Below are 261234 nucleotides of genomic sequence, written 5' to 3' on the forward strand. Positions count from 1 at the left end.
TGAAGACCCTCCCTACTATTAACACCCCTGCCCTAGAGGGGTACGTTTGTTACAGTTGATGGACATACATTGACACATCGTTATCACCCAAAGTCTATAGCTTACATTAGAATTCATTCTTGGTGTTGTACATTCTATGGATTTTGACAAATACATAATGAGATGTATCCACCATTATAGTATCATACAGAGTAGTTTCACTTCCCTAAAAATCCGCTGTGCTCTGCCTATTCATCCCTCCTTCCCCTCTATCCCCTGGCAATCACTGACCCTTTTACTGTCTTTATAGTTTTGCCTTTTCCAGAACGTCATAGAGTTGGAATCATACAGTAGGTAGCCTTTTCAGATTGGCTTCTTTCACTTAGTCATATGCATGTAAGGTTCCTCCATGTCTTTTCATGGCTTGATAGTTCTTTTCTTTTTAGAGCTGAATAATATTCCATTAACTGGATGTACCATAGTTTATCCATTCACTTACGGAAGGACATCTTGGTTGCTTCCAACCGGCAATTACGAACAAAGCTGCCATAAAACTCTCTGTGCAGGTTTTTGTGTGGACAAAAGTTTTCAGGTCTTTTGGGTAAAAAGCAAGGATCGCGAATCCTAGATTGTGGCCCATCACACCTGCACTTTGCCTAGTGCCCTTCTTCCTGCCTGCAACTCAGGGGCAATGATGGAAGGAAGGGCAGCCATCCTGCCAATCCGAGCAGAGGTGCTCCAGGATAAGGAAGGAGCTGGAAGCTAGGGGGGACCTGGGTGCACAGTAGCTTCGTTAAGTAGCTACGCCAGCCCTGGACAATCCACACAACTCTTGTTAACATGAGAAAAAACTGATCCCATTTTTGTTAAACTCAGCCAAACACAGTCCTAACTGGTACAGAAGCCTTCTCCGTGTTCCTGAAATCACTTGGAATGGGAAGCTTATGGACGACAGACTTGGTTCATAAAATACTGTCAGCCTGGAAACAACTGTGCAGCTTCCCTTTTTTTTTTTTTTTCTTGACATAAATTCCATCTAAATCTCGAATCTCTTGCCTTTGTTTAAAATAGGCTTTTCCCCCTCAGAGTGAACCTCAATGAACAGAGAAAGTGCATCGCCAGTGTTGGAGGTGGGGAGAGGAGAGGGGAGTGGGACCCTCTTCCTTCTTCGTTAAATACCCAGTTGGGCGCGTGAAAACACCATCTGCAATTCAGTACCTGCTGGGCAGAGGATGTGCGTTCTGAGGAGAGAATCCATTTGCTTTTATGCGACAGGGTTTTTTTCTTTCCCTGTGAAAGTCCTATTATAAAAACAATTCGTCTCATTAAAGGATTCTGTTCTGCAGAAGAATGAATTCTCTGCACAGCTGCTCTTCCTTATAAAAGGCCTGATGAGTACTGGAGGGAGGGTGATCCTGATACTGCCGCACGACCTGCTTCCGGAGCCAGAAACAGCCCGGCCAAGGCAGAAGTCCACCCCGGCCTGGAGGCAAGACAAGGTCTCCGACCCCATCAGCGCTGCTCTGTGGTCCAGAGGCCACAGTGGCAAAATCCAAGGGAAGGAAAAGGCCTGAGGCCAGCTGGCTCCTGTCAGGGAACGATTCTCTAAAACCCCAACCCTTTATCGTGTTCAGCAACTCTGAATTAAAATGGGCCCTTTTCAATATCTTTAGTTGTGTGGAGGTGGGTAATTTGATCGGGGAAGTTCCATTATAAAATATAGATGTGAGACAGGTTATTCTTCTAATACACCATTATGCTTTGCCAAACTCTACTCTTCTGCTGGGTAGTAGGCTCCTTTAAAGGACATTTTAATCCCATTTCACACCTTTTCGATCACTTAATTATTAACATAGTCTCATCTTGGTTACCCAAGCCTTAGCCTTGTCCATTTGTAAATCTCAGTCTCATATTTGACTTACGTCCTTCCCCAGCACCCGAAGCTCGGCTCCTGGCTCCAGGGACGAGCAGTCAGTGGTGTGCTGGGAGAGGTGAGACACCCTAACGCCCTTCTCAGCTTGGAAGGGAGGGGAAGCATGGATTTGTAGCTTCTGCTGACTCTTGTGCTGTAAATAGTCCCACCAGGTGGATTTCAAGCTGCCAAGGTGGTATCAGTGAACGTGGCGTCGTCACAAGCTGACAGCACCCGAGCAGCACAGCGTGGAGAGAACGGAGGGCTGAGCCCGGCCCACTTTCCCATCCCCTTTTCCTGGGCCTGCTCTTCTGGACCTGAGGCAGGAGATAGATGGGCTCCAGGCTGGGCAGCTGGAGTTTGTCCCTTACGGACAGATACTCCAAGACAGCAGGAGCCAGAGGAGCTGAGCCCTGCCCAGAAAAGAGATAGAGACCACGCATTTCTCACTCTCAGGGAGACCTTCCCGACTACACATACACAGAAAGGCTCCTGGGAGGTCAAAAAAGGAGTGATGCCAACCTACCCATAGGCCTCTTCGCTGAAATCCATCTTGGCTAAGAGATGCACGCACACACATGGGAGGACCCGGAGATAACCAAATACGGACTCAGAGCCAGGCAAAGCAAGATGATTGGCCAGAGGAAACGCAAAAGAAATGCCCCATAAAAGTGATTCAAACTACCATGAGGGCGAGACTCTCCCTCTGAGCCCGCGCGTGTGTGCCTATTCACACGTACTCTTTCTCCTCCTGATAAACACTTTACTTGTTTCACTAATTTCCGTCTCTTTGTGGAAATTTATTTCTACAAAGCTGATGGGCCAGGGCCTTGTCACTGGCCACCAGTCCCTGGTGGTCTAGTGGCTAGGATTCAACATTCTCACTGCTGCTACCTGACTTCAATCTCTGGCCGGGGAACCGAAATCCTGCGTCAAGCCACTGCAGGCCGAGGCCGCCAGAGATCAGTATCAGAGCAGGGAGAAAGGTAGGAAAGACAAAGGACCTTTCCAACCTCAGCAATATCATGGTAGCAGCACTGAGGTCACTACCCCCCTTTTATTGGTCATTATCACCAATCTAACTTGTGGTCCCCAAGCCCTGCTGGCAGAGAGCAAACACATCCCTAGGCACCTCCCTCAACCACTGACACTGACCCTGTGGCCTGGCTGCCCCTAACTGGTGACTTCATACCATCAGGCATGTCCCTTTGGCCCACTCTGCAGCCTGGCAAGCCTACAGACCCCAGTGCTGTCTGGCCTCCTGGGCCCAAGCACCTGGGCAGATTACACCTTCTATTTGTTCTAAAATGGGGACCTCAAGGGAGTAACAGGGGCTCCCTCCAGGGCTCCTCCCTCTGTTCACACAGACCAGACCTGACCAGCAAACACTGTGGAAGAGCAGACATCCAGCCAGGATACAGGAGGACACCCTCTCCCATGCACCTGCCCCAACTACCCCCTCCTTCTCCAGCCTGGCTCAACACTCCCCAGAAAAGGTCACCTCTCACTCTCTCCCATCAACCTTCTTTTATATTGGGAGGATGGATATTCGCAGCAAGTCCAGGGGGAGCTGCCTTGTCTGTTAGTGGGCCGCTTTCAGGACTTGGAACATGAAGTCCTTAGAGCCCTCGTGCTCTAAGGGCTGTCATCAGAATTTTGGAAAAACAAAGCATGCAATTATTATTAATGTCCCTTGTAACGTTCTTTACAGCACACTAAAGGCTTTCGTGTACATTATCTCATTTGATCCTCACAACCAGTGGTCTTTAAACTGGGGTACATGTATCACTGGGGGTCTCCGAAGACTCTCCAAGAGGAACTGTGCCTGGATGGTTTTGAGGGAATCAATTTTTAGCGCTCAGCTTTCCTCTCCTACAACTGATCTGCTGAACACGCCCTTTGGCGGAGCTATTATGAGGGTCCCCTTTCCCATGTCTCCTTCTCCTCCTTTACAAGAGAAAGTAATACCTCTCACTCATCCCAAACCTTATATTTAATTTTTATTATAGATCACCATGTGCCTTTCAGCATATAACTCAGAAGGCGTCCAAAAGAACCGATCAATCTTGCAGTTATAAAATGCCTTCTGTTTCTATCAACTTATTTTTGTGAGCCAGATTACCAAACACCTCAACCCACACACATGAAAATTAGAATGCAGCTGAGGCTAAACCCTATCCCATTTAGCAATAATATTCTTCCGCTACACGTTTTAATAACATTAAGAAATATATTTTCAGTAAAATCTGATTTATTTAATTATTTACCAAACTGTGTACTGTATGTTGTTTCAGTCACTTGTGTTCTAACCAATAAAGCATAACAATAACAATTCAAAAGAAATGTTTGTAATGGGCCTATGGTCACAGGAGATAAATTTTTTATATTTCAACTTACAGTCATATTTTTTGCTTCAGGGAAGTACGTGAGGCTCATGGAGCACACGCTCAACTGCCTGCCTTACAGCCATGTCTGCTCCCCTGTGTATCATAAGTAGAGTTTCCCTTCCCCAATAGACTCTCACTTCCCCAGCCAACTTGCAGCTAAGGCATAGGCATATGACTAAGTCTGGCCAAAGAGAAATGAGGGAAGTTTGCCACGGGGTTCTGGAAAAGATTTTCCTCCCTGATAAAAAGAGTGCCATTTCCCTTCCTGCATTTGGATGGGTAAGAGGATGTGAAGCCTGGAGCCACTGCAGCCATCATATAACTATGAGGGAAAGCCAAGAGAACTGAAGCAAGGGCAAGCAGAGACCTGACATTATTCACCTTCTAAACCAATGCTGGAAACACCTTCCTCCAGATTCCCCATTATAAGAAAAGACCAAAGCCTTGATGTTTACGTTATTTTTAGTCAGGAATTCTATTGTTTTCAGCCCAAACAAATTCTGATATTGTCTCTACTCTATGCTAAGGGCTTGGGATTTTAGGTACCTTGGGAGCCAGCAGAAGATTTTAAGATTTTTAGCAGCAGAGTAGCCTGTCTTTGAGAGCCATTTGGAGAATTGGAGGAGAGAATGAAGGTAGGGGATCAGTTACAATCACTAGTCATGATAACTCCTACCTTCACATACAGAGCTTTCACTGAAATTTATTGTATTCTCTAACATGAGTGCTCAATTTTAACATTTTTATTAGTTAAAGAACAGAGCAAGCTGCTCTGCCAAACACTGCAGTCCACAGGTGAGTGGTCTGGGGGAAGTGGAGAGGGGACATGGGGCAACTCCGTAGCCCACAGCATGTGGTTTGCAAGGTTTGCTCCATTCTTTGCCTTTTCCCAGGTGGTGGGAAGAGAAAAGGGAGAAGCCAGAGCAAACATCATTTAGTAGAAACCCAGAAGTTGCATACATCACTCCCACTCACATCCTATTGCCCAACTTCAGTCACATGGCCATACACAGCTGCAAAGGAGGCTGGGAACTGTAGTTCAGAGCTGGAGGCCATGTGCCTGGCTAAAACTCACAGAGCTCCATTACTAAAAGGAAGAAGGAAAAATGGCTATCAGAAGGCATTTTGTTTCAAAAGTATCCACAGTATAATTTAAGGTGTTTGGGATGGGGCATCAGATTTCCTTAAAATTAGTCAATTATTTTAGGAGTAGAACAGGTGATATAAGACTCTGAGAGGTACATATTTGAAATAATTCTCATTTCATTGAATAAATATTATCATAGATTCAATGACATACAGATTGAATTGGCCTCTGAATGTAGAGCAGGTGTCAGGAAGGAAAAAGAAAAAAAACAGTCTGGTGCAGGGTCGGCACCCGCAATAACCAGCAGAGGGGGGCAAGGAATGTGAGCAGACCCACATACGACGATGCTCTCAATTTCTATCAAACCGTGGTGACATAAAAAAGAAATGCCAGGAAAAGATACTCCCAAAATATAACTGAATTCAAAAATGGTGCCCGTGGGACTTCCCTGGTGGTCCAGCGGTTAAGACTTCACGCTCCCAATGCAGGGGGCCTGGGTCCGATCCCTGGTCAGGGAACTAGATCCTGCATGCCGCAACTAACATATCCTGCATGCTGCACCTAAGACCCAGTGCAGCCAAATAAATAAATTAATTAAAAAAAAAAAAATAGTGCCTGTAGGTGTAAGAGACCCTATGGTGGGCACATTCCTCCACCAGGCATCTGACTCACTGAGCATTCACTGATATCTGAAATGGATGGTCATTTGCCTGTGGCTTTAAAAATGGAAAAGAAGAAGAATATTTGAGCAGGAAATCCAGGCACAGCAATGACAGCTTGCTAAAGAGCTACTGCTTGACTTTCTATTCTCCCAGCTGCAAGAAATCATCAGCACATCAAGGAAAAACATCGAAAGAGCTGATGAGTTGTCTTGTAAGAGCAAAAAAACCACCATCTTTCCTGGCACAAATCAGTGCTCTACAGTGAAGCTACAAGTCTACTGGTGTCCAAGTTTTAAGTAAAGGATCTAATTTAACAGAAGAAGCAATCCCAGTGCTATTAAGCCCAATTTAATATTTATTTATACCCAAAGGAGCAGGGACATTAAGTAGTTTCCTCTCCTTGAGAGGATATATTTGTAAGAGTGTTTTGTAAATTACAAATCATCATGCAAATGCTATAGAGATGTATGCATACATCCCACATATATATGAACGTGTATTAATACTCCCCAGGAGCACCGAGAAGTTTCCTCCACTTGAAGGGTCTCTGAGATATTATATATAATGATGCTTTGTAAATGCTGAAGCACAACACACGTGTAAGAAGCTAGTAGTATTTTACTTGATTTTTTTTAAATCAAGGCAGGTAGTATATCCTACATGGGGCCTCCGCACCCAGACCTACCCATCAGAGGCATCAGGCAAGAAAGTGACAGACAGACGTACCAACAAAGCCAACGCCCACACAGCAAGGACTCTGAGAGCCTCATGGAAGCCACAGTCTTTTGCCATTTTGATAAATAAGACTCTTAAATCCAACCTAAGCAGCTATGATTTGTTCCTTTTTTGTGCTCTGACAGGCTGGAGGAAAGGATAATAAGGCTTTCCTTGCTTCTCTGTTTAATGAGGTATTACATTTACCCCCAAATTTAAATGAACAATTAATAAAATGTCTAGCATCTTGCAGACTCCTGGAGATCAAAGGCAAACTGAACAATCCAAGATAATCATGTTTAGCAACATACTATTATCTTCCTTTCCATGTATAGACCAGGGGCTCCCTCCCCCACCACCAAAGCTGTGAAATAAAAGAGAAGGAAGAAAGTCTAGAAGATATGTAATAAAGCACTTAAAGCAGACTGTCACCAGAAGTGACAGAGATAGAGATGAAAAAAGGAGTGTAGGTTCAAAGCATCGCCGTAAACAGTCTTTTCCACAAAAACAATTACAATAAAAATCTCCAAGTAGCAAAAAAAGAGATCAACCCCAGCCAGCAGTCCATTCCTCTGAAGCAACATTAAAGGCAATGAAATTCAGGTGCAACCAAGACTACGAACCATCCCTTGGAGTTGCCCTGACAGCACTTGCCCCTGAACTCTATTACACTTTACTGCTGCACACTCTATTTTCAAGGACTCCACAAAGGCAGCTGCCTTGGGAGGCTCACTGAAGCCAGCTGGCCCTTCACGTTGCCTGACTACACACGGCCAAATTGCCAAACAGAGTCTGGCCTCCTCGGCCTTCCATTTGGGATCATCAAGACCCTGCCCTCAACATCTACATTTTTGACTTTCATCCAATCCAAACTCACACTATACCCTGGGACTCCTAAACCCTTCCCAGAGCTGATTTGGCCTTCGAGTCACACTGGGAGCTTGTACCAGCAGTTCAAAGCCACAATCATTCAGTTCAGCCAGAACACCACCTTGGCTCATTAGCAGCTGTGCAATTATTTGACATGTTATTGCATTCTGCCTTTATCTTATACAAACTACTGGAAAGTAGGAATTTAACTGCTGATATTAGTGCCATAGGAATGACCTTCACCAGTATCAATGTTGGGGGCTTTTTCTTCAGCCTCACTGCCTCCACCCACCCTGGTTATTAAGGATCCATTCTTCTGTTTAGGGGCTCTGACAAGTGTCCTGGGCCATTAGAAAAGGGTTGGCCACATAGGATCCGCATCTCAGGGCCAGAGCAGGCATTCTGTCCACTGCCTCCGCCCAAACATTGATGGAAAGAATTATTACTCTTCCCCCAGCACAAGGTGCATGCAGGGCTCCCTCAAAGTCAGTGTAGCCTATGTGGAGAGGGATAGGAACACATGCAAATTCCCTGTACTTTCTGCTCAATTTTGCTGTGAACCTAAGATGCTCTAAAGAAACCGAGTTTATTAATTTTTTAAAAAGTCATTGGAAGGTCTACAGGCATTGGCTTGGCTCCCCACATGGCTTCCTGGTGTCCACAATGCACCAGGGCTGGGTCACACCCCCTCCCCCGATGCTGGCCACTTCCTCTCCTCCTCTCCTGTTCCATAGGTTTGCTCCCTTCCACTCAGACCCCACAGACCCTCCTAAATCTATGCCACTGTGGTAGGCAGAAAAATTGTTCCCAAAGATGTCCTCATTCCTGGACTCTCTGAATACATTAGGTTACATGCATGGGGGAACTAAGGAGGAGTTAGGGTTGCAAATCAACTGACCTTAATACTGGGGTGAGCCCAATGTTATCACAAAAGTCCTTACAAGTGGAAGAAGAAGGCAGAAGAGAATCAGAGAAAGAGATGTGACAACAAAAGCAGCATCAGAGATACACTATGTTGCTGTCTTTGAAGATGGAATAATGGGCCATAAGTAAAAAGATAGGGACAGTATCTAGAAGCTGGAAAGGCAAGAAAACAGATTCTCCCCTAGAGCCTTCAGAAAGGAATGCAGCTCTGCCAACATCTTAATTTTAGCCCATCTTAATTTTAGTCTGTAATTTCAGACTTCTGAATCACAGAACTATAATAAATTTGCATTGTTTCAAGCCACTAAATTTGTGGTTATTTGTGACAGCAGCAATAGGAAACTAGCACATCATTTTTCAGCCACTTCTTCCCCCTTTGCTCTCCAATGATAATAATCCTTCTACCTGAACAATGTGCATCCTTCTCACGAACTGGATGCGGGATGCAGGTGGAGCACAGTGATTAATACTTCAAGGGATTCTCTTGGCTCTCTAGAGATATGAAGTACAAGCATCATAAGTATTACACGCTTGGAAGATTTGGCATGCCACAACTGGCGAATAAAGATTCACTTCAAACCAGGTGTCTCAGTCAAATGCTTATCCAATCAAATACACAGCCAGGCTATGTATTTTATTAATGCTTATTATTGATATAAACTCTTAATCAATTAAATAGATGTATACTTAACTCTCTCTCTCTCTCTCAGCCCAAAAGCCAGCTTAATGAGGATATACTAGAAGCATTCCCATGAAGGTCAGAAAAAAGATGACAAGGTCATCCACTATCACCTCAATTATTTATTTAACCTTGTTCTGAGGTACTAGCCAGTGCAATCAACCAGTAGGAAAAAGAATTGGACGTATAAAAATTGGAATGAGAAAGACAAAATTATACTTATTTGCAGAGTATAAGATTGTTCACATGAAAAAACTAAGAGAACAAAAACTATTATAAACAAACAAAAAAGAATTCAAGGGTTCTGGTCCAACATGGCAACACAGGAAGCTCCTGAACTCACCTCCTCTGACAGACACACCAAATCTATAGCTACACATTGAACAATTCTCTCTGAAAGAAATCCAGAAACTAGCTGAGTGACTCCTACACACTGGGCAACTGAGGAAAAACCCACATCAAAAAGAGTAGGAAAAGCTGAGACACACTCTCACCATAAACCCTACCCTGCCAGAGAAACATATAACTGGGAGGAAACTCACAACCCCAGATTCTCCCTGAGGAGTGAAGGGTTTGAACCCAACATCTAGTACCCCAACTTCCACCTGACTTCCACCTGAGCGACAGGCCCCCAAACATCTCACTCTGAAAGCCACTGAGGAATGCATCCATGACAACCACAAGATGATGCAAACAAAGATGCAGTTCTTAAAAGGCTCATGAGGATTCACAATAGTTATCCCCCCAGGGGTCAGTCCAGAGGCAGTAGACACATACGCCCATCTTTAAATCTTCCCCTGAAAGAGGTCTATCTGCATACTTTAAAAGCTGCTACCCGAAGGTCAGGCTTCTAATTTAGCACACATCTAGGAATAGACTGCAGTTTTCCCTGCAGACCAGGGAAGCCAGCAGGTGCCATCTTCACACTTTCCCTCTGCCCTGCTCTAGGTCATTGGTGTCTCCTTGAAAGGACCTGTGCACATGTCTGGGGCCCTGGCTTTTGGAGATGCTGCCCCAAGGACACAAATCTTGATAACCTTGGTCTGGTGGCCAGAAGGGCTCGAGTTCCAGGTTCCACAGAATTGTAGCAAACAAAGAAACACTTCTTAACCAGGTATCCCTCTCAGGACACAGCAGAGGGAAATGCCCAGCCTCACTCTTTCCCTGAGAGACGTTCACCTGCATACTTTAAAAGTTGCTGCTTGAGGGTAGAGTATCCAATGAGCCTGCATCAAGATGCTTACTGAAATCCTCCCCTCTGGGACACTGACAGGTCTTGGCACACCCTCAGCTACTGGGAGTCATTAAGAACAAAGAGGGTGGCTTGGACAAACACAAAGATTTGAGAAACAACAAAGAGCTAGGGCCAGTCTAAATGATAAGTTTCACTTTCTCCACAAGACCACTCCATCAAGACCGGGAAAGGTGGCTGCCTAATCTAAAGCACAGAAACCAATACAGAGAGTCAAGGAAAATAAACAGAGGAGTACGTACCAAACAAAAAAACAAAATAAAACGTCAGGAAAAAACCTTAATGAAACGGAGGTAAGTGATTTATCTGATAAAGAGTTCAAAATAATGGTCATAAAGATACTCACCAAGGTCAGGAGAAAAATGAATGAATAAAGTGAGAATTTCAACAAAGAGATAGAAAATACAAAAGTACCAGAGAGGGGGATAGGGCAAATGGCGGAAGAGTAAGACGCAGAGATCACCTTCCTTCCCACAGATACATTAGAAATACATCTACACGTGGAACTGCTCCTACAGAACACCCACTGAACGCTGGCAGAAAACGTCAGACCTCCCAAAAGGCAAGAAACTCCCCACGTACCTGGGTAGGGCAAAAGAAAAAAGAAATAACAGAGACAAAAGAATAGGGACGGGACCTGCACCAGTGGGAGGGAGCTGTGAAGGAGGAAAGGTTTCCACACACTAGGAAGCCCCTTCGCGGGCGGAGACTGCGGGTGGCAGAGGGGGGAAGCTGCAGAGCCACGGAGGAGAGCGCAGCCACAGGGGTGTGGAGGGCAAAGCAGAGAGATTCCCGCACGGAGGCTCGGCGCCGAGCAGCACTCACCAGCCCGAGAGGCTTGTCTGCTCACCCTCCAGGGCGGGCGGGGGCTGGGAGCTGAGGCTCGGGCTTCGGTCGGATCCCAGGGAGAGGACTGGGGTTGGCAGCGTGAACACAGCCTGAAGGGGCTAGTGCGCCACAGCTAGCCGGGAGGGAGCCCGGGAAAAAGTCTGCAGCTGCCGAAGAGAAAGAGACTTTTTCTTGCCTCTTTGTTTCGCGGCGCGCAAGGAGAGGGGATTCAGAGCGCCGCCTAAACGAGCTCCAGAGACGGGCGCGAGCCACGGCTATCAGCGCGGACCCCAGAGACGGGCATGAGACGCTAAGGCTGCTGCTGCCGCCACCAAAAAGCCTGTGTGCGAGCACAGGTCACTATCAACACCGCCCCTCCCGGGAGCCTGTGCAGCCCGCCACTGCCAGGATCCCGTGATCTAGGGACAACTTCCCCGGGAGAACGCACGGCGCGCCTCAGGCTGCTGCAACGTCACGCCGGCCTCTGCCGCCGCAGGCTCGCCCCGCATCCGTACCGCTCCCTCCCTCCGGCCTGACTGAGCCAGAGCCCCCGAAGCAGCTGCTCCTTTAACCCCGTTCTGTCTGGGCGGGGAACAGACGCCCTCAGGCGACCTACACGCAGAGGCGGATCCAAATCCAAAGCTGAACCCCGGGAGCTGTGAAAACAAAGAAGAGAAAGGGAAATCTCTCCCAGCAGCCTCAGAAGCAGTGGATTAAAACTCCACAAACAACTTGATGCGCCTACATCTGTTGAATACCTGAATAGACAACGAATCATCCCAAATTCAGGAGGTGGACTTTGGGAGCAGGATATATTAATTTTTTCCCTTTTCCTTTTTTTGTGAGTGTATATGTATATGCTTCTGGGTGAGATTTTGTCTGTATAGCTTTGCTTTATAATAGCTTTATTTTACTTCACTATATTTTATCCTCTTTCTTTCTTTCTTTCTATTTTTTCTCCCTTTTACTCTGAGCCGTGTGGATGAAAGGCTCTTGGTGCTCCAGCCAGGCATCAGGGCTGTGCCTCTGAGGTGGGAGAGCCAACTTCAGGGCACTGGTCCACAAGAGACCTCCCAGCTCCACGTAATACCAAACGGCGAAAATCTCTCAGAGATCTCCATCTCAACATCAAGACCCAGCTTCACTCAACGACCAGCAAGCTACAGTGCTGGACACCCTATGCCAAACAACTAGCAAGACAGGAACACAGCCCCATCCATTAGCAGAGAGGCTGCCTAAAATCATAATAAGGCCACAGACTCCCCAAAATACACCACCAGACGTGGACGTGCCCACCAGAAAGACAAGATCCAGCCTCATCCACCAGAACACAGGCACTAGTTCCCTCCACCAGGAAGCCTACACAACCCACTGAACCAACCTTAGCCACTGGGGACAGATACCAAAAACAATGGGAACTACGAACCTGCAGCCTGTGAAAAGGAGACCCCAAACACAGTAAGATAAGCAAAATGAGAAGACAGAAAAACACACAGCAGATGAAGGAGCAGGGTCAAAACACACCAGACCTAACAAATGAAGAGGAAATAGGTAGTTTACCTGAAAAAGAATTCAGAATAATGATAGTAAGGATGATCCAAAATCTTGGAAATAGAATAGACAAAATGCAAGAAACATTTAACAAGGACGTAGAAGAACTAAAGAGGAACCAAGCAACGATGAAAAGCACAATAAATGAAATTAAAAATACTCTAGATGGGATCAATAGCAGAATAAGTGAGGCAGAAGAACGGATAAGTGACCTGGAAGATAAAATGGTGGAAATAACTACTGCAGAGCAGAATAAAGAAAAAAGAATGAAAAGAACTGAGGACAGTCTCAGAGACCTCTGGGACAACATTAAATGCACCAACATTCGAATTATAGGGGTCCCAGAAGAAGAAGAGAAAAAGAAAGGGACTGAGAAAATATTTGAAGAGATTATAGTTGAAAACTTCCCTAATCTGGGAAAGGAAATAGTTAATCAAGTCCTGGAAGCACAGAGAGTCCCATACAGGATAAATCTAAGGAGAAACACGCCAAGACACATATTAATCAAACTGTCAAAAATTAAATATAAAGAAAACATATTAAAAGCAGCAAGGGAAAACAAACAAATAACACACAAGGGCATCCCCATAAGGTTAACAGCTGATCTTTCAGCAGAAACTCTGCAAGCCAGAAGGGAGTGACAGGATATACTTAAAGTGATGAAGGAGAAAAACCTACAACCAAGATTACTCTACCCAGCAAGGATCTCATTCAGATTTGATGGAGAAATTAAAACCTTTACAGACAAGCAAAAGCTGAGAGAGTTCAGCACCACCAAACCAGCTTTACAACAAATGCTAAAGGAACTACTCTAGGCAAGAAACACAAGAGAAGGAAAACACCTACAATAATAAACCCAAAACATTTAAGAAAATGGAAATAGGAACATACATATCGATAATTACCTTAAATGTAAATGGATTAAATGCTCCCACCAAAAGACACAGACTGGCTGAATGGATACAAAAACAAGACCCATATATATGCTGTCTACAAGAGACCCACTTCAGACCTAGAGACACATACAGACTGAAAGTGAGGGGATGGAAAAAGACATTCCATGCAAATGGAAATCAAAAGAAAGCTGGAGTAGCAATTCTCATATCAGACAAAATAGACTTTAAAATAAAGACTATTACAAGAGACAAAGAAGGACACTATATAATGATCAAGGGATCGATCCAAGAGGAAGGTATAACAATTGTAAATATTTATGCACCCAACATAGGAGCATCTCAATACATAAGGCAAATGCTAACAGCCATAAAAGGGGAAATCGACAGCAACACAATCATAATAGGGGACTTTAACACCCCACTTTCACCAATGGACAGATCATCCAAAATGAAAATAAATAAGGAAACACAAGCTTTAAATGATACATTAAACAAGATGGACTTAATTGATATTTATAGGACATTCCACCCAAAAACAACAGAATACACATTTTTCTCAAGTGCTCATGGAACATTCTCCAGGATAGATCATATCTTGGGCCACAAATCAAGCCTTGGTAAATTTAAGAAAATTGAAATCGTATCAAGTATCTTTTCCGACCACAACGCTATGAGACTAGATATCAATTACAGGAAAAGATCTGTAAAAAATACAAACACATGGAGGCTACACAATACACTACTTAATAACGAAGTGATCACTGAAGAAATCAAAAGGGAAATCAAAAAATACCTAGAAACAAATGACAATGGAGACACAACGACCCAAAACCTATGGGACGCAGCAAAAGCAGTGCTAAGAGGGAAGTTTATAGCAATACAAGCCTACCTCAAGAAACAGGAAACATCTCGAATAAACAACCTAACCTTGCACCTGAAGCAATCAGAGAAAGAAGAACAAAAAAACCCCAAAGCTAGCAGAAGGAAAGAAATCATAAAGATCAGGTCAGAAATAAATGAAAAAGAAATGAAGGAAACAATAGCAAAAATCAATGAAACTAAAAGCTGGTTCTTTGAGAAGATAAACAAAATTGATAAACCATTAGCCAGACTCATCAAGAGAAAAAGGGAGAAGACTCAAATCAATAGAATTAGAAATGAAAAAGGAGAAGTAACCACTGACACTGCAGAAATACAAAGGATCATGAGAGATTACTACAAGCAACTCTATGCCAATAAAATGGACAACCTGGAAGAAATGGACAGATTCTTAGAAATGCACAACCTGCCAAGACTTAACCAGGAAGAAACAGAAAATATGAACAGACCAATCACAAGCACTGAAATTGAAACTGTGATTAAAAATCTTCCAACAAACAAAAGCCCAGAACCCGATGGCTTCACAGGCGAATTCTATCAAACATTTAGAGAAGAGCTAACACCTATCCTTCTCAAACTCTTCCAAAATATTGCAGAGGGAGGAACACTCCCAAACTCATTCTACGAGGCCACCATCACCCTGATACCAAAACCAGACAAAGATGTCACAAAGAAAGAAAACTACAGGCCAATATCACTGATGAACATAGATGCAAAAATCCTCAACAAAATACTAGCAAACAGAATCCAACAGCACATTAAAAGGATCATACACCATGATCAAGTGGGGTTTATCCCAGGAATGCAAGGATTCTTCAATATATGCAAATCAATCAACGTGATACACCATATAAACAAATTGAAGGAGAAAAACCATATGATCATCTCAATAGATGCAGAGAAAGCTTTCGACAAAATTCAACACCCATTTATGATAAAAGCCCTGCAGAAAGTAGGCATAGAGGGAACTTTCCTCAACGTAATAAAGGCCATATATGACAAACCCACAGCCAACATTGTCCTCAATGGTGAAAAACTGAAACCATTTCCACAAAGATCAGGAACAAGACAAGGTTGCCCACTCTCACCACTATTATTCAACATAGTTTTGGAAGTGTTAGCCACAGCAATCAGAGAAGAAAAAGAAATAAAAGGAATCCAAATCGGAAAAGAAGAAGTAAAGCTGTCACTGTTTGCAGATGACATGATACTATACATAGAGAATCCTAAAGATGCTACCAGAAAACTACTAGAGCTAATCAATGAATTTGGTAAAGTAGCAGGATACAAAATTAATGCACAGAAATCTCTTGCATTTCTATACACTAATGACGAAAAATCTGAAAGTGAAATTAAGAAAACACTCCCGTTTACCATTGCAACAAAAAGAATAAAATATCTAGGAATAAACCTACCTAAGGAGACAAAAGACCTGTATGCAGAAAATTATAAGACACTGATGAAATAAATTAAAGATGATACAAATAGATGGAGAGATATACCATGTTCTTGGATTGGAAGAATCAACATTGTGAAAATGACTCTGCTACCCAAAGCAATCTACAGATTCAATGCAATCCCTATCAAACTACCACTGGCATTTTTCACAGAACTAGAACAAAAAATTTCACAATTTATATGGAAACACAAAAGACCCCGAAGAGCCAAAGCAATATTGAGAACGAAAAATGGAGCTGGAGGAATCAGGCTCCCTGACTTCAGACTATATTACAAAGCTACAGTAATCAAGACAGTTTGGTACTGGCACAAAAACAGAAATATAGATCAATGGAACAGGATAGAAAGCCCAGAGATAAACCCACGCACATATGGTCACCTTATCTTTGATAAAGGAGGCAAGCATATACAGTGGAGAAAAGACAGCCTCCTCAATAAGTGGTGCTGGGAAAATTGGACAGGTACATGTAAAAGTATGAAATTAGAACACTCCCTGACACCATACACAAAAATAAACTCAAAATGGATTAAAGACCTAAGTGTAAGGCCAGACACTATCAAACTCTTAGAGGAAAACATAGGCAGAACACTCTATGACATCAATCACAGCAAGATTCTTTTTGACCCAGCTCCTAGAGAAATGGAAATAAAAACACAAATAAACAAATGGGACCTAATGAAACTTAAAAGCTTTTGCACAGCAAAGGAAACCATAAACAAGACCAAAAGACAACCCGCAGAATGGGAGAAAATATTTGCAAATGAAGCAACTGACAAAGGATTAATCTCCAAGATTTACAAGCAGCTCATGCAGCTCAATAACAAAAAAATGAACAACCCAATCCAAAAATGGGCAGAAGACCTAAATAGACATTTCTCCAAAGAAGATATACAGATTGCCAACAGACACATGAAAGAATGCTCAACATCATTAATCACTAGAGAAATGCAAATCAAAACTACAATGAGATATCATCTCACAGTGGTCAGAATGGCCATCATCAAAAAATCTAGAAACAATAAATGCTGGAGAGGGTGTGGAGGAAAGGGAACACTCTTGCACTGTTGGTGGGAATGTAAATTGATACAGCCACTATGGAGAACAGTATGGAGGTTCCTTAAAAAACTACAAATAGAACTACCATACGACCCAGCAATCCCACTACTGGGCATATACCCTGAGAAAACCATAGTTCAAAAAGAGTCAGGTACCAAAATGTTCATTGCAGCTCTATTTACAATAGCCAGGACATGGAAGCAACCTAAGTGTCCATTGGCAGATGAATGGATAAAGAAGATGTGGCACATATATACAATGGAATATTACTCAGCCATAAAAAGAAATGAAATGGAGGTATTTGTAATGAGGTGGATGGAGTTAGAGTCTGTCATACAGAGTGAAGTAAGTCAGAAAGAGAAAAACAAATACAGTATGCTAACACATATATATGGAATCTAAGGAGAAAAAAAAAAAAGGCCATGAAGAACCTAGTGGCAAGACGGGAATAAAGACACAGACCTACTAGAGAATGGACTTGAGGATATGGGGAGGGGGAGGGGTGAGATGTGACAGGGTGAGAGAGTGTCATGGACATATATACACTACCAAATGTAAAATAGATAGCTAGTGGGAAGCAGCCGCATAGCACAGGGAGATCAGCTCGGTGCTTTGTGACCACCTAGAGGGGTGGGATGGGGAGGGTGGGAGGGAGGGAGATGCAAGAGGGAAGAGATATGGGAACATATGTATATGTATAACTGATTCACTTTGTTATAAAGCAGAAACTAACACACCATTGTAAAGCAATTATACTTCAATAAAGATGTTTAAAAAAAAAAAAAAAGTACCAAACAGAGATCACTGAGCTAAAGAATATAATAATTGCACTGAAAAGTTCAACAATAGAGGGGTTCCACATCAGAGTAGATCAAGTGAAAGAAAGGATCAGCAAACTTGAAGAGAGGGCAATGAAATCTATTTAATCAGAGGAGCAAACAGAAAAAAGAATGAAAAAGAGTATAAACTGCTTAAGAGACTTATGGGACACCGTCAAGTGGACCAGTATTTGCATTATAGGTGTTCCAGAAGGAGAAGAGAGACAAAAGGTGACAGAAAGCTTATTCAGAGAAATAATGGCTCAAAACATGCATAACATGGAGAAAGAAACAGACATCCAGATTCAGGAAGCCTGGAGAGTTTTAAACAAGATGAATCCAGACACTCAAAGACACAGTATAATGAAAGTTTCAAGAGTTAAGGACAAGGAGAGAATCTTAAAAGTAGCAAGAGAAAAACAATTATGGACAAGGGAATCCTAGTAAGATTATCAGTAGATTTCTTCAGCCAAAACTTTATAGGCCAGGAGGGAGTGGCAATATACTCAAAGTTCTGAAAGAAAAAACTGTGAACCAAGAATACTCTACCCAGCAAATCTGTCCTTCAGAATTGAAGGCAAAATTGAGTTTTCTAGAAAAGCAAAAGCTAAAGGAATTCATCACCAGTAGACCAGCCTTGAAAGAAATGTTAAAGGGACTTCTTCAAGCTGAAATGAAGGATACTAATTAGTAACAGGAAAACATATAAAGGTATAATCTCACTGGTAAAGGTAAAAATATAAATTCAGAATAATGTAATGTTGTAATGGTGGTGGGCAAATCACTTTTAAATCTAGTATGAAGGTTAAAAGACAAAAGTAGTAAAAATAACTATAACTTCAATAATTTGTTAAAGCATACCCAAAGTATAAAGATGTAAACTGTGATGTCAAAAACATAAAACATGAGGGTGGGGGCAAGAGTAAAAATGTAGAGCTTTAGTATGCATTTGAACTTAAGTTGTTATCAGCTTAAAATAGATTGTCATAAGTAAGACGTTTTATATAAGCCTCATAATAACCAGAAAGCAAGAACCTATAATAGTTACACAAAAGAGAAAAAGAAAGGAATCTAAGCATACCACTACAGAAAACCATCAAATCACAAAGGAAGAGACAAAGAAGAAAGGAACAAAGAAATTACAAACAACCGGAAAACAATTAACAAAATGGCAATAGTAAGCCAATTCCTACCAATAATTACTTTAAATGTAAATGAACTAAATTCTCCAATCAAAAGATATAGTGGCTAATGGATTAAAAAAAAAAAAAAAAGCCCAAGCTCCAACTACATGCCACCAACCAGAGATTCACCTCAGCTTTAAGGACACAAAGACTGAAAGTGAAGGGATAGAAAAGAATATTCCATGCAAATGGAAACCAAAAGAAAGCTGGGGATATTATACATATATCAGACAAAATAGCTTTAAGAAAAAGACTGTAATAAGAGACAGAAAAGGTAATTCTGTAATTATAAAGGGGTCAATCCAACAAGAGGATATAAAATTTGTAAATATTTATGCACCCAACATAGGAGCACCTAAATTTATAAAGCAAATATTAACAGACCTAAGGGAAGAAATAGATAGTTATGCATAATAGTAGAGGACTTCAATACCCCACTTCCAGAAATGGATAGATCACCCAGGCAGATTGAGTTGTATGAGTTCTTTATATGTTTTGGATATTAACCCCTTATCAGATATATAATTTTCAAATATTTTCTCCCATTCAGTAGACTTTATTTTCATTTTGTTGATGGTTTCCTTAGCTGTGTAGAAGCTTTTTAGTTTGATGTAGTCCCACTTGTTTATTTTTGCTTTTGTTGCTTGTTGCTCTGGTGTTGTATCCAAAAAAATCATCGCCAAGACCAATGTCAAGGAACTTACCCTAGAGTTTTATGGTTTCAGGTCTGACGTTCAAGTATCTAATCCATTTTGAGTTGACTTTTGTGTATGGTGTAAGATAGGGGTCCAGTCATACTACTTAATAGGAGTAATCAATAAGGAAACATTAGACTTAAACTGCACACATTTGACCAGATGGATTTAACACACACTTACAAAACATTGCAACCAAAAGCAGCAGAATATACATTCTTCTCAAGCACACCTGAAACAATCTCCAGGACAGATCATATGTTTCAGGATACAAAAATCAATATACAGTTGCATTCCTACACAAATAATAACAAACTATCAGAAAGAAGAATTAAGAAAACAGTTCTATTTACAACTGCATCAAAAAGAATACTTAAAAATAAATTTCACCAAGGAGATGAAAAATCTGTACACTGAAAAACTAAGTCATTGCTGAAAGAAATTGAGGAAGACACAAATGAATGGAAAGATATTCTGAACTCATAGATTGGAAGAATTTGTTAAAATGTCCGTATGACCCAAAGCAATCTACATATTCAATGCAATCTCTAACAAAATTTCAATGTTTTTTTTTTTCACATAAATAGAAAAAACAATTCTAAAATTTGTATGGAACTACAAAAGACCCCCACATAGCCAAGAAATCTTGAGGAAAGAGGACAAAGCCAAAAGCTTCTCACTTCCTGACTTGAAACTATATTACAAAGCTATAGTGATCAAAACAGTATGGTACTGGCATAAAAATAACACATAGCTCAAAGAAACCGAGAGTCCAGAAATAAACCCAAACATATATGGTCAATTAATTTTCAACAAAGGAGACAAGAATATACAATGGAGAAAGGATAGTCTCTTCAATAAATGGTGCTGGAAAAACTGGACACCCATGTGCAAAAGAATGAAACTGGACCCCTATCTTACACCATACACGAAAGTCAACTCAAAATGGATTAGAGATTTGAATGTCAGACCTGAAACCATAAAACTCTAGGGTAAGCTCCTTTACATTGGTCTTGGCAATGATTTTTTTGGATACAACACTAGAGCAACAAAAGCAAAAACAAACAAGTGGGACTACATCAAACTAAAAAGCTTCTACACAGCTAAGGAAACCATCAACAAAATGAAAATGCAGTCTACTCTGACTGAAAGAGAGAATATGTTTCCACAAAAGAAAAAAAAAAGTATAACCTTGAATTAAAATTATTGAAGAACAATTAAAGTGTTTTGAAAAGATTTTTTAAAATGCAGTCTACTGAATGAGAGAAAATATTTGCAAATTATATATCTCTGATAAGGGGTTAATATCCAAAATATATAAAGGACACATACAACTCAATAGCAAAAAAAAATCTGATTTTAAAACAAGCAGAGAAACTTAATAGACATTTTTCCAAAGAAGACATACAAATGGCCAACAAGTACATGAAAAAGTGCTCAACACCACTAATCACCCTGAAAATGCAAATCAAAACCATAATGAGATATCACCTCATACCTGTTAGAATGGCTGCTATCAAAAAGACAAGAAATAACAAGTGTTGGTTAGGATACAAATAAAAGGCAACCCTTGTACACTATTAGTAAGAATGTAAATTATCAGCCACTATGGAAAACAGTACAGTGGTTCCTCAAAAAATTAAAAATAGAATTACCACATGATCCAGCAATTCCACTTCTGGGTATTTATCCAAAGGAAAAAAAATTACTATCTCGAAATGCTATCTGCACCCCCATGTTCACTGCAGCATTATTTATAACAACCAAGACATGGAAACAACCTGTCCATCAACAGATGAATGGATAAAGAAAATGTGGTATATATAAATACATACAATGGAATATTATTCAGCCATAAAATGAATAAATATTGCCATTTGCAACAACATGGATGCAACTTGAGGGCATTATGCTAAGTGAAATAAGTCAGAGGAAGACAAATGCCATCTGATCTCACTTATTTGTGGAATCTAAAAAAAAAAAAAACCCAAATGCAGAAAGAGAACAGATTGGTGGTTGGCAGAGGCGGGAATGGGGGCTAGGGGAAATGGGTGAAAGGGGTTAAAAGGTACAGACTTCCAGTTGTAAGGTAAATAAGTTCTGCAGAGGTAATGTATAGCATGGTGACTGAAGTTAACAATACTATATTATATATTTGAAAGCTGCCAAGAGACTATATCTTAAAATCTCATCACAAGGAAAAAAAATTGTAACTGTGATATTGTGAATTATAAGAAGTATGTGTTTGGTCATTCAAATGACCAAAGTATATTTCTCATATACATTTGGTCTTTGTCCTTGGTTCTTGGCTCACAGCTCCTAAAACCCTTAAAATTTCCTGAGATTAGAGCAATGGGGGCATCTTTTATTATAATATTTGGTCTCTTTTCCTCAGTTCCTAAAATCACTTCAGAGCCACAAAGGTGAAATGGGTGTCATGTTATTCATAACAATCCCCTTTCCACCACAATGGTGTTTATGTTAATGAGGTGACTTTTGCAAAGCACTTAAGGATGGGACTGGTGGCCTGGGAAACCCAACTTTAAACAGACAGATGGAACTTTCGGTCTCACCCCCTGATTTCCAGAGATGGGAGAGGGGCTGAAGGTTGAATCAACCACCAATGACCAGTGATTTTACCAATCATGCCTCTGTAATAAGGCCTCCAGAAAAACCCAAAAGGAGGGGGTTCGAAGAGCTTCCAGTTTGGGGAACCAGACTGCTTCCATGTGCCACCATGCCAGCACCAAACTCCACCAAGACAGAAGCTCTTTTGTTCAGGACTTCGCTCTATGTATCTCTTTATCTGGCTGTTGATTCGTGTCCTTTAACATCCTTTGTATTAAGTCAGTAATCTAGTGAGTAAACAGGTTTCCTGAGTTTCTGTGGGTTGCTGTAGCAAATTAACTGAACCCAAGGAGGGGGTTGTGGGAACCTCCAATCTGTAGCTGGTCGATCAGAAGCACAGGTAACAACCTGGGCTTGTGATTGGCATCTGAAGCGGAGGGTGGCCTTGTGGGACTGAGCCCTTAACCTGTGGAATCTGATTCTATCTCCAGGTAGATAGTGTCAGAACTGTGTTTAACTGTAGGATATCCAGCTGGTGTCGGAGAACTGCTTGCTTGCTGGTGGTGTGGAAACACCCACACACACACATACACATTGGAAATTAGGTGCAAAACCTTTCAGTAACTATGTGAGGTGATAGATGTTAACTAAACTTACTGTGGTGATCATTTCACAATATATACATATCAAAACATTAAGTTGTACATCTTAAACTATACAGTATTCTACATCTACTGTATCTCAATAAAACTGGAAAAAAAGAATTCAGTAAGGTAGCTGGCTACAATATTAACATATAGAAATCAATAGCCTTCATGTATACAAACCACCAATAATTAGAAGAAAAAAATGGAAGAAGAGATCCTGTTTCCCATAGCAATCATTTAAAAATCCCTAAGAGTAAACTTAAGGGAAAAATCATAAGATATGTATAAAGAAAACTTTAAATCTCTGCTTAGGGACAGAAGAGACTTCAGCAAATGGAAATGCCTACTATATTCTTGGATAGGAAGTCTCTATAACATAAAAATATTATCAGTTCTTCCTATGTTAGTGCATAAATTTAATGTGATTTCATTTAAATAGCAATAAGATTTTTTAATGGACCAGTTGACTCTAAGTTTATATGGAAAAACAAACAAGAGTAACCAGGAAACTAATGAGGGGGAACCATCCCTATCAGATATTTAAACATAAACCTAGTAATGAAAATAAAAACAAAAATAAAGAAATGAGACTTAATTAAACTTAAAAGCTTCTGCACAGCAAAGGAAACCATAAACAAAATGAAATGACAACCCACAGAATGGGAGAAAATATTTGCAAACGGTGCAACTGAGAAGGGATTAATCTCCAAAATATACAAACAGCCCATGCAGCTCTATATCAAAAAAACAAACAACATAATCAAAAATGGGCAGGAGATCTAAATAGACATTTCTCCAAAGAAGACATACAGATGGCTAAAAAGCACGTGAAATGATGCTCAACATCACTAATTACTAGAGAAATGCAAATCAAAACTACAATGAGGTATCACCTCACACCGGTCAGAACGGCCATCATCAAAAAGTCTGCAAACAATAAATGCTGGAGAGGGTGTGGAGAAAAGGGAACCCTCATACACTGTTGGTGGGAGTGTAAATTGGTACAGCCACTATGGAGAACAGTATGGAGGTTCCTTTAAAAACTAAAATAGAGCTACTATATGATCCAGCAATCCCAATTCTGGGCATATATCTGGAGAAAACCATAATTCAAAAAGATACATGCACCCCAATGTTCACTGCAGCACTATTTACAATAGCCAAGAATGGAAGCAACCTAAGTGTCTATCGACACATGAATGGATAAAGAAGATGTTGTACATATATACAGTGGAATACTACTCAGCCATAAAAAAAGAATGAAATAATGCCATTTGTAGCTACATGGATGGACCTAGAGATTATCATACTAAGTGAAGTAAGTTAGACAGAGAAAGACAAATATCATATGACATCACTTATATGTGGAATCTGAAAAAAATGATACAAATGAACTTATTTACAAAACAGACACTGACTTCAGAGACTTCTAAAACAAACTTATGGTTACCAAAGGGGAAAGGTGGTGGGGAGGGATAAATTAGGAGTTTGGGACTGACATACACACACTACTATATATAAAATAGATAATCAACAAGGACCTACTGTATAGCACAGGGAACTCTACTCAATATTCGGTAATAATCTATATGAAAAAAGAATCTGAAAAAGAATGGATATATGTGTATGTATAACTGAATCACTTAGCTGTACCCCTGAAACTAACACAACATTGCAAATCAACTATACACCAATATAAGATAAAAATTAAATTAAAAATAAAAATAGGTAACTTCCTGGCGGTCCAGCGGTTAGATCTCTGAGCTTCCACTGCAGGGGGCACGGGTTTGATCCCTGGTCAAGGAACTAAGATCCCACGTGCCACGGCCAAAAAAAAAGAAGAAAAAAACTTTAAAAATTAAAATTAAAAAAAAAAAACATAAACGTACTCAACAGTGTGGACCGAGTACATAAATAACTGTACAGATCAAAGACAGAACTGAAATGAACCCAGATACACAGAGGAAATTATTATATAATAATAAGATTTTCAAATCAGTGTGGAAAAGATAATGGTAAATTAACTGGGTGGTCATCTGGAACAAAAATTGGGACCATGTGTTATACCTTACACCAGAAAACAATTCCAGGTGGTTAAAATATTTAAATGTAAAAAATAGAATTATAAAGCAGAAGAAATCATAGGAGAATTCTTTTACAGTCTCAGAGCAAGGAACGCCCAAGTATGGTACCAAAAAGGAAAAGCAGACAAATTTTGTTACATAAAACTTGAGATTTTTCGAGACAAGTATCATCATAAGCAATGTCAAATCCAAATGTCAAACTGTGGGGAGGGCCAGGAACCACCTGTAGTTTATATCTCAAAGAGCCGATTTTACTCATATACAAAGAACTCCTATACATCAATAAGAAAAATTAACAGAGCAAAACAATATGATGAGACATAAGAAAATGTGCCAAATGCAGGTGGGATTAATGTTGCTAATCAACTGACCTTAGAATTGGGGTGAACCTAGCTCATCACAAGGATTCTTAAAATTATGAGGAGGAGGCAGAGAGGGTCAGAGAAAAAGACATAACCATAGAAACAGGGTCAGAAATGTGCATTCAAAATAAAAGAGATGCATTCATAAGAAACGAAATCCACATTAAAAGCCACACTTAGATCCTATTTTTAATCTATTACATTGGAAAATATCAAAAAGTTTTAGGACAACTTTAATGGCAAGAATGTGGGGAAAGAGGCATTGTCATATACAGCAGGTGAGAGGGTACTAGTACAACCTCTATAGGATGACAGTTTGGCAATATCTAATAAAAATCACATGTATTTAATGCTATCAAATAGCAATTCCAATCAAATAATTTATCCTATAGACATACTTGTACATATGAGAAATGATGCATGCATTAAAGCATTGTTTATAGTAATAGGAAAAATCACAAATGAACCAAATGTCCATTAATAGGGTACTAGTTAAATGAATTCTGACAATGGAATATTACACAGCTGTAAAAAAAAGAAATAAGGAAGGTCTTTATTGATATGGAACAGTTTCTGAGATATATAATTAAATGAGAAAATCAAGGAGCAGAATAGTGCCTACAGTATGCTTGATTTTTTTAAAAGGGGAAAAGGACATACATATATGGTAAAAAGTTTTAAATGCAAATATGAATATGATTTTATATATATACACACACGCATGCATGCACACACACACGTAACTGTTGGCATGAACAGAACTGAAACACAAGAGACCAGTACTATTGGCTGCCTCAGGAGAGCAGACCTGGGAGTTAAGGACAGAAGAATGAGAAAATATTTTCAATGTATACTGTTTTGTGCCTCTCTAATTTTGCAACCTTATAATTATAATACCTTTTCTAAAAATAAAATATAATGAAAGATTGTGCCTAAAAAGAGAATGTATAACTTGGGATCTTATTATTTTTGAGCCCTCTGAAATTGGAATGCCTCCTCTACCCATAGGTCTCATACTGTACTTTTACTGCTTAGTGGATACCAACCAAGTGGGAGTTAAGCTGAGGATACGCTGCATTTGGGTCTAGTGGGATATACTTATATGTTGTTTTGCAGTTTCTTGACTGTACATAGTTAAGTCATGGCTGGTGTCACAGGCTAAGAACGGCTTCCAGAAAGGTCCCCATCAGCCCACGGGTCATACTGGCATAAGAACACATCCATTTTGGCACCTGACACTACAAGAACTTGGGTGGTTAGAGAGAAATAAGGCTTGAAATGTCCTAAGCCCAAAGCTTGTCTTGGGAAAATCCTTCCAAACCCCAGACATGTAAAAATGTGAGCGGAGAATTCAGCTCTCATAGGGGCCTTGTCAAGAATATGCTCAATGATACATTTATAAACATGCCACACATTATTTTTTTTATTTCCATGGGAGTTACATGGAACAGAATTTATTAGTATGCCTGGGTCCATAAAACACAAACCTATAGTAATTTAACACAAGTATTTTATACTTCAGTATATGAAGTCACATGTTTTGTGTATCCCAACTATCAATTTAACATATTTTGATCTTATATATCAGTTATATCGCAATAAAACTGGGGAAAAAATCTGTGATCAATTATGCTAGTAAAGTCTGAATTATCTTTCTAGTCTCTCTACAGAAAGATAATCTGATTTTGGTATAGTATTACGAAAATCATTGTTATAAGAAGGGGTGGACAAAAAACGTATGGGAAAAGTATTATAGATGCGGGACGGGTACTTAGTTCATTAAAATATTAGACTTTTTCTGGATCTTGTGATTTGTGTGATATTGGTCAGGTATTTCCAATTTGTAATTTGTTGTGATTTCTTTCTTCTAAGTATTTGTTTTCTTACCTAACTTGTTTCGAATATTTTCTATCTTTTTTTTTTTAAAGGAGTCCCCACAAATTATGTAAGCTTCAGGCCCCAGACTCACACCTGGAATTCAGGATCAATTTAAAATTTGAATTTTCCAGTCTCTTGTGAGATTAGAACTGGCAGCACAGGGTGTGACTCCCATTTTTATACTAAAGACTCTAAATCCCAGATCAGCGAAGTAACTTGAACCAGTGGAAACAAAGCCCCGGTCTCTAAAACTCCCATTAACTCTCTTCTAAACCTCTGTCTCCTCGGGGCACAGAAAACAAAAAGAGGTGTCCCCCCAAATCTGCTTCCACCTCACCGTGCTCGTCCTCAAGTGCTATCACGCTCCCTACCTACTCAAGGCGTCAGGACACTTCTCATTTTACATCTCAAAGCAGAGATTTAATCCTAAGACTTACTTCTCCCGGTAATAGAACCTCCACACAGCTACACATTGCAGGCTTATCTGTAGGACCTGACATGAACCCAGCTTATGAGAGACGGCCCCAAATTCCCAGGCTGCTGTGCCGCCTTGAATTGCATCACACAGGAGGCTTTTTCCACCTCCTGGCTATTTCACAAAATCCAAGCTTTCTTAGCAGAACTTTTTACCAGTTTGTTCTGTTCTGCTGTTGAAGCTTTAGTTATAACTCTAACCTGAAATCTAAGAGAAACCCTCAATAGAGGTTTCTGTTTGTTGGGGAAAATCCCCCTATACCTAGCACTTGTGAGAATGCACCATTCAATGCTTTCTTGCCAACAGAAGCTGCTGCAGGGGATGTAGTCGGCTGTCAGAATGATGCCTGGGCCCAGCGGGAGTGCCAGACTGCTCCTCCCGCAGCAGGATCCTCTAGTGGGCAGTCTTTGCTTGGGCTCCCTATTGGCTGGCCGAGAGCTTCTCAAAGCTGCACCAGGGCTTCCCTGGTGGCGCAGTGGTTGAGAATCTGCCTGCCAATGCAGGGGACATGGGTTCGAGCCCTGGTCTGGGAAGATCCCACATGCCGCGGAGCAACTAGGCCCGTGAGCCACAATTACTGAGCCTGCGCGTCTGGAGCCTGTGCTCCGCAACAAGAGAGGCTGCGATAGTGAGAGGCCCGCGCACCACGATGAAGAGTGGCCCCCGCTTGCCGCAACTAGAGAAAGCCCTCGCACAGAAACGAAGACCCAACACAGCCAAAAATAAAAATTAATTAATTAATTAATTTAAAAAAAAAAAAAGCTGCACCAAATTCTCCAGCTCCTTCTACCAACACTTTCTCCCCTCCAAGGTGTCAGACCAGCATCTCCGATCAATGGCTCTCCCCTCTCCCATTCTCCCTCTCTTTATTCTTCAAGGTTTCTCCCCCCAGTGACTCTCCTGCACATCAAATTTCATCTTCGCATCCGCTTCTCATGGACTCTGATGGATACACTACCCTAGAACCTTTGAATCGTGTTAGTAAGAGGAGGAGAAAATGCCGTTTTTCTTTTTGCAAAGAAAGAAGGAAAATAAGATTTACAGGGCACCTACCAAGTGTCAGGTATTTTCAAATACGTTGTCTCATTTAACTCATAAAGGTAAGCACTATTATTCCCAGATTTTTAAAAACCTAAGGAGAATTCTGGTTAGTAAAGTGGCTGCTGATACCCTCAGTATTTTTACAGAGCTGCCAGCCCTGCTTAGCTTTCTAGAGAAATTCTAGATCTGGAGTCAAGAGGCAGTTTTCACGAGCCTTGGTAAGGGGTGCATTATGTTGTAGGTTGAATGGAATGAGGACTGTTACCTGCAGTGATCTCATATCCTTCCTTCATCCCAGCCCCTCTCAGACAAGAAATCTGCCAGTGGGCCTTTCCCTCACTGATATGCCCACCCCTCTTGTTCTAAGAATTCTCTGGCGAAGTCCAAACTGAGTCTGAATCCACCCTGGGGAATTTCAGCCTTCAAATCTGACAACAAAAGTCATATCAAATGGTGACTATAGAATATCATGGATGGTTAAAAAAAACTTTTATGGTAAAAACTCCCTAGCCTTTTAATTTTAAAAAGAATATACAATCAAAGTGGTCAAAAAATAGCTTAAAAGGTTGGACAGCTATATTAATTATGATAGCACCAACTGCTGGAACATTGACCCCTCACTTTTGACACCCAATAGAAGCTTGTATCCTGCTTGCCCCACGGCAGTGGTGGCAAGGAGGATGGTGAGGGGCCCTTGGCAACAGGCACTCAACCACTAACCCAGGTCCACAGTGGCTCTTCCATTTTCAGTGCACGGCATTTCCAAGGTTGACTTGGGTGGCAACATCCAGGTAATATGGAGAAGCAGGTAGAGAAACACCTGCTTCTTTATCACTTTTGCTAACATTAGAGCCATTGATGAGAACCACTCACATGGCCACACCTGGATGCAAAGGAGGCTGGGAAATGTGTCCCTGGCAGGACAAAAATGTGACACTATGAAAGAGAAATGTGAGTGTTTGGGGGAGAGCTGGCTATCTCTGCCCAGTAGGCATTGCTACCTAGGATGACTACCATCTCATTTTGCGCTGGGCACTCGCAGTTTTAGCACTGAAAGCTCCATATCCCCGGAAACCCCTCAGTCCCAGGCAAACTGGGACAGCTGTCACCCCATTAATTGAAAGTGAATTAATAATTTAAAATAATAACTTAGAAAATGGACAAAATTGCTTTTACATGCATTCAGGAGATGTCAGAAAAAACCTGAGCAGGTAATTAGAAAGATTCGTTTTGAACCATTTTTTCCAGATGGAGAATTTGCTAACAGCCAAAGGCAAAATTTTAAGAATTCATGAACACACTGATTAGCAAGTAAAAGAGTCACAAACACCTGAAAGTAAATTGAAAATAAAATATAAAAGCAATAAAATCCAAAACCATTAAAACCATTCAATATGCTAGAATATGAGCAGAAATGCTTACTAACATACAAAATATTGCTGAACTGCCTCTCTGGCAAAATAAAGTTATCAATATCTGAAAAAATTGGGGTGATATTCAATTTTGCCAGTTCACCATGTTGGTCAATGTGTTATTCCATCAATTTGTCTTTAACCACGTCGTGATTCTATGCAGAGAAGCCCTCTCAAACCAACCCAAACACAGGCAATCCCTGCCTTATCTTGTCCCCAGTCCTTTTTGTCTTTGCATCTTTCTGCAGCTTTGCCTTGCTAGATTTTGTTCTCCTTGTAAAACAAGTACCATTTCTCTCAAGTACAGAGGCCAAATGTTCCCTTTTGGCGTGCTCTCCTCCCCTGCTTTCTACAACCTCTTGGTCCAAAGGGCAACTCAAATCAATAGAAGAAATAAAGCCTGAGAAGACCAGGTCCTTATTCTCTACAGAAGGAAGCGATGCTTCTTTATTACCCTCCCATACACACACACATATCAGAATTATTACCCTCCCTCCCTCATGCTCACATCATATTACATTCAGCCGCGTCTGTGAGCGCCTTTCATGGGCTGCTGGGAATGTGTGACCTTTGCCACTCTGATTTCCTTGAGGGATTCCTTAGGAATTTCACGTTGTATATTACTCCTCTTAGGAGCTCAAAAAATACAAAGCCTTGAAGTTTGATTCAAAAACATTAGATTTGGAAGAGATCCACAAACTTAGTCTCATGAGAAAGTGAAATTCTCTAGGGAGACTGGAATACCATAGCATTTGCATTTAAACAATTTTGAACACCAATTTCTGTGAGAAATTTGAGCTCTAGAGGGCTATGCGGACAAATCAATAAATTCTGGCTTTCCGCTGTAGCTTTTGAGAACCACAAACTTTTCATTCTTATCCGGTGCCTTTGAGTTTTCAGTGCACTGACTCCAGCTAAATTTCCTGGGCGGTGGAGTTAGTTTGTTTAGGTCATCGCTGATTTAAAGAAAGGGAGTGGGGCTGAACCAGCTTTTCACAGCTGTGAATCCCAGTTGTGAATCCGCTGGGTGCTGAAATAACAGTCCGTTGCGCTAATCCAGTCTGGGCTTTTCCTGGGGGCTGTCATTACTGCAAAATGAGGTGAACTTGGTGGATAAAAAGTGCCAAGGCTGGGGAATTAGCAGTGATGCAAAATCACGTCTCGGGCATAATGAGGGGCTGTGAACGGAGAAGGTGGTAACCACAGAGACCGAATGGCCATACTATAGCCACTATATATACTGCTATATATATTATATAATATGCATTTGATATATGTATATACAATATATATACACACATTATTTATATATATATATGTATATACTATAGCCACTATATACACTACTACATATATCTACTATAAATAGAGGCTGCATGTGTATATAGATGTGTACACACACACTATGACCACTATAGCCACTACTATAGCGGCTTCCTGACCTCCTGCCCATCTGTGCAGTACCCCTATTCCCACCTCACTGGTCTCTTTCAGCACCTTGAGTGCCATGCTGTCACCCATTGCACAGCCTTCGTGGCTGTCCTTCCCACATCTGAATCTCTCTCTTCTTCTACAAACACCCCTCACCTACTCACTCGTACTAATCAAAAGGTCCCAGCTCAAAGGTCAGTTCCTTAGAGAAGGCTGTCCTCTCAAATGAGGTCAAATCCCCCATCATAAGCTATTTTTTTTTCCTGCCCAGCAGTGTTCACCGTTTATTATATAATTAGGCTAGTGTTGAAATATCTGTCCTCCCCCAATGGACTATTCGTTCCAGGAGGACAGGAATCTTGTCTAACTTGCTCACCTTTGCATCTCCAGAGCCTAGAATAGTACCTAGCTGTAGTAGAGGTTTGATTAATATCGGTGGCATGGATGGATTTGGGTCTGATAAGGAACCCAGCCAAAACGCAGTATAGGTGGAGGGGAGAGGACGCCCGCGGTGGAGAGTTCCTCCAGGTACCATGGATGTGCCCTAAAGCGGTGGTTCTCAAATTTAAGCCTACAGTAGAATCACCTGGAGGGCTTGTTAAACTGCAGATTACTAAATGCCATCCCCAGAGTCTTTGCTTCAGTAGGTCTGGACTGGGACGGGAAATTTAAAAATAACAGGTTTCCAGGTTATGCTGAAGCTCCTGGTCCTGGGACTTCCTTTTAAGAACCACAGTTCTAAGACATCAGGCAGTTTCCAAATAGTCTGCTAGAAGCAACCCAGCCACTCCCAGGCTTTTCTATAAGGAAAAGTAACCAACACACCAGATCTTGGCAATCTCACTCTTCTTTACATCAGTGATTCTCAGCCATCAGTGGGCTGCAGAATCACCTGTAAAAATGCCCAAAGCTCAAACCTTGGAGATTGTTTCCATTGATTTGCTTGGGAACTCAACATCTACAGTTAAAAATCCTCCTCAGGTGATTTTAAAGTACAACCAGGATTGAGAATCAATGACTGAGATCATAGTTGGTGAATTCAACCAACAATTTTAATTGTTGCAGATGTCTAACCTGTAATCACCGAGGTTTTTCCAAAACCATGCTGTGCTCCTTTATTGGACTAAAGACTAGTACCACACAGCACCATTATAAGTAAAACAGAAACCTGTCTCCTACTCCAAATAACCATGTTAAAGGAAACTGTGCTTGGCGTCAGAACCGGAGACCAGAGGGTAGGAGGTCATTCATTCCTTCAGTTCTTTACTGGGGGATGACTATACCAGGTATGGTATTAAGTGCTGGGGACATAATGATGGCTGGGACACAACGAGGCTGGGGTCTGTGAACATCAGAAGGACACAGAGATGAGGGGAAACAAGACCCCATTTGGTCCAGAGACACAGTCAGAACTGAGAGGACCTACCTGGTGTCCTCCAGAGCCCCCAGGGTATCCACTTGCCCCCAGCAAAGCCGAGACGCTGAATGCAGGAGCAGAGGCGTCTGAGACCTGTAATACAAACCCGGCAAAGGAGAACAGCTTGATTGGGCACACCTGAGCAGACTGGGTTTGGCGGTCTGAAATGCTGCGTGTCAGGGTTGGAGGGGAAGTGTTGATATATTACCATTGGATTGCATCTTGGTGGGGAACCAGTTGTGCCCAGGGATCCCGCTCTGCTGCAACCCCTCAACTGGGGGGTTCTGGCCATCAGAGAAAACGCACACACACGCACAAACATCGCACTAGCAAAATGAGAACGAAAATCTCACTAATGTCTGAGCAAGTCCCTTACCTTTGAAATGCAGGGCCCTCCAGAAGTAGCTTGTTGGGGACTAAGGCCAAATTGGTGCCTCCTACTCCCCCGTCAAATGATACCTTTGGGCAGCTCTAGGTTCTGGCCACTCAAAGAGAGGTCGGAGAGCCAGCGCATCCCCTGGGAGCTGGGTGGAAGCCGGCCGAGCGGGAGTCTGCGGGCCAACCAGCACCCCAGGAATCGCGGGCTGTGGAAGTCGAGGGGCCGGAGCTCTGCCCGCTTCTCCAGCCAGGCCTCATCTGGGAAGCACCAGAGGAGCGGTTTTCACCACTAGGGGCGCCCAGGCCCCACGCAGACCAATTAACCAGGAACCGGAAGGTGGGGTCAGACACAGGTTTTTTTCCTGAGCCCACAGGCCCGTGAGGAGTGATTGCTCTGCAGAAAGAGCCTCCTGATGGGACCCGTTCGCAGGCTGAGCCACTCCTGGGAGGGGCTGCGAGAGGGTTGGCGCTTCTTCCTGCCCTGTGAGGTCGGCACAGTCAGCCTTCCTCCTGCGGAAAAATGTGCATCCTGGGCTCTTAAAATCAGCTGACTCATTCTTACTCCCGTGGCGTAGAGACAGGACGGTGTTCAACGCCCCATCCCTGCTCAGGACACACACAGTACCCACCACTTTCTCTCTGCTGAATGCTGCCCCTTCCCTTATTTATTCAGCAAGCATTTGTGGAAGAAGAGGGCTAGATTTACTGAGCACTTACCTGGTTCAGTGTCTGCGGCTGAGGAGAGAGCAGGGAACAGCAGGGGCGCTTACAGAAAACAGTCTAGAGCCCAGAAACGGACACCAGTGTGGAAACAAAGAAATGGACAATGTGTCGGATGAGGGCTGCCGTAACCCAGGATGATGTTATCGTGAGTCGTTTGGAGGGAAGGGTTTCTGTGGATTGTCTGGTCAGAAAAGGCCTCTTTTCTGAGAACATGACATTTAAGCAGAAACCTGGATTATAAGAAGAAACTGGGCACCCTGGAGCAGAGAGTCCCAGGCAGAGGGTACAGCAACAATGCAAAGGCACTGAGGTGGGAAGAGCTCGTATCTAAGGAGCACAGAGGACAAGGGCAGGGAGTAGGAGGGGCCTGCACATCCACACGCAATGGGAGGCCACAGGAGGAGAGAGGCCATATGACTGGCAGGTTTGTTTTTTTTTAACATCTTTATTGGAGTATAATTGCTTTACAATGCTGCATAACAAAGTGAATCAGCTGTACATATACATACATCCCCATATCTCCTCCCTTTTGCGTCTCCCTCCCTCCCACCCTCCCTATCCCACCCCTCTAGGTGGTCACAAAGCACCGAGCTGATCTCCCTGTGCTATGCAGCTGCTTCCCACTAGCTATCTATTTTACATTTGGTAGCGTATGTATGTCCATGCCACTCTCTCACTTCGTCCCAGCTTACCCTTCCCCCTCCCCGTGTCCTCAAGTCCATTCTCTATGTCTGTGTCTTTATTCCTATCCATGACTGGCAGTTTTTAAAGATCGCTCTGGCTGCTGTGCGGAAAATAGAATGTAATACAAGGAGCAAGGGAGGAAGCTAAGTGACCAGCACGATTCTCCAGATTAGAGGCCACGTCCAGCGTCGAGGGTGTGTGGTATCAAAGCACAGGCTGCTGTGTGCACCCACTGAAACCCTCACTGGACAGTTCTATGGAGGACTTCGGGGCATTGTTCCTGGCTCTGTACCATAGCCTGGTTCTTTGGCCCTCCCAGAGATGCTGTGAGCCACCGATATCCTTTATAAAAATTCTAATTCTGCTCAGAGCAGCCAGAGTTGGATTCTGTTCCCTTGCCACAAAGAATTTTAACATGGTTAAGCACATCTTGAAATCAATAACAAACAAATCAGAAGTTCTTGTGTGTTAAATGCAAGTGATACACTGACATAACTCAGTGTAGGATTAGAGAGCAGAAAAGTATGGTAACATGATTTAATAATAAAAAGACCAATGACTCCAGTTTGCTGGACCTGCCTAGTCTGTATCTGCTGACCCCGCCTAGTCTGTATCTGCTGACCCCATGCACTTATTAACAGCTCTCTCATTCTCCAAAGCTTCCTGATTTGGAGGATAAGAATCATCTTCCTTATTAAGTCCTGGGGCATAACTTTGATTCTGGGTCCCCAAGTCAAAGCTTCCCGACAGGCCTCTGTCTTATGGCCCACCCAGCCACGACAGGAAACAGCTCCTCTTACAGTACCAAATATCATGGCAACTGCGGGGTTGCGGGGCATCCATCAGTGATGAGCCTTTTTTGGTAACCATACCAATGCTCTCACTGTTATGGGGGCTGAATTGTCTCCCCACCCCCAAATTCACATGCTAAAGCCCTAACCCCCAGAACCTCAGGATGTCACTGTATTAAAAGATAGGGTCTTTAAAGAGGTAATGAAGTTAGGGTGGACACTTGATCTAACTTGACTGGTGTCCTTAATAAGGAGAGGAGATTAGGACACAGACACATACAGGGGAAAGAGCATGTGAAGACACAGGGAGAAGACGGCCATCGACAAGCCAAGGACAGAGTCCTCAGGAGAAACCAACCCTGCCAACACCTTGATCTCAGACTTCTAGCCTCAAGAATTGCAAAAAAATAAATATCTTGTTTAAGCCACCCAGTCTATGGTACTTGCTATGGCAGCTCTAGCAGCTAATACACTCACGTAACACAACGTAGACCGGCATTCTCTCAAAACCTCCACCTTAAACAGAACTTTCCATTGCCCTGACCTACAATTAGCACCACTCAGCCGAGGGAGCCTCAGCTGCTGCAATGTGGGCCAGCTAATCTGCCCAGGCAGATAATCCAAGCCAGTTAATCTTCAGTACCTGGCAGTCCACTTCTGTGTAATGACCAAATATGGAGAGTTAGGGGTTAACTGCGGCTCCTTTAATCCATGCTGACTGCCTGTCTCTGTGTATACAGGGTACAGAAGGTTAAAAAGTATTAAGAACCTTAACCATGAACCTGACTCATGCCCACTGCTCCTGGCAAAGCAGGTTTCCAGGGTTACAGACTTGATGCCCGATCCTGTCCTCATACATAATACTTGCTTTCATCCCTGTGTCCTGGAGCCAACTCATAGATCTGAAGGTTCTCAAAGAGAAAGGCTTGTCATGAGACTGGTCGGCTGTCTGCTATCAAGGCCTTTTATGGGGATCAATCAACAATATTTTATCAGGTATTCCTGGCACTGTGATGGTTTCAAAGAACTATCATCACCCTTGGTTCCTGCCCTCAAAACAGTGACTGTATAGTTGGGGTTGATGTGGTTTAAGAACTTCAAAGTTAATAAAAGTAAAAGAGCTGAGTAACTAAGCAAAGACCAGGACCAGCTCCTGGTTCTTTGTCTCGTTAGCTGTGTGACCGAAGTCAATTCTTCCACCTCTGAGTCTCAGGGGCCTCCTTTCCCAATTGAGGGTAAGAATACCTTCCTCACAGGGTTCTTGTGAGAAGGAAACTAAAGAGTATATGGAAAAAAGTGTCCAATAAGGAGCTGGCACCTAGGAGGTGCTCCTTTTTAAAGCGAAGAAATTGACAGGTGTAGGCCACGCTCGCAATAGCTGTGAGTGAGGGGAGACTCAGGAAGCACGTAGGACCTTGTTCTCACATTTGTCCAGTATTTACTGAGCACCTACTATGTGCCAGAAACCCAGGTCTATGTTGGGAATACAAGACCAGGTCCCAAGATGCTCCCGGTCAGCTGGAAGCAAACAAGCTATAACCAGACAGGTGTTGGGCAGGGAGCGGGAGGGGCTCTCACCTGAGGAGGGTGTGGCTGAGTTTCTGTAACGCTGACTCAGCAGGCCCTTCACTGAAGAGATCTATCAGGAAGGGTGTCATTTTCACACACACACACACACACACACACAGTTTATTGAAGTTCTCACTTTACTTTGCAATTCTATGTTTTGCCTATAATGGCACCAAGAGACCCACAGAGATTTATATCCATTTTCAGGTTTCTGTAATGTGATGGGTTTTTGCTTTCTATTTTCTCTTCTACAGAAAATGAAAACATAGATGAATGTCTATGATGATTCGAACTATAAAATACTTACAGACATGTGGTCTGTTTTCCCCTGAAGTCCTGATGTTTATCATATGCCAAGGTCCTGAGGCAGGCAGTTTGGTCACACAGTCTGTGAGGCCTCAGCCGCTGACCTGTGGGGTGAGGAAGGCGGGTCTGAACAAGCCTGGGCTGCAGTCTGAGCTGCCCCCACCAGCACTAACCGAAGGGGATGGACAGTTGGGTTCCATCTGCTACTGTCATTCTTCTGGGGGGTCCAGTTTGAGCAGGGGTGATGCCTAAAGTCAGGTGGGGGTAACATCATAGTTCTCTGTGGTCCACCTGAATTCAGGGAGGGCCCCAAGCAGATGCCAGGTAAGGGGTCATCACTCAGACCAAACAAAGACCCAGGGAGGAGGGTCTCAAAGGGGGCCTGGGCCGGAAGCCGTAGGCACAGTGGCACGTAACAGGGGGAGGCGAGGCGTTAAAGGTAACAGGAGCTCCTGCTAGCCCAGGACTTAATCCGTACGCAGCGCTTTCTGCGTAACATCCCCCGTGAGCCTCACAACCTTAATGAGTAGTTCATGAACCTCATTTTACAGACGAGGAATCAGAAGCTTGGAAAGCTGAGGAAGCAGCCCAAGATCTCACGGCCAGTAAGCAGAGACCAGAAACCCAGCCCACGTCTGACTCCCAGGTTCTCATCTTTAACCTCTACACCCCACTGCCTATAGGTAAAGCCCCTGGGCTTTCAGTAAACACAGGCTCATGCCCACAACACCGTCAGGCTCCCAGGAGCAGGATGAACTCCAGGCCTCGCCCACTTGGGGAGATAGATTCTGCCTGTGTTTACTGGCCTGATCGGCTTTGGCTTAGGAGCCAGGTAGGGCCGTTACTTCAGCTGAGGAGGGTTGGGGGAAGTGGGGTTAAGAGCTGACAGTGGAAACAGATAAGAAGTGAAAAATTCAGGGCTTCCATTTCTTCTATTCCAAATATATAAAATAAACATGGGGATGGCAAACTGAGTTTTCTACCTGGATGTTTTGACACACAGATTACAGATCTTCACATTTTCCTCATGTTCAGGAATTTTCTAAAATGATATTCTGATGCTTCAGGGTCATTCTGGTCATTCTGAATGAATCTGGTAAGCCCAGAATAGAAATGGCTGGTGTTTCAACAGCACGTCATCCATATAGTTTTCATGAAGAGTTTTACCTGGAAGAAGCAAGCCAATGGATACCCCTTGCAGTAACAGTCACTAGAAATGTTTATTTCATAAGGAAGAATGTTGTTATATTCAGATCTATGAAACAAGCTGAAATGGACTTTCAGCCAGGGGACAGAAGGTGACACCAACATGGTGGATGTCAGGATGCTCCATATCCAGAAGACAGACCTATTCCCTACTTTGGGGACCAGAGGGAGAGCCCCAGGCATTTGGGGGGGGTCTATCCAACCTCCAGCATGTGGGAAAGGAGGGCTCAACCCCTGTTTGGGTTTCAGGAACAGGGAAAGAATGTGGGTGTAGGGAGGACCAGCCAAAGGGTCACTGGAGTCAGCAGCCAGAGCAGGGAGCATGGAAAGACTCAAAGCATAACCTCCTAAGGAGTGGGTGAAGTCCTAATTCCAGAGGCAAAACAGAAGATCTGTAGCAGAGAAAGGGCAGGACTGAGTGAGCCGGAAACGATGGCCAGAGTAGACGTGATTACACAGGGATAGGCCTTTATAGCCTATCCTCATAGCCCTCGGATGAGGCCCTGGGCTGGGGGAGGGGGTCTGTGAGAGATGCTCCCCGGTTCAGACACATCCAAATGTGATTCCCAAGCAGCTCCCTGGCACTCCCAGCAGGCATGGGCACCTCTAAACATAGGGTGATGATCCCTTGCATTAGATTCCTGGGGCTGCTGTAACAAAGTACCACATATTGGTGGCTTAAAACAACAGAAATTTATTATCTACAATTCTGGAGGCCAGAAGTCCAAGATCAAGTCCATCCAGACAGCCTCGTCTTTACTTGACAGCTTCTGCAAAGACCCCATCTCCAAATAAGGCCACATTCTGAGGAATTAGGGTGTTAGGACTTCAACATATCTTTTTTGGGGGGACACAATTCAGTGCATATCACCCCGTTTTTACCAGGCCTTCAAGCAGTCAGTGCTCCTCAAACCCAGCTGCCCATTAGGTATTAAAAATACCAACATCTGGGCTCTACCCTGAGACTCTGATTCACTTGGGCTGGATGGGGCCCAGGCACCTGTACTTTCTACAAGTTCCCCCAGGCGATGCAAAAGCATGGCCCAGTCTGAGCACTTCTGTCCTGGGAGTAAAACAAGGTAAGGAACCAGAGACACAGGGCTGTCCTCTGCCTGGGTGAGTCCTGTGCGCACCTCTGTCATCCTGGGCTGTGGCTGAGCAGCCCCGAGGAGGGCGCTTGGATGGAAAACATCAACTCTTTGGAACAGCATTAAATGATAGCTCCCAGTGTCTTAGGATGAGGGAGTCTGGGGTTTTCATGCTTTTCAACCACTAAATAAAAAACGTGTCTGGAGGGGGAAGGGTAAGCTGGGATGAAGTGAGATAGTGGCATGGACATATATACACTACCACATGTAAAATAGCTAGCTAGTGGGAAGCAGCCACATAGCACAGGGAGATCAGCTCGGTGCTTTGTGACCACCTAGAGGGGTGGGATAGGGAGGGTGGGAGGGAGATGCAAGAGCGAGGGGATATGGGGATATATGTATACATATAGCTGATTCACTTTGTTGTACAGCAGAAACTAACACACCATTGTAAGGCAGTTATACTCCAATAAAGATGTTAAAATAAAAAACAAACAAACAAAAAATGTGTAAATAATCTTCCTCTTCATGAGGGTGTATTTGCCTAGGCCTACCCTAAGGAGAGTCCTGGTGGTTTCCAGAGCATGTGATTGCCTGGCAGGCCAAAGAGCCAAGGGTTTTAAGTGAAGCTGAATATTATAAAGAAAATTGAGACTGACTCACCTTGCTGCAAGGTAAGATGGGAGATCACAGCCACATCTTCAGCCCAGGAAAGAGAAAAGTAATGAAAATCTAGATGCCTGTGACAAACCCCTTAAGCACCTACAGGCCTGATTGTATGCTACTCAAAATAATTTTTGCTCTATTTTTAAACACGGTTGAAATCAAAACTAAATTAATATGGGCTCAAATTTGAAGGGGAGGGAAAAAGGCACCAACCTCCATAATGAACAGACAAGCTAATTAACGTATCTGAACAGAGGAAGAAAACCATAGAAACTGATTGGAAATCATGTGGATTTCACTCATATGAGAGAGAAAGCAATTTAAATATTCTCGGGCAAATTAATTAAATCTAAAACGCACCCAGAATGCGTGTTGTTCCAGCTTCCTGCTGAGTTCCGTGGGAGAGGCTTACCTTGCCTTCTAACCAATAAGAATTTCTCAGATGCGTTCTGAAAATGTGTTTTAGAAGCAGGGCAGGAAAGACAAGCATGCAATTGGATGTATGTTATTGGGCCTGTGTTGCGGTCACCCTGGTGAGGATCAAGCCCACCTCTGGCCTCTTCTTTCTTCCTGTGTCCTCCACGCACCCACCAGCTGGACAGGCTCATCTAAACTCGGAGTAACCGGGCCCCACTGATGCTAAAGCCAGGATGCCCAGCTTCTGGGCTGCTTGGAGCCCCTTGGCTAACGCCAGTTAGGAGCAGCCTACGATCTAGTATTAAAATTATGCCGCTATTCAGCTGGGAATTTTTCCTAAAGTCACAGTCATAGGTCCAGGAAGTTGTGGCCTCTGCAAGTACCTGATCATGACTTACCCAGGGAGGTGTTTAAGTATCCTCCTCCTTACCACATCGCGGGCAGGAGTCAGGTGACGGAGCCTTGATTCCCACCAGCCGTGTGAACACAGTCAACACTAGACACAGCTCCAGTTCATGCTCTCACTGTGCCCTTTATTTTCCATACTATCATAGTAATTATATTGCTTTTAATGCTATTTGTGTGCTGACTATCCTCCCGCTGGACTGTAAATCCCTATGCAGACAGGACTCTGTGTATTCCACTGCCCACTCCCGCACCCAGCACAGTGCCTGGCATGTGGGAGGTGCTCAGTAAATGTTTGCTTAATGAAAGAAATAAAAAAGGAAGAGAAAAAAGAAAGGTGCACTGGTGGGGATGGGAGCGGGAGAGACAGAGAGAAGGCAGGCAGGCAGGAAGGAAATGTTTCTAACCTCAGTTTCCTCATCTGAAAAATGGGCCAATTATTCCTATCTCCTAGGATCGTTATGACTAAATGACTATTTGCTCCTTCATTTGTCTTCCGGAGGCCTTTGTTCAAAGTGCTATGATAGAATTTTACATGGATATTCATTTGCACATATGTCTCCCCTTAAACTGTGTGCTTCTCTAGGGCAGGGGCTGTGTGTTTCTTTCACTGTGTAACCCCAGCCCACCAGCGTCTGGCACATAGCATTTAACACCTGCCTGTGTGCATCCTGCCTCTCCCAGGAGGGGACCCTGGCAGAGGCAGTCGGCCCAGACGTCCACCCTCAGCATCACCCAGTTCTCCAGCCAGTTCTGTGCAGTCCCAGCTGCCTCACCTATGAGATGGAACGCATACTCTGCCCAGGCCTGCAGAGGGGAACACACAGGGAGAAACAAACCAGAGAGACAATGAGGAATCAGAACGATGCTGCTCTTGAGGTGGGAAAAAAGTGCCTGGACTCCTGGGCCCACCGGCTCATTTGCATAAATTTGCATCCCAGGCTGGGTCTGTCCTCCCTCTGGTCTAAGCTCCCTTATTTGGTGGGCTGGCCTTACTCTCCCCCAGGCATTTCAGAACAGAGGGTTCTGGCCACCACCTGTGCAGCTCAGCTCACTCAGCCTGAACCCCCAGAGCTGTGGCCACGGCCTTCCCAATGGGTGGAGGACTTCCCAGTACTTGCACTGGGTTATTTTTCTCCAGTAGACTTACCTTCCTGTTGATAGCAGGTTTCGCCCTTGTTCAAACCAGTTTTCAATCCCCAGCTTTTACGATAACTAACAGAAAAGTCCACTGGGCCCTGAGTCCTCACAGGCATGGAGAAGGGTTCAGAGGTTTTAGAAATTAAGATTCACCACTTGTACCATATCCTGTTGTGATGTTAATTGTAGGTCTCAATTCCCATTTTACAGATTGAGGAAACTAAGGATTTGCAATGTAAGTAATTTGTCCAAGATTGGGATTCAGGTTTGCTGACTCCAGCAGTTATATTTGACACCCCCTCTCCAAATTTTCCAAAATATCCATGCAGAGAATTCCCTGGCGGTCCAGTGGTTAGGACTCTGTGCCTCCACTGCAGGGGGCACGGGTTTGGTCCCTGGTTGGGGAACTAAGATCCCGCATGCCACGCGGTGCGACCAAACAAAAACAAAAACAAAAAAGCCCAAAATATCCATGCAGTTGACTGTCTCCTCCAGCAGCCAGCCCTGGAAGGCATCTTGTGGGACTGTCTGGACTTTTTTGCTTATGGGCTGGGATGAAATGGGAGAAAGAACGACCAAGGCCTGGGGTCCTGCACCTGCCCTGGGGGTTCACTCAGCTCTCAAAGAAACTGACTTCTAAAATCCACCGCCTTGTGGCCTGAAGTACCTGAACCCACACAATCCAACAAACGGCACTGCCTGGGCGGACACCGCAGGCAGCAAATGTACATTTTTTTATCATTTGTGTGCTCAATTGCGTCTAATTGGCTGCCCAGAGAATCAATCTACCAGTGGCGTTAGAGACGTGCCCTTTCTTTTTGCCTGGGGACAAACCCCTCTAGGCTGGGACCCCGCTGAGAGAGGGAGAAATCTCAGCAGATGGGTGGCAAAACAGATGTTCAACGGGCTCCATTATTCTTGGAAGACGGAGGGGCTTCAAGGGCCTGGAGCTAGTCCACCCAGGTTCACATCTGGGCCTGATACTTCCTAGAAGTGTTTTAGGGCAAATCACCTCTCTACGCCTCCATCTCTGATCTATACAATAGGAACCATAGACAGCACCTGCCTTCCAGGTGGCAGGAGGATTAATGAAATACAGAAAAGAATCTTAGCTCAGTGCCTAGAACACAGTAAGGGCTTAAAACGGGAACCACTGTTTTCTTTTTTTATACCGCCGTTCTCCTGGGCTTGGAGGTGGCCAATTCTTTCCTGACCCTTTTCCCGTTTTGATTGCCAGGATGCCGGGCCTGGCCTCCGAGTGGATGGCATGATGGCTGCCGGCCCCGTCACCCCACCCCAACTGTCCCAAGAGTCAGTGGCCAGAGCGCAGACCTGGGCACTCCCCTGGTACACGCATACCTTTCCCGAAACTTCTTCCTCACCTCACTGGCATTGGCATCCCAGAGGACAGAAAGAAAAGTGAAATAAACAACAAGTTATTCCACTCATCGGAGTGCAATCACAGGTATTTGGGGTTTTCTTTACATTTTTATTCTATTAAAATATTTCGGCCATGACCATGAGGAACATTTGCCTAATTGGCAGGATGATTATGAAGATTAAATGAGATAATGTTTATAAAAGGCTTAGCATGCCACTTAGCCAGTAAAAGTTGGCTCTCATTAAAAAGAAAAACAAGTCTAACCAAAAACAAGAATATATTTTCTAGAACTTCATAATTTACAAACTACTTTCATATGGCTTATTTCATTTAGATACTCACAACTTCAGATGGGTTTATTGTTGCCGCCTTACAGATTAGGAAACTGAGGTGTAAAGATATTAAAGACTGGACCCAGGCGACTTAGTGTGTAGCAACGTGGCAGAGTCAGGAGGCAGCTGCAGGACCACGGCCATGATCTGGCTCGTGGACTCGCCATGAGGGGCTGCGGAACGCAACTCCCGCTCGCGGGGCCTCGCTCCTGTGCTCCACTGTGGCCCAGGGGCAGCTCTCTGCGTCTGTCTGACAAAGAAGTCCAGCATCGCCTGGCCCTTATTCCTGACTCCAGGCTCCCTGTTAACTCCTGAGTCTAGAAACCAGGCATCTATCCCTGGTCCCCACAAGCCCCTCCCCCTCGGTGGAATCAGAAGAAGCCACAGGCCTGATGGGCACACGAGGGGAGGCCTGTTTCCCCCAAGGTGACAGGCAGGAGGCAGAGCCCCAGGGCTGGCGTGGGATAGGAGGCTGCCTCTGGCAGACAAGTGGCGGTTCACAGTTTCCCCACCAGGGCACGTGGTCCAGCCCCCTGGGGCCCAGGATGAGAATCCAGGAGACCCCACTTTACTATGGATCCACCTGGGAAACCAAGGGCAAAGCTCTTGAAGTCTTTCTTTTTTCTTATTTGTAGAATGGCTCAAATACCGCTCTTTTCTTATCTCGTCAGGAAGAAGTTTTGAGTAACAAGTAAGATCTGTGTAGTATTTTGAATTCTTTGTTTTTTGGGGGGTGGGTGAGTTGACAAAGTATCTGTTAAAAGAGTCATTCTTCCATTCATTCATTTACTCATCCAACAAATATGTATTAAGCACCTTTTACATGCCAGACTCTGTTCTCAGAATTGGGGATACAGCTGTGAACAAGAAAGAATGTCTCCCATGCTCATGGAACACAGTGTCCAGAAAATCCAAACCGCAAGTACCCAAGACATTATCTCACTGTTATTCTCCTAAGTATTTTTGGTAGCATTTTTTTCAATGAAATGCTCCCAAATGAAAGCGGCACCACCCTGCTTCCAGGATGAGAAGCCAGTTGTACTGGAAAATGCAAACGAATCTAAATCCAGATTGGGGTAAACAATAGGTGGTAAGGGTAATCCACTGTCCAGTCTGAGATACATGAAATGATTTTTTGTAAATGATGCCTCATCCTACATTTTAAGAGGCATGAATGAATACCTGTTTGCTGTGCTTAAAACTGGTAAGTGGGACTTCCCTGGTGGCACAGTGGATAAGACTCCTCGCTCCGAATGCAAGGTGCCCAGGTTTGATCCCTGGTCAGGGAACTAGATCCCACATGCATGCCGCAACTAAGAGTTCACATGCCGCAACTAAGGAGCCCACCTGCTGCAACTAAGGAGCCTGTGAGCCGCAACTAAGACCTGGTGCAACTAAATAAATAAATAAATATTTTTTTTTAAAAAAAGATAAGCTTTTCCACCAAAACCATTCTTTTGCTTGTAGACACGTTTTTCTCAAAATCACTTATAATTGTCAACATGCTTATCCCATTACCAATAAGCATATGGCTATCTCCTCTAAAGGAGATAAACATCTGCTGTATCCCAAAGTCATAAACATGTTTTGGATGGTACAGAAAAAGCAAGTAATATATTGGTAAGTTGTGGCAACATGCAAAGAACTTATAGAGACAATGATGGAATGGCTTATGTACAACCAACATGGCAGATGCAACTGTAAACCAATGCACTGTGAGGGGAGCCCAGGGTACTCAGGCTCCGCAGTTGGCATCTCGTCCCAGCTGCCAGACCACATGAGCGCTGACAACTCCTGCATCTACCCAGTGTAGCATGAGCAGGGTACAGTCTGCCATGTGCTGACCATAAGGGACTCCTGCCTTTGAGGAAGGTGGAGAAAAAGCTCTCTGCCAGTGGAAACCACTGGATACACCAGCTGAGACTGGGTGGCGGCCAAAGCAGTGAGGGAAAGCCACTCCCAGACAGGTAGGCATGCCTTGCACCCTGTCCCCTTGCTTGCCCCCAACGACCCCTGAGTTCCTTGAAGGAAATAAAGGCATGAACCTCATTTAGGGTAAGTGGTGTTTGTGCCTGATGGTTCCTACTCCTTGACATCTTGCACCTGGGTCTTTGTTTTGACTCGAGGTGTAATTCCTCAGAATAAACCACCGTCACATCATTATATGCATTGCCAAGCCCAATAAAGAAGTTGTAGGGAGCCCACCATGTGTGAAATTCCCCATGTCTTCATGAACAATCAGGTATGGGTGCTACTGCAGTGAGGATGCTCCTGGGGGTGATGCAGTGGGCCTTTAAGTTGCGGCATTGCTCCTAAGGTGCGTGACTTTTGTGATAGCCTTGACTTGTCCACAGAGACCTCAACCCCTCAGCTAAAGAGCCAGCAGGACTGATAAGCCTTCATCATCCAAACGACCAGCCCACTAGGCTCCCTCGGGGGCCTCCCCGGGCTCTGCCTCGTGTCTGCAGCCCAGAACCCACACCCCCTTTCCCCTTTGGCCTGCTGGGTTCTTACTGAGAGCTGAATCTGTGCTTGTCACTGCTATTCCTACAGACATTAGGTCTCTGGCTTAGGCATCCATAAGCATTCCAGAACCATGCCAGTATCTGAGGTTTCTTTGAGTGGCCCCCCTTCCCCAGCATCCACAGACTCCACTGCCAAGCAAATCACATCACTATTAACCACCATCACTAGTGTTTTGAAAAGAGAAATAATGTTTTTAAATCTCACTCCCACACACCCCGACCTCCTCTCGCCTCCTGATCTCCCGTAGGGGCGCGTTAACTGAATGTGTGTGCTGGGAACTCTGCCTCAGCTTTTAAAATAACCTCCTCACATCGTCACTTGGGGCCTCACCGTAACTTCTCAGGAGCAGGTCAGAAGGTGGAGGTACAGCCTCCCAGGACCCACAGTCGGGGCTGCTCTGAGAGCTGGGCCCCCGAGGGCAGGACGTGAACCCCACAAACCACCGTGCCAAGGGCCACTTGCAATGTTAGATTCGCAAAATGCCTTAAAACTCTTTTAACTGTTGCTCTCTCCACCCCTTACCTCTCCTCCCTCCTCCTTCCACCCCTCCCCTCAAAAAGGTGATCATTTGCTTTAATGTGCCATTTGAACACAGAATGAGAATCGACTGTGTTGATGTATCCATGTGGCTTCCCCTCACAGGCTCCTCCCTGGGGTCCTCAGGGTCTCCCCAGAGACCACACGGCCCTCCCCTGCCCCCAATCGTACCCCTCCCTTGGGCAGAATTTGTCTAAAGCCACAACTTAAAACACTTACCGGATTCCCCAGCCTTGCCGTCCCGCTCCCATTCATAAACGCCTGCACAGCTCCACAGTGGCTCATGCTTTTTCCCAGATTGTGGCTTCCATGTGACCAACAGCAGACGTTTCTGACGTGGCGGGCTCAGGCCACAAGGACGAAGTGTCCATCATCGGATGAATGGATAAAGAAGATGTGGCACATATATACAATGGAATATTACTCAGCCATAAAAAGAAATGAAATGGAGGTATTTGTAGTGAGGTGGATGGAGTTAGAGTCTGTCATACAGAGTGAAGTAAGTCAGAAAGAGAAAAACAAATACAGTATGCTAACACATATATATGGAATCTAAGGAAAAAAAAAAAAAAAAAGGTCATGAAGAACCTAGTGGCAAGATGGGAATAAAGACACAAACCTACTAGAGAATGGACTTGAGGATATGGGGAGGGGGAGGGGTAAGATGTAACAGGGTGAGAGAGTGGCATGGACATATATACACTACCAAATGTAAAATAGATAGCTAGTGGGAAGCAGCCGCATAGCACAGGGAGATCAGCTCGGTGCTTTGTGACCACCTAGAGGGGTGGGATAGGGAGGGTGGGAGGGAGACGCAAGAGGGAGGGGATATGAGCATATACGTATACATATAGCTGATTCACTTTGTTATAAAGCAGAAACTAACACACCATTGTAAAGCAATTATACTCCAATAAAGATGTTTAAAAAAATAAAAATTAAAATTAAAAAAAAAAAAAAATGAAGAGGACACAGCAGTGCACCCGCGTGGGATCACAGCCACGGCAGTAGTCGGCCCAGCCCAGAAAGAGCTCCCTTTCCCGGCCTCAGGTTTCACGGCCTCCTAAGTGGGCTTGTGATCTGTCAGAGTCTCTTCCCTGTGTATTCACTGTATTTACACCACTTGCCCACACGTCTGTCCAGCCATGTCGTCCAGCAGCCAGCAGGGTCCTGACTTGTTGGGTTCATAGGAGGCCATGGGAGTTTTCAGAGCTGAGCCGAGCCAGAGGGTCCTTTTGAGGTAGTTCAGGGATGACAAATACATTTCTTTGCATAGTCTGTGCTGGACTGAATGTTTATCCCTCCACCAAATTCATATTTTGAAGCCCAAATCCCCACTGTGAGAGTAATAAGAGGTAGGGCCTTTGGGAAGTAATAAGGTCACAAGGGTGGAGCCCTCATGAATGGGATTGGTACCCTTATAAGAAGAGACATTAGAAAGGTGATCTCTCTCTCTCTCTCTCTGTTTGCCATGTGAGGATACAAGGAGAAGGCGCCTGACTGTCTACAAACCAGGAAGCAGGCCCTCACCAGACAGCGGATCCACTGGTGCCTTGATCTTGGACTTCCCAGCCTCCAGAACTGTGAGAATAAATTTCTGTTGTTTAAGCCACCCAGTCTGTGGTATTCTGTCATAGCAGCTGGAGCTGACCAGGGCATGAACTAACTGTGATAAATTAGAAGCAGCACCCTCAAATCCTACTCAGAGAAGCCTTGTAGGTCAAGGCCAAGCTCCCAGGAAAGCCTGTTGTAATAAATCAGTGATGCCCACAGCTCTGTGGTGAAGGAGGAGAGGCACATGTCCTGGGCTTGCAGCCCTTGGGTTGATTTTTCCCACTGATTACAGCTGCCAATTCCTAAACATGATGTTGGCTTAGTGAGGACCGGCCTCCCCTGTCTAGTTATCCCAGCCTGAAGGCTAGAGAGAAAAACATGGCATAGTCCCAACTCTTCTTGTTTTATTATTATTTTTTAAATCCAACTAATAAAAATGGCCAAAATGCTAACTAATCACACAGAAATATATGAGAAAATAACACTGAAAAGCAAGCTCTACAGAACCAGAACATCCAGACACAGTTTGGTGCCTTTTTCCTATTTTCAACCTTAATTACTCTCTGCTTAATTTTCCCTGTTCTTAGGATTATTTGGAGGCAGCTTTGAGGCAGAGCTGCTCTCTGCACTGGTTCTGGTACCACACTGGACTGCAGAGCAGCTGGGACCAGCACCAGAGCTCATCAGCGTGCACAAAACCCCAACATGCCCCGAGCACACGGCCCCAGCACTCGTAAGGTCCCCAAACCACTTCCACCTCTTTGCCTGATCACCCGCTCTCTTTTGTCCAGTTCACATCACATGGCCTCTCACCCCATATCTACATTTTAAACTTCTCATAACCACAAATATCACCCTTCCCAATCAGAACAAAAATATGAGGGGAAAAAAAATCACCATAATGGGAAAAGAGTTTGAAAAAGAATCAACACATGCATACGTACAACAGAATCACTTTGCTGGGCACCTGAAACTAACACAACATTGTTAATCAACTCTACCCCAATATAAAATTTTTAAAAAACACCGTGAACCCCTCTGACATCTGCCCAACACAGCCTCTAACTCAGTGACATCCACCTTCCATTAGAACGACATAACCATGCGTTGATCACATGACCTAAATACTTCCTTCCCTGTGACTCTTGAAAACACTGACCATTTTGCATTCTCTAAATTTTTCAGAGAAGAAAAGAATTAAGAATTGAAAGACAAGCCACAGACTGGGAGGAAATATTTGAAAAACATATCTGATAAAGGATTTGTACCCAAAATAAACAAAAAGTGCTTACAATTGAGTAGTAAGAAAACAGGCACGCTGACACACCAAATGCTAACAAAGATGCAGAGTGACAGGAGCTCTCATTCATTGCTTGTGGGAATGCAAAATGGTACAGCCACTTTGAGAGACAGTTTGGTGGCTGTTTCTTGCAAAACTAAACATACTCTTACCATACTATCCAGCATTCATGCTCCTAAGTATTTACTCAGATGAGTTGCAAACTTACGTCCACACAAAAACCTGCATGTGAGTGTTTACAGCAACTTTATGCATAATTGCCAAAAACTGGGATTGATCAAGATGTCCTTAAATAGGTGAATGGATAAATAAACGGTGGTACATCCATACAGTGGCATATTATTTAGAGATAAAAAGAAATGAGCTATCAGGCTTCCCTGGTGGCGCAGTGGTTAGGAATCCACCTGCCAATGCAGGGGACACAGGTTCGAGCCCTGGTCTGGGAAGATCCCACATGCCGCGGAGCAACAAAGCCCATGGGCCACAACTACTGGAGCCCGCGCGCCTAGAGCCGGCAACAAGAGAAGCCACCACAATGAGAAGCCCCTGCTCACCGCAACTAGAGAAAGCCCGTGCGCAGCAACGAAGACCCAATGCAGCCAAAACTAAAATTAATTAATTAATTTTTAAAAAAAGAAATGAGCTATCAAGCCACAAAAAAGACATGGGGGAATCTTAAATGCATATTGCTAAGTAAAAGAAGCCCGTCTAAAAGGCTACATACTATAGATTCCAACTATATGACATTCTGGAAAAAGCAAAACTAGGGAGATGATAAAAAGATCAGTGGTTGCCAGAGGTTGCAGGTGGGAGATCGGAAAGGATGAATAGGTGAAGCGCAGAGGATTTTAGGGCAGTGAAACTATTCTGTATGTTACTGCAATGGTGGACACAAAACATTACACATTTGACAAAAGCCATTAAACTGTACAACACAAAAAGTCAACCTTAATATAAATTATGGACTCTAATTAATAATGATAACATATCAGTTATAACAAATCATACCAGGGCAATATATTAATCACTGGGGAACCTGGTGGGGGATTGTCTGATGAAGGGCTTTACGGGCATTCTGTGCTTTCTGTTCAATTTTTCTGGAAACCTAAACCTTCCTTTAAAAAGTCTATTAATTTTTGGGGGGGGCTTCCCTGGTGGCACAGTGGTTGAGAATCTGCTTGCCAATGCAGGGGACACGGGTTCGAGCCCTGGTCTGGGAAGATCCCACATGCCGCGGAGCAACTAGGCCCGTGAGCCACAACTACTGAGCCTGCGCATCTGGAGCTTGTGCTCCGCAACGAGAGGCCGCGACAGCGAGAGGCCCGCGCACCGCGATGAAGAGTGGCCCCCGCTCGCCGCAGCTAGAGAAAGCCCTTGCACAGAAACGAAGACCCAACACAGCCAAAAATAAATAAATTAATTAATTTTTTTAAAAAAGTCTATTAATTTTTTTTTTTTCTTAATGGCAATAAAGTATAAAACATGGGAATTTAATCAAGAATGCATACAGGGCTTCCCTGGTGGCGCAGTGGTTAAGAATCCGCCTGCCAATGCAGGGGACACGGGTTCGAGCCCTGGTCTGGGAAGATCCCACATGCCGCGGAGCGGCTGGGCCCGTGAGCCACAACTACTGAGCCTGCGCGTCTGGAGCCTGTGCTCCGCAACGAGAGAGGCCGCGATAGTGAGAGGCCCGCGCACCGCGATGAAGAGTGGCCCCCGCTTGCCGCAACTGGAGAAAGCCCTCGCACAGAAACGAAGACCCAACACAGGCAAAAATAAATAAATAAAAATTAAAAAAAAAAAAAAAAAAAACCAAAAAAAAAAAAAAAAAGAATGCATACAAGATCTCTATTTTTAAAACTTTAATGTTTTATTAAAGTAGTCTATTATAGAAGATGATTTTAATAGGGAACCCTCTTGCACTGTTTGTGGGAATGTAAATTGGTACAACCACTATGGAGAACAGTATGGAGGGTCCTTAAAAAACTAAAAATAGAGCTACCATATGATCCAGCAATCCCACTCCTGGGCATGTATCTGGAGAAAAACCATAATTCAAAAAGATACATGCACCCCAATGTTCGTTGCAGCACTATGTACAATAGCCAAGACATGGAAGCAACCTAAATGTCCATCGACAGAGGAAGGGATAAAGAAGATGTGGTACATATATACAATGGAATACTACTCAGCCATAAAAAAGAATGAAATAATGCCATTTGCGGGGCTTCCCTGGTGGCGCAGTGGTTGGGAATCTGCCTGCCAGTGCAGGGGACACGGGTTCGAGCCCTGGTCGGGGAAGATCCCACATGCCGCGGAGCGGCTGGGCCCATGAGCCACAATTACTGAGCCTGCGTTTCTGGAGCCTGTGCTCCGCAACGGGAGAGGCCGCGATGGTGAGAGGCCCGCGCACCGTGATGAGGAGTGGCCCCCGCTTGCCGCAAATGGAGAAAGCCCTAGCACAGAAACGAAGACCCAACACAGCCATAAATAAATAAATAAATTAATTAAAAAAAAAAAAAAAATAATGCCATTTGCAGCAACATGGATGGACCTAGAGGTTATCATACTGAGTGAAATAGGTCAGACAGAGAAAGACAAGTATCACATATGTGGAATCTAAAATACAATACAAATGAACTTATTTGCAAAACAGAAACAGACTCACAGACATAGAAAACAAACTTATGGTTACTGAAGGGGAAAGTAGGGGCAAGGGATAAATTAAGAGACTGGGATTAACAAATACACACTACTATATATAAAATAGATAATCAACAAGGACCTACTGTATAGCACAGGGAATTCTATTCAATATTCTCTAATAACCGATATGGGAAAAGAATCTGAAAAAGAATGGATATATGTATATGTATAACTAAATCACTTTTCTGTACACCTGAAACTAACACAACATTGTAAATCAACTAAACTCCAATATACAATAAAATTAATTTAAATGGAAAAAAGGTGATTTTAATAAATGGAAAGACATTTTATAGTCTTGGATGGGGTGATTTAATATTATTAAGACATTAATTCGTTCCAGAATAATCTATAGATTCAGTGCCATCATAATCAAATTTTAGTTGGATTTTTTGAAGTATTTAATAAACTTACTTTAATATTGATTTGGAGTAATAAAAGTCTATAGAAAGCTGAATCAACATTGAAAAGGAATGGTAAGGAAGAGGAACTTGCCCTATTACATAATAAGATACATTTCAAAGCCGTAGTAATGAAAACAGTTTGATAGAGATAAATGGACCAATGGAATGGAGTAGAGAGCTCAGAGATTTAATAGATGAGAGAAGGGGCCTACAAATCAATAGGAAAGGATGATTTGAATACATCAAAATTAAGGATTTCTTTCTAACAAAAGACATCATGAAGATAGTTAATAGATAATGGACAGAAAAGGAGAAGATATTTGTAATATCCAAAATTGACAAGGGATTTATACTAGATATGGACTGCAAACATAAGAAAAAAAACCCAACTACAATATAGAAAAATGGTAAAGCATATGAATAGGTAATTTCAGAAAAGGAAACACAAAAATAAGCATACGACAGCATGCTTAAAATCATTGGTGATCACCTAAATGCAAATTAACTCAATGAGATACAATTTTGCACCTATTACACTGGAAAAATAAGAGAACTGGGAAGTACCAAGTATTGGCAGGAATGTGGGATGTTGATGGAGTGTAGATGGGTTTGAAAGTGATTTGCCTTATAGTTTATGCCTATAAAAAATCAGGTTGTGAAAAATTAAAAACTATAATTAAAAAGGTGCTGCACCTCATAGCTGTCTGTCTACAGGAGATTCACCATAGCATCCCCGGTGAATGTGGGCAGAGTGGACACACATTATGAGCTAAGAGAGTCTGGGCTCTCCACCAAATGTCTTGGAATCCCACAGCCATGAGGGGTTTTAAGAGCCCCGTGACTCCTGAAAGACACCACCAGGACTGTGGCAAAGAACATGAGCCTTGGCATCAAGGTGGCCCTACGCTCAAACCCAGCTTGACCTCTAACTAACTGTGGGAACTTGGGCAAGTACCTTGAGCTCTCTGAGCCTGTTTCATCCTCTCCAAAATGGCGATAATAATACATTCCTCATAGGACTGTTGTGAGGATTCATTGCAATTATGAACTGAAAGGATATAACAGAGTACTTGGAACACAGTAAGCGCTCAATAATGTTCACTATTTTTGTTGTTATAATTATGATAAATATCTTCAGGAATGGAGGCTCCCTGAGCAGTGTAACCAATATCCCAGCAAGGCAGAAACAAGCATGATAACCTCTGCTTAAATGGTTAGAGAACAAAAAGACTTACCCAGGTCCATAGCTGAGCACACACACAAAAAATTGCTGCCCATCTTTCATTTCATTCACACTTTGAAATGTTTAACCTACACAGGAAAGTTACCATGGTCCTCCTCATGGTTGGTTCTTTTTCTTAAAACCGTCAGTATCAACATCAAAAGTCTGCACTCAGGGAACAAGACTGTAGGTCCCCTGAGAGCTGAGCCCAGGTTGCTGGTTCACTGCCACATCCACCAGACCTGGCAAAGTGCCTTGGAACCTAGCAGGCAAGTAAGAGCTATTGGATGGATGGATGGATGGATGGATGGGATGCCAGCTCTGGATGCTGTAGAATAAGTTATACATATTTATTCCCCCATCATACTACAACTTAGAGTTCAAAGCATTCAAGAATGCACTATATCTACATTAAAGATTTGGGGAAATTTCATGTGAAACAGTTCTAGAGCTGTAACTATCCTAAGACATATAAACTATTCCGGGCTTGAGTGTCAACAATTTACTTTAAAATGAATTACCCACTGATTACAAGGGTGTGAGTAGTTGTCAGATGAAAAACAGCCTCGTTCTTTTTCAAATATTAACTCTACCAGGTGCCTGAGAGAAAATTACTAAATCTTCCAAATCTTCTTCTTTTCTTTAATCATTAACAACATATAACCTACCATGTATTTTGTACTTAATACAATGCCTAAGACCTTAATTGAAATGTATGCAATTCTGAATCGGTCACAAGGACAGACTTTGGACAGAATCTGCTTATTCTTTCCCAAAATGTGCATTCGCTTATTGACAACATGGTCTCTTTCTCACACTGAGTCATCAGATTTATTAACTGTTGTATCTGAGAAGAACAAGATTGTTAATAGTACTTATAATATTTATTATATTACATATAAATAAGTGCATTCACTTTTATTAGTAATAAATAAAGCAAGTCACCCTGTTCCAAACTGATTGTGCTATATCTTGCATTGGTTGTTTTTTTTTTTCTTTTTTGCAGAATGCCATTTGCTAAAAGTTTCAAGTCATGCCCAATGACTGATTTATTGTTTTCTTCACAGGAGGAGGGGAGAAGCATTAGGTACCTGGTACCCAGCAAAAGCCCTAATGGCAGAGTTATCAGTGAAATTCCTCAAAGTGACAAAGGGCTAGATGAGGGGTTCCTTGCTGGTACAACCAGGTCACAAGCCTAAGAAGGCTTGACGGGTATGGCTGGCTCCCTCCCCAGGGCCCGCTCTGTTTCCGATCTGGGCTTGGCTGGCCGGGCTGTGCTCCTTCCCCTGGCTCTCTGCGAGACCTCAGGCTCCAGGAATTTGGACCGAGTGGTAGAGACATCGCCGACAGAGACGGCAATTACCAGCTTCCTCCCTATGCTGTCTTGTGATTCAAAGCAGATTCTGCTCCACTTTTTTAAAAGGGGAGCACGTTAGCGCTGGAGACCCACAAGAACAGAAACAAGCAAGGAAACTCTGACAGTCCCATACAAGAGTCCGTGAGTAAACAGCTCATCTGCGGTGAACCACGGCTGGGATGTGGTCACGGGGAGCCCAGGGGCATGAAGGTCTGGTTGCTCTGTCCCTGCGGGAGGTGATAGGAGCTTCAAGAGCACGGGGAACTGGTCATTTCACAATGACCCTGGGCTGGGACCCTCCACCTCCAAACACACACACAAAAGGACCCCCACGTCCATGCACATCCCTCTCCCTGAGATGCCAAGTCATCCAGGCGCTGCATTTGTGCTTGCCTACAGGATGGAAGAGTTGAGAAAAAGAGGATGCTCTTCCATGTGGGGCCTTTATCTGAAATAAACACCTTTGAGTCCAGTGGCTTTACATGCAAACTTCTCATCCTCAAATGACTTTGGACTGGGCCTCTCTCACACCAGTCCTGTCTGACACCAAAGTCAGACAACTTAGCAGAAATTGCTGCAGGCTGTCTGTGTAGCATAGTCACTGAAAACACTTTTTGCTTTACCTTCTTTTCTTTGCATTAATTTCCAACTAATGCACTCTCTTCCTCGAAGGGGTACATTTCTGTAGTAGGAGTTATATTTGTATCATTCTACTCTCTGTGAAAGTGTTCTTTTTTATGAGAATAATTCACATCACAAGAATTCTGATATCCTAGGTACAATTAGCTCATGGCTCGATATTTTAATGTGCATTTACATTCCCAGTATTTCATGTACCACCCACAGGAGACCAGGACTGGAGTCACGGGCCTCTTTCTATCCTCATGTTTTCTGAAATGAGCCACTGAGCTCTCTAAACCTCATTATCTCTATATTTACAGTATAATAACAGCTACCTTGTAAGATTGTTGTAATGATTAACTGAGAAAATATACTGAGAAAATACAAAGTCCTTTTTAACATAGTATATTCTTTGTTGTTACTATTATTATTAATGATAGACACGGCCCAGCTATAAGCTAGCTAAGTACCAAGAAAAATGAGTAGGATGTACTTCTTACATTTATTTTCCAACATAATGGTTTGCTTCTGGTCTGACCAGAGCTTTACCCAAGGTCACACATGTAGTAAGTGACAGAGCAGGCCTAAAATCCAGGCCTTCCAATGCACAGTTTGGTTTCTCAGTATTTCTAATGCAGACACAACAGGATACAGTGAAGCATCCGGTGTGGGTAGACAGGGACGGGTAACAAGCCAGCTAAGTGATCGTCACCCTCAGCCTGTCCCCGCGCCCGATGCCTGCTTCTCTGCAGGATGGACCGGCTCCTGCCTCACTGGCACCTCTTCCCTCCACTGCAGGAACCATGAGGTCTCTCCTGCTCGCTCTCTTCCTCCTTCATGCTGGCCACCCTGGAGGAGCCAGCGACCTCCCTGAGGACCTGACGTTGCTGAGGACGGAGCTCGCGCTTCGCCTCTACCGGATCGCGGCCACGGACGGCAACCGAACCAACCTGGTCCTCTCCCCCGCCGGCGCGTTCATCCCTCTGGAGCTCCTGCAGTTCGGAGCCCAGGGGAACACCCGGAGGCAGCTGGTCCAGGCCCTGGGGTACACCGTCCACGGTAAGCGGGCCACTGCTCCCCCTACTCTGCTGTTCACGCCCACTGCCCTGCTCACACGCACCCTCCTCCCGCTCAGGCTGCCCCCGGGCAAGTGCATAGCAGAAGGCATTCAAACTCTGCATCGTTACTCCAGATGATTTTTAAGGTTCCCTCTACCCTAGGTTTGGTGGCAATTTCTCAGTTGCATTTCACAAGCCCTTTCATAGTGCTTACTAGGTGTCAGGATGTGCTTGAAGCACTTTACAAATATAATTTAATTCATTGTCCCAACAACCCTATTGAGGTAGGTAATTATCTCATCAAACCTATTTTAGAGATGAGCCTAGTTAGGCACAGAGAGTACAAGCAACTTGCCCAAGGTCACACAGCTAGGAAGCAGCAGAGTTGGGACTCAAGCCCAGGCTGTCTGGCTCCAGAGCTCGCGCTCTTGACCAACCTGCTTTCATAAATCTGTGACTTCAAGGCAGGGCCATACCTTCCAACATAATTCTATGATTATGGGCTTCAGAACAGCTCTGTCAGTGGCGGCAAGAGTCTCATGAATGCCAGGTCAGCCACGCCCGGCCCACACTCAGGGCCTGGCAAAGCCTGGCCTTGGTCCCAACCTCCCAACTCCATACAAACACAAACACTCGTGCACACAGCTTTTTCTTCTCTTAGAATAAGATCCCAGTAAAAAAAGGATGGGAGCTACAATTGTATAAATTAATACTTTTTAGAAAGCGCAGGAACTAATACCAAGACAGTCATGGCAAGAGCTTCCTTTGAGTTGGAGTCTTGAGTTGGCAGGTAAAGGTGAGCACTCCAAACATCAGGCCATAGGGCACCAGCTGTGCGTCCTGTCCCCCTCCATCCGTACCCTGTCCTTTGCCAAAACAATTCTTGTGGGCCTGCTGGCCAACAGACAAATGTGTTTTCTCTCTGGGGATAAGTGAAGACAAACATAAGTTATCAAGCTGAATTTTCCTCAGCAAGTATATCACGGAAATGCACGTATCCATGGAGTCACTCTTGGATAGCCACATTAGATTCAGTGCTATGCAATCCATCAAGTACTTTTGAGCTCCTGCCGCGTGGGCTGGTATTACGCCAGGAATTTAGCAGCCAGGTATGTAAGGGAACCGCTGGACACAAAAGCTCGGTCTCATAGGAACGATGTGCATAGAAACACATTCTAACACAAGGCAGTGAGTGTACTTATTTGAAATAAGTTAGTACAGGGAAGGGAATGATTTATTCCACTGGCAGATCAGGAAGGCTCCCCAGAAAACATGACACCTGAGCTAGGTTATGAAGAATAAATAGGAATATGAAAGAGGGGCAGGTATTTCAGCCTTGAAACAGATTCTCACAGAAGTCAGGGTTGGGGGAAAGTGAGAAATGCGAGCGCAGTTACCCTGAAGAGAAAGAGAACTGATGACAGTCAATTCTTTGTTTACAGGGACAATCATGGTACCTGGTTAACCAAATATGATGATTAACAGGGTTTCCATAGAGCCCATTCAAGAATTACCAAACTTCCAGAATTGCTTAATGGTCAGACTCTGTGGAACATAATCCCACCTTTTTTTTTCTTACTCATAAATGGCTTCATTATCTTATGGAGCCATGGTTAATTATTACAAACAGGAATGTGCTGCTTACAGAGTTCTAGTTTATAGAATACCCCTGGATTTTTGTTTGCCACAAAATTGCTCAGAGAATCACGTGCGTGCTGATTGAAAAACAACCTGCCACTGCCCACCACCCCTGCCCTGGCCCAGCCTTTCTTTTACAAGTGGGTGCAGACCAGGAACATGAACCCACGGTCCAGGGGCTTGGGGCATTGTTCCTGTCTGATCAACAGAGATCCATCCAAGTTCACAGTGGGACCCATGGGCCCTGTCTTCTCATTGACATCCAGCCAATAGGTGACCACCAGCAGCTTTGCCAGGACCCCCACCTGCTGGTGCTAAAGCACAGCATGAGTTTCAGAACAGGCACCAGTGATATCCCCCCAAAATACCTTTGTTTTCGCCACATGAAACACACGATTTCCCAATGGTCCAAGTTCGAGGAATTTCCATTGCTTTTCCAGGTAAATTAATAAAGAATGCTTTACAGCTTTCTATTCATCACAAGAATGATGCTGGGAACAGAAGCCTCAGAGAGGGAGGTAGCCTGGCCCCTGGGAAAGAATCTTGTTTGATGATGCATATGGACTCACTTTTACAGTCATTATGTCATTTGGTCCTTATAGAAACCATATGCAATCGCTAGGCCTCCTAAAGTCCCCATTTTACAAATGAGACAAGAGGTTAATGATTTGGTAAGACTCAGCTCACCCAACAGGCAAGTGGATTCCAGTTCCAGATTTTCTGACTCCAGTCCTATGTTCTTTCCTCAATTCTTTAGCCCCACTGTCAACCACTGAGCAGCTGCGGAAACATATCTAAGCACCTTACCTTCTTGATTTTTCACCAGACTCATCCTCATCACTCTCTCAGCTCAACCAAACCCTTTGCACATCATCCGAAACTTAACCCTCCTTAATCAGCATCACAAATTGCCAACTGAGAATTTTATATACATTAATCTTACAATCCCGAACCCCTCCCCCCCGCCCCCGGATTCAGCATCATATTCAAGACGTTCAGTTCAGCTAATGTATTGAGAAGGAAGGTTCTTTCCAAGCTGGTCTCTTAAATGAGTTAAAAGGCTGGTCTGCAGCGGGACTCAGGAAAATACCATTTCTTCTAGCACTTTCCTGCCACTCTGCGCCATCCCAGGGACCCTCCCTTCAGACCCTCCACACCTCCCACTACATTTCTGATCTACTGCAGCCCCCTCGTTTCCCTCCTTCTCGCTCACCATTCTGTTAGAGCCACCCAGCCCCTCCAGCAGGAAGGACAGCTTTGTAGGAGGGGAGGGGGAGGAGAGAGGAATTGAGGCAGCAGTTTCAAGGGCTGGGGCGGAGGGGGGAGCCGTTCGTCACCACTCAGGTCCGTCCCTTTTGCCCCATTACAGACAAGACCTAGGAAACGCAGCAAAACAGGAGGCTTCGTGAGGCTCTGCCGAGCAGAGGCGCAGACTGTTCCCAGCCCACCTGCCCTTCACCAGAGGGTGGGAGTGGGGGGGTGACGCCGGGTAACACTGAGCAAGTTTGTTAATTTGCCTGAGCCCCAGCTCCCTCATCTATACTGCACTTAATTCACAGGGTTGTAGAAAGGGTTAACCGCGATCATGGTCATGCATGTAGAGCGTTTAACAGAGTGTGAACACCGTCAACCTTCAGTATCTTTTATTCTGACGATGTCTGTTCATTCCGGCAGCATCTAGAAAAGCACTTCCAATGTGCTAATGGTAGGGACAAAGCAGGCTCAGGTGGAGACAAGATTTCTCAAGCCTCTTGACTCTGCTAATTGGACGTGCCTGGCTAGAAGGACAGCTGGTCCTCTGGGCCAGAGAGGGTGAGAGGACAGAGAGCTCTGTGACCATCCCCTAAGGTCACATGACACCGAGGACCACAGAAATGTCTCCGTTCTCCCCTGCAGACAGTCTACATTCTACAGGGACATGATTCCATAAGTACTTATGACCTTCCTCAGTAGAGGAACATCTGATGGGTATTTTTTTTCATTCATGGCTTTTCTCATTAAAATAAAAAGCAAGCACTTGAGTAGCAGCACAGTAGTAGATTCTAAGAAGCAGCTTTGGTAGCGAAAGTTCTGTGGAGTAGAATCTGCCCACAACCCCGTTCTGCAGGCTGGTGGCTGGGGACCCTGGCCGGCGTGTATTCTGGGTGCCTGTGTCCCCAGAAGGACTCTGGCCGGCACGTCAGGGGTAAGGGGTCTGCTGCTGCCTCTTGGCCTGGCCTCTGTGACATGAAGGATGGGACATGGTGTGGACGGACCCCCAAGCCAAGACAGAGAGTCACTCTACCTGGCGCCCGGGGAGAGCCAGTAGGGGCAGGGTGGGGCAGGAATAGGGCACAAAGCCTGGGTATCACGGGGGAGATTTGTGGGCAGCCACTGGGCCATGCCTAAGACAAAGGGGAGGCCAGGAGGACAAGGGAAGGGCCGTGTTCCAGAGGCAGCCTGCCTGGGAAGGGGTCCTGACTGCTGGAAAAGCCCAGCCTGCACGTGTCAGGAGGATACTCAACTGGGTGGTGACTCAGCAGCAGGCGAGAGGCCTAGCTCCAGCTCCAGATGCCCAGGGCTGGGGGAAAGAGACATGCAGTTGTGAACAATAGCATGAAAAAGAAATCCACTATTGATTATGGAGAGAAGGAAGCAATCTCCTGTGTAAGTAGTGAATAACCAGAAGTCCAGCTGCCATCAGGAAGGCGGAAACCATCGACTCTCTCAAATGCCTATTATTTCCTCAACATTCTTGCAGGTTCTCGCTGACATGAATAACGGGCTGTCTGCTGGGGCTCAGGGGGATGAGGGAATGTAGCACTGGGCTACATTTCTGACTCAAGGTGTTTAGGAAGCATAGTCTCTGGGAGGTTGGTAGTGTTTTTCTATTTGGCTTAATCCCAGCCTGATTTCTTTCAAATCTAGCATGGTTTCTTCCCCCTCAACTTTTAATCTGTGGATCCAGGCTAATTCCTGAGCAACTTAGCTATGACTTTACCAATTTGACTGTCTATGGTGGATGAACCGCGGGAAATAAGGAGTGGAGCCTCTGGGGTCCTATTCCCATGCAACGTGCAAGCAGAGCTGGGGCTAACTTCTCTCTTACACTCACCATTTTGATTGATCCCAACATCTTTTTTGCAGACCCAAGGGTCAGAGAGTGGCTTCGAGCTGTTTATGCCGCGCTACCCAGCGCCAGCCCTGGCTCCAAGCTGGAGCTGACCTGCACCCTCTACGTGCAAACGGGGATGCCACTCGCCCCGTGCTTCGTGGAGCAGGTCTCCCGGTGGGCCAACAGCAGCCTGGAGGCAGCCAACCTCAGGGAGACCAATGGCACCACCATCCTGGCCAATGGATGGGCCCCCAGGCAGACCACAGGTAAAGGAAAACCGTCCACCTTGATGAGGCTAATGGCAGAGGGCTGAAGAGACAGGTCCCCCCCGGTTACTCATCAGAAGCTAGGCGACGGGTACTCAGGCCGCCCTCAGTTGCAGCAGAAGCTTGTCCTGTTGGAAGACCCTACCCTTGAGTGAAGCAAGGCTCACTTTTGGTCCCATTCTGCCCCTCCCCCACCCCCAGAGACACAGGCACAAACGCAGGCACGCGGCACACCCAGAAGGGCGCTCTTCAGAGCCTCCCACCCCCAGCCGAGCCCTGCAGGCTTTGTTCCATGCAATGCCCCGCAGGTGTGTTCCCACTGAGCTCTGTTCTCATCGACAGCTAACTCCCTTCATAGCAAGATGCAGTAGGAGCCCCAAAAGTGGTATCTTGGGAATTTAGCTTAAGGAAATACTTGTGTGTAATAAGATGTTTAGCCCAGTATTATCAAAGAAGAAGACTGATAAATAACCTACCTGTCCAGCAATTAGGGATGATTCAATGAATTATAGCACCTACATATCATGCAGCTGTAATTACCATCAAAGATGATGAACATCATTAACATCTACTGAGTGCTCAGTTTATTTATCTAGCACCTTCTAAGTGTTCCGTGCCTATTAGCTCAGTTCCCCCTCACAGTAATCCTAAGAGCTAAGTGCTATTATTGTCCCCATTTTACAAACGGAGAAACTGAGGCACAGAGAATTGTGCCTCCTGCCCTGCACCCGCAGAGCCAGGATTCTAACCCAGGCAGTCTGGCTCCAGCATCCTTGATGATTACAAAGGTTTCACAGAAATAGGGAGAACGTTGAAGACCCAGTGTTTAAAAGACAGAACAGGGAATACGCACTTTACGAATTGAGAACAATATGGATGCCGGCAGGAGTGCAGAGTTAGAATGCAGACGTTGAGATCTTTATTGATGAGGAGGTTTCCTCTCTTTCAGTTTTCTCCAACGTTTCACAATGTCTTTCAATTTACTTAAAAACGTTTAACTCCCCGTCGCAGCTGTTGTGCTGCGGGGAGACGCAAGGCCACGGTTTGCTGCTATCAACCCCGCGGGTAGGGGTCGGCGCGGCGCCGGGGAATGGATGGTCCTCCAAGAAAGAGGGGTAGTTGGTGCCCCAAGACCGGGGCCAGGCTGCTTGGGTTCAAATCCAAGGTCTCTGTCTTGGGTAACTGGGCGGATGGTGACTTTGTAGCTCACAAGTATGTGACCTTGGACAGCCTGTCTGAGTCGTGGTGCCCCATCTTTAAAACTGGGAATAACAATAGAACTGGCAGGAGGAGTTGGGGAGGGTTTGCTAAAGCATCGAAAACAGAGCCTAGCACAAAGTGTGTGTTTAGTAAATGAATAATGAGCTGGAGCAACATGGCGCCTTGACGGGGGGGGGGAGGGGGAGGGGGGAAGGGGGAGGGGGGAAGGGGCGGCGGGCGGCGGGGGGGGGGGGAGCCCGCTCCTCTCTCAGGTAACGCGGGGGATTTCAAGCCCGTGCCCTGGACGTTGTTGTGTAAACACAGGCTCTGCCAGGCATGAGGCCCAGGAGTATTTGGGGCCATGGGGGTGGGGGGTAGAGGCGACACTGTGCAGCGTCTCCCATCACAGCGCCCAGTCCCTCCCAGGGGTCTGAGCTGCGCAGGCCTCTCGCTTCCTGGGAACCGGTCCCAGCCGGAACACAGCCGGTACAAGCCAGAGCATCCCAAGCCGTTCAGAAAAAAATTAAAGCATGGTCTCCAACCACAGCTCGTTGCAAACACTACAGTTCCACAACTAAGTACCAACAAGCAAGCTACAAACCCAATTTCGGGGACGCCTCGGCACCCGGGAGGGTGTGCACGCAGGCGTCGGCGTCACAGCGGCGCTCCGCTCTCTGCTCGCAGGCGAGCGCCCCGCGGGCTCCACGTGGGAGCAAGGCGGCGGCGGCGGCGGCGTGGAGTCCGCACAGCTGGTGCTGGTGAGCACCGTGTCCTTCCAGAGCGCCTGGCGGCACCGATTCTCCTCGGACACTCAGCTCCTGCCTTTCACCTGTGCCCGGGACGTCGTCCTCCAGGTCCCCATGATGTACCAAACGGCCGAGGTCAACTACGGTGAGCCGCGAGAGCCCGGGAGGGAGCCGTGAGGGCAGGAGGGGAGGCCAGGGCTTCCCCCTGAAAGGATGGGGCTGAGCATCCCTGCGATACCCTCGGCTGTGCGGGGCCCACGGAGGAAGGACAGACCAGGGAGCCGGAGACTCTCAGGATAGTGAGGGAGCAGACGGCGAAGAGACACCAGATTTCATGCCTGGCCTTTCCTTCTGCGCTGAGTAAAGGGGGGAGTTAGTGTGAAACCAAGAATGTTTGGGCAAATCCCTTCCCCTGGCAGTCACTCCCGTAAAATGAACACCGGCCTCAGCGTTCGGTGCTGAGAAAGGATGGAAGGTTGAGAGTCCAGTCTAGAAGGTTCTCGAGAGCATGTCCACCCGAAAGTGCCACTGGCCTGAAATACCAGGGTTCTCTGCCTGCCCCCCCTGCCCACTGTCACTCATCCCCCTCGCGGTGGAGGTACACCAGGCTGCCCCCCAAACCAGCAGACTGGTGTGTGCTGTGGATGCTCCGGTGGGGCCCAACGAGGCCAGGGGGGGAGGGACCCCGATGCCCATCCCCCGCTGCCCTGCCCCCTCCACACCTCCTCTCCCCGGCACCCCGCCAAACCCTGGTTTGCAGGCTCAGCTCCCTCTGGCTTGTGGGACTAATTATGTTGTTATTCACTAATTAAGCTAGTGAGACTTGAATCAGTGTTTTAGGAACTTTGGTGTTTAGAAAACTTGCTATCATCCTGGTTTGATTCCATACAGGACCCTTGTGAGTTCTCAGTGAATTTATTCATTAGTTTATTCAACCAATACTTATTAATTGAGGTCAAGTAAGATGGGAATGAAAGAACGTCTATTGAATAAGTAAAATATACCTTTACAGCGGATTGTAGTTCTTGCTCCTAACATTTTCCCGTCGCTGCTGTGACCCAGGCTGCTCGATCTGTCTGCTGGGCGGTGGCTGGCAGGCAGGCTGAAAGGCTCTCGCTCTCCCCAGCGTACAGTGCACAGTGGCTGGCACATAATGGAGGCTGAGCAAATATTTATTGAACAGATACAATAAGGAGTATGAACCATGCCCCTGTCTTTCCCCACTGATCCTAAGATTTTGCCTTAGTGACCCGCCAACTCAGCTGTCCCTCGACACTAAGGCCCAGGCCTCCCGGTCCTCCCAGGGAAGGGATCAGGCCTGGAGCTCCACCCAAGACCGGGGCTGCCACAGACTGCCAGGTCTCCCCAGCCCAGCTGGATGCTGCATGTTACTTGCCCATCTTGCCCTGTCACTGAGTCTGGCCACTGCCTCTGCATTCACCAGCAACCCTCGCCGGGTCTTCTGATCTCTGGCCATCTGGGTCTGCTGCCACCTGCCACCGTCCCATCTCACGCTTCTGAAATCAGGCTCTGCCCAATGGCCTGGACTTGTCCTCAGCCAGCCATTGCCATTGCCCACAAGCTCCCAGCTGTCCATCCTGAGACCTACAGGGTACAAATTACATCAGGTCAAATCCAGCCCGGACTCCTGTTTCGTTAGGCCTGTGCAGTGCTTTCGAAATTGAGAAATTTCCCGTGACATCTGGGTTTAGAGCTTTTGTCGAAAGATAGGAAAATCTGGCACAAAGAGCCTGGGTCCTGACATGGCCACCACAAGCCAGGATTGGACTGGCTGCCCCTTTAAGACAGGCTCTCCCGTGTGCCATTGTCCCCACCCTGCCCAGCCGCTGCCAGCCCTGGGACTCCAGCCCCATGAGAATATCTTAGAGATGTTCTAGGTCTTAGGAGTAGAAAAGATGGCCACAGCTCCCCACAGTCTTTGGCCTCAAACTGCTCCCTGAGGGGGAGGTGGACACCGTGTTTGTTAATAAAATGCATTGTTTGCAGTTCTGTGAGCTGGCCCTTCCCAGGGTCTGGCACTGTTAGGTTCCCTGGGCTCCTGGGACAGAACTAACCCCCCATCCGCTGAATCCCCAGGCCAGTTCCAGGACCCCGCAGGCCATCAGGTAGGGGTGCTCGAGCTGCCGTACCTGGGAAATGCGGCCAGTCTCCTCCTGGTGCTGCCGAGAGACAGAGACACCCCACTGAGCCACATTGAGCCTCACCTCACAGCCAGCATCCTCCACATCTGGACCTCCAGCCTGAAGAGAGCGAGGATGGACGTGTTCCTGCCCAGGTGAGCAGCTGCGTTGTCCTGACGGGGGGCTCTGCAGCCTGCTCCAGTCAGCCAGACCTGGAACCCAGGCGGCCTGACTCGAGGGTCTGTACAGTTACCTTGGAGGAATGTGCCCTAAATCTTATCACATCCTAAGAGTATACAACCATCATTTTCAAAACCAAAGAGGCAAGATCGCTTATGCAGTTGAGCAAATACAGATATAATTCTGATCTGAAGGCAAATTAAAGCATACAAATTCAAGACTTTAAGTCCTTGCGCTGAAAGTTTTATTCTTTCTAAATAAAGGTGAGCCTTTCTTTAAGAAAACCCAGTGGGTACCAATACAAACCCCAATAGGTCAAAAAGTTAAATGATGGTGCTGGATTTTGCTTCTGCAAAACAAAACCTATTTGCAAACCTCATTACTTTCCAAAGGATTCCTCAACGAACATCTTTAAATGATAAGCTTCTCCGGTACATTTGAAATCAGAGTAAATGCATAATTAATTTGTAGACCAGCATTAAGCAAGAAAATTATCCGAGGGCTCATTTGCAGCGTGTGGATTCTTCGTGTGCCTTCCCACTGGCCGCCTTGGGCTCCTCCACTGACCAGGCTGTCAGCAGCGCCGAGCCAGAGGCCTTGGCAGTGGTCCCTCGAGGAGTTAAAAATAAGTCCAGGCACTGGAACAAAAACACACAGAGACCCAGTGAGTGAAGGGCCAAGGTCTAAAGTGGGATCTGGCATAGCGAGGGCGGAAGGTGAACTAAACTCTAAGACAAAGCCTATCTCTCCAAGCGAAATATTTAGACCCCAAATCAAAGTCCAAAGACTGGCTATTTCAACAGATCTCTCTGGCATGGAGCACAAGCAGCCCTGATCTTTCTGTTACGTTTGAGAGAAGCTCAGCAAAGGAAGAGCGTTCAAGGCTAAAAGTGGAGAGAAGATGCAGCCAGGTGCAGGAATTTGCTACAGTCTTTTTGAGCATATGAGGCAGATGGCTGGCCTTGTCCTGGAGCAGCTGATATAAGGAAGAGGCCCCAGGGAGGTGCCTAGCTCCACTGCGAACTCTTCACTGGTGCTGAATCTGCCTTTAGAACTTGCAAACCCTTGAGGAATGATCCTAAAAAACTTTGGAGGACAGAGAAGGGACAGGAAGGCAGAGGTCATAGTAACCCAAGTATTGCTTCACACTTGACCTCATCCAGATTAAAAAAAAAAAAAAAAAAATTAATCTCCCTAAGACTGCCTGCTGTCTGAGAAGGATAGGAGATTTTAGGGAAATAAAACTCCCCTTCCCTTTTAGGGCTATTTCACAAGCAAAACTAACCAAGTTTTAAAAAAAACTAGCTTTAAGCCCTTTATGGAATAAAGAAAGAAGTAAAAACTATTTTAGGTCTAGATTTGGGTACAAAACTTTGGACCATGGTAGACGCAAGTCAGCTTTTGGGCAAGAATTTTCCTCTAGTTCCACAAATCATTGATTCATCATTTAGTATGACCTGCTCTAAAGTCAGCCTGCATATTTTACTTAGTAAGAGCAAAAACTTGGGCACTCTGTGGGTAGCCAGGCAAAAATTGTATGGCAATGACGTGTGCCTTCTGGTTAAACATCACCAAGCAGCGCATCAGTAGATTCTGGATGAATTATGATATCTACCTTCCAAAGTAAACTTTTATTTATAAAGAAATAAAATAGAATATATAAGGACTGTCAGTCTTCATTAGGAACATTATCAGACCAAAAGAATAATCAAGAAAACCCAAAAGAAAGACTAATTATGTCAAATATATATTTGTTTAATGAGTGAAACACTTAGTTTTTAGGTCAACCAAGTGGGAAGCCAAACAATGAGCATTTTTTTCTTACATTAGACATGATATGTGCATTTTCTTAAACCCACCAGATCTCACATATCCCAGATGAGTTTGCCCTTCCTTCAAGGAGCTGCTGATCGTCATCATGTGTAGTTTGTGCTTTTCTGAGGGTGTTTTCTTTCTTTCTTTTTAAATTGAGAGATAATTCACGTACCATAAAATTCATTCTTTTAAATGGATTTACAATTAAAGTGTACAATGCAGAGGTTTTTAGTGCATTTGCAAAGTTGCGCAACCATCACCACTATCTAATTCCAGAACTTCGTCATTGCCTCACAAAGAGACTCCACACCCTTTAGCAGTCACTCGCATCCCCCTCGCCCCAGCCCTAGGCAATCTGCTTTCTCTCTCTGTGGATTTGTCTTTTCTGGACGTTTCACATAAATGAAATTTTGCAATACTTGGCCTTTTGTGTCTGGCTTCTTTCACTTGGCATAATGTCTTCAAGGTTCATTCTTGTTGTAGCCTGTGTCAGTACTTCATTCTATTTTATGGCCAAGTAATATTTCATTGTATGGCTATACTACATTTTATTTATTCATTCATCCATGTATAGACATTTAGGTGCCAAGACACTTTTTGGCTTGTTTCTGTTTTTTGGCTGCTACAAACATTCATGTGCACATTTTTGTGGCTATATATTTTCATTTATTTTGGGTATATACCCTAGGAATGGAATTACCTGGTCATGTGTTAACTCTACACTTTACATTTTGAGGAACTACTAGGCAGTTTTCTAAGTGGCTGCACCATTTTACACTCCCACCAGCAATGTACGAGGGTTCCAGTTTCTCCATATTCTTGTCAACACTTGCTATTGTCCTTTTTTTTCCTAAGACCCTCTTCATGCTTAATGGGTACAGAGTTTCAGTTTGCGATGATGAGAAAGTTCTGGAGTGGATACTGGTGATGATTGGACAACAATGTGAATGTACTTAACACCACTGAATTATACACTTAACATTGTTAAAAGGGTAAATTTTATATAATGTATATTTTACCATAATTTTTTTAAAGGCCCCTCTTTATGGAGGCAAGGGAGATAGGGAAAGGGAAAAGACTGCCTTCCCAAATGTGGATTAAAAAGTAGGGATGTTATAAAGCTTGCACTCAGGAACCGTGTCGTTATTCTTAGTTATATTAGTCAGGATGCGTTCACCTCCTCTGCCCTTCAGCAATGCCCTCCTCTGTGCTTTGGCCTCCTCCTCAGGCTGGGGGCAAGTCGCTGCAGCCTGGGTGACCTCACAACTGTGTGTGACAACAGCTGTAGGGGGAAGCCCCTGTCTTTTTGATTAGAGCCATTATGGCACGTGAAGTGGTCTCTCAGTCTGACTTTCATTTATATTTCCCTAAAGACTACTAATGTCAACAATCTTTTCATGTGCTTGTTGGCCATTTATATATCTTTTTTGGAGAAATATCTGTTTGAATTCTTTGTTCATTTCTAAATTGGTTATGTGTCTTTTTATTGTTGAGTTACAATAGTTCTTTCTATAATCTAGATACAAGCTCCTTATCGGATACATGATTTGTAAATATTTTCTCCCATTTTGTGGGTTGTTGCCTTTTCACTTTCATAATGGTGACCTTTGAAGCACAAATGTTTTTATTTTGATGAAGTTTAATCTATTTTTGTTGTTGTTTCTTGTGGGTTTTTTTTGGTGCCATACCTAAGAAACCACTGCTTAACCAAGGTCACATAGATCTATGTCTATGTTTTCTCTAAGAGTTTTCTAGTTTTCACTCTTATATTTAGGTCTTTGATCCATTTTGAATTAATTTTGGGTATGGGATGAAGTAGAGGTCCAACATCATCCTTTGCATGTGGCTCTCCAGTTGTTTCAGAGCCATTTATCGAAAAGCCTATTCTTTCTTCCCATTGAATTTTCTTGGCGCCCTTGTCAAAATCAATTGGCCATAAGTGTATAGGTTTATTTCTAGACTTTCAATTTTATTCCATAGGCACAAATATCTATACTTTTGCCAGTACCACACACACTCTTGACTGATTACTATAGCTTTTTAATATGTTTAGAAATCAGCAAGTGTGAGTCCTTCAACTTTTTCTTTTTTAAGATTGTTTTGGCTATTCTGGGTCCCATGCATTTCCATATGAATTTTAGGATCAGCTGATCAGTTTCTGCCAAATAAACAGCTAGAATTTGGTAAGGATTTTGTTGAATCTATAGATTAATTTGGGGAATAATTGCTTTATAACAACATTAGGAGTTTCAACCCATGAACACAAGATGTGTTTCATTTTATTTAGATTTTCTTTAGTTTTTTCCAACAATGTTTTGTAGTTTTCAGTGTACAAGTCTTGCACTTCTTTCATTAAATTTATTTCTAAGTATTTTATTCCTTTTTGATGCTATTGTAAATGGGATTTCATTTTCAGATTGTTCATTGCTAGTATAAAGAAACACAGTTGATTTTTGTATCTTGATCTTGTAACCTGCCACTTTGATGAACTCACCTATTAGTTCTAATAGTTTTTTCTGTGTGTGTGTGTGTGTGTGTATTCCTTAGGATTTTCTATATACAAGACCAAGTCATCTGTGAATAGATATACGTTTACTACTTTCTTCTGATTCTGGATGCATTTGCTTTCTTTTTCTTGCATAATCGCCCTGCACACCCTTCAGTACAGTGTTAAATAGAAGTGGTGAACATCCTTATCTTGTTCCTGATCTAGGGGGAAAGCATTCAGTCTTTCACCGTTAAGGATGATGCTAGCTGTGGGAGTTTTATAAACGCCCATTTTGAGGTTGAAGAAGTTCCCTTCTATCCCAAGTTTGTTGAGTGGTTTTTGATTTTACGAAAGAATTCTAGATTTTGTCAAATGCTTTTTCTGCATCTCTTGAAATGATCACGTGGCCCTTGTCCATTATTTCATTAATATGGTGTTTTACCTTGATTGATTTTCATATGTTGAACCCACCTTGCATTTCTGGGATAAATCCCACTTGCTCATGGGGGATTTATATGTTGCTGGATTCAATTTGCTAGTATTTTGTTGAGGATTTTTACGTCTATATTCATAAAGGACACTGGTCTGTCGTTTTCTTGTGATATCCTTGTCTGGTTTTGGTAAAGTGTATTTTTTTTAACTCAAGATATTTTTGTAGCATTTCTTCTGGACTGGCCTTCGTAGCCATACAAAAAACAAATCACTGTCGTCTTTCATAGTCATACCTCGCTTTTACTATTGTCTTTAGTTACTAAAAATGATATTACCCAGTTTTATCACCTACCATAACCACCATACTTGGCTTCAAATGTGCCTTGGCTCTTTCTCAATATCACTGCAAAACAATAAAACCACAGTGGTAACAATAAAGTGCATGAGCTTCACTGGGCGTTGTTCTGAGGACTTTACAAGGACTGTTTCATTTAATCTTCACAAAGCTAAGAACTAAGCACTAGTATTAGGCTCATTTCACAAGCAAGGAAACTGAGGCAAAGAGAGGCAAAGTAACTTGCCCTGGGTCCCTCAGGTAGTAAGAGGCTGAGCCAGCTCTCAGACCCCGGCACTGGATTCCCAAGTTCATGTTCTTAACCACTGTGTTTCAGCATTGAGAGTTCTCAAAAGAATGCAGTTTAAGGAAGAAAATTTCAGAAAAGGTGATCCAAAATTTTTTTGAGAACTATCAGCATACTTAGAGAAAGCTTGTGCCTTTTTTTGAAACTATTGAACAGATTCAAAACACACATATATGAGAAAATCTGATTCCTTTGTTTAAAATATTGGTTACATTGTCTTGTATGGCAGTGAAGAACTTTGATATTGTGCAGTATTTTTATTCTCCTACAAGTTCCACATGGTTTATGGAAATGACCATCTAAATTCCATTTTGAACTTTTTTATTCTCAAAGAAAAATAATGTCAGCCGTAGGTTTAAAGGCTCCTTCAACGTTAAAGTTTTAAATGCCTTGCCCTTGAAGAAACATGAGGAAGTTGGCATGCTGATTCTTCCTGCTCTCGGGACTTGCTAGGAAAACCAAAGACCCACGTTGCACACAGCAAACATGAAAATATGTTGTATCAAAGATAAACACATTAAATGAGACACTCTATCAATTGGCAGTTAGTCAACAACTTCTTTTCTGCACCTACTGTGTGTGAGAAGCCACCCGGGATGCGAGGTAGTGAGGTGTAGACGCCAAGAGCACAGGCTCTGTGCTCAGCCTCATCTGAGTTGAGCTCCACCACGTACTCAGGACGTCCTCTTGGGCAGGCTTCTTAAACTCTTTAAGCCTCAGTTTTCTCATCTGTAAAATGAGGATAATAATAACATAGTTACGTGAAGATGAAATGAGAGAATGCACATAAAGTACTTGTTGTAGTGCCTAGCACATGGTAAGCGCTCATTAAATATTAATTATTATGAGGAACTAAAAATTGACCAGCCTCTCTTCTCAAATAGTTTACAGTATCATAAATAACAGTAACAGGAAGCAGAATGTTCTGTACATCAGAAGAGTAGAACAAACAAAGTGTTTAAAGGGGCCTTAAGAACTGACCGTTACAAGACAGCTGGGGAAGAGGAGGGGTAACAATTGAACTGAGCTTAGAGGAAAGGTCTCAAGGGAGACCTGGAAAAAACAGCAGAAGCAAAGGTCCAGAGCTGGGAGAGAGTGCTGTGTGGTCAGATTAGTCAGGGGGTCGGGGGTCTGGGAAGGAGCAATGACAGATGAAGCTGGAAATGAGCCTGGAGATCGCTGACTTTCAAGTGAGGGGGTTTGGTTGTCATGTGATGTGTATGAAAGTCCACTGAGTGAGAATTTTAAGTGAAAGTTGATGGTTTGTTTTTGTTTTTTAGGTTTAGGATCCAAAATCATTTCAACTTGAAAAACATTTTATATTCCTGGGGAGTTACCGATCTCTTCGACCCACTCAAAGCTAACTTGAAAGGAATTTCAGGTAACACCAGTTCTTCTTCCAAGCTTATTAGCATTGTGTTTGGGGCAGTTTTTAATCAGTAATCATGCACTGATTAAGGGATTCTCATCTACAGAGCCTTCAGAGGTAAACAGCCAGAGTTAACATCGTTTAAAAGAATTTAAAAAGTGCTTTGCTTTATATAAGAATTTGTTGCTTCAGATAACAGATTTGGGTTGGACTTTGTTGAGGAGGGGGTGTTTCTTGAGACCACCTCTAAGCACCGTTTTCGGATGCCACCTTCAGAGTAAAGTCAGCGACCACAGGACACAATACAACTCCCCTCCTCTGCCCGGCATGACTAGGAGATGCCAGAGACATTGGTGCAACAGAGCCCTTCGTTCTGACTTCCTGCTGTCCTGCTGGCCTCACGGTCACTCTGTTTCTACCTCCCCTCCCTCCCTTCCTGTACCTCTCTGTCCTCTTCTAATGAGCTAACCTCGGAACTTACCCTCATCCATCCAACTTCCTTTCTTCAAATTACTCATCCATCTACAACCTTGCCTTAAAATGTCCTCCCTCCCAGAGTCTATATTCAATTTCTTGGCTTGCAGTAGACAAAGCTACTCCTAATCAACAGGATCTGTATTCACGTATGGTCTGACAGACTTACATCTAATGTTACAAGAGAGTGGAATGCCAGAACCTTATCTTCCAGAATCCTCTCAGGAGACCACTGGCTAAACTATTGCCAACTCCAAAGGCTCAGGTTCATTTCTGCTCTGGATGGTAAATTATCTATACGAAGATGACACTGGAGCAGGCATAGCCATTGGCCTTGATGTTTTCCTTGCCTGATGAGCTTGTGAAATCTCTGTTTTGAATGCTGGAACCTCATAGCACAGATAAGTTTTCTAAAGGCTTGCTCAGATTTCTTTAAGCAATCACAGAAAAACATGGGAGTTTGGTCCACAAGAGAAGTCTCAGCTTGGGCATTAGATGTGACCAGTTAGACTACATGGCACATCAAATAAAACACAGGAGGAAGGATCTATTCTAGATTGTTTATAATCCACCAGCTCTGAACTCATTGCCGAAACAAGCAAAGAGATAAGCAAGGTGATAGTCCAGTTTGGGTACAGTGCCCCAACAATGCTTGGCACACAGTGGATATCCAGTAAATACTGTTGACTTCGTTGAATGACTCTACCAGAAATTTTGCCTGGTGACACAGACATAATCTAGCACTGCCAGGAAAAGAGGAAGATTAGAGCAAAAGGATGAGAAGCAAGGAAAGAGCAAGGGATGAAGAACTTGAGTGCACTCTGTCTTTAATAACCTGCAGAATCCAATCACAGTATCTTTTTGTGGCTCTGGAGCTCAGCTGTGGCATTCCTGTTTTGATCATCCTAGTTCAAAACTTTGGGGCCGTTCTGACCTTTTCTTCCACAGCACTACATTCAAGTAATCACTGTGACTCACTGCTCCTTCCTGGTTCTCAAACCTCTCTGCCTTTATGTCTTAGAAGTGCATCCTAAAATGCAGTCAGTTCTGTGTCCTCAAACAGGACTGAGCTCAACCCACATCATGCAGCTCCCCTATTGGTAAAGACTTCTGAGGCCCATAGCTCCTTTGATAAGATCTAACAAGCAGCTTAGCTTTAAAAAGAACCTTTTAAAATACCTAACCTCTTGTTTTATAATGCAATTAAAGCCTACTTATATTTGCTCCAATCAGCAGAAATATAGGCTCATGGATCTGGCTTGTTAAATAATTATCAAGCAGTTACCATGCGCCAAGTGGGAAGCTTGCAAGCATGTTTCCTACAGATAAAACACTTCTACCTTACAATCTTCTCCCATAAAGTTTTGTTCCTCTAATGCAGGGGTCACCATATGATGGCCCACCACCTCTTTTTATAAATAAAGTTTTATTGAAACGCAGCCACTCCCATTCATTTACAAATCATCCGTGGTTGCTTTCCTGCTATAATGGCAGAATTGAGATGTTGCAACAGACGCCACATGGTCTGCAGTGGCTAAAATATTTAATATCTGGCCTTTTACAGATAGAGTTTGCCAACTAAAATATTGCTTTCCAATGCTGTTCTTTAAACATAATCAAAAGATGAGTCACTTCTGTGCCCGAGTAAGCTGTTGACTTAATTCTGGAGACATGGCCACTGAATCTCTCTAACAAATCGTTGTATCATGCCTGAATGGGGTATCCACCACCCACCTCACATCTTACTTGCGGAAATGAAATTCTTTATCATATAGCAAAGCATCAGCAGAGAGCTCGTCAGAGAGTAAATGATCAGAAAATGCTGGCCTCCCATCTTACAATTAACAAAGGGTTGCAAACAGTTTTGTGCTATTGATGGAAACTAAACAACCACAGGGAACATTTGGCTTTTGCTTTCCATTTGGTTCCAAAGCCCAGAATCATTTTACTCAAGTTCCCCTTCTCCATTTAAAAGTCACTCATCTCTCCTTTCATGGCATCAGATCCTTTTTTGGCTGCATGAAGAACTTGCTTGATATCATTTCAAGGCCCAACTGAGACCAGGGTATAATTTTCCTCCCCAGAGAACCTTGACACTACATGTTATGAAGCTTTTAAGAATAATTCCAGTTTCACTTACACTAAAGACATCAGCTAGAGATACCCTTTTTGAGCAATCCCACTTCCTATAGGATCAGCAGGCTTTGATACCAACCCATGCTTCCTAATCCAAGAAATACTCCTTGTGCACCAACTTGAAACTTTGAAGAAACTGTCTTATTCTTGACTTTTGTAAGTGAATAGTTTTCAATCTCTGCTCATGAAGAAGTGCAAGTTCCCTGTTACTATGATGTGAATGAGGAAACCACCCACAGTTGTTTGGTTGTGTACTGAAGTTAACTTATGCCATACCAGATGAATGGGCAGAGCTGCAGTAGGTCATCAAGATGGCAACACAGGTCATTCCCGACTTCAGTCCCTTTCTCAAGAAGACCAACTAGCAACTATCCATAGACAAGTCACCACTGTGGAAATACCCCCACCAGGGGGTGAGGCTGAAGCACCCCTCTGAAACACAGAGACTGAGAAGGACCACATTAGAAAGCTAAGAGGAATAGCTACACTCTGACCACATCACCCCTCCTCCAGGCTGACAAAGCACTAGGTCTGTGGTTTCTCCAGTGGGAAAAGAGAGCCCAAGGTAGATATTCAGTGTTGCAGAACACATCCTAGTAGGCCCTCTCAGGTCTCTGATCTCAGGGAATCAGATAAGAGATGGAGAAGAGGGGCAAAGCTTACAGCAATCGGCACTCAAACCTTAATAGACCATATTGCAGTGGCACCTGAGCAAAGACCCCAGCCAGCAGCAGTGCCCATCTGCAGAGCCAAGCCAGTGGCCCCATCTGGCCAGAGGGCTCAGTTGGCAGTTCTGTGATTTGGGTCTCCAGTCAAAGGGCCATACTCCCAACCCACCCAGGCAGGAAAGCAAATTCACAGCCCAACCCAACTGCCAAGCATAGCCTCAAGTCCTGCTCGTCCAGGAAGCCTGGCCAGAGAACCCAGATAGCCAGGAAGCCTATCCTACAGCTCTGCTTGGGCAAAGAGCCAAGCCAGATGGCCTGCCCAACTGTTGAGCATAGCCCCTGACACCATACAACCAGGGAGCCTGATCAGTGACTCTGGACGGCCTTGGAGCCCAACCCATGGTACAACCAAGCCAGATCCCAGCCTGTCACCGCACCTGGCACAGAGCCCAGCCAACAGCACCACCCAGTTGGAAAATACAGCCTGAGACCCCACCTGACCAGGAATGATTGCAGAGCCCAGCCCATAACTGCCCAATCATGGTATCCAGTCAGTGCACCATCCTGCCAGGGAACACAGCCTGCAACCTCACCCAACCAGAGGTGATTACAGAGCTAGTGGCCCAACCCAACCATAAAACATAGCCAGAAGCCCCACCTGAACAGGGAGCCCCCACAGTGGCCCCACTTGAATGCACAGTCCAGCCAGCAGACCCACCCAACCAAGTAACCCAGCCAGCAGCAACCCCTGCAACCTCAGAGCATATGCAGTAGCCTTGCTCAAACAGAGACCCTGATAGAGAGCCTTACTTGCCCATGACTGCTACCAGCTGACTGGTGAGGGTCTTTCCCTGCCAAAGCAAACCTGTGAAGTCTGGAAGAGGAGACTCCTTACTTAAACACATAGATATTAATGCAAGGAATGAAGGATCATGAAGAATCAGAAAAACATGATACCACCAAAAGAAATAAATAAAGCTCCAATAACTACCCTAAAAAAATGGAGATCTGTTAACTGTCTAACAAAGAACTCTGAGTAATCCTCTTAAAGAAGTTCAGTAAACTACAAGAATGCACAGACAAACAAAATTAGGAAAACAGTGCACAAATAAGTAACAAGTTCAACAAAGAAATAGAAACCATCAAAAAACAAAACAGAAATCCTGAAGCGTAAGAATATAATGACTGCACTGAAGATTAAGAGAGCTTCAACAGCAGACTTGACCAAGCAGAGGAAAAAAAATCGGTGAACTAGAAGATAAGTCATTTGAAATTATCTAGTCAGTGGAGCAAAAAGAAAAAAAGAGTGAAGAAAGCCTATGGGCGCTGGGGACATCCATCAAGAGAAACAATATATACATTATGGGAATCCCAGGAGGAGAAGAGAAAGAGAAAGGGATAGAAAGTCTATTTAAAGCAATATTGGCTGAAAACTTCCCAAACTTGGAAACATAAATAAATGGGCATCCAGATTCATGAGGGCCCAATAACCCCAAATAGGTTGAACATGAAAAGGGCTACACTAAAACACATTATAATTAAATTGCCAAAAGTCAAAGACAAAGAATTTTGAAAGCAGCGAGAGAGAAGAAACAAGTTACATACAAGGGAACCCCCATAAGACAATCAGTGGGTTTCTCAACAGAAACTTAGCAGGCCAGGAGAGAGTGGGATGACACATTCAAAATATTGAAAGAAAAAACTGTTAACCAAGAATACTATACTGGCAAAGCTGTCCTTCACATATGGAGAGACAAAGACTTTCCCAAGCAAACAAAAGCTGAGGGAATTCATCACCAATAGACCTGCCTTACAAGATATGCTAAAGGACATTCTTCCAGCTAAAATAAAAGAATGCCAATTAACATTGTAAAAATGTATGAATGTGTAAAAGTCACTGGTTATAGTAAATATATCATCAAAATCAGATTCTCTAATATTGTAATGGTGGTATATAATTAGTTAGAACTAATCAATAAGTTCAGTAAAGTTGTAGCATACAAAGTCAACATACAAATATGAGTTGTGTTTTTTATACACTAACAATGAACTATCTGAAAAAGAGAGACAATAATCCCATTTACAATTGCATCAAAAACAGTAAAGTACGTAGGAATATATTTAACCAAGGGAATGAAAAATCTCTACACTGAAAACTACAACACATTGATGAAAGAAATTGAAGAAGACACAAATAAATGAAAAGACATCCTGTGTTCATGGATTGGAAGAATTAATGTTGTTAAAATGTCTATACTACCCAGACCAATCCTCAGATTCAATGCAATCCCTATCAAAATTCCAGTGTTTTTCACAGAAACAGAAAAAAAAATCCTAAAATTTGTATGGAACCACAAAAGACCCAGAATAGCCAAAGTAATCCTGAGAAAGAACAAAGATGAAGGTGTCACACGTCCTGATTTCAAACTATATTACAAAGCTATGATAATTGAAACAGTACGGTACTGGCATAAAAACAGACAAACAAATGGACCAGAATTGAGACCCCAGAAATAAACCCATGCATATGGAGTCAACTAATATTTGACAGGGAAGCCAAGAATACTCAGTGGGGAAAAGATAGTCTCTTCAGCAAATGGTGTTAGGAAAACAGAATATTCACATGCAAAAGAATGAAACTGGACCCCTATCTTACACCACTCACAAAAATTAACTCAAAGTGGATTAAAGACTTAACTGTCTGAAACCATAAAACTCCTAGAAGAAAACATAGTGGAAAACTCCTTGAAATTGGTCTTGGCAATTATTTTTTGGATATGACACCAAAAGCACAAACACCAAAAGCAAAAGTAAACAAGTGAAACTACATCAAACTAAAAGCTTCTTCACAGCAAAAGAAATAACTCACAAAATGAAAAGGCAACTTATTGAATGGGAGAAAATACTTGCAAACTACATATCTGTTAAGGGGTTAATATCCAAAATGTCTAAGGAACTCATACAACTCAATAGCAAATCATCATCATTATCCAATTTAAAAATGGGTAGAGGATCTGAATAGACATTTTTCCAAAAAGACACCCAAATGGCCAACAGGTACATGAAAATGTGCTCAACATCGCTAATCATCAGGGAAATGCACATCAAAACAATGAGATATCACCTCACATCTGTGAGAACAGCTGTTATCAAAAAGATAAGAAATAGCAAGTGTTGGGAATTCCCTGGTGGTCCAGTGGTTAGGACTCCACGCTTTCACTGTCGAGGGCGCAGGTTCGATCCCTGGTCGGGGAACTTAAGATCCCACAAGTTGTGTGGCACAGCCAAAAAAAAAAAAAAAGAAAAAAAATAGCAAGTGTTGGTAAGGACATGGAGAAAAGGGATCCCTTGTGCACTGTTGGTAGGAATGTAAATTGGTGCAGCCGCTATGGAAAATAGTCAAATAGAACTACCATATGATCCAGCAATTTCACGTCTGGGTATATATCCAAAGGAAATTAAATCACTGTGTCACAGAGATATCTGCACCCTCATGTTCACAGTAGCATTATTTATAACAGCCAAGACATGGAAAAAAGCTAAGTGTCTATCAACAGGTGAATGGATAAAGGAGTTGCAGTACATACATATGCAATAGAATATTATTCGGCCATAAAAAAGAAAATCCTGCCATTTGCAACATTATAGAAAAACCCTGAGTGCATTACGGTAAGTGAATTAAGTCAGAGAGAGAAAGACAAATACCGTATGATCTCACATATATGTGTAATCTGAAAAACCTAAACTCATAGAATCAGAGTGTACGATGGTGGTTGCCAGGGTGGGGAGAATGGATGAAGGTGGTCAAAGGGTACAGATATAAGATATATTATTTGCGATATATACATACATAAAATATCACATTGTACACCTTAAATGTACACAATGTTACATATGTCAATTACATCTCAACAGAGCTGGGTGGGAGGGTGGGGAGAAAGAAAGACGTGAGGAGTGGGCTAGAGGAGAAGGATGGAGAAAGGAACTAACCACCTACTTTCAGAGGCCATTTCAGATTCTTTCCAGCACTCCCTCTGTATATGCTGGGCTGGGTGCTATGTGACACACACTTGACATCTACAACTAAGTGACAAGACGATGAGAAAGATAAACTAGAAGCAAATTCTGGCAATAACTTTTTCAAAGCCATTAATGTTGCCAATAGTAAGTGATAATAACTGGGAAGACAAAAGACACAGCAAATGATGATGTTTGTCCTGCTTTGTGAGAAGCTGAGGATGAAATGTAGGATTACTAATTTATATTTTGCAAATCTTACATTTACACAATGTCATATTATCAAAACTCTTAAGCCTTTTGAGAGGATGGCCAATCACATACAAAGAATGACGGGCTCCACTCACAAAAGGGAAGGGACACTAAAACAGTCTTTTGGATGGGATTTGCCAAAGACTCGTTCTGTGCTGTGCCCCTGTGAGTCCAAGGACAGCAACCAACATTTCCTTACAAGTGAAATCAGATTAAAGAACATTAAGGCAGTTGTTTTTATGGGGAAATGAAACAAATGTACAGTGTGAGGAGTGTCGAGTATGCATTCATCCAACATTTACTAAACACATATGTGTACCAAGCGTTATTATGCTAGTTGAGCAAAGTAAATATTTAAAATGAATAATACAGCTTCTGCTTTCTGGGAACTAACAATCTAATGAGGAAAGATGAGATGGAAATACTTATAGAAGATGTTATGGAAGAAGAAGAGAGTATGCCAGGGAGGGCAGGAAGAATTTTACCCGTTTGCTTTGGATATTGAAACGTAATATAGGAGCAGAAGAGTTTACTGGGGGGGAAGGCGGCTAGTTTCCCGAAGTATGTTCTGTAGAATGCTAACCTGGTAAATTTGGAGACAGGAGATAGTGTGGGTAGTTCCATGGTTAAACACTACATATTGCAGCCCTCCTGTGGAGATTCACTATGAACATTAGCAAATTAGCAGCTCTAAGAAGTCCACTATCAAAAACAAAAGCACAAACCTATTCAACTTGCAGTTCCCATTGTAATTACTCATGGAACCCTTTTTAATAGAATAGCACCTTTAAACAACCTTGGGAACAAATTTTGGGGAAACAGGTTGTACGGCCGTCAATGGCACTAGACAGCTGCCAACACTGCAGGAGAGGATAAGCCCAAAGCCAGGAGAATCCCTTTGTGCTGATTTCATTAGTAGCATAACATTTCCAGAGCTACTTAACAAAAGTAAGCAAATAGGGATCTGTAATACGAGATCAAGCAAGAAAAACACAAACCCACAGATGACTCCTGAATCCTTATTTTGATCACAAATATTGGTCTTCTGAAATGTTAACTCTTACCAGAGATAAAATGTATGAGAGATGAGGATGCTGGGACATGACAGGCTATGGGTCTTAGCCTATGTCTGTGCAAACATGTAAATGTCAATTATTGGACCACTCCTGTAATATGATGGAGAAAAAAGCTACTTAAATGAAACCTCAGTTGCAGTTTCAAGAAATTCAAAGAGCCAAGCCCATCTAACCAAAAACTCATTCATACCAACCAGTCGACCCCATTTCTCACATTGTGCCAGGGTGCCTGGTCTCTAACACAAACGCATTTACTATATTCTAGCTGATAAAGAACCTTTGCTCATTTCATTAACATTTATTTTAAATGTTCAGATGGCATACTAGATAGTAATGAAGTCACAGATTAGTAAAAGCTTCTCATGACCATCAACCGTTCCTTATACACACAATTCTGATCTGGGCACTGCATTTCAGTTTGCTCAATGAGTTAGTGAGACAGGCTAGTTATTATAGAGAAATTTGTTTCTTTTCTAAAAGATCCTACAGAAAAAGACCAACTGCTACAATCAATCAGATTCTGCACTGGTTTTAGGACAAGTGATGGCAAGTGAATGTTTCTGTTGATTTTTCTCTTCCTCTGGCCCTTGTCTGGTCCCCTTCACTGATGCTGCAAAATATCTGTTCCGTACAGTGAACACAGCCAACTCACAATTTCCTGTGTATGCCTTATTTACAAGATGGACGAAATGCTGCATATTCTGTACTCCACTGGTATTATTCTCTCACAACATTCATTTGCCATCCCCTTGTATGTGCATGAGAAATGCAAAACAATTTAAATATTAGTCTAAGATCAAACAAAGAAGCCCCCTCAAAATACATGTCCATCACAATGATTATTTTAAGACTCTTGCCACAGCTCCCCTTCCAGTGCGTGCTACAGTTGACTAGAACACACTTTTCCAAGGTGGTGGCGTCTGTATGGAAGGGTGGGGTGGAAATAGGCACTGCACCTGCTGTCAGAACACCTGCATATGCCCGACTGGACCTCTTGTCAAGTGTGTGGCCTCAGATGACTTCACAGCTCACTCTAAAACGAGAGGGTTGGACTGAATGATTTCTAAAGTTTCTTCTCATTCTAAAGATTCTTACTTTCATTCTTTGTGTCATCAAGTACCGTTTCATTGTGGAGAGTTGTTTAAAAATGATTGATGGCTAAATTACAAAAACCTGTCAATTCCTCTAACGCTTGGATCACTCAGATTCCTATTTGCTAAGCTTATAATATCTTTGAAATTGTTGGCATACAACTATTATAGTTCTAACTTCTCATTTTCTTTGCAAATTCTAGCCAATAAGGCAAGATAATTGCATAACTGATATACTCAGTACACAGAATGCAGTCATGAGGCATGAGACATTTTTTATACACTGCCTTTTAAGGCCCATAGTACAAACCTCTGACTGTCATTTAAAAGTGGCTCTTAAAATGCAGCCCAAGAAGGCATTCAAGGGAAATCATCTCAGAAGCTTGCTGAATGTGCAGATTCCTGGGCTCCAGAATTTGCATTTTAACACATACTATGGCAATTCTTATACCACCGAAATTTTAGAAATACTGACTAAAGGAAAGATTTCAACAGTAACTAGAAACTATTTTTGAAAATCAACTATTGAAAAAAATGGGGCACAGCCCTGAATGTTAATCTGAGAGGGGTTATTTATTAGATAATTTACCAAATTTGAGGTTTTGAAAGTTGCATAAATTATTGTACCTTAAAATTTCCCAAACAAATCTCTTCCTAACTACACAGTAAGCAGCATACGAACGAGACGGTAAGTAAAGTCCATTCTTTAAAATGTACTCAAATCTTTCAACTAAATGCATCAAAATGCAAATAAACAATCACATTTTAATGTCCTGGGATTAGGCCAAGATGGCGTTTATGTTTCTGAAGCAATCCACAAAGCCAAGGTTGAGGTTTCAGAGGAAGGCACCAAGGCATCTGCAGCTACAGGTACGTTCCTAAGAGCACAGAGTGTCAGCAACACTCAGTCAGCTGCTTCCCCATTATCTCCCTTTGTTAGATTTATCCAGTTCAACCTTCACACTTCTAAGCCTCCCCACTAAAAACCCAAGTCCAGATGTAGTAGAGCATTCTAAAAAAAGAAATGTTAACAGAACAAAGTTTTTGAAAAATGATGGGAGAAAAGAGATAGCCATTTTGAAAAGGATTTGTAGCACGACCCCATAAACAAGGAATAGAGTCATTCTGAAAATTACCTTCAGGAAGGAATTTATTCCATGGAATATTTTGAAAATAGGACACAGTGTTGGCTAAGTGGTATCTTTTCTCTTTAATTTTCCCATTCGCACCCCATCATAACACTAAACAATGCTATATCATTAGGATACTTTTATTTCTCCCAAAATCAAGGCATATAAGTGACTTCATATCCAATTTTAATAGTGACTTTCCTCAAATGAAGAGAAAATACAATGGGATTCTATTCTTTATCTTTCCTGCAGCTCTGTTGTTACTGAAAAGGTCTCGGATTCCTATTTTTAAAGCAGATCGGCCATTCATCTTTTTCCTGAGAGAACCCAACACAGGTATTACAGTTTCTTTTGACAGGAGTCACATAAATTAAATATTTATCAGCACCTCTCTAGCAACGAAGCCTCGTTTGTCCACCCTAACCTAAAACAAGCATTCCTTCTAGCTGGTTTCTGTGGTGCTTCAGAAGCTTCTCAGTTGCTATGTCATGTATCCTGAGAAAGGGGAATATTTCATAACTACTGAGGAAACTAACATCCTCTGTGGCTTTTTTGCCTTCTGTTTCTCTCAGCTCATTTATAGTTGATGTAGGTCTTTAAAAATTCAGGTTTCTACTTCTGGGGAGACTTAAAAAGTCATGAAAGTAAAATAAATGATAAATCATTTTTCCCCATTGTTGCCGAGCTTTCTTGGCCTTGTAGGATGAAAGAATTCCTTCAGGCCACTAGAGTGTCCAAGCGGTCCTCTGGCTCTCAGCACCCCTAGTATCCTAGGGAACGCACCTGCATTTCTATAGTTTTTCTGTTGATCTTTCTCAAGCTTGCTAAAGTTACACAAAAATCAAATGTTTGCTCTAGTACTTGTTAAGTCCCACCATACAACCTCATCTTAATCCAAAGAGGGGATGGTACAGGCAGAGCCTTAGCACATCAGAAGGACAAGCAGAAGTCCTTTAAGCATCAACTACAGTGAACAAAGTACTCAAATTATTCCTCTTAATGTTGCCCCACCCTCTCTGGCAATTACTTATCAGCCTAGGAAAGAAAAAGATTCTCAGTAAAGAGTTGTTGGCAAGTCTAAACAATGTGTTAAAAAGAAATAGGATGGAACAAGACTAACAAAATCAAGCAAAAGTGGATCTACTTTAACTAAACATCAGGCATTATTTTTATTTATGGAGAGAAAAAAAGTCAAGTTAGAATAATGAAAATTACGCATAGGTTTTACACAAATTGTTAAGGAAATACTGTCAACATCATTTTATCTGAGAATCATTTGCATACTGCTGTAACTTGTGTTAGAAATCAAAGAGACACTTGTGACAAAAAGGATGAAGATAATCATTCACTAGGAAATAATCTGTTGGGGGATTTGGGGAGAAAAAGTCCATCAACAAAATATGTCCTCTTAGTATTTCACCATGATCATCCCAACCCCATATTTATTAGATGAAAATGTCACTTATCACTCAGAACAGGCAACAGAGAGCCCTCTCTTAGAAAGGATACAGGTCAAAAAATGAAAGACGAAAAAAAAAAACGACAGGTTCTACTCCCTCAAGAAACAAAGAAACAGGACTAAACTTGAACAGAAAGGTCACTGTCAAAAGCTCATAGCCAATAAAGGTTGATGACAGTTAAGAGAGAACAGTTTCTCTCTTGGAATTCAACTGCATAAAATGATGTAAAATCTTTGAACTACCTAGTAAAGGACACACCACTGTTTCCGTGATAAGAGTTTCCAGAACGGCCATAGTAAACAGAATGAAAATACAATCCAACACCAGTTCCATAATCCGCCGCACATCTAAATACAGTCCTTGTGAATTTATTTACCTCTCTTTCTGGGAGGTACTTGCTCATAACACACAAGGCAAAGTGGCTATTCTTCTGGTGACGGGGTATTGAAAGGACAAATGAGTCTCAGCCTTCAGTACAGCAAATTGACAAAGCTTACTGATAAGGGTAAATAATGACTCAATCAGTGGACAAATGGGACACATACAAGAACATTACAAAAAATGATCTTAACCTGAAAATTAAACTGTTGGAGAACGTCATTTGTCCAGCCTACAGTCATCCATCCATTGATCTAAAGGGCCTAAAAGACATGATATTCCCCTCAAATGTACTCCCCCTCCCCTTTGCTTACAAAAATTCTGCAGTATTTCACTAATTCAACTAATATGCCCAGTTACTTAAAATGTAAAAAAAAAACCTGCAAGGGATGAGATATTAAGCTTCAATTTTGATGGGTTTCAAAGCTCGTGACTAGGTTTTGGGATGAGGGTGTAGAGTATGGAGGCAGAGAGATTAAGGACAAAAAGAGGAGACGGAACAAACTGCTTCTTTCCAACTCCCTCTAGGGTTCATACCCCAAAATGTATTAAAGGTCAAGAGTCTAAAGGATTATTACCTCATGAGCAACCTGTGAAATGCAAATAAGAACTTTCTGATAAGGAAAGTGGCCAAATACTGGACTAGATTGAGTCCCTTTCCTAAATATTCTTGTTAAGTTTTAGCTTTTATCTGAATGACTTGTAGTCCCCCTCCTGTTAATCTCAGAATCTAAACATATATAATTTAACACCAGACAGTATATTCTGGATTTTGTGTATCTCTTGTTGAATTTAGCAATGTGACTGCAGCTAATTACCTTAACAATTCCATTGACTAAATGATATCCTGCTTAAAGGTATTTTGTAGAGGTGAAAAAATGTTTAAAGAATTGCATATGAAAATACTATTTAACACTACATTAAATGCTTTTTTTTCTTGACAGCATTTGTCTTCAGTATTGGGAGAGTTTCAAATCCCCTAAACTGAATTACACAGATCTCAAGCATGTTCTCCACTTTCATCTATGCTTTTCTTCATAAAAAGTTACAGTTTCATTTTGCTATACCCTTGATTTTAAAAATGTTCTGCTAAAGTATAAAAAGATAAGGGTATGTGATTTTCAAATATTAAGAACCTAAAAATACTTCAATTTTACCATAATTTTATAAATTTATTTCACCCTCTCTTAATCTAAATGTATTTTAGCCTTCTTTTCTACTGGTTATCCCAAAAGCACTACAAGGCACAGCAGTGATCTAGAATGGTAAGTGAGTCAGGTCACAGGGTCACGTCCTCAGTAAGGACACGTGAGGCCGTGTTGGACTGAGGGCGGACAGTGAATAGTGTTCGGTTTTCCTCATCCTGGATAACTCAGGGAGAATGCAGAATGAGCGAAGTCATTTTAAACATGTTTCCTTTCCCTGTAGCTTCTAAATAAAATGGAGAGTTGAAGTGTAATAGAGCAGAACAAAGAGATCCCTGTTGAAACCCCAGTCTGTTGTGAGACTTCTGTAAGTATGGCATCAAGCTGCTAAATGCTAGACATTTCAGAGTATGTGGTATACCCCAAACTTACATCTCCCTAACTGATGGCTTCACCTTAGTGCCATCCACAATCCTAGTGAGAAAGGAAAAGGGGTTGAAGGAAAGTAAGTAAGGAAACCAATAAAGTCCAAAGGCGTCTGCTTTTTAAACAGCTTTAAAGAGTCTGCCTGTCCGCCACAGATACCATCATTTCCATTATCTAGGCAGAAACGGAGCATGTTGGAGTGGCCAACAAAATCTAAGAACATAGAGTAAAAAGACAATGCAGATTATGTAACATGTAATTACAGTTAGGTTTAACAAATGTGAACTTCAAGTGGTGTATTTTTCCAATGCTAAAAAGCAAGGCCTTTAAAATTCCATTATCTTAAGATGGTTTTAAATGATTACTTTAAATGTGATTATTTCCTAAACCACACAAGAGTAAAATAGAGCATTTATTGATGGAATAACAAAAGTGCTTTTCTTAAATATTCTTCAAAATACATTTGTACAACTTACAATAATATATCCAAAATAACTGTATATACAAAACATTGCCTAGTTTTAATGTATGTGCTTTTTTCCCCAAAAATTACAAAGTAACTTCTTTTTTATTTTTTTGGCAAAGTTCAACCTTAACAGAGGTGACAATTTTAAAGGTTGGTTTAAGAAAATAGAACCTGAGGGAAATTGACACGCAAGAGTCAATGACAAGCAAGAGATTTGGAGGAATATTTTTAGTTTGTTAAATAAAAATGTTTTTTAGAGTGATACTTTTCACATTACAAAAATAAACCAAAATGAAGAAAAGGTCACTGTAAATTGATGGAAAAAGGATCTGTAGACTTGCTCTTAGTATTTCAAAAAGCCAACAATGCATGTCAAAAAATGAATGCAAGATCACAACAGTCTTGTATTTACTTTGTATTTGGAGAAGGTAGTGAAATAAGTGGCCACATTCTGTTTTCTTTTAATTGCTATTAATATGGTTGATCTGATTGGCTCTTCGATGAATTTCATCCAAGAAGTTCTCCAGTTGTTCTATTAGCATTCTTTTTTTAAACCTGTATAAAAAAATAAGTAATAGCACTCTCAATTTCTTTTTAACAAAGTTATATATCAGTATAATTTTTTTTAAAAGAGAGAAACTGCCTTGGAAAGATTTTTCAAAGTGAGATGAAAATGAAAAATCAACAACTTTATGATATATAAAATCTCTTGGAAGATTAGCAAATTATTTTATCAGTAGAGTATTATAGTTTGTTCCTAAAACAAATAATCCAGGCCTAAGTACAATGGGAAAGAGGTTATTTCTTCCACAATCAAAAAGAAAAAGGGGGGGAAAAACCCTAATAAATACAAGGGTTATAAATATTCCAGCAATATGGGCTCCCAAAGCAATGACTCCAGTAGCTTCTTACGCTCTTTGAACATTGAATGTTGAATGGAATGTGAATAAAATATGAATATAATTCCCCACAAAATGGAAGAAGATATGAAATTTGGGCAATTGCGTTTAAACTGTGGTGTTCTACTATTACAATTTGAAAACTAGCAAATCAAGGACAATTAGACGTCTGTAGTATAGGATATAGCAAACAAAGTTCAAGTGGCAATTTTTAAATTTTTGCGGTAATAAATTTAGTAGACTAAAATTGCTTTTGTCTGCCTAAGTATTAATACTGCTGATGCTTTTCAGAATATCCAAAAACACTGCCCAATCTATACCTACTTCCTCTCTACTTGTAAACTAATATGACTACTGACCATAATACTACACAACTCTCTAAAAGGTGGCAGAAGTAGAATGCAGGCACCCGGAATATAGCTAAATCGATGATGAAGTTTGAGTTGACAGAACGTTACATAAAGAGCAGAATGGGTTAAATACTCAATATCAATAATATGAAAAGTTATGGCCTTATCTTGAAACTTCAAAGTAACCTATGCTCTAGCCACTCATAGAAAAAAAAGAAAAAAAGAAAGAAAAAATAGAATTAACAGCTTAAAAACCTTTACATGTAGCATGGAAGAAACTGGGGGACTAATTAAAGGGTGGGTATCTTGGAAGGTCAGATGAGACAAACGCTAAGTTTTCCTACATTACTAAAATTCTAAAAGTCTTGAAGAAGAAATAAAAAAATGCTTTTTTACTCACTAAACTCATACAACTATGCTTTCCAGTTAATTGCACTTCATAGTTACCATTTATAATCTTGATCCACATTCCTTGTACTAAAGTACATAATCCTGGGCTACTGAGGCAATCAGAATAAGGCCCATTTGTCCAGCTCTGGTCCCCTTAATTACATGTTTTCCCACATACAAGTGAACTGCATTCAAATACTGCCTTTCAAGATTACCTTTTATCACTAATATTAACTGTAGTTCAAATATACAAAGGAGAAAAATTAAAGACTATAACGTATAAAGACACCAAAAAGCCACAGAGTAGGATAAACGAGAATTATGCAAGAATCTGTAATGTGTAGAGAGAAAGGGTCCATGATCTCTGAAGAATTTCTGTGTAGCTATTTTTTAAGTGAACTTCTTTCAATAAACTGAAAAAAAGAGAGAAGTACTTATATACAAAGGGGTGTGTCATATACATGCATAACAACACAAGTATAAAATAGATACTGTTAAAATACCAACTATAGAAAACTGGGGACTCACTGCATCATATCATAATGTACAACAGATTATTTACCTTGATGCTTCTTTAATGACATTTTGTAAAAATATTAGTCTTGTTTGTAAACTGCCTTGCACATGCTTCAGTAAAGTGAAGATCCTTTCATATTCTTAAAACAAGAGAAGCAAAAAGAAAAATTAAGTGGCTTTAATTTGCACTCTTATTCAATATTTTTCTATTACAGTTTACTACATCAAGATATACTAAGGCAAAACCAAAACTAGTCTACATAAAATTTTCACTGCTCATTAGAGATTTTATAATACACATATTTCATCATACATCAACAAAGATAAAATAGCTTTTTAAACACTGCTTTTTTTTTTGGTAAAAGTTCTCAATAGGGTATCAAATATAAAGCTTAGAAGGATGAGTAAACAGCTTTTTGGTAGTGCCACAGAAAAATAAGAAGTGTCCTTTACAAAAATCCATCCTTATGACAAATTCTAAACTACAGCTAACCTGGGGAGTGGATAAAATAGAGGGGGGGGGGAAAAATTAAGAGTGCTGTCTCACAGGAATAAAGATGCAGATGTAGAGAATGGACTTGAGGACACTGGGAGTGGGAAGGGTAAGCTGGGACGAAGTGAGAGAGTGGCATGGACATATATACACTACCAAATGTAAAACAGATAGCTAGTGGGAAGCAGCCACATAGCACAGGGAGACCAGCTCGGTGCTTCGTGACCACCTAGAGGGGTGGGATAGGGAGGGTGGGAAGGAGACGCAAGAGGAAGGAGATATGGGGATATATGTATACGTATAGCTGATTCACTTTGTTATAAAGCAGAAACTAACATACCATTGTAAAGCAATTATACTCCAATAAAGATGTTTAAAAAAAAAAAAAGAATACACACATCGTAATTGGTAGGAAAAAAAAGAGCGCTGTCTCAGTTTCAAGTTTTCACATAAAACTCTGCCAAGGACTATAAGCTCCTAAATGGCCGGTACTGAGTCTTAACCACTTCTGGACCACCCAGGGGCCACCGCACCATCATAGCAGGTGATCTGCCAACATCTTTGGAATGAATGTCAGTAATATTGAAACTTTATCTCACAGAGTTCTTCTGTACTCATGTAATAGATAGCCTTCATAATTTTAGTTTTTTGGCCTAAACACATCCCTGATCACTATTATAGTTTAAATCTTAAAAGTTAAGATGGTAGGTAGGTACTATGCCTAGAACTTTACAGATACGAAGTCATTTAATAGTCACTACCTCTGTCTGGGTTTGCTGTTACCTTAAAATTCCAGTTGCTGGTTGACAGAATGCTCAAGACTATGGTTCCTGTCATGGTAGGAACCACGTGTATCTGTGAGTTCCTGCTCTGCTCTGTCCCTCCTATTTACCACACCGAACACAGTACTTTGGATATAGCAGATATTCAGTAAGTGTTTGTTGGCTGAATAAAGAACCAAATCTTATATAGCTCATATGTTGTTTAAGAGTGATCTAAAATCAGATCTATGCTTTAGTTTATTTGACTTTTTTTTTTTTTTTTTGAGCACAAACAGAAATCAAATCTGATGTTTGTCTCTAATTATACATACTTCTTCCTGGCTTTCGGATCTCTTTCATTATTTGTGCTTTTAGTTCAGTGTTGACCTCTTCATGGCTTCTGCAATGCATCAATTTCTTTCCTTTGTTGAGTGAAGATGCTGGTATATTCTCTTCAGGACATTGTTCTTTATCTCTCGGCTCCTCGTGATTTTCTAAAAATCCACCAACATTGAGGTCATTAGTTCCTAAGTGGTCATGACCGAGAGCCTCTGTATGATTGGTTGGTCGTTCCAGTAAATTGGCTGGAGAAGAAGATGCTGAAAATTCACTTTCCATAGCATTTGGTGTAATATCTGATGAAAGTTGGTCTGCAACGTGATTTTCAACCACATCATCTACTGTCGAATCATTAGTGGCTTCTGAAACTAAAAATAAAAATAAGAAAAAAAAAATGATGAGAGCCAATTTCAAAGCACACAGTAAAGAAAACTTCAAAGAAACAATATTACAGCAAATCACAACTGATCTCCCTGACTGATGCAAATTAACAATTTGATATGGTTTTTACGCTTTGCCAAATATATGGTATATTTCAATGTGAAACATTCACAATATTTTAAAAACCTGTACAATTTTTGCCCTTAGGAAGAAAAATAAAAGCCAGTTTCAAACAACTTTTAGTTCTCTGCTTTATTCTATGGCAATTTTATTGAGTAAGTAGGTTTTTAATGCTTTAGGGAAATATATGTGATCAAGATTATCATGGTTATCCTTTTATTAGAGAGTACTAGTTCGCTCCAACTTACCTTTACCTTGTAAGTTATTACCATTTAGAGGCAAAAGTGAACACAGGGAGTTTAAGCTGATCAATATTCTGCATCAACATACCACCAGACTTCCACAGCGCCCCCTTTTCTTATAACCATCCATATAGTCTTCATCACTTGAGCAGTGAAGAATAGCTGGTGCCCACTTTAGTTCACTAGACTACTAGACTTAAAAAGCTTGCAAGCTTACTACTTAATATTAGATTATTGCATTTGCTCCTCACAGAAAGCAGCTAAATTCTAAGTTCTCTGATTGCTCACCAAACCACCAGGACACCAGCTGAATTCATCTCTTTACTGTTCAAAATGTAAACTCATCCCCACAAAAATTCCCTGAACTTCTGACTCCCTCCCTCCTAAATCCTATTCCATGATGTGCAAACTTTACTGAATATTCTCTACAGTAACTCCTGCTTTAATAGAAACCCAGCTCTCCTGCAAAGAAACTGCTGTCTCTCAAACACTCTCCGTGGACTTAAAATAAGGATGTGGGGCTTCCCTGGTGGCGCAGTGGTTAAGAATCCGCCTGCCAATGCAGGGGTCATGGGTTCGAGCCCTGGTCTGGGAAGATCCCACATGCCACGGAGCAACTAAGCCCGTGCGCCACAACTACTGAGCCTGTGCTCTAGAGCCCATGAGCCACAACTACTGAGCCTGTGCTCTAGAGCCCGTGAGCCACAACTACTGAGCCTGTGCTCTAGAGCCCGTGAGCCACAACTACTGAGCCTGTGCTCTAGAGCCCGCGAGCCACAACTACTGAGCCCATGTGCCACAACTACTGAAGCCCGCGTGCCTAGAGCCCGTGCTCCGAAACAAAGAGAAGCCACCGCAATGAGAAGCCCGCGCACCACAACGAAGAGTAGCCCCCGCTCGCCGCAACTAGAGAAAGCCTGCGCGCAGCAACGAAGACCCAATGCAGCCAAAAATAAAATAAAATTAAAAAATGTATAAAAATAAATTAAAAAATAAGGATTGGAGTCACTAATCCCTTCACCTTCCAATGCCACTTCAAGAACATTTCTCCATGCACTCTTGAAAAACTCTTGCTCTTTGGAGATTTAATTATCCCACTCAACTCATCCTCTCTCTCCTCATCACTGTCTTTACTGACCTCCAGAGCACACCCGTGGTCACGGATGTCTCCGGCACCTGGTTCACAGACTTCCTTCCACCCCATGTCCCTTGGGACATCATTCTAGGTCCTTACTGCCCAAAGTGTGCTTTGTGGACAAGCAGCATTAGCACCATCAGAGAGCCTGCTAGAAACGCTCGTCTTGAGCCCCACCCCAAACAAGGTATCAGAATCTGTAGTTTAACCAACCACTCCCCCGACCCCCACCTGGTTTCACATACACATTAAGGTTTGAGAAATGCTGTAGTATGTGACATCCATGTCTAAGGACATTGCCTGCTAAGAACCTGGCCTCCCAATTCCTCCATTTCTCATCTCCAAGGAACTTTTCCACCCACCCATTTGCTTCTCAAGTCAAACACAAATTCAGGGATGGAGGCATGTGTAACCCTCATCTTTGCAGTATTCCTACTATTGCTCTTGAACTCTGCCAGACTTTCACTCCAGCAATTCCTCTGCGTTCTCCCTCATATTAATCAGATTCCTTCTAGATATCCACTTTCTTATCTAACTTATCTCCCAAAATGTATCACTTTTTAACAGTGTCCTAAATTCTCTCATTCTATTGTCCTCCCATGACACCTGCCAAGCAAAAATCCCAAATTTGATGATGCAATCTGTCTTCTTGCTGCAGACTCACATGTGGAATGATGAGCAGGCACTACTGGAGAAATATGACCCAGCTCTACAGAGTGGTCACTCACCACCTGTACGTGGATCTTAGCACTGCCTAGTAGTCTTATTACAACCTTTTCTCCCTCTACCACAAAAAAAAATCATTCGAACCTTCTCCACTGTCTTAACATCTCTGACTTTCCCAATGTCTCCTTCCTCTCAGCAGTACACATCACCTCCAACTTCACAGAGGAAAGCAAAAGCAGAAAGAAGGTGAACTTCCTCGACTTCCCACCATTAAACTTGTGCCCACTACACCCATTCGGCTTTAATGGAAGAAGCGTTCTTCATGTGAGCTCTGGACCATTCATTCCCTTTTGTCTTCTCAGTGATTTTGTGATTATACTTTCTCTCATCTTTATTTTCAGCTGTTCCCTCTCTATTGGCTCCATCACACCAGCATTTAAATATATTCAACTCTGTCATCTTAAAGACCTACAGAACTATTCCAGTCCTCTCAAATGATTTGTTTAAGAAGTATTTGAGACCACCAACCACTCAATTCTCTTCCCATTTAGCTTCCATAACACTAAATTATTCTCTATTTTCTCCTCTTTCTTGGATTCTTCCTTCCTTCTCAATCTCCTTTTCTGAACCTTATTTCTCCTCTTAACTTTGGTACTTTCAAATTTCTGCTCTAGGCTTTTTCTTCTGTTTCCCTTGGTTACTCCAGTGGGGCTTAAGGCTGCCTCCCATACCAATCTCTCTAGCCCAGTCCTCTTCTCGTAAGTTCCAAACTCAATGATCCATCTTCTAACTTAGGAAATCCACTTGGCTATCTAACAGACACTTCTAAACTAAACTCATTCAACCTCTCTTCTTCCACTCCACCCCTGACACACTGAAATACCCAGGGTCTCTCAACTCCTCCCTTGCCCTGTCTCCATCATCCAACCAGTCATCACCAAGTCCTTTGCTGATATATCCAAGTATTTCTCCAATACAGGCTCTTCTCACAACCACACTCCCAGGTAACCACTAGCTCTTCCCTGTTTCCTAACTGGTTTCTGTGCAACCGTAACAACTATTTAACGCGTCAAATACCCAGTCACTGTCCACACTCCTCCATTACCTTATATAGTTTCTGTTTGTGGAAAGTTTGATTTTCTTTGATTCAGGGTCCAAATCAGACCTGGACATTGCAATTGATTTACATGTCTTTTAACTATCTTTTAATCTATAAAATCCTTCTGTACCTCTTTTTTTCTATGCATTTTTTTTTCTGGAAAAATACACACACACACCAGATTCTTTGTCCTATAGAGTTTCCCACAATCTGGATTTTGCTAATTTTATCCCTGTTTTGTTATTTAACATGTTTCTCTGTCCCTTATATTTCCTAAAAATTGGTAGTTAGACAGAGAGGCTTGGTCAGATTGATGTTCAGTATTTTTTTTTGGGGGGGGGGGTTGGTGGGTGGGCAGGACTACCTCAAAAGTAGTACTGTGTAATTCCATCAGGAGGTATCATACTTGGTTTCTCTCTAGTTAAGATGTCATTAGCCATGAATGATCACTACCTATAATTAATGAATCCATTAATTAAGGGTTCCCTACATCAATTCTCATTCTTCCCTAATAATATTCCACACAGTAAAGTCAGCCTGGTCTTTATAAAACGCTAATCAGATCAGATCACTACCTCTTTAAAACCTTTCAATGGATTCTCATTGTCCTTCGAATAAAGTCTAGAATCTTTATAATGGCTTCCAAGACCCTCTATGATCTAGACTCTGCATGTGTATCTTTCAGTTCTCACTTTGCCTCATTCCCAACAACGCTTGCTATAACCAGCATTCTTTCAGTTCCCTTAATGCCCTGCTCTTTACTGTATGCCTCTGCACATACCCTTCTTAGACTACTACTGAGGCACAGGCAAATGCATAGCTTTAGTTTACTAATTCCCATTCATCCTACAAGTACTGGTGTAAACAGAACTTCCTCAATAAAGTGCCTTGACCCCAAGGACTAAGCTAAATCCTCTTGCCAAATACTTCCACAACACACTTGACTTCCCTTTTGTAACATTCATCACACTTCTAATGAAATGTTCAATGACTTTCTTTCCTCACTCATTATAAATAAAGGCAGAGATCACTATTGTCTTGTTCACTGCTATACCTCAATGCCTAGCACTGTCTAAATTAGCATATCATTTAAGAATTAGTTGTTGAATTAAACTGAAATTGAAAACCATCTTTCTGTGGGTGTTGATAATGCCCCTTTAAAAACTGTTATTTTTAAATACTTAAGATTTGCAAATGATATTTCAAATCATGATAGCTATTAAGCATAATTCATATAATGAATATATGAAATGTTCAATAAATGTTCATTAAAAAGACATAAAAATGATTACATGCTAATTTAGAGTAAACAAATATCTTCTCTAGACACTCTTGGACCTTATCAATTTTTTCTATAATATATTACAAAAATCTTTCCCATGAAGAACCAAAGAGCAGCAAATAACATTTAAAGAAAAACTTACTTTTATGAAGAGGAAGGGGTTTAAGAAGATCTGGCTGTGCTTGAGTCATAGGTACAGGTGGTCCTTTTCCTCCAATATGATTGTTCACAACTGGATTCTGTTGTCTGCCTCTTAGTAGTGGAGACATACAGCGACGTCTTTTAGGGATGCCTTGCATATTTGGTTCTCCAGGTCGTTTATGTTTATTTTGAGGTCCAGCCACAAATTCATCTGCCTCATCTATCATCATACCCTATAACAAAAAAGAATATAATTTCCCTAGCTTTACATACAGTTTTTAATCGCACAACTAATTCCAATTCCCATTAAAATAACTATATTTTAACTGTTGACATTTATTAGGTATTCTACCAAGAAAATAGCTTCAGCTTTCTTTAGTTAAATTAAGAACTGCTCTCTCCACAGTGCCTACCGCAAATAAATTATATAATGGAACATTTCAAATTTACCTTTTTATCCAGCTTAAAGGGGTTGCCAAATGTATGCAACCTTCGAGGCTGATCAGGATCAAGTTCTCTTAGTGGAGAAGGTACTTGCTTGAGGTATTCCTGGTAATTCCCCATTTGTGCTATAGGAACACTGTGCACTTGATCTTTTCAAACAGAATAGAGCAAAAACAAAAGTTAACCTCACTAAAACTACCTTCCAACTAGTTATCAAATAATGTCTTCTTATGTATGAATGCTCTCTGGTTTATTCTAGTCAATCTTTCCTTACCACATATTCTAAATTATTTTGTCACCATTATAAATATTGTGACATAAAATCTTGAGATTTTTTAAAAATAAAATTTTAAATACTTGATTTTATCTTCTAAACAAAGCAAAAATATTGCAGTTAATTTCAGTGTATAGAATAAGCATATGTGTAACCTTTCTATGAAAAGGAAATGTCTCTTCTACTCTATTCCAAATAAGCAGAATTTAATTAAAGCAGAATTTACAGAAAAGAGATATCACATAGATGACCCTTTTTATATAAAACTATAGTTGAAATGCTTACGTGAGAGTTGGCAAAGGGTTAAGTTCTCATCTGACTTGATTTGTAGTAGGTGCCATGGGTACAGTTGAAGGTAATACCAGAATATGACATATATTGGCCATCCAGAGTTAAACTAGTTAAACTACCAGATACTAGTAGATCACAAGAAAATGATTTTGTTTGTACGTGTGCCTGTATATGTGAATGTGTGCAGAAAGCCAAAAAGGAAACTAAGCTGCTAACAAAGGTCGTTACCTCTGGGGAATAGAATTTGGGGCAACAGTGACGGTAGAAAGAAGTGTAGAGAATCAGGGATGACTCACTTTTTACTTCATTCAATGAGAATGTAATACTACTGTCATAATTCTTTAAAAGTTACAATAACACTCTACGTATTTCCAATATAAAGTAATAAGTTTACTGAAGAAATACCAACATTAAAACCATGATCTAACCTTCATCCTGTCCTTTAAGAAATCTGCGGGTGCTCTTCAAAAGATTAGATCTCATTCTTGTTAAGTGATCCAAAAGATTCCGTCTTGGTATGTCATATGCATTTCTAAATGTCTGTGGCTTCAAATCCTGTTAAAAAAGATTTAAAGACAAGATTTATTTTCAAACATAGAATTAAGAGACCAACATCTCTAGCCTGCAGCATAGCTTTGAAAATAAGATACACAAGTTAACTAACTAGCTTAAAAAAATAAAGAGATATGATGCAATCTTACTGTACTGTTTTAATAACCAAAAGATAAAAATTTGGTAGTGAGGCTCAACCAAATAATCTCAAACTCATATCTGTCCAAGATTTTATTATATATTCTGGCTAAGAGAAGCAAATAAAAGCTTTGATGTATAATTTACATACCATAAAACTACCCATTTTACATAAACAGTTTGATGAGTGTTCATAAATGTATAGTTGCGAAACCACCACTACGATCCAGTTTTAGAATATCTCCATCATCCCAGAAAGTTCCTTGTGCCCATTTGTAGTCAATGTCTATTCCTATCCCCAAGCAACCACTAATCTACTTTCCTTCTCTCTACATTCCATTTTATTAACGGAATCTTGCAATATGCAATCTTTTCTATCTGGCTTCTTTCACTGAGCATGTTTTTGAGATTCAACCATGTTGTTCATGTATTGGTGTCTATTCCTTTTTACTGTCTTTTCCTTTTTACATGGATATACCATATCTCTATCCATTCACCAGTTGATGAACACTTGGACTATTTTCAGTTTGGGGCTATTACTAATGCTGCTATGAACATTTGCATACAAAGCCTTTATATACACATATTTTCATTTATCTCGGTAGATACCTACAAGCAGAACTGTTGGTATACAGCAATATTTACCTTTCCTAAGAAACTGCAAACTATTTTCCATCAATAATGCATAAGAGTTCCAGTTCTAGTGGGCACATAAAGTGGGATCTCATTATGGTTTTAATTTGCATTTCCCCAGTGGCTAATAATGTTGAACATCTTTTTATGTGCCTGTTCAAGTTTGTATATGAGCTGTCTGGTGAGCTGTCTGTTCAAATATTCTGTCTATTTTTTTTATTGGATGTTTGTCTTTTTATTATTGAGTTCTATGAGTTCCTTATATATTTTGAAACAAGTTCTTTATTCAATACATGCTTTTCTCCCAGTCTGTAGCTTGTCTGGGAGAAACATCAAAGTTTCCTCTGAAGACAAAAATTTCAATTTTAATGAAGTTCAATTTATCAAGTTTGTGTGTGTGTGTGTGCTTTGTGTGTTGTATTTTAGAAATCTTCATTGACCCATAATCCAACATCTTAAAGGTTTCTTCCTGTTCTGTTGTAGAAGTTTATAGTTTCAGTTCTTACATGTATGACTATGATCACTTCAAGTAATGTGAGGTAAGGGTCAAGTTCATTATTTTGCATATGGATAGCCAACTGTTCCCACGATATTGGTTGGAAAGACTGTCTCCTAACCCACTGAATTATTTTGGCACCTTTGTTAAAAATTAATTGACTCTATATGTGAGGGCCTACTTCTGTTCTACTGACCTATATATTTTTCCTTATGCCAACAACACAACATGTTGATCGCTGTAGCTTTACAGTAACTTTAAAAATCAGATAGTGCAAGTCTTCCAGCTTTATTCTTTTCCAAAATTGTTTTAGCTACTCTAGGACCTTTACACTTCCATTTAAGTTTTAGAATCAGCCTGTCTGTTTCTACAAAAAGACTACTGGGATGAAGATCTTTTTAATGAGTATTCACAAAGCATTTCAGGATCATGCTGTGTACCCAAGGTCAGCAGTATAAAAGTACCAAACTACAGTGAACTCTACCATTAGCTATGTAACTTGAGGCAATCTCTAAGCCTGTTTTCTCGTCTATAAAATGAACGGGACGGTTTGCTCTTTGCAGTCCATCCATTCATCCACTCACCATGTACAGTGTTTAACTCTAAAATCTAATGATTCAATAATAATATAATTGATCATTATTCTGCGGAGGTACAGAAGTTCGGACAAACTGAGTATCAGTTAACAGAAAATTTGCCATATTCAACAATATAACAGACTATAACTATATCAGTACTAAATTCACATAACCATTACCTTATTGAGCAAAGCAACTTGGAACCCAGTGTATTCTTTCATATTAAGGTCTAGCAGTCTGTGAGGAACATCCTCTGAAATTCCCTGGAGCAGCTGTTGAAAATCTTTCCTATAAGCCATTGATAAACCATGTGATCTGCTTCGGACTTTAATTCCAGTTTCCTGTACTACTTTTTTGCCTACAGAACTGATGACTCGATCAGATTCTATTTTTGCCTAAAGCAAAAAAAACACAAAAGTTGTCTTGACATAATCTGAAGTGGTAAATTAAATGCTAATAGTTTTGGTTTTCCATAAATTAAGTATTTATTATATTTAAAAAGTACATAAGAAATTAAAAACTCTACTTAAGTAGAGAAGTTTATGTCAAGTCCTTGGTAAACTGAACATAGTTTAAACAATAATGTCTTATGATTTTAAATCATCACAATTCTTACCTTTTGGAGCAGGGTACACAAACACAACTTCAATTTATTTTATTTATTAAATACCCACTACACCTAAACCATGAAATGTAAATGTACCCTAAATAAGAATATATATTTCCAATTCAGAGGTGAAATAAAATTAGAAAAGAAAATCTCATCAATATTTACTTAAAGACATTATTACTAGCACATAACTAAATGTTCATAGATATGGCAAACACTGATGGAGTTTTTCACTGGAAAGCAAACAGCAATATTCTGACTCTTTCCAACCTACATTTCAATTAGCACTTGAAGTAGAGATGGCAGAAGTACTGGAAAAATTGTGTTTTATACAATTTTAATAACTTGGCAGTCAAAGCGTATACTGCTTGACTACTATAGTATCTATTAACGTGATTTATGCGCAAAATGACAAAATTCAGTATTTTTACAAACATTTCAAAAGAAACTCCCATTTTGAAAGAAAAAGCTATAGGTTTAAAACATAAAGCAAAAGAAACTGACTTTTTTGTCTAAGAAAAACAACTTTCTAACATAAATTTCCCAAAAGAAAACAAAGACTGTTCACATACAGGAAGGCTAGGACCACATTAATAAAGCCATTTTCACAAACTAGGAATTAATTGCTTGAAATTATCATTTCAAAACATAGCATACCATGTACTTGAGACAGAATTATGTTAATATATGATATATGTGGTTTTAAAATGTAATACATTAATATGATGGAATTCTATTAGAATCATCAAGAACTAACATCTGGCCTATTGACCACCTTAGCCAAAACCATTCAAAATACTTAATGGCTCTATTTCTTAACATTACCTGCTGACTCAGTTTTTTGAGGTATGAAATGACACTGTAACTAAGTCCATATTCCATACTGTCTGCTATTAGGTTAGGTGCTCCCATCATTCTAACAGCTTTCTTCAAAGGCTACAGGAAAAAAGAAAATACCACTCAATCCTGAGCTTGTCAAAAACTTATAGCTATATGTATTGTCAATTTTGAAAATCTCACCTCCCAAAAGGTCTCCTTTTCTTCAATAAGAGTCACATAATCATATTTGTACTTCATTAAAATGTTTGTCAGTGGTATGAAAGGCAGTTTGAAATACTAAACAAGGATTAGAGGCTATAATAACAACACCCAGAGCAAGAATGGGTGAAGTCCTGGACTTCTTAGCATCATTGGAGACACTAAGTTTGGAAGAAGAGGGCAGGAGACACATTGCAGAGGTTGATTTGATAGAACTTGGGTAGTAAGTAGAAAGAGGAGTCAAGGAAAACAGAAGATTTCTACCTTGGGTAACTGGAAGGGTTGTGGCTCGACCCCTCACTAGCTTTGTGACCCTGTACCAGGTAATATAACCCCTTTGTGCCTTAAGTTTCTCATTTGTAAAATGATAATAGTAGTATCTACCTCATAGGGTTGTCATGGGATTAAATGAATTAAGACATGAAAATACATCTGGCACACAGTAAGCATTCAGTAGGTATTAATCATTATTACTATTATCATTAGCTGAGCTGAAAAAACAGAAACAAGCTCTGAAGGAAAAATGAGGAGGCAAAAATCATCGAATATTTACTATGGATGTGATATAGTGATTTTCAATTGTAAGGACTAATTGAGAACCACTTTGTGCAAGGAAAAATATCACTAGCAGGACTGTCTAGCCCATGTGAATGGGACAGAGTCAGAAAAAGGATGATAACCACCCAATGACATATTAGAAAGTGTATAAAAGCACTGGTGTCAAACTGGAATCAAATCCCAGATCTGATATTTAATATCCATGTGGCTTTGGCTAAATCCTCCCAGTTGCTATGAAAAATATGAGTCAAACATATGCAACAGTTCATATTCAAGTGTTGCTTCCTTTTCCCTCTCTTACATAGCAGGCACTATGTGCTAGACACACACAACTCTTCTCTTACAACTATAACATATGATTTTCAAAGCTCAAGAAATTAGTGTTCTTATTAGGGACCATTTAGAAAGATTAGTTACAGTCAAATACTGTAACATTCCTGCAGTAAAAGCAGAAGTATTGTTTTAAAGTGCTTTTAGTGTAGGTCTTTTTGTTAAGAAGCTACTTTTCACAAAATAAATAAAGTAATATATTTAATAATATATGCATTATTGGTCCTATCTATTATGATACACTAGGTTTTAAGTAATATTTCTGGAGATTTAGGGAATAATGCAACACAAACATTTTTGTACCCTTAAAGGGAAATAATTATAACACTGCAATTTAAAAAGGTAGTATAACAATTGAGGTTAAAAGCTTAAATTCTAAAGCCAGGCTGCTTGGGATTGAATTCCTGACCCCCAAATATTAGCTATGTAGCCTTGGATGAATTATTTAATCTTTTAGTGCCTCAGTTTCCTCATCTGTGAAATAAGAACAGTGATTTCTGCCTCGTAGGGTTACCATATAAATTAAATGAGGTTAATACATGTAAAGTGCTTAGGATAGAACCAGGCCTGGGTAAGCATTATATATATATATTGTCTTATTATCATCATCATCATCATTATTCTGCAAATCACTGAAACATTTCTTTCCCATTACATTTATATGGGTCATTTGTACACTCAATTTTCATGACATTTATTCTATAACAGCAATAAATAAAAGTTTTAATACCTACAGTAAACTATAAGCATAATATAAAATTTTATAACAAGTTCTATTTTTAACAATAATATTCTTACCCCAAGATAGTAGGGAGGCATTGTCTTCAAATAACTTTCAAATGACTGTCTCCATTTCAATGTTGGTTTTGCCTTATGTACTTTAAACAAGTCATCTATAAATTTATAATGTGAACAAACTATCATCATTCATTGTTTTCACACATGAAAATCAAGTCAAATAAGTTTCATTTTTAAAGTCTGCTTTCTTATTTCTATAAGAGAGAGAGGAACATCTGACCTATATTTTTAACAAAATTAAAGGTGGTAAAATTTTTGGTTCTGGCATTTTTGAGTAGTAATACCACTTTAAAAATAAAAAGGTGCCAATTATGGTCTAAAATTAAATGTAATAATAAAGGTAGAATCAGGAAATACACAAGGAAAATCTAGATATGAAACAGATTTGAAGACAGAAACAAAGTATGCATGATGTTTTCTACAAAATATACCTACTAATATTTTGTCTGTAACCTTTAAGTCTGATGCAGTTCCATGAAGGGAAAGATGTCTTCTCCAACAGTACCCCTCAAAAAATTATAGCCAAATGGTCCCCAGAAACCAACTTTAGGCTTATCATATTATTTTAGAACAAATTCATCATTTAAAAAAATTTGCCAAATGAAAATTAAAAGTATAGATAAATCCTTAGAAAATACCCAGATCTTATAAATATGATATGCTTCTATAAAATGTCTAATTATTTACCGAATACAAAGCCTGCATTACTAATTCTAACTATGTAAGAAATCTAATTGCAAAAAACTTAGAGAATACTTAATTTAGAAACTTAAAACATAATATCTTCAATAGTTTGCAGAATCAAAGGTAGTTTGACACTGACTTTCAATTTACCAGAAACATGCACAGGTTGCTATATCACAACCTTATACAGCTTCAGTATTTTAGAGTATTAAAAAAAAAAAATCTTCATTTATTTCCAGAAGACAAGAAAACTTAGAAAGAGAGGGATGTTCCCAAAGTTTGTTTTTAGGAAAAATCTGTATGTATGCTAAGCCACAGAGAATGTGATGAGAATAACTTACCTAAAAGGGGAAGGAGGACTGGGTAATTGTAAGGCATCACAAATAAGTTGACACAGTTCAGTGCTGTACTGGCTTTCAAGTAACCAAAGGGATGGCCAAGTTCGCTATATTTTGCACTATTGCTCACATATACCTGTTAAAAAGGAGTAGTTAAAACTTCACATTTAATAACCTTTACAGAACGTTATATAAACCACGGATTCAATTTAACTTTTTAAGAAACATCAAATTAAATTTTTAGAGATTCTCATACTGAGTGAAGTAAGTCAGACAGAAAAACAAATATATGATATTGCTTATATGTAGAATCTAAAAAAAAGGCTACAAATGAACTTATCTACAAAACAGAAATAGAGTTACAGATGTAAAAAAATAAAACTTATGGTGTGGGGAGTGGGAGGGATAAATTGGGAGACTGGGATTGACACATACACACTGCTATATATAAAACAGATAACAAATAAGGACCTGCTGTATAGCACAGGGAACTCTACTCAGTACTCTGTAATGGCGTATATGGGAAAAGAATCTAAAAAAGAGTGGATAGGGCTTCCCTGGTGGCGCAGTGGTTGGGAGTCCACCTGCCAATGCAGGGGACACGGGTTCGAGCCCTGGTCGGGGAAGATCCCACACGCCGCGGAGCAACTGAGCCCATGCGCCACAGCTACTGAGCATGTGCTCTGGAGCGCGCGAGCCACAACTACTGAGCCCGCGTGCCACAACTACTGAAGCCCACACGCCTAGAGCCCGTGCTCCACAACAAGAGAAGCCACCGCAATGAGAAGCCCGTGCACAGCAACGAAGAGTAGCCCCTACTAACTGCAACTAGAGAAAGCCCGTGCGCAGCAACAAAGACCCAGTGCAGCAAAAAAAAAAAAAAGTGGATATATGTATATGTATAACTGATTCACTTTGCTGTACACCTGAAACTAACACAACATTGTAAATCAATTATACTCTCAATAAAAATTAAATAAATAAATAAAATTTTAAATCGCTATAGTCGTTCAGCTCACCTGCCAACAGGTTTGAGGAGATTTTCTTTCCAGGATAAATTGAGTCAGCGGTGAAGGTTCCAACTCATATTTGTCAAAAGGCAATTTGTCAATAACCATCGGTTCACAGTCTGTACAGGAAAACTTCACTACAGGATGAGATGTACGAGGTGGCTAGAGGGGAAAGTCTTATTATTACTCTTTCACAAAGTACCAGAAACAAACTCCTTTTTAGTATCCCTCACTACCAAAGTTTACTCAGTTTCTCAGTTTTGCGAGTGAGAATTTAATTAACTACCAAAAGCACCACTAAGCTGAAAGAAAATACTTAAAAATGTAATGCTTAAATTATATAATCACAAGGAAAAAAAAACACTTCAAAATCTATACAGAATTAAAATTTTTGTTAAGTCTTAAAATCAAATTTATCAGAAAAATTAAATGCAAAATTTTGGAATTAAATAAGTGCTCAAAAATTTTTATATCTAAGAAACCACTAATGTAATAGAAACCTTCGTAAGTCCTCAGTTGTAGCAATTTAACTACTTGGCTTCCAAACTGATGACACACATTGATCAGTACCAATTTTTGAATATACAATATATTAGGGCATATATATATTTATACTTGTAAATGATTAATTTATAGGTACATAATAAAATATATACCAAAATAATATTAAAAATAGAAAAGAGTAAACATACATAGAAGTTCTAATGCTTTCCTTCCCTATTCCAGCAGACTGTATTGGTTACCCCTGTGTTAAATACACCCTACTTTGGAGGCCCTGTTGTAGAGCTGCAAAAACCACAATACTTTAAAGGAAAAAAAAAAACAAGTTACTCTATTTCCCCTTAACAGTCTCCTTCCTAAAAATCTCACCAAGTGAAGATTGGTGAAGAAAATATGAGCTATGAAGAAATAATGTGAAATTTCATAGCTATAAAGGACTCCTTTTGGCCTCAGTTACTATCTACATATACTGGTGGCTCCCAAATCTACTGTCTAGGGACCAGATCTCTCTCTCATTTCTCGTATGTATCCAACTACCTACTGTACATTACCTGAATTTTCTATAGGTCCCTCAAATATATTATTACCCAATTCATTATTTCACCCCCAAACCACAAAACCTGTTCTAAAAACCTAGATGTTAGCCTTAATATCTCCCTCTTATCCTCCATACTTAACTGTCACAAAGAATTAGATTAAATGATACCACAAATTCTAAGCCACTTAGCAGAACACATAAACATGGCAGATGCTCACTATTTTAGTTACTGCCCTCTGTCAATGCTAAATTCTCATCTCTCTAAAAATTTACCTTCTATTTCTTACCACTCTAATTCATGCCTTCATCATTTCTCAGACTAGATTAGTACAACTGTTCAGTTTTAATTAGTCTCCCTAATTAGTCAGCCCCCTCCAATCAATCCCATGGCCATGAAAGATAAATATAATCATGTAATTTTCCTAACTCAAATTATTGGGTAAAAATAGCAGCCAACCACCTAAATATAGGGCCAGATTCTTTTCTTTTAATATTGTTTTACAAAGAGCCTTGACAATACGGTCCCCATCTGCCTTTTAACCACCACACCATGTACACCCTGTGCTCCAGCCATACCAAAACGACTTGCAGTTGCCCAAACAGATCATTATCTTTCATGCCCTGGTGTTTCATATGTTACCACAAGCTGCTTTACTATTTTCTCCCTTGCATAATGCAAACAAACTAAGTTTTGAAGACTGAACTGGCAAGGCAAGTACCAACCTCTAAGAAACTTCTTCCCTGACACAGTCTCACCATGTACCCCAAACACATACGAGGCAGTTAGGCACCACCTCCTCTGGGCTCTGCTCTGCCCCCATGACAGTCAGCACACTGTACTCTATTATGTTTATATGGCTGACCTTCCTATGGAATGGTAAGGTTCCAGAGGGGAAGTACTGTTTTGCTCCTGTGCCTAGCATGTACCTGACACACAGCGTATTGAATGGGTCTGTGAAACTCACCTATTTTTTTGGATGACAATACTGAGATCCAAAAAGAAAAGGGGGGGCATTTATTATTTCATTTAATCCCCCAAATAATCCTATGAGATAGGAGTTATTATCTCTATTTAACAGATGGGAAATTGAGGCTTAGAGAAGATACTTAACCAAAGACACATGGCTAATAACTGGTAGAGCCATGATTCAAATTCAGAACCAGTCTCTAATAAATCACATTTAATTTCAATATCAATACTTCTTATATGAAATACTATTATTTGTAAAAATTTCATTTCCCCTGAAATATCCTTCAGTTACTAAATTTTGCCAGTTCTTTCTAACATTCTCTCTCTTTTTTTTTTATCATTCTCTCTTCCATCATCTTTTAATTCAAACTCTTATATTAAGTGAACCAAAGCAATAGCCCTCTAGGTAAATAGCTTACCTTCCAGTTCATGTAACAACCACCAGATTAATTTTCCTAAAGGAACACTCTGTTAAAAGTGTCTTCAGTTCTATGAACCCTATTAAGAAAAGCTCAAGTTCCTTAACCTTGCATGTAAAGTCATGAGCAATTCGGTTTATTTAATAGTACTCTCAATGTCCTACATACATATTATGACCCACCTATCCTCACAGTTACTTTCCATTCCTCTAAATTCACCTTGTTCTTTTTTACTTCCATAGTTTTTTCTCACACAGTTTCCTCCTCCAACTGAAATCCTACCGACACTTCAAAATCCTCTATGGCTTGTAACAATTTGTAATAGACCACTAGAGCAATATTAATAGATAATGCTTGTGATACTGGTTTCGGATTTCTTCCTATTAGGACTTAACAAGAGTACCATATGTACTACTGTAGGTGTTAAATAAATATAATAGAATGAATAACCAACAATATAATATTTCATATAAATATGATATCTGTTCTGTAAGAATTTTGAAAGGGCTCTAGAAGAGAAAGTAATATGACCAAAGAAATTGAGAGCTTCCCTAAAGTCAGACTAAAAAACTATGATGGTTCAATCCAAAAAAGAGAGAAGATACCTCATTGAATGTATAAGAACTTAATTTCATGTACTACATTAAATCCCTAATGAATAAAGGAAATATCACTTTATAGACCTTGTACAGAATAAAAGTAAAAATTATCCTAAAGAGTTGATATCAGTTTAAAGCATAAAAGGTTTCAAAAAGAGTTCAATTTAATTCATAAATGATAGCTGCATGAAACATTATTAAAGACTGCTTAATGATCTTTGAAATACAACTCTTATCTTCTAAGGGTAACATCAAAAGAACCACTGTCATATCCCATGGCGTCCTCAGTTACTACAAAAAACACTAATCTGAAAAAAGGGTATTAACAAGATTTAATAGATATTTGTATACATTTACCCTATTATTATAAGAACCATACAGTGAACACTGATAATTCACCAGGATCATTCAACAAGCCTCACTGTTTCTAAAAATAATTCCTATAAACAAGACCAGAAAATCTTTGCTACCTTAAACGTCCAGACTGAAAACACTGACTATAACTAAAACTATGCAAGTCAACATGAATTTCTAAGACTAAGCCCTAAAAGATTGCAGGCAAACCATCAGAATTATTTTCTAAGCCTTCATTTAAACTGTATATTATGTCCCAGAGACAAATCCTCATGTTACATTAGATTTAGAATCCGAAGAGAAGCTCTTGTTATATCTATGCTTCTGTAACCAGAGGCCAATAATAAAAGCATAAGCATAGTGTTAGATTCTAAAGGAGACAGATGCCTCTTCTCTGTCACTTCCTGATGAACAATACAGCACACTAAAGCAAGTAACAGCGCTTGTCTAATTCCTATACAACAGCCACACCTTTAACTGACGGGAGCACTTAAAACTAGTAGGAAAAGCAGTTAACGGTTACTATTACAAAGTCACAGTCTCTCTGGTACTTACTAGTGTTGGAGAATTCTGATCTGGCCAGAAGGACTCTGGAACAGGCCAGTGACCTATAGGAACCCCAGTTTTAGGATTTGGTCTGACATATATGAGTTTGTGACAGCTATGCCAAGGCTGAGATCCCAAAGGCCTTGATACATCTGGCTGCCCATCTACGGCAAAGAAATCAAAGCAAAGAACGTATATATCATTAAAGGAAAAACATAAGCAGTTAAATTATATCTACTATTACTTAGTAAAAATGTCTTAATACTTGTTCAATTCTGGATTTTCCTGTTTTTCTTAAATGGTAGAATACCATCATGACTAAGGCTTAACATTTAGATTACATCAGAATTCACTAGAGAGTAACATCAGCACATTCCAACTATGAGTTCAATAGGTGAAAGGAGGTCCCACAGCATCTTTTGCTTGTCCAATCAGAATATGTAAAACATACTTTACAGCAGATACTTGTTTAACGAATGACATGTTTTCCCCACTAGATGATAAGGGCAAACACTCAATTTCTTCACCATCATGCTTGGCTTAGTAAATACTAGGTAAGTATTGCTAAATGAATATTTCTTTAAAATCAATCTTTTTAACTAAAGCCTAATAACTAAAACGAAAAGTTAATACGCAAATCCAGATTTGAGGTGCCTACCTTTAATCTAAAACAATTCTAGAAAACAGTAACTCTCTTTAACAGTTCAGTAAACATTTACTTAGTGCCTAACTCTAAGCAAAAGTCCTAAAATAATTTAAAAATAAATATATTCCATGTGTAACAATTCAAATTTTTTTTAAGTTTGTTTTTTTAAACCAGACACAGTATGCGATTTATATAATCTTACCATCTTCTGCTCCTTCCCTATAATCCCTTCTGAGGGTACCACTTTCTCATCTCTATGACCTTTCTCTTCTCCCAATTACCCACTCCAGTGGATCACCTCTGCCAGTGCCATTAATGACTTTCTAATTCTTGTCAGAAGCTACATCATACAAGGCCGAAGGTCCAGATGTAAACTGTCCATTGGTTCTGGTAAAACTCCTTATACCCTCTGGCTAATATAAATAGTTCATGATCACAAAATATTAGCATAAAGCCAGGTGGGGCTCAGCTAGACTTTAAAGGATCAAGCTGAATGGCAAAGGCTGGTTTCTCATTTTGGGAACCACACCAACCATTTGGCTCTGATCAGTCTGATCTTTAGAAAAAATGTAGCTAAGGAATTAAATAAACACTTAGGGTTGAACACTCTTGTGAATTAAGGGACATGGAAGAAGCATATATACTGGAGAGAGTCAGCATTACAATACTAAAAAGGAAATATGCTAATCTGTAAATGTTTAAAAAGGGTTTTGGCGCTTATAGATTTTCAGGCTATGAACAACCAATATAAAAAGGCGATGCTACCAAACCACTAGCATATTACCTTGACTCTCCTATTTAATCTTCCCTCTTTACCAACAGCTGTTTTGTCATCTTAAGAATTTGGCCTTAACATTGACAAGTCCAAATCATAATAATTTTTCAGTTCTAGTTGAATACTTGATAAAGCCAATTTAAAATGTCTATAAGGGAAGTACAATAATACCTTCTACAGGGGAAGGATCTGGTCCTGCTTTCTCAAAGTTTATTACCACTCCACTTTGTACTTTCTGCACCAAGGACTCCAGACACTGATTAAGCATTCTTGGAGAACATACAGAGTATGAACGGCCTGAAATAAAAAGAATAAAGTTGCAAAAATTCCTACTTCTAACAAAAAAGAACCATAGTAGGGTTTTTGACAATACTGATTAACAAAAGTTCAATGATAAAGTCTGACCTTTTCATTATCTAATAGAAGAATAACAAAACAAAAATAGCTATCTTCAATCAACAATTCCATTTTGTGAGAGTATGTAAATTTTTTTTGTAATTAAAGGTATGTGGAAAATAGAAATCTTTGTGTGAACAAACCACAATGAAAAAAATCATTATATATATACACAATGTATTACATGAAATGAGATTTTAAAATATATATAAATATAAAAAACCATCTCCAACTGTTTTCCAACACAATTTATCTTTATTACACATATACAACATCTGGTAACTAACCCCCAAAAATCTTACTCCTGCTTAACAAAAGTATTATCACTAAAGATTAATGCTAAGGACATAGATGATACTCAATAATTATTTAATTGATCTGCTGGCAGGTACTGCATATTTTAAGTGTTTGCACTTTAATATATAGATAGTAGCGTGTGCTTTTCTGAATTTCATTTGGCTTACATACTTAGAAATTACCTATCTTAAGTGAATATCCCTCTTGAATATTTTAACCTATAAAATTTTTAGTTCAGAAGCATTAAAATGCTAGTGATTAAGAAAAAATACCAGTGAAAAGACTTCTTAAACAGGGATTTTTCAATAAATATATCGAGACCTGTGCTGTCCCATATTGCAGCCACTGGATACACATGGCTACTGAAAACTTGAAACACAGCTAGTCCAAATTGAGATGTACAGTAACTATAACATACACACCTGATTTTGTAGATGTAATATAAAGATAATGTAAAATATCTGAATAATTTTTAATTACCAATTTCACGTTGAAATATTTTGTATATATTGATTTAAATAAATATTATATAAATTAATTTTACCTGTTTCTTTTTAGTTTTTTGGTTGCGCCACTCGGCTTGTGGGATCTTAGTTCCCCAACCAGGGACTGAACCAAGTCCCTCGGCAGTGAAAGTGCAGAGTCCTAACCACTGGACCGCCAGGGAATTCCCTATCAGTTTCTTTTTGATGTGACACTATAAAATTTATAATTATATATATAACTTATATTTCTATTATCTGTACTGATCTAGGCCAGTGCTGAAAACCATGACAACTAAAAATCTTTAATCAAACATCTTACAATGTTATTTGCAATAAGCTCAATATGGAAAAGTCCTATTCCTTAAGAAATTCAACCAATTATTACCAAACACATTATATTATTATATTTGACATATCAAATTACTCATATCAATTTATACTCAACATGTGATCTGCTAAAGGCTACTCAGAAAAGAGAACATTAGGCAGTAGAGTGATTCAAATCCTCAGAGTCAGCTTAGAATAACAAGTATCATATAACAAATGGCTTCCCTGAATACAACAATGAGAGCCATACTTATAAAAAATACCCACCAATTACTGAGTGTCTATGTACCTGGCACTATTCTAATCACTCTATTAATTTATCCAATCCTAGCAACAATTGTATTGGTTACTTTCTCCATTTTACAAATGAGAAAACTAAAGCATGGAGAGATTAACTAATTTATTCAAGTTAGTATAGTAGTGCAGCCAAGATTCAAACCCTTACAAGGTATTAGACACTTTCATCTGGATATACCTTCTTCCCTGAAAACCATGATGTTAATTTAAAATCAATATTTAAAATAGAAAGCCTATATGGAACCACACTTATTTGAAAGAATTGGCAAATTAAAATTTTTTTGAGTCAATTTAAACATGTACATAAAACAATACATAAAAAGGCTGATCGTCTTAACACAAGAAGTATTTAGAAGATTATATAAAGGTTCAATATCTTATTTCATGATATTTAAGCATATTCCCAAGATGTTAATAAAAAACAGAAGTTCTTAAGTATAAAATTGTGGCAATCCTCTCTACTCCCTTAACCTGTGTCATCAACTAATTGATTAGGAAAATATAAGTAAAGAAGTTATGATCTTAGCATGAAATAAAATTACTAACAAAGACATTTTATGAAAATTGGAGAAAAAATAAACTTGAGTCACTTAGAAAATAACAAAAATTCATTAATTCTTTTGAAAGTTAAAGCAAATTTTGCCACCTTTACAAAGTGAACCTATAACCTATGTCATGTTTCTCTTATTCTTTATGTCAAAACTCACCTCTTGGAATGTGTAACACCTTGTATTGAAGGATAAAGTTTCTGGGATCACTAATAATATTTGTGAGAAAAGCACATACTTTCAAGTCAAGAAGCTAGCTCATTTGTGGTTAGAGGATCCCCCCAAAAAATCTAAACATAGTGAGTCTGAAGGCAGTAAAGTGAAACAAAGGAAAAAAAAAACTTTCCCCCAGAGTATACTAGATTAGCATTTTAGTAAAATGGGTAAGAGACAAAAGGAACATTTGTAAGTTGGGCAACAGTCCTTATAGAGGCTAAGAAAGTTAAATTTATTTAATATAGAAAAGTCTTACAATTTTTATAGAAAGGTTTTTATCCTCAATACTTCCACCAACATGTCTATTAGGCATTTTTAAAATTTGATATCATACCTACGCCTCTCCCAAACCTGCTTCTCCTCTGAGTAACCATCTCAGTACTTGGCATAGCCATTCACCTCCAATTGTTCAGGCCAACTGAATCATCTAGGAATCAGCCTTGATTCCTTCTTCCCTCATTGCCCTCAGTCTCTCCTTTCCATCAGACCACCTCTCACCACCTCCAAACCTAACACTTTAGATCAAAGTACTATCATCTCTTCTAGTCTCTCTGCTTCCATTCTCACCACTTTACAGTATATTCTCATCCAGCAGCTGAAGTGATCTTTCAGAAACAGAAATCAGATGTCACCTCTATAAAAAGCCCTCCAATGACTTCTTATCACACTTGGAAAATAAAAAAATATTTATTATGGCCTAAAAGGCTATTCAATACTTGGCCCTTGCCTACCTCTCTAAACAAACCTGTTACTCTCTACTTCTCCCTACATAAGCTGCAGCCATATCAGCCTTCCTGTTGCTCCCAAAAACATGGGGCATGTTCCTTCTCTTATTATTTCCTCTACCTAGATCTTTGTATGGCTTACTCCATTATTCAGATTTCTGTTCAAATGCTAACGACTTACTGTGGTGACCATTTCACAATGTATACAAATATCAAATCATTATGTTGTACACCTGGAACTAAAATATCTAAAAAAGAGAGAGGGTTGATGAACATGCTGTAACAATAATTTTAGAGGGATTAATATTTTTAAGATACAACCAGGGCTGATTTAATCCCTATTCAAACAACTGACTTTAACATCAAGGTTAGAGATATGCAAATGTAATTTATAAATAATTGTTGTTTTATTTACTTCTTCAGACAAAGAGTATAATAATCTCCAAGGACATGCAGTATTTTAAATTGATGCAAACTGGGGTAAGCATATCCTTTAGGTTTATGGTTAAAAAAAAGTCACCTCCTCAAAAGACTTCCCAGGAATACTCATTCTCTGCCTCATTACCCTCTGCACCCTCACCCTATTTTTTTTTCTTGATAGTAAGGCGAACTCTCTGAAATATTATTTATTCATTTTACATGATTTCATCTGTCACACAGTCCAAAAATGTAAGCTTTCTGTCTATCGTTCCTGCTGTATTCCCAGAATCAAAAACAGTTATTTAGCATAGAGTATTCATTAATTACCTGATAATAAAAGAAAAATGCTTACAATGACAATTATATAATTTTTAAAGTATACATTAAAAATATAACAAAATATTAATTATTTTGGCAACACAGGCAAATTTCTTTCCAATTTTTCCTTAATGAACATGAATTGTTCTATAATGGAAAAAATAAATGTACACACACTACTCTTATCATCAAGTTTAAAAATGCACAGAATTGTTAGCAGTGATTACATATTTGGATAGTACAACACCAGTGGATGTTAGCTTTTCTGCTATTTCTACTTTTCTGGTGTTTTATCCTCAAAACTTTTTTTAGTCATCATTCTTTGAAAATAAAGAAGAAAACATACTATTCATATAATATGGAAAGGTGAGTGACATTTGAGCAGTTTCCCATTATTGCTAGCAGGAGCATGAAGAGAGGTAAATAAACCACTACATCAGAAGAGATTCAGGATGTATATTTGGGGAAAGCTCCCTAATTCCTTGACCAACTAAGTTTTCTGGGTCACTGAAAGATATTACCAATGGTGATTTCGGAATCTTCTTCTAACTTATCTTCTTCACATACCTATCTATATGGGATACCCTTTTTGTCTGTGAAATTTGCAGATCTCCAAAATCCACAGAATTTTAGAAGAAAGGCACCTAAAATATTAATTAGACTTTATATTTTCCTTTAACTTACATAGCTGGCTATGATAGACTCTCAATAGAGCACTGACAGTGTATGGAGACTATGTCACAGCCCCTGACACTGATGAAATAGTGGTATGCCAGACCTGGACATTTTAGTATCAAATTCCCTAAGCAAGAACTAAAATGCACCATGAAAGCAAGAATACCATGCCTGTCATATTCACTATGGAAGTCCTAAAGCATGGAACAGTGCTTGGTACACAGTAGGCACTCAATACATATCCATATGAATTTAACCCACCTGTTAACCAATTCCACATTATAAAAATTCTGAGCCTCTTACATACTCTGTTTCAAGAATTTCACTAATGTTCACTGAGCACAGTGACCACCCGGACTAGCTGGCTGAGAGTTCACCACCTGTTTCCTCTAACCTATCCAGCTTCCTCTTTGCCTCTGGGGGAAACTGTACTTAACCAGGCGTTAATCATTACATGGATAATGAGATGATTCTCAGAACATTTTTTCAGAGACAATAATTCTACGGCATTTGTAAATTATTAGCAATCTTTGTAGATAAGAAAATAAGTTTAACAACTTCAAACACCAGCATTTTCTATATGGTTAGAAAAAAAATATCATGCATTATCAGACCCAATAGTATTCACATCCTATTCAAATCGAATTAAAGACCTTCATCAATGTAGTTTTAAAACCATCTATGTCTACTAACTTCTAATATTAATTTGTTGAACAAAAACAAACATGGAGATTTTGAAATGCACATTTTAAAACATTCAGATAAACTCTGCTTAAGTCACTGAACTACTGCCAGCAAAGAACTTACCGCCTGTCACTTCACACATTGGTGTGATTGCAGAGTCATCTAAAGGCACACCTGTCAACTGTTCTGATTCTACTGACATCGTGCCAGGCAACCGCAACACTAATGCAAAGAGTCTCTGATCCCAACGAAAAGGTTCCTTGGTCAATTCGCTTCCAGGCAAAGGAGAATTAAGAGGTAAATGGAGCTGAAAGTAAGGGGAAATAAAAAACAATAAGATTTCCAACACTATTTCTCCCAAAAAGGCTACATTAATGACACATATTAAAACTACATCATGAGTCATGAGTCTCCTATCATTCAAAAAAAACAAGCTCAAAAACAAAAGCTTATATATATATATATATAAAAAATAGCATATAAGATATTATTACTTCAATTTTCTTAAGCTTTACTCAAAGAAGACCTCAATTGAAAAAAATCTATTTCTGTAATGCTTTTCAGATTTCAACATAACTCACCACCAGGTGCTGGACTACTTCTAAATAAATCATTTCATTTAATCATTAAATCAACCCTATGATAAATATCTTAGGATTCCTATTTTCTAGATTTAAAAAAAAATGGGCCTCAGAGACAATAAATGATTTGGCCTCCCAGGTCCAATTCAGTATTTTTTCTTTTTCTTTTTTTTTTTAATTAATTAATTTATGTATTTATTTATTTATTTTTGGCTGCTTTGGGTCTTCGTTGCTGCGTGCGGGCTTTCTCTAGTTGTGTCGAGCGAGGGCTACTCTTTGTTGCGGTGCACCGTCTTCTCATTGCAGTGGCTTCTCCTGTTGCGGAGCACAGGCTCTAGGAGCACAGGCTTCAGTAGTTGTGGTTCACAGGCTCTAGAGCACAGGCTTAGTAGTTGTGGCGTGCGGGCTTAGTTGCTCCGCGGCATGTGGGACCTTCCCAAACCAGGGATCGAACCCGTGTCCCCTGCACTGGCAGGCGGATTCTCAACCACTGCGCCACCAGGGAAGTCCCGCAAGTCAGTATTTTTTTCTACCACACCACAGTAGCCTCAAACACCTCCACAGTTAATGATTTAAATATGCTTCATTTCATACGAAACATATCTTCCCAAAGCATTTGCTTAAAAGTAAATTTTATCACTCTAGTTACATATTAAATGTATTAAAGGTAATGATTCTTACTACATCTGAGTAAAGGTAGAGGGTTTGGGGGTTTCTTCCATGTGTTTTTTAATCTATGTCTCTCCCCATGCCCCTAGGACCTGCCCAATCAGAATCCAAGATTCTTAAGAATTTTTAAACACTTTAAAGTGATTCTAATGGGTACCTCTGAACCAACAGTCACAAGGTACCAACAGATCCACACATCAGTCTTAGCGTAAGTAAATGGGGACAACCAGACAATATGGGCCTCATGATGTGAACTACATAACATTGAAAGAAGGAAGGAAAGAAAAAGGGAAGGAAAGGTTGAATCTGAATCTAACCAAGCCTTCAGTTCTAACCACCAGTTTACAGGGACAACTGAGGATACAGGATCAAGTTATCCACCACCATAGGGAGCAATCAGTCAAATCCAGAATGTTACAGGACAGATGACTTGGTTTCGCCAATGAATCAATGGCACGAAAAAGCAAAGAGTGGGAGTGGGGAGGGCTGGTGGAACTGTTAGAGAATAAGAGACAAAACAATCAAGAGCAAAGATTTTTAAGACAATCGGGAAAATTTGAAATACATGTTACTGGTATTATTAATAATATTTAAGTGTGATGATATAGTGCTTAGGAAAACAAAAGTCTTTATCACTTATAAAATTTTTTAAAAAAGAAATGAAACCCGGGATCAGCATACTCAGGGATTGATTTATACAAATACTGGAGTTTTCTTTAAAATACAGAACACATTTCAAAATTATCACTCCGCTGTATACCTGAAACTAACATAACACTGTAAATCAACTATACTCTAATAAAAATTTTTTTAAATAAATAAAATAAAATTATCACTTCCAAATTAATTGCCAGAGTTTATACTACTTTTGTCAAAAACAAGACATAATTGTATTGCTTACAGCCTTTCTATTTCTCACCTTGAAGATTTCTGAACTTGATAAATTAGGGATTGAAGTCATTCTACACTGACTTAAGAACTCAAGTTTCTTCAATGACTTACATCAAACCATTAAAAAAAAAAAAATCAGATTCAATTCTAAGAAGAGAGTTCCTAGCAAAGCTCGGCTAAAGTGGCACCTCTCTCCAAAAGACTCATGTCAAGAGAATCTGCTGCAAGATTCCTATATCAGGATCAGCCAAGATTTCGTGCCCATGGCCAAGAGTCATGAGCTTTTCTCCTGGCGCTGATCCTACTTTTAAGGCAGAAGTCAGAGGCAATAATAAGGAAGGACCCTTAAATTAAGAAATCTGGACCAGGACGTTCCCTGAGTAAGGTTTTCTAACCTCAAAGGTTCTGTGACACTTGCAAAACAGCTTGGGAACTCCAAGCCCTTGCAGCTATCACCACACCCTGCCAGAAGATAAATATCGAAGCACCAATGGCACTGGAGGAAGAAGATTTCAACTGTTAATGCAGTAGCTCTGGAAAGTAATGGATACGTGGACCTATCTCAAGAATCCAGTGGATAACAGCACTGCAGAGACCTCATGTATAAATAAATAGTGGATAGGACAACAATAGACCCCAAATCATGTACACATACACACACAACTTATCAAGTCATGCTCACACACACACACACACACACACACACACCCCTAATCAGATAATGATAAGCATTATCTTTTTATTGGCTGCACAATGCTAGATCTAGAATGTACTTCAAGTAAAACAAAAAGCCAAGGGTCACAAGCATATTTTACACATAGCAATATCAATTTTATAAACTTGTCGAATTTTTATTCATTTTTCTATTTCTTATTATTTCCGCCTTCCATATCACTTCCACCCTCCCTCATCACCAAAGAGGCAGGAAAAACTCCTCTATAGCTGAAATGCGCTAGTAAAATAGGAAGGAGTGATGGCAAGAAAACAGGGACAGGAAAAAGATAAAAATCCTTAGTGAAAAAATGTTCTCAGGAGGGTTGAATTACTCCAAACCTAAAGTCTACAGTTGAAATTCTAGCAATGTCTTATAATCACCAAGGGAGGTCTTTCTGAATATGTGGACTTTGAAAATCAAGGCAAATAGCACATAAATCAAGTAGAAAAATATAAAATTAACCACTAGAAAAATGTGCAACAAATATGAATAGATAATTCCCAAAGTTAAAAATGGGCAACAAAAAAAAAAAATAATACCCGAGGGAACTCATATAGCCTATAAATATGTAGAAAGACGCTCAAATACACTAATCATCAGATAATACAAATTAAAGGCAAGATGCAAAATGATACATAGAGAAGAGCATCTATATGCACTATTAAACAATTACCTAGTGTAGTTTTATATGTGTATAACATACACATATAGGAAAAGTAAAAAAACATGAACTGGAAGGCTACACACCAAATTCATGATAATTGTTGCTGCTCGGATGGGGAAGAGGGAGGGAAATAACACTGAGTAAGGGAAGAAAAGATACTGTACTTAACTATCTGCAATGTTCTCTTCCATTCACTAAATTTTTAAAAATCCTCAACAAAAAAAAATCAAAATGAGCAAATATGGCAGAAATTTTTGTATCACTTACTCTCATCCAGAATATTAGAATATATTAATATGCAAAAAACACAGTAAACGATCCATTCAAGCAGTTATCTATACCTCTTTTATAATAGTGTTATTATTTTATAACAAAATTAAACACAAGAAAACTTCATACACATCGCAACTCAATAAAAGGTAGATTAGATATAATCACTAGCCCCAAAGCTCAGACATTTATAAGGACATTAACACAGAGTTCTGCTTATACTTCACTGGCTATTAAAATATACTGTAAGACAGTAGAATGTTTCTTGAAAATTATGTTTGCTTTCTCTCATCATTTTTTATGCCCCTACCAAATATGAGGCATTTAGGATTCGGAGGACTTAAAGATGCATGATAAAATATGGTCCCACTACTCCCAAGGTGTCTGGGGACAGGGATCATGTTCCTAAAGGAACTGGTTTAGAGATGTGTTTAAGGAGAAGCTGACAAACAGAAAGAAGAAGATAGAAAATCACAGTACTGGCTGTCAAGACATTTATTAGGATTTTTATTTCTGAACACTTGACAGGAAAATAGTTTTATAAAAGCTGTTTTCTGAGACTTAATTGCAGGAAACTTTAGTAAGAGAGTACTCAAATTTAAATGTCTGATGATGCAAAGAAAACTGTCATTAGCAACAACAATTATACAGTAGTAACTATTATACGGCAGACACTGTTCTAAACCATATATGTGTGTGTGTGTGTGTGTATACACACACACACACACACACGCTCATTTAATCTACAAAATAAACAAATGTGGCAGGCACTACACATTCCTATTTACAAATGATAAAAACTGAGGCACAGAGAGCCTTGCCAGAAGGTACACAGTAAATGATGAGGAGACAGAATATAAACCCAGGTAGTCCGGTCCCTGATGCTGTGCTCTTAAACACTGCATTATGCTGCCTGTTATTGAAACCATAATCTGCATTTTAAAAAATCAAGTGTTGAGATATTAATGTAAAAAATAAACTAATTCTATTAAATGGAAAAAGAAAATTTTAATTATAAAAATAACTACTTTTAGAAAAAAATTTTAATCATCCATTTCTGAATCAATCTGGTGATTTTGAACCACTAATTACTAAATGTTATGAACATTTTAGATTATTTGTTTTTATAAAGCACAATCCTATGCTTTTCCCCCAGTTACTCTTTGATGAAAAGAGGCACTTTTCTCCCTCTTGCTATTCACTTCCAGTTCTCAAGTACATGGATAATAACAACAATAAAAATAAACAACAATAACTGCTAGCATAATGAGCACTCACTATGTATATGTCAAGCAACATTCTAGGAGCTTTTCATATTTATAACATGTTTATAACAAACCAACGGAGTAGGTACTATTATTATCCCCATTTTAGAGACAAGTTGCAATGTAAGATTGTGTGTCAAGAGAGAATACAGACTCAAATAACCCCTGCTATATAATCAAGTTTAGAGCATCAAAGAAGGACTGCAAATTTTAAGAACTGGATAAATCATGTGTAATTCAATAATACAGTAACCTTCCCATAACCATGACATTATTGGTCTTTATTAGGGTCTTCATAAGATTATACTTTGCAAAGCTTCGGTCTAATGGACTAATAAGCACAGAAAACTTTATACTAACCAAGTTTTATTTTTACTTGAATACAATTGAGGTTTTCTATATTATTATTTTAAATGGTTAATTTTATTGATCTCACCATTCCAGATTTCTTATATAATCACTTTGGTAGCTGACAGAAAAGGAAATATAACTTCAATTTAAATTGAGGAAGACTGCCCTACTTTTCCTTCTTTCCTTTGGATAACTATCTTACTGCCCTTTTTCACCTTTGAGTCTTTCCTGAATTTCTTATAAAAAAAAAGAATACAATTTATTTCTCCATAGGTATGAAAAACAAAGGGCAGATTAGGAAGGTGATTGTCTATCATTAGGCATACTCAAACTTTATGTACTTATAATAGTGCAACTTCCCCTTAATTTGTTTCATATTTGTTTATGGTTCAGACCCTAATTATTTGTGATTTTGCTAAGGCTGGACTAAAGATCAACTTAAATTTTAATCAGTTATTCTGTGAGTGCCTACCACAAACATGGCATTATTTCAGGATTTAATAAGGACTCTAGGGCTTCCCTAGTGGTGCCACGGTTAAGAATCCGCCTGCCAATGCAGGGGATACGGGCTCGAGCCCTGGTCCGGGAAGATCCCACATGCCACGGAGCAACTAAGCCTGTGCACCACAACTACTGAGCCTGCGCTCTAGAGCCCGTGAGCCACAACTGTTGAGCCCGCATGCCACAACTACTGAAGCCCGTGCTCCTAGAGCCCATGCTGCACAACAGGAGAAGCCACCGCAATGAGAAGCCTGTGAAAAATGAGAAGCCCGTGCACCACAACGAAGAGTAGCCCCCGCTCGCCGCAACTAGAGAAAAGCCCACACGCAGCCACAGAGCCAAAGCAGCCAAAAATAAATAAATTAATAAATAAATAATTAAAAATAAATAAATAAATAAGGACTCTACCAAGCCAAATAAGTAAGATTTGGATAACGTTTTAGCTAGGTCACTTTAAGATAACCAATTATAAAACTTCAGATAACCAGGATTCTCATACGTTATTACTTGTTTCTTAAATTTGCAGGATGTAAAAAATAAATAAATAAAAGTCAGCAAACAGTGAAAGAAGATAAAAGAAATTTCTTTTAAAAACATTTTTAATTCAGGACCCGAACGGATTTCTCCTGGCACACAACCTAACTCACTCCTGGATGATGATCACATCATTGAGAGTCAGGTGACTGATCTGTACCAACTCTTAGGAGGTTTCCCCTTGCAGCTGGATATTCTGCCAACTGGTTCTATTACTGAAGTAACTCAAATTATAAGTCCTTTAATAATTATACTTCCTACCTTAAGTTTTAATGACCTATTTCCCTAACTGCCTATCCCTCTCCAGTTTGAGAGAAGGCAGGGAGAGGGATCTGATTCTTTTCTGTGTCCCCCCATAGTATTTGTCCCACTCCCACAGCCTAAGGAAAGGACTAGAGCAGTACAGTACGAGGAGCGGAATGAGGGCTGCAGAGCACAAGCACCGGTCAGTGTCCTGCCAACAACATCTGTGCTCCCCCCAGCCCAAACCACACACAGATACGGATGCAAACACACACACACAGATCCCACTGTCGTATCTGTGGTGGGTCGCAGAACCAGCTAGTCCCATCTCCAAGAGCTGAAGTATTGTTCTTCCCCAATATGTGAAACCAGCTCATCTCTCTGTCCCTTGTATGTACCCACACACAGAGGATATAAAGACACGAGCTGCAAAAATTTGCCCGACACCTACAGCAGGGGGTAGAGAAACAACCATTCCATATGGTGAAGCCATCAACAACTCCTGAATCGAGCTCAATGTACAATATTCACAATGAGAATTTACATATGGACATACTTCTACTGAGGCCACACAGAATACAACCTCATAAATTCTAGCCTTAGAATTTAGAGATACAAAGAGTGTGGTCATATATTCTTTCTTGCAAAAATTTTTTACCTCACACACCAAACCAAAACTTGTCTTTATAGTTTAATGCACTGGCCTAGTATCAATGAACTTGGCACAGTATCAAAGAAGTAATTAGGTCATTATTAATACAAAATTTTTAATTGTTATCATGTGGGGCATTTTTCTTAAATATTAAGAATGGGGATCACAAATCAAGCTATAACTCAGGAATTATTTAATGAAAGACAACACAGCAGACACTGCAATTTCCTACCTTCAAGAACATGTAAATAATTATAATATGTTATGATATGTACAATAGTAAAAGCATGCATGAGGTACAGAGGAATAATTGATTATTTGGGGGATGGACCAGCGAAGGCTCTCCGAGGAAGCAGCATTTGAGTTGGTTTGAAGAATGAAAAGTTTACTGAGAATCTACAACCTTTTGCAGATTGCAGGGCATGCAGAGTGAAGATCATGATCAAAAACATAAAAGGCAAGAAATAACAAATATTGGGATAAAAAATTAAATTAAAATTCAGAATTGCTGGAGAGCAACATACAAAGGAGAGAAACTGAAGATTTTAAGAAAGCCTTTAAGAATGGGTAAGGTTTTCCTATATATATAAAAAAAAATAGATAACTAATAAGGACCTACTGTATAGCACAGGGAACTCTTCTCAATACTCTGTAATGACCTATATGGGAAAAGAATCTAAAAGAGTGGATATATGTGTATGTATAACTGATTCACTTTGCTGTACAGCAGAAACTAACACAACACTGTAAATCAACTACACTCCAATAAAAATTAAAAAAAAAAAAGAATGGGTAAGATTTTAATATGGTGGAGAGAGAGGAATAATATTTAGCGGAAAGGAGCATGTGAGGAAATAAACAGGAAGCATTCAGGAAATTAGTAGCCTATTTTGGGTCAAGTTTAGAGAAAATATAGGGGAATGATAAGGAATTTTTCTTCATCTGCTCATCATTTCCTAGTCTTTCCAACTCTACTAAAACAACTCCCACACTAAGTCATCAAAGATCTTTTTTGGCCACAGTGGTAGATGACAGTATGGTCAAAGTGTTCCAGCCTTGAGTCTTAACAGGCCTCAAAGCTTCACTGCCAGCCCGTTGGGAGCCAGTCGCCAGGTAAAGAAGCGTGAACTAGACCACTGCCTGATAAGAGATCTTATGGAGAGACAGAAGTCACAGGGACGAGAAGCAAGGTACCCAGGCAACAGTGGGCACCAAAGCCCCCGACATGTAAATAAGCCCATCTTGGATGTTCCAGCCCCAGCTAAGCCCCCAGATGAATGAAGCCAACTCACAGAATCTTGAGAAATAATAAACTGTTGTTGTTTTAAGCCACTAAGATTTAGAATGATTTGTTACACAGAAATAGATAACCAAAGGAGTCATTAAACCTAGTGAAGATTTTTCAGATTTAGCTTCCCAGCAGCACTCAAAACTATTTACCACTCTTTAGAAAGACACTCTTCCTTTGGCTTTCACCTTGAAATATTCTCATGGCTTCCCTCTGCTTCTTCGGCTGCTCCTCTGTCTTCCACCCCGACCCTCCCCTCAATCTCTAATACTAGCCATTACATGCTGCTGACGCTCAAGGCTCAGTATTAAGCCTTGGCCAGTTTATACTCTAAACCCTCAATCCACCTACTCACAGCTTCAATTACTACCTATACTCAGATAATATCTTACAATTGGATACGTCCAGCCTAGATCTTTCTTTTGAGCACCAAAATATTCTTCTGCCTACTTGCCATTTCCTCTTGGATGGCTCAAAGGTACTTCAAACTCAGTTTGCTCAAAACTGAACTCATGATTTTCCTTCACCCCAAATGGTACTCTCTCAAGATTCCCTAGCTCAATGAATGGCACCGCAATCTATTCAGTTTTGCAAGAAGCCATCTCCCTCTTCCTTATACCCCCAAATGCAATATATGTCAGCAAATTTGGTTGATTTAACTTTCTAAATATCTCTTGAAACTGTTGCTTCTTTCTATCTCTTTTACTATCACCAACCTCTATGACCAAGCTATTGTCAGAACTAATGCAACAATGCCTAACTGGTCTTCCAACATCCACTTGTCTTTCACTCCTCCACCCCCTACCTCTAAATAAAACCCTTGGATGACTTCCTATTGCATTCATATTAATAACATTAATTGGCATGGCCTCAAAACCCCTTGTGTGGTCAAGCCCAAGCTTCTTTTCCATTTTGTACAATGATCCCTCTTTTTTTATGCTCCAAGTCACACTAGCCTTCTTCTAGTCCCTCAGTCTCAAAACATACTCCTTTTGGGAAAAGAGCCTTTGTACAGTGCCTCTACCTGGCATGATCATCCTTCCCACTTTTTGTGTAGTACATCCTCCTCACCTCTTCAAATCTTAGCTTTCAGTGACCTTCTAGACTAGCTCTAGTGTGCCCTTATTATAAGCTCTCACAATACACACTCCTCCCTTTTGTAGGATACATGATCATTGCAGTTTTACTTTTATCACATGATACTTTTATTAATGTTTGTCTTCTCAATTAGACCCAAGGGGACTGAGCTCCTGATTGTTTTATCATTTGATCCTCAGAGCACAGCAGTGTCTAGTTCATAGAAGAAACTCAATAAATATGGCTGAATGAATAAAACAGATGGATGGATAAATAAGGTAACTGGCTAAACTGTGAAAGGTCCTGAAGAATCTAGTGGACAATGGAAAACAATGAAACATTTTGAACAGTAGAATAATACACTCAAGTGGTGTGCTTTAGAATAATTATTGCCATGGAAAGACAGATTGAAGGAAACCAAGACAAGTTAAGGAGCTAATTAATATTTTAAGAAAAACACCAAGGTGAACGATAGCAAAAGGAATAGGAATGAAAGCAAGAAACAAATTAATGAAAACAAAAAGCAAGGGACTAATACCAAAGACAATTATAGAGGAAAAAATATAGATTATGATATGCCCCCTAAGGCTCTGATGCCTGCTCTACCTCTACTATTGCAGTGATGATTTAACATGTTCAAATGATAACAAGTTACTGTAATACATGAAGCGTGACTTTTAAAAAAATGCAAAACTAAGTTCCAAAAGGACACACACACACACTCTAAAAAAGAGCACTTTTCTCAAAAGATGTACAATAATGTTACCAACTCTAACGTATAACTACACATAATTGTTAAATAATATCCCAAATTATTCAGAATCTAACATAAAACATTTAAACTGAAATAAATTTTAAAGTATTAGGTCAGAAGGTTAATTTAAAGCACATTGGTAAAGAAACTTAAAAAACAAAAAATAGAGTAAAAGCCTTGTGAATCATTTTGAGACTCATTATTTCCCAGGTAACTGAGAGCAAGTAATGCTTCAAGCATAAAAACTTATCAACAAACTTTCTTCAGTATGTTATATATGTCCCTATCGTCTGGAAATACATTGTAACCCCTAAAATTAACAATAATAAACTTTTCTTGATAATTCAAAGAAGTAGGGAGAGAAAAAAGCTTAAAGACCTCTTGTTCATACCAAATATTGCCCCAAATCACATAGCAAGTTAGCAGGCTGACAAGTCTTCATTAACTGAACTGTGTGTCGGGGTTTTAATTACTCTGCTTGAATCATCGTATTTAATCCTCCCCCACACCTGGTTACCTATAACCTAGATTCTAAGATATATCAGCAATTTAATGTATATTTCCTTGCTTCCCCAAAATTTAACATTAAGTGTACATGAAACTTTTTCCAACAATAGCGCATAATTATCCATAAAGTTGCATATCCCCTCCTTCTTCCATCTCATAGAGTTTCATGGTGTTTGAGTATCAAACAGAGTTTAGTCTAAGTCTTCTCCACGCTGGGTCTAGAGGTTCTTCTGAATCCCTTTTGGCCATCATAAGTTAAGCAGAACATCAGAGTCATATTTTATAGCCTGTGCTTATGATCTTGACCTCTTTATAGCACCTTTAGTTTGAAGAGTGTCACTTCAAGGTATATCAAAGGCTACTAGAATTTCATTTGCAGTTCCTATTTGATTAACCTTAGAATATTTTTGTATTCTCTTTATTTCAATAATAAATTACTAGATGATATAATGCTTCTCTTTGAAAGGTTGGCTTTGAACAGATATTGGATTCTTCAGTAATAGCTCTTCACAACTGGTAAAAGAGCCATAATACCATCTCATAGCTTTGAAAGTTTTACCTCTCTTCTCAGAAATTGGGCAATTTCAACTGCCTTTATATTGCACTGCCTGTTGTACCTTAGGTGATCTAATGTATGTATCATATTTTTTGTTTGTTTCAATGCTTATTCACTGTAAAGTAATAATTTCCTTAGGGATACAAATTTATGTTAAACTTCTGAGACTTCTGGATAAAAATACGTAACAATCAGATGTAATATGTGAACCATGTTTGCGTTCTGATTCAAACAAAACATTGTCAACATTTGTGAGACAAGTAGAGAAACTGGGATATAGACTGGATGTTAGATTATTTATTAAACACCTTAAATTTTTTGTTAAGCTATAAAAAGAAATTAAATTTAAATTAATTTAAAGTAATTATATTTTAAACTTAAATTTAATAAGATTTTTTAAAATAAATTATTGTTAAGCCATATTGAACATTGCAGGGGGGTGTGTGTGCATGTGTGTGTGCGCGCGTGCGCGCACATCCTTATATGTTAAAGATGCATACAGAAGTACTTACGGTAAAAATGATACAATGTCTGGAATTTGCTTTAAAATATTCCCTCTAAAATGTATATTGTATATATAAATGTATAAATGTGTATGGGGTAGGGGCAGAACAGATGAAACGAGACCAGCAAAATGTGGCTAATTATTGAAGCTAGGTAAGGATTCTTGAGGTTAATTATTTTATTTTCCCTACTTTTGTATATGTTTAAAAGTTCCACAATAAAACTTTCTTTGATTGGACATATGTGAATAACCAACACAACAATTAAAAATGCAAGCAATTAAAAGCCTCTAAGGAAAGGAAATGAGAATGGGAAGTCTTGCTTTTACTACTAGCCCTCATCATGCTTTTACTACATTAGCCAAATGTTCATGTTATTTAAACCGAAACATTTTAACTCTTTTAAACAGAATATAAAAAATTTCCCCTGACACGAGGTGCTAATAAAGCAAATAGTTCAGCCCAAGTGAGAGCAAAATGACCCACACCTGTGCATCAATATGCACGGACACAGGCAGTACCAGATATAAGTCCATACAGTCTAGCTGAAAGCTAACAAACTTCTGATTTCAGAAACGCTGAGAGGATAAGGGTGGATAATATTTCTTAGAACAAAAGAAATGTAGAATTATCCTTTGGGGGTGGGAGGAAGGTAAGGAAACCCTGACATAAAGAGACTGATAAATTTGTCTAAGTAACTGCAGGTTCTGGAAAAAGCAAGATTTAAACCCACATTCTCCCAGTTTGCTACAGCCTTGTTACATATCTGGATTCTCATCTAATGTTTACACTGTGTTTAGTAGTGTGTCACACTACTAAAATCTGTTTCTCTCCTTGACTTATAGTAATTAATTTCAGACTGCTGCTTCCTGAGCTCCTGTGTCTACTTACTCACATCACCACTTTTGTGTATGTTTCCTCATCTATAAAATATATAACAAGGATATATATGTATATAAACAAGGCTGGTTTAACATTAAAAATTAATCAATGTAATTCACTATATTAGCAAAATTAAAAATGAAAAATCATATGATAATCTCAACATATGCATAAAAATTGACAAAATTCCATACTCATATTCATGATATTTTAAAAAACAAAAATCAGCAAACTGGGAACAAAGAAGAACTTCCACAACCTGACAAAAGGTATACAGAAAAAAAACCTACAGTTAAAATCACACTTAAATAGTGAAAGGTTTCACTCTCACCCCATTCGCCAAGACTGGGAACAAGGCAAAGATGTCTACTCTCACCACTTCTACCAGTACATTAAGACAAGAAAAAGAAACCAAAAAGCAGACAGATACTGGAAAGAAGTAAAACTGTCAATATTCACAGACAACATGATTTTATATGAAAAAAAAATTCCAAGAAATCTGGAAAAAACTGCTAGATAATAAGTGATTTTAGGAAAGTCACAGAATTCAAGGTCAAAATACAAAAATAAAATATATTTCTATGTACTAGCAACAAATAATCAAAAATTAAACATAAAACAACTGATTTACAAAAGCGTCAAAATATATGTGTAAAACTTATAGGAGGAAAACCACAAACACTGGTGAGAAAAATTAGACTTAAAAAATTTGAGAGATATACCATGCTCATGGATCAGAATAACCAATAATGTAAAATGTGGATTTCCCCCAAATTAACTTAGAGATTCAATGTAATTACAATCAAAATTGCAGTAGGCTTTCTTGTAAAACGTAGCAAGCTGACTTTAAATTTGGAAATTTAAATAAATTTAAATATGACTTAAATATGGAAATTCAAAGGCCTAGAACAGACAAAACAAGTTTGAAAAGAAAATGTTGGAGACAAATTGCCCTCAAGACTTACAAAGCTATAGTAGTAGAGACAGTGTTATACTGGCAAAAGGCGAAATAGAAATCAATGAAACAGAATAGGAAGTCCGGAAACAGACACTCAAATATGTGGCCAACTGACTTTTAACAAAGATGCCACAGCAGTTCAATGGGTAAAGGATTACCTTTTCAACAAATGGTACTGATACAATTAGTTACCAGTGTGTCCAAAAAATGAACCTCAACACTTTCTTCCCATCATACATAAAATTCCTATATGAATCGTGACCCTAAAAGTAAAAGCTCACACTACAAACCTCCTTAAAGAAAACACAGGAGAAAGTCAGTAACATTAAGTTAGGCAAAGATTTCTGAAATAGGACACAGAAAGCACAAACCATAAAAGAAAGAAAGAATCCAAAAAAGAGGGGATACATGTATATGTGTAACTGATTCATTTTGCTGTACAGTAGAAACTAACACAACATTGTAAAGCAACTATACTCCAATAAAAATTAATTTAAAAAAAAAGAAAAAAATTAAAAATATTTGCTCTTTAAAAGACACTGTAAAAATTGAAAAGGCAAGCCACAGAGTGGGAGAAAATACTTGGAAAACATGTATCCAATAAAAGACTTGTATCCAGAATATGTAAAAGATTCTTATAACTCAATGATAACAAGTAAAAACTGGGCAAGAGAATCAGAACACTCACTTCACCAAAGAAGATATACAGGTGACATATAAGCACATGAAAAGATGTTCAACATCATTAGTCACTAAGGAATGCAAACTAAAACCAAAATGAGATACCACTACACACCCACTATACTGTCTAAAATTAAGACTGAAAAAATTCAAGTGTTGGAAGGATGTAGAGCAACTAGAACTCTCATACACTTCCTGGTAGGAATGCAAAATAGTACAGCCACTTTAGTAAACAGTTTGGCAGTTTCACTAAGCCTGTGAGCCACAACTACTGAAGCCCGTGCGCCTAGAGCCGGTGCTCCACAACATAAGAAGCCACTGCAATGAGAAGCCACCACTACCTGCAACAAAGAGTAGCCACTGCTCGCTGCAACTAGAGAAAGCCCGTGCACAGCAACGAAGACCCAACACAGCCAAAAATAAATAAATTAAATAAGTAAAATTAAAAAAAAAAAAAAAAAAAAAGTTTGGCAGTGACCCACCAATTACAATCCTAGGTATATACCCAAGAGAAATGAAAACATATGCCCACAAAAGGATTTTCATGCCAATGTACACAATGACTATTATAACGGTCCAAAAAAAAAAGGGACAAACCCAACTGTTCTACTTTGGTGAATGGATAAGCAAATTATAGTATAGCCACACAGTGGAATACTACTCAACAATAAAAAGGAGCAAACTACTGATAGATGCAAAAATGTAGATGAGCCTCAAAAGCATTATGCTAAGTGAAAGAAGACAGACACAAACTACACACTGAATGATTCCATTTATATGAAATTCTAGAAAAGGCAAAACTATACACACACACTCATGCGCACGCGCACACACACATTGTGACAGAAAGCACGTCAGTGGTTTCCAGGGGACAGTGATAGAAATTAACTACAAAGGGCATAAGAGAACTTTTTTGGAGTGATAGATATATTTTATATCATTATTGTGCTGTTAATAACACAATGTTTACATTTGTCAAAACTCAAGTTTTATACTTGAAATTGCTACATTTTATTATATATAGATTGCAGCTAAACAAAGAGGACAATAACAACAAAAGAAATATAAGCAAACACAAATTTGAGAACCATATATTTAGTGGCAAAAAAAAAAAGTGAAGAAAGAAAAGAAGAAAAGGCTCTAGAATACATATGCCATTTAATTTGGAGTCTGGTGCCTTATACTATAACCATGCTGCCTCCTTTCTGAGAATGCCTCTCTAAATATCCAGGTGAGAATATTCATCCTCAATCTTTTCCATGGGACACAAAAGATGTGCATGCGAGCACACATGCACACACACTCCCATGGGAGTAATGAGACTTGATTCTTAGGAAGATAATCTAACTATATATATACACCTTGCTCTCGCCCACTTAAGGCAACGTAACAAAATGAAAGCATCGAGTGGCTTCACTGTAAGGGATAGTTGAAGTACTTTAAACTCTTAACGATAAATTACTTGGCACACATTTCACAACATGCTGAGACCCAAACAAACGGAATCACCAGCAGATTCATTCATTAATTCACTCTGAATAAAAATTTACAAAGAACTAATGCTGTCAGATAATGGATAAATGATAAAAATCTGCAGAGTATTAAAGTATTATAAGTTATCGAGCTTAAAGAAATTAGGTCAATTAGTAGTTCATGAGCTATAGCTGAGCTAGGGACAAGGTAACACTAATGAAATAACTACAGAATGATAACATAGGTACATAATCAAATGCTAAATTTTGTCGTATTTATAAATGCTGTAAAAGTTCATTCAGGGTACGAATATCAACTGAGTGACTACTCTGTGCAGTGACTACTCTGGGGTTACAAAGGTAAGCAAAAGGAAGATAGGATAGTCCTTGCCCTTGTGGGGCAGGAAGGCAGGCTGACATTAATCAAATAAGCACACAGATTACCATGTAATTACACACTAGGCTAAACGCTATAAGGGACAAAGATTTTCTTTTTCTATTTCCTTCTTCCTTCCTCCCTCCCTCTCTTTCTCTTTCTTTCCTTCCTGCCTTCCTCCCTCCCTCCCTCCCTTTCTTTCTTTCTCCTTTCTCCCTCCCTCCCTCCTTTTCTTTTTTTTTTAAAGAGCCAAAACACAATCCTATGCTCCTGTCTTAACTAATGCAGATCACTCCCCGCTGGTGAGTCTCTTGCCCTGATATTTTTCTAACTAAATCTCTACATCCCATTAACACCCAATCTTTCCTGATAGCACCAGTGTTACTTTCATGGGCAAGTCTTCTCTAACCCCTACAAAAATTAGAAGTCTCTCCTTTTTGCAGTGTGATAGAGAATAATAAAACAGTAAAATTTCTTGAGCACTCATTTTCTCATTTAATCATTACAACAACCATGAGATACAGTTATTATTATCCCCATTTTAAAGATGAGGAAACTGAAGCTTAGAACAAGAGAGAATTAGGTTACATCTCTAATTAGCTGCAAAGCCAGGAATCAAGCCTGGGTCTTTATAACACAAACACATTCTTTAATTACATTCTTTAAATATCTACCTTAAATTTGAACTGGAAACACTAGTATGAATTCATGACATATTTTCTTTCAGAAAAAAAAAAAAAGTATGTATTCCTAACTCTGTCTACTGCAAAGGCATGAAAACAATGACCAACTCAACAGCAAAGATCACCTCTTAACACCCAGGTTATGGGTTTCCACATACCATTTCCAAATACACAGAACCTGATATGATTCCAGGTCTGGGGCAAAAATGTACAAGATAAACTTAGAACAAGCTGTCAAACTACAAGGTAAGGAAGTTTCCAAAGCTTTTAAAGCATAATTAATTTCTTTACCATCCCTTTTATTTCAGAAACTAAAAACTGGCCCTCAGAATCCAATCTCTCTTTCTTCCTTCTCATCAAAACCCCTAAATTTTGGCTGGACACATGCCGCCCAAGCAGAGATTATACTCAGCCCTGCAGTAAGTGCAGCCAGGTTCTGGCTGATAGACTCCGAGTGGAACTGCCATATAGAAGTTTTAGGTCACGTTCACATTAGGAAGCTGCCTGCCCTCCACATTCTTCCCACAGGCTGAAATTCAGCTGTAGTATTGAACTAGGATGTGTTATAAAACCAGTGTCAACCATTCAGGTAAAGCAGACAGATCAGCAAAGGAGAAGGAACGTGGGGGCCTAGATAATAGCTTGGAGCAGAACCACCCTACCTCCCAGACCACCAACCAGTTCTGTCTTTGATGAGAGAGAAAAAGAAACTTTCTTCTTAAGCCACTATTACTTTTGTCCCAATTACAGAAGCTGAACCAGTATCCTAAATCATATACCTTTCCAGAAGCTTTTCACAATCCTTGAAAGTTGAACTAGATGCTTGTCAATTTGTTTTGCTTTGTTGCAGAAAACATGCATTCGAAGAGGCAATTTTTATGCATTAAAGGCAGGGAAGCACACATTCTAATCAGACCAATGCTAAATGCCTTTGTGATTTAATAAATAGAAAGCTGGCACCTCCAGGATCAAGTCCCATTCTAGTCCCATTACTCAGATTTGCTTGGATAATGTAGATGGGAAAAAAGCTTCAAATAAAGTTTTAACATTTTCAGTGGAACTGAGTATTTCTTAAATCTACTGCCTCAAATATAATACAGCCTTAGCTCTCACTCATAATGAACAACAACAAAATATCCATGTAACTAGTATCAGGCCCTTACAGATTCATTTCAGTTTCCTCCTTCCCAACACATGTAGGAATAATTCTAAAACTCAAGATTTAGTCCTTCAACGTCCTTTCTCTCCCTAAGATTTTACCCTTCAACAATCATAATCCTCAGTTATTTTTCTGTTTATTTCCAAGAACAGTTTAAAATCCAAGGATACCCAAACTGAAATTATCTGGTGGAGAAAAGATATGTGAAAGAAATCTGCCTATCCTAGAATTTGCTGCTTGGGATTAGAGAAGAACAACACACTCTATTATATCACCTTTATATTTCTGCCTAGTATGAGAGTTTTATTAAAAAGGATGTACTAAATGTCACTGAATTGTTCACTTTAAAATGATTAATTTTATGTTATGTGTATTTCACCTCAACAAAAAAATATAAAAACCTTAGCAAAAGCCAAGCCCTTTACCAACCTAGCTAGAGAGAATAAAGAAAGAATAAAGACAAAGATGGAAGTAGGAGAGAAAAGTTAAATAATGATGATGATGATTGTAACGAATCAATTCATAAGTCTGACATTCAAAAAGAAAGAATAGAGACATAAGAAGGAAAAGATTGTCAAAAAAATAAGAACATTTCTGAAACTTAAAGGATATGAGTTCCCAAATTGAAAGGGCCTGCCAGGAGCCCAACACAAAGTCTAGTGGCAGTAAGATAAGTAAACAAGTAAAATAATGAACAAAAACTGGGATTACAGTGACAAGAAGAAAGCCCTAAAAGTGCAGAGAAGAAAGTACAACTAAATGCCCAAAAGCTTCACAAGAGGTAGCATTTGACCAGTGTCTCAACAAATACTGAGTAGGTTTTGGGGAGTGAAAGGTGGAAAGAGACAGGAAACATTCCAAAATTACGGAACAGGCCCTGACAAATAAAAGAATGTCATGTATTCAAGGAACAGTGGCGTCAATTCATTGTTGGTGAAGCACTTAAAGGTAGTAAAAACCAAATAAATCATGGAAAAAGTTGGAATAAAATCATAAAGGGATATTTATGCCCAGTTAGGGAGCACAGATATCCCAAGGCAGGAAATAAGGGGAAAAGGGAGAACCCCTAAGTAGCATCAAAACTCAATTAGAAAGACAAAGGCAGGTGGGGGTGGGCAAATGGGTGAAGGTGGTCAAAATGTACAAACTTCCAGTTATAAAACAGGTACATCATGGGGATGTCATGTAAAGCATAATGACTACAGTTAACAATACTGTATTGGTATATTTGAAAGTTGCTAAGAGAACAGATCTTAAAAGTTCTCATCACAAGAAAAAAAATTTTTTCTATGTATAGTGATCAACATTCACTAGAGTTACTATAGTGATATATATATGTATATATCTCAATATATAAACATAGAATTATTGTGTTGCATACCCGAACCTAATACAATGTTATATGTCAATTATACCTCAATTTTTCAAAAAATACATATATGTGTGTGTATGTCTGTGTGTGTGTGTGTGTGTGTGTGTATATATATATATATATGTATACATACATACATACACCCAAGAGCAGTGGTGCTCAACACTTTTTACTTTGACACCATTTGAAGGCTTAAAAACTGAGGATCCTAAGGAGCTTTTATGTGGGTTACATCTACCTATTGATGTTTTCCATATTAAAAATTAAAAATAATAAAGTTTTTTTTAAAAAGATACAGGTTAGCAAAACAAATCTTAGGAATCTGTTTATAGATGGAAATCTTTACAATACTGATGGATGAAGCCTGAGAATGAATGAAACTGCCCAAGAGGAGCTTGTCAAATAAAAAGGAAAAAAATAAATAAATAAATCTAAGATGAAACTAGTCACAAGTGTTAAAGCAACAAACAAATAAATTAAGACAAAGGATTAAAACAGAACAGAAAGCCAGAGGAAAGCCAGGAGAGTATAAATCCAGAAGCCAAGAGAAAACTTTATGAAAGAGCATTCAATAGTACTGGCAAAACGTCATGAAAGAAAAAAATTTAAAACCAACGGTTGGATTTGGAAGATGAGGAAGACATTGCTGACCTCATTATGGGTAGAATCAGAAACTAGATTGTAATAGGTTAAGGAGTAAAAAAGAGGTAGGGAAGCAAAGGAGACAACAGAAACAACTTCTAAATTTGCTGTGAAAGGAAATTAAGGAAATTAAGAAAGGCACTAGAGAGAGAAATAGATGTATGCAGGTAAAGACAGGAGTTTTTCCATTTGTTTTATTTCATTTCTTTAGAATGGCTGAACCAGGGAGGTACTATCTAATTTCAGAACATTTTCATCACCCAAAAAAGAAACCCCATACCCATTAGCATCTCCTCTTATCCCCAACCCCTAGCAACCACTATTTCTGTTTCTATGGAATTGCTTGTTCTAGACATTTCAAATAAATGGAATCATGCAGTAAGTGGCCTTTTGTGTCTGACTTCTTTCACTTAGCATATTTTCAAGGTTCATCCACACTGCAGTGTATGTCAGAATTTCATTCCTTCTTAAGGGGATCAACACTCCATTTGTATGGATATACCACACTTGTTTATGCATTCATCAGTTGATGAACATTATATTGTTTCTACTTTTTGGCTATTATAAATAATGCTGATATGACATTTTACGTGGTAATGTTTTCATTTCTCTTAGGTGCATACCAGGAGTAGAATTCTGGGGTCACAGAATAACTGTGTTGAACTTCTCGAGGAACTGTCAAACTATTTTCCACAGCAGCTACATTACTTTACACTCCTACCAGCAATGAGGGTTTCAGTTTCTCTACCTTTTCATCAACATTTGCTTTATCCATCTTTTTTATTTTAGCCATTATAGTAGGTATGAAGTGGTATCTCATTATGGTTTTGGTTTGCATTTCCATAATGGCTAATGATGGTGAACATCTTTTCACGTGCTTACTGGCCATTTGTATGTCTTCTGTGGAAAAATATCTTTTCAAATCTGTTGCCCTTTTTTTAAATTGGGTTGTCTTTTTATTTTTGTGTCATAAGAGTTCCTTTTATATTCTGGATACTAGGCCCTTATCAGATATGTGATTTGCAAATATTTTCTCCTGTTACTATCTTTTCCTCACAGTATCCTTTGAAGCACAAATGCTTTTAATTTTGATGAAGTCAAATTTATCTAATTTTCCTTTGGTTGTGTTTCTGGTGTCATGTCTAAGAAACCACTGCCTAATTAATCCAACGTCATCAAAATTTACGCCTATGTTTTTTCTCTCAAGGGTTTTGGCTCTCACATTTAGGCTGCCCACCCATTTTGATTTCATTTTTGTACATGGTGCCAGGTAAGAGTCTAACCTCACTCTCTTGCATGTGGATATTCAGTTGTTCAGTACCACTGCTTGAAAAGATTATTCTTTCCCCATTAAACTATCTTGTCTCCCTTTTCGAAAATCAATTGACCATAAATGTATGGTTTGTTTCTTGACTCTTGATTTTATCTATTGATCTATATGCCTATCCTTATGCAGTACTGTACTGTTGGTGGTGGTGGTGGGGTTTTGTTTGTTTGTTTGTTTTTTTAAATCCCACACTAGCACGTAAAGAGCAATGGACTTGAAGTAAAAATAAACACCAATGGTCAAGTCCCAGCTCTGGCTCTTACTTGGGAATCGGCTATACTACAAGACTCATTTTCCTTACTCTTGCAGAATTAGGAATTAAGTGAGATGTGAAATTACCTTGTAAACAATAAAAGGTAAAATAATTAAGTTCTGTACATATTTTCTTATGATTACGACTCAACCTCATAAATTTTGGCAGCCAGGAATAAAAGTAACATAGTAAGAACCTTTCATAATCTGCTTCTAAAAAACAGTGCCTAGCACATAGTAGGCCCTCAATAAATATTTGAGTAAAATTAACTATTTTCCAATTGCTTTGTGCTCCATTTTCTATAACTGTTAAGACTGAGGAAACAACTTATAAATTTTAAATCATCAAACTTCAGGTTTTTCCTTTAGCAATTATTTCCTTGGAGGAAAAAAAAGGGGGGCGGGGGGAGTAAATTTCCCTTACGCTACTTCTAGCTTTTTAATATTATCCAATATTCCACTTAAGAAGGTTCTCCTCATATGATATTTAATAAGGAAAGGAAAATTTAAAATATTAAAGTCAAAGTGAATTCTATAAAATTTAGTAACAATGTGATTTATTTAGTTGGTAGTTCCTACAATTAACTCTATAGTTACAATGTATACCCTTTAAGTTTAGGAGGAAAAAAAAAACACCTTTTTTTGGTTCCAGCAGCTTAAGATCAATATTTGTTCAGAGGAAAGAGCAATTACTTGGGAATCAGCAATATGTTTTATCCAACAAATTTCAAAAGTGAGGTCTTTGGGCTTCCCTGGTGGCGCAGTGGTTGGGAATCCGCCTGCCAATGCAGGGCACACGGGTTCGAGCCCTGGTCCGGGAGGATCCCGCATGCCGCGGAGCGACTGGGCCCGAGTGCCGCAGCTACTGAGCCTGCGCTCTAGAGCCCGCGTGCCACAACTACTGAAACCCGAGTGCCTAGAGCCCGTGCTCTGCAACGGGAGAAGCCACTGCAATGAGAAGTCCGCGCACCGCAACGAAGAGTAGCCCCTGCTCGCCGCAACTGGAGAAAGCCCGCGTGCAGCAACGGAGACCCAACACAGCCAAAAAAAAAAAAAAAAAAGTGAGGTCTTTAACAACTTTATTGAGATATAATTACCTACCATAAAATGCACCCATCTTAAGAAGTATCCAATCCAAACTATATCCAACCTCCTGGGATCAACCATTATGGAAAAGAGTATTTAAAAACGAATGTCTCTATGTGTATAACTGAGACACTTTGCTGTACAGCAGATATTGGCACAGCATTGTAAATCAACTCTACTTCAATTAAAAAAAAAGTGCCCAATCCAATTATTTTTAGTAAATTTACAGAGTTGTACAACTACCACCACCATCCAGTTTTAGACCATTTCCAACACCCTGAAAAGATCACTTGTGCCCATTTGCAGTGAGTCCCCAGTCCATTCCCAGGCAACCACTAATCTATTTTATGGACATTCCATAAAATGTAAAAACTGAATCATACAACATGTGGTCTTTTGCACCTAGCATAACGTTCTGGAGGTTCATCCACATTGTAGCATGTCAATAGTTCATTCATTTTCGTTGCTAAATAATATTCCAAGTTTCTTTATTTTATGTCTGGTATAAAACAACCCACAAACAATTGTGTCCTCTTTTACAAAGAGGTTAAAAAAAAAAAAAAAGTTACCAAAAATATTTACTCCTTGTATACTCCACACTACTGCCACTATCTTTCTAAAATTCAAATCTGATCACTTCTTCCTCTAGTAAAATCTCTTCAACAATTACCATCAACCTATAAGGCAAAGTTCAAGCTCCTTGGCGGAGCACACACTATGAGCCATGTTGATCTGTCCAGTCTCATTCCCTATTGCTTCTTTCTTGAACACTCTGCCAGCAATCAGTTATTGAGGTATATATGGTTCTCCCATGCTCTCTTCTATCACCTTTATGCCTTTGAACTCATCTACTTCACAAATTTGCATTAAGTTTTCAAGTCCAACTTAATACATCATTTCCCAGAGCCAGCCTCACTTTCTCAGCAGCTTGTGCTGTAATCAAATTACTTCTTACACCATGCCACAACTGTTTACCTATCTCTCTTACCAACCTCATCCCAGCACCTAACCTTATGTCTGAACATCACTGGTATTCAAGAAGGATCTGTTCAATTAAACAATACATTCTGACTACTAATATTCTTCTGCTCACTTCAATAAGGAAGATCAACTGTACTCTAAAACTGATGGTGAAAGGATCTAACAGAAGTAGTATAACACAATTGCAAAGTCTAGGGCAGTGGTCTGCAAAACAGGGTATACTCCAGGGGTCAACAAACTATGGTCCTCCAGCCAAATCCAGCCCACAGCTTGTTTCAGTAAATAAAATTTTATTGAAAACAGCCATGCTCATTTGTTTAATATATTGTCTGTGGCTGCTTTTACCCTACAACAGCAGAGTTGAGTAGTTCCAACAGAAACCATATGGGCTGAAAAGCCTAAAATATTTACTATCTGGCCTTTAAAAAGAGTTTGTCAACCCGAAATACATCATGATGCGTGGCGGGGGGAAATATCAGAACTCCCTTTATATAAGTTTTTTCATCTCATCTTTTAAAATTCTTACTTTTGTATATGTTTTCTAATATTAATACATCGTGATATATATAATTTCTAAATGTAAAAATGTACACACATACATTGGGGATTGTGCATGCCCATATTATTTTTTTACTAATATTAGTGACTCAATTTAAAAAAATTTTTTAAACAAAAACCTAGTCTTATTAAGACAGACAAGTTTTAGAGTTTATTGAAAATTTAGCAATCAAGATTATTATATGAACAATTAGGTTCTGTAAGTACTTCAAAGGACAAGAGAAAGAGGCCTAGAATTAAATATTTTCCAAAACAAAATGCTCAAAACATCTCTAAAGAATCTTTTATGGGGTTAAAAATGTTACTCAAATGATGCAGGTAGTACTAATTCTTCAAGTTGAATGCAACCAAATATGTGTTACATAAATCCAAACTGCTTCAAAAGTGGCTGTTTTTTAAAAAAATCAGTGTAACAGACAAATCAAATGCCAATTTGCCCTTCCAAGCCCTGAAGCCCAATTGCCTGATATATAATCAATATATGATAAACATATAAACTAAGAGAATACTTCACTACATTTTTTTTAATCCATGGGTATTTAACATAATGCAATTTTGTAACTAAAGTGTTCCTTAGTTGTGATAGTAGGCTGTTTCCATTTAAGACAACAGATACTAACCTAAGGTTCTGAAGGGCCCAGGAAATACCAAATTCCTCCCTTTATAAATCTTAAGGTTAGGAAGATGGTTTCTAATAAGTCAAAAGTTGAGGTCTGATCACCATCCTCAACAAATTTATAAACTAAATTTACCAACTGAACCTGGATTTGTCAGGTTAGGGTTGTCATTCTGTGTTGAATCATATTCTCCAACAAATATTAACAGCCCCCAGAGAGAACTACACTCTACTCTGCTCACCTTTAAGGCTCTTTCTGAGGCCTTCCGAGATGACTAGCATCAGACTTTTGAGGAAGGCTAGCCATTAGACAAGGCTTTTCCCCACGATCTGACTGCTTGAAGTGACATCCAGGATCAGGTCGATCCTGTATCCAGGAATCATGACCCTCCCTGAGGCACCAGTCATCATGAGACAGTCAGTGCACTTTGGCACTTCTTGAAAACCACTGGACTGCTCCTTTAGCTGAAAGGAAAAAAAACATCAAAACCACAACAAACAAAACAAAGGGGAAAAATCAGTAATTCAACCTGAAAAGACAGAGCGTGGGGAAAAATATACCAAAACAGCCTTGTCTAGATCAAAATGTAGCCTTGCCTTGATGTAAAGATCATAGTTTCAGTATCGTTCCAGTCAATGCACGTTTATTCCTAATACGCAAACCTAAAAAATTGTAAATCTATTGCATTACATCTGAAAAGAACAATTCAAAGTGGAAGTTATATAAAATAGCTATTTATGGAACACAGCTAAATAATATAATGAAGGTATTTATAAAAGACTAACACCCTCAGGCTTAGGTGAGTGTGCCCCATCAGGAGACCAAGTACTCAGCTTTTTCATGCTCTCAAATCGTAATCTGACTTAGAGAGGCAAGAAATACACCTAACAGACTGACTTGAACTGAGTTTAATTGGCAGAAACTGCCAATGCAGTCAAAGCCAATCTTAAATTACATACTGTTGAACAGAAAAGGAATTACGCTTCCATCCTCTTTAAATGACTTGACACTACTACAAGGTATACCACCTGACACAATGCTCTTGTCCTAGCATTCTGACTATCAATGTTCATGCTTGTTTAAAATAAGCACTTGAAGATGTTTACATTATGGCCTTAAACAAAACAACTTAAAGATCTGATAAATAAATAATAAGATGACAACAATTATTTATTTAATCTTCAAAATAAAAATTCTATCAGAACCCAGAGATAAAATTCTGCTTATTTCTGTTTTTAAATACAAAATACTTTTCCTAAGACATAATGTTAAAAGGCAAGAAAAAGTCTTTAAGTTTACTGTTTAAAAAGTTGGCTCATAACTCCTTTAATACATTTGTACCCTAAAGTTAATGATACTTGATCAATTATTTTATATTCTTTTCTACTACTTATCCAATAACCCCATCTCAGTCACCACTGCCAATAATATCCACACATAGATTCCCAAGTTGAAAACCTCAAAATACTACTAAAACCGTGGGTTTTGTTTTGTTTTTACTTGTCTGAGAATATGATTAAAGCTAGAGACCTCTGTCCCCCAGAAAACTGTGCATATATATCTAGACAATGTCTGGATAAGATTTCAGGGAATTTACAGAACCCTCTGAAGCCCAAGCAGGGACCCTGGGTTCAGAACCCTGTCAGACACTTTGCTTTTTTTCTTCTCCCTTACCGTCCTTGAGGACCTGCCTAGCACACCTATGAAAACCTATGAATCTCTCAGACTTCTGCCTCCCTGTTCGGCGCAGGCTTAGTTTTAGCACACCCCATGTTTTTCCTGGGTTGTTGCATGTAGTCTGCTAATTCTTCCCAGTTTACCATCCTTCAAATCTATCTTCTTTCACGTTCTAGCAAAGTACACTTACTAAAATGCAAATCTGATCGTGTGACTCATCTGCTTAATATCTTCAATACCTCCTCTGCAAATGTTAACAGAATGATGTCCAGTCTCCTTAGGATGGTTTCATCTGGCCTCTACCTACACTTCAAGCATCCATTTCTCCTACCTACACTGACCATATTCCACTCATAGAATTTATAGCTTCCCAATATACTGTTCTCATGCCTTCATACTTTTATATATACACTGTTCCCTCTTCCTGCAATGTCATGGCTCAATTCCTTACTCATTCCTCAAAACTTAGCTTCTCTCTTTATTTCTGCCATGAGATTTATCTTAGAGTGTTAAAAATGCTTATTTACTTTCCTATCTTGAAAGATAATATGTTTTCTAGGGGGCAAAAGCCTTGCTTAATTCCATCTTTGTGTCCCCAGTACCTAGAATATAGCAGTACTAAATATAAATGTATGGTGTGCCACTATTCTTGTACACAACCAAAGTCACTATGCAGCACAAGAAAAATCATTGCTGAATTAATCTAAAATATACTTTACGCATTCAAAATTGGAACAATTCATTATGGAAGGGTATTTTAGCAGCAACTCTCTAGAAAGCAAAAATTAAGTGTAACTATCACCAATTCTATGTATATATAAACTTCAAAAAAAATAATGCTAGTTATGAACATCCAAATCAGGAATTAAAGCGTAGTAAGGGTAAGAGAAAACTATGTAGTCCTTTCGATAAAAACTCCTAAGACAGATATAGCAAGCACATGATATATAATATGAATTAATTACTCCCCCTTTTTTACCCTCTTCTCCTCTACCCTATTCTCATTCTCAGGGTCTAAGAGTCCTCTTCAATACAGCATACCATAAGCAGTAACTAAAGACTGACTGCAGTTGGTACAGAAGTTAATATTTGAGGGCTATCCAATAAGTGATTCTAAGTCATATCAAACACAATAAAAAAAATATTCACAGAACACCTATTCCATATCCCTTGGACACCCAATTCCCAAGTTTAACAATTCTAAAGGTCAAGAATTAATTTTTACCTTAAACAAAACATATTGCTGGCCATGTACTTCAAAAACAGTTTTATCTTGTTTTGTTAAAGTTGTTTATTTTCACATGTATTTTTTGTAGTTTTAAAATATATATATTTGTAGTTATGTTCTAAAACTATGGTTTCTAGCCCTGACTGTGCATCAGAATCAACTTAGACACATCCAAAAATACAGATTCCCAGGTCCCTGCCCAGATCAATGGAAGCAAAATTTCCAGAATTAGAGCTGAGGCATATATATTTTATAAAACACTTAGGTGATTTTGATGCAGCCATTTGAAAACTACTTTTCTAAATATCAGTAGTTTATATATGTAAGAGTTAGAATCAGAAGAATAATAGAAACATCTCTAAATGAAATTTTTCTTACATGTGTAGCATCTCTTATTGCTTATTGGTTCTGACAGGCTAATAAATGCTTCACCCTCTGAAATAAAAACTACTTTGATATATCTTAACACAGAATTCTAGATAATAGATGAGTAACTGTAGCCATACAGCTTCACTAAAGAATGATCAGCCAGTATTTCCTTTTAATTATTCTATTATAGTGTCTGTCTAGAGGCAATCCTTAAGAGTTTTTCTTTGCACATGACCTTGAAAAAAGGTTCTTTCAAAAAGAGTATTGCAAATGTGAATTGCTGAAAATTCACTACAGGTATTAAATTGAAATATATCATCAACTTCTTTTAATTATGCATTTTTATTATAATTACATATTTTCAAATAATAATAATTGTAGGTATTATACATTTCTATAGCACACCAGAAGGGGTTGAGAGAACACAGTCAAAAATATGGGTAAAAAAGAAAATGCAAATGATCTATATCCAACAAATTCTTAGTAAATGTTCTTGGAAAGTTAATTGATAGAGACTAACATATTTATATAGTAATGTTACACATATGTTTAGAACATTTGAATCACAAATCAGTAAGACAGGAGCTAATCTTGATAATGAAAACTCAGAAACGAATTTACACACAGATCTGTTTAATACAGTCTATCATACTACAATGACGTCCCTCAAGATTCCTTAGAAGTCTTTTTGAAAAAGAAAAAAAATAAAGAGAAAATTCCCCCAAATTCTAAGTGTACTGGGAAACAACAACAATTTTAAATATGTGTTTAAAAATCTTTGTAGACACAATTAAAATAGTTTTGACAGCTTACGGCACATATTTTTGGTGACTTTAGTGAAATACAAATATTTTATGGTGGGGGGAGATGGGGTTTCTGAATTATTTCAGATAGTAGAAACAGATTTAAAAATTCTGGATTGTCTTTTAATCAGTATATATCATGAAGAGTTAAATACAAACTGTAACTATAGATCCTAATTATAGATTATCCTTACAAGAGATAAAACCATTAAACATTGCCCAGAATGATCCAGAAAAATCACTAATACCAGTCCACATCTCAAAGACTGATGGGACTTCTGCATCAACTTTTGAGAACTGACAAGTTGAAAGATAAGACCCCAAACTATAGCCACTTGAACACACAGCTGAGGTTACTCAGACATTTCTCTTTCTACAAACATGTGCACTTTCTGAACATCTTCCAAGCAGTTATGAAAGTAGCTGTCCTAGTTTGTCTTAAAAAGCTGGGAAAGCTCATAAGGCAAAATTTTTAATGCCAAAAGCCAACAGGTTTTTCTGACTGCAAATATCTTCTCTAAAATGTTAGCCTCCAGGGCAATCATAACTGATAAAGAGATGCAGAAAAAGTCTTCAGCAAATCTCAATATTTGAAAGGTAACACTACTATTAGCACTTTCAAGGAAGAGAAAACTAACTGCTACATGATCCTGGAATGTCATTCATCACCAAGAAGGTACTGGCAGGATTTCTTCTGACTACTTTATTGAGCAATATAGTTAGACATGTGTTCCTGGAATCATAGCACAGAATAGTTTTCCACTGCAAAAGAGTACTAGAGAAGATCTTTGCAAGCAATAAAAACCAGAAAAAAAATTTTTTTCAGTAACTCTAATTAAAATTTGGTGATTCTACCAAAACATTTGATACATTAGTAACATAACATGATAAATGGTATTATGAGTATATGACCACAAGTATGTTTATCAACACCAAAGATGAAAAAAAAAAAAAACCACCAAAGATGACTATTATGGCAGTAAGAAATATAGATTTCTCGTGTATCAGAATTCAAAGTCCCATCTAACTCAGAGCTCATAAGTGAAAATACGGCAAACAACCAGTTTTACCAAATAGCTACATTTAAAAAGAAAAAAAGTCAAAAAATACACACATACTCTTCCATCACAAGCAGTCATCAAAAGTCCTACAGAGTTATCCAAAAAACACTACACTAGAAACACACTCATGAACAATTCCGACAATGGCCTGGACTTTTATTAAATAAGGCCAAAAAAGATCATTAAAATCATAAATTAAGGTAAAATGATTTTATACAGCTCAGGATTTTTGTCCATAATACACACTGTTTCTCTTGTAATTCCTAACATACTGCTAAATGATGAACCGTCACAGAGGAAATGGTATCCCTACATTATTTTGACAAACAAGTTATAAGTAATTAGATCATTCTGGCCTGTACAAATTTAGCCAGGTCAGGAGGCAGTATGGCACCAAGTTTTTCCATTAACTATTTTCTACACTCAAAACAACTTTGTACCAGGTTTCTCTATAACTTTCACAGATATAATCTATGAGCCACATCCTATACCAAATCATCCACAAGATCCTTGCATTTAATCAAAATTAAAATGACTATAAAAATTCACATTACACAGGATTTGACATATGTACAAGATAGGTAATATTAACCCTCCCCTCCCTCTTTAGCGCTCCCATACACCTAGTAGGCATCTCTAGTTTATCATTCATAAAACCACTTAATAGGCAATCCTCCCCCAAAAGACTGTGAACTTAAGAACCAGAAATCCACCCTATTCATCTTTGTTATCTTCACTGACTAGAAATGCCCAGGTCATAATAGTCATTCAAGGGACACTGAGTGAATAAGAACATAATACCTACGTCACAAATGTATAGAAAACGGAAGCAGACAAACAGGAAATCAGGTAAATAGAACGTAAATTTCCAGAACATACAATAATAGAATCAAACAGAAAGACTGTAGATAGCATCAGGGAAAAAGCACTGGGTCTTGAGGGGCTGGGATGTCTTTAGAATTTAGATCAATTCTAATCCAGAATTTGGCAATAATAAATGTTATAACCTTCAGCAAATCACTTTGCCTCCCTGGATCTCAATTTCCTCATTTGTAAAATAAAAAGTAATACTAGATGAGCTCCATGTTTCCTTATATGCCATAAGGATGATTTCAAAGCAGCAGGAACACTTATTCCTGAAAAATAGCACTGGCAGAACAGATAAAATACACTATGTGAGATAATATAACTCGTAAGCAAAGGGTATTGTATGGGTGGGACGCAAAACTCCATAAACAGTAACAGGTCATATTAATAGCAGTCACAGGTAATCAAGAATTATACACATACCTAATGTGGAAATCATCAACACAATCACTCATTCAATAAATCTTTAAAAAGAATCAAGTTTTGCCAAAGGCAAACATTAAGAGAACAGAAGAGAAAGAGGCAAAGGAAACATTCTCCTTGTTATCTCCTAGTAGAAATTACAACAGTATCGATCACATGAACCACACACATACATACACACACATACACACACACAAACACAAAAGCAAACCAAAACGCATCTTTATGCTTCTTATAAATTGATAATTCTCCTCAAAATGAATAACATAACTTAATTACTTGGACTAGAAGAGACCAGCATTCCAGCAATCCCACTACTGGGCATATACCCAGAGAAAACCATAATTCAAAAAGACACATGCACCCCAATTTTCATTGCAGCACTATTTACAATAGCCAGGTCATGGAAGCAACCTAAATGCCCATCGACAGACGAATGGATAAAGAAGATGTGGTACATATATACAATGGAGTATTACTCAGCCATAAAAAGGAACGAAATTGGGTCATTTTTAGAGACGTGTATGGACCTAGAGACTGTCATACAGAGTGAAGTAAGTCAGAAAGAGAAAAACAAATACCGTATATTAACACATACATGTGGAATCTAGAAAAATGTTACAGATGAACCAGTTTGCAAGGCAGAAATTAAGACACAGACGTAGAGAACAAACATATGGACACCAAGGGGGGAAAGTGGCGGGGGGGGGGGAGGGGGGGCGGATGATGGTGGATGAATTGGGAGATTAGGATTGACATATATATATATATATATATATATATATATATATATATATATATATACACTAATATGTATAAAATAGGTAACTAATAAGAACCTGCTGTATAAAAAAATAAAATAAAATTTTTAAAAAATTAAGCTTCCACAATATACACATATAGGGTACATCCTCTGGCCCACAAAATGAGTCTTGTTGGAACATTAAGAACCAAACATGCCGATGATCGAAGAAACTCCTAAACTTGAAACCCAACACAACTCAGAGACCTATGTTCCAACCGCATATCCAAAATAAACCTTTGCCTTATAACAAATGATTTTCCACCTCAGATAAGAAGTAGCAGTGATCAATTTTGATCTTGATGACTACCAGACTCAATACAACAATATTTATAATCAATATTTTTAAAATATAAGCTCTGTTCTCAGAACTATGCTAAATATTGTAGAAGATATAAGCGAACTAAAAGGTAAGCTCCTGGCCCACAGGAAAATCTTCCCAACTTTACTAGCAAGGAGTTTTAGGTTATTATAAACACATAGGTCTATTTCTCCAATATCTTTCCCAAGGACCTAGGAAGAAAGGTGAGCAATTCCAACATCCATGTATATTTCAAGATATTTTTTAAAGCTAGAGGAGGTCCTACGAAACAAATATTACAAACAAACCAGATCCAGATATATGGGAACAAAATATACTGTGCCCCAAAGGGCATTTCTACAAAGGTGGTAAGACCAGAGCACCTTGAATGGATAATCTCACATGTAGGAATATAAATATAAATATAAATGTAAATATAAATATAAATGAGAAATACCGTTGTAGTCATCATAACTACAAAACAAAATCATTAGTATTTCTGACCTGATTATTGATATCTCAATCTTTCTCTCAGTCAAATTTTTCAAAAGGAAGGTAAAGTGGGAAAAATCAGTTTGAGAGCTTCAAATTTAAAGTTAAACAACATATTGATTGTTCATGTATATAATCAATGTCTATCTGTTCCTGATAGTGGCAGGATATAATTGGCTATACACATCAACTAAGTTTAAGAAAGCCCCAAAATCCATTAAGTCCAGCTATGGAGTGTTCCAAGGCTACTAATTATGTATAGACTATAAATTATTTAATTATGAATTTTAATCTACCTAAATTTTTCAACTGTTTCTCTATGAATTATATCCTAAACTCCCTTCAACATCAACTGCTCAAACAAAATAATTCTGGCTCTCTTCCCCTCAAGTCAAGATCAGGCAATAACAATTCTTTACTAGTTCCAATGCTTCATGATAGAACAATACAGTTGTTCTTTTCGTTACAGCCTACCAAGCACTTTCATATACATTATTTCATTTCAGTCTTCCAACAACCCTATGAGGTAAGGCAAGAATTATCACTTTTATCTCACGAACAAGGATAGAAATTTAAGGAAGCTAGGTAACTGATACAAACTTCACTGCTAGAAAGTAGTTGAACAATGACTAGAACCCACGTGTCCTGACTCCATATCCAATCTGCATTCCACAATGTCACACAAACGAAAGTATTTCTAAAAATTACTGAACTTAAAGACTACACTCTTCCTACTTAATCAAACCGTGTGTAAATACAGTGAGAATTAAAATTAAGATTCTAAATCAAATGCAAGCAGTAAAGAGAGTAGCCTAAACCATCTCCTTTCTACATCAACCTATTTTAATAAACGACATGTTCAAAAGCAATGTTCAGGGACTTCCCTGGTGGTCCAGTGGTAAAGAATCTGCCTTGCAATGCAGGGGACACGGGTTCAATCCCTGGTCAGGGAACTAAGATCCCACATGCTGAGGGGCAACTAAGCCCATGTGCCACAACTACTGAGCTCGTGCATTTCAACTAGAGCCTGCGAGCCACAAACTACAGAGCCCACGCGCCCTGGAGCCTGTGCACCACAACTAGAGAAGAGAAAACCCACACGCCACAACTCGAGAGAAGCCTGCGCACCACAACAAAGAGCCCACGCGCCGCAACGAAAGATCCCGCATGCCTCAACAACAAAAAAAAGAGCAGTTCAAATACTAAACTAAGAACAGCTTAAAGTTAAAATAAACCTCTGGCACTCACCCTATCACATCACACACAACCAACTCTGCACAACGCATGCTAGTAGAGAATACGTGAGGTTAGCTATAAATTATTTATACGGTATTTGACTTAGAATTAAAATGCCCAAACACCTTCACTTTTCCTAGTTTTAACCTCCTCTTGGCTTTGCTGTACTCTAGTCTAGGAGTCTCCATAGTGCAGTATACATGACAAACCACTGAAATATGGGAAGAAATTATTAGAATGCTGTCTCCATTTTTTTAGCCTGAAAATAAGAATTCATTTTACTAAATTTACTGTATGAACTGACACTGTGACCCTCATATAAACTCAAAACTACATATATAATTGAGATGGGTGGTAGGCTCCAAAATTTTTCACAGAAGGGATTCCTATTCAAGAAAATTTAGAGGCCATTGCTACAAACAACAGAGACGGTAAATGAGTTCTAGGAGCCAGATGACTCTAGATTGCATCAAATAAAGAGAGAACCTACTTAAGGTTTCAATATCCTACAATGTACACATAAATAAAGATTTTTCAACTGCATTTGCATAATCCATGCTGATATAAACATAACTTACCTCATCCTGGACTCCACTGGTAGTAGTCAACTTGCTCCCATCAGTAATTGTAATAATTATTGCTGGCTCCAAAAAAAAAGGGTTTCTTCCCTAAAGTCAAAAAACACATTGATCGTATTAAGGTCTAGAGATCAGCTTTATTATTCTATTCTGAGTAAAAAGTCAATTTTCAGAACAGTATATAAATCCCCTTTCTTGTTTTTAAATTTTATTTATAGCACATACCTTTTGTACATTTTTTAAAAAGGTTTAGAAGGAAATGTAAACTAAACAGAGGTTAACCTTGAAGGGTTAGAATTAGAAAGAGGAAAAAATGGATTTTTCACTTCTTTCTACATTTTTGTATTGTATTAATTTTTACAGTGAGCATCTATATTTATGTAACTAACTAAAAGTATTTAATTTCTTAAAAGGGACCCTACATTTCAATTCTAATGATTTGACATATCTAGATATTACAAATTAAAATAATAGGTAATTTTCTTTAGAAACTTCTTAAAGAGGAAGGCAAAATACTAGGTGATCCTTTACCAAGTAATCTATGCCTATAATCAAAGTATCTAACCAAGTGACTAGGTATGGAAAGGCTCTAAGAGCTGGTTCCAAAGAAACACTAGGCCTACCCTGAGCTTAGCAAAATTTAAGAACAGTCCAATATGAAAAGTTAAAAGTAAGAAGGATGGCTACTTAAAGAAATTGCTTGGCGAGAGGAGTAAAAAAACAACAGCAGCGGAGGCAATGGAACACAGTGGCACAGAGCTCTTAAAATGCTCTATAGTTAAGGTGAAATAACTTCAATAACTTCCATTCAAATCTCTGGCCAAGTCACTCTATGAGTACTATGATCCATTCTAGGTGACACATTTTGGTAGGGACTCAGATAAACATAAGCTTATCGTTTACATATAAATGACTCTCATTTGAGATACTGAAGCAGATTCTGTACAACTCTTTAAGGCAAAACCATGACCAGAGGGTAGAAGTTTCAAGAGGGTAAACCCTAAGCTGGAAATCAAAGGTATCAAATTCTCTGCTACTAACAGTGTTCAAGAAAGGACAGAACAAAGTTGTGTTGGATATGATGTAAAACAGCATACGACAAATGCACACTTTAATGGGCATATGAATCACTTGGTGATCTTAATAAAATGCAGGCTCTGGTTCAATAAGTCTGGGACAAAGACTAAGGTTTCGCATTTCTAACAAGACTGCAGGCTAGGAGACGCTAATGTTCACTGACCATACATAGAATAGCAAGAATGTAGAAGGGTTATATGCATGTAATATCTTATGGTTCTGTAACATTTTCCTTACATTTATATAACTCTCAATCATTAGCAGATTACAGTACATACTCCGTATTTGTTGAATGAGTTTACCAACACTTTTCACATACGGTAACTGTGATTATAACCTAATCATAAAGTGGGAGCAGGGGGTATCTGGTATATTAAATTTCTTGATCAAGTCAAAAAAGTGTATGTAAGTGGCATATACAGTTTTCAGACTGGTGTCCAAGAAACAATGGTTCCAGGTAGAGAAAACTTCCTCTGGTCATATAAAATTAAAATATGTTGGATAGAACCTTTTAAGCTCTCAAACGCACAGTCGCATTCAAATGTTACTAGAACCTTGTAGGAGAAAGACATGAATTTCCCTTCCCCTCCTCCTCTACAACATTCATGGCAGATGGAACACATTTTGGGAGACATTACATTACACACCATTCACCCCCAACATAAACAATAAATTCTCATAATGCAGATCTTCTCTTTAATCGAGAAACGGCCAATGTTCATATTCCCAACCTCTGAGCTTTGATTGGCTCCCTCAAGAAGAATGCTTTTCCTTTTCCCTGCCCACAACCCATCCAATTCCAAATCATTTTTTATGGCCCAGTTTAAGTCTTCCTCTTCTGCCTTGAAACCTTCCCTGATTACTCTGGCCTTGAATAATTCAGCCCTTTCCCTCTCCAAATTTTAAGAGTGGTAGTTTTCAAACTTAAATTAATAAAAGTATAAATATAACGTTTCCTCAAATAAAATTGGATTTAGACTGCTTTCATGGAGTACATTTTGAATACCACTTCCCCACAGCATTTATCCTCTCCTTCTCATATTTTCAATTTAAATATACAACACCTCACACAACAACGTAAATGTAATTAACACTACTGAACTCTACACTTAAAAATGGTTAAGGTGGTAAATTTTGTTATGCGTTTTTACTACACTTCTTAAAAAATACACCATCTTGTACTGTTTGCTATTCTTTCCTGTTTGAATACACTAAAGGCAAGGATCATGTCATAATTCTTCCTCAGCACTGAGCACAAAATATCTAAGCACTGGACAGTTAAATATTCATTGATTCACTGATTATAGCCTAATATAGACCTGCCCAAGTTCACAGAGCCACTCGGAACTACACAAACTTCAACAAGCTTCAAAATATATAGATGTTACTTACCTTTACCTCAATATAAATGAGTGCTTCCCAAACTTAACATATAGCAATTTGCTAGGCTACAAGGGTATACCACCTCCTTCCTACATATGTCCAACCGTCCATTGTCCATTCATTCATGTTTGTCATTCAAACATTTACTGAGTGGCTACCGTACATAGGAATTGTGTTAGATGCATGATACATAATCACTACTCTCACACATCATAAACATATGTACCTATGTACCTATAATAACTCTCCTCTCCTGGTCTCTACAAATACCATTTTAGCTCAAAAATTGGCAAAGGGAGATAAAGAAAATCAAGACGTCCTAGTATCTTCGAAACTACTATACCTCGCTTTCACCCTTAAGCTAAAACTACTTTGGCTGACATGCAAATCTGTTAATGCCACTAGAGCATGGACTAAATACTTGCAAAAGTGTCTCTGTATCACCTTTACATTTTAACCTAAATCAAAGTCATACTTTCTGATCAAACATTGGACACCCATCTATTCTTATTTCTGTGTAAACACGATCAGAATTATCCGCCGAAGGATTGGTCATATTTATAATTAAACGACAATGGTCTACAATTATTAAGAACTTTATGGATGATGATGTCCACCCAAAAGCTAGTACGCACTTTCTAAAGAACCACAATGTCTAAAAGTCAAGTTCAAATGTATTAAAATTTAGCAAAAAGTCTGAGTTATTAAAATTTAAGCTAAATTCAAACACTAAAATCAGTTACTTTTTCCTTGACAACAAAGCTTTCAATTGATACTTTACTAGAGTCTTATACACATAATACTCCTCAGAGTCTATGCCTGAAATTACTGTAATAACCAGGTACTTGATAATAACAATAAAGCACTTATATTTATCTCATTTGACCCTAAAAACTTGGTGAGGTAAAATGTTTAGGGAGATTAAACAATATAACCCTAAGTCACACAGTTGTAACTGGCAATGCCAGAACATGATTCCAACTCTAAATCGCATGGTCTTTCTACAGCATCTGAAGGTCCTACTGGTAGCAGCTAAATTCTCTTGAATACAATTCTATACCAACCTGGGTTGTGCCACAGTCACACAACAGTGAATGTTATTACAATTAGTTTGGTTTACTATATTCTATCTGCAGTAAAATTAACTACGTACAGTAGGACTTTTCCATTACTTGGTTTCCTGTTGCTCTGTGATGTCTTACCTACCAATTTTTCTATATATAAATCAATATACCACCTCCCAGCAAAAACACAGTAAAACAAAATGCTATATAGATAGATAGATATCACTTACTTTTGAAAACTATATAACTTCAATCAACTTTCACTTTACATACAAACAAAAAAATAAATATTAAGTTTTTAATGACTTTAAATTTTGGAAAATACAGGTAAAGATCAAAGGCAGAGAAAAGTAAAGAAAAGTATGGCTATCCTCATTTCACCTATTTACTCACTTAACCCTACTGTGCCTAAGAGCCCTTCCTTTCTAAGGTGAAAGAGTTTAGTCAAGAATCACAATAAGAAAAGCAATAGTGTTAGTTATGATAAAAATCAGAATAATGAGGGACTTCCCTGGTGGTCCAGTGGTAAAGAATCCTCCTTAGAATGCAGGGGACTCGGGTTCGATCCTTGGTCGGGGAACTAAGATCCCACATGCCACGGGGCAACTAAGCCTGCATACCACAACTACTGAGCTCGTGCGCCTCAACTAGAAAGCCCGCGTCCTGCAAAACTACAGAGCCCACGCGCTCTGGAACCTGTGTGCCACAACTATAGAGCCCACGCACCCTGTAGCCTACACGCCACAACTAGAGAAGAGAAAACCCGCACACCACAAGTAGAGAGAAGTCTGCGTGCCGCAAGGAAAGATCCCAGGTGCCTCATCGAAGATCCCAAGTGCTGCAACTAAGACCCGATGCAGCCAAAACTAAACTAATTTTTTTTTAATTAGAATAATGATTTAATGAACGTAATTTATACACAAAAGGAGGGTTTTTTTCCTTCAGGGAAAAGTTATCCCAACCTCTATATAAAACTGATTGTCTTAACATTTATCTAAGCGTAAATTTCTAAATCACCTGCAGCAAATGAGCAGACCATGTTGCGCCATGAAGCTTCTTATGCATAGTTTTAGGCTGCTCCTCCTCCGCCTTTGGTAGTACACTTACTCTTGGCAGAAGCACGTAAGTAACTGGCATCTTTCTCTGACATTCTCTTTTATCCAGCAAACTAAAACACATTTTTGGTTGTCTGCCAGTATCACAAGATTATTTTTTTTCACGTTTTACAAAAAATAAACATTTCAAAAGACTAAAGTTATGATTTAATCAGTGTAATATAATGTTTTTAGCTATTCAGGGCCAAGCCTCTGCAGTTTAATAATTCTCAAATCTTTATATTTAAAAGTCACTACTTTCCATTTTTATTCTTAATAAGTATGTTTATGAAGTCACTCAATTTGGGGACAGTTCATATTAGAATTTGCCTCAAAATTCACCTTGGTCATAAAGCTAGACTTTAGCTTAGTTGAGTTGAAAAGAAAAAAAAAAAAAAAAAAAATTTAAGCTCTGCTACAACAAAGGCAGCCAGTAGAGGGACTAAAAGTTTACTTTTGCCATTGGCAAAACTAAACTCAGATGTTTTACTCTCACTGGTTTTTGGCATAAAGAAATCTAGACATGTAACAAAAAATACAGTGCAAAGTATAATACTCTACCTCTAGAGATATTTACTAATGGAAATCTTGTCATTTAGAAAATTTGGTTTTAATATTGGTCAAAAGTCTCAGGTAAAAGAGTTTTATTAAAGACAAATACAAAAACTTTTACTTCACGTAAGTTCTCTCAATAATTTAACAGTATTCTGATGTTAAACGAATTAAGGCATAAAATCTCAATAAGAAAATTTAAAGAATATAATTAAAGTAAGTAGGTCTTATCCACTAAAACCTATTTCATTTTTGCAAAGAAAATGCTTTTGAAAATGTTAAAACAAGTTATTTAGCAAAAATAGTTTTGAAAACGTAAAATCAAGGCTAATTTACCTTCAAATATAAACTAACCTGGTTCTCAGAATCAGCATTTTTAGTTTTACCCAAGAAATTTAAAATGTAGGGGGAAGAGGCACAGGAATTTTACTGTACCCTTAAACAAGTCTTTATTATCTTCTGAAGCGAAAGGAAGGCAGCCCTGAGCATTCAGCAGACCTTTTAGTGGCTACCTCTGCAGCAGGACCAAAGGCCTCAAGTTTTCTTTCCGTGCCACCATGCTCCACCATGATTATCATTGCTTTAAACAAATCCCAGAAAGACAGCCAAGTGCCTGTCTATGCTACACTTTTCCCAGGGCAGGGAAAATGTACACCAAAGATCCACTCTCTGGCTCTCTCCTGTGACAGCAACTTCGGCTAACCCACATCTATTACTGGCTAGCTATTTTGCTATGTGCCAGGAAAGTTATGGCCAACAGAAATCACCCAAAAAGATGTTAAGATGTATAACATTATACGTCTAGGCTAAAAGTATATTACCTAGCAGAAAATCAAAAAGTTCCAGAAATAGCCCGTGCTTTTTTTCAATCTAAAACTTCCTTTTCAAGTAAATTACAGTGACAACAAGCAAAAATGTAAGGAAATGGAAGGGCAGCCCTGAGAAATAAGTACTACATCACTCAAGGTTCTCATGTACATACTGGACAAGTACCTAGCAGGATTGCTGCTAAAAATTTTGTAAGTTAAGTTCAAGACTAGAGCTTTAGGTTCCCTTTATTTACATCACTGTAGAATCTATATAAATACTGAAAATATGAAAAGAGTCCTGCATTATCTACCTTATTTTTCTCTATTACCATAGATAATAAAGAGGTAACAATATATGTTCTTCTAAAATATGATAAACCACCTCATATTCATTTAGAAACTTTTTCTGACACTTCCCTTTATAATTTGTCAAAAATCAGATTCTATAAAAAATATAAAATACAGAAACATTAATATTAAACGTATTCTTCTACTTTAAGCTTATTTCTAAAAGTATTAGATTGCAATTCACATCCAAAGCCTTATTAGTCATAATACTAATAAACACTTCTACAACTATACAGAATTGAGAAAAGAGGCTTTTAATACATACTTTGCAACACAAGTCAACCAGAATAAATAACATTCTTTAGTTCAATATTGCTCAAACTTCAGACATTTGAATACCACAACCAGAATTTTTTCAATATCTACTTATTACCTGCACTAATATTTATATACTTAATATTTTTCTTTAAATCAGTTCCTTTTTTTTAATTTTAGCCTCAAACTCTAGCAATAAGACCTATGAAATCATAGTTTTGATGTGCAAATTATATTTTCTATGCAATAACTCACTGTCATTAATATTGTTTAGCTTTTTTTTTTTAAAGGGTGGGGGGGTTCATTATATTACAGGGATGAATACACAACTGGTTAATTACACATTCCAAACAAAATATAATCATTATTTAAGTCAGTAAAGGCCCAACAGGCTTACATTAAAATCAATATTCCAAGACCAGAATTACAAGTTTTATGTTTGTTTTCAAATTCAGCAAGATTACTTTTAGAGTCAAGATCCCAAGTGGTGTGGCATAAATAAGTCTTTTGATGTAAAAACTCAGATATTCATCTTAAGAAATTAGTGCTTTGGGTGGTGGTGTGATGAACTGGGAGATTGGGATTGACATATACACACTAATATGTATAAAATGGATAACCAATAAGAACCTGCTGTATAAAAAAATAAATAAAATAAAATTCAAAAAAAAGAAAAAGTTTTTGCTGAAAAAGCAAAAAAAAAAAGAAATCAGTGCTTTTAAAATAATACCTTCGACTACCTACAAAAGATTTCTGAAGGATACACACTATAAACTGATTAATCATGGTTGCCTCTGAAGAACTGAAGTGAGCAACTGTATAACCTTCTCTGATGCTTGAACTTTTTAACCACGTGCATTTATTACATATTCAAAACAAGTATTCTTCAAAATTAAAATGTGCTTAGTATCCAAAAATAAAACTTTTAAAAAAAATTTCCTAGTGTATAGAAACCTAGTACTTAGAATATATTAAAGTATAAACTAAAGAAAAACATGTTAAAATTCCCCATTAAAAGAAATATATTTTTAGTTTCAAGTAATGCCATTATACAATTGTGTACCAGTACAGTTCCTTTATCTATTTAATTCCTTATTTTTAAAAAAATAGCATTAGAAACAGATGGAATAATAAGACTTCAGCAAAAGTAGGAGGGAATCTCATATATTTATTTTAACATAATGAGTAAGGAGCAATATCCTAGGATTTGATTTAAATAATAAACTAAATACAGCTGATCCTTGAACGCAAGGGGTTGAGGGGTGCTGACCCCTGCACAGTCAAAAACACACATATAACTTTATAGTCGGACCTTCGTATCTGCGATTCCGCAACCTCAGATTCAACCAACCCCAGACTGTGTAGTACTGTAGTATGCAAGAATAAATTCCACATGTAAGTGTCATTCAAGGGTCAGCTGTAGGAGTAATGTAAAAAATATTCACTACAAGAACTGAAGAATTACTAGCTTGACTTTGTGAAAAAGATGAATGTTAAACTCAGTGATTGATAAGACTAACAATGAGTGCATCAAAGGAGAGTAATACAAATTAAATATATTTAAATATTAAATATTTAAATAATTTCACAGAATTTTGAGTTTTACATCTGAACTGGAGTCTAAAGTTTGGATAAGATTACTCTAACAAATAAATAATTGGTTTTGGCATTATTTAATACATAGTAGCAGGCAAACAGTGTTTATACTGGCATAAAAAGAGTAATGAGGGTATCAGAAATATAATTTTACTTAAGAAATACTAACATTCTGGATAAAGAACCTAATACATCCATTATACTAAATGGATTGCGTGGTATTAATTTAATTCCAGCAAAGCATATAATAATAAACATGTTAGGGAATTCCCCGGCAGTCCAGTGGTTAGGGCTCTGTGCTCTCACTGCCGAGGGCCCAGGTTTGATCCCTGGTCAGGCAACTAAGATCCCACAAGCTGCGTGACACAGCCAAAAATATAAAATAATTAAAATAAAAAAAAAAAGTTAGAAACATAACAGAAAAAGTAAAAAAATAAAAGCCAAGATGAAAACACATTTTCAAAGATAGGCAAAGTGATACAGCAATAATGCTGAAAATTAATTTAACCTCAAAAAAAAAAAAATCATACAGATCTGCCTATTCTATCAAAAATAATCATCTCCTTGGGTGTTGACTACACCAAACCTACAGATATTATTTTTGCAGAAGTCTGATTAAATCACATCTTTAACCATTATCATTACTTCCTTCTAAACATCCACACTATGAATATGCTCTCAAAAGAATCATTCACACATACCACAGCTATCCTACAAAAAAGATGGAATTCAACCACAGCATTCTACCTAAGTATCTTTAAGACTACAATTGAAAATGAAGAACTCCCTAATAAATGATGCATATCAGTAAAGTTAGCGATAAAGTATTAAACTTAATAAAGGAAAATAATTCATGATAAGCACTTGGAAAAACTAAGTCTATTATTTCCCATATGCTACAGCTTAAGGTCAAACTCAAAATAATTTAATTGGATAAATCAAAATGCGAGATTTAGTTTTAAGGGGCCCTGCTTTGTAAAAATATATGTATATAATACATGGAATTTTCGTTTTCTAGGAAAGAATTTGTGGTAACCCAATTTCAGTAAGTTTTTTTAGGAGGAAATATTTAAATTTCTCCAAATCCATTATACAGGTATATGTACTTGAGTAAAGAGATTCTAGAAATTCATTCGTGCTAAATTCTGATTCAAACATTTACTGATGCTCATGCTAAGCACCTTCCCAAGTGTTTATACATATAAATTTTTCAAAATAGATGACACATTTGGTAAACAAAAAACTAACCACATAATATTTGGGTTCTACTGTTAAAAACAAATTTTTACAAGCCTTCCTATCTATACATACAAATCCACCAAGGTTTTAAGTTAGAAATGAACCTCATGAAAAAGCAGATGTCACATATGGATGGGTGGGTGCCTGCACAGATTGCTACATGTTTTTGATTGATACTATAGCTCACTGAAATGGAAGCTCTAAGAACATGACAAGATAACTCTTTTTTACATTAGGATTTACATTCAATACAATCTTGTTTGGGATTAGACATTATCCCTTCTTGACTAACAATAAAATTTAGATGTAAAGATCTCTTACTCTTTCTACTACTTGATTTAGGCCCAATTTTCTGGATGCAATTACTTGGGTATTCCTTCTAACTTACTGGTTTGAGAAATGGGATTGACAATTTAAAATGTACAACAAAAATTCAAAATTCTACATTAGTTATTACCTTCCAAAGTACATAAATGATCAGGAACCATCACAACTCAAGCATTACATCAGAGGCCACAAAAACATTACTTTGCTTATTCTTAATAATCCAAAAGTACTATTATCTGTCATTATCTTAGGGACCCAGACTTTGTAACATCATCCACTGTGGTTTGCAGTCTAACCTTTCACAGAGCACTGCATACTCAATCATCTTCAATTTCTGTGATTAAAAATAATCAATTGCTTTTAATCCTTTCAGAATAGTTGTCTGGATGCTTCCAGTGTCTAAACTCCAGAATAAGCAGACTTTGTTGATGTTTCCTAATATCTAACTAGGTTCACCAGCTTTAAGACAAAGTGAGAGTTTTCCTTTAACATGCCAGCATCAATCCTGTCAATGACTAGTTACAAATTACATTACCTAATAGCTAATGCTACAATTACTTTTTCTCACATACTCAGAACTGTTTTCCTTTCTATAATAAAGTTTTTTAGATGATATAATCCTCCCAAGGACCGTCACATGTTCCCCAGCTTCTCTGAGCAAAACTAATAGATGGAAAATGTTAAAACGTCATTTCCTTTTAAGGCAAAGAGAAAAAAGGCAAGAGTATGTAGGACCTAGAATAAGTTTTGATAAGTCATCACTAGGCTGATAAATTGGTCCTCTGATTACAACTAATCCTCTTAATTATAAGATTTTTAAGTTAAAATACTTTTGAGGTACAACTATCTCTCAATATACCAATAATCAAATTTCAGATCACATAGGCCCTAAAAGAGAAATATCATCACATAAAATAATCCTTCCTAGGGTCATCCTATTATGTTCTTTTCCCACATAAATCTACATTACAAACAATAAAATGGATCATACCTTTTACATTTGACCTTTCTTCTGCACAATGACATCCTCCACCCCATCCTAATCATCACCAACCTGAATTCTAAAATATACTGTTACAAAGCCCTAAAAATGGGCTGAGATCTAAATTTCCTCAAAGAAGCTTAAAACCTTTCTTGCTTTGAAAATCCAAAACATGTTTGTTTGTTTGTTTGAAGTACTCACTGTTATCAAACCATTTCTGAATAAGAATTAGAGATGTGGGGGAAAAGACTTTTGTAACTCCAAGGGGAGAGTATTTTTGGAGTAATCTACAAAGCTTCAATTCAAAGCCAAAAACCATTATGTTCCCTAAGGCAAGAAATTTTACTTTAGCTGAAACTGCTGGACAGCTAATTCTAGCTTCTTGTGATGTATACATGTTGGGTTATGAAAAAACTTTTGTTGTTTTTTCTCAAAGGTTTCAGATTATAAACCTTTTCCAAGCAGGCACTTAGCTAGATGATTAACAAATATTATTTCCAATCCTTATAAACTTTTTCAAGATTGGTATTACCACCATTTTGTGGATGAGAAATTTGAGGCTCAGTGAGGTTAAGGGACTTGTCAGTCAATACAACATAAGCTAGTAGCCCCAGAGCCAGGTACAGTCAGTTCTAATGAAGCAGTTCTTTCCCTATCACCACAATTCTTGTTCTTTAAAAAGCTGGATAAAATACTCTACCCACAATTCCCATTTTTAAAATTCAAATAAAAGGAAATTCACAAAAATGGTAATACGTGTATTACAATAACAAATTATATCATATATCACTCAATCTTTACCACAATCCTGCAAGATAGATTATTTCATTCTATTTTTTCCTAATGGGGAAACTGAGGCTGAGAGATTACATGACTTGCCAGGAACCCATGGGTGGACTAGGAATTCATAGAGCCAAACAGATTTTTCTGAATCTTAACAACAATGCTTAGAGATTTTCAAAAGTATCTTACGTCAAAGGAAACTAATTGATAGTTAACTAATTACAAAGCTGTCCAGGTAAAAACTTATAATTACAGCAGTAATACTGGCACACTACATGGGAAAAGTCAACTAATTAACTGACTAGGTTAATAATCCTGTATTAACTACATCAGAAACTTTAAATAAACTATGAATACGAAATCAAACATTATATATATATATACATATATATACACATATTAGCATCCAGGCCTTAAATTAAGAACGGTATAAAATCCTGGCAACTATCCCCCACATTCACATTCTTTTTTTTTTTTTTTTCAAGGAGTTGGGAGGGAGGAGGGAGTGGGAAGAAAATCCAACTGAATGTAACAAACAGTATGTTAACAGGTGTTACAAGAAAAGCTAAGTGTAACAAAACGACAAAATGAAACGACTGCTTTTCACAGAGGAACTGAAAGGACGCACATTTCATGGAGAGCTACTGATACACCCCCACCCAGAGGGACTCAGACCTACTGGCTATACCTTCCAATAAAATTTGCTCTTAAATAAAATACAAATTACTAATAAAATCCGCATGACTGTTTCATAACCAATTGCTCTCTTTTGAAATATTTCATAATGTGAGGAAATTCAGCATTTTAACTTTTCTGGGCCATACTTTCTACATTTATACAATGAGGAAGATGGAGTCTAACATCACTTTCAATTATAAAGCCCTGGGAAACAATAACCCTAATAATATTTACAGAAAGTCTACTGAAAAGTTCTGTCAGTAGATGCAAAAAGTTCAATTTTTTTTTCCAAGAGTGTATTTAAAAATTCACTAAGCTTCATAATTAGAATATGTGTATTTAAGGTATATCTCAACAGAAAAGGTTGGGGGGAAAGAAGAGGGATCAGGGAATAAAGACAAACGAAAACAAAACCCAAAAGACTCAGTACTTCATGGTTTGGGACCATGCTTAAATTAAACAGATTAATAATAGGGCTAAATGAAAATTAAGTTTGTATAAAGAAATTACTTATTTAAAATGAAAGAAAACAGGGAATTTCCTGGCAGTTCAGTGGTTAGGACTCTGCGCTTTCACTGCCAAGGACCTGGGTTCAATATCTGGTCGGGGAACTAAGATCCCGCAAGCCGAGTGCCCCGGTCAAAAAAAACAAAAACAAAATAAGAATTAAAAAAATTAAATTAAATTAAATTAAAGAAAACAGGGCTGGTATACGTGAGCACTGACCAACCAAAGAAAAGAAACCCACCAAGATGATTTTACTTATAAGAGTATAAATTTTAGTGAAGGATTATGATGACTAAAAATAATTTTAAATATTTAGGAAAATTTCAAGTTATAAAATATTATATGATCTCCTTGGAGAAATCCATAACACAAACATGGCTAAACAATACTTTTAGCTAATTCTGACCATAAATGACCTTAAATCAATTGAAAATAATTGAATAAGTGAAATTCTTTCATTCAAATATTGTTCCTGGCTTTTTAATTTTCAGCTGTACAGTTTAATACATAATTATTGACATTCTTCTGCATAAAGGGAAAATAAAAATTTCTTTGAAGAAATGGAACGTATTATTTACCTTTTGTACTTCTGATTTATTTTCAATAATTTCTAATCAAGAATGCAATTGATGTCTTTAGGATATTCTTTTTCATTCTCTTTTAGAAAACACACACCAGGGTGGTTTTTTGATCCTTTAGAAAACAGATTTAGAGTATAAAATTATGAAGATAAATTATAGCAAGTATTTTCAAAGAAAATAAAACCTGGGTCTTGAAATTTGTCATTTAAATTACCATCTTTAAAACTAATGCTCACACATGACACGATACTATACATAGAGAATCCTAAAGATGCTACCAGAAAACTACTAGAGCTAATCAATGAATTTGGTAGAGTAGCAGGATACAAAATTAATGCACAGAAATCTCCTGCATTCCTATACACTAATGATGAAAAATCTGAAAGAGAAATTAAGGAAACACTCCCATTTACCACTGCAACAAAAACAATAAAATACCTAGGAATAAACCTACCTAAGGAGACAAAAGACCTCTACGCAGAAAACTATAAGACACTGATGAAAGAAATTAAAGATGATACAAACAGATGGAGAGATATACCATGTTACTGGATTGGAAGAATCAACACTGCGAAAATGCCTATACTACCGAAAGCAATCTACAGATTCAATGCAATCCCTATCAACTACCAATGGCATTTTTCACAGAACTAGAACAAAAAATTGTACAATGTGTATGGAAACACAAAAGACCCCGAATAGCCAAAGCAATCTTGAGAAAGAAAAATGGAGCTGGAGGAATCAGACTCCCTGACTTCAGACTATACTACAAAGCTACAGTAATCAAGACAATATGGTACTGGCACAAAAACAGAAATATAGATCAATGGAACAGGATAGAAAGCCCAGAGATAAATCCACGCACATATGATCACCTTATTTTTGATAAAGGAGGTAAGAATAATACAATGGAGAAAAGACAGCCTCTTCAAAGTGGTGCTGGGAAAACTGGACAGCTACATGTAAAAGAATGAAGTTAGAACACTCCCTAACACCATACACAAAAATAAACTCAAAATGGATTAAAGGCCTAAATATAAGGCCAGACACTATAAAACTCTTAGAGGAAAACATAGGCAGAACACTCTATGACACAAATCACAGCAAGATCCTTTTTGACCCACCTCCTAGACAAAGGGAAATAAAAACAAAAATAAACAAATGGGACCTAATGAAACTTAAAAGCTTTTGCACAGCAAAGGAAAACATAAACAAGACGAAAAGACAACCCTCAGAATGTGAGAAAATATTTGCAGATGAAGCAACTGACACAGGATTAATCTCCAAAATTTACAAGCAGCTCATGCAGCTCAATATCAAAAAAACAAACCCAATCCAAAAACAGGCAGAAGACCTAAACAGACATTTCTCCAAAGAAGATATACAGATTGCCAACAAACACAGGAAAGAATGCTCAACATCACTAATCATTAGAGAAATGCAAATCAAAACTACTATAAGGTATCACCTCACACCAGTCAGAATGGCCATCATCAAAATATCTACAAACAATAAATGATGGAGAGGGTGTGAAGAAAAGGGAACCCCCTTACACTGTTGGTGGGAATGTAAATTGATACAGCCACTATGGAGAACAGTGTGGAAGGTTCCTTAAAAAACTAAAAGTAGAACTACCATACAACCCAGCAATCCCACTACTGGCATATACCCTGAGAAAACCGTAATTCAAAAAGAGTCATGTACCACAATGTTCACTGCAGCTCTATTTACAATAGCCAGGACATGGAAGCAACCTAAGTGTCCATCAACAGATGAATGGATAAAGAAGATGTGGCACATATATACAATGGAATATTACTCAGCCATAAAAAGAAATGAAACTGAGTTATCTGTAGTGAGGTGGATGGACCTAGAGTCTGTCATACAGAGTGAAGTGAGTCAGAAAGACAAAAATAAATACCATATGGTAACACATATATATGGAATCCAAAAACAAAAAAAAGCTTCTGAAGAACTTAGGGGCAGGACATTAATAATAAAGACACAGACGTAGAGAATGGACTTGAGGACACGGAGAGGGGGAAGGGCAAGCTGGGACAAAGTGAGAGAGTGGCTTGGACATATATACCCTACCAAATGTAAAATAGATAGCTAGTGGGAAGCAGCCGCATAGCACAGGGAGATGAGCTCAGTGCTATGTGACCACCTAGAGGGGTGGGATAGGGAGGGTGGGAGGGAGACGCAGGAGGGAGGAGATATGGGGATATATGTATACGTATAGCTGATTCACTTTGTTATAAAGCAGAAACTAACACACCATTGTAAAGCAATTATACGCCAATAAAGATGTAAAAATAATTAATTAATTTAATTAATGCTCAATAGGAAATAAATCATAGCCATGTTATACTACTTTGAGCTCAGTCAAACCTTCTTTTTAAAACATCCCTTGATCTACCTAATAGCTGTGCTCCTCAAAAGTTCCTTGCATATCAAACTTGTGTAAATCTCATCTTAAACGCACTAGGGGGAGCTCCCTATTTGAAAGAATCCTAAAACATGTGCTTTTGTCTTCTAAGGGTTCCTTTTCTAACTTGTATTCCTATGAAAGAATGACTTTCTGACTTATCTGTTAATTGATATTCATCCAGTTTTCATTTAACATTGTTTTTTTTTTAAATACCATCCTTGTACTTTAGCCCATGCTTATCAACTGCCATTAAGACAACTTTGATCAAGTTATATTTACCTTTCACACTGCTTCCCCAGGAAGCAATATAAAGCCCCCCCTGTGAAATATATACATATACTTAATATGTTACTAACAGATTTCAAAGCATGTAATAAAAATCAGCTTTAAATATCACTAGATTTTTATAACTAATTTCAAATTCAAAGGTGAAAAATAATAGAAAACCAGAGGTGAATCTATGGAGGGGAGAAAAAGTATGCTTTGTGTCTACTGAGCACTTCATAATTTTTAAATTACATTTTAATATACCATCCCATTTCAGACTCTCATCGATTCTATAAGGGTATAAATGGCTTCATTACTGGCAATTTGGGGAACGAAGAAGCAGAGGCACAGGGCAGTAAAGTGACTGCCCAATGTGTCATAGTAATTCAATGTCAAGGTCAGAATTGGAATCCAATTTTCACATTCCTAGCCATTGCTCTTCTTTTACACAGTTAAAGATGGAGAAAAAACATTTAAGCAAGTTTGACTATAGAGTCCCCTATCCATCAATAATTACTGAAAATAATTTCAAGAGGCTTAAAGTTCAGGCGCTCGCCAAGACCTTTCAAAGGGAAAAGGACAGTCTCTTCAACAAATCGTGTTGGAAATACTTGATGTCCACATGCAGAAGAATGAAGCTTACTTCATTCTACACCATATACCAAAATTAACTCAAAATGGATTAAAGACGTAAATGTAAGACATAAAACTAAAACTCCTGAAAGAAAATATAGGGGGAAAGCATCAATACATAGGATTTGGCAATGATTTCTTGGATATGACACTAAAAGCAAAGGCAGCAAAATAAAAAATAGATATACTGGAATACATCAAAAATTAAAACTTCTGTGAAAAGGACAATCAACAGAGTGAAAAGGCAGCCCGTGGAATGGGAGAAAAATCTGCAAATTGCACACCTGATAAGGGGTTAATATCCAGAATATTTAAAGAACTCCTACCAACGGAAAAAAATAACAATTAAAAAATAAGCAAAGGTCTTGAACAGACATTTCTCCAAAGCCAGTATACAAAAGTCCACCCAGCATATGAAGAGATGTACAATATAAATAATAACTAGGTAAATGCAAATAAACCAATGAGATATCACTTCAAATCCATTAGGATGGCTAATATTAGAAAAAAGGAAAATAGTGTTATCAAGGATGTGGAGAAATTGAAATTCTTGTGCATTATTGGTGGGAATATAAAATAGTGCAAACTTTATGGAGAACAATATGGCATTTCCTTAAATTTTTTTAAATAGAATTACCATACAATCTAGCAATTCCACTTCAGGGTATATATCCAAAAGAACTGAAAGCAGGATCTCAAGAGACATTTACACCATGTTCATAGCAGCATTATTCACAACAGCCAAGAGGTGGAAGCAACCAAAGTGTCCATCAACAGATTAATGGGTAGGCAAAATGTGGTATATACAAAAAAATTTTTTAAATGTGGTATACACATACAATGGAATATTATTTAGCCATAAAAAGAAATGAAATCCCAACAAATGCTACATGTATGAACCTTGAGGACATTATGCTAAGTAAAATAAGCCAGTCACAAAAAGACAAATACTGTATGCTTCCATTTATAGGTGGCATCTCTAGAGTAGTCAAATTCATAGAAACAGAAAGTAGAATGGTGCCCTTCTTTGATTGCCAGGGGCTGGGGTTAGGGGGAAATGAGGAGTTATTGCTTTGAAAGGACTTTCAGTGTTGAAAGATGAAAATGTTCTGGCAATTGGTTGCACAATAATGTGAATATACTTAACACTACTGAACGGTACATTTAAAAATGGTCAGGATGGTAAATTTGATGCTATGTGTTTTTTACCACAATTTAAAAATTAGAAAAAAAAGTTCAGAGACTTAAAAAATGTCTCCAGTTCATATTCAGCACAGAATGTTCAAGTATAATAATCTACTTTCTTTTGAAAAGATATCTATAGGTCAATAAATACCAAACTATTGTTTAAATATTTCTTGATAGCCTAAAAGAAACCAAAAACCCAAATGGGAATCAAGTTTTCATTACTTCACCTACCAACATTAAAAGAGAGGCCTTTATTATGTACTACCTGAGAACTAAATGGGTACTGCTTTGGTAAAGGGAAAAAAGCAGTATTATTAGAAATCTACCTGAATTATCTGCTAAGTTCACAAATAGCTCTTTATGCTGAAGAATAAAACTGGCTAACATTATTCTCCCTAAGATTCATTCAATTTGATGGTGTCTAAAAGCCACCATTTTTCAATGAGGTAAACACTTGGAATAGAAAACCCTCAAAAAATTAAACATATATTATACTTCCTTTGATGGTATTACTCAAGGATTGTCTTCACCAAAGGCACACAGTAGTAGGTCAGGTACCATTCTAAGTCCTAGAACAACTGAATCAGTATTAGTATGTTCAGTAGTAGGAGTGTGGAATCAGTCCGGTGACAAAAATGATGAACTGCAGGCCAGGGTAATATTTAGCAGCTAAACCTAACTGGAACCTAACTTAAAGAAAAATAATAATAATAAACAATGTTGAAAACATTGACAGAAAATAGAACAATTTGGAAAAGTATGAAAAATAAACCAATCTACATAGGAAACTTTAATCAGACCTCTAAAACTTTATACATGTCCAAACTTTAGATATTAAGGCAGGTTCAAATTTTCAGTGGCTCTCAAAAGATCAGCATTATTTGAAACTCTGGTGAATACATGTGAAAAAAAAAAAATCTATCAAATTTAACTGCAAGGATAAGCAATTTAATAAGTTGTTACTATAATTTATAAAGAAAAGATTGACTACACATTGTTCCATGATTGTAGAAGTATCAGCAAATGGTACTGATTATCAAAATTAAATATTTATAAGGACTTCTATATGCAAGGAACTTGTTAGTGAGATATCCAAAGTGCTTGAGAAAACATTCACCAAGAATCATTTTTTTCTTAGCTACTTTAACCTTACTGATGCCCTGCAAGTTCTCTTAGTATCCTAGCTAATATCTCAAAGACGTTTTATTTGTAGGTATGCCAACTAAACTTATGCAATATAGATATAGCTATTAAAAATACTCTTGGAATTGATTATGGAAACCACATATGTGCATGTATGTGGGTGGTGGGAACACGTGTGGAGATATCTATATAAATATACAGATACATATATATATAAACCCCATTTAAGTGTTTAAGAAAAATTATTCAGAAACTTATATAAAGGTTTTTAGATGTTCTATAAAATCAATATGCCCTTTCATCTAGCTCACCTTTTCTCATTTCCTTCAACTACTGAGATTATATACAAGCATTTAGTACTGTGGGCTCCAAAGATCCTAATATAGAGCATGAAACAGGAAGTATTTACAAGAAACACTGAGGTTACAGAAAACTGGTACTCCACAAAAAATAGGCAGATAACCTTACGAAGAAAATACATGAACTATATTCAGTATTAAATATTTGAGACATCCAAACTTCTTGATAATTTATCCTTTTTTTGAATAGAAAATGTATATTTAAATCAGCAAGAAAAAACTCTTATGATGAAAAATGTCTTCTGGGAAGATGTTTTCTTCTAATTAATCATGAGAATCATAATCATTAGACTCAATCATTGTCATTTTCATTTGGAAAATTGTGGCTTCCTTAGTTATTTTAATGCTAGTATCACTTTCATGTAGCAATTCAGGATATTACTCCTTGCATCCTTGCTTATTCATCAAAATAACTGAAAGGCATAATCTCTCCCCCGTGTTGAATTAATAAATCTTAACATACAAAAACATCCTATCTCCAGGCTCTCCTCTTGGTCAAAGTGGTAAGAGCACAGCAGGACCACCTTCAACCTCAAACTTTTTGTGAGCTTTATAGACAAGAACTTAAGCATCCTCTGGTGGAAGATGGCAACTGGGAAAAGGAAAATACGGGTTTAAATTACAAATGTCCTCAGCCTCTCCACGACAATCAGTTTTTTCTAAGGAAACACCTAAGAAATATTTTTAATAGGAGGTAGAAGGTAAACGTGTCTAAATGCCTTTCCCACTTATGAAATGTGATGCAGAAGAACAGGAAATTAGTAGTTCTGCTATACACTGACAACCTGACAACCAAATAATAACAGTTAGTATATCCAATAATAAGGAAATAAGGATAACTGAATAATGGCAAGTTTCATATCTGTCTTTGAACTCAAAGTTTAGATCAAAACCTTAAGCAATAAGACTGCACAGTGCTACAGATAACAGGAATATGAAAGGGAAATAAATCCATTATTTTAAAGAAACAAACTGAAAAGTTCATGGCAAATCTGCCCAACTTACTAAAAGCTGAAAAAGAAAGCAGCATGAAAGGGGAAACAGAAAAAGATTAATGTGTGAGAAAATACAGGAAGTGCAATTCCATAATTCCATAAAGATAGAAACAAAGTAACTCCAAGTTGCAACATATACTTTAAATGCAATAGAACTACATTCAGCCATTTCCAAAGCCAAAGATGTTCAGGCACTGAATAGTTACCCTTAAGAAGTAAAGCATAAACATTTCTAAAACAAGGGAACAATTCTGCCTCTTTCTATATAAAGAAACCAAAAGCTGTAGTTGTGGGAAGAATTTCCCTGAAATTTGTGAAACTCCTAAAACTGTGGCTCATGGAACTTGGGAACAAGAACAAAATGTGTGCCTACGAGTATCACTGTGGTAATAGTGCTTTGCACAACAACATAGGAACTGAACTCCTTGGATTTAATATTCCTTTGTTATGTGTAACATTACACATTCTTCAGTATCTTTTACTTCCCAGGCCAGTTATCTCAGAAAGTGTTATAATGGACCACCTTGCATTATCCCATAGTGAACCATCATGTGATTTAATGGTCTTGTCTCATCTTCAAAGAGATAACAGCAAGTGCAATAGAGGAACTGGGAGAGTTAAGGGAGAAAGGAAGGGTTCTTTCATATTTTCAAACAGCCTCTTTTCCAAGGGTTTGGAGTTTAAAAACAAAACTCTGGACCTGCCATTTAATTCAAGAATGGCTTCAGAATTCTTCCTGCATAGTGCCTTATTGGACACACCTCAAAAGCTGAGAAATCTTAATGTACTCAGCCAGTTAGTGCACTACAATGAAAACCTTCTTACCTTTCAGAGCTATACAATATGGTTAAATTAAACCCTGATACAACAAATAGAATAATTTCCTCTAACATTTTAAGACCACTAATCAACTAGTGTCTGTCAGTCATTGCAACAGTTGCACAATTGCCTATGGATAGACTACCAGAGAAACTGAGTGTGGTGAGGCAGGATGTTTTCCCGTTTATTTCCTGAGTGAACTTTAAGGGATTAAAACTAAATTTATGTCAACTTCATAGCAAAGAATTCAGATTCGAATTCTGAACACAAATACATTTTAAGAAAAGAAAAAACAAAATGAGGACTATAAAACCATATACAGTGTGGTCAGAGTTTCACTTTTGTATTATGTGCATACTGGATTTTAATCTGAAATGTTTTACACTTGTATTTCACGTTATATAGTTTCGGGACTGGACTGTTTTTCCACAAAAAGAAAAATCAACTGTTTTTCCACCTTAATAGTCAACCTACCTGCCCATAGTTGTCTATGCCAGTTACTAATCTATTTAAATTTAATAAATCAAAAGCTGTCCTTAGGGATTGGCCAAGAGTCGTAAGTCCTTCAGCCTGAAGGTTTTTCAGTTCATTCATAAACGTTGCATGGTTTTCTTTCCATCCGGCCTGAAAAGACAAACGTAAGAATTTTTTTTCATCTTTCAAAGCCATGTGCACACGGACGGCCGTTACAATCTGCCGTTCACCAAGGAGCTGCTTCACTTTGCTGCACGGTTTTGAGTAACGTGTCAATACCGCATCACTGCTGAGGAAACTCTCTTCCAAAGGAGGCCAAGAATAAACCTGCTGGCTCTACAGCTTTCGGTAGCTACCAGCCTTCGTACTTTATAACTTCCCCGGGAAGCGTACTCCCCAGCCTCATACCCAGAATTCGGGGATGCAGAGATACTGGTGGAAAACAGAAGTGAGCGGGACTTGCGAAGTTCACCTAGCGCGCTGTCCCACCGGCCCGCGGCCCTCTCGGGGAGACTCCGCAGCCCCAGCCCCGCGGCACCCCCCTCCACCGCCCCGGCCTCGGGCCGGTTCCCCTTTAATGCAGACCCAGGCTCGGCGCTGCCGGGCCCGGCTGTCACTCGGGCTAACTTGAATAAATATCCCCCACAGTTCATTGCTGCCGCTCACGCCGCGGAGGGGAAATGTCGGCCATGTTGATCGCAGCGCCGCCGCCGCCGCCGCCGCCGGGCCGGGCTGGGGAGGGGACGGCGGTGGCCCGGCGACTCCGCGCCGCGCCAGGACGCTCCGTAGCGGGGGAGGGGGTGGGAGCCCGCAGGGGAAAAGACCTCAGCGCCTGGAGCACAGCGGGTGGGGGAGGGGAGCATAATGAAGGGTGAATGGGGGGGCGGGGAGGGTGAGAGAGGAAGGAACAGGGAAGGGAAGGGAAGGGGGAGGGCGAGGGCTGTTACCTTGATAGCATAGGGCGGCTCTTCGAAAGTGACCAGCATATACCTGTCTCCTCTGCTGGCAGGGTCCCGGGCACGGAGCTGCGGGAGAGCGGGTGGGGGACGGGAGGAGGAACAGGGCGGGCGAGAGGGAAGCAGAGAGAGGCGAGATTACCAGGCGGAGAAGGGGCGCCCAGCGGCCCCGCCGCCCCCCACAGTACCGCACACGCCGCAGCCGCCCCCCACACACAGATCGGCCCCCGCACACCGCCCGGGGCCGGAGCTCCGGCCCGGGCCGAGCCCGGCTTGCAGCGCCCGCCCGCCCGCCCGCCCGCGCGGTGGGGGAGGGGGTCCCCGAGCCCGGCAGCTCCCGCAGTCAGGTCCCCAACACCTCCGCCTAGCCGCCCCCGGCCGCCCTCCCTCCACCCCTGCCGCCCGCGGGCCGCCGGACCGGGGTCGCCGCCCGGGCTCGGTCAGTCGGTACCTTCATGAAGGTCTCTACCGCGCCTTTGGCCGTGTCCAGGTAGGTGGTGCCCAGATGGCTGCGCTGGTTCATAGAGGCAGACGTGTCTATCAGGAACAGTAAGATGGGCATAGTGCTGGCCGGGGACACCGGGGCCCGAGGTGGTGGAGAAAGAGGAGATGGTAGAGGTGGAGGCGCCGGTGGCGGCGGCGGCGACCGCCGCTACGCGGGGCGGGGGAGCGCGGCCCCCGGGAGGAAAACACGGTCTGGGTCTTTCCTCCGGCTGCGGGGAGTTTCTCCCCCGATAGTTGAGAGGAAACTCCCCAGACCCAGTCCTCCCAGTCGTACCCCCGCCTCCGCCTCCTCCTGCCTGCCTGCCCGCTGGGGCGGGCGCCCGGCCGTCTGTCTGTCGGTCCGTCCCCCCCGCCTCGGGGATCCCGTCCCCGCTCCCGGCCCCTGTGTGTGTCCCAGCGGGAGACGGGCCTGGCTCCCAACCCCACCCCCGGTGCAGGGAGTGGGGACCTGGGAGCTGGCGAAGAGGGGAGTGGGCTGAGGGGAGATTGGCCCTGGGGCTGTTGGGAGAAGTTTCAGGGACTCCCTCCGCACCCCGGCGGTGTCACCACTTTCTCAGCCCCTCTCGCTACTGAAGCGCTTTTCTCTCGCACACTCCGGTTTTAACTCGGGCAGGGGCTGCAGAGGCTCCGCCCCCTGACACGTCCTCGAGCCACGTGATGCACCGCCCCGCTAATCTATTGGCTGGTCCCTGGCCTCTTATTAGCATATTCAAACAGCTCAGGGGCGGGGGAAGCTTGGAGGCTGGCTCCGGGAACAGTTATGGAGCACGCGCGGAGGCGGAGCGTCGGGTGCGCGCGAGAGCGAGCGCGAGGGGCGAGCAGGCGGGCCGGCAGACGCGGAGGCGGGCTCCGGGAAGGGGCGGGGACAGCCCGCGGAAGGACGGCGGTGTGGGGGCGGGGGCCGCGTCGGCGCGCGCAGGGCGGCCGCGGCCGTGAGGCTGCGCGTGAGGCCCGGCGGCCTCGCCTTAGCTGTTGGAGGTGATAGGGCTCGGTGGAAGGGAAATGGAGGCTGGCCTCAGCTCCTGTTTCGAGGTCGCTGTAGCGAACCCCTTACCCAGTGGGCGGGTGAGGAGGGGATGAGTAGAGTGATCCAACGCCCGGTTAGGAGTCGGGGCAGGCCGGCGGTCATCCTCCGGAGGAGGGCTCGGGGCCCGCGGTCGTCGGGGGAGGTTCCTTGTGCCTCGGAGGGCCGGCCCCAGCGCGGGCGGGCCCGGGGCGGGGGAAGGGAAGTGAGAGGTTGTTTATGACCAGGGACTAATCTCCTCCGCGAGTCACTCCGCTCCCGTAGGGGAGTGGGGGCGAGGGACGATCCTCGCCCGCAGCCTCGCTCGGCCTTGGGCAGCGACCGAGGGTGAGGGCTGGACCTGGCCAGGAGCCCTCTCGTTGGAGGACCCACCAGAAAGGGAACAAACCCTTTTTTTCCGAACGCAGCCCTAAAAGGGCAGCGGGGGAAGACTCAAATATCGATAAACAGTTTATTGCCCTTTTTATACTCGGGGGAAAATAACCCGTCCTACCCAAAGAAATAACCTCTCACAAGCCATGTTTCCTTAGGGCCACAGACTATCAATCTCAGAGCTAAAAGGGGCCTTAGAAAAGCAGCGTCCATTACTCTTGTTTTTAGATGAACAAACTGACTTGGCTTGCCCAGGTGACACATAGCATGGGTTCTCCATAACCCTGCCAGTGCTCTTTCCTTGCACTGTATGCTGTCTCAGACTCGATCCAAATACTGCCTGAAGGCAGACGTTCTCGGATAAAACCAGCCCCTGTCATCAGGCTTGATGGCATAATGATTCCTCTCCTAAATCATGTCCGAGGAAGAGTTGCCTCAAATATACTAGTTGAAAACTTAAAGACATTGCCTAAAATACAAGTTGAATTAGGGACATACGACCCGTATAAGACTGTAGAGATTTATAGGGCCTCTCCTATTAGCCTAGCATTTCGATTGTTTATCCTGAAATTCTTAATTATTTGCCTACTGGTCACTCAAAGAAGTTGTTCCTATTACCATTAACACAGAACAGACATGTTTTGTGGCACTTTTTTTAAATTTTGAATTTTATAACTCGGACTTTTCCTAATATTTAAGACAACCTCTGAATTTTTGTTAATTTAATAGTAGGTCTATTCAGTAATATGGTGTTCTGTATGTGCCATAGAAGAGTAAAATATTTTTAAGAGATTTGGACTACTAAAGTGGAGTAGCGAGCTTACATCCAATATTTGCTGAGGACCAGTGGAGTTAAAAAATGATTAAAATATTGTCCCTGCCTTCAAAGAGTTTGTGGTTTTTCTAGAAGAATATTGCCTACATATTATTAGCTACTACAGAGTAGAAAGTGATTAGATACTAAATAATTCAGAAAAGAGAAAAATTTATTTCCCTAGGGTAATGAAAGAACATTTTCCAGGGTAAGTTTAATCGGTGCCTTAAAGCAATGTTTCTCAAACTGGGATCCTAGACCCTGGAGATAAGAATTAGAGTTCTTTGATACTTTAAATTTTTTGTTTTCATTTTAATGACAATATACAAATTGTTTTATTAGTTACAAAGACAAATTTTTTCTTTCAAAGTGATAATTTGCAACTGAAAGAGATTTTCATAGAGTTGGTCTTCAGATTTCTCTATCAGTGCTTTCAAACTGTGCTCTGTGGGCTCCTGCCTGTCAGAAAATGTATTTTCTAGAATCATAATTTCTTTTACGTTTCTCAGGTTTGAGAAACACTGCTTTAAAAGATCGGTAGGATTTGGGTATGTGGGTAAAGGAAAAGAAGCTGCTGGTGAAAACTCCTTCTAGACGTTGAAAATGTAGTAAAGAAAGGAAGTTAGCACAGCATTGCCAATGGCTTCCTGGGGAACAGTCAAGTTCAGCTAGGCTGGAGCACCAGGTACATGAAGAACAGTATAACATCCAGAAAGGTAGGTCAGGTCTGGATGGTAGAGGGCCTTTATTCCAGGCTAAGAATTTTTTTCCATATAAATTGGAGTTTTTAGTTAGGGTGCTGAGTACAAAGCAGTGTTTGAAGGGAATAGAACTAGACGAGTGAGGTAGATGAACATGCATTAATAATGACCTTACCTATTGCCGTTACTTGAAATCATTTCCAACGGAGCCACCATGGTCTTTCTTCCCTGACTCCATGGAGTTGGCAGATTGTTGCACTAGGGTCATAAGTGGAGGTGTATGGTAGAGCCAGGATTAGATGCAAAGATCAGGAGAGCCAAGTCCAAGGAGCCAACATGGAGCATATAACCAGAACCTATGCTTGTGCTGGCACCTGAGATCAAAGGCCAGGTTTCCAGTTCAGAGGGCCAGAAGTGCTGGAAGGCAAGGCCCCAAGGCAGAACAGGAAAAAAATCAGGACATACATAGGCAGCAAATCAAGAGGCAGTCCAAAACCAGGAAGCATTGACGAGTGGTCCCTAGACAAAATTGTGAAATAGGCCAAGTTTATTCTTAGTGACTCCGGTTGGCAATTAAGCTATTAGTTGGTGATGGCTTAAATTAGTGGTTCTGGGCCAGGAGATGCACATCAGCATTATCAATAGAGCTTAAAAATGATAATGAATGTACCAAATCCCCAAACCCAGAGGAAAGTGATACAGTAGAATTGGGATGGGCCCTCTACCTCTCATTTTTTAAAAAGCTGTTCAGGTGAATCTTAAATAATGCTGATTAAGAGCTATATGCTTAAAGTATAAGAATAATGTATGTGTCTAGCATCTAGTAGTACTCAGTAAATAAGTTTAAAAATTCACATACCCTTAGAGTTATTACATTTCTTAAAACTCCTAAAATAAATCTGCAAACTAAAAGGGAAAAAAACTATAAATGTGACACCAATATAGATAACAGTGGAGTTTCGTCATATGCATATTTAAATTGCTTGAATTCAACTATGTTTGACAAAAAGGAAAAAGAGAAAACAAAATAATGCCAGAGACTCCCACTGTTCCCCTCAATGAACTTAGGCCTTGCAGGAAGCACAAGATGGGAAACATGAACCTCTTCTTCACTCAATCTCTGTGATTCTAGAATGTGATTCCAGAAAGATTCTGGTTATATGCAGGCTTATTTTTCTAAAACATGGCCCCCAAGTGCAAGCCAACTATTTCATCAGACTCAACTGAAGAAACAGTGAACTCTTGCAGTGCTAGAGGGAAAACTAGTTGGAGTAGGGTGTGCTAAGCCCTGTGCTGTTGCAGTCTAAGGGATTAGAGAAGACTTTTCTGGGAGGACATTGGTGGGAAGAAGTATGTGGGAGAAAACATGCTCTTTGCTGCTGTTTTTAAAGGAATGCTGCCCAAATGCTATGGTTCTGATTTAAAAGGGAATGAATTAATTATACAAAACCCTCTGAAAGAACGGTGACTCTGGCTTAAACAATAGCCTAAATTGTTGAAATGGAGCTATTCTAACAGAATTAAGAACTGATGAATTATATTCATTTGTAGGAGCCAACCAGAGCCCTTTTAAATTATTTTAAACTAAGGGTAACATGGTTTAAAAATAATTACGTGCCAATGACTTGGCTTATGGTATCTGGTTGTACCATCTGAAAAGAATAATCAGATGAACTTAGTGTTCCTCACATGTAACCTAACAAAGTTTCTTTTGGCTGTCTTACCATTCATTTGCTCAGCTCTCTGTTTTACTCTTTGAGATCACAATAGTGATGTTGAGAGGTTGAGAACATCAAAAACAATGAAGTAATAAGCGTAAAAACTTAGATGTGAAATTATGTAGCAGAAAGTATTCAAATAATATATAAGGAAATTTAATTTTGGTCATCCTAATTTATAATATTATATAATACCAATTATATAATTATATAATGTCAATCCTCAGAAAAAAATGCTACTAGGGACTACTATTAACAAGAAAGTAGACCTTTCCAACGGGCAGCATTTCACAGTAATAGTTGAAGTCTTAGGCGATTCAAGATGAGTACTGAAAATGAACATATCCAAATTGAGAATTAGAATCAAAGTGGAACAGTTTCTCTATCAAAGGAGCATGAACATAGCAGTAATTATTTAAACAACTATTAATAGCCCACCTACTATGTGACAGGCACTATTGAAACCCTATCACTATGGTAAGCCATAGAGAGTTTATAGTTTAATGGAAAGAAGACAGAAAAGTAGTGAGAATACACTCTTATTATGTCAGCAGACCCCAGGCATGATACAACCAGACCTGTCTTAGAAGATTGTTTTGAAAATGCAAGATAAGATACCATATTTTATCAATTCTGAGACACCACGGGTTCTAAGAAATGCCATTACTTTGGGGCACTGAAAGAAAAACAAAAAATGCTGCTAGTTAAACTACAACATGGGAATTCCCTGGCGGTCCAGTGGTTAGGACTGGGCGCTTTCACTTCAGGGCCCCAGGTTCGATCCCTTGTTGGGGAACTAAGATCCCACAAGCCGAACGGTGCAACAAAAAAATTAAAAATAAAAGTAAACTAAGACGTTGCTTTCTTACCAATTAGAATTTTTCCATACTGTACTGAATTCTACCAACCAGGAGCATTAGTGATACAACATGTTTTAAAAGAATACTCCACTCTTGTCTTCAGTATTTTCTTCTAAACCATTGGCTTCCATTCCACAAGTTTTGATTCTGGTGCTTTCTTGATCCAACTAGAAGGTGTCAGTGAAAGGTTTTCAGGCCACAAACAGGATTTATGTCCTTTCTTTAAACGGTTAGTTGACTAAAATGTCTAAGGTTTGCAATTGCCTCATTGTGCCACCAAGAATAATCATGAAGTTTGTGCGTGTACAGGCTATGACAGCTACATCACAACTGCCTTCTGGTGACAGCATTATAAGATGCAACTACTGAAAGCTGAATTCCAATTTTCGAGATGTTAAAAGAGAAAGCAATGTACATTTTAAAATCCGTGAAATGCTGGGACTTCCCTGGTGGTCCAGTGGTTAAGACTCCACGCTCCCAATGCAGGGGGCCTGGGTTCGATCCCTGGTCAAGGAACTAGATCTCTCATGCCGCAACTAAGACCGGTGCAGCCAATAAATAAATAAACATAAAAAAAAAAATCGGTGAAATACTATTTAGTGCTTGTAGCTTTTAAGATAAGCATCATTAGAATATAGAAAGAGCACTGTGAGTACTGAGGCTAGAGCAGCTAATCTCACAAAGGGACATTTGAGCAGACAGAAATCCATGGGGCTGGAACATGTGTGTGGAAGAGTGGCAGGAGTTGAGGCTGGACCACATCAAGGGTTTCATGTGTCCAAGTAAGAAATTTTGAATTTTATCTTCGGGTGATAGGAAGACAGAGTTTTGTGGTAAGGGAGTAATATAATCAGAATCTCATTTTAGAAAGATAACTTCAGTAACAATTGGGAAGATGGATTAGAATGGGAATACAGTAAGCAAGGAGACCAATTAGGCAATTTCTGCCTTAATTCAGGGAACAAATAGGAATCACTGTGGATGTGACAACAGGGACAGTAAGGTAAGGCAGGTGTTATAAAAGACATGGGGACTTCCCTGGTGGCGCAGTAGTTAAGAATCCAACTGCCAATGCAGGGGACACGGGTTTGAGCCCTGTTCTGGGAAGATCCCACATGCCCAGAGCAACTAAGCCCATGCACCACAACTACTGAGCCCGCGTGCCACAACTAGTGAAGCCCACTTGCCTAGAGCCTGTGCTCCACAACAAGAGAAGCCACTGCAATGAGAAGCCTATGCACCGCAACGAAGAGTAGCCCCCACTAGCCGCAACTAGAGAAAGCCCACGTGCAGCAACGAAGACCCAACGCAGCCAAAAGTAAATAAATAAATCTTAAAAAATAAAAATAAAATTTAAAAATAATCTATAGAAAAATAAATAAATAAAAGGCATGGAGGTGATAAACTCCATGAATTGATAGGACTTGGTGAACTGAGTAGATGCAGGCAGAATCATGATATTGTGAGATTAAATCCATCTTGCGTCATGTGAAGTGAATATCAAACTACTGGTAACTATAACTTCTAATAAGAACCAATGGTATTTATTCAGTCATTGGTTCAACAAATATTTATTGAATCTCTAGTATGTGCAGCAGCTAGAAATTTAGCAGTGAATAAAACAGGTTGGAAAATGCCTGTCCTTATGAAGTTTACATTCTAGTGGGGGAGGGAGGCAGTAAAGAAGATAAGTATATGGTATGTTCACTCTAAGTGTGAAGGAGGAAAACTAAAGCAGGAAAGGTAACAGTGTTGCAGAGGGGGAAGGGCTGCTGCTTTAGATATAGAGAACAGGGAAGACATCATTGAGAAAATGACATTTGAGTAGACACCTGAAAGAAGTGAGAGGCAGAGCTGTGCAGATATCTAGGGGAAGACAGATTTTATCCATTTACTGAAAACATTTGTAGTTTGAAATGCTGATACATTTTAAAGTCTTATCTGTTGGTAAGTATTCTTTGCTGATACTTAGTATTTTTATAACAAGTAGTATTAATAATAACTATTTTTGGCTGATAATACATGTTCTTACTAATAGCAGTATTGTTCTAATTAATAATAATAAGTATTCTTTGCTAATATACGTTCTCCCTGACAGGCAGAATACCAATTGTTCATTAAATATTATTGAGAGATTTATTTATCTCAAAGTCAACAGGTACAGTTTTAGATTCTGGGGATTCAATGGGGAGGGATAAATTGGGAGACTGGGATTGACAAATACACACTACCATATAAAATAGATAACTAATAAGGACCTACTGTATAGCACAGGGAACTCTTCTCAGTACTCTGTAATGGCCTATATGGGAAAAGAATCTAAAAAAGAGTGGATAGGGCTTCCCTGGTGGCACAGTGGTTAAGAATCCGCCTGCCAATGCAGGGGACACGGGTTCGAGCCCTGGTCCGGGAAGATCCCACATGCCGCGGAGCAACTGAGCCCGTGTGCCACAACTACTGAGCCTATGCTCTGGAGCCCGCGAGCCACAACTACTGAGCCCGCCTGCCACAACTACTGACGCCCACGCGCCTAGAGCCCGTGCTCCACAACAAAAGAAGCCACATCAATGAGAAGACCCTGCTTGCCGCAACTAGAGAAAGCCCGCGCGCAGCAACAAAGACCCAGTGCAGCCAAAAAAAAAAAAAAAAGAGTGGATATACGTATATGTATAACTGATACACTTTGCTGTACAGCAGAAACTAAAACAACATTGTAAATCAACTATACTCTAATAAAAAAAAATTTTTTTTAAGATTCTGGGGATTCAGTGTTAAATGAGATAGACCTACTCACTACCCTCAGAGAGTTGCCAGGTAAAATACAGGACCCACAATTAAATTGGAATTTCAGATAATGTGTAATTTTTTAGTATAATTATGTACCTAATATTATGTGGAACATACTTATACTAAAAAAATTATGTGTGGGCTTCCCTGGTGGAGCAGTGGTTAAGAATCCGCCTGCCAATGCAGGGGACACGGGTTCGAGCCCTGGTCTGGGAAGATCCCACATGCCGCGGAGCAACTAAGCCCGTGCGCCACAACTACTGAAGCCCACGCGCCTAGAGCCCGTGCTCCTCTACAAGTAGAGAAGCCACCGTAACGAACAGCAGCCCCTGCTCGCTGCTACTAGAGAAAGCCCACACGCAGCAACCAAGACCCAATGGAGCCAAAAATAAATAAAATAAATTCATAAGAAAAAAATTATGTGTTGTTCATCTGAAATTCAAGTTTAACTGGGCATCCTGTATTTTTATTTGCTGAATCCGGCAATTCTATGCCCTCACTGAACCTACAACCTAACCTACAGGTGGCAGAGATTAGTAAATACAATTAGCATACAGTGCACATGCTGTATAACCTGGGAAGCCATAAAATGGAAGACACTGGGACTCTAAATGGGTGGAAGAAACCTGCCTGCCAACCAAGAACATCCATCCTTAAGAGCAAGAAACAAACTCGTCATATTTGCACCATGTGTTTTGGATCCATTTGTCCCATGGTCTCTTTGTAACACCAGCCTAGCCTAACTACCTTAATGTGTCAGTCCTGAAATCTATCATGCCCAGGTTTACTCCAGAATCAGAAGTTTTCATGTAATGTACCAGCAACTAGTAAAATATGTAAATAATTTTTACCAACAGAGAGGTAAAAATGCTTGTACTGTAGTCATCATTCTCTCAGGTGCTGGTTTTAAAAACTGGGGTGCCCAATGTCGGGTATGAACCCTTCACTCCTCAGGAAGAAGCTCTGGGTTTTGAGTTCCCTCCTGATTATAGGTCGCCATGCCAGGGGTGGGAATTACAGTGAGATTGTGTCTCAGCCTTTCTACCTGCTTCAATGTGGTTTCCCTCTGGTTTGCCTCACGTGAAGGGGTTGCTCCGCCAGTTTTTAGGTTTTTGTTCAGAGGAAATTGTTCTGTATACAGCTGTAGATACATTGTGTCCATGGCAGGAAGTGAGTTCAAGGTCTTCCTACGTAGCTGTCTTGAGCCAGAACCATAGTCATCATTCCGACATGGCTTTAAACCTGAGTATTTTCAAGGCATTCATGAGGGACATCAGATCAATAAAAGAAAATTACATGATTTGATGGTTTCCCTAAGCAACTAACACTATACATTATTTCTGGCTATTAAAACATTTTTAAATATTTTTTCTTTCAAACAGTTATTGAATGTAGAGACAGGTATTGTAGGCTCTGAAAATTATAAATAAGACATGATTTCTGATTTCAGAAAGTGTAGGGCCTAGTAGAGCAAATAAAGATACATAATACTAAGCACAGTCTAATCAGTGCCAAAAGATAAGTGCAAATAATATCCCTAATTGAAGTGAGAAATTCATTCAGACTAAAGAAGAATAGAATAAAGCAACTGAATAAGGAAGCATTTTTCTTCAAAGTTTTACAATTTTCTAACTTTAAATTTTGTTTAAAAGAATCTGTCAAAAATTTACAAAATGCAAAAATAACAGAGAAAACAAAATTCACTTTTAATCTCACTACACAGATATAGCCACTAAGAACATTTTAGTATATATTCCCTCCTTTATATTTTAAATAGAATTAGGGTCTTTTATATATATTTTTTCTATCCTGCTTTTTTCCCACCTAATATAATGTAAGCATTTTTCATTAAATAATGTTTTCAATATGACTTTTAATAAGTGCATAATATTCCATCCCATGGATGTATCATGATTTATTTTCTTATTACTAGATATTTTATTTCTAGATGTTTTACTTTTATAAATAAGGATGCACTGAACAGCCCTATACGTCAATCTTTGTAATAATTCAACAATTATTATTTGAACACTAGTTACTGCTCTGGATGTTGGAGATATGTTAGTGAAAAAAACAGTCCCAAATCCCTGCCCACATGGGGAAGAGGAGGAGAGAGACAATAAATATGTAAACTCTATATTTGTAAGACAGCGATAAGTGCTCTAGAAAAAAATAAAGCAGGGAAAAGGAGTAAGTGGTGGAGCTAGGTGCTTCCCTTCTAAACCTGTGTGATAGAAATAACTAAAACATGGAGTGGAATTTGGTAAATGCCAAAAAGAAGTTCAAAATGCAATGAGGGACATTACCTACTTGGACAGGACAAGAAAGAGAAACCCACCAAATTAGGAGAGAACAGGTGGACAACCAAAGCCAAAGCAAAAAGAGAATTTCCAAAAGGAAAATATAATTTTTCAAAAGTTAATGACACAACAAAGTGAAGGCTGAACAAAAGCTATTAGATTTGAGAAAGCCATTGTTGACTTTTATAAGGAATATAAAGACAGAAGAAATAAGGTGAATTAGATCACCAGGGATTTTTTTTTTTTTTTTTTACTTTTTTTTTTTTGGCTCTGCCACACGGCTTGTGGGATCTTAGTTCCCTGACCAGGGATGGGACCCAAGCCCCCTTTAGTGAAGTGTGGAGTCCTAACCACTGGACTGCCAGGGAATTCCCACCAGGGATTTTAGTGAATGACTGAAGGCGGAGAATATAAACTTCTCTTTTTGAACTAAAAAAAAGAAGATGGGATGGTAGCTCAAAGGACCAAAGAGAACCTTTATTTTAAAGTGAAGGAAAAACCTGAACATGTTTTTAGGTAGAGAAACAATGGGGGGAAACTGAAGGTGTGAGGGAGGTATAGCGGGGTGGGGCAGTCTCAGGAGAGGAAACGACAGGGTTAAGAGCACAGGTGGGAACACGAGGACGTGAAAGAAGGGGCACTGACTTCCCTGAGACCAGAAACAATGACAAGAATATGAACAATGCCCAGCACCGTGCCCAGTGTGATGTTAATTGACCACAAGGCTGCCCAGAATTTGGTCAAACATTATTCTGGGTGTGTCTGAGGGTGTTTGTGGATGAGATCAATATTTGAATGGGTAGACTGAGTTAAGCAGATTGCCCTCCCCCAAGTGGGTGGGCCTCATCCAATCAAAGACCTGAATGGAACAAAGAGACACCTTCCCTTGAGTAAGAGGGACGTCCCTCCTGACCGCCTTGAGCAGGGACTTCAGTCTTTTCCTGCCTTCAGACTCAAAACTGTAACACTGGCTCTTCTTGGGTCTCAAGCCTGCCAGCTTTTGGACTGGGACTACACTATTGGCTCTCCTAGGTTGTCTCCACTTTGCCGACTGCAGATGTTGGGACTTCTCAGGCTCCATGCTCGTGTGAGCCAATTCTTTATAAGCAATCAATCTCTCTCTCTCTCTCTCTCTCTCTCTCTCTCTCTCTCTCTCTATATATATATATATATACACATACACACATATATGTATGTTCTATGTTCTGTTCCTCTGTTTCTATTTGTTCTATTTCTCTGGAGAACCCTGACTAATATGCCAGTATATGGCAGATGTGTAATCTATATTGAATGACAAAATCAATTATACAGAGATTCAGAGGTGGAGAGAATGGGTCCGAGGGAGCGATGGGAAATGGATGGCTGCCCAAGCCAACCAAGCTAAATGCTCCAGGGAAACCTCTTTAGTGGCTGCTAGGGGATAGTATGGACAAGCAAGCAGACCTTCTGAGCTCTTCATGGGCAAAAATCCCGGCTGGCAGGTGGTCAACCTCTAGGACATTCAACAAGCATACCTGTAGGTGGTCAGAGCTCTGAGTCAGAAATATGAAATCAAGGGAATGGTCAGAAAACATGCATTTCATCGCCTACTTGTGCCAGGCACTCCTGCTAGAGCTTCCCATGATCATTTAATCTTCTGACAAACCTGCAAGCTAAGTATTCTTTCTTTTTCAGAAAAGGAAATGGAGAACAAGTAATATTAATTAACATAGTCCAAGGTCACAAAGCAGAATAGACTTAGAACCTAGATCTGAATCCAGAGGCATAATCCAGGGCAAGCCTGACAGGAGTTGTCGTTGACCCATCCATGGGAATTGGCACTTAGGGCTAGGGCTCCAATCCCTGTGCAGATGTAGGAACTGGGATACTTGGAACAAAAACAAGGCAGAGCCTCAGACACAGAGGAAAACATAAGGGAGCCAATCAACAAAATATAGTATAAGGGAGGAATTTGCTCATAAGAACATAGTGGGAAGGATAATGGGGTGAGAGCTTCTAAGATGTTAGTAAGAATATCATTTTAATATTCAGTTCGCTAGTCTCCAAACACTAGTGTTCTAAAACAGTGAGTAAAATAGCTTTACATCTTATTAGGCAATATCTATCACAGATGATGGGCACATAGGAGCACTCATGACATCCACTTAATTTGCCAGATTAAGTGATGCTCCTCATTCCCTCTTTAAAACATGCCCACATTGTGGTATACGCCCCAAACTAGTAAAATTTCCTTTGCTATCATTGTGAACTTCACCCACTACAAGTTCCATGCTTGTGTGATCAGTTGCATTTTTCCCCCCAAGCCCCTTCATACCAGCTGAACTTGTATTATGTTAATTATTACATAAACCAATGGAACGTGAAACAGTCACTAAGTAAATCGCTGTCAAATTAGGTGTAAGCAAAACAACTACAAAAGCCTAGAAAAAAAAGTAAAAATCTATAAATATTTTGCATTTCAAAAGATTGACAAATGAAATACAGTTGACCCTTGAACAAAGCAGGGGTTGGAGCGCCAGCCTACCACACAGTGGAAAATCTGACTATAATTTATAATTGGTCCTCCGTTTTTTGTAGTTCCTGGGTATCCACCATCCACATCAAATCCATGAATTCGGGACTTCCCTGGCGGTCCAGTGGTTAAGACTCCACGCTTCCAACGCAGTGGACACAGGTTCGATCCCTGGTCGGGGAACTAAGATCCCACATGCCGCACGGTGCAGCCAAAAAAAAAAAAAAAATCCATGAATTCAGTCAACTGAGGATCATATAGTACAGTAGTACTTACTATTGATAAAACGCGCATATAAGTGTAACTGCGGAGTTCAAATCCCTGTTGTTCAAGAGTCAACTGTACATTTGCAGTTCAAGTTATTTTAGCTTTAGGTATGTAGTGGCATTTTTTAAATTTCTCTGCTTTAGTTGACTTTTTCAGTCCACCAATCACCTACCAATGTTGGATAAGAGGGCTTTTACTATGCTCTGCATTGTACTTGTATTGCACTTTTTTTTCTAAAAAAAAAGCACAGTCTGTCTAGAAAAGCAAAATTCAAGGCCAAGTCCACGTTCTTTTAGTGATTCCATTCAGCATTTTTCTGTTAAACCTCAACACAGAGTATAATAATACTACATGTCTGTTTAGACTATTCCTCTAAGTCTATAATGTGACTCCTGTGTATTAAATTCTGTATTGCAAACATTTATGGCTCACTAGTATTCATAAGATTGCCAGGAATTATGCATTTGGGGGCCAAGTTGTTGTTTCATTATAGGCCAATATGTACAGCATTCTAATAGTTCTCAATGGAAGGAATCCTAGAGACAATCTAGTGTGATTCTCTTGTATTAAAGATAAGTAAACTGAGGTCCAGGGTTAAAGACACTTGTCCAAGGTAAAAATATATTGAAATAAAATTAAGGGAAATATTTCAATAGCCCCTAACAATTGTACCTTACCCATAATATGTAACAGTTAAAATCCAAGATTCTCAAAGCACTCTTAAATCAGATCATTAATGATTCTGATACCTATGTATCAAAATTATTGTCCTATTTTCTACCAGCTGGGTTGCCTCCTCTCAGACACTGAATGGTCAACATTTTCTTTGCAGGTGAATCAGTTGAGAGTTGCATTCATCCGTGAATAAGAAACCTGAAAAACAAGGGTTATTTTTATCACCTGTGTCAGTGTTAGGCTGTCCAGGCAGGCCTCGTTTGTCCACTCTTAAGTTTTATAATATCATTAAGAACATGAGGCTTTCTCAGGTTTTTGTTCAGCCAGTCTTAATAAGTGCTTCTCAACTGGTAATAAGCTATTTCACCTCAAGTATTGTAGGTTTGCTTTGGTAAAAGAGATGAGAAGAAGAAAAGAAAGCAAGTCAGCTGAGCTGGCTTTCCTTAGAAAAGAGATTTTCTGGAACCATCCTAATAATTTCCTCTCAGATCTGATTGGCCAACTATGTTACACGGCCACTGTCACCTGAATGGTGGCTGCACTATGTGATAGGAAGGCAACCTGCAATCTCTGTCACTGCAGGACTGTTGCCAAGATTAGGAAGAACATGTGTGTGGCATCGATAGCATGGTTCATAGTAGATGCTGAAAAACTAGCAGCTGTTATTGTTAGAAAAAAATGAAACTAGTGGTGACGTCTCCAAATTTCTTCCATAGTAATTATGAAGAAATGTAGTAATGTTTTCATGCATGTAAAGAATCCAATATGGTAATAACATAATTTTTAGTAGCAAAGCACATTTTTACTGAACTTCCATTTGGCACTAAAATATCAGTATGGCAACTTTTAAAAACTCATTTGATTTACCAGATTATCATTCTGGACACTGGTCAATAGTTTATGAATATGCACTGTAGTCTCAAAAGTTTTAAATATAAATGACCTTTTTCTCTCTTATGTTTCATGAGTTGGAAAATATTTGTTTATTGTACTTAATTATCATTAAAAATATATTTTATCATAAGTAAAGCATGTTCACATCAGTGACATGTTGAGAAAATAACATCTGTTGGACCATTAAAATTTTACAAGTATTTATTTGTATTATTCATACAGACATACATATTCATACATATTATTGTTAGAGATCTTGACTTTAAAAAGATGTATCTGTGGAGATCATTGGGTTTCTGGTTTCAGTTCCAAGAATTTCTAGTTTGCTATAGGCATTGCCACTAGAATGGCAATCCCAGAAGTTTTATATAAGGTACTTGATTCTGTGAAGCAACAAGAAGAAAAAAGACAAATATGTATTTTATAAGAAAATTAACCATTTTCACATAGAAAAATAAAAAATATTAGCAGAATTTCATAGATGTAAAAATACCTAGAGCTAACATCTGCCTCATACATGTAGTTTACCATGTACCAGTCAATCCCATGATAAAACAAAAAGCTGAAGCACAATCCAATATTGTGTTATACTGGACTTTTATGATATAAATCACTTTGAAATGAGTAGGCAAAACAAACAAACAAAAAACTTCACATAAAACCTCTGTCTAAATATTTTCTCTAAAATTAATTAAATATGAAAGGGGTATGTGTATGTGTAATAAAAGAAAGGGAATGTAGCCATTTTAAAAGTCTACCTAGGAGGGCTTCCCTGGTGGCGCAGTGGTTGAGAGTCTGCCTGCCGGTGCAGGGGACACGGGCTCGATCCCTGGTCTGGGGAGATCCCACGTGCCGCGGAGCAACTGGGCCCGTGAGCCACAATTGCTGAGCCTGCGCGTCTGGAGCCTGTGCTCCGCAACAAGAGAGGCCGCGATAGTGCGAGGCCCGCGCACCGCCATGAAGAGTGGCCCCCACTTGCCACAACTAGAGAGAAAGCCCTCGCAAAGAAACGAAGACCCAACACAGCCATAAATAAATAAATTAATTAAATTAAAAAAAAAAAAAGAATGTGATGTTTAAAGAAAAAAAAAAAAAAGTCTACCTAGGAGTCATTATAACATTATGCTTAGTGTTTTACAAATACTTCTTATCTCTCAATCTTTGTAACAACTCTGAGTACTTAGTTATTTCTCCACTAAGGGGAATCACATGGAAAGGAGGCATCAGAGAGCCTAAGTGTCCTGAACAGGGACTGCAGAGCTGTGATTCGAATGCTGATCAAACTCTACAGCCTACGTTGGATCCTCTACTCCATGCCCTAAACATGTGATTGTCTCATGAATATGACTTAGCCTCTAAGTTTTTCATGTAGCAATTTTGTGACCTTTGATGTTAATTCATGTAGTGTAGTTTTAATGTTCAGATCTGTGAAATGTAATTTTGGTTCTGGTTTGCTTTTCAAAATACAACCCAAGACAATACACGCAATATAATATGAAGAAATGAACAATTAGATGATGAATTTAACCAGTTTATGAAGTTTGAACTCAAACTTCCCCTGGATTGTAAGATTTGTCTTTTTTCTCTATAATTACCAAAATACTTGATTCAGTTATCCAATTAATTTTATATATTAATTTTATATATAAACTTCAAATTGCAGCTTTTAATTGCCTTATTCCACCAGGAAGCATGTACATGCTTTTTTCTTTTGAACTTTTTCTTGCTTATTTTTCCCTTTGCTTAGATTCATCCCATCATCTACAGTTAAGTCTGTTTCATAGGAAGTCTTTGCTTTCTTTAAATTATTTCTTTTAGTCTAATTCCACCTCTTCCCAACTTTAATTCAGCATATATCCTGCACTTACCTATAGTACTTGTGTCAGCATTATTATTTCATTGGCAACACTGTCACCACTGGAAGTCAGTCTCAGTTGTGAAAGAGAATTTGTTTAGGCATAACAATAGCAATATTAAAAAGATATTTTCAATGTCTTTTGTAAAGAACTGAAATAAAATGCAAGCCTCCCTTTAATCCATTGGATCTTTTGCAGATAAAAAAATTTTTTATTTTAAGTAAAAGTGCACTTCATTTTTATCACTAATGCATCCAAGAAGATCCTTTTATACTTTAAGGAGTACCATTTTCACTTTGATAAAGAATTCTGAAACCTATTAGTTACTCAGATCCAGCAGTTTGTTCCTTTCCACAGATCGGGATGAGCAAACTGCCCTGGCAGGAAGCCACCAGAAATTCCAGTTGCAGACTGCCATCTTCCTTCACAAAAAGGGCCTGGAAAGTGCTAGCAATACCCTATTCCTCTTAACCATCTCTAACCCTTACTCAAAAAAAAGGGCAGGGCTTCCCTGGTGGCGCAGTGGTTAAGAATCTGCCTGCCAATGCAGGGTACACGGGTTCGAGCCCTGGTCTGGGAAGATACCACATGCCGCGGAGTAGCTAGGCCCGTGAGCCACAACTACTGAGCCTGCGCGTCTGGAGCCTGTGCTCCGCAAGGGGAGAGGCCGCGACAGTGAGAGGCCCGCGCACCGCGATGAAGAGTGGCCCCCGCTCGCCACAGCTGGAGAAAGCCCTCGCACAGAAACGAAGACCCAACACAGCCAAAAATAAAATTAATTAATTAATTAATTAAAAAAAGAAAAAAAAAGAAAAGGGCAAAGGTTAAGTAAAAATGTTTGGTACAGTCGATTTTTAAATGAAATAAAAACACATACTCATACTATGGATAAACTCCTTTTTAAAGTATGTTCTGCCTTATTTTCTGAGGTAAAAAAATATTTTTAAGGCAATTTCAATGAATCAGATTTCAAGAAACTACTAGAACATTTTTTGTGAGTTGCTTTCATTGTGTCTGAATTATGATACATATTTCAACACTTTGCTATACCAGAGTATGTAGGTTTGTCTGTCACTTCACAGCTGTCAAAAGGAAATTCTTATTTTAAATCTCTACATCATCATTAAATAGTTCTAATAATAAAAGGCCTAAATTTTAGGTCCTCAGGGACATCAAGGTATCTCATTTACTGTGTTGTTCAAGCTCTGGCAGCATGTTGTAAAACAGATATGTAACAGGTAATAAAGGGTAGGAACAAAACCTAACATTGTTACCTGGTGTTGACACCACCTAAGATGCTGAATAAGATGATACAATATTTTGTTTAAGACTAGTAGGCTATTTTAATAAGTGAACCAAACCGGGGTGGGGGGTGAGGAATTCTAGGCATATCTATTTCAGGATATGACCTATCATTGACCCTTTTTCCTCCTTAAGTAAATGTGTTCCTCTTCCTACATAGCTCAGAGCATTGTCATAACATCCTTGTGAAAGCAGTCATTTAAAAATGGAGTTCAAAGTCCACATTGCAGCCTTGTAAGGTGATCCAATTATGTGATGACCTTGGAGATTTAGCTCCAATGGGCAAAGTCTAGTGAAGTGGACCTAGCATAGCTTCGAAAATACAAAACCCCCAAATTCCTTTTTATTCTACTAAATATTTGTATTTGTTATGGTTTCCCTGAGGAAGGGTTGGTGCTGGTAAAAGGGCAACAAGCCCGATGGTCTGAATTTGACAGCCAAAAATAAACATGGAAAAAATCCTGACTTTCAGATGTGTGACTCTGAGATTTGGCCCAGGCTGAAGTCAAGATTACCTTTGCACTGTAAAAAAAAAAGTTTGCTAGGCACACAGGTAAACAGTAGAGTTTATCTTACTTAATAATTACTTTCAAACTATCCAAGATATTTTAGGCTCAAAATTGTTTATTCACAAGTAATAAAGAGGAGCATTACAAACACACCTACAAAATTATCTCATTTTCATCACCTGATCGTTTTCTTTCCCTATCAGTTGTGTTGCTGTATGTTTTTAAAGTAATAAAAGTTTTTTAAAGTTATAAGTTTATAAAAACTTATGAAACTTTTAGAAAAGCTGTGAGATAGATAGACAGATGATATATGGAGAGAAAGAGTATATATGTATGTATTTTATACAGACTTTTCCTCTGGTGATTCTCAAGTGGAGAAACTGAACTGGGAAGCATTTGGAGATGGATGAGGGCGCTTTTGATTTCTCAGTGATGGAGGATGTGCCAGGCAGTGAGCTACTGACATTCAGGGCCAGAAGCTAGGGATATGAAACACGCTGCAAGAATGGAGTGTTCACTGTGAAGAAGTACAGAGACAGAGTAGTGCAGACACTCTATGTGGACTGTGGAGCCATACAGCTTGAGTTCAAATCCCACTTCTGGCTGTATGACCTTGGCCATGTTAACTAAGTGGTCTAAGACTCAGTTGCCCCATCTGTAAAATGGACATGCTGGTAATGTCTGCCCCACAGAATTTTGTTGTATGGATTAAACAAGTTAAAATATATAAAGTGCTTGACATATGGTAAGCTCTCAATGTTGGCTATGGCTATTACAAGTTCACTCAAGTGCTTCATTTTATGTTAATCAGAACTGTTAAGAGAATGTATCAGTACAAATACAGTTTTTGAAATCTTCATCTCCTAAATTTAAAAATTCTCAGTATGGAATCCATTATGTATTAGAAGATATTTCTGGATGATGAGAGTCATAATGGAAGCACACTTTCAGTCACTAAATATGTTCAGACAAAGCAGTAGGAGAAGATTAACAGTAAGAGTGGGAAGCATTCTCAGGTGGAAGAAAATTTGTGTGGGCTATAAAATAGGAAGAGTGTAAGCGGATACTTTACAGGGTGAAGGGATGCAGAGGAGGTCTGATCAAATTATCACCGTGAGTTGGTACAGTGGTGATCATGGCTGATGAGATGCAACCACGGAGAGATTATTACTGACCTAGGACCACGAGGAAAAATCAAATCCAGATCACAGTCAACTTGGAGGATATTTGTGGAACACACTACACTTGCATGTGGCCTGCAAGCCTTGAGCCTATCAATGCAGACTTCGAACATTCTGAATAGTTAAATGCTTCTTTCTATAAAAGAGAAGACTTCTCACTCTGCAGCTAAATCTTGGATTTGCTGTTTGCATACAAGGGTCTTTCTTATGTAACACTCACTTTAAACTATAATTCAGAGTCTTTTGAACACGTAAAGGAAAAGCCATTGAAAGCCAGTTCTATTTCTATTAAGGATTTATAAGCCCAAAAGTGAGCATTAAATTAATCCTAGTGTTTTATACATACAAAAAAAACAGAAAACAAATACTGAATCCAAACAAGAATGAGGTTAGTGCCTGTGGGAAGAATAGAATAGCTCATCACAGGTGGATGTAACACATTTTTCATAAGTACAAATTAAGCAGCCTGAAACAAAAAGAACTAAAAAGATAAAAGTACACCAATCGCCCTTCCAATTTTCCAAATCAAAGTTCTGTCAACTGTCAGATGTTTTATGCAATGATTAAAGTAATCAAATGCTTTAATCAAAAATAGAATTGAGTATTAGCACCATTAGTAGGAAACTTCCAAAAATAGCAATAATAGTACTACGTTGATTCATTCTCTTTCAAAGACTGAGTCACAAAGTACAAAATCTAGTGATCTGGAATTGATGACAACTATCCCATTTCCCCTGTATCTTTCTTGGTCCTCTTCCTACCCTTTAAAGCTTCACATTGCTAAAGGTCTAACAGTCTCCGTTATGTTCTCTGGCTATACACTTGCATCACACACACACATACACACACTTTTTGGAGACTCCTTAAAGTCATCTTACTGGCACTACTGTGAATGTTTCTCAAACCTCTGTCTCCAGCATCGTCCCCTCCCTTGCGCTCCAGTCTTAGTTTCTGAGAGCTATATTGCCACTTAAATACAAAAATTCTACCGTAAAATTCACATTTTCCCCCTTACGTATCACACCCAAACCATCAACAAATCGGGTCTATTTTCCAAATATATCCAAACGCTGACCCCATCCTCTCTGCTTCCGTCCTGGTCCAAGCCACCATCAACTCTTCCTGCATTGCTGTAGTAGCCTCCTCACTGCTGTCCATGCTTCCACCCTTCCCCCACCTCACTCTCCTGGACACAGCAGCCAGAGTGGCGTTTTTAAAATGGAAGTCACATCCCAACACAACTCTGCTCAAAACCCTCCAGTGGCATAATTTCTCTATAAGAAAGTATGCTATCCCACTTCTGCCACTGAGTTTGCTAGGGAAAGCTACTTAACATCTCTGAGCCTCTATTACCTCATGGTAAAATAAGGACAGTAATTTTCTTATTGATGTATAGGGAATATACATGCTCATTGCAAAACACATAGAGTGTAAAAATTGTACTTAATTCTGCTGATCTCCAGGGAAGGCTTGTGTGGCAATGAAATGAGCCATATGATGTCCTATCAAGCTCAAGAATGAAGACAGATCTGCAGGGTAAGGTGGTAACTGAATCTCAGAGCATAACCAATCTGTGATTCTAAGAAAGAGCCCATGAGGATATAAGTGTAAGGCAGACCCACAACCAAAAGATCAGTCCAAGACAAAGATTGCTGATTGGGCTCAATACTCAAGATCCAGGGCATCTACCTGGATGGTAGAGTGCAAGCAATCACCAATATTTTAAGTAGACGGAATGATCAGGTCTGGGAGGTCCAACTATTTTACTTCAGTAAGTGAACCCTGTGATTTTAGTTGGACATATAGACACTCAGAATTGATTCTATCACCCAGCTTCCTTGGCATCTGAGTGTTCTGTGGTCTTGGGATGGCAGCAGAGGGATCTACGTAACTTTGGGGCTGTAACTTTAAACAAAAAAAGCATGTCTTTCAACCCCTTTTCTCCATTTTGCTGCTAAACAGACATCTTGGATCTTGATAAGGACCACACCCTAAGATAGTAGAGAAAATAAGACAGCAAAAGCTTGGGTCTGGGGACTTTCCTGGTGGTGCAGTGGTTAAGAATGAGCCTGCCAATGCAGGGGACACGGGTTCAATCCCTGGTACAGGAAGATCCCACATGCCACAGAGCCCGTGCGCCACAACTACTGAGCCTGGGCTCTAGAGCCCTCGAGCCACAACTACTGAAGCCTGCGCGGTCTAGGGCCCATGCTCCACAACAAGAGAAGCCACTGCAATGAGAAGCCCATGCACCACAACAAAGAGTAGCCCTCACTCGCCGCAACTAGAGAAAGCCCGTGCACGGCAACGAAGACCCAACACAGACAAAAAAAAAAAAGAAAAAGAAAAAAATTTGGGTCTGGCTATTTTAAAGCTGCCGTATTGGCCTTGAACTGTCTAAATTTATGCTTTAATATTGTTTGTTAGGACAGCCAAACTAATATATAGCAGATGACAAGAAAGCCTGTTAATTATCTAGCAGTAAGATTTTTCAGAAGTAGCTTAGGTACAAAGGACAGGTTGTAACCTATGGACCTAGTCTATGCTGTCCCTGGGAGGTGCCAGCCCTGGCTCCAAGTTGTGACCTCAACATTACTCCCTTACATTGTGGCCAACAATAGCTGAACACTGCCCCAGTCAGAGCTCCCGTGACTGAGTTTCCCTCTGTGGTTTGACACAGGGCTACCAGAGCCAACTCTGGACCCCCAGATTCTTTCCTATGCAAGCTTGATTGTGTGGTGGTGTGTGGTCATGGTCCCTAGTTTTGTCCTTGAGGTTCTCTCCTGGCTTCTGATAGAAATTAGGAACTGGAGACAGGCTTCAGAGACCACTGTCATAAATAGGGAACAACCTATCTGATCCTAAAAGTCATTGGGATGACCACTGATTTAATGCTGTGCAGGTCTTTCTCCAGTGAGTATGGACTTTAGCCTGAGATCAGCATTCAAGAAATTCCATATACTAAAATGAAGAACTCTTTTGTTATTAGATGTCTTGAAATTCATTTTGGGTACCATATGCAATATGTAGATTTTCTCTATACTTCAATAATTCCAAAACTGATAAATACATTCTATTTCTGTCTCTCATCCTAGGGGGTATTTTTTTTCTTACTTTGCTAAAATATACATAATATAAAATTTACTATTTTAACCATTTTAAGTGTATAATTCAGTGGCAATAAGTACCATCTCATTGCTGTGCAACTGTCACCACTCTCCATCTCCAGAACTTTTTTACCATCCAAAACTCAAACACTGTATGCATTAAACACTAATTCCCCATTACTCCCTCCTCCCAGCCCTTGGTAACTACTATTCTACTTTCTGTCTCTATGAATTTGACTACATTATGTACCTCAAATAAATATGAAGTATGGAATCATACAATATTTGTTTATTTGTGTCTGGCTTATTTCAAGGTTCATCCATGTTGTAACATGTTTCAGAATTTCATTCCTTTTTAAAGCTGAATAATATTCAATTGTATGTACAGACCGCATTTTGTTTATCCACTCATCTGTCGATGGATACTCGAGTTGCTTCCATCTTTTGGCTACATAGAACCTTTTGCTGCTATGAACATGGGTATACAAATATCTGTCCAAGGCTCCACTTTCAATTCTTTTGGGTATGTACTTAGAATTGCTGGATTATGTAGTAATTCTATGTTTAATTTTTTGAGGAACCACCATACTGTTTTCCATAGCAGCTGTACCATTTTATATTCCCATAAGCAATGCACAAGATTCCAATTTCTCCACACCCATGTCAACATTTGTAATTTTCTGGGTTTTGTTTTTTGGGTTTTTTTAAGATAGCCATCCTAATGGGTGTGAAGTAGTTTCTGCTTCTCATTTTTAATGTTCTCAATCAATTCGAATTTTAGAAACCCCTACCAGTCAGTACTGGCTTGAATCTTCTAGCCCTGACTATTCTTTGATTAAAGTGGTTAATGAAGGAGTTCAATGTGGGATGGACTTTCAACGTCACCTTGTCTATTGGTTTTCACACCTCAGTCCCCAAAGCTGCTTCCCCAATTTTCAGCCAAACTACTTCTGACTCTGATTTCATCAGTTTTACATAGTGCATGTCTGAGTAAGGTTTCATTTGATAAAAGAGTTCCTCAACTTAAAAGAAAAGTTTGAAAACTTAGTCCATACTCTCTAAGGTTCAGAGAAATTAAATGACTTTCCCAAGGCCTCTCAGCTCAGTAGTAGCAGAGGTAGAATTTGAACAGAGATACATCCAGTGAGACAGAAGGTATGCCTAGTAGCAGTCATGTTATGCGTGCATTCCATCAATCATTTGTTTATTTCTTCAAGGTATACTGCACACACAATTTAACTGCAAAAAAGAATTCACTTATAAAATAGACTAGACCAGTTGGTCTTTATCTCTCACCAATTTAACAAGGAGAATGGTAAGGAATCAGAGGAATGAGACATGCTCTTGTAAATACCATCATCTTAGCAGACAAGAAACCAACCATAACAAATGAAACTTCACCCCTTCCTGCCAAGAGAACTACACATGAGAGATATACAGTTATATTGAAAAAGTATGGGGATAGTCAGTTCTTTCTAGAGAAAAAAAGTATCAGGAGTCAAAATTTAATAATAGTTATGAAATTAAGAATATTTCTGTGAAATTCACTACATTAATACTATAGGAAATATAAAGTTGAAGAAGGTGGCATAGGCCATGCGTGTAAGAAGCTTACAGTATAATAAGGGGCTAAGACAAGTATACAAATAGCCATGAGCAGGGTGACAAATACCTGAAAGACCAGGGTAAAATAAGAGTGCTGAAAGTTTTTTTAGAGACTTAAAGGAGAGAAAGATCCTATTTGGTTAGGGAAATCCAGAAAGGCTTTGTAAGGGACTTTGTAAAAGACAGTCTAAAGGAAGAGTACTATGGCATATTCTCTGAAAGGTGGACAGATGTTGAACAAGTAGATCTTGGGGAATCAAAGGAGGGAAGGCCAATTCAAGTTAAGAGAAAATATGTGCAAAGACACGAATGGGGATGATTACAAGTTGTATCCCAGAATAGGCTGTGTATGGGTAGTTGCAGGATAAAGGCCTAAACAGATGAGTTAGGAACACGTGGTGGAAATACCCTAGAATGGCAAGCTGTAAAGCATATACTCTCCTAACCAGAAAAGTAAAGGAGAGTCATCAAAGGCTTCTTAGAGCACTGGGTCTTCGAGGCGGGTTATATAGACAAGCAGCTTCTCTGGGCCTCATGTTGTCATATGTGCTTCATGCCCTACTACAAGCACTGCTTTTTTTTTTTTAACTTTTGGGTTTATTTATTTATTTACTTATTTATTTATTGCTGTGTTGGGTCTTCATTTCTGTGCGAGGGCTTTCTCTAGTTGTGGCAAGCGGGGGCCACTCTTCATCACGGTGCGCGGGCCTCTCATTATCGTGGCCTCTCTTGTTACGGAGCACAGGCTCCAGACGCGCAGGCTCAGTAGCTGTGGCTCACGGGCCTAGTTGCTCCGCGGCATGTGGGATCTTCCCAGACCAGGGCTTGAACCCGTCCGTGTTCCCTGCATTGGCAGGCAGACTCTCAACCACTGCGCCACCAGGGAAGCCCCAAGCACTGCTTTAGGAAGATTTATCTTACAGATTGTTCCCTCTCCTCAAATGTCAAGGAGGACAGAGGCAAAGATTATGTCCATATAAGTGAAGCAACTTGGTGCAACAAACTTAACTATTTGTGCATTGGATTGGGTACAGAGCTGATTGGAGCTAGGGTAACATTTAAGAATATGACAATAGTCCAGGTAAAAAGTAAAGGCCCATAACTAGGACCTAGTCATGAGATTGGACACACACTAGAAAAGCACACTGGAAGAAGAAGGTAGAGGACTTTGCAAACAACCAATGGAGGCGGGGAAAAGGGAAGGCACAGATAAGCATGGCTGAGCTTGCAAGATTGAGTCATTGGGAGAATGATGGTACTACCCACCCAAGTAGTATGAGCTAGGAGGAAGAGGAACCAGTTTGGAGCTGAGGTTGTGGAAGATTATGGGTTTGGTTGGGGATCTGTTGATTTTATAGTACCAGTGGCCATCTGGGTCAAGTTATCCAGCAGGAAGTTGGATTAGGTTGAAGGTAGGGCTACATTCCTAGGGATTGTGCAGAGTGGTGAGAGTTATTTAACCTATGGAGGAAGAGGCCTGCAGGAAGCCCTTTGGGGATGAAACCTTGAGAGATGGCCAGGTTTAAGAATAACCTGGAGAAGAAGAGACATGGATAGGTTGATTAGAGGGGTAAGAAGGAGGTCCTATTGTGCTTTGGAAATCCAGGGGTGTCAGATAACTTATACTGGTTCCTCCAGATTCCCTCTCCACCCTCCTACATTCTGCTGTCAGTCCCAAGGCTGCCCCATATGGCCCCATGCCTTTGGCTTTAGGATGTGTTTAGTCAAAGGGGAGTCTGGCAGGAGGTCCAAAGGTGGGAGAAGAGGGAGAGGTTGCCTTGGACTGGCTGCAACCTAACCTACTCATTGCTCCTCTCACAGCACCTGCTATGCATGATTCTCCTTCCAGGCTCCATAACTTTCCCTCACCTTTTCCCTTTGGGCCCAGGAGGGATAATTGCTCAGCTGCTGTCATTTCTGAATTCATCCTATCCCTTTTGGTTCCCTTAATTCTGCCTGCAGTTTTGTAATTAGCCTCTTATAAACCTTTCTAAGTTATCCTAATTTGAGTGTTCTACTTGTTTCCTGTTGGGACCCCAACTGATATACTCACTAAACCCTGATATTAACAGTAAGTGTTAACTAGGAGTATGGGAACACTGACGTTGTCCTATCCCCAATCAATAGCTCCTTTTATTTATGGGTATCAACAGCAAAATTTAATTTCAGCCATAATTCTACCTAGTTCTTGGACTCCTACCCAGAAACTGCTGTGCAACTGACTAAAAGGGGCCTTTGCTAATCAAACTAAGCTGTACCTAGGCCTAAAACCAAGAGCATACTTTTTGATAAAGTTGCTGATTGATGCATGAAGAAAGTGAGCACACACATAGATAAAAGGGAAGCATCCCTGATTCTTGATCCTCTCAAGATGGGCACGACTAGCAGTCTTGGTCAAATGCTCTAGGGTATGAAAGAAGCCCTGCTCCTTGACTGTCTGGAGCACTTAGTGCTCCCCAGGAGGTCAGTGGCCAGCCATTGTTGGTAGCCCAGCTTCTCATAAGCTTCTCAATGTTCAGAGCTATATCTTAAACACTGATTTTTCTAGCTTAAAGAAGACTTCCAGGACAAGAATATCCAATTCCAGATATCTACCTGAATCAACCCTGGGGGCCCATGGAGACAGATGAACTCAGGATTTAGTGGTCTTTTTAAGTGGAAAAATTTTAGTGATGAGAATTATAGAGGGAAACTTCAGTAATTCTGGGGTAAGCAGGGGTATAGGGAGACTGGTTACGTTTCTGAAATTTTATCTGTCCTTGCAGTGTAGAAGAATATCTAAGGACGGGGTTTTGTGGCATTGTCAGGGATAAGCTTTAGATTTCCAGAGAGAAGGAAGGAGTCTGATAGTTAGGAAACATGTCTAAGTGGTGAATAAGCACAGGCACCGAGGTTTTTGAGAGCAGCTGGATTTGGGGATATGAGGCTGTTCCTTCTCTCCTTATCATAGTGAGGCAGGCTTCTGTGGTCTCTGAGTATTTCTTTGGTCACTGGGCAGACCGGTAGTAGAGCTTCTCTGATCCTGAGAATACATTGAGAATGAGCTGTCCCAAGAAGCTTCCAAACCCTTCAGCATTGCAAAGCCAGGGGTGGCAGATTTCTGATAAGTGATGGGCCCTGCTTTTAGGATTCTGCAACAAGAGTCATAAGGCTGGCAGATGCTGCTAAAAAAGCAAGCACATTCAATTCAAGGCAGTGCTTCTAGCATTTTGAAGCTGAAGTAGGGATATACTCTGGGGTGGAGCCAAGGCTTAGTGTTGGAGGTGAGAGTGATTTGACAGGTAAAGCTTGACCTCTCCCTTTATAGAGGAAACTACCAGGAAGGGATTCTAAACCATGAAATAGGTTGCTGAGGTTGCTTTTACTATCCCCAAGCTCATGGCTCATATAATTACTGGTATTCCCAGTCTCACCTTGTGGCTCTAGGAATGAACATGCTATCCTATGATGGGTATGTTTTAAGTTATTTCTTCTATGCATTTAGAATCTTCAACAGAAATGCACCAAGATTTGCTATAAATAATCCTGATCAGGATAGTCAAAAGCTATGGACACGTGACTTCCTATTTTTCTTCTACTTTGATTTATATCTGCTGTGTTCTTTGAGATAACAGTGACTCTATTTATTACTGCTAATTCCTTGACCCAGACTCCTCCTGAAGGATATGTATCATTTCCCTTTTCTCCCAAACGTACATGCGTGCTAAAAATCTTTCTTGTAAGTGGGGAAATTTATAGCAAACAAAAAAATGCTGCATCAGTTCAAGTTTGCAGAGAAATCCTGAAGGGACTGAAGCAAGAACATTTAGCTAAGCTGAACGACAACAACGCGAGGCTAATTCTGGGGAAGAAGAAGGGAAGGCATGATTAGGAAAATGTAGACTGCAATAAATGGACAGTCTCAAAACGACATCTCTGTGACATAAATGCGAGGTCATATTCATTTTTAATAATCAAATGTCTCATTCGCATTGTATTATTAAGTCCCGGACAGTGTTCTGAGCACCTGGCATGCACCATCTGATTTCATCCTCACATCAACACTCTGAGGTATAGGTACTGTCTTTATTCACATTTGCTACATGGTGAAACGGCCCCAATCACACTGTTTGTAAACAGTAGATCAAGTTTGGGTCTGTCTGACTCCAAAGCTCATTTATTTCATTTCTCCAACAAATATTAATCGGGCACCCACTGAGCCAGGCATTGGTAAACAGGCAGACGGTGTCTGTCCACATGATGTTTATAATCTAGTAAGGGTGACAGACATTAGTCATGTATTTAAGTTATAATTGTGCTACACATCACAAACAAATGGTAGAAGGTATTCTCTAATATATTCCAAACTCCTAGACCGTGCCTGTGTCAGATGCCCAATAAATACTGGTAGAACGGTGGACTAAGCCCAGTCTTGGTAGAGGACCGGGAAGGCTTTTCTGTGACAGTAGTCTTGAACCTTGAGACGTGAAGGATGATTTGGGCTGATTGGGAAGGTAGGAGAAGGAGAAAGGAGCTTGCCAGAAAGGAGTGTTTTAAGCTGCCTGCCTAAAATACTTGATTCAGGGAAGAACCTTGGTAGTTAGAAGGGATACAGTGTAGACCAATGAAGTTGAAGCACGGAGGGTGGGTGAGTGTGAGTGAGGGTGGCCGAAGTATAAAGGTAAGAAGGGTAAGATATCCAGGGTCATGTGAGCCATATAAAGATTTTTATCTTGATTCGAAGAGCAATAGGTTGCCAGGGAAGTGTTTTAATAAGGAGAATTTCCATTAATCATTCTTGCTGGAGTGTGGTCAGTGGGGAGGTCAGTTAGGAATCTATCACCATGGTCCAGACTTGGACTAGGATGATGGCAGTGGAGAAGAGGAGAAGTGAGCAGATACTTAGGAGGCAATTGCCTGGATATGAAGGGTAAGAGCAGGGGGAGTGTGTGCATCAAGGTGCCTGTATTAGTTATCTATTGCTGCAAGACAAATTACCCCAACCAACAAGTATTTACTATCTCATGCAGTGTCTTGGAAGATCAAAGACCCGGGAACAGGTTACCTGGGTGGTGCTGGCTCAGTCTCTCATGAGGTTGAAGTGAAGCTGTTGGCAGGTGTTACAACCCTCTAAGTTTTCACTGGGGCTAGAGGATCTGCTTTCAACCTCACTCATATGGTTGACTGCAGGCTTCAGTTCCTTACCATGTGGGGAATGCTTGATGTGAAGGCTGGCTCATCCCAAAGTGAATGATCAGAGAGAGAGAGAGCACAAAGCGACCAAGAAGGAAGCTTCGGTGTTTTTCATGACCAGTCTCAGAAGTGACACACCATCACTTCTGCCATCTTCTACGGTGAACACAGACCAAGTCTGATACACATGGGAGGGGACTACACAAGGATGTGAATACCAGGAGGCACAGCCTGTTAGGGACCACCTTGGAGGCTGGTTACCACTGTACCCATTGTGAAAAAGATGGCACTTCCAAATCACGGTAATTTGAGAAGTGTTGTGTGTATGAATAGTTGGTTTGTTTTCTCACAAAGGGACAATTTACAAAGATGTGTGAAGGGAAGAGGAAGATCACAAAGGAATAATGCAAGTGTCCAGAGCTGGAAGCAGTAGAAGCTGTTATCACCCCTATGCCCAAAGGACAAGAGGACAGAGAGGTTGCCGGAACTCTGAAGGTGAGAGAATCATAGACAGCACGGCCACCTTGAGAGGAGTTGTGTTATTCTGTCGGGCGACACAGCCAGCCCTGTGCTAGGACATGAGGGAGCTGACTGCTACCATCATTTCCCAGCTCTGCATTCCATGATGTCACATGGGTAGCCACATAGTTTGTGGTTGGTAATATACCAGAGAAATCAGCGAATATTATGAACCAGAACTTTTTTTTTTTCAAAGAGCCAGTCGTTAAACATTTACAAGCACACTGCTGGACACAGCCAGCCTGAGGCAACCTCTTAAACTGGGAGCTAAGAAAACTCACACCCAGACCTCACTCTCAAGATAGGAGGAGGACCAAGCTAAACCAGGAAGTCAGAGAACACAGGAGCCTCCTGACTCAATTAATTACTCTTGACTTGTTCTATTCAAACCATCCCCTAGGGGAGACAGCAAGTGGAGGAGGCTGGAGAGTGGATCCAGCATAGCATGACTGCCTATCAAGCATAATTCTCCAGTTTCTTCTGTGAGCAATTGAGTGGACAGCGATTCAATTTACCGGAAATAGAAAAAAGACAAAGTATCATTTGTCACAATCTCTCTTAATTATATTGATACTTTCCTACCCATCCACATCACTCCTGACTCCCCACATCAGTGGATGTAACTTTGGCAGACAATTGAAAACTGGATTTTCTAATAGGGTCAGAGAATTAGTTCATTTTTTTTGTTTGTTTAATGGTTTTAAACAATAGAAACTGACTCTAAGTTGAGAGAATTTATTAGAAAGATGTGAGAGAGCTCAGATAATCGAAAAAGGACCTGAAGAAGGAGGCTCACAAAGGGCAGAAACGGGGCAGCCCTGGCTCATCCAAGTGGTAGGAAGTAATCAATGATCTCAGAGCAACTCTGATGAAAAAAATCGTACTCCAATTTTTTTTTCTTTCATATCAGTCCTTGAGTTGCTCTGCTCAAGATGCACTGTCCTAAAGTAAAATTTGATTGGCTAGCTTCAGTCAATGACTACTCTTGGCAAGGAGAAGGCAAGGGTTCCTTGACTGACAGTCTCACTGGCACTGTCACAATAAAGAGCCAGTAATTCCCAACAAGGAATTCATAATTAAGAACAGGAGGGTGAACGGGTGCTGGGAAGTCAAGGAGTAGCAAATGTCCACTACAGTCTGGGACATGACTTTGCTCCAGGGTCCCTCCTCAGTTGGGGGGTAGGGAGAGGAGCAACTTTCAGATTAATGTGGAAGTAACTGGAAATTAACTGTTCTTTAAAAATCTCTAGGCATAATGTCAATAGTTCAGAAATGTCACGCGATTTGACATTAAGAGAATTAACAGTGAAAAATCACAGGTAGGTAAATAAATGTTGGAACTAAATAGGAAATTGAAAGAAAAACTGAAATGTGATGTTTTAAAAGGAAGACCAGCTGTCAAATATCAAAAGTGATGAACAGATAAGTGTACTCCTGTTGCATTCCGAGGAAGCGGAAAATCTAGAGTTAAAATGGAGACAGGCTGTTAAGTAGTGTGAGCTTGTAGGAGGCTTTCTGGTATACCTCAGTTGTAAATATGAGTTAAGAGAAAATGCTTGACCTCTAAGACCATGGGTCCCCTGACCTGCATTGCTCTGCTCTCTTCTCCACTCACCTCAGCTCTGCTGTCCTTCAAGACCCAGCACACGTCTTCTCGTCTCAGAGCTTCCTGGATCGGCTCAATCCAGCCCAATCCACAATTACATAGCACTTCTTGTCCCATGCACTCGACACTTCCTAAATGTCCCCATAGGTTGTTCCACATCTTCTCATGTGTGCGTCCTGATCCTCGTCGAGTCCAAGAATGTTAGAGGCAGGATCTCTGTCTTATGATGATAAGTTGGCTGTTGGAGGTTTAATGTAACTTTTTAAAACCTTGGTCTTTCTTCCCTTTTCTAGTTCCTCTTCTGCCTTCACCCTGAAAGTGTGGACCTTAGCAAGGATTTGCCCCTTTTCCCTCTTTTTCTACCTCACAATGTTCTTGAGAGAATTAATGAAAGTATACATGTAAAAGCCCAGCCTTACACTCGCATGTTTTAATTTTGTTTGCTGCTCTTTCCCCTATCAGCCGAAATCTCCTAAGCACATAGAAGATCCTTGTAATGGTTACTAATATTGATAGTATTGATAGTATTTGTCTCATGCTACATGTCCTTCCTCAATGATTTCATCAGCTTGGGCAGTTTCAGCTGTGATCTTTAAGGGGCTGACTCGCTATCGGCCTTCAGCTGATTCATCTTCCAAGCCCCAGGCCCATATTTCCAACTGGATGTTCAGTAAACATCTCAGACTCAACACGTCCTGAATTGAACTCATCCTTCCATACAAACCCAATCTTTCTTTTTACTGAAGTACTTGATCACAAGTCATAACTGGGCTAGACGTGACTGACTTCTGCTTGAAATATCAGAAACGTTCTAGCTCCAGCGTCTGCCTTTTACTCTCTCCCACCCAGTATCCCGGTGGAGAGTAGCTTGTGTTGCTAATGTTCCATTTTCTCTGCAGCCCCATGTCTGACCTTCGTTAAATCTCAATCCAAACCTTACAAGAAAGTCCTGGCTCGTCCCTCTATCTCTGCCCCTCCACCTCAGCCCATGCTCTACACTGTCATTAGAGTTCTTTGCCTAAAACACTGATAAGATTTTATCAAACCTCAGCACCCTCCCCACATATACCAAAGCTTTCCGTCTCCCTCCTGTTGCATGTAAGTAATCAAAGCTGTCCACAGTTTGCTGCCCCCGCCAAACTTTCTGGCCTCATCTCCGTTACAGTCCCCGAACCCAATGCCACCCCCTATTTCACATTCCCAGAATATGCCTTCCACTGTCACACAGTTAACTCTGTTGAAGTTGTTTCCATTGTCTTGAACAGTCTTGCCAACCAGGATCTTCCTAATCTTACCTCTTCCAAACCACTTTACTAATTTTAACAGTTAAAATCAATTGTTCTTTTACATAATAACTACCCATTATAGAGAACTGAATGTGTGCCAGGGGATTTACATACACTATCACAGGAAACCTCACCACAACTGAGCAAGTTGGGTATTACAGGCCCACAATCCCTTATCCACAGCCATGAGGCCAACCGTGCTTCCAAATTCAGAATGCCTTGTTTTTTAGAAAGGCAAGAGTGGACTGCATGTCAGTTTCCCCATCTGTAAAGTGTGGAGGATAAGGATTAGCACTCTACCTACCTCGTGGGGTTGTTGTGAAACAGGCAATGTGTTCCATCAGAGAAGTGCCTAGGGAAATGCCCTTATTTAATGCATTTTGGGAATCTATTCATTTGTTATAAATAACTCATAATACCTTATGACAATACCTTACTAGGAAATAAATGGATCTAACTTTTACAGTTACCTAATTTGTATCGGTAAAGTAATTTGAATGGTGGTAAGAGCCCTCATTTTGTTGGATGTTGCATTTCTTCTTCTTTACTTTCACTTCCTTCTGCTACATACCACACCCTTTACTCAGCGTTTCCTACCAAAATTACAGGCCTCCTGCCGCTGCAGTAAAAACGCTTTCTTCAGTTTTCTGGCCTATTTTACTATTAATTCATAATTTTCTCTGGCAAAAAAAAAATTATGCTAATTATTCCCTTCCTCTCTGACAAAAATACTTCATGACAATCATGCTAATTTTTAGGAAGTCAATGAAAACATCACTAACAAACTCATCTCCTTTACTCTTCCATGGACCTGGATGCAGATGAGATCAAGAATGTAGTGCTGGCAGGGACCTTGAAGATCAGCTGGTACATATGACCTGGGTTTATTTAATTATCTGTAGGCAGACCTCATTTTATGCTTCACTTTACTGCACTTCTCAGATTTTGCGCTTTTTACAAATTGAGGGTTTGTGGCAACCCTGTGCCAAGCAAGTCTCTTGGCACCATTTTTCGAACAGCATTTGCTCACTTCATGTATCTGTGTCATATTTTGGTAATTTTCACAGTATTTCAAGCTTTTTCATTATTATTATATTTGTGTGGTGATCTGTGATCCTTTGATGTTACTATTGTAATTGTTTTGGGGCACCATGAACTGCGCCCATGTAAGATGACAAACAATTGATAAATGTGTGTGTTCTGATTGCTCCCCTGATGGGTCAGTCCCCCGCCCCTTTTCTCAGGCCTCTCTATTCCTTGAGACACAACATTTTTGAAATTAGGCCAATTAATGACCTACAATGGCCTCTAAGTGTTCAAGTGAAAGGAAGAGTTACATGTCTCTCATTTTAAATCAAAAGCTAGAAATGATTAATCTTAGCAAGGAAGTCATGTCGAAAGCTGAGATAGGCCAAAAGTTGTGCCTCTTGCCACAACAGTTAGCCAGGTCGTGAATGCAAAGGGAAAGTTCTTTTTTTTAAAAAAAAATATTTATCTATTTATTATTTGGTTGTGTGGGGCCTTAGTTGTGGCAGGCGAGCTCCTTAGTTGGGTCTCGCCAGCTCCTTAGTTGCAGCACACAAGCTCCTTAGTTGTGGCATGCGAACTCTTAGTCGCGGCATGAATGTGGGATCTAGTTCCTGGACCAGGGATCGAACCCGGGCCCCCTGCATTGGGAGCGCAGAGTCTTATCCACTGCGCCACCAGGGAAGTCCCGGGAAAGTTGGGTTTTTTTAAAATAAATTTATTTATTTATTTTTGGCTGCATTGGGTCTTCGTTGCTGCGCGCGGGCTTTCTCTAGTTGCGGTGAGCGGGGGCTACTCTTTGTTGCGGTGCGCAGGCTTCTCATGGCGGTGGCTTCTCTTGTTGTGGAGCACGGGCTCTAGGCGCGCGGGCTTCAGTAGCTGTGGCACTGGATTAATATTTGCCTTAAGAATAAGTAAATGGGGACTTACCTGGTGGTGCAGTGGTTAAGACTCCACCCTCCCAATATAGGGGGCCCAGGTTCGAACCCTGGCCAGGGGAGCAGCAAATGAAGCTTCACTCACTCACCCCCTGCTCACCTTCTGCTATGTGGCCCGGTTCCTAACAGGCCGTGGACCGGTACCAGTCCTCGGCCTGGAGGTTGGGGACCCCTGCTTCAAAGGACAGGTTGACTTTCTCATTAGGGGCTAATGCAGCTGGTGACTTTAAGTTGAAGCCATCACTCATTTACTATTTTGAAAATCTTAGAACCCTTAAGAATTATGCTAAATTGACTCTGCCTGTGCTCTATAAATGGAACAACAAAGCCTGGATGACAGCCTAAGTATATATTATAATTTTTATGTGATAAACAGAATTTTAATTTACTTTTCTAATTGTTCATTTCATTGTATAGAAATACAGTTGACGTTAGTATATTAACCATATCTCTTAAGTACTCATGAGTTCGAGTAGCTTTTTCTTGGTTCTCCAGGGTTTTCTATGAATACAATCATTTCATTTGTGCATAAAGCCAAATTTATTCCTTCATTTTCAATATGAATGCCTTGTTTCTTTCTTTCCTTCTATCCCCACTGTCCTGCCAGGATCTCCAATACAATGTTCAACAGAAATGGTGAGAATGGACAAGCATGTTGTACTCTCAGTGTTAGGGAGAAAACATTCAGTCTTTCAACATTAAGGATGATCTTAGCCTAAGATTGTTTTGTTTTGTTCTGTTTTGAAGATGTCCTTTATTAAGTTGAGAGAGCTATCTTTTACTCCAAGTTTATTGAGAGATTTTATCATGAAAAAATTTACTCTTGATATGTTGAGTTACATTGATTGATGTTAACCAAACTTGCATTCCTAGGCACCTCACCCCCCCCCAGCCCCTTGCTCATGATGTATTATCCTCTTTTTCTTGAATTTGATTTGCCAAAATTTTGTTAAGGATTTTTGCATCGATGTTCATGAGGAATATAGGTCTGTAGTTTTCCTTTCTTATAATGTTTATGCTTGGTTTTGGTGTCCAGTTAGTACTGACCTCATAAAATGAGTAGGAAATCATTCCTGCCTTCTGTATTTCCTGAAAGTTTTTGAAAATTTGTATTATTTCTTCCTTAAGTGCCTGATAAAATTCATCAGTGAAGCGATCTGAGCCTGGAGTCTTCTTTGAGGCAAGATTTTAAATTACTAATTCAATTTCATTAGTAGGCATAAGATTATTTGGGTTTTCTATTTCTTGGTATGTCAGTTTGACAAATTGTGTCTTTCAAGGAAGTTGTCTATTTCATCTAAGTTGTCAGAGTTATAGACATAAGTTGTTTATAGTATCTTCTTATTATCCTTTAATGTCTGTAGGCTCTATAGTTGTGCTCCCTCTTTTATTCCTAATATTGTTAATTTGTACCTTCTCTTTTTTTCATCGATATTTTCAAAGAACCAACTTTTGGTTTCTTTAATATTCTGTTTTTGTCTTTTTCTGTTTCATTGATTTCTTTTTATTTTTATTTATTTGGTTGTGTTGGGTCTTAGTTGTGGCATGCAGGACCTTTTTTTAGTTGTGGCATGTGGGATCTAGTTCCCTGACCAGGGATTGAACCCGGGCCCGCTGCATTGGGAGTGTGGAGTCTTAGCCACTGGACCATCAGGGAAGTCCCTGTTTCATTGATTTCTGCTCTTATCTTTCTTATTTCATTCTTACTGCTTGCTGTGAATTTAATTTGCTCTTATTTTTCTAATTTCTTCTTCCCCAGCTTTATTGAGATAATTGACATATTGTGTAAATTTAAGGTGTACACTATTTTAAAATTTTTGTAAGGTCAAAACTTCGATCATTGATTTTAGACCTTTTTTTTTCACACTAAGTACTGCTTAGCAAACAAATTTTGATATGTTGAGTTTTCATTATCATTCAGTTCAAAATATTTTCTTTCCCTTGTGATTTCTTCAATTCATGGGTTATTCAGACATGTGCTGTTTAATTTCAGAATATTTGGTGCTTTTCTGTTTATCTTATTGTTATTATTTCTCATTAAATTCCATTGTGGTCAGAGAATGCACTCTGTAAGATTTCAGTCTTTTGATATTTATTGAGACTTCTTTCATGGCCCAGGATATGATCTGTCTTGGTGAACATTCCTTATGTACTTGAAAAGAATGTATAGTTTGAAGCTGTTGGGTGCATTATTCTATAAATGTCAGCTAAGTTATAGTGCTGATAATGTTTTTCAAATCTTCTACAGCCTTACTGATTTTTTTGGTTGTTTGTTCTATTCATAACTAGAGAAGTATTTAAAAATCTCTATGTTTATGTATTTGTCTATTTCTCTCGTTAGTTCTATCAGTTTTTGCTCCATGTATTTTGAACTTCTATATATATAATTATTATGTACCATAGCAATGCATAATATCATTATGAAATGTCCCTCTCTGCCTCTTATAAAACTTTTCTTGAATTCTGTTATTTTATTAATATAGCCACACTAGCTGTCTTATGTTTATGGTTTGCCAGATATACATTTTTTGATACTTTTATTCTACTTATGTTTCTGTATTTAAAGTGTGTCTCTTACAGACAGCAAATAATTGGGTCTTGCTTTTTAAATTCAGTCTGACAGTCTAACAATCTCTGCATTTTTCCCCCCTTTATAAATTTATTTATTTATTTATTTTTGGCTGTGTTGGGTCTTCATTGCTGTGGGCAGGCTTTCTCTAGTTGTGGCGAGCGGGGGCTACTCTTTGTTGTGGTGCATGGGCTTCTCATTGCGGTGGCTTCTCTTGTTGTGGAGCATGGGCTCCAGGCGCGCGGGCTTCAGTAGATGCAGCACGCGAGCTCAGTAGTTGTAGCTCGTGGGCTCTAGAGCTCAGGCTCATTAGTTGTCACACACGGGCTTAGTTGCTCCGCGGCATGTGGGATCTTCCTGGACCAGGGCTTGAACCTGTGTTCCCTACATTGGCAGGCAGATTCTTAACCACTGCGTCACCAGGGAAGTCCCCAGTCTCTGCTTTTTGATCAGAGTGCTTGGTCAATTTAATTTTAACATAATTGTTGATCTCATTGGATTTTGGTCTACCATTTTGCTATTTGCTTTCTATTTGTCTCAACCAGTTTTTCTCCCCTGTTCTTTCTTTCCTACCTTCTTTTATGTTAGACAACTATTTATAGCATTTCAATTCCTGTATTGACTTTTTAGCTATATCTCTTGGTGTTATTTCTTTAGTGACTGCCCCAGGGATTACAATCTTTAATTTATCAATCTACTTAGAGTAAATGTTAATTTAACTCTAATGTTAAAATATAGGAGCCCTGTATATAAATACATATAAACGTATATATAAATCTGTATATATTATAAAACAAAAAATACTAGATCCCAAGTTTCTGCTCTATCATTCCTGATTTGTGGTGAGATATTCAGTTTTAAACCACATCTTAAAAGTTATAATCTAATGCAACTGAATCAAAACCAATTTCTCATTGGGTTAAGAAATTTTCTAAAACATTTTGTGTCTTTATGCCATTATAAAAGCTAGTAATGGGGAAACCTGAGCAGCTCACTGAGATTTATTCCTTGACTCTGAAACAAACATATGGAACATTTAAATTTCAAAGCTGAAAGTGAATTAGAAATCCTCTAGTCAGTGTCCTCATTTTATACACAAAGAAGTGAAATCCAGACATCTAAGATCACATACTTTCATTTATTTAGTAATTTACTTAAAAATAGACATTCATTCTAAAAACATCTATTAATTGCTTACCATCACTGAAGATATAAAAGTGAGTAAACACTAAAAATCATTGAATTGCATACTTAAAATAGGTGAGTGTTATGGTAGGTAAATTATACCTCAGATGAAACTGTTCTAAAAAATGAGTAAAATTCAGTCTTTTCCATCAAGGAGATCACAGTGTAATGACAGTCTAAGACAAGCATAAACAATTACAATAAAATGTGAACATGCTATAACAGACCCGTATGCTTAATCACTTTACACTGGAGTACCCTGGGGCTCAGGCTTGGACCTCTTGTGTCTTCTTTCTACAACCACTCCCTTCATGATCTCATTCAGTGTCATGGCTTTACATATCAATTGTATGTTGATAACTCCAAAATTTTTATTTCCAGCAGACGTCTCTCCCAAACTCCAGACTCACTAATCCAGCTGACAACCTGACATCTCTCCTTTAAAGGCTAATTATCATCTCAAACTGAACATGTCCAAAACCAGATTTCTTATCTTCACTTCCACATCTGCTCCTTCCACAACCTTCATCATTGCAATTCATTAGTAGCTTCATCTTTCCAGTTGCTCAGGCCCAAAACCTTGGAGTCATCTTTGGCTTATTTCTTTCTCTCGTTTACTCCATCATGAAATCCTATTGACTCTACCCTCAGCATGTATCCAGAATCTGACCACTTCTCACCATCTCCCCTGGCACAAACTTGGTCCAAGCCACAATCTTCTCTTGTCTGGATTATTGCCTTGTCCTCCAACAGACCATATTCCATAAATCAGAGGAACCTTTAAAATTGTGACTCAGATCAAGTCAGTTTTCCAATCAAATCCTCCAACAACTTCCTATCACACTCCTAGTAAAAGCCAGAGTCCTCACAATGGCCTCCAGGACCCCATAAAATCTTGGCCCCCATCTCTACTCTATTACCTTTCTGATCTAGTCTGTTCTTTCTGCTCACTCTGTTCCATGCACATGGGCTTCCTTGCTATTCCTCAAATATTATTGGCAAGCTCCTGCCTCAGGGCCTTTGCACTGGCTGTTCCCTCTACCTGGAGCTCTCTCCATCAGATATCCCCATTGCTCGCTCCTTCAAGTCTTTGCTCCCATGTCCTCTCCTCACTGAAGTCTTCCTGATTACCCAATTTCAATCTGTAAACAATTTGTAGCCCCCCGCCCAAAACTCACACCCTCCACACACATTCTATTGCCCTTCCCACTCTGTTTTCTCCATAAGCACTTATCACTTTAAATATACTATGTAAAATGTACTTATTTGATTCATTGTCTGTTTATCTCCATTAGCTAAAAGCCCTATGAAGGAAGGTTTGTCCAAGCATCTAGAACAATAGGCATTCAATAAAATATTTGAACAAGTGAACAAAAGTGCCTTAGAGTATTAGTTTCCTTCTGCAACCAGGCCAGGTTTGTCTATTTGGGTTTTTAGGGGTAGGAGGAGGGTAACTGTAGCTAAGATGGGGGAAAAGGTTGCTGGTTGTTAGGGAAGAGTTAACTGTGGAAGTGGCTGTTAAACCTAGTTGTGAAGGATGATCAGGAATTTTCCAGACCAATAAGATGGTGAAGGGTATTCCAAGTAGAAGGAACAACACGTGCAAGAGCAGAACATTTTGCAAATTTGTGGCATGGTCATAAAAGGCCAGAGAGTTGCGTATTACACCAGGGAAGTATGGAAAAGGGAGTGAATTGGTGGGTCCAGAGAGGAGGCCTGGAGGGCTAGTCAGAGCCAACTGTGAAAAATGGAGGCAGATTAGACCCTGGTCTCCCAACTCCCTTTCCAATGCTGTTTCCAGGCTTCATACAGCCTCACTTTTTCAGTCTAAAAGTTATTTTTCTTTTAGATATTGTAGGCTGATACCTTTACCATTCACATTTTCCTTTATAAATAAAAATGCATTCATGATCCCAGAGTGTGAGATTTAAGGTAGGTGATTATAAAAAATATGCACATTTTAAAAAGCAAAAAGCTAAAAGGGCTTATATTTTGAAATAGATTATAGATTGATTGCTTAGATGCAAAGGACTGAATAATCAAAACTTCCAGAGAAATGAGAGCTGGTGCCTAGTGCAAGCCCTAGAGATCAAACCCTGTAGGAAAAAAGTGCCTATGATATAGCACACAGAGGGCTGTGGAAACAGATGTAAGTTTGGGGGGATTGAAAAATATGCTTCAAATTTTTTGGCAGTTGGCAACTGTTAAATCGACGTTGATATTATATTGACTATTGTATATTTGAACTGTTAAATTAGGAATGAAAAGTAGGAAATTGTGTGCAGTAAACTGATCATGGACTATAATACCAGTTTCTTATTCTTTTTGTTTTTAGTATCTTTATTGGAGTAAAATTGCTTTACAATTTTGTGTTAGTTTCTGCTGTATAACAAAGTGAATCAGCTATAGGTATACATATATCCCCATATCCCCTCCCTCTTGAGTCTCCCTCCCACCCTCCCTATCTAGGTGGTCACAAGGCACTGAGCTGATCTCCCTGTGATATGCGGCTTCTTCCCACTAGCTATCTATTTTACATTTGGTAGTGTATGTATGTCAATGCCACTCTCTCACTTCGTCCCAGCTTAGCCTTCCACCTCCCCTTGTCCTCAAGTCCATTCTCTACATCTGTGTCTTTATTCCTGTCCTGCCCCTAGGTTCTTCAGAACCTTTTTTTTTTTTTTAGATTCCATATATATGTGTTAGCACATGGTATTTGTTTTTCTCTTTCTGACTTACTTCACTCCGTATGACAGACGCTAGGTCCATCCACCTCGCTACAAATAACTCAATTTGTTTCTTTTTATGGCTGAGTAATATTCCCTTGTATATATATGCCACATCTTCTTTATCCATTCATCTGTCGATGGACACGTAGGTTGCTTCCATGTCCTGGCTATTGTAAATACTGCTGCAATGAACATTGTGGTACATAACTCTTCTTGAATTATGGTGTTCTCAGGGTATATGCCCAGTAGTGGGATTGGTGGGTCGTATGGTAGTTCTATTTTTAGTTTTTTAAGGAACCTCCATACTGTTCTCCATAGTGGCTGTATCAAGATACATTCCCACCAACAGTGCAAGAGGGTTCTCTTTTCTCTACACCCTCTGCAGCATTTATGGTTGGTAGATTTTTGATGATGGCCATTCTGACTGGTGTGAAGTGATACCTCATTGTAGTTTTCATTTGCATTTCTCTAATGAGTAATGATGTTGAGCATCCTTTCATTTATTTGTTGCCCATTTGTATGTCTTCCTTGGTGAAATGTCTATTTAGGTCTTCCGCCCATTTTTTAACTGGATTGTTTGTTTGTCTGATATTGAGCTGCAGAGCTGCTTATATATTTTGCAGATTAATCCTTTGTCAGTTGCTTCGTTTGCAAATATTTTCTCCCATTCTGAGGGTTGTCTTTTTGTTTTGTTTATGGTTTCCTTTGCTGTGCAAAAGTTTTTAAGTTTCATTAGGTCCCATTTATTTTGTTTTTATTTCCCTTTCTCTAGGAGGTGGGTCAAAAAGGATCTTGCTGTGATTTATGTCACAGAATGTTCTGCCTATGTCTTCCTCTAAGAGTTTTATAGTGTCTGGCCTTAAATTTAGGTCTTTAATCCATTTTGAGTTTATTTTTGTGTATGGTGTTAGGGAGTGTTCTAATTTCATTCTTTTACATGTAGCTGTCCAGTTTTCCCAGCTCCACTTATTGAAGAGGCTGTTTTTTCTCCATTGTATATTCTTGCCTCCTTTATCAAAAATAAGGTGATCATATGTGCATGGGTTTATCTCTGGGCTTTCTATCCTGTTCCATTGACCTACATTTCTGTTTTTGTGCCAGTACCATACTGTCTTGATTACTGTAGCTTTGTAGTATAGTCTGAAGTCAGGGAGCCTGATTCCTCCAGCTCCAGTTTTCTTTCTCAAGATTGCTTTGGCCATTCGGTTTCTTTTGTGCTTCCACACAAATTGTGAAATTTTTTGTTCTAGTTCTGTGAAAAATGCCATTGGCAGTTTGATAGGGATTGCACTGAATCTGTAGATTGCTTTGGGTAGTATAGTCATTTTCACAATGTTGATGCTTCCAATCCAAGAACATGGTATATCTCTCCACCTGTTTGTATCATCTTTAATTTCTTTCATCAGTGTCTTATAGTTTTCTGCATACAGGTCTTTTGTCTCCTTAGGTAGTTTTATTCCTAGGTTTTTTTTTTTTTTTATTGCAATGGTAAATAGGAGTGTTTCCTTAATTTCTCTTTCAGATTTTTCATCATTAGTGTATAGGAATACAGGAGATTTCAGTGCATTAATTTTGTATCCTGCGACTTTACCAACTTCATTGATTAGCCCTAGTAGTCTTCTGGTAGCATCTTTAATCCATTCACACTTAAGGTAATTATCGATATGTATGTTCCTATTACTATTTTCCTAATTATTTTGGATTTGTTTTTGTAGGTCTTTTTCTTCTCTTGTGTTTCCCACTTAGAGAAGTTCCTTTAGCATCTGTTGTAGAGCTGGTTTGGTAGTGCTGAATTCTCTTAGCTTTTGCTTGTCTGTAAAGCTTTTAATTTCTCTATCAAATCTGAATGAGATCCTTGCTGGGTAGAGTAACCTTGGTTGTAGGTTTTTCCCTTTCATCACTTTAAATATGTCCTGTCACTCCCTTCTGGCTTGCGGAGTTTCTGCTGAAAGATCAGCTGTTAACCTTATGGGGATTCCCTTGTATGTTATTTGTTGCTTTTCCCTTGCTGCTTTTAATATTTTTTCTCTGTATTTAATTTTTGATAGTTTGATTAATATGTGTCCTGGCATGTTTCTCCTTGGATTTATCCTGTATGGGACTCTCTGCGCTTCCTGGACTTGATTGACTATTTCCTTTCCCATATTAGGGAAGTTTTCAACTATAATCTCTTCAAATATTTTCTCGGTCCCTTTCTTTTTCTCTTCTTCTTCTGGGACCCTTATAATTTGAATGTTGGTGCGTTTAATGTTGTCCCAGAGGTCTCTGAGACTGTCCGCAATTCTTTTCATTCTTTTTTCTTTATTCTGCTCTGCAGTAGTTATTTCCACTATTTTATCTTCCAGGCCACTTATCTGTTCTTCTACCTCAATTATTCTGCTATTGATTCCATCTAGAGAATTTTTAATTTCATTTATTGAGTTGTTCATCATTGTTTGTTTGCTCTTTAATTCTTCTAGGTCCTCCTTGTTAAACGTTTCTTGTATTTTCTCCATTCTATTTCCAAGATTTTGGATCATCTTTACTATCATTACTCTGAATTCTTTTTCAGGTAGACTGTCATTTCCTCTTCATTTGTTTGGTCTGGAGGGTTTTTACCTTGCTCCTTCATCTGCTGCATACTTCTGTGTCCTCTCATTTTGCTTAACTTACTGTGTTTCTGGTCTCCTTTTCGCAGGCTGCACGTTCATAGTTCCCGTTGTTTTTGGTGTCTGCCCCAAGTGGGTAAGGTTGGTTCAGTGGGTTGTGTAGGCTTCCTGGTGGAGGGGACTGGTGCCTGTGTTCTGGTGGATGAGGCTGGATCTTGTCTTTCTGGTGGGCAGGACCACATCCGGTGGTGTGTTCTGGGGTGTCTGTGAACTTATTATGATTTTAGGCAGCCTCTCTGCTAATGGGTGGGGTTGTGTTCCTGTCTTTCTAGTTGTTTGGCATGGGGTGTCCAGCACTGGAGCTTTTTGGTCGTTGAGTGGAGCTAGGTCTTAGTGTTGAGACAGAGATCTCTGGGAGAGCTCTTGCCAATCGATATTACGTGGGGCCGTGAGGTGGTCTCTGGTGGTCCAATGTCCTGAACTCAGCTCTCCCACCTCAGAGGCTCAGGCCTGACACCCAGCCAGAGCGCCAAGACCCTCTCAGGCACTTGACTCAGAAGAAAATGGAGAAAAAAAAAAAGGAAAGAAAGGAAAACAAATAAAATAAAATTAAGTTATTAAAATAAAAAAAATTTTTAATATTATTAAAATTAAAAAATAAAAAATGTAATAAAAAAAAGGAGAGAGCAACCAAACCAATAATCAAATCCACCAATGATAACAAGTGCTAAAAACTATACTAAGATAAACATAAAAATCAGAAACTAGTGTGTTGCATACAGCAAACCCCAAGTCTACAGTTGCTCCCAAATTCCACTGCCTCAATTTTGGGATGATTCGTTGTCTATTCAGGTATTCCACAGATGCAGGGTACATCAAGTTGATTGTGGAGATTTAATCGCTGCTCCTGAGGCTGCTGGGAGAGATTTCCCTTTCTCTTCTTTGTTCGCACAGCTCCCGGGGTTCAGCTTTGGATTTGGCCCCACTTAAGCGTGTAGGTCGCCTGAGGGCGTCTGTTCCCCACCCAGACAGGAGGTGGTTAAAGGAACGGCTGACTAGGGGCTCTGGCTCACTCAAGCCGGTGGGAGGGAGGGGTACGGAATGTGGGGCGAGCCTGCGGCGGCAGAGGCCAGTGTGACATTGCAACAGCTTGAGGTGTGCTGTGTGTTCTCCCGGGGAAGTTGTCCCTGGATCATGGGACCCTGGCAGTGGCGGGCTGCACAGGCTCCCAGGAGGTGTGGATAGTGACCTGGGCTTGCACATAGGACTCTTGGTGGCTGCAGCAGTAGCCTAAGTGGTTCATGCCTGTCTCTGGTATCTGTGCTAATAGCCACAGCTCGTGCCCATCCCTGAAGCTCATTTAGGCAGTGCTCTGAATCCCCTCTCCTCATGCACCCCAAAACAATGGTCTCTCTTGCCTCTTAGGCAGGTCCAGATTTTTTCCTGGACTCCCTCCCAGCTAGCTGTGGTGCACTAGCCCCCTTCAGGCTGTGTTCACGCAGCCAACCCCAGTCCTCTCCCTGGGATCTGAACTCCGAAGCCTGAGCCTCAGCTCCAGCCCCCACCCGCCCCGGCGGGTGAGCCGACAAGCCTCTCGGGCTGGTGAGTGCTGGTCGGCACCGATCCTCTGTGCGGGAATCTCTCTGCTTTGCCCTCCACACCCCTGTTGCTGCGCTCTCCTCCGTGGCTCCGAAGCTTCCCCACCCCACCCCCCATCCCTGCCGTGAAGGGGCTTCCTAGTGTGTGGAAACTTTTCCTCCTTCACAGCTCCCTCCCAGAGATGCAGGTCCCATCCCTATTCTTGGTCTCTGTTTTTTTCTTTTTTCTTTTGCCCTACCCAAGAAACAGGGAGTTTCTTGCCTTTTGGAAAGTCTGAGGTCTTCTGCCAGCGTTCAGTAGGTGTTCTGTAGGAGTTGTTCCACATGTAGATGTATTTTTGATGTATTTGTGGGGAGGAAGGTGATCTCCACATCTTACTCCTCCGCCATTTTGAAGCTCTTCCTCCAGTTTTTTATTCTTAAAAGTGGTATTTCTTGTACTTCAATTCTCCTTAATTTGATATGTAAAGCTGAAGATCTTGTGCTTTTTTATTAACTTCATTAATTTGATTTTAGATTCCAAATGACACAAAAGCAAGTAACTATTTCTCTTTTCTTAAAATAACCATGAGGAATACATTGATCTATAGTGTAGAGAATAACCATTCAAATGAATTTGCAAATTTACACTCTTGTTTGATTAAGATGAAACAGTTGTGAGAATCCCCCAAAAGCCCTATGGAAATCAGACCATTTCCATTGACTCACATGCACAACTGACTAAAACTTTGTTGGAAGTCGTACCTGCCTGTATTTGCCTTCCTACAGAGATATCACTTATATTCCTTGTATTGGAGTGAACTCAGGCCCCATCTAGCCCTTGGGAGCCTGAACCACTGTAATAAGACCAATTTGCTATGCATTAAAATATATATCCATAGTATTTTTAAAAAATATTTATTTATTTAGGCTGCACTGAGTCTTAGTTGAGGCATGTAGGATCTTTGTTGTGGCATGTTTAGTTGTGGCATGTGGACTTCTTAGTTGCGCCATGCGGACTTCCTAGTTGCGCCAGGCATGTGGGATCTAGTTCCCTGACCAGGGATCGAACCCAGGCCCCATGCATTGGGAGTGCGGAGTCTTACCCACTGGACCACCAGAGAAGTCCCCATCTATAGTATTTTTAAATTGCATTTCTTGCAGTATGTAGCAAGAGCCAATAGATGTTCTGTCACTTTGACCTAGCAATCCTACTCCTGGGAACTTATCCAAAGGAACTAATTCCACAGAAGCTAAAGTCTAGATGCACAAAGACTTTTATTGCAAGGCTATATAGAACAGCCAAAATCTAGAAGCAACCTAAGTTTCTACAACAGGAAAATGATTTAGAAAAGTATAGTGCATCAACAACATGTCCTATTATGTGATCACTAAAAGCCAGAATCATGAAGACTGCAGAAATGTCAAAAATATTTTTGACAAACCTGAAATTAAAAGGCAGTATTTTTTCCAATGGTACTGTGGTTATAAAGGTGTAAAAGCAGATGAGCGTGTGAAAGACTAGATGATAAAATGGAAAAATGAAAACAACTGTATTGGGATGATAAAATGGAAAAATGAAAACAACTGTATTAGGAGTTTGTTTTACTTATAAAAATGTTTCAATGTTTTGTTTTACATCAACTTTTCAACTGAAGATTACGCCAGGCAGAATCAACTCACACCATGTGGATATGTCGACAAAGATGACAAATAAAAGCTGGATTTTTACAGAGTTGACCTATTTGTGTTTTCTGTGAGCTCCTTACTATAACTGTCTCTGTAGTATCATCATTTGTACCATTGTTTTCAACCTTGCAGAGCTGTTTCAAAATACATATGCTGGGCCCCATCTCAAATCTACCAAATCTGAAACTCTGGAAGTGGGGCCTGGGCATATGCATTTTATTTTATTATTTTTTAAAATTGAAATATAGTTGCCATGCAATATTATGTTAGCTTCAAATGTACTACATAGCAATTTGACATTTGCATGTATTATGAAATGAGCACCATGATGAGTCTAGGAACAATCTGTCCTCATACAAGTCATTACAATATTATTGACCATATTCCTTATGCTGCGTATCACATGCCCTTGGCTTCTTCATTTTATAACTGGAGGTTGTACCCCTTATTCCCCTTCACTTATTTTGCCCACCTCCCACCCTCTCCCCTCTGGCGACCACCCATTTGTTCTCTGCATCTGTGAGTCTGTTTTCATTTTGTTTTGTTTGTTGGTTTGCTTTTTTTTTTTAGATTGTATTTTAAATCCACCCCCAGGTAATTCTAAGTTGCAGCTAGGGTCAGAACCACTGATATCACCATGCAAGAGAACCAGTGGCTTCAAAGCCAGCCTTTTGGAAATTAAAAAAAAAATTTTTTTAACTTCATTTTAAATAAAAAACAAAAATTACAATCAATATTCAGGTGACTATTTTCAATTTTCATTCCCTGGGATGTAGGAAAATGTGGCAAATGTGTTCATACAGCTACAACCCAAGGCACACTTTCCTGTGGTCCTCAGAACACACCAAACCAAAGAAGGAAGGTCCTAGAGCCACCTCAGACCTACCCTTAAGGCAGGGCCCCTGTGGCCATGGTGATCTTGTAACAGGGCAGGCAAGAGGTTCTTGGGAATTTCCCAGAAGGCAAACATTTCTTTCTTCATTAAATTTATATGGTGCTCAAACCACTCAGAATTTTTATTTTGATTTCTAGAAATTTTCAGACACTCGACTGCTCTCTGCAGGTGCATGAAGCTCCGCTGCCTCCAGCATCCCCTACGGCAGAGTAGGTGGCAGCAGAGCCTTCTGGAGGCGGAGGAGGAACAGAGCCCACCATAAATGGTCCTCTCAGTTCTGCCCTGATGATGAGGCCTCTCCGCCTGCTTCTTTCTCCAAAATGAGCACCTTACAATACATTCTCTTTTTTGGCTAGTGGTTCTTTCCTTTTCTCTTTGATTTATAGGTTTTATAAATGTGCCATTTTCTTTGTCTCAGAATATTAGAGTTGGGAGGAACTTGCCCCAATTCTTATATTTTTAAATTGAGAAAACCAAGGCCTAAAGAGGATAATGATTTGCCCAAGATCACATAACTTTGACGAGGCAAAACTGCTTCCTTGGGCTTCCCTGGTGGCACAGTGGTTAAGAATCTGCCTGCCAATGCAGGGGACACAGGTTTGAGCCCTGGTCCAGGAAGATCCCACATGCCACGGAGCAACTAAGCCTGTGCGCCACAACTACTGAGCCTGTGCTCTAGAGCCCGCGAGCCACAACTACTGAGCCCGCCTGCTACAACTACTGAAGCCCGCGCGCCTAGAGCCCATGCTCCGCAACAAGAGAAGCCACTGCAATGAGAAGCCTGCGCACCGCAACAAAGACTAGCCCCCCACTAGCCGCAAATAGAGAAAGCTCGTGCGCAGCAACAAAGACCCAATGCAGCCAAAAATAAATTAATTAATTAAATAAATTTATTTAAAAAAAAAAAACTGCTTCCTTGTCTTAAAGTCCACTCTTCTCATTATTATTAGGAAACTTGTACCATCAATCCACAGTCTACAGGGCATGGGCTTTAAATTGTTCTAATAGTGGGGAAGGTTGGCAGTGATTCATCCACACCCTCTTGCCCAACCACCATGTGACAGGTGACACATATCTGAGACATCTGCTGTGACGTACTGAAAGCGTTCAGACGGGGTCATGCTGGGAAGGAAGCTCAGGAGGGTCATGCTGGGAGGGAAGCTCAGGAGAGACGGAACCTTTGACACTGGCTTGTTAACAACACACCTCCTAAGAGCAGGTGGTCTTTGAGTAGAAAAGGAGAAGCAAGATTCGTTTGTAACCCTATGTACCCTAGATTGCGTGTCAACCACTCACCACAAAACGCCAAGCATGAGTTAAATAACAGGGTACAGGGGCTCTATGTTATCAATCATCTATATTTCTATATTCAGGCAGTTGCCAAAATATGAATGAGATATAGTCTATATTACTTGAAAGGATTTAGTATTTGGAATTCTTTAGCCACTTTTGTTAGACAAAAGATTACAGAATGTTACTGCACAACAACCAACTTAGCCCCGTTTTGCTGGACGTGGCACTGACAGGACGTACTGAATTGTGTCCTCCCCAAATTCATATGTTGAGGCCAAGGGGGCCCTAGGCCCCACGTGACTGTGTTGGAGATAGGGCTTTGAGGAGGTGATTAAGGGTTAAATGAGGTCACCATCTCTGATCCCACAGAACTGGATTATAAGAAGATGAAGAGACACCAGAGCTCTCTCTCTCTGCCATGGGAGGACATAGCAGGAAGGCAGACACCTGCAAGCTGGGGTGTTTCTCACTAGAACCTGACTCTGCTTGGGCTTGCAGCCTCCAGAACTATGAGAAAATAAATGTGTGTTGTATAAGCCACCCAGTCTATGGTATTTTGTTATGGCAGCCTGAGCAGACTACAACACTAACCTCCAAGAACCACGTGGACTCTCTGGGCTTGGTGTTCCAGGCTCCACAGCATGGGCCCAGGAACACATGGTGCTCCCCGCCCTGGCTGCCAAATGTCCAGCTTTGGGGGGAAGTCCAGAATCGGTAACAGTAATGTAAGTTCTGCCAGCTTTGCCAGCTGTTCATAAGCAAGGTATTCGAAAATAAGGTGCTTTCATATATATATACAAGAAAGCGCAACAACACACCAATGTATGCAACCGCTCATTCAACCAATATTCACTGAATACCAACTATGTGTTGGGCACACAGGCACAAGGGGTATGGTGGTAAACAGAACAGACAAAACTTCCTGTCCTCAGACAGCTGATCCTCTACTGGGGGAAGACAGATGACAAATGAAGTAAGTAAAATATATGATATGCTAGACAGTGATTAAGGAGAAAAATAAGGCAGCAAGGGGCTAAGGAATACATGGTGATTTTCAATAGAGACATCAGGGGACGTCTCACTAAGAAGATGCCAGAGGAGTAAAGAAAGACCTGATGGAAGTAAAGGAGGGAGCCATGTGTATGTCAGCAAAACAACATCCCAGAATGACAGAAAGTACTGAGGCATGTTGGAAAACACCAAGAATGGCGGTGTGGCAAGGAAGAGATGAACTGGGGTGAGAAAGATGCAGTACAGATCATGCAGGGCTTGTCGACCATTCCACAGACTTTGCCCTCTACTCTGAGCAGAGCAGCAGTACGACAGGCTTTACATTTGACCAGAATCTCTCAGGCTGCTGTACTGGCAGAGCTGCTGTGGAGTAAAAGCTTGGAACACATGCTCTATTGGCTTCCTAGGGCTGTTGTAACCAGTTACCACAAACTGGTGGCTTAAAACAAACGTAATGTATTCTCTCACGTTTCTGGAGGCTAGAGGTCTGAAATCAAGGTGTCAGCAGCGTTGGTTTCTTCTGGAACCTCTCATGGAGAATCTGTCCCATGCCTCTCTCCCAGCTTCTGGTGGTGGCAGCAATCCTTGGCGTTCCTTAGTTTGTAGCCACATCACCCAGATCTCTGCCTCCATCTTCATGTGGTCTTTTCCCCATGTGTGTTTTGGTGTCTCTGTATCTGAATCTCCCTCTCTTTTCTCTTATAAAGACTCTAGTCATCAGATGTAGGGCCCAGCCTAATCCAGTATGACCTCATCTTAACTAATTCAATCTGCAAAGACCCTGTTTCCAAATGAGATCACATTGACAGGTTCTGGATGGACATGAATTGGGGGAGATACTACACAACTCACTCTACATACCTGACATTAAATACTGCATTTAGGCTTATAATCTGAGAAAAACTAGCCTTTTTAAAAAAATCAATGCTAAATTCAGGTCCTGCAGTTTATAGGAAGGAAAACACCATGTGAAATAAGGGTAGATCCCTCAGTAAGATGGAACTGGCTGAAAACAAAGTATAAATAAAAATGCCAAAGTCTGAGGGACTAATCTGTTGGGTTTTCTTGGTTTTTTTTTTTTCCCCCTAAGTAATAGTGAACTTATATGAACACGTACATATGAAAAGAAAACCAAAAAAGCCTTTCCACAAAATTACTTTCAGTAATGACGTGTTTAGCCCTGGCTCTGGGAGTGAATGGCCTTGACTCCGGCCAGGGGCTCAGCAGGTCTGCACTCAGGTCTCCAGGATAAAGACGGGGTAAGGGCTGCCAATCCTTTCCTGGTGACTTTTAAAAAAGGGACATGTTTGTGCTCCAGGAAACAAAAATGTGGGATAAATTCAACCTCTGCAAATAATAATAATCGAACAAATTCTTAAAGTACCACATCTCTTCCCCAGGCTCATCCATTTGCCACCCCTTTCCACCGGGCCTTTGGAGCCTGGTTCACCAAAGTCCAGGAAGAAATCCCAGGAGAGAAGCTCAACAAGGGCAGCATGGTGCCCTGCCTCCTTTTCCTGCCTGGTTTGCCAGCGGTGCTCTTCAGATGGCCTGGTCTTAGCACATTTTTATACCGCTGTGTCCACCTCAGAATAAAGTCATGGAGCATTTCTGGAGAAGATACTGAGCACAGGAAGCTGCTTCGTAGACATAAGCCAGTGATGTCTGGTGATCACAGGAATTCTCTCTCTTTCGTGCGTGTATTTCTGTCTCTTACACACACGCACACACTTCACACACTTTAATGCATTGCCTCTTCAGTACGCCACCCCCACTCTTCCGGTCTAGCTGCTCCTCTTTTCCACGCCCTCTCTCCACACATGCACATTTCTCACACACACACACACACACTCACACACACCAGCACCTGGCCTTTCTGAGAGCCTGGGCCGCCAGCCTCTCCACCCAGGTGGAATGCTGGCCACCTGATAACCCCAGCACAATCCCGCGCCTTCCCATTCAGTGTGACACATGGGGCTGTAGCTGGGTCACACATGAAATCAGATTGCCTGCAACATGGCTCCACGCACAATTCAAGGCCTCTTAGGGGAGAGTCAGTGCCCAGAGCCTCCAGCCGTGGAGAAGACAGACACCTTTGCCTCTTCTCTCCACAGACAACCCCCAGCCCTGGGGGCCCATATTTTTGGTATTTCAACACTAAGGCTAGAGTGAAGTACAGAATAAGTGTGAAAGCCCAACTATAAAGAGACGTAACCACTTTCACTGAAAAAAATTTTTTGTGTGCACCATTGCATTAAGATTCAGCCTCTTTTGATAAAACATCAGTAAACTCCCACCTTTCTTCTAATTCTCCTGGGCCCCACCGGCGTTTTCACGTTTTCCTCAGTGCTCTCCCCGGAGATGAGCATAGCCTCCAAAACGCTGAGGAACTGAAGACAAATGGGAGGCGCTGGGAGAAAGGCCCTCTGCACAAGTCGAAGAGAGGCCTGTCCCGGCCGCAAGATGGAGGCGAGGACTGCAGAAGACACCGCGCTCCCCAGACCTCAGCTGACGGAGAAACAGGCGTCGAGAGGGGCCACGAGGACAGCGGCACTCACTTCCTGCACTCGGGCCAGAGGAAAATCGCCTCCACCACCACAGGAGTTTAAAACGCGGCTCAGCGCTCCTGCAGCAGGAAAAGGCCGGTTTGTAGGCAAGACGCAGGCGCGAGCGCATCACGTGGGCTGCTGTGCTTCAGGCTGATTGGTCGATTGATGGAGGGCGGGTGGCATGCAGGCTCCGGAAGCGAAAGTGACACCAGGGACCTCTTCGGGGATAGGGCTTTGAGGGATATGAATATTTTTTTCTTTTGTATTCATCAGAATAGGGGCCCGTTATCTGGGGCTCACTTAGAATTTAGGATTAGGTCACACAGAAACTGTCTTAGTTTGCAACGAGTCCATTTCAAGAGGCAATTTATTAAGTGGTGAGGTCAGAACTGCTAAATCAAAAAGACTTAAAAGAGACAATTCATACCTGAAATATGTGTGGGTGTTAACTGGGTTCTGGTTTGCACAAATATGCTGCAAAAGACATTTTGAAAAACATTAGGTATATTTTAACGTAAACTGAAAATTAGACTTTGTTGGGGAATTATCGTTAGTTTTGTTAGGTAACCAGGGAAGGGACCAAGGAGGAAAAATAATTCAGATTTTCAGAGACACATGCTGAAGTAAGTATTCAGCCGTCTAATGATGTTTGGAATTTGTTTTAGAATTTTAAACTTTTACTAAATCAAGGATACGGGGTTAAATGGAAGGCAAGGAACTATTATGGAATAAACAAAAAATACTTAAGACCATATAAACTGAATGCAATAGATGGACCTTGCTTGGATCAAGATTTCTCTCTGTGAGAAAGTGTCATCACAATCAGGGGAATTTGAACATTGACTTTTTATTATACAACATTTAAAAAATCATTTTATTAGGGGTAATCAGGTTTCTTAGCTATGTATTTTTAAGTCCTTATATATTAGGTAGATACATGGAAGAATTTATCGTTAAAAATGTTATCTGGGGGCTTCCCTGGTGGCGCAGTGGTTGAGAATCCGCCTGCCAATGCAGGGGACACGGGTTCGAGCCCTGGTCTGGGAAGATCCCACATGCCGCGGAGCGGCTGGGCCCGTGAGCCACAACTGCTGAGCCTGCGCGTCTGGAGCCTGTGCTCTGCAACAAGAGAGGCCGCGATAGTGAGAGGCCTGCGCACCGCGATGAAGAGTGGCCCCCGCTTGCCACAACTGGAGAAAGCCCTTGCACAGAAACGAAGACCCAACACAGCCATAGAAAAATAAAAATAAATAAATAAATAAATAAATAAAAAGGAGGCATCTGATGTGTTAAAATTAAAAAAAAAAAAAAAATGTTATCTGGGATTTGCTTTAAACTATTCCAGGAAAAATGTTGGTGGGGGAATAAATGAAACAAGATTGGCAGTATTGATAATTGCTAAAACTGAGAAATAGGTACATGGGTAGGCTTATTATACTATTCTCAAATATTTTTATATGTTTGAAATTATCATAATGAAAGTTTGAAATGTATAATTTTCAATAGTGTGATTTAGATAAAAACAAATGCTGTAGAGAGAACACTATTTCAATGCCTGAAGCTGTTCATGCAAATAATCAATTAACAATCTATAATAAGAAGAAAAGATTCAGCCTCTTTTGCCCTTCTTTTGGTTTCCCGCTTTTTCCTTTAAATGGTAGCATATTAAATACACGGCTGTACCTCTTGCTTTTTAATATATCTTTATTGATGCATATTTTATGTGTCATATAATTCACCCATTTCAAGTGTAAAATTCAATTTTTTTTTTTTTGGTAAATTACCAAGTTGTGCAACCATAACCATAAGTCAGTTTTCAATTGTTTCCATCACTCCAATAATTGAACAACTTCAATTGTTTCCATCACCCTCAGGCCCATTTACAATTACCCCTCTCCACTCACCCCTCCCTCAGGCCCAGACAACCCCTTTTGCCTCCTGATTAGAAACTATGATAAAACAATTCTTGGTATTGTCATCAGAGTCTAAACAGACTTGGCCAGTTTCTTTCCCATCAGAGGAACCAGGCATTTCACAGTGGCTGTCGTCATGGACTAAACCCAGGGCAGCCGTAATAGTAAAATTGAAGGCTGGGGGAAGAGAGAGGAGGCTGTGGCTAGGCACATTGAACTGTGCTTGAACCTATAGGCCCTTTTTCCCCAAAACCGCACCACAGTGACTGCCCCCTAAACCAGCTCTGCCAAGAACAACTTTTTAAAAAAACATAAAAACCAGATTCACAGGAAAAATGACTACATGCCTGAATCTTAATTTACTTTAATTTTTTAAAAAGTAATTTAAAAAGAAATCCTGGATGATTATGACCAAATAGGTTTTTCAGAGCTAAAAAGCAAAAGTTGAGGTAAAATGACTGAATCACTGTCCTCAGGTACACAGGAAAATGCCTGTCACTGACCATTTGGAATTTTTTTTAAAGAAAGGAAAGAGTCAAAGCAAACACAGGAATCAAAACCCACAGAATTCAAATTAAGACTCCATCAGGGCTGTTTTGAAGAGCAGTGATTGATCACAAAATGAAAGGTGAGCAAGTCAAGTTGTAATGCAATTTGATTTACATAACAAACAGCTCTTGCTGCTTCCACTTTCCTCTATGCTCCGAGAGAGGAGGAACACAATAGGTCCTCAACTCAATTAATATTTGCCTTACGAATGAGTAAATGGGGACTTCCCCGGTGGCGGCGCAGTTGTTAGGACTCCGCCCTCCTGGTACAGGGGACCCGGCTTCGATCCCTGGTCAGGGAACTAGACCCCACATGCATGCTGCAACTATGAGTTTGCATGCCACAACTAAGGAGCCCGCCTGCTGCAACTAAGACCTGGTGCAATCAAATTAATTAATTAATTAATTAATTATAAAAAAGTAGTTTAAAAAAAAGAATGAGTAAATGAATGAAGGCCTATTATGTTCTAAGCATTATGCAAGAAATTGGGGATCGGAAATGACAAAGGTCCCGATGTCAAGAAAACCAAGTACAGTGGAGAAGCAGACATATAAACAAATCATTTTTATGTAGTGTGGTAACCACTAGAAGTAATTTCAAGGTATATTGTTAGCTCAGAATGGGCAGTAATTAATATGGTTGGGGTAGGAGGTTACATATACTCATATTCTCCAGGAAAACAATGACAAGGAGAGTGTTCTAGGCAGAAGAAATAGCATTTGCAAAGGGAATGAGTAGTTCAGTCTAAAGCATTAAATGCATCAAGATAGGTTTCCCCCTGGAGCCATGGCACACAGAGCAAAGGTGAAGGAAGTCCTGGGTGAGGTCAGATGTGGGAAGTAAGAAACAGTTTGATAGTCAAGTTCAAGGAGGTCGATGGAAAGCAAGAACTGGGCAAAAAGTAAAGGGTCTTCAATAGAGGACAGACAGGATGGGTGTGAGCAACAGTGTGCAGAATAATGGAGCAAATTTCTTGTCCTAGTTTATGTGCAGGAGCTCAGAGCTGAGCATGTAGGAAAGTGACAGGAGTCGAAGCCACAGCTTTGATGGAATAAGGTGGCAGATGGAATCATATGTGAATTTTGTGGTGGGGCAGTAGATGTACCAGACAGAAGTAAAGGAATGCTCTTCAAATATGCTATTCAATATTCTGTGGAGAAGGGATAGTATATGGGTAAATGTGGACTTGGATGAATTTTTTTTTTAAGTTCCTTTACCCTTTCTTTTAAAATTAATTAATTAATTAATATATTTTTGGCTGTGTTGGATCTTCATTGCTGTGCATGGGCTTTCTCTACTTGCGGCGAGCGGGGGGCTACTCTTTGTTGTGGTGCGTGGGCTTCTCATTGCGGTGGCTTCTCTTGTTGCGGAGCACGGGCTCTAGGCACACGGGCTTCAGTAGTTGTGGCTCACGAGCTCTGGAGCGCAGGCTCAGTAGTTGTGGCGCACGGGCTTAGTTGCTCCGCGGCATGTGGGCTCTTCCTGGACCAGGGCTCGAACCCCTGTCCCCTGCGTTGGCAGGCGGATTCTTAACCACTGCGCCACCAGGGAAGTCTGGACTTGGATGAATTTAAACAGCATCCCCTAAACAGGTAGAGAAACAAATAAAATGATAAAGTAGATATCAGGATTGTTAAGGTGGGCTGGGTCAGGATAAATTAGCATCTTGTCTGATGTATTGATATATACAGAGGTCTTTGTGGATAACGCCCCCCCCCCAACCCGGAGAAGTCAACTATGACTATAAGGGCAAACAGAGTAAGAAAGTACTCCCTCTTGGGACACACTGGAAAATCTTTTATTGACTCAGTAGGGAGACAGCCTCTTCTACCCCTAAATTTATGTCACATTGCTTTGCACAGAGATCCTTTGGCTAACAGATGTGGTCCATACACTCCTCTACAGGGTTCTTGAAAACCTTTTTTCTCAGTATTGGCCAGGGTTTAATGCTATAGACAGTAGTTGAGACCCACCCAGACCAGAGCACCATGAGATATGTGAATCATAGCTTCCCACTATCAGAAAGCATGTGATACACTGGTCATTAACCCATAACCTAAGAGAATATCTTTCTTGCAAGTGGAGAATCCAGTATGACTTTGATTAGGGTATAGAGATAAAGAGCTGGGTGTGGGAGCAGGAACCTTAGCAGTGGGGGACAGAAAAAAGGAAATATAAAGTCTCTGACTCAGACAATAGTGAACTTGGGGAGAAAGGGCAGTTTCAGGTATCAGACTCAAAGCGGTGGACAGAGAGCAAGAACCAGATTGCAGTGAAAGTGGAGACCAGGAAGAGCCCCCAGACTGTGGCAGGCAGAGGAAGGAGGCTAGTATAGAGACCTGTGGTCAGGTCCCCGCACAACTTGAGAGCTGTTGAAGATGCTGTTGATTGAAGGTTTTCACCACATATGTGAGGTTTGGCAAGCAAACTTAAAAAAAAAAAAGTCATCCTAAGAGATCTCACTAAAAAGATCTGGAGAATGATATCAGAAACCTTTTAATTTGCTTTGGGAAAAAGAAGTATTGATACAAAGCAAATTATCTATTTCTATACAAAATTGTTCTAATTCCAGAGAAATAATTTCACTGTCAACAAAACTTGCTGTGGTCTTTATAAAGTTCCAAGTTAACAAACCCCTCAAACCCCTCTGGTATTGTTTTATATATATACACAGTACACACATACCTGGCCAAGGTGGGCAATAAATTTGAATCAAGGTCTAGGTTTCCAAAGTAGCAGAGCCAAGTAGACAGTCCCCCGGCAGAATTCTTTTTTTAAAAGGTTTCTTATTTATTTTTAAAGGATTTTGGGGGTTTTTTTTGGTGGGGGGGCCAGGGAAGGGAATCTGAGCACGCTCCATCTATCTACATGACACCATAATAACTTATAGACAAGATAATCATGTGGTTCCTTTGACTGTGAGATAACAAATCATGAATAATTCTGTTTTTATGTGGACATGCTTGTGATAAAGGAAAGATATTGAGGACTAGAGTGAAGGCAACTCTCATTCAAGAGAATGGAAGCAAGAAAATTCTGAATGTGACTTCACGATGAGGGTAAAGGTAGTGGTTTGGGAACATGGGGTAAGGGTATTTATTTGCCTAATTTCAGCACTGCTAGAGCACACGCTAACAATGGTATTCCACTTCTGAAATTCCACTGGCTCTGGAATTCCAGCAAAGGTCCCTCCAGGTCATCGTGTTCTCCCCGACCTCATAGTGCTGCTTGGGAAGGCACTGCCGTTTCTTTGCATCACAAATTGTTTAGCAAACTATTCATGAAAGAAAAAAAAATTGTAAAATTCTATGAAAATTGTCTTGAGCTCTGACTCAATGTATCCAAATAATTTTTTTTTCTGTATATAACATCCTTAAAAATGAAAACTCAGCTGAAGCTTCAACTAGTTGATCGTTTGGCATTTTGAGAAGTCATGATTCAAGCAGAAGAGGCAGCCTCTTGCTTTACCCCATTCACCCTGAGCCTGTAACTGAGACAAGATGTCCTGCCCTCTGGAAAAGAGGTACCACCACACTTTGTCACATCTGCCATTTTAGAATGTTCCCCAACAGCTGCAGCTGGGCCTGCCAAGGGGATGCTTCCGTGACACAAAAAGCTTTTCATTACAGTTTTCAATGCTATTTGAGATGTTTGGATTCTTCTGTTGTTACTGTTATTCTTGAAGGTTGCTTCTGGTTTGGAGCCCTATTTAAAACCTGGAGATCTCTTTTCCTTAGATCGAAGTTATCTTGTGCCCACAGACAGTGGTATATATGTACACTAAACAGAGCTTTGGCACAAATGATCTTCCTGATGGGAGAAGAACACCTGAGCTATTCAATACAAACCCACATTTTTAATGTGACAAGCATGTCTTATATTTTCATGTTATAGCCTTCTGACTTCAAGTCTTCATCCTACTTTAAATGTGCAGATTTTCTTTAATCCTATTTCTTAAGGAAAAAAGAAACTATTAGGGAGATAAAAAGTTTAGCGTTTTGAAGTGTATGCTTCGGGGATATTGATTTATTCACTCATCACCCTTGGTAATCCAAATGAAAAAGGATATCAGGCTAACTTAGAAATTCGCAGGGTCTTCCCTCTCGGGCTTCTGTGCAATTAATTAGAACAACAGGGAAGGCTTTCATGAAAGTTATATCTTCAGGCTCACCCTCATGTTCTTTTATCTGAACATAACATGTTGGTTTCTAATTTCTTTTCTTTCTTCCACTCCCCCCCAAATCATGTAGGTTAACAGCCAATCAAAAAGCAAAGAGATTTTCTAATAATAAGATTATGATGTATTTAATATGATAAACTACTTTCCTAATTTCAAAGTATAGCTTTCATGCAGGGAAAAAAAAAAAGCATTATATAAGTTGCCCTCTTCAAACTGCAGTTAATATGATAATTAATTTCTTTGATTTTTGTCTATCAGTACATATTATTGAGTTCCTGATGGGGTCATAGCAGTATTCTCCATGTTCTGCTTCTTTTGAGCCCGATTTAAACCAGGGATCTATCAATAGGGGTCTTGTTGACCAGTGGGGGAAGTCAAGTGGACATATGTGAAAGCATCTTTACCAAGCTATTGTTGGGTTTTATGGTGAGGGCTGGGGTGTGCTCTTCTTCAGTATATTCCCCACATGCTGGGAGTGATGGTGACCCCCAGCCTTCAGCGAAGTACTTCTCCCAGAATTGCCCTCAGCCAAAGACTACCATCCCCCCAAGGTCATGCTCCCTCCCTGAACGCAGCATTTATCCAATGACTGGTTGATTAGAGAGCAAGTATTAGAGGCTCCAGGCCCTGGCCTGGAGGCAGGATAACTCAGAAGGACCATCCCAGCTCCAGACAGCCTAGGGAACCACTTACCTTTGAATTTTAAGTGCACTTTAAGTCACTCCTCCCTCTGCCCTACTCTGTGCTAGTCCCCAGGGCACTGCCCAATATATTCCCAATATATTTCTTGCATGCTCTGTCTCAGAGCCTGTTTTTTGGGTGGACCCAGCCACAGCAGCATCAAATGCTGATATAATGAAATCAGGATGCCCAGGTTTTGGTCCTGCTCCTGTCACCACAGGGAGTCCCCTCTCTCGACTTCCTTTAAAAGGGTTGCTTTTAAAGGAAATCTCGACTAGATTTCCAAAGTAACATCTCTCTAAAAGTCTAAGATAACTGTCACAGTAAGCACTCAATCTTGTTCTTCTAAAAATTATAACTAATATCAACTGAAAAGAACGCAGAATCAAAAATCAATGACCAGGAATCAGTTTCAATTACTAATTTGTTTGACAACACAAAATAGATTTTCCCCCACGTATCTATTCCACAACAGAAGATACTCATAAATCATCCCTATTCTGAGTTTAATTCAGCAGCTTTCATTCCATTCTTCTCTCTGCCCAGGTTTCCAGGAGCACAGGTAAATCCACTCAATCATCTCCTCTCCATCTGGAACCAGATCAATGATTGCAAAGAGGGTTTGTAGAATCCATCCGGAGTCAGATATTTCAGAATCAAGCAACAGTGTGTTAGTATTCTTAAGTGGAAAAGTTTTCAAAGGAAAAGGGACTCCTTAAAAACAATTTAATAAATAGAATAGGGAAAGAATTATGACCAACTTATTAAATGAAATATATCCAACTAGTTAAAATATATGACTCCACTACTTAAAGTCCCAAGTCCTTTGTTTTTCATTTTATCCTCTTAGATTACTTATTTGACATAGGTATCATTAAAGCCATTGCAGTACCTGCAGTAACTCTATCCTTCTTGGTTGGTGCCTTAAGAGAACGTAAACACCCACTTAGAGAGGCAGGGTGTCAGTTCCTGCCACTAGCACCAAGGTGTTCTTGACCTTAGGGTAAAGTTTTTTTACAAATTCACTTTGTTTCTTTATTTTCCCCTCCCCTTCCTTTCCTGTTTTATCCATCCTGCTTTTTGGTCCCTCCCTCTGGCATACACTTTGTCCTGCATCTTTTCCTATAAGGGTGTACTCTGTGCCCGCATTTGACTGCTGTTACTGGGATTGCTTCCATTCTCTTCCTGCCTGTTGGCTCCACAGCTTGCCTGAGTGCTGCTGAACTCACTTCCAAGTGCCCATCTCAGCATGAGGCAGACTTCTCCTGGTGGTGTGGGGAGAGGTGAGGGTAATGAGCTATTATGAGATGAGGTGCAGGGAGGCGTGGGGAGGTGTGGTCAGGTATGGTGAGATGTGGGGAGACATGGGGAGGTGTGGTCAGGTATGATGAGACGTGGGGAGACATGGGGAGGTGTGGTTCTATTTTTTCTAAAGTGACTCCATGCACAGTGGGAGAAACTATAACCTGCCCTGGAACACCTATCATTGGCCAAAAAGGCCTAGCTTTCTGGCAATACTGTCTGGTTAACCAGTTGACCCTGGAAAACAATCACATTCTCTATGCATGTAATTTCTCTCATCCACATAGGAAAGTGGCCTGGATTACCTACCACCTGATGTCATCAACTGTGGCAACCTACCATCCTAGTAGCACTTTGCTTTTAACCTACTACCACGTGGGAGGTCTGTGCAGACTTTTATCAAAAGCTTTGGAGAAGTTTCTCTACCTCATTCTCCATTGAATAAAACTGCTACATGTAAGGAAAGAAACACTTAAAAACTTGCATCTATCTTTGCATATTTCCCCAAGCTTATATTCTACCCCAAGCCTCTTCATTCACAGTTTGCTGCCAGCTTTATTCATTTTCTACCACGCTTACTCCCAATCCCGTACATCCATAGGGTTGTATGTAAAGAGGAAAATATTAGTTTTCAAAATGGTAGGCGATCCAGTTAAGTTTTTTAAATACTTTCCCTTTTAGAGCAATTTTAGGTTCACAGCAAAATTCAGAGGAAGGTACAGTGATTTCCCACGTACCGCCTACCCCACACATGCAGAGCCTCCCCCATTATCAACATCCTCCACCAGAGTGGAACATTTGTTACAACTGATGAGCCCACACTGACACATCATAATCACCCAAAGTCTGTAGTTTACCTTAGCCTCATTCTTGATGTTGTACATTCTGTGGGTTTGGACAAATGTCTAATGACATGTATCCATCATTATAGTGTCATACAGACTATTTTCACTGGCCTAAAAGTCCTTTGTGCTCCACCTATTCATCTTTTCCCCTCTCCCGTATACCACCCCCCCCGCCACCAGCCCTTGACAACCGCTGATCCTTCCACTGTCTCCATAGTTTTGCCTTTTCCAGAATGTTATATAGTTGGAATCATATAGTATGTTGTCTTCTCAGTAATATGCACTTAAGATCCCTCCATATTTTTTCATGACTTGATAGTTCATTTCTTTTTAGCACTGAATAAGATTCCCTTGTCTGGATGTACCATAGTTTATTTATCCATTCACCTACTGAAGGACATCTTGGTTGCTTCCAAGTTTTGGCAATTATAAGTAAAGCTGCTATAAACATCCCCATTCAGGTTTTTGTGTGGACATAAGTTTTCAGCTCCTTTGGGTAAATACCAAGGAGCCAATTACTGGATCGTATGGTAAGAGTATGTTTATTTTTATAAGAAACTGCCAAACTGTCTTCCAAAAGTGGCTGTACCATTTGGCATTCCCACTAGCAATGTATAAGAGTTCCTGTTGCTCCACGTCTTTGCCAGCACTTGGTATTGTCAGTGTTTTGGATTGTGGCCATTCTAATAGGTGTGTAGTGGCATCCCGTTCTTTTAATTCACATTACATTTAATTTTTAAATTATGTCTCCCTCTAGCTTCTCTATAGATATATTTTAATTTGCAAAACAAAAATAATACTTTAAAAGAAACTTTAACATGATTGAATAAAAGTGATGTTTGATTGTTGAAAGCCTAACTCAACAGTAATACAGTAGATATTCATTAAGTGTTTAACCATGCAACATTCATCAAGAACTTTGGCATCTGGATCTTAGTCTCTGTCTTCATTCCAAGGTCTGTCATTGACCTAGGCAGTTTCCCTGTCAATATAGTTGACCTACTCAGCACCCTAGGCTCCCAGTTCAGCTAAGGTTATCAAGCTAGTCAATTTTATGTTCAAATCTAGCTCTGCTCCTATTGGTTATATGACCTTAGACAATTGTCTGCCTTACCTAGAGCCTTTAAAGACTATAACTCCACTGCCTGTATCAATCTGGTTGAAATTCCAGTCTGATCTTCCATGCCCCTGTAACTAGGCAATCAGTATTATCCATTGCAAATCAGCGCAACTATAAGTTTGTGACCTCCAACCACAGACAAATCCTCTGCACTGCTGTGCAGTCATCCTATGTGTCTTTAAACAGCCACCTCAAACCTAAATTTCTAAACAGTGTTTCTAAATCTTTACCACTCTCCTCATGGCCCCTCCCCAGAAATCATCATCAGATGGGAACTCCCTCAACCTCTTGCCCTTCTTCTACCCAACTACAGATTTACCTTCATTTACACCTGTCCTTCCCTCCTTCCATCTCATTTGAGAGAGTATTTAACCACTTACTCAAAGCTGCTCAGGATACCAACTTTTCTTATCTCCTTTAATGTTTTAGTCTTTTCATGTATCCGTTTTATGCTGTATCCTTAATCTCTCCCTCCCTACTGCTTTCTTCCCTTAGCCTATGAACAAGCTCAAGCTTTTTATCTTTAAGGAGAAAAAAAGGCCTTCTGTCTTCTACACAAACTCTCTTTCCATTCACAGACAACCTTCTGCAAAGATCAGTCTATGGAACCATCACTGCCTCTTTACTACCCTCTGGTTCACTACTTTACCCACTTCAATCTGGCTTCCAACCCCACTTGAATTGGGAAGCTACCCCCACAGACGGCAGATGTGACATCTGTATCACCCAATCCAATATAAAATTCTTAGTCTTTGATATACACGCTGTCTCTGTGTCATTGACCATTGACCACATTTCTTTCTGAAGTCCCCTCTTCTTCTTTGGTAACTGGGACGTCACTTTCTCCTGGTTTCCTGCTTACCTCTGACGATTTCTTCTCGGTCTACAGTTCCTAACCCTTTAAATGCTTATATTCTCTAGGGCTCCATCCTCACCCTTTCTCTTCATTTCATTCACACTCTCTCTTGGTGATCCTGACCAACTCATACTTCCAATTCCACCTACAATCTGATAGTTCCCTGAATTATCTGCCTAGATATCCCAGGCATCCCAGAGCTCCTCTGGACCCTAGGACAGTAACTCCCTAATGGACATTTCTACTTGTGGGTCACACGGAGACATCAAATTCAACATGTCCCAATTCAAAGTCCTCATCTTCCCGCCCTCCCCCCCACCCCACTCCCCAGTACCTGCTCCTCCTGGGCTCTTATTTTGTCTGATGAGACCATGATCCACCCAAGCACACAAGCCAGATATCTGAGTCTGATCCTCAGCTCCTTCATTCAAATCCTCTCTTTTTGTCTTCTATTCTCAGTTAGTAAAATCCTATCAAGACTTTTTAAAATCTCTTGAATTTGTCTCTTTCTCTCCAGTTCCTCAATTACTGCTCCATCATCTCCAACCTGGACTGTTCTCCTGACTCCAGCTTTGTCCCTTTCCAATCTGTCCTTCATAAGGCAGCCAGCAGTTGTCTTTCCTTGTTAGGATAACTGTCTAAATAACGTAATGCTCAGCTTAGAGTCCTTAAGTGGGAGCAATATGGCCATTGGGTAGTAAAGTTACCTAAATTTATTTTACTTAATCTATTTTTAACTGATAACTTTTATATTAAATTTATAATTTTAAAATATCAGGACAAGTTTGGTAGAGGACTATGAGGGACTTCCATTCTAGAACCTCTTTCTCAGAATCAGGCAAGTTAATATGGCATTCAAGAGGTTTTTTTTTTTTTAATATTGATTTTTATTTATTTATTTATCTATCTTTATTTTTGGCTGCGTCAGGTCTTTGTTGCAGCATGCGGGGCAGGCGGGATGGTTTTAGCTGCAGCGCGTGGGCTCCTCTCTAGTTGTGGAGAGCGGGTTTTCTTCTCTAGTTGTGGCACGTGGGCTCTGTAGTCTGCGGCATTCAGGCTCAGTAGTTGTGGCGCATGGGCTTAGTTGCCCTGTGGCATGTGGGATCTTAGTTCCCCGACCAGGGATTGAACCCACGTCCCCTGCATTGGAAGGTGGATTCTTTACCACTGGACCACCAGGGAAGTCCCAAGAGTTTTATATTTAATACTTCTCAGTTGCCAGTTTGGTGAAATACACACTATATATCCATGAAATTTAATGCTCAAATCAAATAATTTAAAATGTGTTTATTTCATTTATACAAAAATTTTAAGTTCTCACTATTTAAAAAAAAATCAGTTTGTCAGTAATTTTCTTAAGATGGGATCCAACTCCCTCTCAGTTCTCTGGGATCTGATGTGAGGGCAGCTGGTTTATAATTGGGAAATACTGAGTGAATGGGGGCAACTGCAGACTTTGTATTTATTTATGATTCCTTTTACCTAAATGGGAATTCCTTCTCATTTTTCCTACCAATCCTTGGGTCTGGGAGAGGAGGAAAATGGCAGCAGAAGGACCCAAATCTGTGCTTACACTAAGTAGATATTTTTTTCTTTCTTGTTTTTTTAAATTGGGATATAATTGACATACATTATAATTGTTTCAGGTGTAGAATCTAATGATTCAATATTTATATATATTGCAAAACGATCACCACAATAAGTTTAGTTATCCATCACCACACGTAGTTACAAATTCTTTTCCTTTTTTTGGGGCCGTGCCCCTCGGCATGTGGGATCTTAGTTCCCTGACCAGGGATCGAACCCGCACCCTCTGCATTGGAAGCGCCAGGGAAGGCCCAAATTCTTTTTCTTGTGATGAGAACTTTTAAGATCTACTCTCTTAGCAACTTTTGAATATACAATAGAGCATTATTAACTATAGTCACCATGCCTATATTTTAATCACTATAATTCTAAATGCATTTGGATATCTGATATGACCGTTATCCCCTCTTTACTTTTTTTTTAAAGACCATATTACCTTTCATTTTAACCCTACTCTTGCTTTTCAAAATGTCCACTGTTCTTACATGTTTATGCCAAATAATTAAGTCTTCGGTCAATAAAGAGCAAAGGGACGGAAGGAGAATGGACATTTAGAATTTCTTTTTATTTCGTTTTCCAAAAAGAAGACTGAAAAGGCATTTAAAAATTCTTGAAATGCTAACTGTAGAGGTTAAGACTCACTCTGGAAGCCATGATCTCCCAGCTTTGAATTCCAGCTCCACCACCCACAAGCTGGGTAAGCTTGGACAAGTTTCTTAACTTCTCTGCGTCCTCAACAGTAACATTGGGATAATATTATTATACCTATTTAAAGTCTTTTTGTGAAGATGGCATGAGTGAATACATAAAGCTTTTGGACAGTACCTGGCAGGTAGGAAATGCTTAGTAAATGTTAACTCATAGTAATGCCTGTCTAGAACATATACACCACGAGAACAGGAACTTCTATTTTGGCCACAATCCTATTGCCAGCAATAAAGATTTTGCAGTTCAGTTCATTTAAGTTCAACAAATATTCATGAATACTTATGACGTGCCGGACAGACACCAGAGATGCAGTGATGAGTAAGAATTCGGCCTCGTCCTAGAGAGGCGAAGACAGATAGGAAGGTAGAATTTTCTCTCCACTCTTTCTTTGCTATGCTGTTCCCTCTTCCTGGAACACTCCTCTGCCACTTCTTCACCTGCTTAATTCCTACCATTATTCATATCCTTAAAACTCTCAGCTCAGACACTACATCCCCACAGAAAACTTTCCTGACATTCCAGGATGGGCGAGGAAATTTCCCCAGCCCCTGTGCAAACTTCTGTTGTGTTCTTAGCAGATGGTGATTTGTCTGTCTCCTCTGCTGACTAGTCTAAGTAAACAGAGGTCAAGAAGGTGGATTGCAGCTCTGTGGCCTCAGCATCCAGCCCAGGATCTGCTATGTAATATGTGTGCAATGTGTGGTAAGAAACTAATGATGATGAAGAAACCTGGTAATCTTTCCACGATGAGAGGACTCTTTTTGAACAGTCGTGCCATAGCTTTAAGAAGCAAAGACGTGTACTGCAGTACAAATTATGACTTCAAAATGGCATAATAGCAAAACAGAAACAGACTGACAGACATAGAAAACAAACTTGTGGTTACCAAAGGGGAGGAGAGGGAGAGAGGGACAAATTTGGAGTATGGGATTAACAGATAAAAACTACTGTGTATAAAATAGATAAGCAACAAGGATATATTGTATAGCACAGGGAATTATGGACATTATCTTGTAATAATTTATAATGGGGTATAATCTGCAAAAATACAGAATCACTATGCCATACACCTGAAACTAATATAACATTGTAGATGAACTCTACTTCAATAAAAAAGTTAATAAAAATGAAAATGACATAATAAGCCAAACTTTATAAAATCTCCTTTTGACCCTTCCTAGGTACTAAATTGTTCTGAAAGTTACATGAAAGGAAATAACTAAGTTAAATGGTGAGAAATGAAAATAGAAAATCACTGTTATCTCAGTGGTGACCATGTAGCCAGTAACGCTAATTGGAAAAGCCAGACAGGTGACCGCAAGCCTGGGGTCATTTTTACACAGCAGCATCTATTTTACTCCTTTAAAAAACAGTGGGAGAGGGACTTCCCTGGAGGTCCAGTGGTTAAGACTCTGAGCTTCCACTGGAGGGGGCACGGGTGCCAACCCTGGTTGAGGAACTAAGATCCCACATGCTGTGTGGCCCTGCCAAAAAATAAATAAGTAAATAAATAAAATAATGAAAACAACAACAAAATGTGGGAGAGGTGAATTCCCCCACGTCAGAAGTATTTTATAGAGTACCTTTTAAAATTATCATTTAAGGTAAGCAAGTCGTCTGGGCTCATACTGAAGGATTAACTGCTGTGATAATCCTGGCGGTGGTGAGATTTCCGGAGACTCAAGTGTCCCTGATTTCTTCACACCATGTCCCCATATCGACCTTCCCTTCCTCTGGTATTCAGGGAAGGGAGGATGGCTAAAAATGGTTCCCACAGAGGAAAAAGTCTCTAAATCCCTTTTCTGTGCTTCTTCACCTCTTGGTGATCTTCCATGTTTTCCTCCAAGGGAGGTGCTGCCCCCTCCCCGCCATCACACATTCAGCCTCATCTCCAAAGAGCCAGGATCCCTTTGCTTTCTCTCCACCAAGTTGGAAAAGCCTGTTGGATCTGGAATCAGTGAGGACGTTATCGTCAGTATAAATAAGGCCCAGAGAGTTTATCGTGTGATCCTGAGTAGGGATGTGAGTATTTTAATAGATGAAGTCTTGATCCAAGAAAATGAATTCCTGGTTTTCAAAGTTTCAGGCATCAACAAGCAAGCGGTGGGAGGGGTTTTGGGGTCTCGCCCATGGCAGCTGTCTACTCCACCTACTTAGATGTCTGATGTGTCTTCAGTCTTGGTTTCTATTTTTAAAAAATGTCTCTTCCTTCTTCCATAAAAATTTGCCTAGGGTTCTGGCCCATAAAAACATTACAATCGCATGTAACGGTTTGAGAAAAACCACAATTATGAAAACCTCAGGGTAATCTTACATCCAAATACTTCATATTATCTGAAATTATCAAAAGTTAATACGGTTACCACCTCCCCCTCCCCAAATCAGAGCAGAGGGAAAAGGGTTTTGAATCAAACATCCTTTCCTCAGTTAAAATCATTCTGGAAAAAAACCAGCATTTGATCAAGTTTAGACAAGACTTTTTTGGTTGTTGTTGAAGATTGCTGCAATGGTTTCATATTAGGTTTTCTTGCCCCTTTCCAATTTGTTTACAATCACCCCTCCCTCCCCAGGGGTTTTGGAATGAATCATCAACTTTTCTTTTTCAAGTACACTATTAAATTAGGCTACAGCCTGGAACCAAACATTTGTTCTTACAAGCATTTCTTTCATGTCATCAGCTGTAATGGAAACCAGAAATTCAGTAGGCAGGCCTTATCTCCAGCAAAGCGGAAGCAGGGACATCCAGGCCCACACTTCTGCTGTCATGCACCATTTGGACAAATCTAAAAATCATATTTAAGGGTTGGAGAATTGATACTAAAATTAGAAAAGGCCAACTTAAATTTATGTGAAAATTCATAATTTCTTTTAATTCAGAAGTGATACGTGTCATTCATATTGAGTAAGAAGTTAAAAACAGCTTCTTCCTCTGAATTTCAATCTTACATAAGATGCTTTTAAAGGACATCCACACTTTAAAATAAACAGTGTTTTTCAAATTCCAGCTTCAAGAGCTTAAAGATACCTTCAGTCCATTTTTAATTTCAGGAAACAGCAATTGTTGAATATAAAAATACTTAATTATAAGAATGGCTACCTTTTAGTGATATATTATTATGAAAACCAGACCTTCACCAAAAGATATAAATGAGATGACATATGAGATGACCATTTATCCATTCAGCTAATAGTGCTATCACTAAGTTAAGGATTAATGATGTAGCAATAAACAAAACATACAAAAATCCCTGTCCTGTGGAATTTATATCAAAGGGAAGGCGAATGAGATAGATTATAAACAAAATACATCAATAAATATATAGAGAAACACTATAAAGAAAACAGAGCAGGGAAGGCGATTAGAGAGTGGTGGGGTTGGGGAAGAAGTTACAGTTTTAAGTAGGAGGGTCGGGAAAGGTGGTGTTTTTGTAAGGTGGTAAAGGAAACGTGACTTTGAAGAAGAGGACTCCATGCAGAAGGAACTACCAGTGCAAAGGCCCCGAGGCAGGAGTACCTGGCATAGTTAAGGGACAGCAAAGAGTCCCATGTGGCCTGTGCAGAGTGAGTAGGCCAGAGGGGGTGAAGGGGTTAAGTCATAAGTTAACCCCTTGAGTAGGGTTAACCCTACTCAACCCTACTTAAGTTAAGTAGGGTTGGGGTGAGCAGATTATATAAGGCCTTGGAGGGCATTGTGAAGATGTTGCCTTTTACTTTGAATGAGGTGGGGAGCCTTTGGAAGATTTTGAACAGAAAGTGACATGGTCTGACTTAAGTCCTTAAAAGATTATTTTGGCTGCTGTGTTGCAAATCGATTTCAAAAAGGGAAGGCTAAAAAGAGGAAGACTAGCTGGGTACATACTGGACACTCCAGAAATACTTGTTTACTACACACTGCATTGTTACATTAAGTTCCCTCTTTTTTTACTTATTTCACCTTTTAAAACTTTACTTCAATAACCTATAAGGGAAAAGAATCTGAAAAAAAAATAGATACGTATGTATGTATAACTGAAACACTTTGCTATATACCTGAAACTAACACAACATCATAAATCAGTTATACTTCGATTAAAATAAATAAAAGAAAGGCAAAAAAATTTTACCTTATTTATTTCCTTATTCTCCGTGTTATTTAGGGTTGTAATTCAAATTTGTAAGCAATACAATTGCATTTCTTTGAAACACTGAATTCATCTCAGACTTTTCACCATCGAGTCAAGCTGGTCTCTCATTTAACTTCCTCTTTCCCTTTCCTTAATTTGGGCAAAGAGTTAAAAATAGTTTGTTCTCTGTGAGCAGAAACAACTACAAAACAACAGAAGTAGACAGGAGTAGCCTTAATACTAATGGCTAACATTTTTGGAGTGTTCTACATGTACTAGGCACAGTGCTAAATGTTCAACATGAATTAGTTCATTTAATCTTTACAGTGACTTGCTGAAGTAGGTACTGTTATCATTCCCATTTTCACAGGAAGAGAGAAGTTAAATAAGCACTTGAGGTTATACGGCTGGCAAAGGGCCAGGCCTGGATTGAAACTAAGGCCATGGGACTCAGAATCTGTGCAGGTGACGGCCACAGTATATTACTATTACATCCCAGCCGCCCACAGAAATGCCCACGCTAAGAGATGGAGAGACAGGGAAGACCTCGGGAAACTTTGACTGGAGAGTGATGCTGTGAAGTAACAATGGTCCACTTGGTCTGCTTGTGGTCTATATGGTTAATGAACAGATGGCATTTCTGTTTATAAATCAGTCTTCTGTGAGTTTGGTTTGCTTGAATCAGCACCTCCCCCTCCCCTTCTGCCTCCCAGCCCCCACTGCTGCCCTCCCCATCTCCCTCCACTGCCTCAAGCTTTATCAGTCCAGAGGCTGGACTACATCATGCAGGCTAGACTAAAGGTGCCGCCTGCACCTAATAGACAGCTCTCCCTCTTTACACACCATGGTTCCAAATGACTATTCAGAGTTGTTTACAACCTAATACAAAATTATTCAAGGCTAAGTTATTTTTGTGCCATGATTTTGATTTATTTAGGCTTCTTCCATGTAAGTGAAGAGGTTTAGTACATTTTGGAAATTTGATTTGTCATTTTGCGCTCTGGATCTCTGTTGCCTCTCGGGAATGCTTGGTTCCTATCTTATTTGCCATCTGAGGTAGGGAAAGCTGAGGTGGTGGACATTTATATTTAATGCAGTTAATGTGGCGCGGATTCTAGATTTATCCTTTGCTGTAACTTGGTGAGAAAACGGATTTGGAGTTTAGGTAAACTGGTAACTGACAATATTGGAAAAATACCAAAGAGTTTTCTCAGCTACTTCTCTCTCTTTTTTGTGAACAGACTCTTTATCAAGTCTTTGCGTTCCATCTCATTCCTTAGGACTGCTCAGCACGTTGTTTTTCTTGTGTAAACATTTGATATATTTTGCATATACTTTATACGTGTGTATATGTATATGTGTATGTGTTATATAGGTATGTATTGCTTTTATTTAAAAACAAATCCTGCTCTTTTATAGAATATAGTAGTTGCTTGCAGGGAGAAGAATGTGGTAGCTAGGAAACAGGGGTGAAAAGGAGGTTTTATTCCACTGTATATATTATTTTCTATCTTTTGAAATCTATACAGTATTTGTGAATTATCTATTCTAGTTCATTAATTGATTTACTTTTACAGTAAAACTATTTCAGATTAAAAGATATTAATTCTCTCCTTATGTAGTCAAAAACATCATATCCTTTATGATGAACTTATTTTTTCTAATTAGAATAATAAACTCCTCTTGATAAATATTGTTTTGGGAAAATATTTCCCCAAAATGGTTGTTAGACAAATACTGTATGATCTCACTTATATGTGTAATCTAAAAAAAAAAAACAAAGAACTCATAGATACAGAGGACAGATTGGTTGCTGCCAGAAGTGGGTGCTGGGGGGGTGGGCAAAATGGGTGAAGGTGGTCAAAAGGGACAAACTTCCATTATAAAATAAATAAGTCCTGGAGATGTAATAGATAGCATGGTGACTGTTAGTTAATAGCATGGTGACTGTATTGCATATTTGAAAGTTCCTAAGAGAATAGATCTTCAAAGTTCTTGTCACAAGGAAAGAATTTCGTAACTATGTGTGGTGATGGATGTTAACTAGAATTACAGTGGTGATCAGTACAATATATACATATAGCAAATCATTATGTTGTACACCTGAAACTAATATAATGTTATATGTCAATTATACCTCAATTAAGGAGGAGAAGAATGAAGTCCCCATGGTCAGACAGCAGATAGCCAGGTAGAAATCTCAGTTATGTTACATTCCAGCTGAGTGTCCTTGGACACACACACTTCACAGGGTAGTTGTGAAGATTAAACAAGTCTTGTGTGTAAATCCATAGCACAGTGCCTGGTACACAGTCAAGTCTCAATAAATGTTACCTTCAAGACAAAAAAATACAAAATTGTTCTAACCAAAGGTTATAGCAAAAAAAAAAAATTGTTAAAGGAGACTCCATCTAGTAGAAATTATAACAATATATTCTTAAAACAATTTAAAGAGGTTTTACAGCAAAATCATATCTCCTCAGCTTATATCAGTAACAGCAAAATATAGATACAGTAGCAGATACTGGAAAGCATTTATTACTTTAAAGTGCCATACTCAGTGGTGGCAAAACTCTAGAAACATTCCCTTTTAAAAAAAAAATTTATTAAAGTATACTTGATTTACAATGTTGTGTTAATTTCTGCTGTACAGCAAAGTGGTTCAGTTATACATATATATACATTCTTTTTTCATATTCTTTTTCATTATGGTTTATCACAAGATATTGAATATAGTTCCCGGTGCTATACAGTAGGACCTTGTTGTTTATCCATCCTATATATAATAGTTTGCATCTACTAATCCCAAACTCCCAATCCATCCCTCCCCCATCCTCCTCTTGCTTGGCAACCATAAGTCTGTTCTCTATGTCTGTGAGTCTGTTTCAGCAGAAACATTCCCTTTAAAATGAAGAAAAATATGAAGATGATGTGATCATCACGTTTTAAAAAAATATCTGAGAAGACAAAATAATAAGTACAAATACTGTCAAGGAAAAAGCAAAGTTATCATTTGAACATGGTATTATTACTTGAAAAAAAAAGAGAAATCTATTAAATCTACTAGAAATAATGTTAGGTGGATAGTTACAAGATGTTTAAAATCAATAGACTAGGAACAACTAGATATCCACGTGCAAAGCAATAAAACTGGACTGCTACCTCACACAATACACCAAAATTAACTGAAAATGGATCATAGCTCTAAAAATATGACCTAAAACTGCAGAACTCTTAGAAGAAAATGTAGTAGTAAATTTTTGTGACCTTGAGTTAGGCAATGGTTTCTAAGATATGACAAAATAAAAAATAGATAGATGAGAATTCATCAAAATTAAAAACTTCGAAGGACACCATAGAGAAAGTGAAAAGAAAACACACAGAATGGAACAAAATGTTTGCAAATTACATATCTGATTCATTTGATATTCGGAATATATTATTTAATAAACTCTTAAAACTCAACAGTAAAAAAAAAAATAACCCAATTAAAAATGGGCAAAAGACTTGAATAAATTTTTCTCCAAAAAAGATATGTAGTCTCCCTTTGCCCGTGATTTCACTTTCTATGGTTGTAGTAAACTGTGGTCAAAAATATTAAATGGAAAATTCTAGAAATAAACAATTCATAAGTTTTAAATTATGTGCCATTCAGAATAGTGTGATGAAATCTTGCTCTGTCCTGCTTCATCCCACCTGGGATCATCCCTGAGTCCAATGTATCCTGCCCATTAGTCACTTAGACTTAGTAGCCTTCTCAGTTATCAGATTGACTGTAGTTTATCAAAGTGCTTGTGTTCAAGCGACTCTTATTTTACTTAATAATGGCCCCAAAGTGCAAGAGTAGTGATGCTGACAATTAGGAAATGCCAAAGAGAAGCTGTAAAGTGCTTCCTTTAAGTGAAAAGGTGAAAATTCTTGGCTTAATACGGAAAGAAAAAGAATTGTATGCTGAGGTTGCTAAGATCTAGGGTAAGAACAAATCTTCTATCCTTGAAATTGTGAAGAAGGAAAAAGAAATCTGTGCTAGCTTTGCTGTTGCACCTCAAACTGCAAAAGTTGAGGTCACAGTGCATGATAAGTGCTTAGTTAATACAAAAAAAGACATTAAATTTGAGAGAGAGACCACATTCACAAAACTTTCATTACAGTATATTGTTATAATTGTTCTATTTTGTTATTATTGTTGTTAATCTCTTACAGTGCCTGATTTGTAAATGAAACTTTATCATAAATATGTATGTACAGGAAAAACATAGTATATATAGGGTTTGGTACTATCCAAGGTTTCAGGCATCCACTGGGGGTCTTGCAACAAATACCCCAAGGAGAAGGGAGACAAATGTCTACAAATGGTCAAAAAGCACACGAAAAGAAGCTTGTTGCGTTTCAACCCCAAGTGGATATTCTGAGATTCAATCTTGGCCATCCAGGGTTAGTGCAGACCCCACAAGGTAAAGGGCACGACTCCCACAGGACTGTCCTTACTTCAGATGTCAGATCCACTTTGGAGGTCCCAGGCCACCCATACTTCTGACCAACTGGCTATAAATTCAGGGCTTTCCATGACCCCCTTAAGTCCAATAATTCACTGGAATGCCTCACAGAACTCAGGAAAGCTATACTTACAATTAAAATTTTATTATGAAGATTACAGATTAGAAACAGCTAATGAAGAGACAGCTGTGGGGAAGAGAAAATAGGAGCGATTGCTAATGGGTTTGGGTTTCTTTGGAGGGTGATAAAGATGTTCTAAAGTAGATGGTGTTGATAGTTGCACCACCTTGTGAACATACTAAAAAACCACTGAAATGTACACTTTAAAAGAATGAATTTTATAGTACGAGAATAATATGTCTATAAAACTGTCAATAGGCTTGGTAAGAGTTAGGAAGTATAATGAAAAAATATCCCATTGAACAATAAGAGCATTAAGAATGAACTTGACGGGCTTCCCTGGTGGCGCAGTGGTGGAGAATCCGCCTGCCAATGCAGGGGACATGGGTTCGAGCCCTGGTCCGGGAAGATCCCACATGCCACGGAGCAACTAAGCCCGTGCGCCACAACTACTGAGCCTGCACTCTAGAGTCCGTGAGCCACAACTACTGAGCTCACACGCCAAGAGCCCGTGCTCCGCAACAGGAGAAGCCACCGCAATGAGAAGCCCGCGCACCGCAACAAAGAGTAGCCCCCGCTCACCGCAACTAGAGAAAGCCCGCGCACAGCAACGAAGACCCAACACAGCCAAAAATAAATAAATAAAATAAATAAATTTATTTAAAAAAAGAAAAGAATTAACTTGACATGAAATATCTTAGGCCTATGTAAGGAATCTACAAATCCTGATCTAGGGTCATAATCAAAGACCTAAATAAATGTTTAGGGTATGTTTCCGGATATTTTGAAATATTGTGAAAAGTAAATTCTTCCTAAATTCACATATAAATTTAATAGTATTCCAAAGGATTTTTTTTTGAGGAGGATGTGTCAAAAGTAGTATAAAAATGTATGAAAGAGGGAATTCCCTTGTGGTCCAGTGGCTAGGATGGCTAGGACTCCGTGCTCCCAATGCAGGGGGCCCGGGTTCAATCCCTGGTCGGGGAACTAGATCCCACATGCCGCAACTAAGGGCCCGCATGCTGCAACTAAAAAAGATCCCGTGTGCCACAACTAAGACCCAGGGCAGCCAAATAAATAAATAAATATTTAAAAATATATGAAAGAATATATAATATAGTATAGTATAAAAATATATATGGAAGAAATAAGTCAATGTAAGTTCATCCATTGTAACAAAAGTACCACTCTTGTGGGGATGCTAATAATGTGCGGGGGCAGGGGATTTATGGGATCTCTCTATACCTTCCTCTTAGTTTTGCTGTGAACCGAAAACTTCTCTCTAAGTATAGATCGTCCCCGACATAGGATGGTTCGACTTACAATTTTTCGACTTTATGAAAGTGCGAAAGCAGTAAGCATTCAGTAGAAACCATGCTTAGAATTTTGAACTTTACTCTTTTCCCAGGCTAGCGATCCTTTTTCATGATGCTGGGCAGCGAGCTGCAGCTCCCAGTCAGCCTCGTGATCACAATACACTTACAACCATTCTATACCCAGACAACCATTCTGTTTTTTACTTTCAGGACAAGAGTCACATACCCACATGGGTTTATTGGGATGTAACCCCATCGTAAGTCGAGGAAGAGCTGTATATATGTACAAACTATATGGAAGAATACATATGTAAAAATAATGGACATTTTGAAAAAGAGGAGAAGAGGTAACATTAAAGATAATATAGTCTTTAAAAAACATACAGAGGAGATAAGGGTCATATCAGATACCAAAACACATTATAAAACAATACTGATTAAACGTATAGTATAGGCATAGGACTCACAGACAGAACAACCGATCAGAATGAAAAGTCCAGAAGCAGATTTAAAGTTATTTACAAATTTAGCGTGTATCAATGACAGCATTTCAGTTGAAAAGAGAAAGGATGGATTATTTTATAAGTTTGGGGTAATTGCCTAAACAATAGGAAAAAAAAATAAAGTTAGACTCCTACCTCACAGATATAATCAAAAGTTTAGTAGGTTAAAGATTTAAATGTAACAAAAGTTTCTAATGAATCCATTAATTACTAGGAGAAAATACAGTTTCTCTTAGATTATTTATATAATCTTGGGTACAGAATGTCTTTCTTTTTAGCATTGTAATATAGGCAGAATTATAAAGAAAAAAATTGATACATTTGACTACTTAAAAAAAATCTTTATGCCCAGAAAATTAAATTTAAAGTTAAGACAAACCAGATGAAAACTTGTTAGAGTATATGTAGTTCTAAATGTAGAATACACACAGATGTACGATAAATATATAGACAGGGCTATTAAAACTCAATAATATAAATATTCAAAGTCAATATCTTATGTTCAGAGGACATGAACAGACATTTCACAGAGGAAGCAATGTACATGGTCAATAAACATTTTTTTAAAAATTCAGTCTCACTAGAAATCAAACAAATGCAACTAAAAACAAGATCCTATTTTTCATCGTTAGATCAGCAAAGATGAAAAAGAATTATATACTCAGGGTGACAAGAGTGTGGGAAAGAGCATTCTCAACCACTGTTGGTGGGAATATAAATTGAAACAATTTAGCAATAAGCGTTTTCAAAAATCTTAAATATGTAACTACTCTTTGATGCAGAAATCCTACTTCTAAGAATTTGTCCTAGGGAAATACAAAAAAAGAATTTGTCCTAGGGAAGTAGCCAGTTATTTGTACAAAGATTTACTTGCAAGGATGTCCCTTACACATTGTTTATAAAAGTAATAAAAAAGGAAATAATATAAATGTTTCCTAGCAGGATATTGATTAAAGAAGTTATGATATGCCCATACTATAAAATAGTGTGCATCTATTCAATATTTTAATGGTGTATTTATTGACATGGACAATATTTATTACATATTGGTAAGTTAAATTATAACATGGCATGAGTATATTTTATAAAAATTGTAAACGCTACTATATACACTATTTTGGCAAAAGTCTGAAAGAAAATAAACCACCAATGTTGATTCTGGTTTGTTCTGTGACAGGATTATGGATACTTTTTCATTTATCCCATTTCCATCTTCTCTGTAATTATGTAATAAAATGATGATTAACAAAGAATGACAAAATTCAAAAATCTAAAAGGAAATAAATGGAGAAATAACTATTAAAAAATAAGAGTCCTGAAGACAGAGTCTCTTTGTGACTATATCTCTGAATATAAGTTAGGCTACATGGGTTCTATGAAAAAAAAAAATCCTCTGGACTTCACTAAACGCTGACCTGAAAGGGAGAGAAGCGTCTGAATGTTCTTTGTGAAATCCCACCTGCACGATGCTATTTTAAAAATTGTACTAATGGTCATAAAGGATCTTGAAAGGTGAAGGCTAAATAAATTACAATGACGGAAACGAATTAGCAAAAAGAATCTATGATCTGGGAATTGTTATGTGTATGATAAATCAACTCAGCAACAAAGGCCTGTTTTTTTTAGATGCAGCCACATAACCCCTGCTGGGGAATTCTTAAGGAGAGCTGCCAAGCTGGCTATTTCATTTCGTGATTTACTCTTCATTTCTTCCAAGAATATTCAGACTGAAATTGGACTGCCTGTTGTTATGCATCCTTAATAAACAAAAATAAATTCTAGCAGAATGGGAGCAAAACTTGGTTCTCTTATTTAACGCATTCAGAGGTCAGTTATAATAAGCAAAGAGACTACTCTGTGTGACAGACAAAAAGATATGGGACCAAACAGACGTAAGGGAGAGTTTTTTCCTCCCACAAATGTGTGTATGATATGTGCAAAGTGCATAAAGCGAGCCCTGGGATAGTCCAATAGCGCACTCGCTACTCTGGGCATTTTCCACTACATTTACCTTTTATATGCTGTGCCTTAACCTACACAAAATGTAGAGAAATTTGCATGATTTGGTTATTTATTATTTGAATATGCGGTTAATGAGGTCTCCTGGTGTCTTAGGTTGGGCACCAGGAAATAGACTCTGAGACAGAGATTTGTGGGTGGGAAGTCTATTGGGAACAACACCTATAAGGGAGCCAGGGGAACAGGACAGGGGCAGAAGTTTGGGCTCAGTTGACCTCATGGGAAGCTCAGGAGGTGGGATGGCTCATCCGAGTTGTCTCATATTGAGGCAAGAGGGCTGGATCTTTGTACGCTCTTCCACTTGTACCTATCACTCACCCCTTTGGAAAGGGGCCTAACCTTAAGGAAGGCTGCTTCCTTCAGGCAAGTCCTTGAGAGGACTCAGCTGAAAGCCATCAGCAGCCAACACTTCCAGCACCTGGGGGTCTCCAACCTGAAGGGGGATCTAGGCTGGGTGCTATGGACTGAATGTTTGTGTTCCCCCTTTTCCAAATGCGTATGTCAAAACCATAATTCCCAACGTGATGGCACTTGGAGGTGGGACATCTGGGAGGTAGTTAGGGTTAGATTAGGTCATGAGGGTGAAGCCCCCATCATGGGATTAATGCCTTTATAAGAAGAGGAGGAGACACATGAGATCTCTCTCTGTGTGAACGAACCAAGGAAAGGCCATGTGAGAACGTAACCAGGAAGAGAGCTCTCACCTGTACCTGGCCATGCTGACATCCTGATCTCAGACTTCCAGCCTCCAGAAACCTGAGAGATAAATGTTTGTTGTTTAAGCCACAGTGGTAATTAGTTTTGGCAGCCTGAAATTTTTAAGATACTGGGCATTGCAGCGAACACTACAGACAGTAATACCCTGACTTATATTAACAGTGGAACATTTCTCAACTCTGTCCTGCTCAGGTAAAACATGAGAGGCAAATTAATAGTTGAAGGTAGAATTCTTAAGAAAGCAGTTCTGCATTTTAATCAAAAAGTATTTATTTGACTTCTAGAATGGTAAAGTAGGAGTAATTGTTACTCTCCACCTCTTGCCCTGTTATCAATCCAGGTTATGTAGTAAGTTATTCTGTTAATAAAGAAGTGAACTTAGTATCCAAGAGAAAAATTTGAATTATATTTGTTTCCCTCTGTTTCTGTGACTGTCACTTTTCTATCTTATTTGGAAGACTAAAAAGGCCACTTAGGGACTTCCCTGGTGGCGCAGTGGATAAGACGCCGCATTCCAAATGCAGGGGGCCTGGGTTCGATCCCTGATCAGGGAACTAGATCCCACATTCATGCCGAAACTAAGAGTTTGAATGCCACAACTAAGGAGCCCGAGTGCCGCAACTAAGGAGCTGGCAAGCTGCAACTAAGGAGCCCGCCTGCCACAACTAAGACCTGGTACAACCAAATAAATAAATAAATAAATAAATTAATTATTTAATTAAAAAAATAATTTTAAAAAGGCCACTTAGGGTAGGCTGCTTACATTTCATAATAAATAGTGAAAAATTTTTTGTTTGTCTTTCTTTTTTCTTTTATTGGCCATACTGCTCAGCTTTGGAGATCTTAGTTCCCTGACCAGGAATTGAACCTGGGCCCCAGCACTGAAAGCGCCAAGTCCTAACCACTGGACCTCCAGGGAATTCCCAATAGTGAAAAAGCTTTGATTTGAGTTTTATCTTGAAAAGTGAAATAAAAGTTGTGAAAGTGTATTTACTTTATATTTACCAAAATGTAGGCTATAATGATAACTACAGGCTTACTCTTAGAACTAAGAACAAGTCAAATGACTGACTGGAATTTTTGGACATAATTTTTTCCAACAAAATCTTATAATAGCACAAGTGACATTTTTCCTTCGTATTTTATTTGTGCAGCATGAAAATGAAGATGGACATTTAACAAAATGCTTGAGGGTTTTATTAATTTTCCCACAGTCTCTCAGTCCTTTAGTTAAAACTCATGGGGAGTTGAACTCACCTTTGGAAACATCTCTGCTGTCTTAATTCTTCTGGATGTTTCTCTCTAGTTGTGGGCATTTCCACTTGGACATCCAAGAGACATATCAGTCTTCACGAATCCAAAACAGACCCTTGGTTCTCAATTTTCCCTGCCCCTTCCCCACCTCTACTCCATTTTCTCTCCTCCAGCTGCCCAAGACAAATATTAGGAATTATCCTTGATTTCTTTTTTTTTTCTTCTCTCACATGCGACATCCAATCCATCAGCAAGTCCACCTGGCTCTGCACCCGCGACCTGACTCCTTCTCACCACCTCCACTGCTTCCTTCCAGAGCCAGCCACCATCTACACCTGCCCAACCAACTTCATCACCTTCCTAATGGTCTCCCAGCTTCTACTCTTTGTCCCTACAACTACTCTCCACAGAGCAGCCAGAGTGATTTTTAAATGTATTCATTTTTATTAGGTACAACATTTACATGGTTCGAAGTTCAACACACTATAAAAAGATAGGCCCAGAGAACTCTATAACCTACTCCTGCACCCCTCACCCCGACTCTCTAATGATATTTATTTCCATTGGTATCTTTTTTTTTTAATCCTTCTAGGGTTTTTAAGGCAAATGCAAGCATATGCAAATATATCTCTCACCTTATTACATAAAAGGTAGCCTACTATAGAGACTATTCTACAGTGTTCTATATCTTGCTTTTTTTCACTTACCAATACATCCTAAAGCTCTTTTCATATTAGCACATAGAGATCTTCCTTATTTGTTTTTCCCGCTGCTTATCATACCATCGTTTACTTAACCAGGTACCTTTTGCTGAACAAATAATGCAACAATGAAAAACTTCATACAGGTGTCATTTCATACATGTGGAGCTGCATCTATGGGATAAAATCACAGAAATACAGTTGCAAAATCATGTATTTTAGTGTATTTGCCAGTTTCAAAATGAAAATTTTAGAGATAAATCTGATTGTCACTTGCCCTGCTTAAAGGCCTCCCCCAATTCCCCATGCCAATCAGAATAAAAACAAAAAGCACTGAGACCCACAAGGCCATCCCTAATCTTAATCCTAAACAAGGCCTTTGCTTACCTCTTCAATGTCAATGTCTTTTCCCCTCTTTCACTGTGGACTAAGCTCATTGGCCTTCTTTCATCAATCTCATAAAATTATCTTTCGTGAGACGTGCAATTTCACTTTGTAGTTGATTTCCATTGTGTTTGGACTGTATTGTCAAATATGTGTAAAAATCCAGTCATCAGCTCTAGACTTTGACAAAGAAATTGACCCTAGAAGGGGAGAATAGATGTTAATGTTTAATGGGGATGGGTATTTATAAGCAGTCATTTGATAAGTAAACGTTTCTACGTTATGATGAATTTTACTCTCCTTCATAACTTCAAACTTCAGGGATTCAGATAATGAATGCTGAGATAATGAGGACTTTCTATCATTCTGTAGCTGTGTGACCACAGATCCCAGACACATAAAGGCGGAAGTCTAACCTTACATAGAAATCCAACACGGTCGGAAAAGAACAGTGGGCTGGAAATGGCAAGCGCTGTGTTCTGCCACTATGTAAGCTGTGGGAGCTTAGGCAGGCCATTTCATCTTTCTCTGTCTCATTTTATATGTATGAAAAGAAAGAAAATGGAATTCATCATGAGTCTCAACCTTTTCACTCCCCAGGGATTCCTTTTATTACCCCCACTCATTTTTATAATACGTTGAGAAATTTTATCTACCGAAAGTTATTTGTTATAATTTATGTTACCATGTTCATTGTTCACTGTTAGCATGTTCATTGTTAATTTATCAACATTATATATAATTTTGAATTCTGCTTAGCATTAAATAATCAGCTGCTGTTGGTTGACCCAAAGCAAAGAAATTCATATTTTCATTTGCCTGTGTAGCTCTATCTTGTTTAATTCCTAAGGCTGGGAATCTCAGGACCTACATGACTATAAGTTTCTTTACCAGTCTGGGAGTCAATGTCATGTATATAATCATCTAGTCCAGAGGACTTTTATTTTTATTTTTTAAATTTTTATTATTTATTTATATTTTCGCAGCACTGGGCGGCTTGTGGGATCTTAGTTCCCCGACCAGGGATTGAGCCCGGCCCTTGGCAGTGAAAGCATGCAGTCCTAACCACTGGACTGCCAGGGAATTCCCTAGTCCAGAGGATTTTTAGATGGTGCCTCACAGAGCCCTGGGGCTCAGAGCTGAAGTGAGGGTAGGGAAGGAGGAGGCGAAGCAAGGAGTCTTAGGGCCCCCACACCTATTTTATCTAGAGTACCTCCACTTTTTTTCTGTCCTGTATATTGTGTTCTGCCTAGGATTTTGTTTGAAGAAAGGGTTTAAACTATAAAAAATAATTTGAAAAATACATCAATCAAACTCGATTGTATAGATGAAGATAATGAGGCTCAGAAAATTTCAATGAAATTTGCCCAAGGTTACAGAGCTAATTAATGGCCAAATACTCATTCAGTCAATCAACACATACTTATTGAACATTGTGGAAATAAAAATTATAAATATAAAACTTTGATTCAGTCTTGGTCTAAAAACAATCTATGGGTCACCATGATGTTTGATCAGGAGCATTAGGATAAAAGAATCTTTTCTTTTTTTTAATTCAATGGTTTTTTTTTTTGGCCACGCCCCGTGGCTGGCGGGTTCTTAATTCCTCGACCCGGGATCGACAGTGAAAGCGTGGAGTCCTAACCACTGGACCACCAGGGAATTCCCTAAGAATCTTATTTTCATGAACTGGTAGAGAATTGACATTAATGTGCATGCTACTCCTGTTTGGTAAGAAAACGAAGAGAGGGCAGAAGAATATCTGCATACTGGTGACCGCGGGAGAGCAATGAACAAAGAGTCCTGTTAGAAGACAGGCCAGGTGGGGTAAAGGTCTTATTTCAGTTTAAATTCCTAGGGGATCTGTCTCTGACTGTCACACTATTGCTATTTTTTAGTGTCACAGAGGAGGAGCCAAGAGCCCTGCCTCTCCAAGATTATCTATAAGGTTTTTATTTCATTTCCCAAATTAAGCATATTATTACCTCTAAGCTTGGAAAAACCTGTGGCTATGGGAAATGTGTTAATTTAATCTATAAGATATATTTGTAATAAAAGTCAATTGATTGAATTTGTTCAACTTAAGCTGGTAATAAATTCTCTGGCCTTATGATAGTTTACCTACGACGGGGTGTTAGGTATGTTCTGTTTTTAGGCCAAAAACTACAGACTCTCTGGTTCTAGCTTTCTCCCTGCAAACTATTTGAAATAAAGTGTGTCTTTGGCAGATTCAAAGACAAATGTACCACAAAGCCTCATTCTTTCTCAGCACCAATCAAGTCAGCCATTCTTCTAGGCATTGAGGATACAGCAATGAACATGTGGAAAGAGTTTCCTGCTTCCATGGACCAGAATTGGTTCTCTTGGTTTCTGGTCCAATGCTGTTTCTGCTACACTATGCAGACTGAAGACTCATTCTGCTCTTTTGCAAATACTTGTCATTATAGAGTGTGCTTATGTCTCCCCCATGTTATTTATTCATTTATTCCACAAATATTTATTGAGTAGCTTCTATTACCAGATTATGCTAAGTGCTAGGCATTCTGATATGAATTAGCTCTCAAGGTGCTCACAGACCTATGGAACATAGACTCGTAAACAAATTTCAAACCAGCATAATAAGTACGATGGAGGGAGAGGAACAAGGTAGAGACATACTACACAGCTGGAACTGATTAACTCCCTCTGGCATGATATCCAAACTTGGATTTGAAAGGTTAATAGAGGTTTCCCAGGCAAACCAATGACAGTGGGAGTAGGAATGGCATATACAAAGGTACAGAAGAAACAAGAGAGAACATGCACATTCTCAGAACTATCTGCTGTTTGGTATTGATGGAGTTTGAAGCACAAAGTGGATGGGAGGCAGGAAATTGATGGAATCTCTATGTAATGGCCTCTGTTTTCTCTGTGAGTGAGGAGAGACAGCATTTTTGGAGACTAAGGGAGGCAGAGGCTGGTAGGAAGTTTGAAGAGAGGTTTAAAAGAGCTGCTGAATTGTTTATAAAATAGAAAGGATTAGGGAAAAAACAGAAGGTCCATTCATGGGAGACTGGCCTAATAGATTATAGTTCACTCATGCAATGGAATACTATGCAGCCAGGAAAAAAAGATAGATACTGATATGAAAAGATCTACAAGATATCTTATTTAGTGAAAAGAAGCAAGATGCAGAACTGTGTATACTACTTTAACTTTTGTGTAAAAGGCAGTAGGAAATTAAAAATATTTCCTTACATGCATAAAATATCTCTGGAAGAATGCATGAGAAAGAGATAGCTTTGGTTGCTCATGGTAAGGGAAGCTTGATGGCTAGGTTACATTGTAGGGGGGAACACTTTACACTGTGTAGTTTTTATTTATTTATTTATTTGGTTGCACTGGGTCTTAGTTGTGGTAAGCGGGCTCCTTAGTTGCAGCACATGGGCTCCTTAGTTGTGGCATGTGAACTGTTAGTTGCAGCATGCATGCAGGATCTAGTTCCCTGACCAGGGATCGAACCCGGGCCCCTGCATTGGGAGCGTGGAGTATTATCCACTGTGCCACCAGGGAAGTCCCCTACACTGTATACTTTTGAATTTTGGATCACAGTAATGTGTTATCTATTCAAAAATAATTTAAAAGTGAAATCTCTAAAATATTTTTAATAAAATGAAAAGGAATAGTTTCTTAGGACAATGGAAGATAAAACTAAATTTTGGCGTCAAGGCTATGTTCCTCTGGAACCTGGTACTTATGCCTAACTTGAGGAAATGCAAAGGGGAATCTTTATTTTCATTAGCGGAGCCTATTTGAGAAAGGTGATTTGGTTGAATCATGGGGATCAGAGCTGTAGAGAGTCTATAGAAAAACCTAACCAAGGCTTCTGGCTTGGCTTCTTGCAGCCCAGGGTCTCCAACCATGGCTTCTACAGCTTATTTACAACATCTCTTTGGTTACATCCAAGCAGCCCCTCAAATTCCTTTACTGCACTTCTTGGTGCAAAACCATGTTGGTACAAAGTGAATTAAAACAGAACTTTGCTCTTCAGGAGCTAGGAAGTTAAAGGACCCTGATTACTTCATAATGCGTGAGCAAATAACGAACAGGACTAATTTTTGCTTGTGGATTGTTGAATCTGGTTCATTCTCTCACAAGCAAACCCTTTTATCTCTAAGCAAGTATATAAAGAAATGTTCTGGGTGTCCGACAGCAGGCCTGTGAAGTACTGTCTACGGGCCACATAACATCAGGGAACGAGGATGCA

At 39.7% G+C, this 261234-nt stretch overlaps 2 protein-coding genes across 4 annotated transcripts; one reads left to right on the forward strand and one right to left on the reverse strand.

The window, feature by feature from the left end:
- Positions 1 to 57263: 57263 nt before the first annotated feature.
- Positions 57264 to 87227, forward strand: SERPINE3 (serpin family E member 3). Its single transcript, XM_061170808.1, has 8 exons — positions 57264 to 57519; positions 62283 to 62516; positions 64401 to 64607; positions 66560 to 66758; positions 73440 to 73540; positions 84026 to 84112; positions 84625 to 84708; positions 87155 to 87227. Exons 1-8 carry the CDS (start codon positions 57264 to 57266, stop codon positions 87196 to 87198), a joined length of 1212 nt encoding a protein of 403 aa, XP_061026791.1. The 3' UTR covers positions 87199 to 87227.
- On the reverse strand, positions 67103 to 175108 carry INTS6 (integrator complex subunit 6). Of its 3 annotated transcripts, XR_009697519.1 has the most exons (20): positions 174465 to 175108; positions 174005 to 174082; positions 173058 to 173207; positions 151474 to 151563; positions 116693 to 116876; positions 111353 to 111478; positions 109770 to 109924; positions 105843 to 105995; positions 104827 to 104959; positions 103802 to 103896; positions 101903 to 102013; positions 100647 to 100862; positions 98499 to 98625; positions 97512 to 97654; positions 97063 to 97294; positions 91989 to 92363; positions 90449 to 90542; positions 88660 to 88802; positions 72734 to 72888; positions 67103 to 67421 (listed from the first exon to the last, which is right to left on the reverse strand). XR_009697519.1 is itself a non-coding variant. In XM_061170807.1 (19 exons), exons 1-18 carry the CDS (start codon positions 174573 to 174575, stop codon positions 88709 to 88711), a joined length of 2667 nt encoding a protein of 888 aa, XP_061026790.1. In that variant the 5' UTR covers positions 174576 to 175108; the 3' UTR covers positions 72702 to 72888; positions 88660 to 88708. The 3 variants fall into 3 exon arrangements, 2 of the variants coding, with proteins under 2 accessions (XP_061026790.1, XP_061026789.1); XM_061170807.1 differs by lacking the exon at positions 67103 to 67421 and having other exon boundaries at positions 72702 to 72888; XM_061170806.1 differs by lacking the exons at positions 67103 to 67421; positions 72734 to 72888 and having other exon boundaries at positions 88303 to 88802.
- Between the last annotated feature and the right edge of the window lie 86126 nt (positions 175109 to 261234).

This window comes from Eubalaena glacialis, chromosome 16 (assembly GCF_028564815.1).
Source record: "Eubalaena glacialis isolate mEubGla1 chromosome 16, mEubGla1.1.hap2.+ XY, whole genome shotgun sequence".
NCBI lineage: Eukaryota > Metazoa > Chordata > Mammalia > Artiodactyla > Balaenidae > Eubalaena > Eubalaena glacialis.

What these genes read in the sequence shown, in the direction of transcription:
- SERPINE3 (XM_061170808.1), top strand. Translation starts at nt 57,264, where the DNA reads ATGAGGTCTCTCCTGCTCGCTCTCTTCCTCCTTCATGCTGGCCACCCT. An exon ending in CCTGGGGTACACCGTCCACG is followed by an intron (nt 57,520 to 62,282) that starts GTAAGCGGGCCA and finishes TCTTTTTTGCAG; the next exon opens with ACCCAAGGGTCAGAGAGTGG. An exon ending in TAACTTGAAAGGAATTTCAG is followed by an intron (nt 73,541 to 84,025) that starts GTAACACCAGTT and finishes TCCTGGGATTAG; the next exon opens with GCCAAGATGGCGTTTATGTT.
- INTS6 (XM_061170807.1), bottom strand. Translation starts at nt 174,575, where the DNA reads ATGCCCATCTTACTGTTCCTGATAGACACGTCTGCCTCTATGAACCAG. An exon ending in ATCAGAATTCTCCAACACTA is followed by an intron (nt 105,996 to 109,769) that starts GTAAGTACCAGA and finishes TTTCCCCTCTAG; the next exon opens with CCACCTCGTACATCTCATCC. An exon ending in CTCCTCAAACCTGTTGGCAG is followed by an intron (nt 104,960 to 105,842) that starts GTGAGCTGAACG and finishes CCTTTTTAACAG; the next exon opens with GTATATGTGAGCAATAGTGC.